The sequence below is a fragment of the Haliotis rufescens genome, unplaced genomic scaffold (genome assembly GCF_023055435.1).
Source record: "Haliotis rufescens isolate VD_foot unplaced genomic scaffold, xgHalRufe1.0.p SCAF_4, whole genome shotgun sequence".
NCBI classification, from domain to species: domain Eukaryota; kingdom Metazoa; phylum Mollusca; class Gastropoda; order Lepetellida; family Haliotidae; genus Haliotis; species Haliotis rufescens.
Genome location: NW_025964112.1, coordinates 21,999,623 through 22,244,281, shown reverse-complemented (window position 1 = coordinate 22,244,281; position 244,659 = coordinate 21,999,623). Strand labels below are relative to the sequence as shown.

At 40.4% G+C, this 244,659-nt stretch overlaps 2 protein-coding genes across 7 annotated transcripts; one reads left to right on the top strand and one right to left on the bottom strand.

Annotated features, from left to right (window-relative positions):
- Positions 1-10,091: 10,091 nt before the first annotated feature.
- On the top strand, positions 10,092-173,198 carry LOC124132162. 6 transcript variants are annotated; one of them, XM_048381790.1, is made up of 10 exons: positions 10,092-10,380; positions 50,984-51,117; positions 155,457-155,584; positions 162,930-163,054; positions 164,874-165,196; positions 166,698-166,751; positions 167,188-167,326; positions 167,801-167,916; positions 168,850-168,922; positions 170,957-173,198. In XM_048381790.1, the coding sequence occupies exons 2-10, from the start codon at positions 51,070-51,072 to the stop codon at positions 171,214-171,216; spliced, it is 1,266 nt and encodes a 421-aa protein (XP_048237747.1). In that variant the 5' UTR covers positions 10,092-10,380; positions 50,984-51,069; the 3' UTR covers positions 171,217-173,198. The 6 variants fall into 6 exon arrangements, with proteins under 6 accessions (XP_048237747.1, XP_046351869.1, XP_046351868.1 ...); XM_046495913.2 differs by lacking the exon at positions 10,092-10,380 and adding an exon at positions 40,547-40,685; XM_046495912.2 differs by lacking the exon at positions 10,092-10,380 and adding an exon at positions 42,779-42,898.
- Positions 173,199-181,398: 8,200 nt separating this feature from the next.
- LOC124132161 (Golgi reassembly-stacking protein 2-like) lies at positions 181,399-197,873 on the bottom strand. The gene is made up of 11 exons (XM_046495909.2): positions 197,717-197,873; positions 192,359-192,439; positions 191,573-191,730; positions 190,466-190,511; positions 189,704-189,790; positions 187,788-187,918; positions 186,865-187,015; positions 186,675-186,738; positions 186,332-186,448; positions 183,889-184,035; positions 181,399-183,634 (listed from the first exon to the last, which is right to left on the bottom strand). The coding sequence occupies exons 1-11, from the start codon at positions 197,777-197,779 to the stop codon at positions 183,405-183,407; spliced, it is 1,275 nt and encodes a 424-aa protein (XP_046351865.1). The 5' UTR covers positions 197,780-197,873; the 3' UTR covers positions 181,399-183,404.
- Between the last annotated feature and the right edge of the window lie 46,786 nt (positions 197,874-244,659).

The following is a 244,659-nucleotide window of genomic DNA, read 5'->3' as shown; positions in this document are numbered from 1 at the left end:
TGGCGGATAACGCCGTCAAAATATTGTTTGATACCAAGAACTCAGTAATAACAATAGTGTCGTGTAGAGGGTACTGTCACTATTTAAGTACATGTCGCTGCAGTAATATTACGAAGATTTCTTCTTTTACGTTAATTAATCTAGCTCCAACCCCTTCATTGTTAATCATGTATGTAAGTTACTCCTATTTGTCCAATGCTGCTTAGGTTACTTATTGTCCATCCAAAGCACCCAGGTCTATATGAACCGTGTCTTCCCACATATACCCCTTGATTAACATATACCCGACACCCAGGACTATATGTCTCATGTCTTCCCACATATACCCCTTGATTCATATATACCCGACACCCAGGACTATATGTCTCATGTCTTCCCACATATACCCCTTGATTCATATATACCCGACACCCAGGACTATATGTCTCATGTCTTCCCACATATACCCCTTGATTCATATATACCCGACACCCAGGACTATATGTCTCATGTCTTCCCACATATACCCCTTGATTCACATATACCCGACACCCAGGACTATATGTCTCATGTCTTCGCACATATACCCCTTGATTCACATATACCCGACACCCAGGACTATATGTCTCATGTCTTCCCACATATACCCCTTGATTCACATATACCCGACACCCAGGACTATATGTCTCATGTCTTCCCACATATACCCCTTGATTCACATATACCCGACACCCAGGACTATATGTCTCATGTCTTCCCACATATACCCCTTGATTCACATATACCCGACACCCAGGACTATATGTCTCATGTCTTCCCACATATACCCCTTGATTCACATATACCCGACACCCAGGACTATATGTCTCATGTCTTCCCACATATACCCCTTGATTCACATATACCCGACACCCAGGACTATATGTCTCATGTCTTCCCACATATACCCCTTGATTCACATATACCCGACACCCAGGACTATATGTCTCATGTCTTCCCACATATATCCCTTGATTCACATATACCCGACACCCAGGACTATATGTCTCATGTCTTCCCACATATACCCCTTGATTCACATATACCCGACACCCAGGACTATATGTCTCATGTCTTCCCACATATACCCCTTGATTCATATATACCCGACACCCAAGACTATATGTCTCATGTCTTCCCACATATACCCCTTGATTCACATATACCCGACACCCAGGACTATATGTCTCATGTCTTCCCACATATACCCCTTGATTCACATATACCCGACACCCAGGACTATATGTCTCATGTCTTCCCACATATACCCCTTGATTCACATATACCCGACACCCAGGACTATATGTCTCATGTCTTCCCACATATACCCCTTGATTCATATATACCCGACACCCAGGACTATATGTCTCATGTCTTCCCACATATACCCCTTGATTAACATATACCCGACACCCAGGACTATATGTCTCATGTCTTCCCACATATACCCCTTGATTCATATATACCCGACACCCAGGACTATATGTCTCATGTCTTCCCACATATACCCCTTGATTCATATATACCCGACACCCAGGACTATATGTCTCATGTCTTCCCACATATACCCCTTGATTCATATATACCCGACACCCAGGACTATATGTCTCATGTCTTCCCACATATACCCCTTGATTCACATATACCCGACACCCAGGACTATATGTCTCATGTCTTCGCACATATACCCCTTGATTCACATATACCCGACACCCAGGACTATATGTCTCATGTCTTCCCACATATACCCCTTGATTCACATATACCCGACACCCAGGACTATATGTCTCATGTCTTCCCACATATACCCCTTGATTCACATATACCCGACACCCAGGACTATATGTCTCATGTCTTCCCACATATACCCCTTGATTCACATATACCCGACACCCAGGACTATATGTCTCATGTCTTCCCACATATACCCCTTGATTCACATATACCCGACACCCAGGACTATATGTCTCATGTCTTCCCACATATACCCCTTGATTCACATATACCCGACACCCAGGACTATATGTCTCATGTCTTCCCACATATACCCCTTGATTCACATATACCCGACACCCAGGACTATATGTCTCATGTCTTCCCACATATATCCCTTGATTCACATATACCCGACACCCAGGACTATATGTCTCATGTCTTCCCACATATACCCCTTGATTCACATATACCCGACACCCAGGACTATATGTCTCATGTCTTCCCACATATACCCCTTGATTCATATATACCCGACACCCAAGACTATATGTCTCATGTCTTCCCACATATACCCCTTGATTCACATATACCCGACACCCAGGACTATATGTCTCATGTCTTCCCACATATACCCCTTGATTCACATATACCCGACACCCAGGACTATATGTCTCATGTCTTCCCACATATACCCCTTGATTCACATATACCCGACACCCAGGACTATATGTCTCATGTCTTCCCACATATACCCCTTGATTCATATATACCCGACACCCAGGACTATATGTCTCATGTCTTCCCACATATACCCCTTGATTCACATATACCCGACACCCAGGACTATATGTCTCATGTCTTCCCACATATACCCCTTGATTCACATATACCCGACACCCAGGACTATATGTCTCATGTCTTCCCACATATACCCCTTGATTCACATATACCCGACACCCAGGACTATATGTCTCATGTCTTCCCACATATACCCCTTGATTCACATATACCCGACACCCAGGACTATATGTCTCATGTCTTCCCACATATACCCCTTGATTCACATATACCCGACACCCAGGACTATATGTCTCATGTCTTCCCACATATACCCCTTGATTCATATATACCCGACACCCAGGACTATATGTCTCATGTCTTCCCACATATACCCCTTGATTCATATATACCCGTAACCCAGGACTATATGTCTCATGTCTTCCCACATATACCCCTTGATTCATATATACCCGACACCCAGGACTATATGTCTCATGTCTTCCCACATATACCCCTTGATTCATATATACCCGACACCCAGGACTATATGTCTCATGTCTTCCCACATATACCCCTTGATTCATATATACCCGACACCCAGGACTATATGTCTCATGTCTTCCCACATATACCCCTTGATTCACATATACCCGACACCCAGGACTATATGTCTCATGTCTTCCCACATATACCCCTTGATTCATATATACCCGACACCCAGGACTATATGTCTCATGTCTTCCCACATATACCCCTTGATTCACATATACCCGACACCCAGGACTATATGTCTCATGTCTTCCCACATATACCCCTTGATTCATATATACCCGACACCCAGGACTATATGTCTCATGTCTTCCCACATATACCCCTTGATTCATATATACCCGACACCCAGGACTATATGTCTCATGTCTTCCCACATATACCCCTTGATTCACATATACCCGACACCCAGGACTATATGTCTCATGTCTTCCCACATATACCCCTTGATTCACATATACCCGACACCCAGGACTATATGTCTCATGTCTTCCCACATATACCCCTTGATTCACATATACCCGACACCCAGGACTATATGTCTCATGTCTTCCCACATCTACCCCTTGATTCACATATACCCGACACCCAGGACTATATGTCTCATGTCTTCCCACATATACCCCTTGATCCACCCATCCACAACACCCAGGCCAACATGCGCTGTGGTGTCCCACATTTACCCCATATATCCACTTATAGTCGACACCCAGGTCTAAATGTCCAATGTAGTCCTGCATATACCCCTTGATCCCCGGAGCCCAGGTCTAAATATCCAATGTCGTACTGCATATACCCCTTGATCCACTGATCCCCGATGCCCAGGTCTAAATGTCCAATGTTGTCCAACATATACCCCTTGATCCACCCATCTCCGACCCACGGGTCTATATACCCGATGTTGTTCCATATATGCCCTTGATCCACCCATTCTCCACGACTAAGTCTAAATTTAAATGTAAACTCACATATACTCCTTGATCCACCCATCCCCGATACCCAGATCTACATGTCCCAGTTAAACCTGGTAGGCATATGCTGTAATCGACAAAACTGTCTCACAATACACACCTATTGTCTGACAATAGGAGGAATCTATCCAACATCTCTATTAATAGCAATATTCGGAAACAAATTTACCCAAATGCACGATGGTGAACCGCAGTTAGCAGATACATGACGTTGACCCCAAATGGAGGCCCCATAACTAATTGCCGACCACACCATCGTATCGTATAATTTAGGAAAGGTAGTGCACTGCATGCTTCCGACAGCTTTGTATTTACAAATAAGTACACCTAGCGCCCTATTGGTAGATGTTGAAAAGACTAAAACCATTATGTACATCAACTAACACTCCTGCAGTTTCAGCCCACGACTGAAGGCGATGATAAAGTTAAGAGCACTGCAATCCAGTTTGTACATAGAAATAGTGGTATGGGATTCATAATGCCCCTTGACCACATGGCAGGAATCTTCCCCGAGTTAAAACATACATTGAAACATTGAAAATAAAGTGTATAGCCTGGAAAACGTTTTGTGATTTAAGATATTCAATGGTGATGCCGATCTTCTCCTAGAAATCTCATCAACTTTTCTTATACATTTCATCCAACCGTTTAATTTCTTAGCCACCTGCACTGCTTTGTCAAGTATCTTCCGTTTATGGGCAAGGGTGGCCCAGTCGTCTCAGGCGTCGCGATTCGCTGTGCAGAGTTGCGTCCCGTGACACACCAGAAACCTATGATTAAGGGTTCGAATCCCGGTTCGCCCCGTAAATGTTTCTAGTTTTGTCAGCACTATACCCGTGCTCGTGGGTTTCACCAAAGTGGTAATTGTCTGAGACCTGCATGACTTCGGGCTTTCCTCCAACATTAAGCTGACACGCTGTGATATAACTGGAATAATGTTAAAAGCGGCGTTAAACCAAACTCACTCACTCACTCTTCCGTTTACTTACAAAGCAATGCTTTAAAAACACTATTTCATTTCCTGCAAGTTTACATTTAACTGTATGTTGATACACAATTAAGCAGTCGTCTTTTTGAGAATAAGCACATCTCATTCCCTACACGCAAGTCCTCATTACGCAATGGTTTTCCTCACACGAGGATTCTATTACATTTATCGAAAACATCATTACACCCGATTTACAGGTTACAGCTTATCACGTACTCTCGCAGAGTCTCCCAGAACACAGATCTAGGCCAGTGCTAGACTGTCGACAAAACTAGTTGTGAGATAATATCATTCAATGTCCAACACTTTTGTCAGATGCTACAACGTCAGCCGGTGTATTTGATGCTGTAAAACGCGTTTTATACACATTGTCTGATTGTTCAGCTGTAACAGTGAATGTAGTCCTGCGCCATGGCTGTGGAATATGTATATGTATATTTACTAAAAGCCTAGTAAACACTAGATCAGACAAACCCAAGTCTAGTTTCCTTGATTCCACAGCAGATGAGTAAAGGTTCTTTTGAAGAAAAACATTATTATTATTTTAAAGACATGTTTTCATTGGCTAAGTGTTAGTCTACAGTGAACGCTCCAGCTTACTGAGATTATAGTCTTCATTTACGAGTTCACCACCTGCGCCCTGTATCAGATGTGTGGGTCGCAGAACCCGAAAACAACTAAAGTCTCATCATCAGTCACTTGGTACAAGGCAATAGTCTACACCCGAGACTCCTCTTGAAGATATGTAACATCTTTAAATGTTGTATTTCTTCCATTGAGGATATAGAGAACGTAATTTACAAAGCGTCAATTAAACTACGACCATGGACGTTGGATACATCGTCTTCAACCTGCCTGTCTCGAAGGGTGTCCACGCCCTCGAGGAAATCACTCATTTCTGAGACTGCCATTCAGGTCTCCCCATATATCCCAGCTTACACACTACATTTTCACAACGATTTCGATTGGTAACGTTGTGATATAACGTTGTCACAACGTTATTATTACGTCGCTGTGAAATGTTATTTCACAATGTAAAAACAACGTTGCACATTTACGTTGTAAAACATTTTACATCGGACATCACGCAACGTTTTTGTAACTTACGTTTCTGAAACCTTGTTGCCACGTCAAACAGTTTGCTACACGACAGTCATAGGAATGGAACTGTTTCATGTCTACAGAGTAGTCATTGCATCAGTTGCACTAGCGCCAAAACAGTTGTCATTACCAACTGTGCACATCTGTCCACAGAGCTGTCATTGCATCAGTTGCACTACCGCCAAAACAGTTGTCATTACAAACTTTGCACACCTGTCTACAGAGTAGTCATTGCATCAGTTGCACTAGCGCCAAACCAGTTGTCATTACCAACTTTGCACACCTGTCTACAGAGCTGTCATTGCATCAGTTGCACTACCGCCAAAACAGTTGTCATTACCAACTTTGCACACCTATCTACAGAGTAGTCATTGCATCGGTTGCACTAGCGCCAAACCAGTTGTCATTACAAACTTTGCACACCTGTCTACAGAGCTGTCATTGCATCAGTTGCACTAGCGCCAACACAGTTGTCATTACAAACTTCGCACACCTGGACACAGAGCTGTCGTTGCATCAGTTGCACTAGCGCAAAAACAGTTGTCATTACAAACTTCGCACATCTGTCCACAGAGCTGTCATTGCATCAGTTGCACTAGCGCCAAAACAGTTGTCATTACCAACTTTGCACACCTGTCTACAGAGTAGTCATTGCATCAGTTGCACTAGCGCCAAAACAGTTGTCATTACCAACTTTGCACACCTGTCTACAGAGCTGTCATTGCATCAGTTGCACTACCGCCAAAACAGTTGTCATTACAAACTTTGCACACCTGGACACAGAGCTGTCATTGCATCAGTTGCACTAGCGCCAAAACAGTTGTCATTACCAACTTCGCACATATGTCCACAGAGGTGTCATTGCATCAGTTTCACTAGCGCCAAAACAGTTGTCATTACAAACTTTGCACACCTGTCTACAGAGTAGTCATTGCATCAGTTGCACTAGCGCCAAAACAGTTGTCATTACCAACTGTGCACATCTGTCCACAGAGCTGTCATTGCATCAGTTGCACTAGCGCCAAAACAGTTGTCATTACAAACTTTGCACACCTGTCTACAGAGTAGTCATTGCATCAGTTGCACTAGCGCCAAACCAGTTGTCATTACCAACTTTGCACACCTGTCTACAGAGCTGTCATTGCATCAGTTGCTCTACCGCCAAAACAGTTGTCATTACAAACTTTGCACACCTGTCTACAGAGTAGTCATTGCATCAGTTGCACTAGCGCCAAACCAGTTGTCATTACCAACTTTGCACACCTGTCTACAGAGCTGTCATTGCATCAGTTGCACTAGCGCCAACACAGTTGTCATTACAAACTTCGCACACCTGGACACAGAGCTGTCGTTGCATCAGTTGCACTAGCGCAAAAACAGTTGTCATTACAAACTTCGCACATCTGTCCACAGAGCTGTCATTGCATCAGTTGCACTAGCGCCAAAACAGTTGTCATTACCAACTTTGCACACCTGTCTACAGAGTAGTCATTGCATCAGTTGCACTAGCGCCAAAACAGTTATCATTACAAACTTTGCACACCTGGACACAGAGCTGTCATTGCATCAGTTGCACTAGCGCCAAAACAGTTGTCATTACCAACTTCGCACATATGTCCACAGAGGTGTCATTGCATCAGTTTCACTAGCGCCAAAACAGTTGTCATTACAAACTTTGCACACCTGTCTACAGAGTAGTCATTGCATCAGTTGCACTAGCGCCAAAACAGTTGTCATTACAAACTTTGCACACCTGTCTACAGAGCTGTCATTGCATCAGTTGCACTAGCGCCAAAACAGTTGTCATTACAAACTTCGCACACCTGGACACAGAGCTATCATTACATTGTTTGCACACCGGTCTCAACACTTGTCATCACAGACTGGACACCCGATTTAGCAGCTGTCATTGCAGCACAACCGTGGTACATGCATGAACAAATGTAGGGCGTTTTCTCGTTAGATTACGTAAATGTTTGCACTAGTTTTACACGTTGTCATTTCAATATATTTACAACTATGTCATTAATACTGTGTTTAATTCTTAAACGCTGACTTGTTGATTAAAGCTGAATTCGTTGATCAATGTTAAGGTGTTTGTTGTTTAACGCTACAATCATCAATGTTCCAACTATATCACGTAGATCTATAAATAATATAGTCTGGGCATTACAACCAGTAGTTGATATCAGGAGCAATGTTCACTGCCGTCGCAGAACGACCGATGACACGCAATCATCAATTCACACATTGTATCCACCCAACTCGTTCGGTAGGTTGTAACGACAAGCGTTGGACACTGGGGAACATTTCTGTGGGGTTATCTCACAAAACATCGTTTTACTACTGTTTGCAATAAAACTTCATATTCCAAAACGTTTGTGAAGGAGTTGTCCCTATGGAAAGATCAAGAGTGACCATAATATATTAAGTCGTATCATTTTCACCTTCATGACTTTTATTGAAAATTAATGTTCTTAGTCAGACGTGTCACATGGAACAATTCCTGGGATTACCATACGGATGAACCGTCATTTATATTGGAGTGAAAACCTTAAAGGATAGCTACTCATGTAGGGCACATGGCACAACATTAATAGCAAATGCTTGTGAACTTCAGCATGTATTTAATGTTGAGAGTTGGTTAAAAGTAAACCCCACATAATGGGATCATATCAATTTGTCGATAACAGATAAGAAGCAGTACATGTATATTTTTTGTTTCGTTTGTTTGTTGTTTAACGCCGCACTCCAGCTATGTGACGGCGGTACGAAATAATCCAGTCTGGACCAGACAATCCAGTGATTCACATCGTGCGCATCGATCCACGCAATTGGAATACGATGACATGCATAAAGTCAGCGAGTCTGACCACCCGACCCCGTTAGCCGTCCATTACGACAAGCATAGTCACCTTTTACGGGAATGATATCACAAGGTACGCCCACGTAAGCTGTGTTAAGAACACAAGTCTAGTGATAGTAATTGTAATAGATAAGCATATGGTTTTCAGGGGACAAACAAATCAATTCCTGTTTTTTAATTAGTTTTAGAGTTTGGTAGGTTCGAGTTAGAATTTATGATAGCAAAGATATCGGCAGTAAAGATATAACCGGCTAGCCGATCAATGAAAACAAGGTTAAACGTGTTGGGCCCTAACGGTTTAAGCCATTAACGCATGGTTGTCATAAAAATGCTCTAACAAGGTCAATGGCAAGGTAACAACAACGCATATAGTCAAATGCCTACATTGTCGCGTAAATATTGCTTTAAGAATTACACTTTAATTTCAGTAATTCCTGCAGGAAACCTATTCCCGATTTAAACTACCAGAATTTTTATCATGATATCCGTGTTGCGGGAATGCGAGTCGATTATCAACACACGTTCCATAACGACCAAAGGCGTGACGTATATCGTTCGGATAAACAGGTTTTACTTTATACAAATCGTTGGTAGTACCTTTGAAGTATCCCTTTCAAAGAAACTAATGTTACCGAATTGATCAACACATTACAGTGAAACCAAAAATTGCTTTATAATGGTGTTTTTTCTTACTGCGTTATAGAGAGAAACGACCGTTTCATAACATCAGCGGAATTCTTTGTAAATTTGTCACACGAACGTTTCAACGGAACTGCCTGGCTACAGATTGAAACCTCATGCTTGTCTAAGTTTAGAAAGCAGTCCCAAACCTTACTCCCTCATTGATGAATATTTGTCATGCCATATTTTATACATTAAATGGAAATCTATATATGTTTCCCCAGCAGCACACAAGTGTATTTCAGTTTAGTGATACCATCGTGTGAACAAGAATATAAAAGTTGATTGCCTTTCAACAGGTCATCCCGGATACGACATGTACCGCCTGTGGGTTCTATTTAACCAGATATCTGTTATGGGATAATACAATCGGTAACAGATTCGGGATTAATTTTGTATATTCATTGTTAGTTCCGAATACAAGATGGATACGCGTGTCTCAGTCTGTTCCTGGTAAGAATAGCCGCGTCTAAAGCATTTGGGTTATTCATTGATTTTGTTGAAGAGGCCCTGAAACCAAACCAAAGCCAGTTGGCAGTAGAACAAACGACGCCGTCTCCACTACGGTGCCTAAAAGACAATGGAATTATAGGTGTAGGTATTCAAGAAGGAATTCTTCTACCTGGAAAAGGGCAACCATGAGACTCTTCTCGAGAGGCGTCCGTAGAATCTGTCCATCCTCCATCGAGATCAGAAGAAACGAGAGAATTGTAAGTTACAGAACGCTCCATCATCTTCTTCTCTGTATCTTTGCTTTCTGTCTGTATTCGCCTTTTTCTACTTAAATGATCGATAAAACATTCCTGTACTATTTTGTGTCCGTTTGAGCTCTCCCTTATGATTAACACCCCTCTTGGTAAAAAAAACTACTTGGCAAAAGAAAGTATACACCCATATTTGATGATGGCTAAAAATGAAACAAACAAAAATTGTTTGTTTCGATGGTGATTGATATTGAGACGGGTATCAGGCGATTTGACATGCATCATATCAATGAGTATAGTGACAGGTGACGTTCACATGGCGTCTCAAAGATCATGGTAGACAATATTTCAGTCCACAGCAACCAGCCGAGTGAAGCAGGTATTTTCAAGTGTATAAATTCTTTTGCCCGACTATTTAGTCTTCAACCCATATCTAATGTTTGATAAATATTTGATCACAAAAAACATCAAAGGCAATGGAAATTTAGAGATTACCTTTGAAACTAAAAGACATTGTAAATTACTGATTTGTTGGCTGATACGGGTACTGGGATATGTAGTGTTAACAAAGGTGCATACATAGGGAGCTCTGGTTCGAGACTGCTCAATCACAGAACCTGCTATATTACATAGAGGTCTCGCGGAATAAATAGAAGAGTATCATCTTAAAGAGGTAAATAGTATTGCACGTCTATGAAAGCAGGGCCAACGTTTGTTATACGAACTGTACAAGTAAAGGTGCATTTTACAGTGAAGTGCATATGCCTGCATGTGTCCCTTACCCTTATCTAAAGTGTTTCGATTTTACTGTGTAACTATAATTGAGCGGTTGATAACTATTTCATATGAATATTGGGCGAAAGGCGTAGCTAAAGTGGCTCAATGATATTTTTATTGTCCCCCGCTGTGCGATAGTGCGAAGATGGAGATATAGTATTCACGACCGTCCGGAGGCCCGTCCGTACGTCCGAAAAAAGTGTTGGCGCGATATCTCAAGAACCAGTCGGTACATTTCATTCATATTTGGCAGCATGGTGTATATGGGGGATGTCCAGACTCCAGCCGATTGTGATGACCTTGACGTATTATGTTTAAGGTCAAACAACGTCATGATCCAACAATAACACTCACACCGCAGCATGGTCCAACAGTAACACTCACACCACAGCATGCTCCAACAATAATACTCACACCACATCATGATCAAACAATAAGATTCACACCACATCATGATCCAACAATAACACTCAAACAACGTCATGATCGAACAATAACACTCACACCACGCCATGATCCAACAGTAACACTCACACCACGTCATGATCCAACTGTACCACTCACACCACGTCATGATCTAACAATAACATTCACACAACGTCATGATGAAACAATATCACAAACACCACGTCATTATCCAACAATTACACTCACATAACATAATGATCAAACAATAACACTCACATCACATCATGATCCAACAATAACACTCACACCACGTCATGATCAAACTGTACCACTCATACCACATCATGATCAAACAATAAGATTCACACCACATCATGATCCAACAATAACACTCAAACAACGTCATGATCGAACAATAACACTCACACCACGCCATGATCCAACAGTAACACTCACACCACGTCATGATCCAACTGTACCACTCACACCACGTCATGATCTAACAATAACATTCACACAACGTCATGATGAAACAATATCACAAACACCACGTCATTATCCAACAATTACACTCACATAACGTCATGATCAAACAATAAAACTCACATCAAATCATGATCCAACAATAACACTCACACCACGTCATGATCAAACTGTACCACTCACACCACGTCATGATCTAACAATAACATTCACACAACGTCATGATGAAACAATATCACAAACACCACGTCATTATCCAACAATTACACTCACATAACATAATGATCAAACAATAACTTCACATCACATCATGATCCAACAATATCACAAACACCACGTCATGATCCAACAATAACACTCACACCACTGCATGATCCAACAATAACACTAACACCACGTCATGATCCAACAATATCACAAACACCACGTCATGATCCAACAATAACACTCACATAACATCATCATCAAACAATAACACTCACACAACGTCATGATCCAACAATGACATTCAAACAACGTCATGATCCAACAATGACACGCAAACAAAGTCATGATACAACAATAACACTAGCATAATATCATGATCCAAAAATAACACTCACACCACGTCATGATCCAACAATAACACTCAAACAACGTCATGATCCAACAATAACACTCACATCACATCATGATCCAACAATAACACTCAGATCACATCATGATCAAACAATATCACAAACACCACGTCATGATCCAACAATAACACTCACACCATGTCATGATCCAACAATGACATTCAAACAAAGTCATGATCCAACAATAACACTCACATCACATCACGATCCAACAATAACACTCACACCACATCATGATCAAACAATAGGATTCACACCACATCATGATCCAACAATAACACTCAAACAACGTTATGATCCAACAGTAACACTCAAACAACGTCATGATCCAACAATAACACTCAAACAACGTCATGATCCAACAATGACATTCAAACAAAGTCATGATCCAACAATAACACTCACATCACATCATGATCCAACAATAACACTCACACCACCTCATGATCCAACAATAACATTCAAAAAACGTCATGATCCAACAATAACACTCAAACAACGTCATGATCCACCAAAAACACTCATACAACGTCATGATCCAACAATAACACTCACATCACATCATGATCAAACAATAACACTCACACCACGTCCTGATCCAACAATGATATTCAAACAACGTCATGATCCAACAATGACACTCAAGCAACGTCATGATCCAACAATGCGCTCAAACAACGTCATGATCCAACAATAAACATCATGATCCAACAATAAGATTCTTACCACATCATGATCCAACAATGACACTCAAACAACGTCATGATGGAACAATAACATTCACATCACATCATTATCTAACAATGACACTCAAACAACGTCATGGTCCAACAATAACATTCACACCACGCCATGATCCAACAATCACACTCACACCACGTCATGATCCATCAATAACATTCACCCCACGTCATGGTCCATCAATAACATTCACCCCACGTCATGATCCATCAATAACATTCACCCCACGTCATGATCCAACCATTACATTCACACCACGCCATGATCCAACAATGACACTCACATCACATCATGATCCAACAATAACACTCACACCACGTCATGATCCAACAATCACACTCACACCACGTCATGATCCAACCATTACATTCACACCACGCCATGATCCAACAATGACACTCACATCACATCGTGACCCAACAATAACACTCACACCATGCCATGATCAAACAGTAACACTCACACCACGCCATGATCCAACAATGACACTCACATCACATCATGATCCAACAATAACACTCACACCACGTCATGGTCCAACAATCACACTCACACCACGTCATGATCCAACCATTACATTCACACCACGCCATGATCCAACAATGACACTCACATCACATCATGATCCAACAATAACACTCACACCACGCCATGATACAACAGTAACACTCACACCACGTCATGATCTAACAATAACATTCACACAACGTCATGATGAAACAATATCACAAACACCACGTCATTATCCAACAATTACACTCACATAACATAATGATCAAACAATAACACTCACATCACATCATGATCCAACAATAACACTCACACCACGCCATGATCCAACAGTAACACTCACACCACGTCATGATCCAACTGTACCACTCACACCACGTCATGATCTAACAATAACATTCACACAACGTCATGATGAAACAATATCACAAACACCACGTCATTATCCAACAATTACACTCACATAACATAATGATCAAACAATAACACTCACATCAATCATGATCCAACAATATCACAAACACCACGTCATGATCCAACAATAACACTCACACCACTGCATGATCCAACAATAACACTCACACCACGTCATGATCCAACAATATCACAAACACCACGTCATGATCCAACAATAACACTCACATAACATCATCATCAAACAATAACACTCACACAACGTCATGATCCAACAATGACATTCAAACAACGTCATGATCCAACAATGACACGCAAACAAAGTCATGATACAACAATAACACTAGCATAATATCATGATCCAAAAATAACACTCACACCACGTCATGATCCAACAATAACACTCAAACAGCGTCATGATCCAACAATAACACTCACATCACATCACGATCCAACAATAACACTCAGATCACATCATGATCAAACAATATCACAAACACCACGTCATGATCCAACACTAACACTCACACCACGTCATGATCCAACAATGACATTCAGACAAAGTCATGATCCAACAATAACACTCACATCACATCACGATCCAACAATAACACTCACACCACATCATGATCAAACAATAGGATTCACACCACATCATGATCCAACAATAACACTCAAACAACGTCATGATCCAACAATGACATTCAAACAAAGTCATGATCCAACAATAACACTCACATCACATCATGATCCAACAATAACACTCACACCACCTCATGATCCAACAATAACATTCAAAAAACGTCATGATCCAACAATAACACTCAAACAACGTCATGATCCACCAAAAACACTCAAACAACGTCATGATCCAACAATAACACTCACATCACATCATGATCAAACAATAACACTCACACCACGTCCTGATCAAACAATGACATTCAAACAACGTCATGATCCAACAATGACACTCAAGCAACGTCATGATCCAACAATGCGCTCAAACAACGTCATGATCCAACAATAACACTCACATCACATCACGATCCAACAATAACACTCACACCACATCATGATCAAACAATAGGATTCACACCACATCATGATCCAACAATAACACTCAAACAACGTCATGATCCAACAATGACATTCAAACAAAGTCATGATCCAACAATAACACTCACATCACATCATGATCCAACAATAACACTCACACCACCTCATGATCCAACAATAACATTCAAAAAACGTCATGATCCAACAATAACACTCAAACAACGTCATGATCCACCAAAAACACTCAAACAACGTCATGATCCAACAATAACACTCACATCACATCATGATCAAACAATAACACTCACACCACGTCCTGATCAAACAATGACATTCAAACAACGTCATGATCCAACAATGACACTCAAGCAACGTCATGATCCAACAATGCGCTCAAACAACGTCATGATCCAACAATAAACATCATGATCCAACAATAAGATTCTTACCACATCATGATCCAACAATGACACTCAAACAACGTCATGATGGAACAATAACATTCACATCACATCATTATCTAACAATGACACTCAAACAACGTCATGGTCCAACAATAACACTCACACCACGCCATGATCCAACAATCACACTCACACCACGTCATGATCCAAAAATAACATTCACGCATCGTCATGATCAAACAATTACACTCTCTACACGTCATGATCCAACAATATTACTCACACATCAGGATACAACAATAACACTCACACCACGTCATGCTCCTTCAATAAACTGTCAGCCATAACACTCTCACTCCGTCATGGTCCATCAATAACATTCACCCAACGTCATGGTCCATCAATAACATTCACCCCACGTCATGATCCATCAATAACATTCACCCCACGTCATGATCCAACCATTACATTCACACCACGCCATGATCCAACAATGACACTCACATCACATCATGATCCAACAATAACACTCACACCACGTCATGATCCAACAATCACACTCACACCACGTCATGATCCAACCATTACATTCACACCACGCCATGATCCAACAATGACACTCACATCACATCATTACCCAACAATAACACTCACACCATGCCATGATCAAACAGTAACACTCACACCACGCCATGATCCAACAATGACACTCACATCACATCATGATCCAACAATAACACTCACTCATGGGGTATTCATGTTACACTGCGCCATGGTATCTCAGTGAGCTAGCACTATAAATCGGCATCAGTCCGGACCAGTACAAGCAGCCACACACACACATACACGTGCATGCACGTAGCTATATAAGTGCAATAATCTTGGACGCGACGTTAAACCCCATTTCACCTCACCTCTATACGTCATGATCCAACAATAACACTCTCTACACGTCATGATCCAACAGTATTACTCACACATCAGGATCACACAATTATACTAACACCACGTCATGATCGAACAATAACCTGTCAGCAATAACATTCGCACCACGTCATGATCATCCAACAATAACACTCACACCACGTCAGTGTCCAACCATTACACTCACACCACGTCATGATCCAACTAGAACACTCACACAACAACATAATCGAACAATAACACTCACATGACGTCATGATCCAATAATAACATTAACACCACGACATGATCCAACAATAACACTCACACCACAAGTATACCACTGACAACACGGCCTTAGTTTTCTGTCGAATATTTGCTCACTTTCCGAAAAGACATTGTGTATAATTAGCTGTGGCCAATTTTCACTTATCAGAGGAGTACTCAAAGTACGTGATCTAGACTACCAGTTGTCGGACTTGCTTTTTGTGTCCTAGGTTCAAAGTGGGCGAATTCGCTGACATTGTGTGGTGACGATTGGGTGCTCCACTCTGGGAGTGTGGGTTCGAATCCCGGATGGGACTCAATCCCAAGAAAGTAGTGGAATTTGTACTTTACTAAGAAAATATTTGTTTCATTTGACCACTTTCCAACATTGCATTGTGTACTCGTTCACGTACTTCCCGTGTATCTGGAGCCTACTGGCTAGGATTTCACAGCCACGCCCCGGATTCAATTCATCACATGGGTACAATGTGGGAAGCCCATTATGGTATTCCCCGCCGTGATATTGCTGGAAAACTGCTAAAAACGGCGTAAAACCATACCCACTTGCTCCCATGTATCTCTGGTGTCAGACAGGGAGAGAAATCACCTCTTATATTTTCAAACTATATAAATGATTTAGAATCATATTTGATTGAAACGGGATACACAGGAATAAATATCATTTAGGAACAAAAAAGTGACATACTAATGAGGGTTCAACTTATATTGTTGTTATATGCAGATGATACGGTACTTTTTTTCCAGAGACAACAAGGAAACTTAAAAAATCATTAGATTATTTTCATAATTATTCTTCTCTCTGGAAACTAGACGTTAACGTTTCAAAAACCAACATTGCAATATGTTTATGAGTCCCAGCAATTGTAAAGACAACACTATCCTTCTACTATGGAAAAAGGTTATTGCAGATAGTCGATAACTATGTATATCAAGGAATAAATGTTCATCGAAATATAAGAATGGAACTAGTATTAAGCCAATGACTGTAAATGGAACAAACATTATGTATTGTTTATTAAAAAGATCATGTAATGCAAAATTGCCACTAGACTGCCTGCACTGCGCTTTTGTTGGCATGGTTGCTCCTATTTTAGAAAACATTCATTTTACATTCCTTAAGTTAGCAAGCGGATGAAGAAACTCATCCCCTCCCTGTACTCGGAAGAGAACTCATTTATATTAAGATCTATAAACGAATGATAAATGTTGGCATAAATTAACCTATAATAGTGGAGCGATGAAATTATCCAATGTAATTTACAACAATGCTTTGCCAAAATAGAAACTTGACCATACTCCAAACCTTCTTCTTGCTCATCAATCTGGCTATCCTAAATTTCGAACAAATACATGTACTTAGATTTCTACAAAAATGGAGGGCAGGCGTCACTTTAAGCCCTAAAGCACTGAATTATCAAAACCTTATAACCAAACGTAACTGAAAGTTCTTTATCTTCCAAAGGTATATATTTACCTATCCTAAATTTCAGATCTTTTAACCATAATCTACAAACTTGGAAACAGATCGTTAGTAAAGTAGTTCACTGAACCTGACTACACAAACAATCCGGTATATAAATTGGATATATGTTATTGGAATATGTTGGTGGCCTGTTATTCGACAAACGGTGCGTCAAAACGCAGCCATTGTGGATTTGCAATGTCTTAAACGGCACTGTTTTCACACTTGTTCAAAAATGTCATGGAGGACAACAGTAAAGCAAAGTGCACGGGCAAGTTATGGCATTCGTTACTCGTGGTAGTGGCTGTAAAAAGGCAAGCATAAGCCAATAATTTGTCATTCAATTGTCAACATTTTACAGGTTCGAAAATGCCGTGACTCAGCGCTGCCGATCGGAACATCGTCATAATACATCCAAATGGGGGAATCGCAGTCTTCTGTTGCATATTATCTGACATGCCGTGATAAAAATGAATAAAAGCGTTTCCATATTCGATTGTTCAATTCAGACCATATCAAGAACATGCGTCCATGAATCGCAATCAAATAGTGATGATGCCAGGTGTTCGCGTAAAGGTGAGAGTATCTTGTCCCACCGATGGCACGCGTCACAAACACATGCAAAGGAAAGTAAATTGTTCACCTGAAAAAAATCACGGAAACATGAGAAAACAAGTCCCAATACTGAATTGCATCGGACAATATTTTAGTCACTGATGCGTCAAATTTGGAAATGCCACAATGTCTACCATCAAACCAAAAGCTTTATTGAGGTCTTGAAATATTGTAATCTTGATCAAACAACTCTCTTTCAAATCTTAGTAGAAAGAGCATGCTCGATTGTACCCAACCTTTGCTCGACATGTAGGGAAAGTTGACTATTGGAAAGTTGACGTCATCCTTCATGTCATGCAGTCTTGTGGAGAGTGTTTTGTCGCTCTGAATCTATGCACAGATCTAAATATGAAACAGGTGAGGCGGTCTCTCTGGTCTAATTTATTTCTAGTTCAGGTGGGCAAATCAGTGGTAGGGAATTGGCTATTTGATGGTTATTGAACGATATTAGATCATCGATATACCTGAAGTTTAAGGTGAACTTCTTGATAAAATAACCTTGTTTTGACTTTTGAGCAGAAATTCCGATTCATATGCTTAGAGAACAGATCATCAAGAAGGGGAGCACAGTTGGTGCCCATGGGGATGCCTCCAATACTGGAGAAAGCGGCGTTAAAGTCACACTAACTCATAAGTCTACATAATAATGTAAGGGTAGAACAAAATGATAGTTAGAATTAAATTTAAATACTCTCAATAAACAGTTGAATGACCGAACCAGTCACTGCCAAAGAAATCATTTCCGCTTCACCTGATGATGTGTAAACCTGAGTGTCTACAAGAGGTAACCGACAGATGACGTAACGGGGCCGAAGGGCAAGGAGATATAGCCGTGCCCATAACATTCTTCAACGCACTCAGTGATTACATCATAAGCAATTCTTTAGTTGAACGACCGCAATACACTGTAACACTACTTTCCAGTGAAAGCCTTGTCGCCGTCTCAGTTGTGAGCGAAAGCATTACTGACTTTGGTCAAGGGGCAAGATGTTGACACAAAGTGATTAACATATTAATATATACAGCTTTGTTTAGTTCACGTTTCTTTTGAACTAGTTAAACAGAAGTTGAGATTTTATCAAAATTTCAAAATTAGATCTTTCAAGTTGGTCAGCGTGAGAAATAAACATAGTGAAACACGTAAACGAAAAATGGAAGAATTTCTGTGTCTTCACGTCATTCCAGCATTATATATGTATATCCTATATTTGTTTATATTCAGTATTAGTATTCATCTGCTGGTTTAAACCATGCTTCAATGGCAAAACTGCATGGGAGTGCAGTGCTGCAATCAGATTGATAGGAACACGTTGTTAAATGGAATTGGATTCGGTAAATCTGGGCTTTTCACTCCGGAGGATTACTTTTCTTGATCACATTTTTTTCTCCAAAATCTCAAATTTGAACCTAACCATTTGGCTTGGTGAAATAGAAAGGAAGACTAGACTAGGACCTGTTGGCAGTCCTATCAAGGTTGATGTGAGTTCTTAAAACCTACATTGTTGTCTGTGAATTGAATTGAGACAATGTTTCACTTTGGCACACGCCACTAATTCCAACGTCTATACCCTGTATGATAACAATGAGCTTCAGGCCGTTGAGCATTTAATTATTATATTTAGATTGAGTTGTGTTTTCTCCTCATTCGGATAATTATACAGGCGGATTCATACAGCACGGTATGACGTTATCCTTTGTAGAATGACGGTATAGCGTTAAAGCGTGACATCAAGTCTGTTTCATCACTTTAAAAGTTGGCTTTAGGAAGGAGTGCGACAGAAAATAACTGATGACATTCGTATGTAAAATTATCGTTATATTGAGTATTTTAAGAGCGCAAATATCAACATTTGCAACCTTCAGCCGACGCCATATGTTCCAAATATGTATCTCCTTCGAGCAAGCATCTGGGTTGCTTGCATTTAAGCACACTTGGCGTATTCATCTATACATAGTGGTCTAGGTCTGGTGGTCTAAAGCAACGCATTTCCTGGTGGTCTAAAGCAACGCAATTCCTGGTGGTCTAAAGCAACGCTATTCCTGGTGGTCTAAAGCAACGCATTTCCTGGTGGTCTATGGCAACGCAATTCCAGGTGGTCTAAAGCAACACAATTCCTGGTGGTCTAAAGCAACGCAATTCCAGGTGGTCTAAAGCAACGCAATTCCTGGTGGTCTAAAGCAACGCAATTCCAGGTGGTCTAAAGCAACGCAATTCCTGGTGGTCTATGGCAACGCAATTCCTGGCGGTCTAAAGCAACGCAATTCCAGGTGGTCTAAGCAACGCAATTCCTGCAGGTCTAAAGCAACGCAATTCCTGGTAGCCTAAAGCAACGCAATTCCAGGTGGTCTAAAGCAACGCAATTCGCAGTGCAGTGTCCTGATGGTCTAAAGCAACGCAATTCCTGGTGGTCTAAAGCAACGCAATTCGCAGTGCAGTGGTCAAGGTCTGGTGGCCTAAAGCAACGCAATTCCAGGTGGTCTAAAGCAACGCAATTCGCAGTGCAGAGGTCTAGGTCTGGTGGTCTAAAGCAACGCAATTCCTGTTGGTCTAAAGCAACGCAATTCCTGGTGGTCTAAAGCAACGCAATTCCTGGTGGTCTAAAGTAACGCAATTCCTGGTGGTCTAAAGCAACGCAATTCCTGTTGGTCTAAAGCAACGCAATTCCTGGTGGTCTAAAGCAACGCAATTCCTGGTGGTCTAAGGCAACGCAATTCCTGGTGGTCTAAGGCAACGCAATCCCTGATGGTCTAAAGCAACGCAATTCCTGGCAGTCTAAGGCAACGCAATTCCTGGTGGTCTAAAGCAACGCAATTCCTGGTGGTCTAAAGCAACGCAATTCCAGGTGGTCTAAGGCAACGCAATTCCTGCAGGTCTAAAGCAACGCAATTCCTGGTAGCCTAAAGCAACGCAATTCCTGTTGGTCTAAAGCAACGCAATTCGCAGTGCAGTGTCCTGGTGGTCTAAAGCAACGCAATTCCAAGTGGTCTAAAGCAACGCAATTCGCAGTGCAGTGGTCTAGGTCTGGTGGCCTAAAGCAACGCAATTCCAGGTGGTCAAAAGCAACACAATTCGCAGTGCAGAGGTCTAGGTCTGGTGGTCTAAAGCAACGCAATTCCTGTTGGTCTAAAGCAACGCAATTCCTGGTGGTCTAAAGCAACGCAATTCCTGGTGGTCTTAAGCTACGCAATTCCTGGTGGTCTAAAGCAACGCAATTCCAGGTGGTCTATGGCAACGCAATTCCTGGTGGTCTAAAGCAACGCAATTCCTGGTGGTCTAAAGCAACGCAATTCCTGGTGGTCTAAAGTAACGCAATTCCAGGTGGTCTATGGCAACGCAATTCGCAGTGCAGTGCCCTGGTGATCTAAAACAACGCAATTCCTGGTGGTCTAAATCAACGCAATTCCTGGTGGTCTAAAGCAACGCAATTCCAGGTGGTCTAAGGCAACGCAATTCTGGTAGTCTATAGCAACGGAATTGCTGGTGGTCTAAGGCAACGCAATTCTGGTGGTCTAAAGCAACGCAATTCCTGGTGGTCTTAAGCAACGCAGTTCGCAGTGCAGTGTTGTGTCACTTCGCGGTGGTAATATGTGAACAATGAAGAAAACTTTAATCTCTTTGATGGCATCATAATGTTACTACGTGTCTGGATTTATGGTCCATCACTTGATTGTCTGGTTTATGTAAATGCCGCAGTCGCGAGACAAAAGTACTGCTGCGTTGTGTCACACAACAAAAACGTACGTTCTTATTTACAAATTATGTGAATGGCGGGCGCTTCAGGCAGGGCAGGACATGATTACACCTATCGCGAACACCCGGTGTCATTACTTATTTCAGTTATCTATTCATACAATTTTACCGCTATTTTGCCTTTTAGGTTCAACGGAATCAGTTTCGCTGGGTAATCGAGACTGGTTATTCTCTGACGTTGTCGTTTTATATAGAAAGCCACTTGAGATAACTGATACATATATCAAACATAATATGTACATGTGAGATCGGATTCTAGATTCTTGGTTGATGGTTCATAGTGATGACATAAGGTCAGAGTATGACGGACCTGATTGTAATTAATTGATAACTTACTCATAATTCAGGCGAGTTCACCTACGTCTGTGACGCGACCTTACGTTTAGAGTGTTACTAAATGTTCTTTGATGTTATCTAGTTTCCACAATCATCATCGTTTTGATTATCCACAGATATGGTGGGAACATTCTTTTGTGGAGGATCACACCAGGTATAAGTAGTAAGCAGTAAGCTGGATGACGTCACAACGACCGTTGTGTTATGTATTAATGCGCCACTGCGATCATGAGAATAGACAAAATATGCCTCGTTGCGATGATAAAATAGTGCGATTTTAGGATTACTCCACTCGTGCCCGTCATATACCATATATCTCACACCTCGTTAATTCAAAATGTATTTAACTCGCCGTCGCACTTAATTCAGAACTACCTGGTCGTAAAACAATTGGTATCTGAGAGCCATTCGTGTAATACTCTCTATGTTCACTTATCTTTAGAGTGAGTGAGTGAGTTGGGTTTAACGCCGCTTTTAACAATACTCCAGTTATATCGCGGCGTATCAGCTTAATGTAGGAGGAAAGCCCGATGTGATGCAGGTCTCAGACGTTTACTACTTTCGTGAAACCTACAAGCTGGGGTATGGTTCTGACAAACCTAGAATTACAATCTGGGCGAAGCGGGATTCGAACACACAATTATCGGTTTCTTGCGTGCCCAAGTGACGCAATTCTGCACTTATCTTTAGATGTTCTGCACAGTGATTAAGACGAAGGTTAAATGCCCTTGGATTGATTAACCCCAAGCATCACTAAATAATTTAATATATTTTCTCATATTCCACATGCAACCCTAAATATTAAAATCTGTACATTCTTTTTAAATTTAAATTTACATTTGATATACTAACCAAAGCGGTATTGAGGGGGAAATAACACAAACGGATTTTTACATGCGTCTTCTGTCACGAAATTGATTTAACCTAAAAGAGAGACTGATGACGTTGCAGGGAAAGGACAATCAAACCTCGGGGTCGAATTCCCGGTTTGACTCATTTGGGAGCTCCAAGTATCCAAACTGAGCATAAAATTTTCCTGATGTCTCGAATCTCGAATAACTCGAATCTTATTTCAGGACCCCACCAGTTCGACTCGAGGTTCGTGTGTACCTCCTATATATTATCCAAGTCTGCAAAGTTGTACACACCCATAGGAACTATTATGATGGTTGGTGTTCGACTGAAATGCAAGTCTCGTGATATTTGCTTGTATATCTGGTAAATATCTAATATATTTACCAAACAACAGATTCAAATATGTGGTGTTGTATTCAAGCAGGAAAATACGTAACTAACGGTATGGATGATCAAAGTGCGTAGCTATCTTATATTTATGATCTGAACGACGAGTGGGAGTTGTTTATCGTACAATATAACACTGCAGGGAGAATAAGCCATGAGAGTCGCGGCCCCGAGTGGTTAATTCTCCCTGCAGTGTTTTATTGTACGATAAACTACGACAACGAGTCGTTTACTTCTTATTTGATGTATCAACATCATACTCAGCCTCTTTCAGGATGATGATGATGATGATGAAATATACAAGCTTTAAAAATATTTACCCGTGTTTGAATGATGATGACTCGCTCATTTCATGCACGAGTGGGTATTTCCCGCATATTCTTCACAATCCTCACTCCAATCTTTTGGATCTCGATAGTCACATGTTGTCGTTGTACAAAAGCATTGAAAACTGTTTATTGTCATGTCACATAAGGCCACAAGATTGTGCTGAACAAAGTATCTCGTGTGACTGCCCCAGGCAGCAATCACGGCATTGCATCTCCTCGGCACTGACTGGATAAGTGTACGTTTTCTGTCCTGCGGAATTCTGTGCCATTCTGCTTGTAACGCGTTGGCCAGTTGGGGGAGTGTCTGACGTTGACGTACACGTCGACCGAGTTCATCCCAGAGGTGTTCGATTGGGTTGAGATCTGGAGATCTCGACGGCCAGGGCAAGTCGTTGATGTTGGCATTTTGAAAGTAGTCTACCGTGACACGAGCCGTGTGCGGTGGACAGTGATTGGAAGAATGTGAGGTTGAAGAATTTAATTCATGGAGCGATTAACTGTCAAATTCCCCTGAACCGCAACCAAGTAATATCTCGTGGTATAGGATATGGTCCCCCACACCATGACACTGCCGCCACCGAAATGGTCACGTACACAATGTGGGGCAAAACGCTCATTTCGGCGACGATAAACACGTTGTCTTCTATCTCGCCGGTGAAGAAGAAATCATGATTCATCGCTAAACCACACTCGTCTCCAGTTTATCAATCCAAGGCTGTAAGGTATTGCAACAACGCAAGCGTCGCTGTCGATGGATCTGAAGCAAAACAGGGAAGATAACTGGTCTTCTGGGTCGGATTCCAGCCTCGCGAAGATGGTACCTGGCAGTCTGGTCCGATATCCTCCTCAAACCAGAGATGCGTCCTGCAGTCTCCGTAGCTGTGGCATTGCGATGACGTAGGTGGAACAGTCGAATGTCGCGATCATGTGCAGGGGTGGTAACTCTTGGTCGGCCGGTTCTCGGACGGTCTGCAGTGGAATGGAACTGTATGTATCGGTCGCAAAGGCTGCAAATGGTGCTGTGATGGATGTTGAAGTGGTCTGCAACAGAAGACTGCGATTCCCCTCTTTGGAAACGTCCTATGGCGATGTTCCAATCGGCAGCGCTGATCTCGGCATTTTCGAACTTGAAAAATATTGACAATTGAATGACAAATTATTGGCTTATTCTTGCCTTTTTACAGCCACTACCACGAGTTACCAATGCCATAACTTGCACGTGAATTTTGCTTTACTATTTTCCTCCATGATATTTTTGAACAAGTGTGAAAACAATGCCGCTTGAGACATTGCAAATCGACCATGGCTGCGTTTTGATGCACCGTTTGTCGAATAACAGGCCACCAACATTTTCCAATAACATATATCCAATTTATATACCGTTTTTTTGTGTAGTCGGGTTCTATGAGCTACATACTACCTGTGCGTGTCTTTCTTTGAAGAGTGTATAATATTTATGTTCTTAATGTACTGTTTTTACATTCTGGTTTTCCTTGTGAGAAAGAAGCCCTTGTAAGAATATGCTTAACATTACGGTTTTGTCATTTACTTTTAATAAGTGTATTTAGTGGCATTTTTTGTTTGAGTTCTCTAAACTTATTTAAAGAAACAGTGTCTCCCGAAAATTTCCAAATAATTCCGGGTTTTGGGGATCGAAGGTTGTAACAAAAGGGAGAACACCCTCGGTAGATATATCTTTAGGTTTTAGAGCACAGAGGTTTACTGATTGAGCCTTGTTTAATACGTCTTCTACTATTTTTCGTGGATTGTGTTTTTTGTCCCCATTGCTGTGACTTTAACCTGTTTGTAATGAGAACCAATCAAATATAAAAGTATTATTGTTTATTGTAAGAATGAACCTGATACTATCAATAATGAATTCCGAGGTAATGTCTTCTCTGATTTAGGAACGGTGTTTAATTATTATTATTATGTTTCTTCACATGTGTATGAAAGCAAGTTCACATATCTGAGCAGCATACTCGTTACAATCCCTGTACTTTTCGAAACCTGATGCTTATGACTGATGTAGGATACAAATTTGATGGCATGTGACAGCGTCCTTGCGCTGTTGACAGATCGTGATGACAAACATTGACTATCTACTAAACAACGTGTACCAAGATCGGACTGATTTGGACACCGAAATAGCCGCGAGTCGTCTCACAACAACACATACCGTATATTAATCTGAAGGATGAACAGGTACAAAGCGGTTACTGGACAAAGGAAACCCGTAGATCAGGTGGGGCGGGACCTTGTATGACAAAAGGGGTATTTTGTAAGTGCATAATACAGTTTCATATATTTTAAGGCGTCATTACAGTACACACGGATTGCTGGCATCATTATTTGTGATTAAAAAAACCATGCTTATGATATAGACGGAATCGTACAATGGACTTTGCTATCAGCAGAAATCGCTTATGATTATAGTAAGGGTTTCGTCCAAGAAGGTGTGCACGTCACTCGATAAAACACAAACGTCGGACTCTGCCTTCATTTCTGAAATCTGTTTCAGGATATATTTACCGTTAGTTTCTACGGGAGAACATGTTGAGTGTGTCACTGGCGAGACCACCAGACACGGGCTTCTTACTTTGAACTCACGTGGGGAATCGAACTCGTACGAACGGACGCTTTAACCAACTCTAGGATATCACTACTCCCACAACAGATAACACAACAGTCAACGTTTGAAACGCTGGGATAATACACCTCCCATTAAAGGAATATGCACATATCTATCACATCTTATCTTTGCAGGTGTTTGAAGAACAGGATAATGACAGACAGACAGACAATTCCATCTCATACAGGGAATATAGATATGACTCGGGCTTTCGTTCAATTCCAGATTTATAAGAGAACAGCGGCGTCGGGCGTAGCAACAACACGGTGAATAATGTTTAATTCCGCGGCCAATCGGTCAGATATATAATGGCGACCGGTAAATAACCAAAACTGGCCCTTAGTTAGCAGAATCCGGACTAAAGAGGTTCCACTATGTCACTGTCAAACGGGTCAACAAATACCAGTGTTCCCTTTTGACGTTTTACATGTTAATCGCGTGTCGTATTCTCATCTACGATGTGTAACAACGACACTTACAGTAGCACATCAGGTCTGCTTTCTACGTTGTGTGATGCAAGTATTACATTACCAGTAATAATCTAGTTTAGGTCTGTGAGCAAATGTACAGAAAGAATCTTACCGAACGTGCTTTAAATCAGTCTCAGCAATAGTGCAGTCGATGTGTTCACGTTTTTTGTTGAACGGGAAAACGCAATGGGTCAGATCAATTTTCATGTCCTAGCATGTTTGACTATAGTAAATTAATGCAACACGACTTTACAGTCATTTTAACAAGTTGTATCAGTGGTGTACAATAATATTTTAAACACATGACACATAGGCGATGTCTCGATTAAAGTTGCTTCCTTAGGCGTGGTAGAAGTCGGACATCGTGGGTTCGATCACCAGACTCACCCAGATAAGGACTGAATCTGTCGGTAACTTGTCTGTGGCTCTCACGTGAGTAGTAGCTGAACAATACATCACTGGAGCTAGTCCTGTGCTGGTGTATTCACTAACCTAGCCTCCTCGAACCAGTTCAAAGGATGCCGCGTGCTCGTACTCCTTTTACGTTTACGCTTATTAAAATTAATTCTTGGAAGTGTATGATATCTTAGTTCAACAATATACCAATCAAAACGTTATCACTGTTTAACCTTCCATCATTAACATTTTAAGATCTTTCTGTTAACTTCACGTTCAATATATCAAAGCATCTATAACGAATCTAACACATGTGATGTGACCTTGTGACCTTGTGACCTGGAACAGCAATGGTTTCTTTACTATTCAAGACATTATGTTGTGCCATTGTATTGTAGTCATTGAGTTTGGTTTAACGACCTCTGTGTACGGCTTGTCCGATGTGGAAGGAAAGCCCGGGGTGTTAGGTCTTAGATGTTTACAGTTTGGTGAAACCTACGAGCGCGAGTATGGTTCTGCCAAACCTAGAAACATAATCATTGCAGATCTGCGACGCAGGTTTCTGACACGCAAGGGGCGTAACTCTGCACAGCGAATTGCGGTCCCTGAAACGACTGTTTAGTCCTTCGCTCGTAGAATGAGTGAGTGAGTTGGGTTTAACACCGCTTTGAACAGTATTCCAGTTATATCACGGCGTGTCAACTTAATGTGGGAGGAAAGCCCGAAGTGTCTAAGATGTCTTAGACGTTTACCACTTTGGTGAAACCCACGAGCAGGGCTATATTGCTGACAAACCTAGAAACATAATCGGGTCTAACTAGGATTCGAACCCACGATCATAGGTTTCTGGTGCGTCCAAGGGACGCAACTCTGTACAGCGAACTGCGGCGCCTTAGACGACTAATGGAACTTAAAATGTTGCTTTGCGTCACTTTATTTGCTAAATTTGGAAATGCAGTATGATCACCTGATGCATGTGGGCATAAAAAACAGCTCACAATATTTATCAGTGCATATGAGTCCAGACATAATAAGTAACATGTATCTTAGTCACTTTGCCTGGACAAGGGTTTTAGCAGGGAGTTTAAATAAGTCTCATATGGACCCTGAGTTAAGTTAAAAAACATGTATCTCAATATTCACAGTGGAATATGCATGGGCACTGGAATTAACACAAGCATGGTATGCCACGTCTGTTTCATCGCTACACTACGAACATGGTTTAGCGTTGAATAAGACAAAAGCTTTTCCTTTAAAATTTTTTATTAACATCAATCGTGCCATGCGCTGATCATGTGCCTGTAGTAAATATTATAGAATGGCCGGATGTGCTCAGAAGCATGGCGTTGTAGATGAGGTAGATGAGGTGAGAGATACGGCCGAGAGATACTTCATGCTGATCGGGCGTGTAAAGTAACACAATACAACATAGTTTGACAGTAATTTGGCTGTTTTGCATTCGTCGGGACTTGACCCTCGAAAACCCGCTAGGCAGGTTGACCCAGACCTCCAATATGCCGTATGACCGTGGTGTACCGTCATTAGTATGTTGTATTTGCTTAACATCACGTCATGTAAGTGTTGTGGACCCATAGATGGATTCATGTATTTTAAGAACGGATATCCCAAACGTCTTAATCACTTGGATGCATGCCACGTTTATCGACAGAACGGAGAGAAAGAGCTACTGTTGTGATGTATTTGGGAGCACTGTAACTATACTTTTGGGTTGCACTAACTATACACTTGGGTGCACTAACTATACACTTGGGTGCACTGACTATACACTTGGGTGCACTGACTTAACACTCGGGTTGCACTAACTATACACTTGGGTGCACTGACTTTACACTTGGGTGCACTAACTATACACTTGGGGTGCACTTACTATACACTCGGCTTGCACTAACTATACACTTGGGGTGCACTAACTATACACTTGGGGTTGTACTAACTATACACTTGGGTGCACTAACTATACACTTGGGGTTGCACTGACTATACACTTGGGTGCACTAACTATACACTTGGGTGCACTAACTATACACTTGGGTGCACTAACTATACACTTGGGTGCACTGACTTTACACTTGGGTGCACTAACTATACACTTGGGTGTACTGACTATACACTTGGGCGCACTAACTATACACCTGGGTTGCACTAAATATAAACTTAGGTTGAACTAATTATACACGTGGGTTGCACTAACTATACACTTGGGGTTGTACTAACTATACACTTGGGTGCACTAACTATACACTTGGGGTTGCACTGACTATACACTTGGGTGCACTAACTATACACTTGGGGTTGCACTAACTATACACTTGGGTGCACTAACTATACACTTGGGTGCACTGACTTTACACTTGGGTGCACTAACTATACACTTGGGTGTACTGACTATACACTTGGGCGCACTAACTATACACCTGGGTTGCACTAAATATAAACTTAGGTTGAACTAATTATACACGTGGGTTGCACTAAATATACACTTGGGTTGTTCTCGTGCTATGATCACCAGCTGGCAGCCACGATACCGGCAGACAGTGGACAGATCCGGGACAGGTAGACCACGTGTCGCAACACCCAACGAAAATCGTTACATGCGTTTTCTTCACTTGATGAACCGCTTCTTCTGGTATCACCAGCATCAGTTGCCCTAGGACGTGTTATCAGCCGATCCACTGTATACAAGGTACGCCGCCATGATATTTGGGCCTACAGACCTTTCCGGGGATCATATTGAAACGTCAACATCGACAAGGACTCAGGTGGGCGCGCACTGGACAACGATGGCAGAATAGGAACAGGGAGAGAGTCATGTTTTCTGATGAAAGCTGGTCCCAGCTCTTTAAGGCAGATGATAGAATACGTGTACATCATCATCGGGAAGAACGCGCGGCTCCATGTCCAGGGGAGTTGTCATCGTGGTGATTTGGGTCAGGATTTGTGTTATAGGATAAACTCACAGTCATGTTACATCAATGAGTTATTACGTCCAGCTGCGCTACCAATCCTAAAACAGAAACACCACACACAGCACGTATGTACATCACTTCCTGCAGATCAATAACGTCAACGGTTTGCCTTTGCCAGCTCTCCCGCCTTACCTCTGAGACTTATTGAACACCTCTGAGGCCATCTGTATCGTCAGAATAGAACACGGCCTAACCCTCTTGCTAAAGATGTACGTTAATAAGGTCTTCGGGAAAGAATGGCGCCGAATACCGAATGAGGTAATCCACGCCTAACGATCTTCAGATGCGTCTTAAATTCAATGGGAGACACACGCGGTATTGAAAATGGTCATTTCGATTCCATCCTGGTAGAGTGACTTTTATCTCAACCACATCATGTTTGCAGTGACAATACCCTCCCAGATGTCCGTTCCTTTCATCTTAAGCTTAGTTGACACGCCGAGATATAACTGAAATATTGTTCAAAGCCGGGAGACACATTTCACCCACGTATGCACGTTCGTGGCTACGGGTGCAGGTTTTGCAACCGTTGTTACGACAGAGTGTAAGTTTTGTAAATAAAGTATTACAACAGAGCACCATATCGCCGCCCTCTGTGTAATAGATGAACCTGAAAATTGTAGTGACATTTTGTCTTATTCCATGTAGGTCCTATAAGTATATTTCAAGTATCATGAACGACAACTTCAAAGGATTATTGGCTATGTAACATCCTTGATCTAAAATTCCACCGATAAACATTTCTTAGAATATTCACCATAATGTCTTTCTCCAGTAGTGAAACTTACTTCGTTATCAAGAGAATGGTATTTTCCACTGTGGTCACAATGTTACAGTTAGCTATGTTATGACGACCTGTGAGTAATCGAATGTGAATCAAACTCGTTGTTGAGAGCATGCATCAACCTGATCACAGCCTGTAACAATCCGAATCGGCTCTTACGACGGTTACGTCTACTCATGCCTACAGTGACAAAAGCATACAGGAAGAAATCACAACAGAGTATGCTGTTTTAGTGCAGTGACTGGTTTACGCTTCTCGCTCACAGTTGGGCTGTTCCACTCACTGTTCACTAATGCCTAAAGTGTCAATTGTTGTTGTTGCTTTAAGTGTTTAAGAGGTTGCCTTTTGCCTTAGCAATTTCAGCTGACCTGTGCCTCTTTGGGACTCATGTGTGTGAGTAGGGTACACATATCTATTGCGAGTTTTAATATTCATAGAATTTTTAACTTTGTATAGATATGATTTCTATTTTCGTATAAATGGCAAAAGTGTTAAAACAGATTAACTGTATACGACTATAGCATCTCTAGTGTTTTCACAATGAATCAGGGTGGAGTGTGAGTGGAAGATGAGACAGAAATGTATAGATATATAAAATAATGGGTACAGATAATGTTGTTTCTCTTAGTTTGCATCTCCAGTATTTTCACGGCAATTTAGAGTCAAGTTTGAATAGAAGAGTGGTAAGAAGTTTTGTGAGAAACTCAAAGTGGAGAAAGAAATATATAGTCATAAAATGCTTGTCATGGAGTTCTCGTTGAAACCATGGGAAATTCAAATTCGAATTCCACGACTACATGACCATGCACCACCTCGCGGGATGACACTTTCATCTGAACAAGGTGTTACAGAGACGTAGAGAAGTAAGCTCAGATGGTTCATGGTGCCCGCCCTCCACCCCGCAAGAGGACATGCACTGAGATTGACCACAGGTTGTCCAGACTAAGGGGCCAGTTCATAGCGAGATTGAAGACTCCTTTCATTCCTTGATGCTGGACATTTAGTCAAGATATCACAGTCATTAGGACTTTCGCATGTGTGATCAGTTTAGTGGCCTATGACATAAGGTATGTATTAAAGTGACAATACACATACACAATGAATTGTTTGATAGTCATTACTTAGAAGTTGACGGATGACAAGGTAGACACAATTTGTGGATAACAGCTTCTTTAATTACTGTAAAGGCGACGTTTCGGTACAGATCCTTATGGTGTCCTCCCAGATCGCCTAATTTCTCCCCAAAAGGTAACAAAGTACAATTAGGTGATGTGGGTATGCTATGCCTGGATGAGTTTTATAATTAGGTAATGTGGGTAGTTGGAACAGTCCACTTTACTGAATGAAGGGATGACAAGACAGCCAGAGATAATCATACATATTTTAATCAACAACATATTATAACAAGTAGCCTCTATCAACAGCTATGTGTCTCTCAGTGTCTCTGATTGATGAATGTGATTTCTAGATGCACACCAGTTAGTTCCATTCACCAAGATTGTGAGCAACCCGGTCAACATAGTCCATGATGGTACCAGCATTCAAACTGTCTTTAGCCCTTCGTAACCGTTGGTCAATGGCGATGTACTTTCTTTTCCTTCTTGGCTCACGCTGATATCCATTGTTCTGTGCCAACTTCACCTCTGTCATAGGCTGTTCTCTCTTGATCAGTTTCACAAGGTCATACACATTTGGGTGGCATGTTGTAAGAGAGGTAAGCTTAAAGTGCCAGCCTTCTAAGTGGTTATTAGTCTGGTGTCCATCATTGGTAAATCGGTTCCAAACTTGTGCTGACCAGTGCTGCTCCTCCACCCATGTTGTGACATAGTCCATGAACTTGACGGCGGCATCATCACCTGGTGCATCAGCAATAGCGTCCAACCAGACATTGTCGACCTGATAAAGGGACACAAGAGGAAGAGCCTTAGCTCCCTCAGCTAGCTTCCGAAAGTCGGCATCATCCTTGTAACGAGAGACAAGTCCAGGGTGCTGAACTCTCCTCCACAGAGCCTGGGAAAAGTGAAAATAACATCCACGTATCTGAATGTTATCAAACACGGCTAATGCTGCATTGGCGACGGCTTTCTCAAAGTCTATCTGAAGAATCTGGGGCTGGAGGTTGAGATGCAGTCTCTCAGTTTCTGTCTTAAGTGAACGGAAGGCTGTTGTGTAGGTTTCGTGTGACTTGTTGGGTAGAAGAGAGTACACTAATGGATGCATAATTCCTTGAACCTCTGCATGGATGGAGTATGTTTGTAGAAACAAACAAGGTGATGAAAAGAAAGTTCCGTCAGCATACATGATTTCCGCATTGCACAAATGTTTTAAATTCTCTCTTGTTGCATAGATAAGAATCTTGTCATCTTCTCCATGGCCAGTAATCAGAAACTGTTCTCCTGCGTCAGTTCTTGTCCAGTCTTCTTCCAAGTGAACTGTTGATCTTGTCTTTGGAAGTCTGGGTATGTTCGTCTGTCTTTCTCTGTACATAGGTGACCTCATGTTGTCAAAAGTTGGAATTTTGCAGAGATATTCCCCAGAAACTTCATCAGCATGTCGTCTGATGTTGGCCAGTTCATCAGCATAAATACATGTGATAGGCGTAGCCTCAGTTCTTGCACGATCAAGAAGCTTGCTTCTAAAGGCATCAACATGATGGAGACAAGGAGCTGATTGGTGATTGTGGTCTGGGCCGATCTTTACTAGTCTGTCCACATCTGTCATAATATTTCCCTTGCAAGTAGCCACAGTACATCTCCAGTAGACTGCATCATTCTTCTTTCTGTTCACTCTAAACTTGTAACCTCCATGATAAGCATATCTACCTCCCCGGGGATGAGGTAGAAAGGAGACTGCCACTAGCGCATTTGCCATTTTGATTATGGACAACAGGTTGTTGTTGTTGTTGTTGTTGTTGTTGTTGTTGTTGTTGCATTAAGTGTTTAAGAGGTCGCCCTTCGCCTAAGCAAGTTCTTGGATTCTTGGATCCATCAGTGTATATATGGGACCAGCTGTCCCAGGTAGTTTGAATTTTAGTTATAGCTACTGATCGTAGTAGGGTTGGGTTTTCTTTTTTATTGACTGCTGATGTTAAAGCAGTGTCAACTTTGGGAGTTTTTAAAGTCCAGGGAGGGTGTAACCCTTTGTAGTGTCTTTCTGGAGGCTGAATGTCATCACAATTGTGACTTCGAATGAGTGCACGTACTAATATCCCAGATGGCTTTAGTGAGGGAATTTATCGAGCAAGGGCTTCATCTTGAGTGTTTTTGTCGTGCCATATCTTTTTAACCAAAGGGTTTGATGTTCGTCCCCAGAACGATAATATTGCCTGCTCTCTTCTTAGTTTCAATGGGAGTTCTCTCGTTTCTACTTGTAGTGCTTCTAGTGAGGTGCCTGTTGCTGCGCCTGTGGCCATCATTGGGGCTTTGTATTGTATTCTATCTAGGCGCCTCAAGACAGTATTTGATTCTGAATGAAAGGCCTCACAACCATAGTCATTTTTTGATCTGATAAGAGATTTGTAGAGGTCCAGCTGAGTGTCCTTCGATGTGCCCCAAGATGTGCCTGAAATTGCCCGTAATACGTTCAGGTCTTTTTGACATCAATATTCTAATTTTGAGAGCGTCCTGGGCGCTTATTACGTCGAATACGGTAATTAAGTCTGCGCTAATTTGTTTGCATTTATAATTAACTCTAACGTTAATTTCAAGATTTACAGTACATACAATTCAAAAGAAGTTTAAAAACACCCGATTCCTTCATATGACTATGGTTAGTCATTAGAGGAAGCGATAAAGCGATAAAGCGATAAAGCGATAGAGCGAGAAAGCGAGAAAGCGATAGAGCGATATAGCGAGAAAGCGATAGAGCGAGAAAGCGATAAAGCGAAAGAGCGAGAAAGCGATAGAGCGACAAAGCGAGAAAGCGATAGAGCGAGAAAGCGATATTACCCATAATGCCCTACATAAGAACGGTTTTTGCTGATTGATTAGTGATTGATTCCTGTAATTCTCACCGCTATTTTGCCTCTTATGATTAGATTTTTTAAACATCTTGTAGTAGATAAATATGTTACAAAATACACACGTATTTTTTACTCGTTTAGCTTGTATATTTTCATTTAGTGTAATAAATATGCAAGATTCACAGAATAATTGTCAGTTTTATTAGCCAGTTTGTATTGTTAGCAACGTCCAAAGAATTATTTTTTCGGTCATTAGATTTGGAATTGAAGCCGAATATGTGCTCGTCCGATTTCGGGATCACAATTATGTTCATTAAGTTGCATGTACATTATGCAAACAAAAGTTGTACATGTACACAGTTATGTTTCCTACAAAATACAGATGAATTAGATATATGTCTCTACCTTAAGTCATATATACGACTTTAGAGAGCCTCATTAACCCGTAACCCCATTCCTTGGACAACAGAAATAAAATGCGTTGTAAATATTTTTTTAAAAACAGCTCGTTTCTTGTAATGACTTTCGATCAAACTGTCTTCGGGAATTAAATTTAATGCTAAAGTGCTTGTAAAATAAAGTTTAACCTTCCCGCCAGGAGAGACTAGATATCCAATTATAGTATAGGCTCAGGAAGGAATATACATATTTATGTCGCAATTCTCTATCCATTTATACTGTATGGTTAACAATTGTGCGTTCTGATGTGAGTTATGTAGTTATCTACTACCTTTTTACACAGACAATGAGTCGGACACACACACACACACACACACACACACACACACACACACACACACACACACACACACACACATACATGCATACATACATACATAGATATAGATATGCACGTATATATATATATATTAGTGCAAAAATCTAGGACTACCCTGCTTAAATATAACCAAGCTATCGTTCAACTTCGCTTACCTACCTACATCTACTACCTACCGTCCTGCTTAACATATCTATATGTTCTTCGTAACTTTCTTTTCCTTATACCCTTTGCAGATCGCTAATCTATCCTCATAGAACCTGTATAAAACAATTATGTCGATGAATGTAATTTTCCGTCACTAATGACACCAAGATCAAAGTAACAATGGTCATTATACCAAGACATACATTCTGTAACTTACTCATTATGGCTACGTAACATATGTTATACAATCAATCTGCCATATTCTTAATAATTAATAATTCAAGTTAAACATACATCAAATGTCAAAAAGAACATTTACGGACAACCTTATGACACACTGTAACATCACATACTACCGAAAACAAGTTATAGAACACCCACAATTATAAGATTGTATTTTTGCAAACCAATCAGCCATGACTAATTAACCATAGTCTTCTTAACTTATATATATATTGTATATAGTTAGATTTTAACCTGATTTATTTAGAGCGTATTGCCATGATCTGCCACGCGCTTTCGGCGTGATGGTCACATACAACTGAATAGGGCCAAATATAAATCAATTACATTTTACGCAAAAATCGGTGGATTGTTTTAAAATCACCTACGTCTCTACAGTTAAATTATGTTTTAAGTAAATAGTGAGAAAAGTTCAACATTACCTCCCAATTGCAGCAGATATCACATGCGGCTCCTATAGTGGTCAAGAGGGGATATTGCTTAACCGCGAGAAAGCGATAAAGCGAGAAAGCGATAGAGCGATAAAGCGATAAAGCGAGAAAGCGATAGAGCGAGAAAGCGATGTCCTCTCTCGGCCACCATACTACTCCGGGAGAGCGCATGGATTAGTGATCACACAGATTAGGCAATCTGGGCTTATCAGTAATCAGACAATGTGGGTATAAATTGGTTTAGGAAATTAGACGATCTGGGTATACTTCATCCTTATACCGTTGTCAAGCAAGGCTGAATAATGAGCATGGTACAGAATATATATAGTAGGTAGAGGATTAACAATATAGAATCAATAGTAATAACAACTGCATACATGAGGGAGATTAACATGAGTAGGTTAAGTGATGACAACAGAAGAATAATACTGTAACAAAATGATGGACAGAGAACACGTGATGAAGAAGCCAAAAAGACGGGAATTCAGATAAACAGGATTAAGTGTACATTGGTGGTGTGATTATTGCTTAATGTTCATAGTAGGAGGGTAGGATGAAATAACCTTGTTCTCCATTGATTGATGGCTTGTGGCGACTAATGTGGACTGCTTCTGTTAGTTATTCTTAGTGAAAATAATGAAATGTGTTAATGTGCATTGTTTGTCCACAGCACCATGAAGAGCTTTACCACTTTATTTCAAGGTTGAAGGCAGTAGAGACAGTGGTGCATAAAGATGTTTATATAACCCTGTAGGCGTACCGCGTTTGTCAATGTAGGTATTAGTGGACTCCGCCCCTGCAATAGGCATGGGGGTACTGGTCGCATTCTTGATGGAATTCAACATTAACATATTGTTTTTCTTAATTTTAACAAAATAAGTAAATGCACTGTCGTGTGACTTAATTGTTTGCTTCATGGATCACTTGATTGTCTGGTTTGTTTACAGGCTGATGTCGCCTGGCAGAAGTACTGCTGTGCGGCGTCAGGCAATACATACTTAGTATCCTTTTTTATTCAAATTGTGTGAATGGCGGTAGGGCAGGACATGATTACATTTTTCGCAAACACCTCGTGTCATCACTGATTTTAAGAGGTCCTTTCATGTAATTGTCACAGCTATTTTGTCCTTTACGCCAAATATTATATCGTTTGGTGGCTAATCTAGACTGGTTATTCTTTTCCATTGCCAATTTATATTTAGATAGATCATCTCAGTTAGATTCACTAGTTTCGCGAGTGACTACAGAATTACCTGGCGGCCGTCGTGACTCTCATCTAGATATATCAAACTATGTACCTTATATCTTTTTGCCATGAAAACATGAAAACTTTTCTAAAAGATCGCTGTGTTGTACGAACGTGTTTGGGCGTTGAGCGGAATACTGTGCCTCTCTTCCCTTGTTATTATGTAGTTACAGGAGGGGCATTCCTACTTTGTCCAACACCTATTCAAATCGCGACCTTTGTGTTTTTAGATGAGCCCTGACCTCACACAAACATAAAGGGTATTATACCTTGGCCAGCTGCTGGACAAGTAGGAAGTCACCTACGGAGTGACGAGTGGACCCGAATGCAACAAATGGGGGGTCACTTTGCGGTTGCGATAATCTAACTTATCAGCTGACCGCACATCTACATCAATGATCACGTCGGATGGAGCCCGGCTCAAAGGTCAATTAAATTCGCAGGGTCAGTGACACGGTTGGATGCTAAACTACTAAAGCCACGGGTTTCAAACACATCCCACGGGTTTCACACTCATGCATTCACATGAATAGAATGGATGTGAACAAAATGCCCTATGCAGGTCGAATGATATTCAGCTTCTTTCTTACATGTTATAATAGCGCTACACGATTACGCATTCTCGTGAATTTTAATGGACGAATGGTTGACTTCACATTTAAGGCCTGTAAATCTTTACCTCATATTTAGGGCCAGTTGAATCACTGGGCATGATGAGCTCAACATGATGTAATCACTTACCTTTCATTGTCTGATATCAGTCGTGTCGGCGAAGCTTCAGGTTGGTTGGTTTGTTGCCTAACGCCGCACTCAGCAATATTCCAGCATCTACATGACGGTAGTCTGTAAATAATCGAGTCTGGACCAGACAATCGATCAACCCAATTGGGATCGATGACATGCATCACCGAAGTCAGCGAGCCTGACCACCCGATCCAATCAGTCGCCTCACGCGACAAGCCAAGTCACCTACGGCAATGATTTCTGTTATCAATTGTTCATCATTTCACACAGATGATGTTTGTTATTGATTCTTATTCTTATCAAATAATACCCATTGGTTACAAATAACTTTAAAAGTCCACAAAGAAACAGGCATCTTTGTCTTCGTGGGTAATAGTAGTTTTGGTAACGTCTTCATTAGGGATATATGAATATTAAAACATTTCTTCTCAGGCAATCTTTCAAAATTTCACACGCTAACCCCCAGCGTCACTTTTATCGGAATATGACGTGACGAAATGATGAAAGTTTGATACAGATTGATATAAGATGTTTGCTTTAGTTACGATATGCGATATGGGCATTGTTGTTGCGGTCCAAGGACTATATCTAGTTCATTCAAACATAAAGCAAGGTGAACGCGGTCTCTTTGACTTAGTAATTATGAGCAAACGATCTAGTTGTGAGTGTTGCTCACACTGTTGTGTGATGTAAAATATGCATGTAAAATGATATGGTTTAAACAATTATGCATTTGCAGACAGCACAAAACTCAAACTGTCCATTCAAACATTAGATCTATAATTATAAAATACGTTGAACACAGTTTAACGTAAAAGCATGTCTTAATCAGTGCATGTATACGAATAATTGTGCTGTCTCCGCTTCTGTCAATAAAGAGCCTCTGTGGGTGTTGTTCAAATATTTCTTTTATACCGGTATGTGTCTGTGTGTACATACGATCCCGTGCTTTCAACACTCTCTCTATTTAGTTGTGTAGTAGTCACATGACACAAACTGCGGTTATAGACCAAACGAGTTGCTATGCATTCGTTTTGTGTTCATACAACTAAACACATCCGACGTGCAGCTTTGATGATGAACGCATCCACTGTCTTCGCCCAAGCAACTGCTACAGTCATTTGATCACGATGTTCCCAAAATACTAAAACCGGTTGGTGTCTAATTTTATTGCCTTAATTTATTATTGTGTCGCGTCCTCCAAACTAAATGTTTGTATATAGTGTAATTTAGCCCTCTTGAAGGCATTGTGGTATCAGCTTCGCGGTAATGTTGAGAGAATAACATGTTTGAATGCTTCAGTTGTTTGGTTATGCTAGCCATATATACGATTTCCCGTTTGCATAGTTTCCTTGCAATATATTACAAATCTTCACAACTATGAAAATTACATCAACATTATTATAGTAAACAGAATTATAGTATTCCATTGTACTACAATAATCGAAAAGGTTCTGTGTTGACAACTGGATTTCACTCTTAAATACATCGTCTCCATCTAACACGACGATGTTTACGCATGTAAAACTGTCCTTACGATATTGAAATAAATGCATATTTTTTTACAGTTCATGCTTACTGAAAAGGGATTTAACATAGAAACTGGTGAAATTCAAAAGCTTTATGAACATCGCCAGTTATTTTAATAATAATAATTTTTATTAGGCGTAAAAATGTAATGTAGACGCTTGGCGCCTAGCACTTTACCGTATGTGACAACACGTGACCTCCCTTATCACTGATATATAGTCTTAGCATTCAGGTTTTTCCTAGTGCTGAAAACCCCAGCTGAGATTTCCGTGTTTCAAACTGTGTTTCCTGAAAGTGTTTTAATTAATATACTTCGTTATACTCTCGCAAGGTAAGACGTTAGAAAACCGGCTTACGGCTTGATCATATATAAATATTTAAGTTGTTCCTAAATGTTTCTGTATGCCTTTTCATATCCTATACAAGTTTTTAATTACTTTATACATTATTGATGAATACGAATAGATAGCACATGTATGTCACAACTTGTGAGACTGAGAGATGTCACGATAGCACTTTCCCTTGCAACTATACACAGTTGAGATGAATCCTGCGCGAGGTCAGTGATATTGTCACAAAATTTGTTTGAAAATATTGATAAGCGGCCTATCTGTAACCCAAAGGAAATAGCTAATATCAGAACACTGCCTCTGAAATTGATGTAATATACAACCAATTGTTGTCACTTGACGGAATGTATTCCCGATTATCAGCTTGCCTGGTCACCGACTGTAACACGAGACTGTCAGATAAGGCTCCATTGCGATATTGGAAGAACACTTTACCTGTGACATGAACACCGATTTGTGAACACAATCCGCTGTTTCCGTTGATTTATGAGTCTCCGAATGTATTATTTCAGTTCGAGTTAATGAATATTTGTAACAAAAATAACGATGAAAAAAAATTCATCTGGAGTTAGGCAAAATAATTGAACGTTTTCATGCAAAGTAAACTTGTTAACTCGAATCGACTGTCGAAATGAATCTACTCATCCTTAGAATCTAATGCAAATGCCACTCCATAGTACCGTGTTTGAGGCTTCGGTCCTGAATTACGTCGTCTTAAATAATATGTCGAGTTAAAGGAGTTCGATGTCGAGCAGGTTCATTGTTTACAATATGTTTCATGCACAGATATGCATCTTGCAAGTGGGGTATGTGAGTGAGTGAGTATTGTTTTACCCCGCTTTTAGCAATATTCCAGCAATATCACGTCGGGGACACCAAAAATGGGTTCACATTGTACCCATGTCGGGAATCGAACCCGCCGTGACGAGCAAACGCTTTTACCACTAGCTACCCGACCGCTCCAGTGGGGTATGTGTATTTCAATGAACAATAGAATGACGTCAAAATACGTTTAACCGATGAAATACCATATGTGATGTTGAAATATTTGTCAACATTAAATACGATTTAGACTTTATGCTACGATTATTGTGTCCTGTAGTGCCTTTTAACATGTATTATATAATATGTGCATCCTTTGTTTCTATGATCGTTATGTACGTCATAAAACGATTCTCCTATTGTGTTCAAACACACGATCAGAAGTGAGATACTTGATACAGGTGTTCTACAGGGATATTGCTTTTGTCCAATCTTTTTTAATAGTAAAGCAGTACGCTTGTTTTGATGTCAGCGTCCTTGGGGTATCAATTATCACAAGGTGGCTGAAGGTAATTGAAGCTTCTCATCCGTAACCTGGTCGAAAGCTGTTCGAAAACCCGACACGCTTAGTGAAAGGACACATTGCTGTTCAGGCTTTTCAGGGTACGCACACCGCGTCCTTACCGCCAAACGACCACAGAGTGCTTGTCTGCATCAGAGAGAGGTAGGACACTTAATTTCGCAATCTGATACACTAGTAGATGATTCAAAAGCGAGTTAAAATTGTTGAAACCAAATGCATTTGATTTATTGTGTGTTTCTCTGTGTGCTTCGTTATGTATCTTGGAATCAAAGTCAACATTCAGCTGAAGACATCAGCAAGCTTCTTTTAGGAATATTACTATATACATTCTTATAAAACTTAAGAAACTTGATAAAGTATACTATCCCAATACTGTTACCAATATATGAATGCAACGACTATGAAACAAGATTTACATTGTCAGTGCGTGCTTTGTTGATATCACAAATCCGATCTGGGAAATGAAGTTTCACATTATTCTAGGACTCAGTTAGACAAATTACTGATAAATGATATATGGTATTAAAATAGTTTGCACATACACTGTCGTTAATCAACGTCAAACAAAAGAAAGTCAAATGTGTCCATTATCGTGATAATTACCACCCCACCCCAAGCTCTATGGGAGGTATTGTATGCAGTTTTACATTACATTATCTTTAACCATATACGACCAGAGTTACAAAAAACATAGCTTTTATCTGACTTATTTTGTGTTTATTACAAAGGTAAATTCGAAGGCGCATGTACCATGATATACCTTGATAGTTTCACTTTAATCAGTTTAGACTTATCGGATTTTCATAAAGCGGTATTTTCAACGTGACGGGGCAAATGTTCAGTGTATAGTGGACGGAGTTTTAGAAGGATAAACATACATCGGGCATCTCTTTGAAGGCCGTGGTGGGTTGACACAAGGGGCACACACTCTTTACACAAAAGGCGCCAGAAGCAACACATGAACTGAACTCAGCAAGTTTGACAATGAAATATTAGCCTCATCCCACGGTGAGAGTTTCTATAACACACGATGTCCATATCAAATAGACTAGTTATAATACTGATATTGACTCAAAACGAAGGCCATCTCGAAACTATGTTTTTACTATTTAGTACTCTTCTCCAAAGCTGAAACATGAATAGTAATTTAAACATTCTAGTGGTATATTCTAACTGTGTATTAACTCAAAAAGAGGTTAAACTCCCAACGTTTGCTATTTAAAGTCAGTATTTCCCCTTTTGCGAAATCATAAATAGTAATATAATTATTAGCTTTGTCTAAGGGCGTAAGTTTCGGCCTTCGAATGGTAGCTCAGGGTGATGACGGAAGACAAAACTCAGGGGTGAAGTTTAAGACGACAGCAGCCATGTTTATTGTTGATGGTTTGGAATAAGTCGAAAAGGTACATGTTGATAATAACGTGACAGAACGCACACCGGGACCGAGTGGCCAATATTCCCGGGTGAAGACTCGGGTCACTTCCCTTCTGGCTGTCTCTCTGACTGACCATGTCAGTCGGGTTTTGTAGAGCGAGGTATTACGTAACGTGTGGCAAGGTCATTGTCCCACGTGTATGTCTATACGTAAGATCCGGCGACGTTAGGAGGTGTTAATTCAAATTTATAGATAGCGCTGGTGATTAAGAGTCCTGTCCCGAGGGGCTTATGATAAGAGGGGATACGCCGAATGTTTGGTGAATATATTAGACAAAGGACATAGAATTTCGGTGCACTTGGAAACATATTGAACCAGTTAGGTATTTAGATAAATGAAATGTTAAATAAAAATATTGAAATGGTATGCACTATAACAGCTTAGTAAATGGTATATATATGCCAGTGTTTATTGGCACCCTAGAGGTTTAGATGTTAACAACTTTGAGTGCTGCCTTCACGCCACTCACGCCTAAATATATAATCATAACTTTCATGCTGGCAAAACACAACAGAGAAGGCATTGACGAAATTGTTTGCAGTACAATATAGTTGTTAAACCTCCCGATGATTGGTAACTATATCCAACTCTTACATTACTTTAAAAGCAAAGCAAATCACCGAACTGCGTCAAGATACAGTGAAGAGATTTGGACAGAATTTATTCTTTAACAATTTTGTAAATTCAAAACAAGCATACCTGTGTGCAGTCGTGTTTCTATGTACGTACTGGGTTGCAAATAAACCAGTATTGTTCTTTTGCAAATTTCGCGGTACTAATGGTAGTATATTGCAAATCATGATTCAGGGTTTACTAATATGCATGCACACTGTTCATGTTTCAGCAGACGGACATGATTATTACATGTCCTTACCTAAACGCATTGACACTCTTGCCCTTCAATAAATCAGCTCTTGAAAGAGTGGACAGATTCTTTATAGCCTCTCTTTCCCTATCACCTAAAACTACCTCTATCCCTACAGTGGGCTCCAGCGTCATAATAACCTATCAATGAACGGTGTTGTGCTTTCAATATAACCTTAGGAAACTTGAAAGAAGGATTTAAATGTGTCCCCGGAAAATGATACCGTGATTCTTTATCTGCCTTATTGATTTCGTCTGCGTGCGTTTTCATTTAGAACTTGTCAGGTAACTGTTAAAACAGGTCCTCATATTTGTAAACAGCTGGGGAAATAGTAGAGAAAGCACTATTGAGGCAATAGTTGGACAACATCCTGCCTGGGTTAACGAAGACGTGCCGTGAATGCTAAGTTGGCGTCACTCAATGGGGTAAACTAAGAACGTGAAAGTGTCCCATGGTAACAGCCCAACCCCTCGCAACAAAACATAAAAAAGCCAGTAACAATTTACTCGTCGGGTCGACCAACGCACATTGACTCAACATGGCTTTTTAACCACAAGGGCCTCTGCTCCCCTTATTGATAGTAAACGTCTTTTTAATATTCAAAATTAGAAACCGCAACAGCTGTTGTACCCGTGCGGCGCTCCTGATAGAGTCTGAATCCATGAGACGAAATCCTGGGCTTGTTACGAGTATAGGGTGTTATGAATTCCTGATCATACTGGCACTTCCATGTAAAGCTTCTTCGAATCTAAACAACCTATAGTTCCAGACATATACGTTTTCCTTGAGGCGTCACAAGAATTGGTTTCAATAGGATTTAAAGCTAGTTATATTATTTCTTCTATCGTGATAGAAATTGCGTGACCCCAAAAGGGCATTTTAAAAGCTACTTCAGCCTGCACAGGTGACCTAATTAGATTAAGTCATTGATATCTCATTGATGCTTGTATCCCTTACTATCTACTCATGATATACATGTAGGAATGTAACTGTTAGGTCAACTCAACGCTTAACTGTAGAAAGTTACACTGTTTATACACTTGGTAGGTTTGGAGCTTACATTGATTTCGATTGGCGTAGAAACCTGTAGGTCTAACATACATGTTCCCAGTACCTCATACTATTGAATTTTCACCAGGATATGCCTTAAATTTCATATCGTATTTTAGTCGACTTTGTCTTAGTATTGAATTATGGCCCGCATACTTGTACATGTCTTCTGTTGAATAATGATCTACATGCATGTCTATATAAAAAAAATGATCCACATAATGTCTACTGTTAAATAATGATCCACTTACAGGCCTACTGTTCAATAACAATTCACTGACATGTCTTCTGTTGAATAATGATCCACTTACAGGCCAACTGTCGAATAATGATCCACTTACAGGCCTTCTGTTCAATGAGAATCCACTGACATGTCTTCTGTTCAATAATGACTCACTTACAGGTCTACTGTTCAATAAGAATCCACTGACATGTCTTACGTTGAATAATGATCCACTTACAGGTCTACTGTTCAATAAGGATCCAATGACATGTCTTCTGTTGAATAATGATCCACTTACAGGTCTACTGTTCAATAAGGACCCACTGACATGTCTTCTGTTGAATAATGATCCACCTAATAGTCTACTGTTCAAAAAGAATCCACTGACATGTTTTCTGTTGAATAATGATCCACTTACAGGTCTACTGTTCAATAAGGATCCACGGACATGTCTTCTGTTCAATAATGATCCACTTACAGGTCTACTGTTCAAAAAGGATCCACTGACATGTCTTCTGTTGAATAATGATCCACTTACAGGTCTACTGTTCAATAATGATCCACTGACATGTCTTCTGTTGAATAGTGATCCACTTACAGGTCTACTGTTGAATAATGATCCACTGACATCTCTTCTGTTGAAAAGTGATCCACTTACAGGTCTACTGTTGAATAATGATCCACTTACAGGCCTACTGTTCAATAAGGATCCACTGACATGTCTTCTGTTGAATAATGATCCACTTACAGGTCTACTGTTGAATATTGATCCACTTACAGGTCTACTGTTGAATAATGATCCACTTACAGGCCTACTGTTCAATAAGGACCCACTGATATGTCTTCTGTTGAATAATGATCCACCTACAGGTCTACTGTTCAATAAGGACCAACTGACATGTCTTCTGTTGAATAATTATCCACTTACAGGTCTACTGTTCAATAAGAATCCACTGACATGTCTTCTGTTGAATAATGATCCACGTACAGGTCTACTGTTGAATAATGATCCACTTACAGGTCTACTGTTGAATAATGATCCACTTACAGGTCTACTGTTCAATAATGATCCACTTACATGTCTACTGTTCAATAAGAATCCATTGACATGTCTTCTGTTGAATAATGATCCACCTACAGGTCTTCTGTTGAATAATGATCCACTTACAGGTCTACTGTTGAATAATGATCAACTTACAGGTCTACTGTTGAATAATGATCCACTTACAGGTCTACTGTTCAATAATGACCCACTGACATGTCTTCTGTTGAATAATGATCCACCTACAGGTCTTCTGTTGAATAAGGATCCACTGACATGTCTTCTGTTGAACACTTACCTGCATGCATGTCTACTTTTGAATAATGATATACACAGAACATGACCGCCATGGTCTCTGGTTACTCCATTTGACACCAATGAAGTAAGGTCACAACAAATGGGCTTTGTTTCCTTGTCAAAGTGATCATTAGTCTTGGAAATCAATAACATTATTGCTTTTGAAGACTTGTCAAAACATCATTTGCGCAATGCATCTTATCATGAACTATTCAGCAGAGAGGTATAGTTGACTCACGTCAGCCATTGCCGGTAAACGTTTATTGCAGATATAATAAAATATCTAACTCAAGTAACCTGTTCCCGATGAGAAAACGTAACGACGGGACTGGCGACAAAGGATCACATACATTGTAATTAATGCATCATGGCTTTGGCATTCAACACTATACAAATTGTAAGAGGCTCTTACATTTGTCATCATACATGTAAGAGACTCGCATAAAAGCAGAACACTAATGTTGGTTGAATGTTTTGCCTATTTTCTGAAAAAAGTGCTAACTTATATCCCTGCTTTGAAAATATTACATGTTGGTGGATTACGTCTATCTAACATAATACAATAAATGACAGGTTTAAAGCAATGCAATACAAATGCAGTTATCTGACAAATAAAAATACATCACCATGGGATATAAACTTATAGGTGACGACGCTGTTTTAACTCCAACGGATTTCTAAAACTCACGTACTTTAAGACTCATATGTGAGACTGTTGTAAGATAAGTGGGAAGTAACGTGAAACAGCATGTAAATCTGATATGATACTGACCGCAAGACACACGGGGTTCCGGACAAGTGGAAACAGCATACTCTGCATTGTAAAATTTATAATGTGAAAGCTATTAAGTTTGTTTGAAATAGCCCATATGAGCAAAATGGCAATGGCAGACGAAAAAAAGAGTTTTCTAATTTCGATTTCTTTCTGCAATAAACACCACACAGCATTAGATTTTGAATAAATGCGTAACAATACTTGACCATATTTGATTTCATTAGCTAATAATACTAGATGAATCATGGCAATTTCAAACCACTCTACCACAAGGATTATTGTTTACAGTTAAACGTACCCACAGTATCAAGGGAAATTAACATATCAGTTAATGACTCATCCTGATAAGGTTAACCATAGATACCAGGACATACAAGATACTTTTCAGTAGTTTCCTAAAATCTATAACCATATCAGATACTGTAATATATGTATCGTCCACAAAAGCGCTTAAGGCTCCATTAATTCAAGTTTGACATGCGTTCAGGGGTTATCGACCTTGATCTGTTAAAAGGCGGTCATGGGAACATAAACTTTTGTGACCTCTGCATGTTTACCATGTTTGCACTTAATACCATCATGAATGTCAATTATTTAACTATAAACTTCCATGTATGGTTGAAAGAAGTAACAAGTGGATGGGTTCTGAGGGAGCATTTGTTTGGCATGGCATTATTAATGTGTTTGAAGATGGCCACATTTGTTTAGGTATTGTTGTTGTACAAGAATGACTATCATCTCACTCTTACGTTGTTAGAAGTATGTCCACTTCATGCAGCTGTTAGATTTCCAATGTATATATTATTATTGTTTATAATATGGCACTCATACCTGTGTCAACAAATAAATAATAATTCCCCTTTTGAATATTACTCTACAAGTGACATTCCAAATACGTTTATTAATATTTCTAACAAGAATACAACCATTCTATCAAGGATTGACTGTGTTCATTGAGGTATGAATCGAAAAACCGATGTGCAAACTGTAGGAATCCGCGTAGTTATTGATAATAAGTTAACACGGTCATACACGCTGAATATATAGATAGGATATTCGATGTGTCGAGTGAAATATCATGTTTCCTTCATCGAGTGACGGGAGAAATGGGATATATTCACTTGTGGTTATGCCACGAGTGAAAATATCTCCGTTCCACCGTCACGAGATGAGAGAGACATGATATTTCACGACACACATAGAATACCCTATTTATGATATACTTTTGTGTATTTTTTGACTACGGATTATGGGATTATTTCATAACAAATGTAAAACCGTGAAACGTAACCCTTCCTAACACGTAGGGACGTTCACCACCTCTTGTAAAGTAGTTCCGTGTTTGCAAAAATATAAACAAAAGTTACAAAAAATATTTGATATCAATAACATTCTTTATCATACATTTGGATATCATTATACACAAAATCAACCACAACAAAAATGTTCTTATAATCTACGAGACTGTTGTTGTAAGCGTAAAAATAAACGCTTGTCGAGTAATGGCGCTTTACGAAACGAACAGTCTCGATTGACGAGTTTAATGAGAAATTTACTGTTTTTTTACGAAACATTTTTAAGAGAATAACAAACGACAAGAAGCGAAATAACTCCATAAATGACCATCTGTCATTATTTTGCTTTCTCAATGCGGCACATTGTTCATTTGTGTTTATTTTACGCATATGACGGCGATCTCTCCAAAGTCATGTTTACAGTTATGACTCATAAAGCAACACGTCAAACGATAAGTGAAAATATATTGTCAGTTGTGATGTATAGCCAAATGTATATGCCCAACGGTCATATGATAGGATGTAAAAAAGAGAAAACAATGCTATTTCCGTCACCATAAATTGACCAACAAAATCACTGGAACTGAACACATTGAGACAAGTGTGGAAATACTGCTCAACCGTTGCAGTGCTTTCGTGTTTTACTTTTGAGGGAGTAGTGAGCAGTTGATGTGAGATTTTTTAATTAGAAAGAGTTTATCAATATTAACAACTGTGATAAAATCTTTTAATATATTTTAACACAAAATATCATGATGGAAAATCTTGCAAATAGATGGCGCGTAAAATTTACAACTAAAAGTCAGGTAAGCAAACTCCACTGAATTCTACAACAGAAAAAGGGCGGTCGGGTAGCCCGACATGGGTACAATGTGTGAAGCCCATTTCTGGTGTCCCCCGACGTGATATTGCTGGAATATTGCTAAAAACGGCGTAAAACTATACTCACTAACTCTCTACAACAGAAAAAGTGGCAATACATTAAATCAGATGTAGCGCAGCAACTATTACTTTTTAAGTGTTGTTCGTTCGATACATTTACGAAAGCGAATGCCAGCAGCACTGGGTCAAGACAGCGTAACCCAGACGTATTCGTGGCTTACTCCACACGCCTCACTCCGCCGTAGACCCAAAGTGAAAACTGTTTACCACCCCAATACCAATTGAGGAACCGTTTCCATCAATAATGAACAGATTCATTCGTTGTTTTAAGATTTCCTTAAAATATTCATTATATTGTTCAGACCAGCCGAGAAAAGAAACCAAGATCCTTCTCCAAGACGATCGGCACCTAGCAGCTGTTCTAGGTCAGCTCTGACTTCAACTCAACATGGCGCTGTGCTGCAAGAAAAAGAAGGGCAAGGGCATGGGACTACAGGTAGGGGAGCCTATACCTAGATCACATACTTACCATTTTGTTGTAGGCCATATTCCTTGGAAGTAGAGAGAAGGTGATGAACACGATATACTGGAAGGCAACTGAGATGGGTATACATGCGCGTTATTGGTAAATTTGTAGCAGAACTTGAAGAGACAAGTTATTAGTTTGAGTATACAATTGTGTTAACAGGTTTTCTGATTGATATGTGCTATTGTACGGCTGGTTTGATAGGTAGCCTTCTGCGTTCACACATTCACTTGTTTGACAGGTGGTGTGTGGTTATAGGTTAGCTGTTGAGCAAGCATATTACAGTTGTAAGAAGCGACACAGATTAACAGTTATATGTTTGGGCCCGTAAGTAACGTCGGTCGCCACACAGTTGTATGTCAACACGGTAACTACGGTAAATGGTATTTCACACTGGCAGATATGTCCCTGCAGTATATACAGTTGTATGTGAAATTGGTATCTTTAAACGCAGCGACCGATAAAATGGCCGTGTCTACAGTTTTAATTCACAAACATATCCACATTTGTAAGTCACAGCGGTACCAACAGTTGCAAGACATGACTGTATAAACACTTGTATGTCATGCGGTACCAACAGCTGCAATTATTGACAGTATTTATATGTGTATGTCACCGCAGTACCAACCGTTGCAATTATTGACAGAATTTTGACAGTATTTATATGTGTATGTCACCACAGTACCAACCGTTGCAGTTATTGACAGTATTCATCTGTATATGTCACCGCAGTACCAACAGTTGCAATTATTGACAGTATCCACATGTGTATGTCATCGTGGTACCAACAGCTGCAATTATTGACAGTATCCACAATTGTATGTCACCACGGTACCAACAGTTGCAGTTATTGACAGTATCAACAATTGCATGTCACTGCAGTACCAACAGTTTAAGTTATTGACAGTATCCACATTTGTATGTCACCATGGTACCAACAGCTGCAATTATTGACAGTATCCACATGTGTATGTCACCGCAGTACCAACAGTTGCAGTTATTGACAGTATCCACAATTGTATGTCACCGCGGTACCAACAGCTGCAATTATTGACAGTATCCACAATTGTATGTCACCGCGGTACCAACAGTTGCAATTATTGACAGTATCCACAATTGTATGTCACCGCAGCACCAACAGTTGCAATTATTGGCAGTATCCACATTTATATGTCACCATGGTACCAAGAGTTGCAGTTATTGACAGTATCCACAATTGTATGTCACCGCGGTACCAACAGTTGCAGTTATTGACAGTATCCATTTTTGTACATCACAGTTGTACCAACAGTTGCAGTTATTGACAGTATCAATTTTGGTATATCACCGTGGTACCAACAGTTGCAGTTATTGACAGTATCCACAATTGTATGTCACCACGGTACCAACAGTTGCAATTATTGACAGTATCCACAATTGTATGCCACCGCACTACCAACAGCTGCAGTTACTGACAATATCCACAATTGCATGTCGCCGCAGTACCAACAGTTGCAATTATTGACAGTATCCACAATTGTATGTCACCACTGTACCAACAGCTGCAGTTATTGACAGTATCCATAATTGTATGTCACCGCAGTACCAACAGCTGCAGTTAATGACAGTATCCACAATTGTATGTCACCGCGGTACCCACAGTTGCAGTTATTGACAGTATCCATTTTTGTCTATCACAGTTGTACCAACAGTTGCAATGATTGACAGTTTCCATTTTTGTATGTCACCGAAGTACCAACAGTTGCAATGATTGACAGTATCCACAATTGTATGTCACCACGGTACCATCAGTTGCAATTATTGACAGTATCCACAATTGTATGTCACCGTGGTACCAACAGTTGCAATTATTGACAGTATCCACAATTGTATGTCACCACGGTACCAACAATTGCAGTTATTGACAGTATCCACAATTGTATGTCACCGCACCACCAACAGCTCCATTTATTGACAGTATCCACAATTGTATGTCACCGCAGTACCAACAGCTCCAGTTAATGACAGTATCCACAATTGTATATCACCGCGGTACCAACAGTTGCAGTTATTGAGAGTATCCACTTTTGTATATCACAGTGGTACCAACAGTTGCAATGATTGACAGTATTTATTTTTCTATATCACCGAAGTACCATCAATTGCAATTATTGACAGTATCCAGAAATGTATGTCACCACGGTACCAACAGCTGCAATTATTGACAGTATCCACAATTGTATGTTACCGCAGTACCAACAGCTGCAGTTATTGACAGTATCCACCCTTGTATGTCACCGCAGTACCAACAGCTGCAGTTATTGACAGTATCCACAATTGTATGTCACCGCGGTACTAACAGTTGCAGTTATTGACAGTATCCATTTTTGTACATCACAGTTGTACCAACAGTTGCAATGATTGACAGTATCCATTTTTGTATGTCACCGCAGTACCATCAGTTGCAATTATTGACCGAATCCACAATTGTATGTCACCACGGTACCAACAGTTGCAATTATTGACAGTATCCACAATTGTATGTCACCGCAGTACCAACAGTTGCAATTATTGACAGTATCCACAATTGTATGTCACCGCACTACCAACAGCTGCAATTATTGACAGTATCCACAATTGTATGTCACCACAGTACCAACAGCTGCAATTATTGACAGTATCCACAATTGTATGTCACCGTAGTACCAACAGTTGCAGTTACTGACAGTATCCATTTTTGTATATAACCGTGATACCAACAGTTGCAATGATTGACAGTATCCATTTTTGTATGTCACCGTGGTCCCATCAGTTGCAATTATTGACAGTATCCACAATTGTATGTCACCACGGTACCAACAGTTGCAATTATTGACAGTATCCATAATTGTATGTCACCGCAGTACCAACAGCTGCATTTATTGACAGTATCCACAATTGCATGTCACTGCAGTACCAACAGTTTAAGTTATTGACAGTATCCACATTTGTATGTCACCATGGTACCAACAGCTGCAATTATTGACAGTATCCACATGTGTATGTCACCGCAGTACCAACAGTTGCAGTTATTGACAGTATCCACAATTGTATGTCACCACGGTACCATCAGTTGCAATTATTGACAGTATCCACAATTGTATGTCACCGTGGTACCAACAGTTGCAATTATTGACAGTATCCACAATTGTATGTCACCACGGTACCAACAGTTGCAGTTATTGACAGTATCCACAATTGTATGTCACCGCACCACCAACAGCTCCATTTATTGACAGTATCCACAATTGTATGTCACCGCAGTACCAACAGCTCCAGTTAATGACAGTATCCACAATTGTATATCACCGCGGTACCAACAGTTGCAGTTATTGAGAGTATCCACTTTTGTATATCACAGTGGTACCAACAGTTGCAATGATTGACAGTATTTATTTTTCTATATCACCGAAGTACCAACAGTTGCAATTATTGACAGTATCCAGAAATGTATGTCACCACGGTACCAACAGCTGCAATTATTGACAGTATCCACAATTGTATGTTACCGCAGTACCAACAGCTGCAGTTATTGACAGTATCCACCCTTGTATGTCACCGCAGTACCAACAGCTGCAGTTATTGACAGTATCCACAATTGTATGTCACCGCGGTACTAACAGTTGCAGTTATTGACAGTATCCATTTTTGTACATCACAGTTGTACCAACAGTTGCAATGATTGACAGTATCCATTTTTGTATGTCACCGCAGTACCATCAGTTGCAATTATTGACCGAATCCACAATTGTATGTCACCACGGTACCAACAGTTGCAATTATTGACAGTATCCACAATTGTATGTCACCGCAGTACCAACAGTTGCAATTATTGACAGTATCCACAATTGTATGTCACCGCACTACCAACAGCTGCAATTATTGACAGTATCCACAATTGTATGTCACCACAGTACCAACAGCTGCAATTATTGACAGTATCCACAATTGTATGTCACCGTAGTACCAACAGTTGCAGTTACTGACAGTATCCATTTTTGTATATCACCGTGATACCAACAGTTGCAATGATTGACAGTATCCATTTTTGTATGTCACCGTGGTCCCATCAGTTGCAATTATTGACAGTATCCACAATTGTATGTCACCACGGTACCAACAGTTGCAATTATTGACAGTATCCATAATTGTATGTCACCGCAGTACCAACAGCTGCATTTATTGACAGTATCCACAATTGCATGTCACTGCAGTACCAACAGTTTAAGTTATTGACAGTATCCACATTTGTATGTCACCATGGTACCAACAGCTGCAATTATTGACAGTATCCACATGTGTATGTCACCGCAGTACCAACAGTTGCAGTTATTGACAGTATCCACAATTGTATGTCACCGCGGTACCAACAGCTGCAATTATTGACAGTATCCACAATTGTATGTCACCGCGGTACCAACAGTTGCAATTATTGACAGTATCCACAATTGTATGTCACCGCAGCACCAACAGTTGCAATTATTGGCAGTATCCACATTTATATGTCACCATGGTACCAAGAGTTGCAGTTATTGACAGTATCCACAATTGTATGTCACCGCGGTACCAACAGTTGCAGTTATTGACAGTATCCATTTTTGTACATCACAGTTGTACCAACAGTTGCAGTTATTGACAGTATCAATTTTGGTATATCACCGTGGTACCAACAGTTGCAGTTATTGACAGTATCCACAATTGTATGTCACCACGGTACCAACAGTTGCAATTATTGACAGTATCCACAATTGTATGCCACCGCACTACCAACAGCTGCAGTTACTGACAATATCCACAATTGCATGTCGCCGCAGTACCAACAGTTGCAATTATTGACAGTATCCACAATTGTATGTCACCACTGTACCAACAGCTGCAGTTATTGACAGTATCCATAACTGTATGTCACCGCAGTACCAACAGCTGCAGTTAATGACAGTATCCACAATTGTATGTCACCGCGGTACCCACAGTTGCAGTTATTGACAGTATCCATTTTTGTCTATCACAGTTGTACCAACAGTTGCAATGATTGACCGTTTCCATTTTTGTATGTCACCGAAGTACCAACAGTTGCAATGATTGACAGTATCCACAATTGTATGTCACCACGGTACCATCAGTTGCAATTATTGACAGTATCCACAATTGTATGTCACCGTGGTACCAACAGTTGCAATTATTGACAGTATCCACAATTGTATGTCACCACGGTACCAACAGTTGCAGTTATTGACAGTATCCACAATTGTATGTCACCGTGGTACCAACAGTTGCAATTATTGACAGTATCCACAATTGTATGTCACCACGGTACCAACAGTTGCAGTTATTGACAGTATCCACAATTGTATGTCACCGCAGTACCAACAGCTCCATTTATTGACAGTATCCACAATTGTATGTCACGGCAGTACCAACAGCTCCAGTTAATGACAGTATCCACAATTGTATATCACCGCGGTACCAACAGTTGCAGTTATTGAGAGTATCCACTTTTGTATATCACAGTGGTACCAACAGTTGCAATGATTGACAGTATTTATTTTTTCTATATCACCGAAGTACCATCAATTGCAATTATTGACAGTATCCAGAAATGTATGTCACCACGGTACCAACAGCTGCAATTATTGACAGTATCCACAATTGTATGTTACCGCAGTACCAACAGCTGCAGTTATTGACAGTATCCACCCTTGTATGTCACCGCAGTACCAACAGCTGCAGTTATTGACAGTATCCACAATTGTATGTCAACGCGGTACTAACAGTTGCAGTTATTGACAGTATCCATTTTTGTACATCACAGTTGTACCAACAGTTGCAATGATTGACAGTATCCATTTTTGTATGTCACCGCAGTACCATCAGTTGCAATTATTGACCGAATCCACAATTGTATGTCACCACGGTACCAACAGTTGCAATTATTGACAGTATCCACAATTGTATGTCACCGCAGTACCAACAGTTGCAGTTATTGACAGTATCCACAATTGTATGTCACCGCACTACCAACAGCTGCAATTATTGACAGTATCCACAATTGTATGTCACCGCACTACCAACAGCTGCAATTATTGACAGTATCCACAATTGTATGTCACCGTAGTACCAACAGTTGCAGTTACTGACAGTATCCATTTTTGTATATCACCGCGGTACCAACAGTCGCAATGATTGACAATTGTCCATTTTTGTACGTCACCGCGGTACCAACAGCTGCAGTTATTGACAGTATCCATTTTGGTATATCACCGTGGTACCAACAGTTGCAATCATTGACAGTATCCATTTTTGTATGTCACCGTGGTCCCATCAGTTGCAATTTTTGACAGTATCCACAATTGTATGTCACCGCAGTACCAACAGCTGCAGTTATTGACAGTATCCACAATTGTATGTCACTGTGGTACCAACAATTGCAGTTAATGACAGTATCCACAATTCTATGTCACCACGGTACCAACAGTTGCAATTATTGACAGTATCCACAATTGTATGTCACCACAGTACCAACAGCTGCAGTTATTGACAGTATCCATTTTGTATGTCACCGCGGTACCATCAGTTGCAACTATTGACAGTATCCACAATTGTATATATCACCGTGGTACCAACAGTTGCAGTTATTGATAGTGTCCATTTTTGTATGTCACCACAGTACCAACAGTTGCAATTATTGACAGTATCCACATTTGTATGTCACTGCGGTACCAACAGCTGCAGGTATTGACAGTATCCACAATTGTATGTCACTGCGGTACCAACAGTTGCAGTTATTGACAGTATCCATTTTTGTATGTCACCGCGGTACCAACAGTTGCAATTATTAACAGTATCCACATGTGTACACTACACTACAGCTGTACATACTGTACCTATGTCACGGCAACGCTACATTTGTGCATACTGTACTTTTGTCACGGCTTCGCTACAGTTGTACCTGCTGTATCTATGTCACGTCTACACTACAGTTGTACATGCTGTGTATACGTCAAGGCTTCGCCACAGTTGTACCTATTTCACGGCTACGCTACAGTTGTACCTGCCATATCTTTGTCACAGCTACACTTCAGTTGTACATGCTGTACCTATGTCACGGCTACACTACAGTTGTACCTGCTGTATCTATGTTACGGGTACGCTACAGATGTACATGCTGTATCTATGTCACGGTTACACTACAGCTGTACATGCTGTATCTATGTCACGGCTACACTACATCTGTACCTGCTGTATCTATGTCACGGCTACGCTACAGCTATATCTATGTCACGGGTACGCTACCGTTGTACATGCTGTATCTATGTCACGGTTACACTACAGCTGTACATGCTGTATATACTCAAGGCTACGCTACAGCTGTATCTATGTCACGGTTACACTACAGTTGTACATACTGTATCTATGTCACGATTACACTACAGATGTACCTGCTGTATCTATGTCACGGTTACACTACAGTTGTACATACTGTATCTATGTCACGGTTACACTACAGCTGTACCTGCTGTATCTATGTCCCGGCTACGCTACAGCTGTATCTATGTCACGGCTACACTACAGCTGTACATGCTGTATCTATGTCACGGCTACGCTACAGCTGTATCTATGTCACAGGTACACTACAGTTGTACATGCTGTATCTATGTCACGGTTGCACTACGGCTGTACATGCTGTATCTATGTGACGGCTACGCTACAGTTGCACATGCTGTATGTATGACACGGCTACACTACAGCTGTACATGCTGTATCTATGTCACGGCTACGCTACAGCTGTATCTATGTCACGGCTACACTACAGTTGTACATACTGTATCTATGTCACGGTTACACTACAGCTGTACCTGCTGTATCTATGTCACGGCTACGCTACAGCTGTATCTATGTTACGGGTAAGCTACAGATGTATCTATGTCACGGTTACACTGCAGCTGTACATGCTGTATCTATGTCACGGCTACACTTTAGCAGTACATGCTGTATCTATGTCAAGGCTACACTACAGTTGTACCTGCTGTATCTATGTCAAGGCTACGCTACAGTTGTACCTGCTGTATCTATGTCACGGCTACACTACAGTTGTACCTGCTGTATCTATGTCAAGGCTACACTACAGTTGTACCTGCTGTATCTATGTCAAGGCTACACTACAGTTGTACCTGCTGTATCTATGTCACGGCTACACTACAGTTGTGAATACTGTACCGATGTCACGGCTACACTACAGTTGTACCTGCTGTATCTATGTCACGGCTACACTACAGTTGTACCTGCTGTATCTATGTCACGGCTACACTACAGTTATACCTGCTGTATCTATGTCAAGGCTACGCTACAGTTGTACCTGCTGTATCTATGTCACGGCTACACCACAGTTGTGAATACTGTACCGATGTCACGGCTACACTACAGTTGTACCTGCTGTATCTATGTCACGGCTACACTACAGTTATACCTGCTGTATCTATGTCACGGCTACACTACAGTTGTACCTGCTGTATCTATGTCACGGCTACACTACAGTTGTACCTGCTGTATCTATGTCACGGCTACACTACAGTTGTACCTGCTGTATCTATGTCACGGCTACACTACAGTTGTACCTGCTGTATCTATGTCACGGCTACACTACAGTTGTACCTGCTGTATCTATGTCACGGCTACACTACAGTTGTACCTGCTGTATCTATGTCACGGCTACACTACAGTTGTACCTGCTGTATCTATGTCACGGCTACACTACAGTTGTGAATACTGTACCGATGTCACGGCTACACTACAGTTGTACCTGCTGTATCTATGTCACGGCTACACTACAGTTGTACCTGCTGTATCTATGTCAAGGCTACGCTACAGTTGTACCTGCTGTATCTATGTCAAGGCTACGCTACAGTTGTGAATACTGTACCGATGTCACGGCTACACTACAGTTGTACCTGCTGTATCTATGTCACGGCTACACTACAGTTGTACCTGCTGTATCTATGTCAAGGCTACGCTACAGTTGTACCTGCTGTATCTATGTCAAGGCTACGCTACAGTTGTACCTGCTGTATCTATGTCACGGCTACACTACAGTTGTACCTGCTGTATCTATGTCACGGCTACACCACAGTTGTGAATACTGTACCGATGTCACGGCTACACTACAGTTGTACCTGCTGTATCTATGTCACGGCTACACTACAGTTGTACCTGCTGTATCTATGTCAAGGCTACGCTACAGTTGTACCTGCTGTATCTATGTCAAGGCTACGCTACAGTTGTGAATACCGTACCGATGTCACGGCTACACTACAGTTGTACCTGCTGTATCTATGTCACGGCTACACTACAGTTGTACCTGCTGTATCTATGTCAAGGCTACGCTACAGTTGTACCTGCTGTATCTATGTCAAGGCTACGCTACAGTTGTGAATACTGTACCGATGTCACGGCTACACTACAGTTGTACCTGCTGTATCTATGTCAAGGCTACACTACAGTTGTGAATACTGTACCGATGTCAAGGCTACGCTACAGTTGTACCTGCTGTATCTATGTCAAGGCTACACTACAGTTGTACCTGCTGTATCTATGTCACGGCTACGCTACAGTTGTACCTGCTGTATCTATGTCACGGCTACACTACAGTTGTACCGATGTCACGGCTACACTACAGTTGTACCTGCTGTATCTATGTCACGGCTACACTACAGTTGTACCTATGTCACGGCTTCGCTAAGTTGTACATGCTCTACCCATGTCACGGCTACACTACAGTTGTACCTATGTCACGGCTTCGCTAAGTTGTACATGCTCTACCCATGTCACGGCTACACTACAGTTGTACATGCTGTAAGAGGCCAGATGTCAAATAGTTGTGTTATGGATTTATCAAGTGACACATTATAAAGGTATTTGCAGCTTGAAATGCCATGCACCTGCCTGGCCTACTTCCGACAATTCACCTCCGTTTCATGTAATCACCTCCATATTGCCGTGTGGTTAAATACAACAACCTGCCGGTCATTCATTAATGATGAATCAAAGGCAAAGCCAATGCACGCAATTGACTTGAACACCCATGTAACCAGCAAAGGAGGCTTTATATTGTTTGACAGCGGAACGATTGGTTGAGGCATCTGGGTGGAATTCATCACGGTGTCACAAAGATGGTTGACCGACAGCCGGAAACTTATGTTAATTCGCTTATGTTAATTCGCGTTCCTCTCTGTGACATTATTTTCATGGTTCAGTATAAGAAATAAGTGCGTCGTCTTTTTCAGACTTCACAAACGAAGTGATCCCTCAAAGGGACTTTCCATTCTTGTCTTCAGTGAAAACTCCAAGTGATATTGACCACCCACCAGCACAGGTATGCTGCTGGTAGACAAAGAAATATGACATAACAGATTCTTTATGGTGGCGTGTCAATTGCCTAAACAAAACAATGTCACCAACATTTAGTTTTTGTTATTGATACATTTTGGTGGTTTGGGATAAATGTAAATTTAACAAACGTTTTCTGAAAGCAGTGAGTAAGAAAACCATGTTTACCTAGACCGTCTCCGTGTTCTAGTGGATAGAGCGTCTGCCCGGAGACCGAAAGATCGTTTGTTCGATCCCCGGCCGCTTTATACGAAAATCCGTCAAAAGATGGTAATTGTTACCCTGCCTGGCGCTCGGCATTCAGGGTTCAAAACAAGGACAGGTTCGCTAGGTGTCAGTATACTGTGTCTTAGTGGTGTATTCATGTTAAACTGCGACATGATATCTCAGTGGGCTACCACTATAAAATCGGCATAAGTCCGGACTAGTATAAGCAGTAACACACACACGCACGCACAGACACACACACACACGCGCGCGCGGCATGCACGTCGCTATATAAGTGCAATAATCTTGAACCCGACGCCAAACCCAATTTCACCTGACCTTACAAGGGGCACTGGGAATGGGCTTCAAAACATTGCAACCATGTGGAAAATAGAGCCCGGGTTTCCGACATACAGCAGATAAAAGCAGGAAAAGCTTGGCTACAAAGTCGTCCACCAAACTATGAAAGAGGCCTCGCATAATATATATATCTATGAAATAAATGCCGTATTGACACTTATCACTTGGTCACAAAAGCATGATAAACATTATTGTGTACCATTCCAAAATACTATCCGCGAGTCGTTTTTATTTTCAAGTGCGAAGGTGTTAAGTTATATAACATTATTATCTTCGAATTAACTGTATGAGTGAGTAATGTGTATAGAATGAACCACGCGTAATATGCCAGTCGATGCATGTTCAAGCTTATTTTCCGTTGTCCATTATGCCACGTCGGAACTGTCAATATGCCCCTCATGACAATGGAGGAGTTTGTCGGTCTGTTTGAGTTGACGGATATCAATTGCCGAAGAAGCAACACATGCTTGATTTACCGTTTCAAAGTACATCTGTGTCATCAACTAGCATGCAGATCAATATCCCAACATTGCTGCCTGTTAGAGAGAACTCTATCTACATTCACTACAAGTATGGAGTGGCCCTGGGTAGTGCGTTCGATAGTCGGGCTAAAACCCACGTTCAAATCAACACATGTTAAAAACGTGTAAAACAGTTATTGTACGCCCCTGTGATATTGCCCCATTGGATATTGACAACGTTCCCCATTTGCCTACAATAACAAAAAAGTGGTATTAATTTGAGTTTAAGGGAAACAAAGGAAATACTTAATTTTTTATAGCAGTGTTTTTTCTTGATATCCATTTTCAGTCCTCATTGGCGAGATACTCCTCATCTATCAGGAACTATCCTGACAGGACACCCATGATGTGATAAATGCCTGCAACAAGATATCCAAAGAAATGTTATGGCATGTTATTCCTCCACGATCAACAAGGACACACTAACTGGGCAGCTTCTGTTAAGCATTAACTTTATTCATGTGGTTATGGTAATACTAGGGGCGTTCAATAAGTTTTGCAACTTGGGCATTTGTGTTTACACAAACAATGTCAACTTGTGGCAGGTGTGACACTAGTCATAACATCAGGTTGACACGGGTCATAACAAGTTCCAGACACAACAATAAGTTCGATGTGATGTGGTCACAATCATGGATTCTCTCAAACATGAACAACGCGCTGTAATAAAGTTCCTTACCAAGGAGGGATGCAAAGGAAATGAAATGATCCATGATCGCATGTGTAAAGTGATGGGTAAAGATGCTCCTGACTATTCCACAGTTTGCCGTTGGTCTCTACAGTGCTATAGAAAGAAGAATTTTGTCTGACCGACGAGTGAAAGTATCTGAACTTTCTAGGGAATTCCAAATATCAGTTGGAACTGTTGGAACCATTATTCATGAGCGACTTGGTTTGTCCAAGGTATCTGCAAGATGGGTACCTAGAAACCTCAGAGCTCAAGATCGCCATCAGAGAACTGAAAGTTGTAGACACCTCCTGGATGTCTATACTGCTGGTGAAGCCGGAGGATGAAACATGGATCCACCACTGGGACCCAGAAACTGAATTGGAATCCATGCATTGGAAGCACCAAATTCTCCGCCTCCGAGGAAGTTTCGCACTCAAGTATCGGCTGGCAAGGTTATATATTGGGATGCAAGAGGCATATTACTGATTGATTACACGCCACCAAAAAATACAATCAATGGACAGTATTATGCTAATGTAATGAAAGAATTGCGAAAATCTATTCGCCAGAAACGCCGTTGGATGTTAACACGTGGTATTCTACTTTTACATGACAACGCCCCGGTTCACAAGTCGAGAATTGCACAGGCAGCCATATGTGAATGTGGATTCGAACAGTTAAATCACCCACCCTATAGCCCAGACTTAGCCCCCAGGGACTATTTCCAAATGAAATCTGCCCTACGTGGAAGACGCTTCCAGGATGACGAGGACATAAAGGCTGCCACAAAGGCGTGGTTAGAGGGCCAATCTGCGGATTTCTATAAAAGTGGTATTAAAAGCTTGGAGGACAAATGGAATAAATGCATTGAGGTGAATGGAGATTATATTGAAAAATAAAAGTGCAAAAGATATTCTGCGACTTGGTCTTATATTGAAGTTGCAAAACTTATTGAACGCCCCTCAGATATGGACAGAACGGGATACGTATATACCAGATCGTTTCATAGATGCTTTCACTCAGACCCTGAAAGATATGTATATTCAAAATTGGCATTTTTCCTTATCAGTCTCAAAGAAATTATCAAGTTAATCCCTCTTTAAATACAGCTTCTGTGGAGAGCAATACTTGTGAGATGTTACACTAAAAACATTTCGAATTGCACTTGCAAGATTCAGATGTGGTTCACACGACTCTTTATTGAGACGGGGATCGTGAGAGAACACAGAATCTGTCAGTTTTGTGATTTAAACACTGTAGAAAATGTCCGTTATATGCTGAACTCTGTTCATTGATAAATATTATATCCGTTATCCAAGTCTACAGTAATTTGTTACATTAACGTCAAGTAAGAATGTAGTAATAACGAAAAAGCTGTGAATGTAATAATGCATGCTGTGAAGCTAAGAAGTTACCTTATATAAATGCATATACACCCATTACTATATAACATGTGCTATAGGCCCATGGCCTCTCAGTATTATGAATAAACACATATACGAAGCGACACGGTAATATATATATAGTAGTCTTTTAGATAGGTCCACGCCTTGGATAGCTGTTCATCCTATCAAACACGGGTTACTTACAGACTAGACAAAGTGTTTAAATGGTTTAATTTCAAGATCGCAGAAGAAATACGTGAATTTTGACACGGGTTAAGTAACAACAAGAGAATATATTGACAACATACACAAGGATATAATATTATCTTTATAATCAATCATTAATAAACAGCTGTAGATATGACACCGTTTTAGCCATACATAGATTCGTGTTGATAAGCCAGCAGTATCTCTACGACGTCAACAAGGATAGAATATGACGTTCCTAAATGACTCGTCAGCAATATTGTCTGCATTACATCAACGAAGCCGGAGAGCGCGTGGAATAATAATTTACACGTATGGATTTTTCGGCTCGCGTATTTGATCAATACAGATAACAGATGAGGTGAAATGGGGTTTAACGTCGCGTCCAAGATTATTGCACTTATATAGCGACGTGCATGTACGTGTGTGTGTGTTTGTGTGGCTGCTTGTACTAGTCCGGACTGATGCCGATTTAAAGTGCTAGCTCACTGAGATACCATGCCGCAGTTTAACATGAATACCCAACTCAGACACAGTATACTGACTCCGAGCCGACCAGTCCTTGTTTTAGCCCCTAAATGCCGAGCGCCAGACAGGGTAACAACAAGTACCATCTTTTAACGTCTTTTGGTACGACGAACCCCGGACCTTCCGCTCTCCGGGCGGACGCTCTACCACTAGACCACGGCGGCGGTCAATGCAGATAATAAATGTGCTGTATTAAAACTATGTACTGCTTTAAAACTATCATTCATTGTTTACTGACTTTATCCTTGTAAATATACCGATTAGGAATCTCCTTCTAGAATGTCATTCTTGTGTTCAGATTGACTTGTGTTCCACCGTACCTGGAAGGTCAAGGCTTCTCAAGGCTTCTCATGACAACCCTGCCCAACTAACCAGTGCTGCGGTCGTGAAAAAAACTGATCCTTCCAACTGTACCCCCTGTAATATACCGTCTTTGGATATCTTTTGGATATAGTTAAGTTTAGGTCATCTGTTAAGTATCGTTAATATTTTTAACGTCATGCCGAGAAGAGCTCACAGATTGTACCCATTGTGGGGATTTGAACCCCACCGAAAACGTCACAAGAAAGTCACTAAGCTACACCACCTACTTTATCACTGTCTCAAAAAACGAAAAGTTAAACATTAAACGAGAGGTATCAAAATATCAATATTTGTCATGGTTTGCCTATTATGCAAGTGGTATCAGAAAGCTGTAAACACCCCATCCATTGCTGCGATATTCGGGATCCTTCCGCAACAACATAAACCACTACACTGTATACACAAAGATTAATCAATACCGAATGGAAGGGAAACCCACGTTTTAACCGAACAGTGCCCTATGGCAACACAACTAAGGTCTGCGATTCCAAACGTTTTTACCCAGTTCCTTGGCGATTTATGTCTGTGACAGTACAAGCGTAGAGCTCCTTAGTCTGAACGTTAATCAGCAGTGAGGGGTGATGCTTAGTTGGATAATACAGACAGTTTCCAGAGGATGAAAAGTGGTAGCATGGAGGGAAGCTGGCAGGTAGGAACCTTTGCTCAGATTTGACTTTAAATCTGGAAGTTCTATCATAGGTGTTTGTTGATACGGCGATGCTGTAAAGCTGAATAACTGAATCCCCGATGGGAGGACGCTGCGCCCAGAGATAGTGTCATGGCTATTATTCTGGGAATAGGCATGTGGGTAAACATGAAGAAGTTGACAACATCACACTAATTTTTGGGGTTGAAAATAAAATTGGTGGAAAGTATGTTTGATTTCTTGGCAGTTTTATCCGTTATCATGTCAGGTAATTCATGTATGTGATATGTATCGACACTTTTGAATTTGGTCTTTAGATCGTATAATCTTTATATAAATACAGATGTTTTCAAATGTAATTTGATGAGTCTTTGTTGTTCATAAAGCTTCTCTATTCCGAAGATAGTTTTCTTGCTAGGGTTTTGTTTCAAATAAGAATAATTTTTTTTTCAATCGGGCATGGTACGCATAAGCAGTTTCAAACATTCAGTGTTTGCTTACAGGTCAAAGACAATAACATTTTCTTATGCCCAAACAAACCTCCATGTTTTGGCCTAACACATACGCGATAATATGTATATACCTTAAAAACAGAAATTGTTATTAGTCAAGAACAGACCACGACGTCATATTCTACAGAACAGGTGTCAGGTTATGTCCCAATGAACATATTATTCTGTTGTCAAAGAACAGACTACGATGTTATGTCTTAAAGAACTGGCCACCATTATGTCATAGCTAACAGACCTCCTTGATATACTATAACGAACAACCCTCAAGTGATATCATAACTAACAGACCTCCATGTTATGTTATAGCTAACAGGCCTCCTTGATATTCTATAACTAGCAACCGTCAGGTGATATCATAACTAACAGACCTCCTTGTTACACTATAACCAACAACCGTCAGGTTATTCCATAACGAACAACCACCGTGTTATGTCATAGCTAACAGACCTCCTTGATATACTATAACGAAAAACCTTCAGGTTATGTCATAACTAACAGACCTCCATGTTATGTTATAGCTAACAGACCTCCTTTTTATGTTATAACCAACAACCATGAGGTTATGTCATAATGAACAACCATCAGGTTATGTGATAACTAACAGACCTCCATGCTATGTTACAAACAACTACCATCAAGTTATGTCATAATGAACAACCATCATGTTGTATTAAAACTAACAGACCTCCATGTTATGTTATAACCAACAACTATCAGGTTATGCCATAATGAACAACCATCAGGTCATGCAATAACGAACACCACCAAGTTATGCCATAACGAACAACCATCAGGTCATGCCATAACGAACAACCATCATGTTATAACTAACAGACCTCCATGTTATACCATAACCAACAACCCACAGGTTATGTCACAACTATCAGACCGTCATGTTATGTTATAACGTACATGCCTCCAGGCCACCTCATTATATTTATAAAAAGAGTCCAACAAATTAAATTATCTTATAACGAAAAGGCCATCATGAATTGTCCAAGAGAACAGGATACCATGTTATGTCCTGACAAACATGGCAACATGTTAATAGGAAGGAAAGAACAGAACACTATGTCATATCTTTAAGCCAACATAGGGATGTTCTACAAATAACTACGAAAGTTGTGAGTTTGTTCTACACCCCTCCAGGTATACATGCACACTACATTCACAGACTTTACACTATTATATTACACTGCTAGTGTTGCAAGGGTTCACAGTGAAGGGATTAACTCCCGCAATGATTTATCGTTACGGTAACTGTCAGAGTTATTACCATCCGGTGCCAGAACAATCTGGCAGCAAGACCAATGTACAAACATTTCGACCATGCCTGTCCTCGTAACACATGGTATTTGCTCTCAAAGCAGAATTCAGATTGTCTGGAAATAATACTCGGCTAACTACATGATAAGACGGTAATACAAGATCGATAAGCCATCGATGTCGAGTAATAAGATGCCGCGAGGTATCGGCAAACATGATATTTCCGTTAATTGTCAAAATTGGTGGAATAAATGTACTTGTTTTTATCACGCACTGGGAAAAAGGGTTGGTACTTATATTGCAAAAACATTAATCCGCGTAATGAACACAATGGATAATGTTTCCTTAGCGTAGGGATTGTTGGCAGTAGAGTGTGGTGGTACTATCATCGGTTCGGTAGGATTTATAGAGCAGATTAAACGCTTGTTTCAGAGGCAGGTGCTAAGGCGGGTGTTTGTGAAAGATGTGTGGACGGGGAAAACTGGAACGTTGTTTACTTGTCTTTGCATGTGTTTGTGAGTGGTGCTACCGGTGGGTCAGGATACGCTCACCTTTTCGCGAACACCTGGCATTATCACTATTTGATAGTAATTTATAAACACATGTTCATGACATAGTCGGAATCGTACAATCGAAACTGTTTGGCAAAGATTTCATATGAAAAGGATTTTGCCGCTGTTATTTACAGTGAAGGAGTGTGTGAGTGAGTGAGTATGGTTTTACGCCGATTTTAGCAATATCCCAGCAATATCACGGCGGAGGACACTAGAAATGGACAGGTAATCAAACCCTGATCTTCGACGTGGCGAACAAAGGCTCTGATGGAATTATGACGTAATGGGTGGGAGTTAGTTGATGAATTGAGAAAGATGTCTAGGGGTACGTATAGGGATTGTGAACGATGGGTTGGTGATGGGTGATGGTAGGTGTATATAGGTATTGTGAACGATAGGTTGGTGATGAGTGGTGGTAGGTGGTAGGTGTATATAAGGATTGTGAACGATGGGTTGGTGACGGGCGGTGGTAGGTGTATATAGGGATTGTGAACGATAGGTTGGTGATGGGTGGCGGTAGGTGTACATAGGGATTGTGAACGATAGGTTGGTGGTGAGTGGTGGTAGGTGGTAGGTGTATATAGGGATTGTGAACGATAGGTTGGTGATGGGTGGCGGTAGGTGTATATAGGGAATGTGAACGATGGGTTGGTGACGGGTGGTGGTAGGTGGTAGGTGTATATAAGGATTGTGAACGATGGGTTGGTGACGGGTGGTGGTAGGTGGTAGGTGTATATAAGGATTGTGAACGATGGGTTGGTGATGGGTGGCGGTAGGTGTATATAGGGATTGTGAACGATGGGTTGGTGATGGGTGGTGGTAGGTGTATATAGGGATTGTGAACGATGGGATGGTGATGGGTGGTGATAGGTGTATATAGGGATTGTGAACGATAGGTTGGTGATTGGGGGCGGTAGGTGTATATAGGGATTGTGAACGATAGGTTGGTGATGGGTGGTGGTAGGTGTATATAGGGATTGTGAACGATGGGATGGTGACGGGCGGTGGTAGGTGTATATAGGGATTGTGAACGATGGGATGGTGATGGGTGGTGGTAGGTGTATATAAGGATTGTGAACGATGGGATGGTGACGGGTGGGGGTAGGTGTATATAGGGATTGTGAACGATGGGTTGGTGATGGGTGGTGGTAGGTGTATATAGGGATTGTGAACGATGGGATGGTGATGGGTGGTGATAGGTGTATATAGGGATTGTGAACGATGGGTTGGTGATGGGTGGTGGTAGGTGTATATAAGGATTGTGAACGATGGGATGGTGATGGGTGGTGATAGGTGTATATAGGGATTGTGAACGATAGGTTGGTGACGGGTCGTGGTAGGTGTATATAGGGATTGTGAACGATGGGTTGGTGATGGGTGGTGTTATTACAGAGTTTGTGAGAGATATGTTTGTGATAATGATGAACTGTGTTATTACAGAGTTTGTGAAAGATGTATTTATGATATTGTGGATTGTGTTATTGCTGAGCTTGTAAAATATGCCTTCATGATATGAAGGACCGTGTTATTGCAGAGCTTGTGAAAGATGGATTTATGATAGGATGGATGGTGTTATTGCAGAGCTTGTGAAATTTGTGTTTGTGATAGGATGGACAGAGTTATTGCAGAGCTTGTAAAATATGTGTTTTTCGATGTGATGGATGGTTTTATTGCAGAGCTTGTAAAATATGTGTTTTTTCGATGTGATGAATAGTGTTATGGCAGAGCTTGTGAAAGATGTGTTTGTGATGTGATTGATGGAGGCAGGTAGACGGTGACATTGGATGTTTGTGAGCTCTGAGAATGTCAGGAGTGTATACAAATAATAGATAAATCAAACCTAAATGAGGGTGGCTCAATCTGGCCTTTACTATATACACCAGCAGTCGACAATGAAAACAACGATCGTAGGTGGGGTTCAGCTCTACGAAATCAGTCTGTCATAACTGAGAGGGCGTTTGCATTTGTGGTTGTTTATTGGTGGAATGAGGACGACAGTTGGTTTCAAACGTTCGATATCATTTGCAAACCATTTTATAACCCATGCTTTTATTGTATTCTTGAATTAATTCGGATCTACTCGGCTGTTAGGATTGCTGTGACGAAATCACGTCAGGTACACCCAAATTGTGCCTATCATATTTTACACAGGGGAAGCAAACCCGATTGAAAGGCGTAAGCTGTTAACACTTTCAGCTCGTGACTACCGTTATGCATCTACATTCTGTTTGTGAGAAATGAAGCATGCATATATGGTACGTAAAAGTCTTATTGGAAATGTATTATTTATTTAATGTGCAAAGATGTAAGAATGAAAGTACAACTAATGCAATGACGTTAAGAAGATATACAATCTCAAACTTCAAGATAAACAAGACGGGGAATATATTTAAAATGATATATTCCTCAATGTGTGCTGAGCATTTTTCTCGATGAGTGAGATTGCCCAGGATGATTACAGAAGACGTTTAGTCTGAGCAATGGCCATGTGCATTACTGGAGTGTGTGTTTGTGTGAATTTTTAAACTGATTAGTTTTATTCCACATACCAGCCTAATTGCCCGGTGTGGTATCTCACAGTACACAACGGTGTTGTAATCAATGGCAAAGGGCCTCTGTAAGCCTACAAGGACGCAGAATTCCATTTGTTCTAGGTTTGACACTCCCTCACAACAGACTTCATTCCCTGCTACAGACGATGGGTGAGATGTAACCTTAATAAGGCAAACCAAGAAGAGAGCGCCTTCACGTTTCTCAGAATACAGATACGGTGTTCTGGAAATTGAATGCATGAATTGAATGTTCTCACCAGTCAGATAGTTGTATAGGGTTTGTTTGTGCAATGTTAGGGGACATTCTCGTATCTGTTGAATAGCATTCAACGCCTGTTGACGTTAAATGAATTATAAGGATGAAATTAACGTTTGTGCATATATTATATAGAACCAACATATGCGTTATGTGTGTTTGTTCGTTTGCTTGTTTGTTTGTTTAACACAGTCAGCATGATCACAGTTATATCACTTCGGCCTTTATCAAATCGAGTATTACCAGTAACGTTCCATACCTTCGGGGTACGATGACACGCAATCAACCAAGTTCCTATTATTTTACTTTTAATTCTCATTAAAGAGTGCAAACGTGTAAGCGACACAGCGCCCCGTTTGCAATAGTCAATTTGTATAGGCTAACAGGAGTTGTTGTTCTATACGACATAAAGGATCTGACAAACATGAAATCAAGTGAATTAGATTTTTTCAGTGCATCAGGTGCAGCATTGTTTCGGCGATAGCAGGTTTTAATTACACCTGTTAAATAGCTTGTCTGGTAGTCATGACCATTTACTCAAGTCCAGGGCTACAACAGAAAAGCAGCGTGTCTCTTGTCTATAGATTATGTTTTCTCTAACACCACAGAAGACGTAATGTGATGCCTTGTAATATCTACGTGATAGCCGTGCGTAGAACTAAGAGTATTATATACCATATAGCATGACTATGTGAATTACGGTGGCAATTAACATAGAAATGACTTCTACAAAGGAAAACCTATTCATGTAACTCTGTTCTTAAAACCAATATGATCAATGCACTCAGACAAACAATCGTTCACGGAAAGATTATAATAATTAACTGCCATTTATTGGCATCGCAGTGATCTGAATTCAAAACGTACATCACATTTGCCAGACAAATGCATAGAATGCTCCCATAAGACATTGAGCCATCACCTCATAAGTCTTTATTTTCTGCCCACATTCAGACAGTTCCCAAATCCTCTTTATTGCATTTACCCCGGTTTTGATTTGTGGCTCAGATAGCACTCATATAGGAGCCAATGATTACTCTTACGTGGCATTGCATAGAAAGAATCGATATCTTCTCTGATCCTCTGAGAAAACTATGCATTTCATTAGATATACCCATTCACAGCATTGCTCCAAAGGACGCATGGAAATGTTGCTATGTCATGATCATATTTGCACTTTGGAAATATTTGGATTTGAGACACATTTCTAAACCTTGCAGGAGTATGAATAATGAAAGATAGTCAGTTATAAGACACTACGTTTGCGACATCATTCTAACGAGTGTACTAAGGATATGGTTTTAGTGTCATTTCTATCGTTCAAGCTGAGAATACCATAAAAGGTTAGTTGTCTTCCACATCCTCATACATGGATAAATGAATCGAAAAACGCATACTCAATCTGTTGTGGCCTAACAACGATTAGATGTTTCTAAATGTGCAGGTCGCAAGGTGTGCGAGACTTCAGGTGGAATAGTTTATTTCCAAAATGATATCTTGCCGTTTGGAATGCACACTTAAATCACTTACTTTCGTACGGTATACACGAAGGATATGCCTTTATTTAAAATGGACAAGTTTCCATCGACACTAGTCTAACCAAAGCAGATTTGGACAAAGCCTTAAAACTTCATGAACGATGCCCAGACTGTACGCCTAGTTGAGCATTGTAAGCAGACTCCAATATACCTTCATTCTTCATATGTTATGTTAATCTTGGGAGACTTTATTTGGAACAACCCATTGCCTGTATCATTACAAACAGCTGTCTTGAAAAAGACAGTCAATTCAGACATTAAGAAAACTCGCGGATATTTATAACAATCTTTCGTGATGAAGGGCCGTTACCAACACTTTCTACATGTCTAGGGCAATAAGACAACAAGCCTTCCATCAAACTGCAAGATTCTCTACTGAGAAAAGCAAACTTCCGAAAACGCATACTTATCAATTCCACTTTAATAACTCAAGGGGGATATAGATGTAACAATTACCATATCCAACATATTTGGCATGGTAAGCTATAAAACCGTCTATGACGTCATCGAAGTGGCGCAGTGAAACGATTTGGCACCTACATGAAGGAATTTATCTTAATCAAATCACTTATCTCTCAAACTGAATGGTCTCAAATTGATCTTAGGGGCATCTTTGGATTGATTACTTGCACAGATGTGTTTTGTATTATGAAGGATATATCGATCAACACATTAAAGCAATTCAGCAAGTTTTCTTCAAAACGAAATTGTATTCTAGCCAACTCATTTGTGCGTCGTTGCCAAAAAAAGTACTTAAAGCAGCGACAGGAATTTAAACAGTGGAACCGAGTACACAATGGCACCTCATCACCAGGATTAGAATCGAAATCTAGTTTCCGGAGCACAATTTTCATCCTTGTGAAAACAGGACATGAATTAAGGCAAGAAGTACATGATCTGGAGGTAGTCTTGTCAACAAATTTAAAACTGGAATACGCTGAAGTCGCCACCAAAATCGTCCACCGCACCTCAACTGTGTTCATTGACATTTCTGTCAATCTGATTACTACTGGAGGTTAAAATCGAATCACGGCCACGATGCCCGGTACTGGTAATTTGCTTGTCGAGATAAGCGTCAGGATGCTACGAAATCTTCCAGCTCTGTGACGCGACCCCCGACGGCGGAGTCAAGCAGCTGACTAGCGAGTTGACCATAACTGAGCAATCAAAGCGACACTTGGAATGATGAGTGTAACTCGCTTTACCTTCTGTGCGTATCTCACAAAGGTCAAAGATGGGTTCTTTATGGTCATTGATGTTCAGGCTATTTATGGACACTTGTGAATATTGTGGAGAGATGGCTGTGGCAAAAATCTATTGGTTATCCTGACATTGCCTCTCATCATAGCTCACCTGATCAATGGATGTGGGTTGCAGATTGAGCTCTTTTCTGCAAATTTATTTGATAGCCTAAAAAGCTGATGCTGTTTAGTTCATCCGACTGGAATTTATCGACAGTATTGGTATTCTGATGCCCTAAAATGTAACACAACCCATTGACTTAGAAATTAATGGATGCTTTAAAGTTTCAAAAGGCGTTGAAATATGCAGCCACTTTGATTTGAGAGGAATTGAGATATAGTGTTTGAGCTACCCTGCCTTCGTCATGGCGATTAATCAGATTCAGTGGCACGTATCAGAATAGCCTCTACCATTTTCAATGTTTATTTATTACACTTGACGTCATAGAAAAAGATGGAAAGAGGACCTAAGAGACCGGGGATATAAGGGCTAGCTTTAGACGTGAAAACTTCAAAGTTGTAAAAGCTGTTATGCAGTGGCGTTTTTACCTTGTACAATGCTACATTAGGTTTGTGGAAGGTTTAGTTGACCTGTGAATAACTAGAGTTCAATATTTGTTTGTTTCTTGTGCCTATATACAAAGCGGTGTTTTGGCAGATTTAACGTTCACGTTTACAGTCAGGATTTAAAGCGTTAATTATTTCCCATGTGCATAAGGGCATAGCAGCAGAAGGTAAGAATAAAAACAAGTTGTATTGTAGATAAGGCAGAACTTGTACGCGTAATTTGGTGAAGCGGCATACGTCGTGTCAGTTATAAAGGTCCTGTTAAACAACAGGTGTATGTGTACAGTGTTAGGGTACACGGGTCATGTTTACGTCGTTTTTAGCAATAGTCTAGCATCACGGCGGGGAACACCAGAAATGGGCTTAACACAATTTACCCATGTGAGGAACGAACGCCTTCACGAATGAACGCTTTACCCATTTTTCTACCCCGACGCCCCTCTATGAGATAAATAACACAGTTAGCTGAACGAAGTTATGCGCGATGTGCTGCATTTCCAGACAGAAAGATCCGAAACAAAAATGGCGATCAATGACAGTTAGCTACATGTATAACAGAGATATGAGATATGAAGTTATGTGGTAGATGGGAAGAAAGCTATGAGGTGAACGATATAGAGCTTTATATGAACTGTTTTATACAAGCCTTGATATAAATAGACACTATAAGGAATGATATAAAGTTACGTGAACAAGCCATGGGATAAATAATATTGAGATATAAGACATCTACACATATTCCAAGAGATGACCGTATTAAACTATTTGAGAAATGAAAGAGATCTGTTAGAGGTTCGTCAAAAACCTTTGGAAAAACCACGCATGTGCGAAACATTCAAGCAGCAAAAACAACGGGGAATTCCTGTATGAACCTTTATCCTTCGATGTGTCATGTAATGGCCACGTATCTGACATGGAACCATTATCTACTGATGCAATCGTATGCATGTGAGAACAGACGTCCTAATTCGCCCATTTGATGTTTAGCTTTGGAAGCAAATATAAGCTCAGCTTGAATGATAGATGATAGCCACATGTTTCATGTCGTTCAGCACGCTAGGAGACCTCGCCATCAGCGCTACGAGGATAAATCTGTGCATGTTGACATTGATGGTGATACTATCAGATAGCCTTTCATTTTATGTTAAAACGTGAATGCGTGTATATAATGCATTATATATCAATACATTCATTATACAAACTGTTATGTAACTTAATATATCTGACAAAATGCATTGATATGAAGATGTCTGCTGATGTTTGATTTCGAGAAGTCGATTCTGACGGTTTTCTTTCGTTATCAGAATTACTTTTGATGAGACGAACTCAATATGCCGAATTGTTTATTGTTTCAAAATAATTATTTTAATTTGGTTTAAAGTAAATTATGACACTCATTCTGAACATGTACAATTGTATTCACAGTTCTTCACAGAAATAATGACATTATTATTGGATGGTACATCTTTTGTCGGTAATGTATGCTGAGTTCAATGTCAGGGTATGCAGTAAGACTTTACAATTGTTGTAGGTTTCAAACCTTTTAAATACAACCAAGTCCAAATACAAGAACACACATTATTATCAAAGGTACAAATATATGTCAAAAATAAACTAATGACACGATAGAAACATCTTAGTTATTAGTGTATGGCATATGGAGATATCTAGATAATTTGAGTTGGGAATAAGTATCCGCGTTAGCATTAAAAAGGTGTAAAAGTATCTGTAGCTTGAAAACGAACATGAGTGTTAACATATCATCTTTCTATCGACTAATTTGTGAGTTTTTGCCAGAGATACTAACGGCATTGCTGACTGCGGCACAGCTTGGCGCGGTTATACAGCTTAAGGAGGCATCTCAGAAGAGGTTTTTATCCACACTTCCCGCACACTACATCGATTGCGTTTGGGGAGTGTGTTTGTCATAAATTAAAACAAATGTAATCATCTGTGAATTCTGCCGGGCAAAAGAAAGTATTCACTTGAACATTGGATTTTACAACAAACAAAAATTACAAACGTTATGAAAACGTTACTCGGCTGAAAACAGTCGGCTATACCCGTATCAAATACACCATCATGGAATAACCATTTCTTGTTTGTTTCAGTTGTAGCCACCATCAAACATGGGGGTATACTTTGTTTGGTCTGGCTGTTTCTGTTTGAAGCCATGTTTGTATCTTGTCGAATGTGATATGCAGAAGGGAGAGGGGTAGATTGCCTGGAGATTGCATTTTCGGTTTAAAGACCTGTTCAGTATACATAGTATATATTTGACTAAAAAACGTGTGTACTTAGAACTTATCGTTCTTATTTATCGTTCTTACTGATTGGGTGGTAAGACTCTGTGGCTTGATGTGTTGCATGTCATCGTACCCCGACAGTGTGGGTCATTGTCGATAGTATCAATCACCGTCTTGTCTGGTTCATACTGTATTATTTACAGGCTGCCGTCGTAAAGTTTAGATAGCGCTGAGTATGGCGTTAAACACCAGCAAACAAACATTTGTCGACAGTAAGAATATCTAACTGTACCAGAGCAAAGAAATGGCATGTTCGATATCTTGACCAGTGTGTATGTTTATATATTGATGTGTCTTCTTTAATATGCATTGTGAAAATCACTGATCAATACATATTGTACCTAGTGTTCGTCACCAGCACTGGTTCATACACCTTTGTACATATACAGTCATCAGGAATACGTTCTTAGTCCTTTGCGGTTTACGTGTTGTTTCCTTGTTTGTTGTGTCTTCCATTAGAAGGCGCAAACATTATTTTTTAATACATTGATCAAATATTTCCATGAAGAGCAATGAAGATATATATTTAACCCTTTTATATCCTAAACATCTGCAGGGGCAGACGCTGATAAACATCAAAGCTGTATGCTGCATAACGGAGGTGTGTACAGAACGTTATTTATATACTCGCTTTAAACATATTGCTCTAACCTGTATCGTTACAGATTGCATTTTTAATGTTGCATCAACTGATGCAATATTCCTGAAAATATTTCCAAGAACCACGTAACAGATATGCCATTTGTCTCATGTTTCAGCCCCGATAATTTTAAAAAAGCTTATTTCTTCCAACAGGCTCAATGAGCAGCGAGGGGCGTTATGAATGTGTGCGTGCTGTTGTATGCTATACGACTACCTTTCCCAAATCTACATTATCAGAAATCAGTATTTCAGAACCTCATGCTACAACCAATGTCAGTTTGGAAGAGAGTTTCTTCCAACACACTTAAGCCGTCCCAAGGAAATTGTAAATGTGCATGTTTTACGGCTGAGTATATTCAACGACCTACATTGCTAGATATAAAACAACCCCTTTCTCATGTTAAAGTCTTCACCTCTAGCTACCTATGATGGGATAAATATGGCATCTGATATTTCAAGGGCAATTGTATACATTGTAATCATGTCCTAGGGGTATGTGTTTGAAGGTGTCAATATTGTTACTGGTTGGTGGGTTTATTCCCCGTGAGTGTTGGTGTGTGACTATGTTTAGGTACCGAGAACATTCTGTCACGTTCTATGCGGCAATAAACAAACGAAAGACTGCAAAGTGAAACGAATCTAATGTGGATGCCAGCTCATGTGTGTTAAAAGAGCTATTTTTGTTCTGAGGTAGGTATTTTTGGATAACATTAAAGGCTTTAATTACCGTAGGAATGAAAGATGTGCACTAACCATGCTATATGATCACAGAGTGACATTCTACAACGATATGCAGGTATAACACTATCTACACCAACGTGTTTGCATAATATATCATTACCTATATCTATGTGCTGCTCTTGGATCAGATGTATGTAGATCTGCACATTTAGTATCACCTCGAAGTTTTAAGTTCCCTTGCTCCATATTTTCCAGCGAGCTGACACAATGGTTACCCCGAAGTAAACAACAAGATGTTGCGCAACTTGTGAATTTAATTTTGTCACTGAATTTTCCACATGAAGAGCTTTTTACTCATATCATCATAGCATTGTTTTATTAATATCACGCAGCGCGATTCCATTTACTGTAGTTTAAAGAATGAGTTGCGCAACTCCCTCCTCCTTCCTGGTAATTTCGTACATATTGTCTGTAATAAAATTTCTACTCTTGCATTCCCAGGCGGTTCCATCGTTAGATTGACATGAACTATAGATTGACGCGACAGTTATGGGGAACAAAAGATCCCATCAGAAATCATCCTCAATCTACCCGTGATGCTCCGGGTAGGATAGGTCTTCAGCAACCCATGTTTGTCATAAGAGGCGACTAACGAGATCGTGTGGTCAGGCTCGCTGACTTGGTTGATGCATGTCATCGTATCCCAATTGCGTTGATCGATGCTGATGATATCAATCACTGGATTGCCTGGTCCAGATTCGATTATTTACAGACCGCCGTCATATAGCTGGAATATTACTGAGTGCGGCGTTGAAGAACAAAGGAAGAAAGAAAGGAAGAAAGAAAGAAAGAAAGAACGTTCTTAATCTATTGTTTCATCGCCTTTTGTCGCGTTTTGTTCTTGCCCATCAGTTTGGTGTCACACATGCCGGTCCTATAGGTTTCATGAACACCACAACCTACCAAACTAACATAGATATGCGCCATGTTGTTTTACACTTGATTCAACGCCAGCAGACGATAGAGCAACAAACACGGCTGCTTTAAGTGCGTTAGCCTTGCTCCATGGCTGTACTGAAAGAAAAGCCCGTGGATGTGTAGTAATTCTATCCTCCTAATATGCAAGTATAGATATGTGGTCTCCAGTCTCTTATAGGGACAGCTTGTTCTTTTTATTTACATAATCTATAACGTCTTCTTCTGACATTTTTGTTATTTCAGTAAGCGACAGTTTATGGTCACTGTAACGTGATTTTAGTGCTGAGTACATAGTCATCAAAGGTGTACTATCAGCTAATTTGACAGCTCTGTGGAATAAATTGATGAACATAACATTCGTGTGGAATTTCATTCTTGCTAGGATGCATACCAGAGTATAGTGGTGGTCATATGATAGATATACTTAATATACTTTGTATCGGCTTTCAAATTATGTTATACATTTGCTTACATGTATGCCATGAGCGAGAGAATTCCTGTGCTAATTTAGTGAGATGTTTATGGGGATGGTGACATCCTCACAGAAACTGTGTTAGAGAATGGACCCAGGCTATTTACAATGACAGAGTCAATATAATCTACGCTCGATAATCGAGGATGGATTTTTTGACGTTACAAGGGAACGTGTTAACATTTTGACTCCTGCATCGTATCTGAGATGATTAGTGACCATAAGGATATGTCACCGGGTCGTAAAACCAGTCTAGTCACTGTCACTGGACAAAATATCATCCATTCCAAAAAATCCAAAACTTGGAAATACCACCATTCCAATTGGAAATATGACCATTCCAATATTTGGAAAGGTCATATTTCCAAGCTTGGATTTGTTTGGATTTGTTTGGATTTGTTTGGAAATGTTTGGAAATATTTGGATACAACATGTCATAATCATATCTGTTAAACGTTGTACAACTTTTGACCTTATGTGAGATTAGTAATGACATGAAAGTAAATAATTAAGAGTATTTTGGCACTATGTTCCACGAAAAAGACCAAATCATGAGCAAATTTAACTAAAAGAAATTCTGTCATTTAAAGTGGCTACTCTTTATATCTAATTTCTTATCTTCCTTGCCTATAATCATATGACATTGACTTTGAACTTTGAACAATTAAACAAATATTTTGTTTTCCCATACCGACTTACGGTTGTCGTAGAACAAAGACCGTTTCGAGAATATAGAGGGCCTCATTATTATAATTTGAACTAATATACATATGTACATAATAGTACTAGGTATAAATGAATTTTGATAAGTGTTCGTACAAGAATATGAAATGCGAATTATCTCGGAATTATGCGCAACACATAGGGCTGAAAATTGTATAATTGTTCTGGAACTATCTGACTGTAATTCAAAACAGGGAACAATATTTCGTCAAATGAATTATTGAGCCAGGAATGCAACGATTTAAATGCTGAAAAAATGAATAAACATATCTGGAACAGAGTTGACTGTTCATGTGGACAATTATATGCTACGTCTATTTCCAATGAAGTTTATCACCCCATGTTATAGCATTTGTTTCATATAAAAGATAGAAACCAAATAAATGGGACAATTAGTTGTTATGAATTAGCTTTACTTCTGTGACATATCACACAACTAAATGTGAATATGTTTATCAAATAATCAATTACAGTAAGTAACCTAGTGTCCTTATTTATACACAATTTAATTACGTATTGGGGTACACTATATAATACACATATACACGGATTGATTTTTGTTGTTGACAATTTAATCATAACCCAAATCATACAAATCAAAGTGTGAAAGTAGTGACTAACTTTATGATCAAGGGTATAAATACTCAATTGTTTCTATTAATCCTAATAGTATAACAATAAACCCTGTGTATATACTGAGCATATTAAGATACATCCGGATCTACGACCGCAGCCATATAATCAATCAAGGAAAGTATATTAGATTGAATTACAAATGTGCTATCACTTAAACAAAATGTTCCGTTATCCACGTAAGCCTAAACCTGGGAGAAATAAAGTTGTGTTCTGTTCTGAAGACGCCGTCATGATTAGTTGGCGCCAGTCTAGACTGTCCAATCAACGTGAATATACAAACCGTGATGTTACTTGACCAGTTGATGACACCTGTCAAACTCAAAGTGCCCCTGGTCCTCCACCCACCATGTGTAATACTTTAGCGTACTTGATTGTTTAATTTGCAGTTATATCACTGTTAGGCTGAGTGATGAGAGAATACATTTTGTTGTTTTTGTAAATGATCGTTTCCATTTTCAACGTGGTAACCTTATAAGTGACTAACTGTTTTATCATGATGAAATGAAACATATTAAAATAATCAGAGGGACTGACGATCGCATTTTTCGCATAAATGTCATGCTCGCATTAATTTCATGATTTACTGAAGATAGATTTGAACATTTCTGAGCAACGATCATGTTTGGGTAAAGGAAGTAATCTTGTCTCCGCTTGCAATTGGATTCAGTTCCGAGATCGCAGCTTGACTGTTCGGTACGGCCGAAAGGCGGCATCCATGTTGTTCACGCTCCGCTGATCACGGGGCCTCATTTGTCTGTATTCTGCTTATGAGCCGGGATGCGCATGAAACACGGGTGTCAAAACGAATATATTTACCAATTATACGTACGGTCAATTAGCAAGTCCAAGAGACAATACCCTGGTTCTACCACCTTTAGGTGTAATTACGTCGCATGCCCCTGGTTCACGGTTCGTCTGATCTCCCGTCATAAAACCACGATGTTTATTTACCTGGAGCCTCCGACAGCGCCGACTTCCTGTGTACGTGTACACTACTGCCTAGAAGTCCATTCCCCTTACACGTACCCCAACCGCCACTCGTGTGCAACGCGTGACACACTCATTAGAGGGGGAACAAACTTTTGACCAAAGGAGGACCCGTCTTAAGCTGAACCTGGAGGTGGTAACAAGGAGAGAACATTTTGTTATCCTGACGAAAAATGATAATACACATGTATTTGCTAATGTCTCCTTTCTTTATGTGATTTTGTGGGAATAACATGAATACTGTTGTGTTTAAATAGATCTGTCTTGTTTTATACGACCATTGCTTCTAAATCCGATGGTGTGAAGATAATACATGGTCCTGGAACATGTTATTGCAATTAAAATGCTTTTATTGTGATTTGACATTAACCGTCTGTAGTACGACTTTCAGTGATAATATGTATGAGGTTTGGCGGCGCATTGTTTTTTTTTGGACCCTAATTACTTTATGATGACTTGGACTCTTTATCTCAGCTCCATAGCCGTGAGGCTGGAAAAGAGCAGCATGTAATTAATGAGGGTGGGTTATATCATTGAGGATACACTTGAGGAGAGAATACTAATTACCGTACTACAGGAAGAGACCTGTAGACGTAAGCGCGGGGTTGTGTTTTAGCTGGCCGTTCGATAATGGCCGCCAGGAGAAGTGAGCTTTGACTGCGTCATCTAAAATAAATAGTAAGATACAGCAGTGTTATTTTCACGGGTCTGTTGAATAAACTCGCAGCGCTACGGTCAATGTATCTTCTACTTGATCCTTGATACATCATTTTGGCATTCACAATATATAGTATTTCAACGTACAAAGGAGCACTGATCTAAAGCAATTCCGCGGGAGTAGTTGTTACCTGTGCATCACTGTATTTTCCCAGTGAGTACCCGGATGATATAGCAGAAATCTAGACTTGTTCGCGACCTGTGCTCGCCATTCGTAAGCGCATTTTTATTGATAGTAGAAGGACGTATGGTCACATTGATCAACAAAAATGAAATACAGTTTTGGAAATGTAGGTACATTTGTGGGGAGCATCGGTAATGGTGATGCAGTTTTTGTAAGTCACTTGCTTGGTAATTGTGCGATCTTTGTGTACACTATTTTGACTTGCAACACTAAGTAAATATTTTATCTGAACATTGCTTATTTTACCGTGTGTATATGTTTACATTCAAAATGTAAACATATTTCACGAAGTAAATTTATTAAACGCCTAAATATTCAGTTTATTTTACAAATTAACTGAAAAATATGTCCATCTTTGTTAATATGATAACGAATTCCAAATATTTGTTTATGTTTAATATCATCACCAAGTACAGTTCTGTATTGTTGGGCTTCTTTTCTTAGCATAATTAATATATTGTGATGTGTTTAAGGTCTCTTGGTCGTCTTTATCATTTTTAGTCAGTCGGTTAAATAAATGAATGGATTATTCAGTCAATTTGTAAAATGACTGAAATATTTAGATATTTAAAAAATTGCCTGAGTGAATCATATTTTACACATTGACTGTAACATATACACGCTTACAAAAGAAAATACTTGCGAAAACAACGTCTATCGCGCATCGAAAAACTTCCCAACCAAACGGAAAGGAACAAGAATGATTCTGTTCAAAGCTGCAGCGAATGAATGAAAACAAAATGCAAATATAATTATTACAACCTACCAAAGTTATAATGTATCCGGGAATATCAACATAAAGGAACAATATCCATTGCGTCTGCAGCTGTACAAAAATACTTATCCGATGTCAAATGTCTATGTGAGAATCAAATACTTTAATAATAATTATTTGGAAACAATATTTGGAATATATATGAAATATATTAAAATATTTAAATATATCGTTTTTAAACGTTATTTAAATGTATCGAATATTATAACCCGTGTTTGTTTCTTAACTGATCACTTAGTTTGTTTCAATTGTTTCACATAGGTGCCAAGTTTGCTGAGAAAGCCCACGTGACAACTATTTTTATAATGTCCTCGGTTCTTAAAAACATACATTGTGTTAAATAACAATGAACAACCAGTCAGTGTAATATCGGTTACTCTTTGAACAAAGTATGTTGTTTTTACATCTGTACTTCACGCCATGATATGAGTGTATTGCCTAGGTCTAGTAAACCTACCTTCACATGTAAACACTTACTTTTGACATATCCACTGTGCAAGATAACAGTAATTAATCAATCAACGTATTTCCTGTTGATCCTTTGATGTCTGGGAATGATCAGTTGATTTACAAAAAAGTAAAGCAACTGACCATACATCTCTTGCTGGGCTGCCACGTGCATATCACATAACTCACATTCCACCTCACTTCAAACCTGGATTTAGATTGAATAATTACCCCAGGTACAAGAAAGACCAAATTTGAACCTTTATAATCTGAGTGGTGCTACAACTAAGTATACATGTTATAAAGTCATTAACTGAGCAGCAAGTGAATTACGACAAATACACAAGTGTAGGGTTATACCAGTAAATGTGGATGACAACAAGGGAGTAGTAATTGTATCATCCACGCAATCCGAAATCCGCAAATGCTTTCACTCAGGGATACTTTTTTATTAATTAACTGTAACCATCAGGGGTATTTCCAAATAACGACATCCGATGAGCTTTCGCCGTTATTTGTCTGCTTGTTTAGGCTGATGAAATTAATTACCATGCGCCCTTTGTTGAAATCTTCATAGATCACGGGTAACCAATCAGTTTTAAAAAATGCGTAAGCTTATTTAGCTGTCCTTGCTGACTGGTAGCCCAGTCTCTTGTCACGCTCGGTTGCGTTAACGAGCAAATTGACTCACGGCAGCTAGAAAGCCCAAGCGGAAATCCAAAGGTCGTATTACCTGAAGAATCAACCTTTATTTGCGAAATATCTACTGCTCTCAAAATTAAAGTCCGAACTTTCTAACCAAGGATTACCAGTTGAAACAGGTCGATGGCTGAACATTCCCAGGGAAGACAGCCAGTGTCCACTCTGCGAATCTATCGCTGTGGGAGATGAATTGCATTATTTATTCCAATGTGAAGCTTTTCACCAACGGCGATATGAACTCTTAAATAAGCAATATCTTAAGTTTCCAAACATTTAAGAAAATTATGACCACTAACAGTGTAAGAAATCTAAAAGGCCTATCTAAATTCCTTAACAATGTGTACAATACAATTGGTAAATTGTATTAATATCCACGTATCCTATTTTTATTATTTTTGTTAAATTGTACATAATAAAAATTGTAGATAATTGTATGTCATGTTATTCTAAGAATAAATGAGTTTGAGTTTGAGTCCGACATCCGAGAAGAAGCCAGAGATTAATGCCCCTTTTTGAATAGTTTACAATCATGTGTTTTAGGGTTAGCTGTGTTGGCTTAAACGTATTTTTATTTCAAAAGAAATCTGGATCGGTAAACAAGCATAACTTGCTTATGTAATACCTCTCCAGGTAACAACTTAACAACAGCTGGATATATATAAGAGAGTGATGAACATAAACATACAAAATGCACAAATGAAAAACACGAAGCCAATACACTGAAGCAAGTGGTGTCTGTGAAATAAGGTAATGCAGTTTTCCTTTACTACATGCATAAAATTAAGCTACTCAAACCTTTTTCTTTTGACAATGATGTCGTGAACTGATTTAAGAAGAGTCATGTTCGTAGAACTGCTTAACTACTGCCACGTAGTATCATTTTTAGACCATACCCATGTGTGTAGAAATACACAGTGTTTCTGATATTATCGTATTTTTTGACAGTTATAGAAAAAGTAAATTGCATCTTCAAGGTGATATCCACAAGTGCAGTCTGGTATGTCTGATACATGTCGTCTAAACTTATCAGCGTTTAAGTCACTGCATCCGAGCCTAAGTCGACAGTGGACAATTTGGCATGATCTATGAACATATTTGAAGTCAAAATTATTAGTAATTGCATCAGAACGATTAATTAATGATTTGATTTCTTTTAATGAGCGAGCATTAGTTACTTCATCGGATAGAGGGTTCCGCAGGTTGATCATATCCAGAAGAAATTATTATTAAGCATAGGTCTGTGTTCTACATTTGATTGTTTGTATGTTGAATCTATTTCTAAGGTTATATATGCTGTTATCAGAGAATTGAATATACACTTTTCAAATATTTTGGCTGAGCAACTTGTGAGTGCTACAGGACTATAATTTGAGCATTCATGTTCATTGCTGACACTGACACCGCATCAGCCCGGCAGTGGACTTGACACAGTTATTTGCGCACCGATTATATAACTCCTACAGACAGGGTGGGGTGGTTGTTTAAAGCGAAACGGACGACCCCGTCTGTTATCTAATAAATGCTGTGCGGCGCCTTTGATCTTGCCTCAAAACATACACCTTATAGTAGTAAACGACGATCAGGATGGCCTGGAAATAAACACAATTTTGTCTGCCCAGTGTATCCACAATTAACTAGAATGCTTCATATCCAAAAATTATATATATAGAAAATAGATATTTGCCCACAGCAAATATTCATTTGCTTAATTGCATCAGTATAGTTTATCAGAACATGTACAATGCTTTCTTACGCTTGGTTAGGCAGACTGAAATTGAACATTAGGATAAGTCAGCAGGGATAAAAGAGGTCATACCAAAGAACTTTAATTACTAGTGGAAAAGTCAGACATTCCGATCAACCACTACAGGGCCCGGCCGGTGTCACGAAATATATTCGCCCCCAGAATAAAATCTCCCCCCCCGGCGAATTTATACCGGTACAGTTCCGCCACTCTCGAAATAAACTCTCCCCCACCCTACGAAATAAAATCTCCCCCCAGAATATTTCCTCCCCCGGTCGTTTTATAAATACTTGCCATGCAGTTGCCAATAGTTTTAATGTTCATTTGTTTATGTGTTTTTGTTGTTGTTTTTTTTATCTCCTTTATTTTTTCTGAATTATACATTTAGTTACTTGTGTGGGGTGTGGGGTGTGTGGTGGGGGGTGTCCCACCTTTCCTTTCGTTTTTCATAATATTATATTTTTAAGTTGTATATAACGTATGAATCCCTTCTCAGATTACTTTATCTCAGTTCTATATGACATACTATTTTACTTTTCTGTGTCGTTCTTGTTTTCTCTTCAGTGTTAGGTTAAACTGTATCATTTTTACTATTTTGATATTTTGCAATATGTTGTGGTCATCAGTTATGCAAATCAGTTTCGGTGTGTCTTTTTAACAAGATGTTCTTCATTAATATTCACCGCCAGCACCATTGTAACAATTACATGTACACTTTGCTTTGACGATGCCGGTTGATGTTGTTCAATACAGGTGTTTTCGAATCTATTCTACATGCTAATCATTTCGGGAAGATGATACACATTATCTATATTTTGGGTTACTTTGCTTATAAAGATTATACATGTAAACGAAAGGAGTCTTAGTAGATTTTAAAGTAGATTTAATCAGTGCTGAATTAGATAGTTATGATGTTGTATGTTTAACAGAAACCTGGTTGCACCATGATATTCTAGCCCCTGGTATTACACTGATACCATTTTCAAATGGTAGCCTGTATTAAGGAATATATTTTAGATCTTTAATCAGAGTATAACGGCGTGGATATGTTGACAGTTTTTACGTAGTTAGTGTTAAAACCGAATGTTTGCGAGGATTAATAAGATCTCTGAAATCAGTTGCATCAGTAGTTCCGGTGTCACGAAATATATTCGCCCCCAGAATACCCCCCCCCCCCCACCCCCCCACCGCCCACCCCCACCCCTCCCGGCGAATTTATACCGGTACAGTTCAGCCCCTCTCGAAATAAACTCTCCCCCACCCTACGAAATAAATTCTCGTAGGGATTTTTATAAATACTTGTGTTTGGCTTGTGTTGGGTCCGAAAGTTTATATCTAACATTTTTGAATTGAAGACAGTGATAAAGTCTTATATCAACATGTGGACAATACTACACCATACATGAACTGTTTCGATTTGCGCGTTTCACCAACCGTTCAAGATAACTAATACTCTCTGTCAAATGCGTTCAACGTGTAAATGTATTTCATACCTGATATATTGACATGGTCCCAGCTGGCAAACAAGACTTCTAAGAGCTTACTGTTGCGGCATAACTTCATCTATTCATCGGAGGCAACAGATGCTCAGTGATCCATTAATATATTTGTACCGCTATTTTCAACGTTCACGCCAAAAGGAATTTTCTCGTTGGAAAATCGAACTTGGTTATTCTCTAGCATTGATGTTTCACATTTCTATGGTTGTTTTCGACATGAGTATTGGTTCATGACAACATCTGGTGTCACATGACACAAAACAATATGTGTATGCCTGAAGTAGATAATATTTTATTCAGGAAACAATAGCTAGAATTGGTTACCCGAACAGACTAAATGGTTATATTTCCCTTTAATATAACAGTGTTTCAACACACAAAAATGTTAAACAAAATACGGTCATCAATTGTTTCTTTCCAATTACCAAGAAGAGTATATAGTCTGGTCTCCTAGTAAAATGAACGAAGAATTTAGTAAAAATGTTGAATATCACTTTGTTTAAAAATTATGGTATGCGTATGAGTAAAAATAACAGAGAATATTTTCATTACAATTTAGTTTAGTCTCATCATCGTTTTTGTGCTAAAAATTCCCTCTATGGTATCATTGATTGAATCAAGGTAGTGGTGAGCTAGAGTCAATTTAACTTAATCTCATGACGATCGTTGAATCGCATCAGCGTTTACACATTAAAAATTCCCCCTGTAGTAGCAGTATAGGTATATAAATCTGGCTCCAGTGGGGTTGCGGCAGAATCACCATTACCTATACTACTTTCTGTGACGTTCCTTGTAAGAGCTGAACATTTAATATTGGAAAAAGGCTCAGGGTAGATGAAATGGAAATTTGCAATAACATATTGTGTGATGCATAAATTGGGAGCTTATTGCAATTGCAAATATCGTCTTTCTTTTTTGACAATAAATAACAACAAATTCAATCAAACGAGTCACAGCACGACTGTATGTGCTCATATTTCAACGCCATCATCACTGTTCGTGTGATGATTAACCGATCATTATTGACTTATCAACACTGACTATTGGGCAATCTTTTTGTTCCAAAGGGAAATAACTCTCCTTTTGAAATGACATAAGCGACGGTCCAAACTGTCACTTCCGGTCTGGTTCCCGGATCAATGCGCGCTGCGACAACTACACTCTCCAACCCAGAGTTCCATGTGGCCGGTGTCAATAATACCGGTACAGTTCCGCCCCTCTCGAAATAAATTCTCCCCCTCCCTACGAAATAAAATCTCCCCCCAGAATATTTCCTCCCCCGGTCGTTTTATAAATACTTGCCATGCAGTTCAATAGTTACACCATAGAAGAACTAAATCACGTACTAAACAATAGAAAAAAAGGAACAGCCCCTGGCCTAGACCTCACCTCTTACCAAATAATCAAACACTTACCTACCAAACTACTCCAAACTTTACTTAAACTATACAACCTAGTTTACCTAAACGGACAGGTCCCATCCTCATGGAAGGAAGCTCTAGTAATCCCAATACCTAAACCAAATAAGCCAGCAGATCAGACAAACTCCTATAGGCCCATATCCCTAACCTCAAATCTCTGCAAAATAATGGAACTTATGACTAAAAATAGGCTACAGCACTACCTAGACCAAAACAACATCATAAACCCCGACCAAAGCGGCTTCACTCCTGGCCGATCAACTCTCGATAACCTTGCCTGACTAGAACAGGATATAAAAACAGGACAGCTAAACAAGCAATACACCATAGGCATATTCCTCGACTTCTCTAAAGCTTTCGATATGGTATGGCACCACGGGCTAATACAAAAACTAAAAAAAATAGGACTAAAAGGCCAAATAATAAACTTCATCCAAGATTTCCTAAACAATCGCAAAATTACCGTGGGTATAGACCATACGCTATCGGACCAGTGTCCCCTAGAAAATGGCACTCCCCAGGGCAGCATTCTCAGCCCAACCCTCTTCAATATAATGATAAATGATCTATTCGAGGGCTTATCCCCTAAACTAAACACTTCAAAATTCGCGGATGATGGAGCCCTATGGATCCGCACTAAAAGCATTAAAATGGCAGAAAACCTAATCCAAAAATCTCTAAATAAAATACAACAATGGGCAGACAAATGGGGCTTCTCCATTAACTCAGATAAAACAACAGGAATAGTATTCAAACATAAAAACATGAAACCTGCCTACCCAATCCTCCAGCTAAACAACCAAACAATCAAATTCCAAAAACAAACCAAATTCTTAGGACTTATTTTCGATCAACACCTCACCTGGGAGGCTCACGTCCAAAACCTAAAAACTAGATGCAGCAAAGACCTTAACACATTAAGATGTCTCACCGGCTCTAACTGGGGAGCCTCCAAAGATACCCTCTCACTATATACAACACTAATAGACTACGGCTGCGCCATATACAATACCCTAAACAACTCTCTATCTAAAAAACTTGACTCAATACAATACCAAGCCCTTAAACTAATTACACGCACCCAACATGGCACCTCCTACACCTCACTTCAGGCCCTTACAGGAGAAATGCCACTAAATCTACGCAGGGAACATCTAAGCCTTAATTTCTGGGCCGCGTCCCAAACAAACCCTCTCATCCAAAACCTAATTAACCAAAACATTAGCCCAAGAAACCAAGCTCTAGCTCGCAAACACCCCTTACTCACCCCAATATCCCAAAGAATAACTAACTACCTCAATGAACACCAAACTCAAAATCTTAAACAAAACTGCAAAAAATCAAATATCTTCACCCCTAAACTCAAAATACCCCAAATAGACACAACGCTAACTAACCAAATAAATAAACAAACCGACCCAAACATAGCTAAAACCACCACACTTTCTTACATACACGAAAATTGGCCAAATTGGTGTCACATATACACTGACGGATCTTCAGACCCGATCTCCAACCACACAGGTTTCGGAGTCCATACCACACAACCAGTTATATCCACACAATCTTACCGACTCCCTAACAACCAATCTATATTCACGGCCGAACTTATGGGCATGGCCTCAGCCTTGCATAACCAACAATAAAAAAACAAACAAAAAATCCTAATTCTCACTGACTCGCTTCGTGGGCTACAAGCCCTCCAAAACAAAAATACAAAAAAAACGACCTAAATTAATAAACCAAATACTTAAAAGCTCCAACGACCTAACAAAAGCAGGCAAACAAATAACCTTCTTGTGGATCCCCGCCCACGTAGGAATTTACGGCAACGAAAGCGCCGATAAAGCAGCTAAATTATCTCTCAAAATACCAGAAATAAGCCTAAACCTACCCATCTCAAAATCAGAAATTAAAAGTGTAAACAAACAAAAAATAACCAAAAAATGGCATAATCAATAACAAAACTCAAATAGCCAAATCCAAAAAGTGCTCAGAAAACCACTAGCCAAACCTAAAATCCTGCACCCCTCTAAAAAAATTGACAGATTAATTACAAAACTCCAAACAGGACACACGAACCTAAATAACCACCTAAAACAACTTAAAAGACACACCACAGGCAACTGCCCCCACTGCAAACAACCCGAAACCACAGAACACGCACTCATCCACTGCACCCATTACCAAACACACAGAACCACACTACAAACCAACCTCAATCTAAATAAGGTTCCTACTCTAGATGAAATACTAAACCCTCAAAATAAACTAGAAAACTTCAAGGCCCTAGGCGTATTCCTAATCAAAACAGGCCTAATTAAGCGCATCTAAAAACTAATTAATCTACCAATCCAAAATCCAATAAACATACAAACACCCACCTCAACCGGCTCCCTTAGTTCCCTCCTCCACCCACCTTGGCATTTATTCCAAATTTTAAAATTTCAAAAATCGATATAAGCAACCCCTAAAAGCCCCCTCTTGGGTTGTACACACCACTTTCACCCTTCTCGGATTACACTAAATGGCCTGGCCAGGCCCGTGTGCGAAATACGCTGCAGTCGGAAAGCGCACGTTAAATCTTCTATGTCAGTCAGTCAGTCAGTTCAATAGTTGCCAAACACTTCTGATAGAGACGATGTTGGGAATGTGGAGTGAAAAGGGCTTCACTTTGAGCACTGTGTTTTCTTTACTACCGCAATATGAGACAATAAAGTGGTATATAGGTGGATATAATATTAGTCGTTAGATATAAAGAATGTTTAGTAACTTAAGAAGTTCTAGGACAGTTATTAACACATGTCGTGTCAGCCCTATTACATTCGCGATTGTCCACTTACAGAAAACATCCTGTGTTGGTTTAACATGAATTAGTAAATGTTAATTAGGGATGCCCATAACGTTAATTAATGAAAGACGAGTAGTCAAAACACTGTCATTTCCTGCCCAGGACATCACACCCCTACACGCTAAGGTCGGTGAGAAACATTCTCATAAAAAAACACACACACAGTCAAGACTGTAGATTCCCGTCGTCTTGCTACAAATCCCTGTGATGTATTAAAGGTTGAAGAATTTTGAACTGAACTGTCCGAAAGTTTATATCTAAAATGTTGGAATTGGATACAGTGATAAAGTCTTATATCAATATGTAGACTCATAAATATTGGTTTTATGTTTTAACGGAGATATGATATTTTCTTATGAAATATCGCGTATTAGAGTAATTTGCATGCTTTACCATTCATTGTACCATTCTAAACCATGTGAATGTTGTATGTCAGTCAATCGGGTGAGAAAACAGCCCAATCCTCGCTCTATAAAGGACTATGTCAATCATTTTGCAAGTTGAAATGACCCCTGATACTTTATGAATATTTTATAACAGTTTATTCATAAACTTAATGCTTCGTGCTATAGGCCTGTGGCCTCTTCAGTGCTGAATAAAGATTGAAAATACATCAGTCAATCAAAGATGAAGGTAACTTTATACATCAGAGTTCTTTAGAATTAGTTCATGTTTTGTTCTTAGACTAACATTTCAACCATCGATTGTGTTCGCATGTAGACTCAAACTGGTATATTAAAAAAATGTATACAGACAACAACAACTGTATTAGAAACAACAAGTTCTGTAGAGACTCATGTCTCCCATCCTTTGTTTGGTATGATTATGTCTTATAATTATTTTAGGATGGAAGGTACAGTTACCAAATAAAATATTCTGAAATATCAATTCATTATGACCATATTTCATAATCTATTTTTTAAAGTAACCCTCCTTACATTAAAGATAACTATTTAAAGAATATAGTACTTAAAGACATTGCAACAAACCGAATAATCAGGGGGGAGACTTTATACTGAGGGGGGCGCGAAATATATCCGCCCGGGGGAGATTTTATTTCAGAACAGATTCGCCGGGGGAGAATCTGTACCGGTATAAAATCTCCGGGGGGAGAATTTGTACGGGGGAGAGTTTATACCGGGACACCGGATCTCAAGGTTGACCAGATCAACACCCCAAAGGAACATCTCTACGCCAAACAAGGAGTCCCTTTCGTCATGGTGCACAAGAAGGGGGGACAGGACATCGAGTACGACATCACAAACTACACAGACTTGTACCACTTCTTCCAGAGTAGTGTCGTACCGACCTCAAACCACTTCGTCGCCAATACCGCCGCCCTCCTTGCCAAGAGTCTCTACCAGAATCCCAACCCCCAGGATGAGAAGCTGACCAAGAGACTACTAGAAGGATACCGCCACACATGCTCGCCAGCCGACGCCGTGGGGGGGGGGGGGGTGGGTGCACTTCTTTATTTAATCATTACACTTTTTTACCCTAATTGTATAAGTGCTTCCACGTGTGCGAGATAGGCTTAAGTCGGAAAGCGCACGTTAAATCTCCGAGGTACCTATCTACCAGAGCTTTATTTGCTGTTCTGGTCATACATAAATATATGTCAGTTACGTACATGGGGAGGCTAGATTATTTACAGCTAACAGCAATATAGTTGAAATATTATGTTCAATATAAAAATCGTTGATAGATCTATAACACACTTTTTGTACTATTAAACGAACTGTGGACTTTTAAGACATTTTCGCTTATTGTAATAACATCTAGCTAACAAATCATGTCTATCGCTGAAATCCACAAGCATAGTTGCTGTCAAACCTAAAAAACATATTCAGGGAGGTCAGTTTTGACTTGCCAAGCACCTTAAGGTGAGTTTATTTTTAAACTGTCAAAAGCGATTGTCCCTTCAATACTAGTATATGGCTGGAAGCTGTTTCTCGGACTGTTATGAGTTATGATGTATTTTATGATATTACTGGGGAATGTTCAAATTAGTTACTGTCATTTAATCCAATGTTCTAACTGTCAACTGTCTCAAAAGGACCATAGGTTTGGTTATATATCTCCTCCCTGTCTCTATGTCTTAAGTTGTTAATCGGTAACTGCGGTCCAAATGTATCAACTTATTCATCTATTGTTGCAAACTTGACTGATTTAAACATATCTAATTGATCATGAACTACTCAGTCAGTCAAGCACCTGTATCAGAAATGTAAAACCAGCCAGTTTAATGTAGTCCCAATATCACTGAAAAATGCCGATGAAACGTGACATATAAATTTACTCACAGACAATATATTTTTCGTGAGAGTGAAGCACAATTTTATTAAAGTTTTATTAACAATTTCATAAACTATAATAATATTAATATTAAAATTCATCATCACTTGCCAAGTTTATGAACATGTCCCCATTTGGGAGATGTCACATATAAACAAGGATTCGAACTAAGTTTGATCGTCTTTGACACTGAGGTTTATCCCCACTTTGCCAGAAAACTGCAGAAGATTAACAGTGAGTGAGCATCGTTTCTATGTTTATACAAGAAGGATGTTATGCCAAAAACGTTCACAGTAGTTAGTGAGTAAACTCACGACCTGTCATGACCTGGTTGAGTGACTTCCTCCAATCAACGTGAAAGGATTACCCACAGAGAAAGAAAGGATTAAAGTCACCCACAAATCTTATCCTAACGTAGTACTCCAACTTCTAAATGCCTCTCAAAGAAGGATTAAAATCCTAAATATATCCTATCTACGTGGTGTAGGTACTCACAACCTCTAATAATAAACTGTTACGTTTGGTATCCCAGCAATACTCACTATGGTCATTGGGCAAATGTAAAAATCACAAACCCTAACAAGATTCTGTCTACATGGTCACACCCGGTGATTGTGAAGATCTCAAATTCTATCAACAGTCAGACAGCATGGCTGTTCATATTCATTTACAACATCCTCTTATAATTAGTATAAAAGTGTCCCACACAAAACCTTCTTTTATTTATTCTTTCAAAATACAAAACAGAAAGTGGGGTGTGGGGAAATGTGACATATCCCTACGTGAAATAATGAGACATTAGTGTGGTGACGGCTATATCATAATTGTACTGTCTAAAGCATAAATTTGGCGAACGAAAAACGTTATATTTGCAATCAAATGGAATGACTCGTGTGGGCAAATGAATATGTTCGCAATCCACAAACAATCATTTTATTAATGGCGAACATTTACCAACCCGCGACAATCGTGTCAACACGGGGGTTCCCCTAGCAATAAACTCGCATCTAAATTCACTACTGTTCTACTGTCGGCTAGCCACAATGGCTAGACGGGACCCTAGTGGAATGGTTCATGCCATAAAAGTCTAACAACCGAACACTAATTAAGACGGGCCGACCTTGTATTTACGGTCTGGTGAACACAGCTCAATGGCCGCTCATTAACTCAAATTTCACATCTCACTGTTTTGTTTTATCTCATTATTCATTTGATAATTTTGTCAACTTCAACTGGAACCCGGTCCCGTGTTACACGCGTGTGCAACCCGTTGAGCACCCGTGTCACATGCGTGTTACACGCGTTCTCAACGCGTGTTAGGGGAATGAACTTTTAGGCAGTAGTGTACGTCCATGGCAATAAATGGTTTGAAAGTTTGACGGAATCAATCAATAATTATTGACACGGTAATGTAATTAAAATTTGTCACTATTCACAACTCCTATTTTTATGTTTCTATTGTTGAGCTGTATTTTCGACCAGTTTTATATGCATAAAAAATCTTCTCTTGTATTTATAAACCAAACCTAAAAACATTATATAAGAACAATTGTGTTTTTAAACCGTAAGTTTTCTATTAAAACAACCATGCAAGTAAGATTTCAGCCGTAATATTACTTTAGTCACTCCACAGATTACACATCTTATATGCTGCAAACGCAGCGAATGTAATGCTACTACGTCACAGCTGCCTCGGTAATTAAGGGCTGGAATGTTTTTGTGAAGGCAGTTAGAGCAGACGAATTTCCCCCCTCGCTGTATAATGTGCGTGCGTGAGTGCGTATGTATATATGTGTGTATGCATGAGTGCATTATGTGATTGTGTTAGTGAATATGTGTATATGTAGATATTAAGAATGTGCATGATTACTTTTTATGTCTAATTGTATTTTAATATTTGTAATACCTTAAGGTGTCATTTCGGCCCACTGAGGCCTGGTGTTTGTATTTTAAGTATGTGCTAAATGTTGTATTGCTTTGTAACACATGACACTGTAATAAACTATATTATTATTATAACCATATATGTGTATTTTTACTGTTTTTGGCTTGATTTGATTTGATTGTCCTTTGGTGAAAACAAATGTTCAATTGTGAAAGCAAACCCTTTTCCCTTGAACGTTAAAAGACGGCTGACTTTGTTTTTGTCTGAAATATCAACGTTTGGAGTCGTTTATAAATTCGGAAATCCATATTATGGTTAATACTTATAATATAATATAGACAATGGTAAAATTCATTATCACAGTTTAAGTGCTATTCACAAATGTATGTAAATCTACTTCGTGATAAATGAAGCATGGCAATAAATGTATGCATCTGATTCTTCATTTGTTCTGTATTCTTTGACGAGAATGAGTTTCGTTAATGATGATCACTCTCACAGATTTTTTGATAAGAGGATAGGACTTTAACTGGAGAATAGTTATGAAAAATATATATATATATATATATATATATATATATATATAAGTATAGGCGGTCTGTGCACATGTGGTGAAACTGATACCTCATTGATTTGCTAATCGGGACTTGGAAATCATAGTCTGTCATTAAATTGATTTTAAAATATATGGTTTTGAATGTAGTACGTCCTGACATCATAATATTATGTTATAAACAACTTATCTTATCTTATCTTAAGTAAAACAATTATTGATAACTTCCTGAATTCCAATTGTTCAATGAACAGAATTATTCACAGCTCTGGCGTGAGACAACAATAAATTAGATGTTACCAAAGATTGTCCATTTTATGATCTTAGGCACATGTCGGCGCACTTACATGTGAGCCGTCTAGACGACTGTCTGTTTTGTAATTAAATGGCAGCTGTCATCCAGCGGAATACTTAATCTTGAGACCTATTAGTTGTCTCATAATTAACCAAAACATTAGCCCAAGAAACCAAACTCTAGCTCGCAAACACCCCTTACTCACCCCAATATCCCAAAGAATAACTAACTATCTCAATGAACACCAAACTCAAAATCTTAAACAAAACTGCAAAAAATCAAATATCTTCACCCCTAAACTCAAAATACACAAAATAGACCCAACGCTAACTAACCAAATAAATAAACAAACCGACCCAAACATAGGTAAAACCACCACACTTGCATACATACACGAAAATTGGCCAAATGGGTGTCACATGTAAACTGACGGATCTTCAGACCCGATCTCCAACCACACAGGCTTCGGAGTCCATACCACACAACCAGTTATATCCACACAATCTTCCCGACTCCCTAAACAACCAATCTATATTCACGGCCGAACTTATGGGCATGGCCTCAGCCCTGCAAAACCAACAATCTAAAAACAACAATAAAATCCTAATTCTCACCGACTCCCTTAGTGGACTACAAGCCCTCCAAAACAAAAATACAAAAAAACGACCTAAATTAATAAACCAAATACTTAAAAGCTCCAACGACCTAACAAAAGCAGGCAAACAAATAACCTTCTTGTGGATCCCCGCCCACGTAGGAATTTACGGCAACGAAAGCGCCGATAAAGCAGCTAAATTATCTCTTATCAGAAATAAGCCTAAACCTACCCATCTCAAAATCAGAAATTAAAAGTGTAAACAAACAAAAAATAACCAAAAAATGGCATAATCAATATCAAAACTCAAATAGCCAAATCAAAAAAGTGCTCAGAAAACCACTAGCCAAACCTAAAATCCTACACCCCTCTAAAAAAATGGACAGATTTATTACAAAACTCAAAACAGGACACACGAACCTAAATAACCACCTAAAAAAACTTAAAAGACACACCACAGGCAACTGCCCACACTACAAACCACCCTTAATCTAAATAAGGTTCCTACTCTAGATGAACTACTAAACCCTCAAAATAAACTAGAAAACTTCAAGGCCCTAGGCGTATTCCTAATCAAAACAGACCTAATTAAGCGCATCTAAAAACTAGTTAATCTACCAATCCAAAATCCAATAGACATACAAACACCCACCTCAACCGGCTCCCTTAGTTCCCTCCTCCACCCACCTTGGCATTTATTCCAAATTTAAAAATCTCAAAAATTCAATACAAGCAACCCCTAAAACCCACTCTTGGGTTGTACACACCACTTTCACCCTTTCCGGAATACACTAAATGGTCCGGCCAGGCCCGTGTGCGAAATACGCTGCAGTCGGAAAGCGCACGTTAAATCTTCTATATCAGTCAGTAGTTGTCTCAGCACTAGACAATCAGCAATCTAAAAAACAACAAAAAATCCTCATCCTAACCGACTACCTCAGTGGACTACAAGCCCTCAAAAACACTAAAAAACCACCCCAAACTAATAAATCAAATACTCAATAGCTCAAACAACTTAACTAGGGCAGGGAAACAAATAGAGTTCCTTTGGACCCCCGCCCACGTAGGAATCTTTGGAAATGAAAAGGCAGATAAAGCAGCAAAATTATCCCTTTAACTCCCAGAAATAAGCTTAAACTTACCCAGCTCAAAATCAGAAATCAAAGGTCTCACTAAACAAAAAATCAACAAAAAATGGCAAAATATATACCAAAACTTAAATAGCCAAATCAGGAAAGTACTAAAAAAAACCCCTAAATAAACCAAAAATACTACACCCATCCAAAACAATCGACAGAATTATAACTAAACTACAAACAGGCGGCACCAAACTAAATAATCACCGTAAAATAGCTAATCTACACAAAACAGGAAACTGCCCACATTGCAAACAACAAGAAACACCAGAACACGTACTCATTCACTGCACACACTACCAAACACACCGAACAACACTACAGACCACCCTAAATCTTAAAACCGAACTTACACTAGAATCAATCCTAAATCCATAAAATAAATTAGAAAAATTCAAAGTCTTAGGTTTATACCTAATTAAAACAGGACTAATAAGTCGCATTTAAACCCCAAATAAAATAATAAAACCAAAACTACCTTATCTAACAACCACCCAACACACAGCTCCCTTAGTTCGTCCCCCACCCACTCTTGGCATTCTTTCCAAATCTCAAAATTTCAAAATTACTGTATAAGCAACCCCTAAAGCCCCTAATTCATAGTCTTTTTATTGTTCAAATTACTGATAAAACATATTTTAACTTGTTCCTTCTAACCATATTTCCAAACATTTCCAAACAATTCCAAACCATTCCAAGTCATTCCAAACATTTATTATATGTTTGGAAATGTTGCCATTCCAATTTTGGATTTTTTGGAAAGATCGATCTTTCCAAGCTTTGGAAAGTTTGGAATGAGCGATCTTTCCAAAGCATTCCAACGTTCATTCCAAATTGGAATGGACGCTATTTGGTCTTGTGTGTCTAGACTTCACCCCCAGGTATCGCTCATACATTTACGGGTCGTCATGCTACCGGTTTCGTCAGGTCAAACGTGAGATTTCGTTGTTCAGTGGTATTTGGGCAGTTTTCTCTCTGGTACTGACTTACTCTGGTGGTATCCACCTAAAATGGAATGGTTAGGCTTTTATAATTCGTACTCCGTTTCCCTTGTAATCCGTGGATAACCAACGTTCCTGCGATTGTCTACTTTAGGTCAGGTACCTGTGTACAATAGGGAATCAAGTTACTCTTTCGGTCAAGTACCCGTTTTAATGATTGTCGGTCAAGATACGCCTTAGATCAAGTAACGTGTATCTTTGGGAAGTTTTTAATTTCATTGGCCAGTCAAAGTGACTGAGTCTTTAGTCCAAAAGACTAGTTTGCTAACAGGCGTTTTTTCGTCTATTTTGTTGCCCAAGAGACATATTTTGGAGATTGTCCCTGTGTGTTTAAATCCCGCTATTTAACTCAGCCGATGTTATTCACTCATTAGAGTGTTGAGTTAATTAACCCCTAGGTGTCAACTGATCGTAGTCGACTTAATTGGCTGTCTATGCATCTTGTCAATGTCTTGACAAAGTGTTGATTGAGCTACTCTCTTTTTATTACTGTTATACAGTTACTTAGTCGAACAACATGTATATTTGTTCTGGTTCTGGTCATCAGTGTTCGTTGCCAGTGTAAATTGGGGTTTTGAGAATGTTTATTGTCATCTGTGCTTACAACTAGCTGATAATAAACATGCGAACCTATTACCAGGTTTTCAGTTATTACTTTATTCTTGTTTAATGCACCCTGGTCTAAGGAACACAGCTCCGTGACAGGATGCAACTTCTACACATCCTTATTTTAATGACACGCATGACACGAAAACCCCAGATGTACATTCACTTTGTAACTGTAATTAAAACCTTTAATCGTGACAAGCTTGGGGCTATTCATATTTACACTACTAATATTGAAACTAGGTGGAAGGTAATATGAGATAATTAATGTGTGTGTGCATCATGTGCCTCATGACATCAAAGGTTTCACAACGACATGTTCATAACCACACAAAATAACATCTTAAGGTAGCCTGACCACAATGTAACAAGTTTGAAATTTTGGTTTCGGTAGATTAAAAACTGAAAAAGGTTTCTTTGAACTCAGTAACTTTTCAATCCAGTAAGGGGCGGTCGGGTAGCCTAGTGGTTAAAACGCCGAAGACCCGGTTTCGATTCCCGACATGGGTACAATGTGTGAAGCCCATTTCTGCTGGCCCCATGATATTGCTGGAATATTGCTAAAAGCGGCGTAAAACCATACTCACTCAGTCACTTTAATCCAGTACTTCATGAAATTGGTTTGGCTTTATGTGTCAACAGTTTGGGAAAGGGATTCAAGTGAGATAACGGTGAATAATTTCTGTTCGTAATTGTTCAAATGATCGTATCAATTCCCTACACGGGTTGTGTGTTGAATCACATATAGGCTTTCTTTTGAATCAAGAATCTCTACAAATAGCCAAGTCAAGATCTATGTTCACAACAAGCCATTTTCGTCATTTTCCGTCTCAATCATTGTTAACGTTACCTAGACCTAGGCTGTAAGTGGCATAGGTAAACAACTTCACGCATATTGTATTGTTAATGTTTACTAGTGATGCCATTCACAGTCCTATAGGAAACAACACTCATCAATACTTTGAAAACCAACCGTTTCATGCAACCATTAAAGTGAGATAATTAGTGAAGTGAGTACCTAGTCAAATTTAATAATTTGAGCACCGGAAAAGTAACATTTGATAATCTTACATCAGTCTTATAAAGGCGACTAGGCAGCGCTGTTTGGGGAATAGGAATGTCCAGAATGAATAATCTACACTGTAATGTGGGAATGTACGATGTAACATGTTTGTATTTCTGAGTACGTGGGTTTCAAAGCACAGCAAGAACATGATTACGATATATACAAAGTCCAGGAGTGAACAGTAGAGAAGGGATGCTTGCTGCTATGACAACAATAATCCTGGCTGTGTCCGTCACTTTCGTAAATACATCATCTGAGCACAATAGGTATTCCAAACTTGATAATCGCGTTCATGGCTATTTGAATATATTATAGAAAACCAAAACCAAAATTTTAACCAAACCATTGTCTCTTATTTAGTAAGTCAACATTTAATTAATACTACGTGCCCGAAGTTTAGCGATAATGGAAAATGTTTACTTCTTTTGTGGTGTGCGACGTAGAAATTGTGATCGGCCCTTGACACTCTCAGTGGGACTGCTTTATACGTTTATATTCTGTGCATGTCAAACCGATCCTATTTGCCTATAAATCAGGATTTCCGGCTTCTCAATTTCCGACGGTACAATTCACTGTCAGAAACAATTGTCGCAGTCTTAACTGAAGCACAATGCTGTGTGTCCGTTGTCTATTAGTTAACTGTAGAATGCGCTGAATCTGGCAATGTTAGCACCGAGGCTGCGACATGTTATTAGATGGGATTTAGGTGTAATGATAACAAGGAATGTTACAACATGTCAGGAATAACCCTATTGATTTATGTCTGTCCAATTAGTGTAAATTCCTACGTGCACTATAGATACGTATGTACGACATGTTGAATGACGCGCCAACCCGGTACAGACAATCCTTAATAGGTCCATAGGAAGTTAAGTATCGACTTACACTCTTCAAAAAAGAAACACACATGTAGTATGTAGTTCATTGAACCTGACTACACATAAACTTCAGTATATATATTGGATATATGTTATTGGTGGCCTGATATTCGACAAACGGTGCGTCAAAACGCAGCCATTGTCGATTTGAAATGTCTTAAATGGCATAGTTTTCAGTCTTGTTCAAAATGTCATGGAGGAAAACAGTAAAGTAAAATGCACGTGCAAGTTATGGCATTCGTAACTCGTGGTAGTGGCTATAAAGGCAAGCATAAGCCAATAATTTGTCATTCAATTGTCAACATTTTTCAAGTTCGAAAATGCCGAGACTCAGAGCTGCCGATCGGAACATCGCCATGGGACGTATCCAAGGAGGGGAATCGCAGTCTTCTGTTGCACGTCACTCAATGTCCACTACAGAACCATTTGCCGCCTTTGTGACCGATACACACAGTTCAATTCCACTGCAGACCGTCCGAGAACCGGCCGACCAAGAGTTACCACCCCTGCACATGATCGCGACATTCGACCGTTCCACCTACGTCATCGCAATGTCATGGCTACGGGGACTGCAGGGCGCATCACTGGTTTGAGGAGGATATCGGACCAGACCGTTAGGAACAATCTTCGCGAGGCTGGAATCCGACCCCGAAGACCAGTTATCGTCCCCGTTTTGCAACAGATCCATCGACAGCGACGCTTGATTTGGTGCCATACCTTACAGCCTTGGAATTTGAGAAACTGGAGACGAGTGTGGTTTAGCGATGAATCAGGATTTCTTCTTCACCGGCGAGATGGAAGACATCGTCGTTGAAATGAGCGTTTTGCCCTACATTGTGTACGTGAATTCGACAATTCGGTGGCGGTAGTGTCATGGTGTGTGTGTGGGCAATATCCTACACCACGAGATTTGTCTTGGTTGTGGTTCGGGGAAATCTGACAGCAAATCGCTACATGAATCAAATTCTTCCAGTCATTGACCACCAGGGTGAGCTGTTTCAACGGGACAACGTTCCACCGCACACAGCTCGTGTCACGGTAAACTACCTCATAATGCCAACATCAACGTCTTGCACTGGCCGTCGATATCTCCAGATCTCAACCCAATCGAACATCTTTGGGATGAACTCGATCGACGTGTACGTCAACGTCAGAACACGCCGCAGACACTCCCACAAATGGCCAACGTGTTACAAGCAGAATGGCGCAGAATTCCGCAGGACAGAATTCGTACACTTATCCAGTCAGTGCCAAGGAGATGTAGAGCTGTGATTGCTGCCTGGGGCGGTCACACGAAACATAATCAGGGTGAATCTGGGTGTGGAACATATGCTCATACGTTGCTGGCAGAAGTCTTCAGAGCGAATGGTGTCGCCTAAAACCACAAAGGTCACCCGTACCCCCTGGTGAGAAAGGAATTCATGCTAAATTTCACCATGACCGAAAGTAGTTGTAAGATAATCGTTGTTTTAAAGAAATATCGTGATAATGAAATAATCATATTTGGTCTTAGTACTGTTTTATCCTCGGACGGTAGCTCAGGGTGATGACGGAAAGCAAAACTCAGGGGTGAAGTGTTAGACGACAGCAGCCGTGTTCACTTCTGCAGGTTGAAATAGGTCGATCAGGTACAAGTTAGGTAATCATGTGACAGAACGCACTCCTGGTTCCCTTGCGGGGACTCGCTCTGTCACTTCCACACAGGCAGGAAGTCGGACGGAAATTCTACACCGTAGACGTAGTCGTTGGTGAGGCGGCGGTGATCTGTCGATGATCTGGGACCCTCTCCCTGATTGATCATGTCAGTCAGGTTCTGTAGATGGTTACCACCAAGAGTGTCCAACATTGATAAGGCAACAACATGCAGTAGACCGTAGAACAATAGGGGGATTAGTTATAGTCAGTTTCTGGTAACAGTGCTCACCGTGGTCGCTCGCACTGATTAACGAGTTGAAATCATGGGAAAACTGTTCATGTGAAAATTGCTGAACTTATATCAGTTAAACTTAATTTTTTAAAAAGAACACCCTGTAATTTATTATATACGGAGAACTTGGAAGAAAATCCCTTTATATTTAAATATATGCACTTAATGTGTCATTTTGGACACCCGTGTCCGGGAAAGCAGCTATATATTGTACAAACTGTTATTAGATGATAAGCGTGCTAAAGGTAATACGAATAAATGGTGATCGTCCAACAACAGAGAAATACAAGCTAACAGAATCTTTTAAATGTAATTTAAAAAGGATTCATACTGCATCTGCTAATGCCAAGGAAGATATTTCTCCTTGCTGGTGTCTGTCGCGGAGTCTGGACAGCTGACCATCGAGGTACACAATGCTGGTGTTGTTTTTCTGTACAATCCACTCTTCATACTAACAAAGGGAGGACATTGTGCAGCTTCTGCTGGGGCAAGGTTGTTGAATTTTTCATTGTAGATTTGAGGCATAGGATCCGATTCATCTCGGGCTCTTTTTCTCATGTTGTCGATTACTCTTATGACAGTGTCATTCTCAGGTGGATGATTGTAGACAGCAGACATATGCCTGACCCCTTTCTGTTAATTCTATATTTAAAATTGCCAATCAAAACTTGACGACCACCTCTCTGTGACTGAACATACTCAACCCTCTGAATACCTGCAATTATGAAGAATGATGCACTGATAACCGTTATTACTTTTATACCAAGAATACTAAGAACAATGTTTTGTTATTAAATTAACTTCGTTATCATTACCGTATATAATGGTATGCGATCAAAGAAAGAAAACCAATAATAGTTAATCCTATTGACTAAATACACAATAGGCAAAGAAGTCAGTTATATACAATCCCGGAGACGTGAGGTGTTAACTGACCTAAAAGATTGTGCTGGGGATTAAGGGTCCAACCCGGATAGGGCTTGTAATGAGAGGGATACGCCGAACAAAGGGGATAGAATTTCGGTGTATTTTGGAAACATAGGTATTTCAGATAAAATAAGTTTAAAGAAAAATATTTGAACGGTTTTCACTATAGCAATACTTTGCTGAACTGTTGCTTTCTTTTTTTCGTGACTATTTGCTTTTTAAAGATTTTTGGATGGCATTCGGAAGTTTTGTAGAGACAATTGTATGGATGGACAACTTCGTTATTAGTAGCATTACTGAGTGTAACTTCTGAGACCGTCTCCAAGGGAGTAGTGGTGATGTTTAGATGTTTTGGTGACTGAGGCTCAGCATATTGATGTTGAACAGGTAATGGCGTGAATCATATCGCGATGGGAAAATTGAAATAGACCTACCACACCCGCGCACACACGCTTAAGCGTTTATATCACATAGCAACATACATCTATAATACATATGAATGAAATATATCTGCCATTCATGTGTGGCCTGGGGACTTTCATATCCTAGAGTGAACACGTCACAGACCATCACCCTTACTGTCAGCAGCACCTGCTGGTGACGACGATTCCTAAATCATCTTGCAAGGATCAATTTCAACTCCGGTTTTGCCCAATCTGATGTAAATGCCCGATATTCTCGAATTTTCCTCTTTTTTTTCCTGTTGCCCGGAATTCGCGAAGGAACAAATAGCACTTGGACAATTGGCAAGCGGGACCCGAATGTTGATGAATACCACAGAAAGATTTCGAAACTTTCGATGTCGTTTTACCATAGGTCAAAGTTGCATGTTTTAATTTTTTACACCCAATACACATTTCCCAAATATAAGCTTAAACATGCAATACACGCTTATATTAAAGCGTGTACCTGTACGTCACGATGCGATGTTTTTTGTTTCGAGTTACCAGATTAAACATATCTTAATCCTTGTTGAGACTTGCAAGCAAGATTGATTACACTTTCAAATCCATGTCATACTGCTTTTAGCATTTGAATCTTTGACAGAGCTATGTCGTTTTCAATTAGGAACATGACAGTTGATAAGTTTGAACCCGAGTTTTGCTTGAAGTCCGCCAGGCCCGCTGTCATTGACAGTCCACAAAGGGCTAATATAATCCCATCCTGTTGTGAGGTTTCCGTCAGACCTTCAAATGTATGGATGATGAAAAACTTCAAACCACTTCTAAATCGATCGCCAATTTATCCAGAAGTGTCATCAGGAGGCGCGGCAAATTGGATACCACTACCGGTTTATTGTTTTAAAAAACATTGACCTGAATGTACTCTGTCTTGTCATGCTTAGGCAACGAATGGCCGAGCGTTGTTTGACACTACACTCTATAAACGATACTGAAAAAAGATATATCATCTCACAACGACCGTGTTGACATTTCAGTAAATTCTTACTTAGCATTGAATGACGTTCAATAGAGACGTGCATAGTTTATTGTAATATAGTTCCAATATAACAGTCAATGCGGGGAGGAATGAGAACACTGGGAAGGACTAGGAGGCAGTGATTTGTGGGAAGGATGAAATGGATGGAAAGGGCTGGCGGTGAAGGAAGGCCGCGATTGCAGCTGCAATTGTTGGAAAGGATGGTAGACAAGGAAGGCCGGGCGGACGAGAAGGATGGGAGGTCAGCGATGGCTGTGAAGAAGGTGACACAGCGGGGAAGAGTGATTGTGTGGAGTTGGGATATTGCTGGACATTAGCCGTACTACTTCTTGGCAGTAGTGTGCGATCATGTTCGATGGCGCTGGGTCTGGAATACACTAAGCATCGGTCCAATTGGAGTGAATGAGCATTGTTTTACGCCGTCTTTAGCACTATTCCAGCAATATCAGAGAATAAGTTCCGACTGGCCAGTTTGTTGTTAGGACAATGCTATATGTATGCATGCCTGTTGCTTAACGCCGCACCTTAACATAGTCAAGCTATAAGACCGCGACTTGTAAATAATCGAGTCTGGACCAGACAATCCGGTGATTGATATTATGAGCAACAATCCCATTGTCGAGGTACTATGGCACGCAATCAGCTAAGTCAGTGAGTAACCGGATCTACATGTATGCGGCTGCCCCCTACGTCCAGCTCAGGTTGCTATGGGGATCTGTACCAATCCGCGATGTTCACGGGGAGTCATACCAAAGAAACGAATCAACAACATCGACTGGCTGTGTCTGTTGTTTACTAAATACCTCTTAGTTTATGAAACATTTGAAAAGGGGAAATAACTACCCCTCTCACACTCATCGCATCCTTAAACATCACTCAGTTACTGTACACAGAGACCAGATAGCAGTAAATGGTGACCGCCGTACATCAATATACGCCACAGTCGGGATACACCATCACAGGTCATCATGTTTACAGTTACTGTACGCAGAGACCAGATAGCGGTAAATGGTGACCGCCGTACATCAATATACGCCACAGTCGGGATACACCATCACATGTCATCATGTTTACAGTTACTGTACGCAGAGACCAGATAGCGGTAAATGGTGATCGCCGTACATCAATATACGCCACAGTCGGGATACACCATCACAGGTCATCATGTTTACAGTTACTGTACGCAGAGACCAGATAGCGGTAAATGGTGACCGCCGTACATCAATATACGCCACAGTCGGGATACACCATCACAGGTCATCATGTTTACAGTTACTGTACGCAGAGACCAGATAGCGGTAAAAGGTGACCGCCGTACACCAATGTACGCCACAGTCGGGATACACCATCACAGGTCATCATGTTTACAGTTACTGTACACAGAGACCAGATAGCGGTAAATGGTGACCGCCGTACACCAATGTACGCCACAGTCGGGATACACCATCACAGGTCATCATGTTTACAGTTACTGTACGCAGAGACCAGATAGCGGTAAATGGTGACCGCCGTACACCAATATACGCCACAGTCGGGATACACCATCACAGGTCATCATGTTTACAGTTACTGTACACAGAGACCAGATAGCGGTAAATGGTGACCGCCGTACATCAATGTACGCCACAGTCGGGATACACCATCACAGGTCATCATGTTTACAGTTACTGGTTAGGTAGGCTAGCTCATCAGCGTCATCAGGGGGTTATCGTAATATAAGTGAAATCCAATATAATCCGCATGGGTCGAAAACCACGCAACCAGCCTTTGTTCAGATGAAAATTACATATTGTTCTCCGTAGAAACTGTACATGCGCAATGTGTTTTAAAGTATCCGTTCACGAGCACAGCAGGAGTCCTTGGAGTATTGACGTCTTGCTTCGTTGGGCTGGATACATGCCTTGGTTCATTTCTTGTTGACTCGAGGTTCTTACAGGTAACAGCTGCATCTGATACCTGCACTGATGCTGCTATACATCTTAGTGGCTGATGCAAATCCAAATCGTCAGAAATGTTTTCAGGAAGGTTTATTTATTACGATTAAGTGATTCGGTGAGGTAGGATGTGGTGTTGTGTAGGGAGGTTCTGGGATTCCTAGGGGTTAAATGTCATCCCCGGGTCGGCATGTTGTTTTGCTAAATATACTGTAGTATACTTAAGAATTGACCTTCAATTTGTGTGAGTTCATTGGAGTATGAACCTTCATAGAGTGAGGGCCAAACTGTATGAACGTCGGAGCTTGCGACGACGTTCATACAATGTTTGGCCCTCACTCTATGAAGGTTCATACTCCAATGAACTCACACAAAGTGAAAGTCAATTCTTATAATTTTTTATCACAATTTCTTACCTCAAAGGATGTAGGTCAAGATCTAAACACAATTTTATTTAGTACTTGTGACTTCATGTTTACACCGACAGCCATACAACAACCAGCTATATCGCGGAGTAAAAAAGTTCCTCAAAAAGAGAGGTGACATGGGCGTATAGATGCACAACTCTTCAGAAACATCTTACGCAGCACATGTGTTCAAATCATATCCTCATTAGACGAGAAAGGTCTGTAAAGAACTACCTAAGTAAGTCAGTCACAATGTCAGCGCGTCGTAATAAATTTACATCAAGTACAAGACGTCAAAATGGCCGACACGATAAACGTGACGGGAGAGATTTCCGAAGTTGTTAATGAACCTTTGGCGGTTACATGTGTTAGTCATCAATGATCAACTGGCCGATCATTGAAAGGTGAATAAAGATGCGTCAAACAGACACTAAGGTAAATTCATAGATTGCTGGAGACGGTCAATGTCAGCCTACGCACGGATCGAGTCGATACTACGATAGTTTCGATGTGCATTTCTTCGTTTGTTCATTAGTATGGGCCTTAGCGAGGATATTCGTGAACAATCATGCAGTCACGCTCTCTGACATTTCTCAATGTATACTGAAACGCTGAGAACAAAAATAAAGGTTCTAAATGATCAGAAAGAACGATTATGCATGTTTTTGTGGTAGGGAATTCCCAGGGGTTTCCCCAGGAATGTGGTAGTAGTCCGTCAGTGTTTACGTCATTTCAAGAACACGGCCTCGTGAAAAATGAATGAACGTCAAATTGTGTCGTTCATACACTTATGAACGTCAATTTCGCGGTCATGTGACCTTTCTCGTCTAATGAGGATATGATTTGAACACATGTGCTGCGTAAGATGTTTCTGAAGAGTTGTGCAACTATACGCCCATGTCACCTCTCTTTTTGAGGAACCTCTCGTCCAATGAATAAGCCGTATATCGTGTAAACTTCATATTAAAAAATTATTACATGTTGAGTACTCAGCTCTGACCGGAGTGATCCTGCTGGGAAATCCTGCTGGAAATCCTGCTGGAGAATTCTGCTGGGAAATCCTGCTGGGAAATCCTGCTGGGGAATCCTGCTGGAAAATCCTGCTGGGGAATCCTGTTTCCCCCATGATACTCATAACCCCATAATAATAATAAGTTGATTTCCCGGTAGTCTGCAACTTTGATTTAATTAGTACCACGTCACATGATGTGTTATAATTTTCATCTTGTTTGTTAAGCTGTGATTCATTGCTATATAGCTTGAAAATGTTTATAGATTCATCTTATCATAAACAACCCATGATGATAATGATGATAATATTAATCATTAGGCACTGTGATACATCAAATGCGGAACATAATACGACAGTTCTATCTACACTTAAGTTCCAACCTAATCGTGTCCCTTCACTCCTTCAACTGACGCTAATTGTATACTGCATCAATGCTGGGATGAATTGTACCCCCGTGTACTGTAACCATAAGGTCAGTCTCCGCATGTGTAGTTAACAGAACATTTCCAGATTAGTAATCAATACCACGGCATCCTTCTGAAGCACAACACTACACCTTTGGTACAGAATCACTGCTTATCGAAACACACACACACACACACACACACACACACACACACACACACACACACACACACACACACACACACACACACACACACACACACACTGGACAATGCAGAACTGACATTGTCCGCGAACAGACCTATTTTAAATAAACATTCTTTTCGGGTTCAGTAACTATGTTTTCAAAGTTAATTATTATTTTTTTCCTCGTTATGGAACCATCAAATCAAATATTACACAAAGACATCGTCTTTATTTATCATTATTCATACAAAAACTTATCTGAACCGTTTCTCTTGAAAAACGATGTATATCTTTGGGATAAAGAATGACTTGATGAGAACGTTCACAGCATGCTGCTTCATAAAGTATGGCTTTTGAGAGTGTTGTTTACATCACGAAGCTGGAATATACATTATGATTGCTAAAATATCTTGCAACCAATTTTCGTTTTGATATCCGTTTCAAATACCCTGCACGCAACATCAAATGTCTGATGTATATGTGTCCCGTGTTGAGTGTTACTCTGGGGATGCACCTGAAGTTACCTACACGTAACGTGTGCATACAAGAGGCTGACAAGTAGTTGTTTCTTTCATATGAACACAAAACACGCATAACATCTGAAATAGGATAATGTATAATTCCTATTTATTTTTCTGTTATAGCTATTCATTAACAAAAAATACCCATATATATGGTAATAATTAAATAAGTGGAGTAAGATTGAACACAGTTTTAATTGGCTAGCGCTTTCAACTCGTACCACGTACGAGTCTCGTCAGGCCATAACTGAATCTGAATAACGGACATGAAGTAGTAGCAAATAGTTACGTGACGTCATAACATTTAGGAGATCTATGACGTCACAATACCAAGGTGACAATTGACAAATAACTTACGCCTGTACATTTAACTTAGGCGTGTATTTATGAATGAAATGTTGCTCTTTTTGAAACAATGTAGGTACCAGGTTTTAGTTATCTTATTATAATTTATTAATTTTGGGAGGTAAGATGGTCGCAGACGGGTGTTACATCGTCCTCTAAAAACATTTAGATCCATATATACTTACTACGACGTGGACCTTGGATATTGCACGGCTTGGAGACTTGTATTCTCCTTGGGATGTGCAGGCTAGGCATATATATGTTGGCACGAGTATTTGGACATTTTGGTGGACAATAACCTGTATAATGTCTTAAGAACTTGTCATCCATTAAAGTGCATGTTTTTCTGCACTTGTAACTGTTTAACATACAGTGTATGTTAGTGACTTCATTCAACATGTACATACATGAAGCTCGAACGAAATCGAGGCATGTTGAGTAAAAAACACGATTCGAAAACCATATATCAATGTTCACAACAAATGTCCCCTCGAACACGACCGGGGCCGCGAATTTCGCGCCTCTGAGGCGATCTATGAACGCTTGCCTGTGTACTTCGAATCAAATCAACGCCTCTCGCGAAATTTGGCTGTGTGTGTTCTCGTTTGGTTAGAACAGCATGTACACATCAGTTACACGTCAATGTCCAACTGCAATCTTTGTCTTTTATGAAAGAGATTCACCTATAGATAGCCGGGTGTAATGGCATTGTAAATTAAAGCAAACGGAGAATAAAAATCTCGTTTACGAATGCAAGTGATCTGAGCCGGAATGTACCTCCTATACAAGTGTACATCTCAAAACGTCCGTATTGTCTGGAGAGAGCATAAATCATCTGTTGATAACAGGGATCAATTTTAAGCTGTTTTGTTTAAAGCTCTGCGTTGATGTTACGAATAGGTTTGCATTTCACTTCATTAAATCAATTCCCCTGACGGCAAGCGTAACATTTGTCAGTTGTAATTGCCTGTGTATGTCAGGGGGGATTTTATAACGTGACAGTGTTTATTAGATTTATTGATTTATTTCTAAAAATATTTGATTATATAGTGTAAATGGGTTTTGTGCGTTAGTTTGGAAATGTGATTGCAAAAGCGGACATTACGCGGGAAGAATTATTCGATTTAATTGTCAAACACACCTCAAGAGACTCGTGCATGACCCTCTTCACTCTGAATGATGTTTATATCACAAATGTGACAACTTTAAGCAAGCATGTATATATATGAAACACCAGTCAACTGTGAAAGACCCACAAGAGAGAGTTTATTTTTTGTGTTTTTGTTTCTATACCTTAGTCTTTAGGCCTGACCCCCTTACCTGACTGAATGTACATATAGTCAAGTTTATGTGAGTCATTGGAAAGTTATGTTGTTAAACGACGTATTAAAAAGAATTGTTGTGGATGAAGGACACAAACAAAATGGTTGAAATAAGAAACACTCCTGTGTATATGGAGCATAAGGTTGTGCGTTCGATAGTTGTGCATTTGATGCTGTGTTTCGTTCCATTGCTCGGATGTATAACGCGCCCTTGCGATGTGGGAAGGTAATATTTACTTAAGTGAGTGGTCGCTTTCATCTGTAAATCTGGCTTTAAACACTGTGACGAATTTGATTGTTTTTAGACTAGAAATAATCCAGTGTTAATGCTAAAAGCACATGGTTCGTGTTTTTTAGGGCATTCCTGTGTGATAACGTCACCGTTCGTGTTCTCAATTTGCTATGCAGACAGAGTGGAGTTGTGTCGACATTGACACTAAATATGGACATGAAATGTGATTTTCTTCTATTAAAATGTGCAACATGTACGAACGCTATTGTGAACGACAAACACGTTGGATCTAATTCTTTCATTAACTCATGCAGATATGCTGATCGATTTGGGCGCATACCATCAATATGTCATGCTATATAAAAATAGAACAACGGGAGTGAGTAAGTGAGTGAGTTGGGTTTAACGCCGCTTTGAACGCTAGTCTAGTTATATCGCGGCGTGTCAGCTTAATGTGGGAGGAAAGCCCGAAGTGATGCAGGTCTCAGACGTTTACCACTAAGGTGAAACCCACAAGCGTGAGTATGGTGCTGACAAACCTAGAAACATAATCAGGGCGAACCTGGATTCTAACTCACAATCACAGGTTTCTGGCATAAGAATGATTTCAAGAATGAACAACTAGAGTATGATAAGTTATGTACAGTCTAAGCAGAGTGCACCCGCTGAACCGGACATGTGCCTTTCGGGTGAGTTCTGATTGAAACATCTGTATATGACGGACATACCTTTATTTACATGGTTCTGTAATCCGGACATGTGCCTTCCGGGTGAGTTCTGATTGAAACATCTGTATATGACGGACATACCTTTATTCACAAGGTTCTGTAATCCGGACATGTGCCTTCCGGGGGAGTTCTGATGGAAACATCTGTATATGACGGACATACCTTTATTCACAAGGTTCTGTAATCCGGACATTTGCCTTCCGGGGGAGTTCTGATGGAAACATCTGTATATGACGGACATACCTCTATACACGTCATTCTGTAATCGGGACATTTGCTAGTCCCGACGATTTACAGGGAAGGCCCTGTTCGGAATAACGGCGTTTCTCGGTTCATCGTATACGTATATAAGTTTGTTAATGCAATTAATACTATGAGATACTTTATTAGCGCATATTAAGACACAAATATAAAAAGAAAATTGAAGAGATTCGAGGTGGTTAACATTCTGATATGTGAACAGTATAAAACCGTTGATAATAATGCAGCTCATTCACCTACATCTAGTGTTTCCGAAGTGAGCATTGTTCACATGCAGATAAATATCTGCTTGTCCTTTACAGTTTTTATATGCTGCATCAGTGTCTGACATCACACAGGCGTAAATACAAGCGACAAAACCCTTTCCATATTCATGAGAAATCTTTGCCAAAAGCAGAGTCGATTAACGAATCCAGCTATATCATGACCATGTGTTTATGAATCAATATCAATATATTGATGATACAAGGTGTTCCGAAAAGGTGGCCATATCACCTGTGGCACCCGTGAAACACATGCAAAGGCAAGTCAATTTACTCCTGAAAAAAACACAGAAACGTATGGTACAAGTCAAAATAGAGAATTTCATCGGACACCATTCTTGTCACTGATGCGTCAAATTTGGAAACATCCACCACATGTCTATCAAACAACCTTTTGAAAGCTTTACTGAGGCTTTGAATGTTTTAACCTTGATCTAACAGCATCAGAGCAGAGTCGCATGGCGCTCTTTGAAATCTTGATAGAAAGAGGATGCTCGATTGTTCCGATGGGGTTGACATTTAGAACTCTGCAAACAATGTCTTTATTTCTTATATGCGATGTCAACATTATATACAGCCTCTTTAAGGATGATGATAAAATGTACAAGCTTTAAAAATATTTACCCGTGTTTTAATAATGATGACTCCCTCAACAGAATCCGACCTCGGCAGTGTCGGACGAGTCCATTTTATGCACAGGGGGTATTCCCGCAAATTCTCACAAAAATCCTCACGTCGATAACCTGTATCTTTTCTCCTAATATTAAATGTCATATCTCGCCCGCTTTTGGATGCGATCGTTCGTCCATCGCGTTGCCTAGCTACATCTATGGGAAACAACTCACTGTAGACACCCCCCATTTAAAAAATAACGTCGTCCAATATATAACCTCGTCAAGTTGCGAGCGCACGTTCGAATCTCAAGAAATGACGTCATGATTGAACAATGTTTTATCGTGAAATAAACTACACTTCGTTCTTCATTGTTCTTTATGATTTATCGCTTAGCTATCTTATATAACTCATTTCACTCGTCGGTTGTCATCTGATTTTGTATGTAGACAAATAAGCGGGTAAAATACAGTATACACCCATGTTTGATGGTGGCTAACAATGAAACAAACAAGAAAGGGTTATTCGATGGTAATGTATTTTATACTCGTATCATAGTTGTTTTTATTTGGACGTTAAGGTTCAGTGTTTCTGCTAGTGTTTTCGGACAAGCAACGTTTTGATAACGTTTGTATTTTTGTTGTTGTCAAATCCAGTTGTGAAGTGTATTCTTTCTTTTGTCCGGTAGTTTAGTTTTGTTAGAAAATGTCAGTTTTCGTGTATAACCCCAAAACATCAGAAATAAAATAAAATGATTAAAATAAAACATGCTTGACAACCATAAGAGATGATAGTTCTTAGACTTAGAAGACGCAGTTAATCTGTCGGTAATCTGTGGTGGAATTACTACTTCTACTACCACTACTACTACTACTACTACTACTACTACTACTACTACTACTACTACTACCACTACTACTACTACTACTACTACTACTACTACTACTACTACTACTACTACCACCACTACTACTACTACTACCACCACTACTACTACTACTACTACTACTACTACTGCTACTACTACTACTTCTACTACCATTACCATTAGGGCGGTCGGGTAGCCTAGTGGTTAAAGCGTTCGCCCGTCACGCCGAAGACCCGGGTTCGCTTCCCGACATGGGTACAATGGTGTCCCCCGCTGTGATATTGCTGGAATATTGCTAAAAGCGGCGTAAAACCATACTCTCTCACTCACTCAATCACTAACTAATACCACTAATAATACGCAACGACATTGGGGAACTTGTTAATTTGCTGTGAAGAGTTGTGAGCCTAAACGTATGGGTGTGATGGTCATAATGGCGCTTAGATCGCTTTGTGGAACCGATTCCACGTCCCACGTTAAGCTGACAGGCCATTACGTCATATTACTGAAATGGCGTTCAAAGCGCCGGTAAACACTCCCCACAAACGCAGTCCTTTCTACAGACCAAGAGGTCTCATGAAATAGTGGTGTAATACAAGAGCTGGTAGGTAAGCTGCAATGTGACACTGTACCCATTCTTCACAGTGATGGCTGACCTTCTGTTGTGTGAAACCACCATTATTTAGCTCTAGATTGCAAATCTAGTTAAGGTGTTACCGCTTGTCACGAATCCAACGGCAAACAGACTTCTAAATATGATCAGTCCTGTCTTATGTCAAAGTGGCTTGCAGGGTAGCCTGGTAAGCGATATTAGAAATCAAATATAGAACGCCCCTTTCTGAACACAATGATTTTTTAGGTTTACCCTTGACGTCAAACTGTTCGCAGGCGTATGTCCTCACTGTTCTAAAACAATGAAATTCACTCTGAAGAGAAGCGTCACTTAGCAACACAATTGTCCACTGATTGTAGGTTCGAATCCCATATCCACCTCGATTATGATCCTTGGTTTGTCCGCATTCAAAGTAACCAAAACAATTTTATAACACTTGTTAACATATTTTCATTTTGTGTGTCTCATCCTTGTGTTGGATTGTTTCCGACTGTGGTCTCTGAGTTTGTTGTGTATGTATGTCTGGTAACTGTGTTTTAATTTTCCTTCCTGAAAGAGCTTAAATGGACTTATATTAATTGTATAATGCTGTGTAGCTATGTACTGTCTCACGAACTTCCATAGTTCTTGTTCAAGTTGAGTCGCACTGCTGTGGCAGCCTTAATTTACTTCTTCAAACTGCGCATAAACCGTTCAAATTATCCAATTTCCCGGCCATGATGGAGTAGTTCGTTGATGGTTAAATCAAAGATAACTTGCAGAGTGCATGAAATCTTTACTGTTGAAAGGTGTTTCATTGTCAACTTTCGCAGTATGAGGAATGCATTAACGATCACATAAGGCAACCAACTACAATCTCGACCTCCGGATACCTACTGTAATCATCAATCACAACTAGCAAATATTCACCAGATGGGAAAGAAGCAGTCAAACCTGCAGACACATTCCTCCGTGGTGCAGAGGGTAGTCATTGTCAGTGGTTCTCTTGATTGTGGATTAAGAGTAATTGCTTGACAGGGAATGCTACACTTGATTTTGTCTCCTACAAGCTGATCAATTTCAGGAAACCAGACTTTTCGCGCAGTAGACTCTTTGTCTTTACAGTTTGTGAATACCTGGTCTCGATGTTAGATAATGTACGGCTGGCACAACCGAGAACCTTCCCTTTCCGTGTGAGTATGGCGCCTACACCTACAGGACTTGCGTCAACAAATAATTCAAGTTTCTTTCTTGGATCAGTAGTCCATGCATTTCGTGGAGTGTATCTTTAAGACGTGCGAATGCTTGGATTCCATGTTTCTTCCATTTACACTTTGTATCTTGACGTGTTAACTTTTGTGTGGGTTCAGTGACTGTGGTATAGTCAGGGAGGAATCTAGCCACATAATGTGCCATACCAATCAAGGATTTGACTTCACTATTGATAACTGACTTCATCTTTTCAGGATCTGGAGACATGCCAGTCTTTCCGAATACATGACATTTTAATTCGTTCAGAGTAACGCCATTTTCTTTAAGTGTCGTGAGAACTTTCCGCAGAGTGTCATCATGCTGTAATTCTGTTTTACCATAAACAATAATATCATCAGAGATATTCCGACATCCAGGGATATATTGTATGATTCCAGCTATCACATTCTGAAATATTGCTGAGGCTGTATTGATTCCAAATAACAAGAGTACTGCAAGTAGTCTTATATCTGCCATCTGGGTGCAGATCTACTGGTGATAACCAGCATTGGGGTCTGTCTTGTTAAATGCAGGGGAACCATTTAAGTCAGAAATCAGATCATCTATGGTCGGTGTTATAATTGTCTCTCTTTGGATTGCTATGTTTGCCTCTCACATGTCAACACACACTCTTACGCCTTCCTCGGAGTTGGGCCATCAACTGTTTCTATATCAAGCTCTACCAAACGCTGCAGTTTATTCTCAACATCCTTTCGCACACGAAAAGGAATTCTGCGATGTGATTATATCGCTGGATGAATATTTTCATCAACATGTAATTTGACTTGTACATTCTTGACCTTGCCAGTGCCATTGAATAATTTGGGGAATGCATCTGCAATGTCTTTAATGTAATATGTCGTCCAAACTTTCTGCTGATTTAAAGGTAAGAAGATTTTCTGATTTCCCACGAATGACATGACATTTAACATTCAATTTCTGCATCACCATTTATCACTGGTAGTTTAACAACACCATTTTCTGCCAATGGTGGGTCCAACCAATACGAGTACAATCTGCGTTTGGTATCAGTTTGTGTTCCTTAAACACATCCATCTCGCTTGAGCACACCCCAAGTATTTTGATCCATAATGTCACATGATGCTTCAGAGTCAATAATGACAGGAGTTTCTTTTCCAGCAATGTCAACATATTTCACAGGCATGTTTGAGCAATTTTATCTGTAGCTGAATTGATTAAATGTCCTTCAAAAACGGTACCCAAATTATCTGTGTCTGCAGCATCAGAATACGAAGATTCGTAAAATCACTATCAACCCACTGTATTCGGTAACGCCTTTGAAGCTTGAACGTGAACGACACATACGTGATAATGATTTAGAGTTCCACATTTACTTCATTCTTAGCTCTTGCAGGACATTTTCCATCATGTGGGTATTGAATCAGGTGTTGCTTCTATGACCGTCGTTGATCTTGTGACTGTCGTTGTGGGTGATGTTAGTCTTATGATTGTCATTGTGGCTGATGTTAGTCTTGTGACTGTCGTTGTGGGTGATGTTAGTCTTATGATTGTCATTGTGGGTGATGTTAGTCTTGTGATTGTCATTGTGGGTGATGTTAGTCTTGTGATTGTCATTGTGGGTGATGTTAGTCTTGTGATTGTCATTGTTGGTGATGTTAGTCTTGTGATTGTCGTTGTGATGATGTTAGTCCTGTTATTGTCTTTGTGGCTGATGTTAGTCTTGTGATTGTCGTTGTGGGTGATGATAGTCTTGTGATTGTCTTGAATTTCTGTTGAATGTGTCTCTTGACTGACTGCGATGATTGAATCTCTGTTGTCACGTTGTCCCTGATATATGTTTTTAATTCTTCCATGGGAGACAAAACTCTACAGATTTTGACTCTGACCTTTCCCAATCAGAAGCCTGAAATTCACTTAATTCAAGATATTTTCCTGCTCTATGTAAGTCTTCCAAAACCAGGTTTTCTCTGACAGTCCTTCTCCTTAATCTCTGCGATGTGCAACTGAGAACAACTTGTGCAGCAATTCTTTATCAACATTATCAAAGTCACATGGTTTCGCAATCTGCCGAAGACGTATGCAATATGCATCAATGTTCTCTCCATCACGCTGTTTTACATTTCGAAAATGATAAAGTCCGAATGCGTTATTGAAAACCGGCGTAAAACATTGGCAGTTTCATAATCGTCATCATAACCTGTTCCTTCTATACTCACTCACTCTTTTGGTACACTGCTTTGGCCTTACAACTTGGCAACAACACGTCTCGTGAATGACATCATATTCTTACCGCAATAATGATGACCTATATATATATATATATATATATATATATATATATATATATATATATATATATATGAAATATATCTTATTTACAGTTTTAACTACACGGAAGTATATTTACTATTCGGTTTAAGTTTATTAACTACACGATTTAAGGAGGAAACCAGTGTTGCGGTGATGGTTTCAAAGTCATTTGAGTCAACTTAAAGAATTAATCCCACCTCTTTGCCGACCTGCCGTATCGTGGACACGTGTGGAGATCAGAGCAACAAATATGTGCTACAAAGACAAGCTGTATCGCCGTTTCACGGACTCCACGTTTAAATGTCACGTGATTCAGGTCTAAACACACGTGGTTTATACCTGGGATAAAAGCGGGGGCAATGTTCGGGGCAAGAGCTTCAAGGTTGCGCTCGCGGGAAGCCACTGTCAACTACTGAAGTGTGAAAGTTACTCCTCATGTCAAGTTAACCTCCCCGTCCATGCTGAAACAACAACTGAGGCCAAGCGCAGATGTGCGTCATAACAACCCTTCAATGTGAAATTGTGTATTGTTGTGGCATAAACTACAACATCAATTTGGAGTTCAAGGATGTATTTTGAGATCTATTCAATCTCTCTACCAGGATGTGCAATGTTCTGTCAAGGTGAATACTGACAAAACTGACTGGTTTGATGTTACTGTTGGGGTCAAGCAAGGCTATTTTCTGTGTATATAAATGATCTAGCAGATGCTTTAAGTGAACTTCAGTGTGGAATAAACATTGACTCTTTCAACATTTCATTCCTTATGTATGCGGATGATATTGTCCTCATCGCACCTAATGAAGAAAACTTACAAAAGCTACTCGATTGTTTACTTCAGTGGTCTACCAAATGGAAGCTAGCAGTGAATAGAGACAAAACAAACATCATGCACTGTAGAACAGCATCAACGCCTAGATGTGATATTCAGTTCAAATGTGGAAATGTGGAAATGTCGATTATTGTACAGAATATAAATATCTAGGAATTTGGATCAACGAACATTGTGACTACAGGAAAACAGTTAAAGAAATATGCAAAGCGGCAAACAGAGCACTTGGAGTTATTTTCAGTAAGTTCAACCATTTGGGAGGTTTAAGCCATGCAGTTTCCATAAAATCATCACCACCTGTGAAACATCTCTGTGTGCCATAGTCCATAAATGGTCATTTAAAAGAAAATCTTCCTGGGATTATAGGGTGTGTGAATTTGTGAAAAAAATAGATATTCATGGAAATATGGACGTTTTAGATTTTTGTGTCAAGGCTAAACGTACCTCATTTCTCAAAACATGCCTTGAAGTGTTAGATACAAGAGACATACAAAAGTGGTTCTCGGATATATTTAATGACAAAGGTAATTGCAATGGAAATAAATTACGAACATATAGGAAATATAACGAAACTATCCAAACTTCTCACTATGTGAAAATGTCTCTACCCAGACAACAAAGAAGTATATTAGCCTCATTACATTGTGGAAACTTTCCTCTGGCTATAGAAAGTGGCAGGTATACCAAGCCTGTGACTCCCTTGGTAAATAGACTTTGTCAACTATGTCAGGAACAGTTAATCGAAGATGAAGTACACGTTGTTGTGGTGTGCAAATTCTACAATGATTTAAGGAAATGTTTATTTGATACATGCAATAATCAGTTCAGTAGTTTCTGTGAACTGTCCACGTTAGATAAATATAAGTGGTTTATGAACACTGAATGTGTCCAGCTAGAATTGGCGAGATGTATTCAGAAAATGTATCACAAAAGGCTGCAAGGTGTACAATAACTATTCAATATGAATTTTATATGAAAAGTGTAATTGAGTGTGTGAGGTTATGGGTCATGGGTGTGTGTGGGGAGGGGATATGAATGTTGGTACGGTCAGAAGAAAGGATATGGAGTGTGTGTAGATGCAGGAATTTGGGTATGGGTGTAATTGTGAATGAGGTTGAGTGTGTGTGTGTGTGTGTGTGTGTGTGTGTGTGTGTGTGTGTGTGTGTGTGTGTGCGCGTGCGTGCGTGCGTGCGTGCGTGCGTGTATGTCTCGAGTGAGGGGGTGGGGGATATCTGAATGTGTTTGGGTGTCTGTTTAGTATGTGCGGGAGAATATTAGAATGATTGATTGTGTGTGTGCGTGCGTGCGTGCGTGCGTGCGTGCGTGCGTGCGTATGTATGTATGTGTGTATGCATGCATGCATTATGTGATTGTGTTAGTGAATATGTGTATATGTAGATGTTAAGAATGTGCATGATTACTTTTTATATCTAATTGTATTTTAATATTTGTAATATCTTAAGGCGTCATTTCGGCACTCTGAGGCCTGGTGTTTGTATTTTAAGTATGTGCTTAACGTTGTATAGCTTTGTAACACATGACACAGTAATAAACTATATTATTATTATTATTATTGTTTTGTCGACGGAGAATTGCTGTACTCACTTGGAACACGGTCCATATTTAGAAGTTGAAATAGCCCCCCAACCCCCCCCCCCCCCCCCCCCCCCGGCTCACCCTTTTCCTTCACAACCACGTCTGTCTGTCTGTCTGTCTGTCTGTCTGTCCATATCTTTATGGCATCCTTCGAGATCCCAAGGCGAAATCCCGACAGTGACACTAACATTGTACTGTCAATGTACCAGCCTGTCTTTCCCACAGTAACACCCATACTGTACTGTCAGTGTACCAGCCTGTCTTCCCCACGGTGATACTCATACTCCACTCTCTGTGTGGCTGTCTGTACCAGCCTGTCTTCCCCACAGTAACACCAATACTGTACTGTCAGTGTACCTGTCTGTCTTCCCCACAGTGAAACTTATACTGTACTGTCTGTGTACTAGCCTGTCTTCCCCACAATGACACTCACACTGTACTGTCAGTGTACCTGTCTGTCTTCCCCACAGTGACACTCACACTTTACTGTCAGTGTACCAGCCTGTCTTCCCCACAGTGACACTCACACTGTACTGTCAGTGTACCAGCCTGTCTTCGCCACAGTGACACCCATACTCCATTCTCTGTGTGACTGTCTGTACCAGCCTGTCTTCCCCACAGTAACACCCATACTGTACTGTCAGTGTACCAGCCTGTCTTCCCCACAGTAACACCCATACTGTACGGTCAGTGTACCAGTCTGTCTTCCCCACAGTGACACTCACACTGTACTGTCAGTGTACCTGTCTGTCTTCCCCACAGTGACACTCACACTGTACTGTCAGTGTACCTGTCTGTCTTCCCCACAGTGACACTCACACTGTACTGTCAGTGTACTAGCCTGTCTTCCCCACAGTGACACTCACACTGTACTGTCAGTGTACCAGCCTGTCTTCCCCACAGTGACACTCATACTCCACTCTCTGTGTGACTGTCTGTACCAGCCTTTCTTCCCCACAGTGACACCCATACTGTACTGTCAGTGTACCTGTCTGTCTTCCCCACAGTGACACTCACACTGTACTGTCAGTGTACTAGCCTGTCTTCCCCACAGTGACACTCACACTGTACTGTCAGTGTACCTGTCTGTCTTCCCCACAGTGACACTCACACTGTACTGTCAGTGTACCAGCCTATCTTCCCCACAGTGACACTCATACTGTACTGTCAGTGTACCTGTCTGTCTTCCCCACAGTGACACTCACACTGTACTTTCAGTGTACCTGTCTGTCTTCCCCACAGTGACACCCATACTGTACTGTCAGTGTACCTGTCTGTCTTCCCCACAGTGACACTCACACTGTACTGTCAGTGTACTAGCCTGTCTTCCCCACAGTGACACTCACACTGTACTGTCAGTGTACCAGCCAGTCTTCGCCACAGTGACACTCATACTCCACTCTCTGTGTGACTGTCTGTACCAGCCTATCTTCCCCACAGTAACACCCATACTGTACTGTCAGTGTACCTGTCTGTCTTCCCCACAGTGATACTCATACTCCACTCTCTGTGTGGCTGTCTGTACCAGCCTGTCTTCCCCACAGTAACACCCATACAATACTGTCAGTGTACCAGCCTGTCTTCCCCGCAGTGATACTCATCCCCCGCTCTCTGTGTGGCTGTCTGTACCAGCCTGTCTTCCCCACAGTAACGCCCATAGTGTACTGTCAGTGTACCAGTCTGGCTTCCCCACAGTGACACTCATACTCCACTCTCTGTGTGACTGTCTGTAACAGCCTGTCTTCCCCACAATGGCACCCATACTGTACTGTCAGTGTACCAGTCTGTCTTCCCCACAGTGACACTCATACTCCACTCTCTCTGTGACTGTCTGTTACCAGCCTTTCTTCCCCACAGTAACACCCATACTGTACTGTCAGTGTACCTGTCTGTCTTCTCCACAGTGACACTCATACTCCACTCTCTGTGTGGCTGTCTGTACCAGCATGTCTTCCCCACAATGGCACCCATACTGTACTGTCAGTGTACCAGCCTGTCTTCCCCACAATGGCACCCATACTGTACTGTCAGTGTACCAGCCTTTCTTCCCCACAGTAACACCCATACTGTACTGTCAGTGTACCTGTCTGTCTTCCCCACAGTGACACTCATACTCCACTCTCTGTGTGGCTGTCTGTACCAGCCTGTCTTCCCCACAATGGCACCCATACTGTACTGTCAGTGTACCAGCCTGTCTTCCCCACAGTAACACCCATACTGTACTGTCAGTGTACCTGTCTGTCTTCCCCACAGTGACACTCATACTCCACTCTCTGTGTGGCTGTCTGTACCAGCCTGTCTTCCCCACAATGGCACCCATACTGTACTGTCAGTGTACCAGCCTGTCTTCCCCACAGTAACACCCATACTGTACTGTCAGTGTACCTGTCTGTCTTCCCCACAGTGACACTCATACTCCACTCTCTGTGTGGCTGTCTGTACCAGCCTGTCTTCCCCACAATGGCACCCATACTGTACTGTCAGTGTACCAGCCTGTCTTCCCCACAGTGACACTCATTCTCCACTCTCTGTGTGACTGTCTGTACCAGACTCTCTTCCCCACAGTGACACTCGTATTGTACTGTCAGTGTACCAGCCTGTCTTCCCCACATAACACTCATACTGTACTGTCTCTGTACCAGCCTGTCTTCCCCACAGTGACACTCACTCTGTGTCTGTCTATCTGACAATGACACAAAAGCCTTATGCTATATGTGTCTGCCTGTCTGACAATGACACAAAGACTTTATGCTATATGTGTCTCCCTGTCTGTGAGGCCTCACTCGTAACAACAACCAGCGCGATAAGAGGATTGACTGAATATTCATTGCGTGCTATTATATTGCTGGGATACTATTACGGCGGCGGTACAGAAGTAGGCAAGAGCTTTTAGGAGTTTTCGTTCGTCCAGCCACTCCACATTTCCATACTGTCTGAGGATGATTCAGGAACCATGAATATTCATTATGAGCGGAATCGGCCCTCCCCCATTTACACTCCGGGCCACAGATCCCTGTCGTCAACAGCCTCCATGTTATCACAAACTGCTTTGGATAGAACAGTACCAATAACGTTTTCAAATCACAACGTCTGACCTAAATATGTTGTTTGAAAGAGCACACACACCTCTGACGTAAACGACCTGGATATGATGTTTGCACCTGGAGTTTCTTTTGCATTGACACCCTCCTATATGGCATGACTGGAATTTGATATAAGCTGCGTAGAAACATACTCACTCACACACTGACTGATTGACTCTCTGACTAAAAGACTCACTGGTTTATTCGATAGTTTACTCACACACTCATTTGATAGTACTGCAGTACACAGCTTTGTGTCTTATTGGTTTTTCGGTACACTGCCGATTACGAGAGCAGTTTCACAACACTAAAACATAATAGTGCGAGTAAATAGTATCATGGCGTATTTACGGTAAATGTCGTTCGATTTGGGACAAGTTCGGAATGTGTGTACGTGTTTTTCTAGTACTTACATTGAACAGCGGGTAAAAAAGTATAGCGAAGCGGCTCGCGATTTGGACAAAGCGGACGAAGCATTAAAAAGGGCAGGTCCTGTTTGTGTATGCCTACCGCATTTGTGACGTTAGCAACCACGTCGATTGTTTAATCAAGCATACACTCCACAGCTTATCGTATTAGGGACTTCACTTGTTTTATGTGCTCAAGGATAATATGCATATAAACAGGATTACTCTGTCTGAACGTCGTCTTAGAGCAGGATGCAACAACATGCACTGGAGCAGGATTAGTCTGTTCAAGCATCACTTCTGTGTTAAATGCAACACCACCAAAATAGCTTGAACTAACCAGCTTCTCTTACAACCAAACTTAAGTGTAGGTTTGACAACAGGTTTGGGGGCGTCTTGTGGGTTCCAGTGTGAATCGGGGTGTGTTTATGTGTTCTGTGGGGTAGGGGGATAGTTGACTGGTGTCTGCCCGGAGTTGACAAGGGGTCAGGGGTGGATGTTAGGGTGGGTGGGGTTGGGGGTCTTCAGAGGTTGAGAGGTATGCGATATCCAGGCACCATATCAGTGTACAAACTTCTAAATGACTGTTTACAGTTTACTTGCAGTCTTTTCGGGAGTGAGGACGTGAGAACGCTTCTGTGGTGTTTAATGTATTAATGTTTCGCGTGGTGCATGAAGTATCATCAGTAATGGTACTGTACAATGACATATGTCTGAATAAATTGGAACATGAACTTGTGATGCCATACTGCAAGGGACGAAGAACATGTAAAATATAGAACCGCCATTAATGCATAGTACAAACTCCACAGTCCACAAATCATAATACAGTTAGGATTTCGCGGACATCTCATCTATAATATGATCTTTATATAATTTTGGCACAATATGTTAACAGAAACACAATGTTGAACAACCAAGCTTCTGCAAAAGTAAATTTGTGTTTGTAGCGATGTCGGCTGACATCACGGATAAAATGCTTAAATGAAAAAAGTAGGGGTTCGTTTCAGTGTGTATGTACCTGGGTGACCTCAGTTAATATCGATTTAGGATACTGCACACCACCAGAGGAAATATTATGAAGTTAGAGTTTCTGCGGAACATCACGCGGTGTTATTGAAGCATATCAAGGGATTACGTTTAGTGGAAGTCCAAGAGCTCTCTACTGAAAATGTATTGTGAATATAAGCACACAATGTGGATAGTCTGAAACATGATACGAATCCCAACATTCTCATATCTTCAACAGCGATTTCATTCTTGACTGACCTTACACACTGTTCTCCAATAAGTTTTGTATTATAATTTGTTTTACATCGTTGTAGATATTATATCACTTCTATTTTTGTATTGTTTGACAAAGTTAGATATAATCCATTGCTTTTTTTCTAATATGAATGCATTCAAGTACCGTTAAACCACAATAATAAATGTGAATCGATTTCAGACACAGAAATAGCTTACAAATTAAGAAAAGGACTGGTGGACACATCTGTGATTAATATATCTGTTCTGATTAAAATACCATCCCTATTAGCAAAACATATTTCATATATGAACTGTAATATATATCATATACGATAAATGTGTTTACTTTCAAATGCGAAGCAGGATACAAACTGAACATTATTCAAATCTATACACATGCACCACATGTATGATTATAGGTATAGGATTTAAGGAAAGATCAAATGTTATGTATGTAAAGTAATTATATCAGTAGCTTATGTATAAAAATGTTAAGGCCTCAATTCATCATATCAATATGTGTTTCACAGGTAAGGACATTTTCAAACAAGATGACACATACATACATATATAACTACCTACACAAACTCATCATTGTACACATACACAGAGTTGTATACAATACAATGTCCTCCAATTAAGGAGCCTTCTTCCACATATCTGAGTTCACAGAAACCATGTCATGTTACCAATACGAGAAACTGTGTTGTAGAAAGTGACCATGGAATCACGCAAGTGGCATATTTTATCAGTGTATCTAATCTAACACATTTGTGGGACCTGCGACGATATATCCATTAGAGAAACATCCCAGTTTCATGAGTTGTTTTTTTTCACTGGGTGAATTTCATCCTGTCACTGATTAGGATTAGGCACTATTTCTTCTGTTGTTTGTAAACATTTTTCATTTTTGAAGGCTTTACGTGTGACTATAGTGAGAAGAAAACATTCATTACATCCGACTTATAGATCGCCACTCGTGCATTGAATCACGGAGTCCGTTAATTTGGACCCCCTTTAGACCACCGTAGACAAAGGTTTGGTATTTGGAGAACCTCAACGCACCATTACGTGTTGTACGTGTGAGACCGACAATCTAATAGAGACCCATATCTCTACATGTATTACTCTGAAATAACGTAATTGTAATGAGAAGGGCCCAAGCAATCAAATGTACACCCCAAACACAGGTTACAGACAAAGAAATGACCCAATTTGAGTACTATTTGCACATAATTATGGTCGAATTGAAGATAAACATGAAACAGTCAATACCAATCGTGTTTGGGGAAGTCCGCTCGATGCTGTTCATCCCAAGCCAATAAGCTTCTGAAAGAGGAAAGGGGTGTCTTACGTACAGTTTACAGGGTCCAGAGTATTTAATATATGTTCGGTCAATAAGTTGTCTGAAAGAGAAGATTTTACTTGTGGATTATATGACGCCATGACTTCAAGGGGGATATTTCGGAACAGGAGATTTACCTCGAAAGTTTCCGGTTCTTCTTCAATTGGGGTAACTATTCTTGTGTGATGGTATTTTGATATATTATGATGTGAGTGCGATCTTTCAAAAGAGGGAAGTAACTTTTGTTGTGTGATTGTTGTTCTTGAGAGTTGATATTCTATGACATAATATGCATATATGTGCTTAAGCAATGCATAATGCGTAGACCCATAAGTAACCGAAATACTTGTGAACCTGGGGTTCACCACATCACGTGTTCTTCTGCATTGTTATCACTTCATGGCTTTGATATAATTTAATTAACATTCATATTTGGCATCAGCAACTCACCTGTATAGATGTATGTATATCATACATATATAAATTAGAAAATGTGAATAAATAGAGGGTTTCAATATACGTAATGATTAAACATAGTTCAAATTTCAACGCAAATTTTAATTCCACCCCCAAAAAAATTTGTTCCAAAGGCCTTGACACAAACGTAATTTTTCAACGTTGGCATAGTTTCTACCATGAACTTAACATTCATGTCCATAATAAAATCATGTCAGAACAAGAAATAAAATAAATACATTGGGTTACGTTTATTGTCAGGCCATGTTGACCTTGTGACCTTGTCCACCATGATGAGACCCTTCACATCCCAGAACAAGGAGGCCATAACCTTTCCAGCTGTGAGACAGCCTTTGCCTTCTTTGGTGGTTGTGATGTCAAAAGTTTTCGCTGTTTGGATTGTTGTTTTGAGTGTTGGTTGGCTGGAAGGGGTGAACCAGGTTTCATTTAAAGTAACAAATTGTTGCAAGAAACTTCTTGGATCAGCTCCAAGCAGAGCCAGAATATCATGTGATGTAATGTGCCTCGCACGTTTGTTATGAAATGTCAGAGAGTTTGGAATCCAACTAGATGATACTTTCTTCATTGCCAAAGTTTATGTGAAAATGGAATGTACTCTCTCCTAGCAAATGCCTACGAAACTAACAATATGACGCTGGTCAGTCGGTCGGTCGCCAGTCGGTCATCACCATATTATAGATTTTCGGGATCATTTCCGGTGTTGCAGACGTGACAGGGCTTCCAGGAAGGGGGTCGTCTTCAAGGCTCTATCTGCTACCTACCTCTTTACCGTGGCATAGGGAGGGGCATCCTTCCCTAGTGTTCTACTTATTTCTTCAAGTTGGTCTACTTTCCAAACGAAAGCCCAGCCAATTTTACTAACTGGATATATGTATACCTCCTTGCATCATGTATTGTCCACATTTCACTTTTACGCAATCTCTTCTATGTGACGCTCAGAACGTATCAGTCATCTCTCTTACTTTTTTCTCCGGTAATTGCATCCTACAATGTATCCTTTACTTTATGAGGCGTAATATTAGTGATGTTCATACCGAGCGGCATATAATTACGTTTGCCTTGTTAATGCTGTATGCGAGGACGTACCCTGGACGGGATACCCTGCCTTTCATTAAAAAGGTTCATCTATATGAGACTCATCAAGTGTGTAAGCATGCATAAGGCAAGAACCATTGAAAAAGGGGTGATTATCAAAACTGAAAAAGTAATATTATGGATAAATTCAATTACACATAAAAATATTTAGACTGTTTTATTTGTACAGGTGTCTTTGATATCATAAAACATCTATTCTAAGATGCTTCGCTAGAAGATCAAAGTCGCCGACTGTACTTTATCCTGCGATGCCAGTTTGATATGGGAAAATGATGCATGTTTTAGACGTTTACCAATTTGGCAATGGTGCACGAGCACGGGTATGGTGCCGACAAACCTACACACATAGTCAGGTCGAACCGGGATTCGAACTCACTAACATTGGATTCTGACACGCCTGACGGACGCAATATTGCCGACTAGGCAGATGTTTACTGACGTTTCTTCAAATTAATTTCCACCTTTCTACATCGTCACAAGGGTTGTTCATATCTTTCCGAAACGATCCATAAACCAATCTTCATGTTGCTGACACAGTGGATAACTCAAGTGAACCGGGGGCGGGACCAAGTTTATTAAACGTGTGACAAGGGGAGGGGGGATAAGAATTATGTGTTCAGAGAAATCTCTTCTGCATGGTTATCACTTCATGGCTTTGATATAATTTAATTAACATTCATATTTGGCATCAGCAACTCACCTGTACAGATGTATGTATATCATACATATTTAAATTAGAAAATGTGAATAAATAGAGGGTTTCAATATACGTAATGATTATACATAGCTCAAATTTCAACGCAATTTTTAATTCCACCCAAAAAGATTTTTAAACGTTGGCATAGTTTCTGCCATGAACTTATCATTCCTGCCCATGATAAAATCATGTCAGAACAAGAAATAAAATAAATACATCGGGGGTAGAAAGTGCTGTAAATACTTTTTTGCCATAAGTGACGAAAGACATTTTACAATCAGCCTCACTTATGCACAGTAAATGTCGATCGCACAAAGAGATTTAAAGTATAATAAACAAGTCATTTACGAAAGCAACCAAGAACAATGCAGCAAGTTCTAATTCCAAACCTTTAATAGAGAATAGTTGAAACAAATAGATTGTAATGGAAGTAATTGATTTCTTATCAGATTTGTTGAGAAACATTGTACAAACGCATTTGTATTCTTTGAATTTAATACACTTAGATGATGTTGTACTTTCGTCAGAATTTACAGACAACAGTGGTACGTGCCATCATGCAGTTGACCATTAATGCTGTTTGGAATGCTAACCATGGATCTCATTTATAACCAGATACCCCCTTCAAATAAAAACCTCTTTGTACAAACATGTATTTATATAGAGATATATTAGGTACTCTTGAGAAAGAGTTTACTCTTCAACCATTTCAAACTATGGAATCTGCTGTGACGGAAACATTGAATGTATTACGTTGGTCAACAACGGATAATAGGATAGAAACATAACAAAGTACCTCAGAATAGGACAATAGTCACAGTTCACACTGTCAACATTGGCTGTACATGTGTAATCATATTAACAAGGCTTGCGAATCGAGTGGACTCGCCATAATAGACTTTGAATAAACTTGCTTCATAAATATTGAAGTCATTAATTTCAGTTGCAGTGTTTGGAAGGAGTTTGGAAGAGAGTCTGGTTTGTTTCAGAGTCGAAGTAAAATCGAAGAAAGTTGGTTAAAACACCTTGCCGCGTCTGCAAAGATTTCTAAATTGCTTGACGTGTTCGTTGTAGTTGAGTTGAAGCGATTAATGTTTGACAGGGCTGGGGTGGACTCTGGGATGCTGCTGCCAAATGTATCACAAACAATGTGCATATCCAGAAACCGTTAAACCAAAGCGACGAGACACACATATTGAATTCGTACACCCTAGACAAATAGGAGATATCGGCCATGTTTTGCGCTGGCGAATAAGATAGCAAAAATCTTAACCTAACTTTTGACAGAAAGCCAAAATGTAAAACATTGATCCAAAAGTGGCATCGAAGGTGAACATTAAGACACAGGGGCTCTCAGGCATATATTAAGTATAGGTAACAATTCAAGGTGCACAGTAAAGGAACCATATAGATCAGGTACAGTATAGCACAGTGAGAAAGTAACCAATATGATGTAACCGTTTCGTAATTTGTGTGGAGGAGTATGAGCACATTTCCTAATGGACCACTAGACGTGACAAGGCATAGGAAGTGATCACGTCAACTCTTCTTTCTGTTTGTGCACGTTTATCTTATGACGGATATCTGATCACGTTATGCTATTGTGTGGGCGTCGAGATAAGGGAATTTATACACTATCAATTACACTACTTAGTAATTGGTCTCTATTGAGAATAGATGTGTTTAGAATTTTCGATCACACAGCTTCTGCTGATTATGTCAGTAAAATGTAAGTGCATAACGTAGTGAAACTATGCATCTGTACGCTGATTACATCCCACGGGTCTCCTTTTCTTATTAATCTGGAAGATATATGATCAGTTTGATAGGCACTGACAGCGCATTACATAAAATACATTACAATTCACTGTATGTGTATGCGTACATTAGGAATTGAGAGGATCATACTGAAAGTTGTCCATGGGTTCTGCAAAGAGCGCCGACTGTAATTGTGGCGCGGCAATTCTAATCATCTACGCAGACACCTGACTAATGTCTTCAGTATTTACGATGGGAAACAGAGACGTAATTCGACATTGATATAGCCTTGGACATACTAATTAGATTTAAAGTGTTGGGACTCTCTGAAAATTAAATTGTGTCTAAAAATACATTTTCAACCGTCTAATCCTTGCGTTATTGTCAAGACGCTTCTCACTGTGTGTGTCTTCCTTCAAGACTGGTTTAGTTGTGATTTTAGGTTTCTATGTATATTTGGCCTATATTTTATTAAGGACTTTGTGTTTTACGAGACAGAGATAAGGGTGTGAAAAGTATTATTTCAGTGTATTTAGCAGCACAGGTTACAACACTTGTTCAATTCAATGCAGTTTTGTCATAGATACTATTTTTAGAAACTGTTACACTCCACCATGATATAAAGATTAATGTTGTTGTCAGATGACTAATGTCAAATAAACCTTAACGGGGTTCCCGAGTGTACACGATATATATAAGTCGTGAGATTCAGTGGGGTACAGTAGCACTTATGTAAAGAAATTCACAAAATAATTACACGACACGGATTGTTCTCCAACATGTTTCAGCTTTATCTTCAGGGAACAGTCATTACAGTTACAGATTATTGTAGTGTAATTATTTTGTAAATATAGGATTTATGTCCAGCTACTAGTATACATTTGTACATTCATGCCACAAATTTATATTGACTTCTTCGTTGTGTGAGGGACCAGACGCCAAGGCCCCGCAATTCACTGCGCAGAGTTGCGTCCCTTGGTCTTGCCAGAAACACATTATCATGGTTTCAAATCCACATTCCCACTGATTATGTTTCTGAGTTTGTCACCACCATACCCGTGCTCGTGGTAACCGGCTAAGATCTGCATTACTTCGGCTCTCCTCCTACATCAAGCTGAAATGTTGTGATGTAATTGAAATACATATCAAAGCGGTGATAAAGAAACGCACTTACTCATGCACTCACTGGGTGACGTCATTGTCTTTCCTTGTCCAAAGTTTCTCTGTAGGGAGAAATCCTCTTTTCGGATTAATTGTGCAAAATAACTGGTGTTAAATTGATTTATCAGTGCCGCCAGCAGGAATGGGCGAATAAGCGAGTTGGGCACGGGGTTCCCGACACCTTTAGTGATATTTCAGCCATTGGGACCCCAGAAATGGGCTTCACACAGTGTACCTATGTACATTAAACCCAGGTCTTTGGCGTGACGAGCCAATGCTTTAACCGTTAGCCTATACCATAGCCTAACTTAATATGACTCATATATACGAGTAGCGTTATCTATCTATGTGATTTCTAGATGCCGACCGTAGTTCGATCTCCGGCCATGTCATACCAAAATACCATACGAATGGGGTACGTGTTCTTCCATGTCTGGCGCCCGGCATTAAGGATTGGTCAACTCAATATATATACTGTGTCTGAGTGGGTTATCCAGGTTATAATGTGGTATGGTATGTCAGTGGGGTAGCATTATCAAACCGGGCATTAGTCCTGACTAGTACAAGCACACACACACATACACACATACACACGCACCTACGCACCTACGCACCCAAGCACACACACGCACGCACGCACGCACGCACAGAGTCAGACACACACAAACACACATGTTCTTCGGTGTTGATTGCTGATTCTGCTTGGACGCGCTGTGGCAAGAAAGCGTTTGTATTATTTTGTACTTTTGCTAGAACCCTTATGTGTTATTTTATTTCCTTTGGCCATTACTTGACAAACTTACACTGGTAGCTAGACGTTACCACTGGAATGTCACCTAGGCGAGTAACAAATTGATGTAATAAATTATCCTCTGAAGAATTAGTTCTTGTATAATTATAACAAACAACTTGATGAAGAAAACACGTCAAAAGCATCTTGTGACTGTCAAGCGAAAATAACATACACGTTTATAGAGTAGATTCCATAAAATCTAACACTGAAGGGGTATAGCGAACATTTGTCCTATTTATCATATTGAAATCTCCATCGATGCGTTGTGGAAGGCGTGAAACGGAGAGAACAAGGGTCACTGTTGCTTTGTCCTCTTTTGTAAAGGATTGTTGCTAAAGAAATCTAATCAATATAGAGGAATATTTGAAAACAAGTATGTGATCTAAAAATAGCCTTAAATGACCGAGGCTTGTCCTATTGAAGAAGAATTCAGGTAGTGTTGTGTGATGGTCGACTGCAGTCAGTGACCCGGCATATTCCGTGTAAATTTACTGTTGCCCCCATCAATATAACAACGTCCAGTCATTCAGCAACGTCACTTGTTTTCCTCGTTTTTGTCTTCTCCAACGCGAACCATCTTATGGCGTGTAACCTTGGCTCAAAGGTGAAAATGTTTCCCTTATATGAATCGGCATATTAAACATATGTCAGTTTGTCGACTTGATGCAAGACCTTGTCTGCTATGGGTTATAAATACCGGTTGGACTGTTTTACAATGTCTGCTGGCTTGTGTATCATAATTAGTAATATTGATTTTTATATTCTCCTCTCGTATCTCACGGAAAGCAACCTTGATTGACTTGAGGAATCAGGCAATTCACGAGAACCCTTTAAACAATATCCTTCTCAACGCCCCCGGACATTGCCATATGTAATAGTCATACAATCTCTTCGGGTCCTTCAAGCTATCGTTTTCTTGATTCTCCTTGGCAAAAGTTATTTAACAGAATACCCGTTATAGCAAACTTTGATGTCAAGCTGATGTAGTAAAACAGAAATAAAAACAAGGAAAACTGGTTTGGGCTGGTTTTGGAATGACACGGTTACAGTTGACACAAAATATACCTTTACATTTTTTACAAAAAAACATTGTTTCAATTTGCTTGATGTTTTCAATTACAAATATATGTTTCTTGTGTTAAAAGTCATGGTCATCTTTAATAATTTCATCTAATATAACAATATAACGTTTAATGAATTCAGTGCTTTATCGATGAAGATGATTCCCCATGTTACCAAAATATGTTTCCATGAAGAAAATACAGGCCACGTATTGGATTTTTAGGAAAGGAGCATTATGCACATAATGCATTATGTACACTCGGGAACCCTGTTAAACTTTATTTGACAAGAGTCAGCTGACAACAACATTACTCTTTATTTCATGGTGGAGTTTAACAGGTTCATGTAAGTTTTCTACCATTGGTTTCTCCATAGACAGGCCATGTTCTTCTATGAGGCTTGAATGACGTTCAACGTAAACCCCGAGACACTGTCTATTTGAAATACACACAAACATTGATTCCAATGATCAATATGATCGGCAAACGAGCCCCGCAGTTTCGTGAACACGAAGCAACGTCCAGAGGTCAATATAGAAAATTTCATGGCCCGACAGTGGTCATTGCTAGTCATTGGCGGTCAATATTGTTTATCGAACATGACAATGCCTAGCTGCTCTTGATCGATATCATATTGTTTTTGCATATGTAAAAATATGCCCTCAATGCTAATGGATTTACTCGAATTGGATAAATGTTGCAGTGAGAAGCCAACAGCATTGGCATGACGGTTAGATTCTCGGATTTCACGACATTGTGATTGTTCAATGATCAACTAACTCCGTGACACCTCTTCCACAGGACTTCTTTCTGAACTTGGACCTTATGCCCACAAGTGTCCATTATATTATCATGCTATACCCTGTTACGTTTCTACTGTGTGCGAAACAGAGTCAACAACTGGATCCTTACGTCGAGTTTTGATGTTTTATCAAACGTTTTACAGTTGGAATCCTTTGTTTGTGTTGCCAGTAATCTCACTGACGATGTGTGTTCACATATTATGAATGTTTACTGCATACTTTACTACAGCGCACCTTTGGAAGTTATTAGTTATTACACTGGAAAGGTGATTCTACACGTGTATTAAAGTCTATTTGTATTTCAAAGACACCGGACAAGGAAATTATCAGTTTTAGGTAACCTACAAAAGAACAAAGAGTGCCACCATATACAGTGTTGTGTTGTACTGTTCTGACCTTGGAACTGGAGTTATGGACGTTGTGTCGGGACTATCGATTCTTTGGATGGGTTTCAAAATACTTTGTCAAAAAGTGTGTCACAGGTTGAGTTGACGTCAATTAGTTTTGGCAGTTCTCGAAAAATAGTTTCGACTTTTGCTTAAATCGCGCATCTGTTATTCACAAATCGAATCACGGAAATGGAGACCTGCTGCAAAACCATTAAACATTAAACCTTCGTGTTATTAGTTGCTCGGTCAATGGTGCTTTAATGCAACGTGTTCATGGTTGCTGTTTGTATATAAACAGGTTTGGATTTACGTGGGCCGATTACAGCACAGGATGGACATGCTGTCGTTGTTGGTATTTGAGAGATATAGGAATATGTGAAACTGATATGTAAAGTTATTCTGAAGGTATATGTGAGCCTTGTATTGCACTCTTTGGGATCAGTATCCTCGTTGGTCATGGAAACGACGATTGTATCTTCTCTGTCTCTGCTGATGTTATCAAAGGAAATCCTAAGAGGATGAGGGTGCTGTGTTTGGTCGTATATTTCCCATGTCGATTTCAATGACGAAAAACGACGTCGCGTAAGAGCATCAAATGTGACTCAAATGGGAACATCTGAACACGAATATGATACTCCAAGCAGTCCTATCGAAGAACAAGAACTTCTTGCCACAAACACCCTTGATTGTGTACAGGATAAGTGTAAAATAATTCTTGGAAAGAAAACGGTCACCGAATTGCCTCAGCAACCACAGCACAACAGCTGCTACTTACATAGCTGTTGTTCATAAATACTTGAAGCTCTGTACGCACGGAAGACAAATAGGCTTCCTTATAAAGGATCATGCCTTCATCAATGGCTTTCATAGTTTATAATATAGAAATCGATGGAAACAAGCGATAAACCATTAAACCAAGGCGATCAGAGACAAGGAGCCCGAGATGGGATCTCAACCGATGCATCACTGAACAAGGGTCGGGACTTCGGTATGGGCGGTCTCATGGACAATTAACATTCTACTTAGATAGACTATTTAACCTTTAATTCATCAAAAGTACCAAGATAAAGGCAACAATATTTCTAGTTTGAAATTAATAATTGGCCTAATATGTAAACTTGCTGTCATTTACGGTTGGAATAATTCATTCAAGCACCTCATCGAGTTAGTCAATCGTCCCGAATGACATGAAAAACAACTATATCCTGTGCATCAATGTTCATGGAAAGCATTTAACGACAAAAGGAGCAGAGTGGATAAAGAAAATATTCATGCCTAGTTTACATGATGAGTTAACAAGAAGCATCTAATGAAGGAAGGTTCATAGGACGTACATAGAGGTTCTGAAATGTGGAAACGTGTGAGGTTTACCAGGAATCCGAGGCGACTTCGGTCATCGGATCCGTCATATTGCTGGTATCAGGTGAGTTCACGGTTGAGTTGCTGGCATAGATTGAGAGAGGGTGTTATAGGTATCTTTTGTCAGTGTTGTGAGAAGATTTGGATCGTGTTTTGCACATGGGTTGATTATTACAGCTTCAAAAGATAAAGGGAAACATTTAGAGATTATCTAAGTTAACTCCATGCTGTGCTTGGTACAGTCCAGAAACCCAAATACCTTTGCTTCGAAAGTATTGCTGACGATGCTTGATAGTTTCATGATTTCGTCTTCAACACGTTAAATGAAGAAACAATTAGATATTTCTCCCGATAATTTCAATATATTGCTTGTTAGCATCCCAATATCCTGCATCAGTCGATTCCTCTAATGTAAGGGTTGCAAGGAAAGTATGTATCTGTGTAATATATACACAGTAATAAGGGTGAGATGCACATGTACTTTAAACCAAGAATAGCAAGGGGAAGAAAACGCGATAAAGACACCATTACTAGACTCTGCTACTGTGGATAACAGAAGTATTGACACTGCACTTCAAAGAAAACAATCAATCTTTAACAAACAGTGGGATGTTTTCTGGTGGAATGTCAGGCCATAACAGTAACAGGTACAAAAGTTCACTTAATACAAAAGTCTAATGTACGTTTTCACTTTTGAGTAAACATGTTAATGGAGTTTAAAGAATAGTCATCAATTTAAAGATTTGATGCAGAGAGAGGATACATCTACATAATACATATTCAGAGAATGTTACGGTTATCACCGGACTCCCATCACCGACTGCGATATTCAGTAATGTGTTGTCGTGGTTCGGGCGTATACGTAGTTGTGGCATTCTGGCAACGTAAAATGTAGTTAAAACTGTGTTATATGTTGACCGTCAGGGATGACATATGCTGGGCTTCTGTGTTGCGGACTTTTATAATCTTAGTTAGACACCATGTTCGTTAAAATTGATAAAAAATTTCCGCCACGCGTTGGTGGACTACCATATATCGTTGGACGTTATCCTGTGACGGAAATGAAAGGCAGCACCTTCAGGGGTGTACGCGTGCTATTACTTGTGTCCTGCACAACAGAACTACACATATTACGCCCTTAAAACTTGTATCTGGTTCACGCCTCTCCTGATCATCAAAGTGTGGCTGATTGTGATAGGTCTCATTTACATCTCTGCCGAAAACAGCTTCTTTTGTTGTCTTCATGTAACATGAAAACATTTCGCGCTTATTACAAATAGTTAATATATCAAAAATATCATCTTGTGTGTTACTCATTCCCTATGCTGTCAATGTACTCAATAAACATGTCCATTTAAAATACATTGAAGTACGTTGGGGTCGTGTTATTGTGAACCATGAACTTTGCTAACGTCAGTTCATTCAGGAGAACATGCCAAGGTTGTATGTGTTCAAATACATAAACATTGTAAGCAAACATTTTTGCAATCATATCCCGTTTAAACATAAAACGTATCAGACCATGTATATATGCATTAAAACATAGTGTTTTTACAAATTTAATGAAATAAAAAATATGAATTACAAACTCCTGTCCTGACCGTGTTTCAAGTGTCATTTTAAGTATCAAGTAAATGTCCGGTACTGACTACAACAGCTTTTAAAAACGTCAATAAGATATCCGGTATGCATTTCATATTGTTACCTTATGTTTAATTGTGCAGAAGGAACGAAAATTTACAAAAAAGGAATATTATATAAAATGTAAACATAAACACATATAACCAGTTGTCTGCCTTGTAAAATATCATATTATTTGTTCCAGTTGCATGACTCGTCATATGTAATTTACTACATCGTTATGTTGATAAATATAATTCGTTACAGCATGATAATGTACATGTAGGTGATGGCATCTATAGAGTTATTCAATACATCAAAGAAATGAGTTCCGATTGCAAAAGCTATCACTGTTTCCATTTGAAAGTAGATCCTTGATTATATCTTTACATTTACATGACGTTCCTGTTTGTTGCTAACATTGTGCTCCATCCTTCGCACACATTTCAAACTCTAAAAGTAACTACGTTTCGCCATTTTGTTTCAAAGACCTGCAGAACGGGAAAGGTGAATGTCTCGTTAAAGCGCTACGCATGGGCGACGTCAAATCATCCATTAAAGACACAATAAAATTCAGTTTTATTTCTGATGTAGGCTTGTATTCATATAGTTGGTCCATGTGGTAGGTCATTCTAACAGCAGCTGTATGTGAGTTATATGTCCTTATAAAGAGGATATCGAAAAGTTGCATTGTACAGTGTCATCGCAAATAACTCTGTCTAAAGGTACACACTTCAGTACGCCACAAGTTGTCATAACGCCCGGGAGGTCGTACGCTCAAATCATTAGCACATGGTGGGGATCAACACAGAAGATCTACCAGAATACCCGACAGGCAACTGTACCGCGCTACACGAAACAATTAGAAATTGTTTTACTCAAACTTGTAAAAACAATGTGGCGACAATTAAAATCATCAGTACGGCGAAAAAGAGGTCCTTCCCCTAACGATGCTCAGTGCACATATCGGGTAAGTAATGTAATATTAGGCAATATATGACATCTGTATTATTCGGCATTGAATTACCTTTGCAGTGTCCTACAATGAACAACAACGGGTGTGATGCGTTTGTTGGCGGACAGTATCTCTTTACAGGACCCATGTGCTTGGTCATGTTTATTTGTACTTCATGAAATGACATTACTCATGTAAGGATGGGAGATAAAGCTGTAACCTTTTTGGTGGGTCATGTTGTCACGATACAGAAGTTTTAGCCACGGATGTATACATTTTATAGTTTATAGTTCATATAAACGAAAATCAACATTTTCAGTGAATGGCAAAGGGACGACGTTGTTTATTGCATACTATCTTGAGATTTCCTGTTATGTCTATAATAGGTACAGCAGTATTGAAAGAAAGTGGAAAGGGATGGGTAAGGTAATAGAAGCCCATGTGTATATACATGTGCATGTGTATTTAGAGAGCCATACCACACCCACGACCCACGTACATTCTCAAATACTTGGCATGTACAAATTGTAAAATGATGGACATCCTTCATCTGTCATAGTTACACAATATTTGTGAACAGCTGGGGTTATACCTGCGATGCTTTAACAAATACAAAAGGGTCTTAAGCAGGAAATAAAATGCCTTAGTAATTTTATAACACTGGGGCAAGTTGGTCGATTAATATGTCGATACATTCACACATTACCGAATTCCCGATTGATCAAATACAAACTAAACGGGGCAGGGGATTATGTTGATTGAGTTTATGATTGTATTTATGACCGAACCTGTCAATACAAATGAACCGTTTAATTTGAAACGACTCTGAACTGTGCAACAAAACAAAGCCGGATATGGGGAATGTACACCTAATGATATGGAAAGGGCGTGAATAAGGAATCTTTATTATGGAAGGTTTACTATATCTCAAATATTTCATATCGATACCGCAAATCTATATCAGAAAGTGGGTGCGTTATACTGTGACGTCAAATCGGCAGTAGCTACTGCCGATATATATATATACACACACACACAAAGAAATAATATGTTCCAGTATGTTTACAATTGTAAAATGTCGCTACGACTTATAGAATGGGGTGATGGTGTACATGTTCCATAATAGTTCTTTTGATATGACAATAATTGCTGGAAACGATTACAATTTAATTTCGTTTCGTTAAAATTGAAAACCTTCAAAGACGCAGCTTACATTTCCACTGTTACACAGCAGGGTATGGCTTATAACGACTGTGTTCTGTAGGTATTGGTATCATCTATTGTTATAGGAATCGATAAAAAAATGACCGCCTGGAAGACACACACTCTTCCTTCCGTCTTTAGACGAGTTTTATTCTGCAAACAAAACTAAACAAAACTAAACAATACTAAACAAAACACAGCAGTCGATGTATTAACAATAAAGCCATTAACCACTTGACATACTTACGCATTATCATTTTACATTGGCGCTCACTTCCAAAGGAATATCAGTATTGATTAGCATAGTTCATAGCTTCGTTCCTGCCATAAATCATTACTATATTAATTTTTGCTTTTCGTTGTGAAGTCAGTGGGTATTTTGTGTTTAAAGGCATAAGGTCGTTATGGTAAGGTTGAAAATCCATATACAGTTATACATTGCATATTGATTGCGTTGGTCTCATTCTATAACTGGAATATAAAACGCCAACGCCAGAGAATAATCAGTCTCGATTTTCTGCCGAAACAGATTCCACTGGCCCTAAAGGGCAAAATAAATTTGAAAATTATATGAATGGATCACTGAAAATCAGTGGTGACACCAGGGTGTTCTTGAAAAGGGTAAGCACGTCCTGCTATACCTATAAGACCACCCTGTCAATCTGTGGGGTGTTTGCTTATCATCGTAGGGTATTTCAAAATGAATGTTGCGATCTTATAAATATATTTACATCGGTATCAATAATCTTACTGACTTTTCCTCATGAATCATTCGGTTATGTAGTATGCTCTCTCTCACTTGAACTGAAATGTACCAGACACCAATAAAATTAATTTTCATACAAGACTAATGCCTCATGTCCATTCAACGGTACAAAAGTACACCAAAAATACATAGAGCAAGCTCCATCAGTTAATCATTAGTCTCAGAATCATGTTAATCTAGCGCGTTTAAAACGAGTATGTCAGGCTAAACAATAGACTAACATCTAGTCTCTGAAATGAACATATTTTACAGAAAAAACAGTTGTTAAATATAATAAAAAGGAGCCCGGAGACGAACTTCATTTGCCGATACTGCAGTAATCTAGACTTGCAAAACATTATAGACTTACAGAGGCTGTATTGGGTACATTTGTTTCAGGGTCTGTATGACCGACTAGCTAAACAACTACTTGGCTTTTTACTGCGCATATAGAACGGTTGGCTGCCTGTGTATGGGCAACAGATAGCAAAAAAAAAAGATATCTGTTTCCGTCACATGCTGTGACATGGCGAGATCGTCTGTGAAGCATTTAGTTTTTTGTTCTCTTATTTGTTTCATTTCAGATGTGCCAAACATTCTACCTTTTAAGAAAATCTACATATAACTCGATGGTAACAGTATCAGTGATAACCAAATGACAATTTTTGTTCTGGTAGAATGTGAATATTTTAATATATTTTGAGTTATAAATCTACAGCCAAAACAGACCTACACTGATTGTGTCATGGCGCAAATTAACATCACAACAAATAATATCAAAGCAGAACAAGAGGATTGTAACAATCTTACAATATAACGCCAAACAACAGTATTTCATTCCTCAAATCAGTGATGATACCAGGTGTTCTCGTAAAGGGTAGCGTCATTACTGGCTTTGTTTTCGGAACATTAAAAGCACAAGGATTTTCCTGGTTTCCCAAGAAACTGGTTTATTTGTTGGACTACATATTTACGTTCTCAAACATTATACTTTAGACAGATTTAATGTGTGCATACTAGTACTTCGGGATGACATGACGATGAAACAATTATTTAATAGCTCTTAACAACCTAACTGAACATAGGTTGGCTGCAATGTTGTGCTAAATACGTGTATATACCTCAATAGAAATTCCATCTGTGGCATAGGTCATTCTTAGGACTCACACAAATTTTCGGTACAACATGAGACAATAATGATCCAATGCCAGGACGTCTGTAATTTCTAGAATATGTTTGACCGCTAGACAAGTAAAAAACTGAATTATGGAGAAATGCTTCACTGGCTCCCTTTGAGGAAAAGATCAGCCTAAATAGGGAGTAATGACTTCATTAAGTATTCATTTCTTGCTGATACTCTCCTTATGGGTATTCTGCTCAATGATTTCGGCTTCAGTGCCAAGTTGATGGCATATGGATTTACAGAAAGCATATTTTCGAATATGAACAGAAGGAGTTTCGAATATGAAAAAGTTTACTTTGCGCTAAGGCCATTCGATGAGTCAAATATTTGCCAAGGAATAATCTAGGCGCTTGATACATCATCATCACCATTACCAGCATCATCATCCATGATCCATGAGTTTTATAAACTTTAATACTGTTTGCCACACCATAAGGACTCAATTCATCAATCACGTGCATGCCAAGTGTTCGCGAAAAGCGAAAATGCGAGCATATCCTGCCCTGGTAGTACCTGTCACAAACACATGCGAAGGCATGTCAAGTATTCACCTAACAAACATGGGAACTCGTGGTACAAGTCACATTAGGGAATAGGATCTGACATTATTGTGATGTGTCAAATGTGGAAAATTCAGCCAGTTGCAATACGTCTATGACAGGCTTATGTATATGTTGTATGTTCAAAGTATTGATATACTTTATCATTTAGTAAGATTTGTCAAAACGTACATACATGGATATATTGGTTATATATTCGGGAACAATCGTTTAAAAGAAGAAAGATGTCCAGTACGAGCTTCAACCACCTGTTGTCCATGTTCACAGTCTCAGCGCTTACAGCGTCATGTTGTGCTTTAGAAGTTTAATACCGTTTAAGTCCGGGGGAATTTGTCTTATACCCCATCATCGTTGTGTGTACAACTCATTGTCTATACCAATCATTCTGTACATGCTGTAACTGTCAATAGGGACAGGGATTCTCATGATGATTTATAGAAGGTAGTTAAAACATATCAATAATGTTTATTGGGATATGTTTTATCATAAAAGTTATCATAAAAGTGTTTTTTAGATTTATTATAAATACATGCTTACATCTATACTCACCTTTAAATACTTATTTACACCTATACCTTTCTGCATATGTCTGTTTACATCTATACATACCTGAAGGTACATGTGGACATCTATACATGCCTAAAATTGCCTGTTCACTTCTATACTAACTGAAGATGTATGTTCACATCTATACTAACTGAAGATGTCTGTTCACATCTACACCAACTGAAGATGTCTGTTAACGTCTATACTAACTGAAGATGTCTGTTCACATATATACTAACTGAATATGCATGTTCACATCTAGACACATCTGAAGATGTCTGTTTATATCTAACACATATGAAGATGTATGTTTACATCTAGACACATCTGAAGATGCTTGTTTACATCTACACACACGTGAAGATGTCTGTTTACACCTAGACACACCTGAAGATGTCTGTTTACACCTAGACACATTTGAAGATGTATATTTACATCTAGACACATCTGAAGATGTCTGTTTATATCTAAGACGTATGAAGATGTATGTTTACATCTAGACACATCTGAAGATGTCTGTTTATATCTAACACGTATGAAGATGTATGTTTACATCTAGACACATCTGAAGATGCCTGTTTACATCTACACACACCTGAAGATGTCTGTTTATATCTAACACATATGAAGATGTATGTTTTACATTTAGACACATCTGAAGATGCCTGTTTACATCTACACACACGTGAAGATGTCTGTTTACACCTAGACACACCTGAAGATGTCTGTTTAAACCTAGACACATCTGAAGTTGTATATTTACATCTAGACACATCTGAAGATGTCTGTTTATATCTAACACATATGAAGATGTATGTTTACATCTAGACACATCTGAAGATGCCTGTTTACATCTACACACACCTGAAGATGTCTGTTTATATCTAACACATATGAAGATGTATGTTTTACATTTAGACACATCTGAAGATGCCTGTTTACATCTACACACACCTGAAGATGTCTGTTTACACCTAGACACACCTGAAGATGTCTGTTTACACCTAGAAACACCTGAAGATGTCTGTTTACACCCAGACACACCTGAAGATGTCTGTTTACACCTAGACACACCTGAAGATGTCTGTTTACACCTAGACACACCTGAAGATGTCTGTTTACACCTTGAAACACCTGAAGATGTCTGTTTACACCCAGACACACGTGAAGATGTCTGTTTACACCTAGACACACCTGAAGATGTCTGTTTACACCTAGCCACACCTGAAGATGTCTGTTTACATCTACACACATGCAGGTATCTGTTCAAAGATATACACATCTGAAGATGTCTGTTTACATCTACACACGCATGAATATGAATGTTTACATCTACACAGACCTGAAGATGTCTGTTTACATCTCCACGCATATGAAGATGTATGTTTACATCTAGACACTTCTGAAGATGTCTGTTTACATCTAGACACACCTGAAGATGTATGTTTACACCTAGAAACATCTGAAGATGTATGTTTACATCTACACACATGAAGGTATCTGTTCAAAGATATAAACATCTGAAGATGTCTGTTTACATCTAGACACACCTGAAGATGCCTGTTTCATCTGCACACACCTGAAGGTGGATGTTTACATCTCCACACATATGAAGATGTCTGTTCAAATCTATACACACACAAAGTACCTGTTTAATCTCCACACACTTGTAGGTGTATGTTCAATTCTATGCACACCTGAAGATGCCTGTTTGTTTTCATCTCTTTATACCTGAAGATGCATGTTTGCATCTACACATATCTGAAACCGAAGATGCATGTTTTCATCTATGTAAATCTGAATCCTTGGCTGAAAACACCGACAAGCCTCATGCAAACAACACGATTGAAATCTATGCGATTTCAACGACCGCTTTTTTAGGTTATTGTCCTGGCTTCGCGTGCCTTGATACACCCTCATCCTTGACCCGCTAACGAAGCACAAACTAATGTCGTTGTCTTGACAGTAATGTGCGCTTTGCACCAGTCCGTTATGTCGCATGCCATATATGTCAGGGAAGGAAACCTTTGTTCGTATACGTGTCTTTATATATTTACACGATTATTTACACGGGTGTATTAACACAGTACTTTGGGTTATTTGAAACTGCCCCATCTGTTGTTCAGGTATATACATATTGATTCAAAGCAACAACAAACTATCCACAAGAATGTGTGACAATGGGGTGACTTCAATTTCTTGATTGTCAACTTGTACCTGATGTCCAGTAACATTCTAGCAGCTCCAACCGATTTTGTCTCCATGTCACAACTTCCGAGGTACAGCCGAGCAAGGTCTTTCTACGCATATTTCCCAAATAAGGCTCTTGCTCAGTAGTTGTTTGATTTGGGTTAAGACATTCAAGGCATTAGTGAAGTTCTTAAAACGTTTATGATGTGGATGTTTCCATATTTGACATCAGTGATCGACTACAATTATATCTGATGCAGTCGCTGTTGTGACTTGTACCATATGTTCCCATGTTTGTTCACTTGACTTGCCTCTGCTTGTCTATGTGATGGGTGCAACCGGTGTGACAGGGTACGCTTACCCGTTCGCGAACACCTGGTATCACCACTATTGGATAGTGATTCACCAACGCATGGTTATGATCGTATAATGGCCTCTGCTGTTAGTTTTTTTTGCTTTTATGTACCTGTTTTGGATTGTTACATAATGCAACACATCATTTTTTCATTTTATTCAAAAATGGGTAAAATAGATACATGTATCGATGATAATAATAATAGTTTGTATCATAATGACATTAACATATTCTGCATTGTAGATTGAGGCTACTAAAGATTAAGACATCTGGTCTTTTTATCGAGTCATCTATGACCTCTAAAAGTCGAGCACATATGTCAGCTGATTATGAAAACGACAACTTTGAAACATCAAATTAATCAAATTCTCTTATGTACCATATGTACCTTCTCAGTGGTGTATCTTTATCGTTACTCAACGGATAGCTGCGATCTGATTTGTATTCGCTCCGTTTGGGATTCCGTCCCCAGTATACAATGTATGTCATAAGAACCCCTCAAGAGGATCGGGTTGTCAGGCTCCATGACTTGAGTCCTTTCGGCCTGAATCAGTGGATCTTTGCTGAAAAAAACATGCTTTCAGTTACTCGAAACAATAGTTTCAGACTGCCGTAAAATACCTGGAATGTTTCTGCTTGTGGCGTTACTCAACATTCACTTAGTCTCTCAGGCTAATGCATAGTCAAAAAGCTGATATACTCACGTGCCACCTTATTCTCACTTGTGGACGCCGATCGCCGATTCCCCATGGTACCGATGAGCCGATGAGTATAGGGATAACTTAGTTACTTAGAGATTGTGTTGCTTTCCTGTTTGTGTCCCATCTTACCTGACGGTTTTGACTGTTGAAATCAACTCATGGTTATTCTTATCCAGACACTATCATTTACGGGTCTCCATGGTGTAATAACTGCTTGCGGCATAAAATAACACCCACTCATTCCTTTTAAGTGGCATCTTAGAAGTTGTAGTCTGAATGAAGGCATAGTTGATTAATTATTTTCAGCTTAGACGTCGCATTGAAAACATAATGAAGATGAAATCCATATGTCAATTCTGTCTTCATCGCACATTCATTTAATCACCTCCGATTGGAGATTCTCTGATTTAGATTTAGAAAACGAGATACTGGTTCTTTTTTTAAATATTGATTAGTGGCCAGGGAATATCTTAACACATCGTTAACTCGAAGTCCTGAGATCCATGGAAAATATATCGCGGTGTCCGAATCTCATAAAATAGGCAATTGTGCCGATAGGGATCCAACCAAAAAGATAAAATTACATCGTCTAAAAAACTAAATATCGAGTTATGGAAGTTCGAGATAATGAGGGCAACAGCTCAAGGCCTTCGACTATGGTAAGTCTGTTATAGTATGGCAGTTACGACAATTGATTACCTTGTTAGTCTCTGGATGTTACACAACGTTATGTTCGTTATTCACAATGAACGTGAAATATGATGCTGATATGCATTGATTAGATACAGATTTGGCATCAATGTAGTCCGCATTTCGCTATAACGAGGCTCGGGTATTTGCGATTTGTGTTATTGATGATATATTGTATAATATATTCTAAACCTAATGTTCGATAAACAACGGAAAAGTCTGTTTTCTGTCATTCTGGTGCACATAAAAAACAGCCCTGACATCTATATGTATTTATAAAAACCCTGCTAATTGCATACTGACTGTCGTACGTTCGGAATTAAATAATGTGATAAACTCAATGACATTTCTATTCAGTTAAAAACTGGAAATATGTGTATCATTCATGATGCCCATCATATTTGCTAAACAGACTTCGGCGATAGACGTACCAAAACACCGAACGTGTCCGGAATTGAATTCTATTACAACATAAATATTTGATAGCGATCTAGTTCACTTGGCTTTGTTGCTAGTCAACAACGTTATCACCTCTATTAGAAGCGGGCTCCTGCACCTTCCAATGCTGAAAGTTACACAGTAATGCAGAAACCGCTTCATTCCCTTCTCTGCCATTACGTGAAAACGATATCTTTACTGAAGATCTTTCAACACAGTTAATTGGTAAATGTTGAAAATATGGACGTTAAAGGGAAAATTTAATTTAGGAGGGTGGATATTCTTTGGGGATTCGGGATGCTTGAATCGGTGACATGGTGATTCGTATAAGACTCGCGAGACTCATTTGTAATCTCTGCGAGAGATAATCAATATGAGGCAATGTTTTAGGGTTCCATTGGTTCCATAAGTACACAGACAATGTCTGCTACTGTTCCTTGTTTACGATTTTGGTAAAGCCACTCCTATATCAGGAATACAGGAATGGTGATGTGCGTGTCAGGAAACGGTTTTGTTTTTTGGGGTGACGCCATTGTTGCATCTTGTTTCAGTGTTGGTCGTCCATTTAGCTGTCAAATTATATGAATTCTTTTTAATAAACTGTTTTTAAACCAGTTCATTTCATATCTTCACCTTAACAGTTTTAAGGGAATCAATATGTTACTCTGGCGGGATGATCCTTTCCCTTGATAGATATGCTTTCCCCGTGGTTGTGATATTAACAACGTTTATCCAGCCGGGGTTCACACGCCACATACACACACATCTCGTTATCTATCAACGTAACAGTATCAACATAAACAATCCGGGAGGAGCGGGCCAAGGAACGGCTGGTTTCTGAAATTCCATGAAGAAACCTGCGTGGGATTCACCCTCCCATTCCAAATAAGTAAATTCTAAGAATGTACTTGTTTTATCCTGCCCATGCCAATTAGTTTTGATTTATCGTTGTCACTTCGATTCCTACCCAACCGATGACGTCATGGAGATACCGACAGTTCTATTTCACGATTGGCTAAATTTGTTCATTCGGCACGGAGATCATGGTAATTCTCAAGACACCTGTACTCATTGTTTCTCGAGGTTGGCAAAGGCTTTTTATTCAAGGACCGCATGCAAATCTGGCGGCTTTGGACAGTGATTATTGACATTCGCTGAGTGATTGTTTCCAGTGGACAATGTGTAATTAACATGTCTTCTGTATAAAGTGATTGGATTTACCAAAGGTTGTATGTTAGTCAGAAATGGTTTACATGATGACTGAAAGAGATCTATTGCCCTCTGATCCAAGCCATACCTGGTTTAAGGTGAGATTCGAGTTGTTTCGTTACGTCATTTTATATTCAAACAACAAATCATTTGTATATTATAATGCGCATTTGTTTCTTTCTCAGGGGACACGTATGTCAGCCAAATTGACCCCTGCGTAGTATCTCTTTTTTATACTGCAAGAAAACAAATCGAGTTCATTGACTTCCAAAGGGTGAAATCAATGAGCAGAACCACGTGTATAATAGAAATACCTAAAATGATAGGTGTATTTTTCAGTATAAGAAAATCAACAATACTGTTAAAGTCAGATCAATTCGCAGAACCATTTGTATATTTTGATTTGTTCCTTCTTAAGGGAGACAGTTTTCCATATGTTTCACGTTGTTATATTATGAACTTGACCCTGAAACAATGAAAGTTATAATTACTATACAAATATCTCTTGGGAAATGCATATATTGATTATCACATAATTTACATTACATTAAACACATATACAAGCATTATTTAGCTGCAAAACTATTTGGAATCTGACGTTCAAAGTGTGATGGTTTTAGTAATTCTCCAATGGTGTATAGCCGAAAGAAACAGAAAGAAACGCTTCTCAGTCTGGTGTGTTTTAACGGCCTGGCCTAGACATCGTAATTGATGCCTTGTGTGAAATTGATATATCGAATCCATATAAACTGGGTAATGGGTATTCCTAGATTGATTTAGATCATATAAACTTGAGTTAGCAGACAAGATAAGAGCTGACTGATTCAAAACTGCCGTGAGTGCAATTTGACACCAGTTAACATATGTTTATACAGTATAAGAAAAGCAATCTAATCCATTAACTTTAAAAAAGTCAAATCCAGCTGTATCTTGTATCTCATGAATACTGGTACACGGACGTGTATTGCGTTACTTGCTCTAAGACGATATCTTAGGTCCATGAGTAATTGTGAAGAATAGCCTGAATCAGATAAAGAAAACAGAATCATACAAGATGCTAGTAGAGAATTTTACAACTTACAGCACTTGTTTTACAAATGTTACATATTCCAAAGAAATACAACTTCAAGCCACATTACAGCGAATCAATTAACCAAATATTGACATGGAGGTGACATGACAGGAGTTCGCATGATTCGCATGAAGAAGGTATATCTTCATATAAGGAGAGATAATATTATAAAAATAGAGTTTTAAATCGATAATAAGTGAAGTTATAGAAGATCAGGGGAGCATGATACAATTGTTTGATATATGATGAGCTTGTATATTGTATATAAAACACCATGTCTGCCTGAAAGTATGGATGTGTCGCTGTGTATTTATTCTGGCAGTCATTGCTTTTTTCAAAGTTTCACCTCATACTTGTAAAACTGGAATTTAATCTGATGAAATAGATTAGCAGTATCGCTTCCAGACACGCTAGTTAAACTGTCTCACTAAATCAGCTGAAGGAAATTAAGGCTCCATCTAAAGGCATTAAACGCCCCCGAAAGCCGAAAAAACAAGGATATCATGGTGGCTTTTTATTGGGTTATCGTCTGTAAAGACGTCACAGTTCCGTTTGCAGGGGGATGTTATTTGTAAACCCACTTAGCACCAGTTTGTAATTCTTCAATTTTCCTGAAAGTGTTGCTGATTGGCAACGATATTCTTGTCCTCATAACTCATGTTTTTTCTGGTTGGTTTAATGTGTCTCAAGCCTTTTGATACGTGCTTTGCATCATGTTTGTGTAGAAAGTAGAAATATATTTGGCTTCTGGGGACGATATGTTTGATTAAGCGTATTCATGATGATACTAATCGATATGTTTTCCTCCTGAATTTGTGAGTGGGGTGTGTACCTTTTCATTACTTGAATTGGACTGTTCTTCAAGGTTAATTGCTGACAATTAGTTGATTTGTATATATTGATTTGGGTATCAAATTAATCAATTAATCGATCAGCTTCTTTCAACTGAATCACCAAGCACACGCACGCGTACACATGCAAATATTTGCCAGATGGCCTATATTTATGTTTCAGAGTATTTCGTTTAATTCCGTTGTTAATGTTTCATATTCGTTCCCCAAACATCTATTTATCAACAGTTATCAACCGTAAATATATATAAAGTGCAACTAATTCACTTCAATTCTTTCTCCATCTGAATGTTTTCATGGGAACATTGTTTCAACACAAGGCAAATCGTACTGATTTCTCTACTGTATGTTATTTGCCATGTGGTATGTCATGTGTTTCAAAATGACAACCGTCGATGTCTGGTGAATCAGTCAAAACAAATTGAAGTATCCAACCCGGCGAATAGTAACTTCCAAGTCATTTGTCGTATAAATTACGGTGGAAGTGTAGGGACAGTAGTTATTGGAAGAACAGCAGATGACATTGTGATGTTTGGAAACATTACTTCCGCTCTGTGAGTCCGGTAGTCGGCTCCAAGACCTTATTGATTTGCGCGTGGTAAGCAGTACATTCGGCATCGATGGCCTGTCACTTCCTCTTAATGTAATTTGCATCAGACAGCTAGACCAAAGATATTATTTCTCTTCCCTGATTCGGCGGAGAATGATACAAGGAACCAAGTTCTCCAAAAATAAATTCAATAAACAAAATACATGTGAGTAAGGAAATGAATACTGTTTAACGCAGGAGTCAGAAAAGACTGTAGAAAGACGATTGTGGGCCCGAGGAAGCAGTGACTAGTGAAAGCGTGAGCAGTGATCAACGCCATCGGGGCACGATGACACACAGCCGGTCTAAACCATCCAAACATTGGTAGTCAGTTCTTACTGCAAGCATAGCCTAATGGGGGACCAATTCCTCCTCGGACTCCGCCAAGGAACAAACATAAAGTGTCCAGATGTTACCAAGTGTATGTATGTTCATAGAAAATAATAGATCTATATCATAAGGAAATCAAAGATGAAATGAGGGGTGAGATGAGAAAATATTCCACAGATGCGATTATTCTTAGCGGTTACGAAGTACTACTTGACCACTATCATTGCGTCAAATTGTCCTCAGTGACGAAGTGAGATGCTGTAATGGTGCCATCAGGATGAATGTCATTTCAAACTAGTTTATGACGCCTTTCTCAAATGTCACCATATACGTTTATCACAGGCACATGTGACAGCTTGACCTTAAAATAGGTCATTGGTGTGTCGTTATACATATCATATGTATGTGCATATCTCCGTATCGATATCAGTGTAAGTGTTTAGTGTCTGTTATATTCAAAATGAAATGAGGGACATTGTACATAACCTAACTACAACATCCACTTATACCGTGGAAGTAAAATATATTGACAGTGTTTATATTATCTCAAGCACACAATGACACTGAACAGACTACGTTTCATGAGAAATGTAGTCAAAGAGAAAATCGTTTATTATATAATATAATATATAATCGTTCATAATCGTCCAACGACTCAACTGGTAATAAAGATTAATTGACAGGTATATGCTGTGAAAGACCCTTTGGATGATATCCAAGACAGCGAACTATTGTCTCAAAGGGACGGGCTCCGTGATAATATGCTTTCATAATCTGGCTGGTAGATTTATGGTCCAGTAATACAGACACTCGGCCCACAGTTAACCTGACGCTTGCCACGATCAGGTTGCCGATTCAAGCTGAACAGGTAAAGGTGAATTTCTTCACCAAAGATGTTTGAAGGGTGTCTTTATTAAGACAAGAATGGACGTTAGCGACGATATGAATACACAGACCCGCTCCGACAATGGCTACATATGGTGACATTTTAAGTCTCGTCTCAGGCGGCGTGCACCCTCGTGACGTATACCGAAATGACGTAGCTGACCTGCAATGACGTGCATATTCTGGCAGTACATGACGGCAAATCACTCGAGATGTTTATTCTCGTGGGCAGATATATAAGGTGACTTTATGTGACTGGAGATAATCTTTTAACTCAACACACACACACACACACACACACACACACACATACACACACACGTGATTGATGTTTACTCTATTCAACAGACAAATCAGACGTCACATGACACCGATCTATATTTTCATGCAGTGCGAACATGAAATATCACGTGTCGTACGATATGTTTATGTAGTGTACGCATGCCAACACGGGGTGTTGTGTCTCGAGGTGCTTTGGAATAAATATTAGAAACTATAACTATCTTAGATTTGATTGAATTGTTCAAGAGAAAAAGTATCATAACCTAAACGAAATATGCGTTCTCACCTTTCTAGAGATGCGTCTCTGATTGTTGAAATACTTGATATTCGGTTGAGATGAACAGTCACATGGCCAACATCAGGCTTTGCTACATTTATTCGATGTGTATATCATGTTTATACATTTACGTCATGTTGTTTGTTTCAGTTCCTCGCGGCACAAACTCTGAAGATTGCGTCTATGAATGGTTTGGGTGAACTTGACAAGCTCGAATCAGAATTAGAAGATGAAATCAATTATGAGAGTCAAGCTCCACCAAGGGAAACACTTCAGAAGTAAGTGATTATAATAATATTTTATCTAATCAGTAATGTAACAGAACGAAAAGATATTTGATGTGTTATTGGATGCATGCCCAATTAGTATTGAAGAAAATATATGAAAGACGACAGATGTTTTGATGAAATAACCAATTTCCTTCAACACTAAACTACAGATATGTTAAGATCCATAAAAATGAATTAACACAGTTGAATATTGACAGTATCTCATTATCTAGTACTGGCTTCCCGAAGAAATATCCCTTCTTCGCGATGTATGGATCGTTACGGTTCTTTCATTGACTTAATCGACAGTGATAGGCTAAAAGTACGTTGTCAATCCTACGTATGATGTGATGTGCTTTGTCAGCTTCAGGATAGTCTCAAATATCAAATTGGTCATTGAATTTATACTTCTTTTAAATCTGGAAATAAAACAATATACAATGGTGTGTAAAACTTCATGTTAAATACTACCTATACACTAACAGTCAAATAGGAGACCACACTACAGAGACCTACTTAATGTCAAACAGAATACCAAACTACACAGACAATGCTGTCAACAGAAGGCCCCATTACACTACACACATATGCTTGATATCAAACAGGAGACCACGCTACACAGATGCTTGATATCAAACAGGAGACCACACTACACAGATACTTGATGTCAAACAGGAGATCACACTACACAGATACTTGATGTCAAACAGGAGATCACACTACACAGATACTTGATGTCAAACAGGAGATCACACTACACAGATACTTGATGTCAAACAGGAGATCACACTACACAGATACTTGATGTCAAACAGGAGACCTCACTACACAGACACTTGATGACAAACAAGAAACCCCACGACACAGATACTTGATGTCAAACAAGATACCACCCTACACAGAGACTTGATGTCAAACAGGAGATAATACTACACAGATACTTGATATCAAACAAGGTATCACACTACACAGACACTTGATATCAAACAAGATACCACACTACACAGATACTTGATGTCAAACGGGAGATCACACTACACAGATACTTGATGTCAAACAGGAGATCACACTACACAGATATTTAATGTCAAACAGGAGATCACACTACACAGATATTGATGTCAAACGGAAGATCACACTACACAGATACTTGATGTCTAACATGAGATCACACTACACAGATATTTGATGTCAAACGGAAGATCACACTACACAGATACTTGATGTCAAACAAGATTCCACACGACACAGATACTTGATGTCAAACAGGAGATCACACTACACAAATACTTGATGTCAAACAGGAGACTACACTACACAGATATTTGATGTCAAACAGGAGACCACACTACACAGATACTTGACGTCAAACAGGAGACCACACTCAACAGACACTTGTTGTCGAACAGGAGACTACACTACACAGATACTTGATGTCAAACAGGAGATTACACTTCACAAATACTTGATGTCAAACAGAAGACCACACTACACAGATACTTGATGTCAATCAGGAGATCACACTACACAGATACTTGATGTCAAACAGGAGACCTCACTACACAGATACTTGATGTCAAACAGGAGATCACACTACACAGATACTTGATGTCAAACAGGAGATCACACTACACAGATACTTGATGTCAAACAGGAGACCTCACTACACAGATACTTGGTGTCAAACAGGAGACCACACTACACAGATCCTTCATGTCAAACAGAATACCAAAGTACACAGATACGTGATGTCAAACAGGAGACCACACTACACAGATACTTGATGTCAAACAGGAGACCACACTACACACATACTTGAAGTCAAACAGGAGGCCACACTACATAGATACTTGACGTCAAACAGGAGACCACACTACTCAGATGCTTGATATCAAACAGGAGATCACACTACACAGATGCTTGATGTCAAACAGGAGACTACACTATTTATGCTCTTCATGTTAAACAGGAAACCACACTCCATAGGCATTTTGCATTGCCTTTTGAATATAATACCACACTGACGTAGTATTATTTCTTTTTGAAACATCGTAAATTACGTAGTAAAACATTCTATATTGCTTTTATTTTGTTTCTGACCTCGACCCATAGTTACAGAAAGAATATATGCAATTCTGTTACACATACATTAAGGCAGTGGTGTTTTGCAATCCCTCGCATGACGAGATATGACAACAAACGACACAATTATCAGACTATTCGCATGTTACACCTATGATTTGATGAAAAACTTGGCAACCTGATCTATCCATATGCGATAACAAAAGGACAAATACAAAAGAGAAATGTATTGGCGTCATCGCCGACCTTGATGATTTATTGTGCATAGCATGATGGTGCATTTGATTTCGGGCAATTTAGCTCTTTGAAATTATGTAAAATGTTCCTGTCCGTCGTGTCAGCTTACAACATGTGACCGAAGTGAAGTGACGCAGACGTGATTGTTTCAAGTACAGGATACTCCCTGTGTATTGTTTTCATATTGTTTTTGACCAAGAAGTTCAATAATGGTCAAATAGCCAATTCCCTTCCACAGATTCACTCACCTGAAGTAGAAATAAACCCATGCATGTGTTTTATATTAAATATACTGAACCGCAAAAGAAACGTCAGCATGGATAGACATATGAGAAACCTTATTTGTCCAAACAATGTATACATACTTTGGGACATATTAAAAAGATGAAACTTGGCAAAACTGATCATCAAGGTTGAAATGAAAGTGTCAAATGTTCGTAAACACAAAACTAGCATCACATGTCAGCATATCGTGTGTCCGCCATGTGCATTGATGACTGTGTATTGTTGAGTTGACGTTTCTTTTGCGGTTCAGTATATGTGCATAAAGATTCAAAGTGGCAAAAAGTCTCCACAAGTCTGTATTACAAGACGGATGACTTCAGCTCCCAATTGTCAACTTTTGATTTATGTCAAGAGATATTCCAGCAGCCTCAGCCTTTGGTGTCTACATAATACAACTATTAAGGCAATGTCGAGATGCGCGTTCTACGAATATGGCAAAGAGACTCATGACTCTTGCCCAGAGGTTGTTTCATCAGGCTTAGAACAGCTTTCGGTGGGTTGTCTAGTAGACATGTCGGATGCGGCGGTTCCTGGGTTTGGCTTGTGCAAAGTGTTCCCTTGGTTTGTTTCGGGTGAACGGTTGACTGAGTTCGTGACAGGTGCCACCCGTGGGGGCACGCACACCTTCATGTCACTAGGTGATTCATAAACACATGCTGATGATTTACTCTGCTTCAAGGTTCGTGTGTTTATTTGTTTGTTGTTTGTTGTTTAACGCCTGACTCAGCAATATTGCAGCTACATGGCGGCGGTCTGTAAATACTGGACCAGACAATCCAGTGATGGATATCATGGGTATCGATCCATGCAATTGGCATACGATGACATGCATCAACCAAGTCAACCATCCTGACCATCCGATCTCGTTAGTCGCCTCTTGCAAGACATACAGACAGACAGACAGACAGACAGACAGACAGATATGTTTATTTACGTCTCACTCATTGATACATCAGATTTACCAAATACACAATATATATTTTTGAAAATGTAGTAAGATACCCATGACCATCACTCAGCAATTTATGAGAGACGGTCAAAATTTTCTTTTGACTATGTTTAAACACATAACATCATAAGATGTAATACATGGCGCATTGTAAAATTATTTGTATAAAATATATAGTCGTTTATCTAACAAGCATAGCCGCCTCTTACGGTAAGGATCCGGTTGCCGTAGGTCTATGCCAACCCGGATCTTCACAGGTCCTGTGCTTCTAGGAGACATCTTATGATTATGGATATGATGTAAATTGCTTATGTTTTCACCAACGGACACGTACAGCGGTCAGTTTGCACAATTTCAATTTACTTCTACATATCTTGAAACAATATACCTTTCACAGGTTCAATGTCCGCCATTTTGGAGAAAATTGTATCCCACTCGCACTCCAACTCAACTCACTAACAAGTCTCCTCGATCAATACTAGTAATAGCATTAATCTTGTCGGAGATCTGTCAGAGGCAGACATTAAAAAAATCCTCTGAAAAAATGTCTCTCCTGCAGATCAAAGAAATTTCCCCTTCTGAATCATATTAGCCAGAATACATAATGCTCAATCACCCAATGTTAGTGCCGGGGTATGAGTAGCCGCGTAGTACAATTATATTTACACCCATACTCTTTTTATTCTCGAGCTTCTTCTAAAACGACACACACCCTCGTTGTACTCTGTAATAAACTCCCACGGGGTTCCCTTATGGCGGTTATAAAACAAAGATGAGAATCAATACAACAACTTGGCAATGGATCAAGATCCCTGCATTCAAAAACATTTACTGCGTCACCTTCGATAATGGAACCCAGGATGAAAAACACTCTCGTGTCTACCTCACACAACAATCTTAAGTTAAGGCTAAATTGTTTAGGGGCCTTATATGCAGGGGCCTTATATGGAGGTGCTTTGCAAAGTCTGCCTTTGATGTTAACAACATTGCCCGTTTTATGTATACAAGCCTACCTTTAAGATTGTCTTATGCTTGAAACTTGAATACCAGTAAGATATTGATGTAGGGCTGGGAAGTGTATGCAGGGTCATGTTTGGTAAAAAGTTAATAGACTCGTGAAATATTTATACTTAAATAGAGTCTGGTGATAGCTCACCATGAGATAACAGATCTTCGAGAGATACTCACTGGAAGTTTGCTGATGCGTAATATATTAGTGTAGCTGAATCTTAAGTCGAAAGAACTATTGACCGTGGCCATAACCTATGAAGGGCCTTCATCAAGTACTGCCCTGTTGTTTTAAGACATTTGCAGGGTATATGAGAAGACTGAGTTGGTTAAATATTAGTTATGATGATCATAATATAATGCATCTGACAAAGGATGATATTATCGGTCAAAGGAGCATAGCTCATGCTGCTATACATACATAACGAATATGAGGTACGAATGTCACGTGGTGTTATGAACCACTCACAGCCTGCTATTTCACAAAATGGCAAAATCAATTTCAGCAATACAATTTTAGACCTGACACTTATTATGCTTTGGTATATATCGGAATCTACAGATACGAATGACAGGATTTGCATAATAGTTAAATGTGGGAAACACAATAGTTGACCAGTGCCAATACAAAGGAGAACCCATACGGGATGAACTATGGAAATAGAACGCACGAGATTCTCAAACGATAAGAACACTACATTGGTACTGGTGATCCTCTCCTGGTAAAAACAAACACTACATTGGTACTGGTGATCCTCTCCTGGTAAAAACAAACACTACATTGGTACTGGTGATCCTCTCCTGGTAAAAACAAACACTACATTGGTACTGGTGATCCTCTCCTGGTAAAAACAAACACTACATTGGTACTGGTGATCCTCTCCTGGTAAAAACAAACACTACATTGGTACAGGTGATCCTCTCCTGGTGAAAACAAACACTACATTGGTACTGGTGGTCCTCTCCTGGTAAAAACAAACACGACATTGGTACAGGTGATCCTCTCCTGGTAAAAACAAACACTACATTGGTACTGGTGATCCTCTCATGGTAAAAACAAACACTACAATGGTACTGGTGATCCTCTCCTGGTAAAAACAAATACTACATGGGTACTGGTGATCCTCTCCTGGTAAAAACAAACACTACATTGGTACTGGTGATCCTCTCCTGGTAAAAACAACTTAACGTCGATGAATCATTAACAGGTATGATATATTGTTTGGAAACAAATTTGAAATCTAAGGACTATGTTGTATTCATTATTTATCATCGTTTATAGTAGCTTAACTTTTTTCTCATGTCAGTTCTCAGTCCAAATTGCGTAATATATATTTCATGGAATATATTACCATGTGATTAAAAACAGGCATGTTATATTTTATGTGTGTGCTGTTTCATTTCTGGGTCATCAGTCAACAATTTCATATCTTACAGTTGCAAAATATTCTAAATAAAGCAATACACATATTCAGTCATCCAAATCGATTATGACAAATCATGATGGGCCGCTTGTTGAACATATTTGCCGACCGACTATCAATTATTATAATCGCGTATCAATATAAATGATAAGAAAATAAAAGACCGTTTTCTTGCATTTGTAAAGAAAATGCTGTCTCATTAATACCACGAGGGGAACATAAAGTCTAAGAAAAGCAGGTCATAGCAGAAGCAGTTATAAAGCTGTTAGCGTTGTTCGTTCTCTTCAAAGTCTCCAAACGTAGGTCTGAGAATTAGCACTATGATATAATTGATTTCTTATTGTAAACACGTTCTACGGTCAGAGTGAAAGCTAGTCGAGACACAAGGGACATCGTTCACAGATTGATCCGTCCAAAGTGGTCTGAACCTATGTAAGGCGAAACGTAACATCGATTCTTAGAGGAAGAAGGAAAGCCCTCCATTATGTTTAATTAGAAATTTTACTCAAGAGACACTCAAATTCTTTGGAAAGTTTCAGCCAAAACAATCAATAATTTATGAGATTTGGAAGAGATATGTTTTCACTTGATAAATGATCCAGACCCATGCCAGTATCTGTCAATTATCTGTAAGAGACATTGATCGCAACGTCAAAATACTCGTCCAGTTTCATGGTGTAGATGCCAGGGCTGTGTCCCCTGTAATGTGGCATTTGTATGTACTGTTACAGTAACGGTTCTTGTTGTTTTGCTAATATGGATTGGGTATAATAGCTAAATGTTGCATAGAACTAGAGATACAGTTTCAAAGTACAGTCGAATAATATTATAATTCAGACATTGAGGCAACACAGAAATTACCCGGTGTTTAGTGTTATAGTTTTTCATTATAACAAAGAAACATGCGTGTTTTTTATTTTCGAAGGATGATTAAGGAATGATAGCTTTTCATAGATTCCAGAACCTTCTTTTCCGAAACAAATGTACCTACATTGTATGGTTTATGTTCAGCGTCTTAGATACTTTATTAAGTGTAGTAGTAGTAGTAGTAGCAGTAGTAGTAGCAGTAGTAGCAGTAGTAGTAGTAGCAGTAGTAGTAGTAGTAGTAGTAGTAGTAGTAGTAGTAGCAGCAGCAGTAGTAGTAGCAGTTGTATTTTCATTATTGGTTGTAGGTGTAGTAGTAGTTGTATTATTATTATTATTATCATTAGGAGTAGTAGTAGTAGTAGTTGAAGCTGTAGTGGTAGAAGTAGTAGTAGTAGTAGTTGTTGTGGTAGTGGTATTTGAAGCAAAGAGGTTAAAAGGAGAATTTAAGCCAAATTGGTTCGAATGTTAACGTTATTGTTTATCTACCCTTGTTTTATAACAGAGTACGCCGAAGGCTGGAGCATTTTCTTCACTGCAAACCCGTGCTGCTTGTCGTCGTCATACTCAACGTCATCGACTGTCTGCTTGTACTCGGAGAGCTCACCTTTGACTTCAACCACGTGGGCAGTAAGTGAATGTATATCTACTTCTAAACGTTGGGTTGGTTGGTTGGTTTGTTGTTTAACGCCGCACTCAATAATAGTCCAGCTATATGACGGCGGTCTGTATATAATCGTGTCTGGACAAGACAATCTAGTGATTGACATCATGAGTATCGATCCGCGTAATTGGGATCGACACGTTGGTTTGGACACTACAAGGTAAACTGAACACCACAAAGTTCTAGTGTCACGAGTGTCCACGTCTTTTAAGGTTGTGCAGAATTGCGTCCCTGGGGCGTGTCAGAAACGTGTTCCTCGGTGTGTCATCACTTTCCCCGTGCTAGTGGGTTTCACTAACCCGTGAACCGGCTAAGGGCTGAATCGCTTTGGGCTATCTTCCCACATCAAGCTGACACGCCATGATGTAACTGAAATACTGATTAAGCGGCGTTACTCCAAACTCACTCACTCACTTTGTGACGTCCTGCATGCTGCAACTAGTTACGACTGTTAGCTTCCAGTGGTCGCTGGTCCTGGTTCGAATCCCAGATTCTCCCCAGTTAAGGATGTCGTCGCAATCCTTGTGTTCATGGGGATGCATCCACAGCGCTCGGTTGGGACCCCACACTATTACACTGACATGCTGTGAAGGAACTGACATACCATTCACCCACTCACTTTTGTACTCACTGCCTTACTTCACTGGATATGTGCAATGTAATGTCACAATTGTATCATTAACACTACGACTATGTATCCAAACAATAAATGCTGAGAACACATTTGAAAAGTATTTAAAGTTTTAATTTTAAGTTAATGAGCGTACTTATTATTGAATTCATCATCATCGGAGAGAGTCAATATCGATACTCTCACATGTATCATTTACAAATCTGACTTATACCTCCCAATAGCACACACGTAAACAGGCTCTTTGTTGAACGATATTATTTTATTCAGATTCATCAGATAGGTATAGATTGATGGTAGTTATAGGAATTCAAAAAGACCCAAGAAAACTCAAACAAAACGTTATCGAGTGATTGATTCTACTCAAATACTTTCAAAAATCGTGTGGTTTGTGTTATTTTGTAAATGCTTCTGTTTGAGGTTAGTTATAAGTTATCTCTGAAACGAGCTTTAGAAAATCCTCTTCAGACCACTCCACCTAATCACTTACCAGTTTAAATAGTTGTTTTTACCTTTGATGAACCTTGAAAACATGGAACAAAAGTTGTAAAACTCACTTGAAAGGTTCAGTCACAAAGCAACTGCAACGAGACCGGGGTCATCGATCAAGTGTAATTTGTTACACACGAGATTACATACTTCCCTTGTTTAATATAACGATAGGGAAAATGGAACAAATAAGAAGAACACTTTAACTTTGTAACAGCTTGCAGCAACATTGCAATACAGAGACATCAATGGAACAATGCTACCCATTTACATGTTAACCATTGTCTTTGATATTTCACTTTTCAATTAGACTTAGACTGGATCGCGTTGAGCTTTTGATAACTGGGAGGGACGTATCGGTGCTTCGTGATGCAGAGTGCAATACGTAGGTCTAGATTAACGCTTTGTCTCTGAAAATACATACTTTTGACAGAAACAAACAACTTCATTTAAATTGACAAGGAGCACCGGTGAGGTGGGAGATTCAGAACCTGTAGCAAGTCTAGTGAGTGAGTGATTGTTGCTTAACGCCGCTTCAGCAATTTTGCAGCTTTTCGTATGTCGCACTCTTGTTGTTTAACGCCAACCATTCTAACCGCGACTTCTAATGATACTATAAATATGTATTTGTGGTGTCCATTATGTCACAATGTATTCTATTCCAGATTTGATAAAAAATCATCAACACTTGTCCGTGGGTTTCCTCACAGAACTTCAGAATAAATATCCAGATTATTTGCACGGTATCACTGATCATGCTGTGGAAAACATGTATGATAGAATAGTGGCGGCAAGTATAGACTGGATTGGGAATCAAACATTCTGCGACCACGACGGCAACGACACCAGGACTCATCTTCACCATCACCGACGGAAACGTGCATCAGGGAGTGATGACGGTCACGGTGGAGGACACAGTATTGAGGAGGAGATGGGACATGGTTTCCACTTAACTTCTGTTGCCATTTTATCACTTCTTGTGTTCATAGTAAGCATTCTATTCCATAACCATTACACACTCAAACCCCATTAATCCGGACAATAGTCTTCCCATAAAATCGCCCAGACACACATTTACGGATTAACGATGTATATGGATTATGAAGAGTTATGCCATTTATAACGATCCAATCAGTATTTGTCCGACATGCGAAGTTTTCGGTTTAAATATATCCGTATTAACGAGGTTTTACTGTGTAGGTTTATCATTTTGCGATAAACCTTGTGTTTCTATGTTATTTCAGTCTTAGTAATTTGAATGTTCATATTATTTATTAATGTACTGTCAGCTTATTTCAACATTTTGTTGAGCAACTATAAGCTATGTGTATATGTAGAATTTAGGAATCAAATTTCTCTTGGATTCACGCTAATTCACGCCGCTATATGAGGATAAGGGAAACATAAGTGATGCCCGTCTGTGGAATATTAATGAGTAAATTATATGGCGCCAGTTTCCACCCTTGCTGGTCTGTTTACAACGTTACAACATTTGTTACCCCGGACAATGAATCAGTTTGCTCTCGAATGTCATACTAAACTCCGTATTCAAAGTCTTGAGTAAGCTGATCTGGGTACGTCCCTGGGCTGTATTCAGGTGCCACGCTTTGGGAGGACGTTGCTTCGTGACGTGGTCAGTGGAGCGTGTTGACACGAATGTAATGCTGTAAGTGCATCTTCTGTTAACAATTTCAGATTGCATTTGTATTAGAAGCCATGAGCTCACATGCGGTTGGTGTTTCCTTGCGTCATAATTTGAACAAAGGATGGAATACCGGATGAAATGAACCAGTCAAAGGACACTGCATGTGTTTATTCTACATGTAATCGAACTGATGGTACCACATACGCATATGGCCAGCTTTCGTGCTCCTTTTCTGACCGAGCTACGTGGCTAAATCTCCCGTTCCATCTCTCCAAATTCCGCTGCCTGCATTGTAGCTCGGGGACCAATAAAGTGATGACATTGAAAGCTTTCACTGTTATCTGCTTGCAGTCAATTACCATTGTAGATAATTCCAACAATATGACGATAGATTTCGAAGTCTTCCGCCGTTGCAACAGCTATAATATGATCATAAACCCTTACTGCGGTCATATAGCGTGGCGGGTCAAGTGATAGTCACGTGAACGAAAACAAAATGTGAAAGTGTCTATTATGTCGGTAATTGCTCACCAAGTTTACCCGATGACAGAGAAGCTGATGAAACAATTTACTTAAGATTTATTTTATTTTGCTATAATTTATCTGTGTCTATTTGCTTCATCGGATAAAGTCATCTGTTCTACAGGCTTCCTTCCTTATGTCATCTAATTTCAAGGAACATAGATGACGTGTCTTCTTTTAAAGACGTATCCAAACTATCGTCAATTGGTGCGTCATTTCACAGTATTGTCTCTTCTTTTATTGCTTCCCATTAATTATCCTATACTCCTTCAGAATAATAACAATAACCTAATCACATACCTGTTACTCGTATTGTTTTCAGACTGCCTTGAAGATAGGTGCAACTGTCCCTCGGTTTTTCAGGAGCAAAATGCAGGTAATTAGCAAATAGCGCTGTATCGTAGTGAAAACATATTTTATACAACGATATTATTGGAATGTAAATGTCTTCAAACCAAATAAGAATAATTGTAAACATATATATGTATAAAATTATTGAAATAGTTCCCGTAGGGTAATATTTAATGATTCTCTAAACAGTGTGTACGTAATGTTAAATCTGCATGGAACTACATTGCTATAAACATGTGAGTTAAGTTGTCTAGCTAATATCTTTTCAAATTGTTTGGTATTTCAGTTGCTGATTAACTTAGTGAGAATATTTAACATGCTATTACTTGGTTATCATGATGAAAGACGTTCACTGTATTGCTCACAATAGGTTGCGGGGTAAGCAGAAGCTTCAATATGAACTTAATGTATTTGAAATTCTTCATGTAAGGTGTTTCAACAACAGAATTTTCCACATCCAGGTGTTCGATGCTCTGGTAATCCTCATCTCCTTCGTTATCGATCTCGTCTTCATCGAAGGCGTCATGAGCATGGAAATCAGTAACTACGTCATCGTTTTAACCTTCCTGTTGCCATGGAGAATCATTCGAATTCTCAACAGTAAGTCAAATATTTGCTATTTGATCAAATCTGAATGACGCATTTAAAAGCGACAAAACCCTTTCTATAATCATAAGAGATATCTGCTTAAGGCAGTGTCAATGTGAATGAGTGAATGTTGTTTTACACCGCTTTTAGCAATCTTCCAGCAATATAATGGCGGGGACACTAGAAATGGGCATCACATATTGTACCCATGTGGGGAATTGAACCCGGCGTGACGAGCGAACGCTATAACCACTAGGCTACCCAACCGCCTCAGTGTCCATTGTACGATTCCGACTACGGCATAAACATCTGTATGCATCACTACTAAATACTGAATACACCAGGTGTTTTCGCAAAAAGGTGAAAATGTATAATATTCGAAATGCAAACCTGTGGTTTTGGATAAAGCGCCGTGAATAAAGTAAAAAAGTGAATAACTAAAACATATCCGGAAACAGTTGATGGACAACGTATTGTCTCCTGTAGGTTTGATCGTAGCTGTGCTGGACAAACACAGGTTCCAGATGAAGCTTCTCTACAAACAGAAGAAGAAGATCGACAAGCAGTACCAGGAGGCACACGAGAAGAACAAACAGCTCCTGGTGAGACACAGTTACCAAGATGCATTCTTTCATATCTCCAGTTACCTTATGCAGTTTGCCTATAAATAGTAATAGATATGAACCGCATGGGCCTTGGAAGGTAGTGATAAGAGTTAGAAGGCTCACGTCGGTTTGTACAGTATTCAGCCATATTAAAGCGTGTCATCTTGATGTTGGAGGAAGTACTGTGGGCCTTGGAAGGTAGTGATAAGAGTTAGAAGGGTCACGTCGGTTTGTACAGTATTCAGCCATATTAAAGCGTGTCAGCTTGATGTTGGAGGAAGTACTGTGGGCCTTGGAAGGTAGTGATAAGAGTTAGAAGGCTCACGTCGGTTTGTACAGTATTCGGCCATATTAAAGCGTGTCAGCTTGTGTTGGAGGAAGTACTGTGGGCCTTGGAAGGTAGTGATAAGAGTCAGAAGGCTCACGTCGGTTTGTACAGTATTCGGTCATATTAAAGCGTGTCAGCTTGATGTTGGAGGAAGTACTGTGGGCCTTGGAAGGTAGTGATAAGAGTTAGAAGGCTCACGTCGGTTTGTACAGTATTCGGCCATATTAAAGCGTGTCAGCTTGTGTTGGAGGAAGTACTGTGGGCCTTGGAAGGTAGTGATAAGAGTCAGAAGGCTCACGTCGGTTTGTACAGTATTCGGTCATATTAAAGCGTGTCAGCTTGATGTTGGAGGAAGTACTGTGGGCCTTGGTCGCTAAGAAAGGCATGGTGCTAACCAAGGATTCTAAACAGAGAGAATGAATAATAATGTACAAATGTTAAAGAATTACTTTGACATGACACTCTTCTGTTATTCGAAGACTTGCAAATATCAACAACGAATCTATGATTTTGAAATGAACGTAACGTATAAATATGTTTTTGGTTACACCAGAACATTTTCAGAGATTGGTATACATATATAATGATATTACTTGTTTCAGAAACAACTTGAGTCCATCAAAGGTTTATGTTCTGAAAAAGGCATCACCTCCCACGAGCTTGGAAGAGCACTTGGTATGTTGGTGATAAGATATACTTTAAGATAAAGCAATGTTCTTCGATGTTAATAAGTAACATAGTATTATGTGTAAATATAAGACAATTACGCCATAAATTGCAAAGAACAATGAAGAACAAAGCGTGGTTTATTTCAAGATAAAACATTGTTCTATCATTACATCATTTCTTGAGATTCGAACAGGCGCTCGCTCCTTGATGACGTCGTAATTTGGACGACGTTAGATTTGAGAGGGGAGTGTCTAATGAAATGTTCCCCACAGATGTTAGCTAAGCAACGCAGATAAACGCATTGGTCGCATCCAACAGTAGGAAAATATGACAATCGGTATTCGGAGAAAGGATACAGTTTATCGACATGAAAAGTGTGAGAATATACGGGAAATACAAAATTTAACCTCCTGATCATTAAATGGAATCGTACGACATTACCGAGGTCGGATTGTATTCAGGAAGTCATCATTATTTGAATACAGGTAAATATTTGTAAAGCTTGTACATTTTATTAACATCTACATAATCATGATATCTCATATAAGAAGTAAACGACTCGTGGTCGTTATTTATCTTACAATAAAATACTGCAGGACGAATAAACCACTCGGGGCTTCGCCCCTCCCACGCGTCGTTCTTTTCTGAAATAAATGAATAGGTTTTAGAAAAAAATATTGCTGTGAAAAGAGCGCACTTTTGTTAAAAGTGTTTAGAAATTCCTCGCAACTACTAACTGCTCCCAGACAGTACAATTATGTGACATCCAATCAATCTGTGAGGCACAGTGAATGGGGTGTAATTAAATAATGGAGTAAGTGACTGGTATACTGGTAATCAGTCTCTGAAAGTAACCGGTTATTACCAACTGTAACTGGATTATCAACTGACATCGTGGTGAAAAAGCTTGTCGTGTGAAAAACGGGTTCACGCAACTTCATGTGGGAGGAAAGTCTGTTGATCTTTAATGTTTACCACTTTTGTGAAACCCTAGAGCACAGGTATGGCTCTGACAACTGAATCCAGAAATACAGTCAGCTCGGGATTCGAACCCACGATCAATTTTCTGACATGTCTAAGGGACAAAACTTTGCACAGCGAATTGCGACGCATTTTATGCCTGGCCCAGACGTGCTTCTCCATTGTACACGAAGAGGCACAGAAAATGACCGTGCACATAGAACAGCGTGAATGAAGCTGTTTACATTGTTTCAAAATACAAGATATTGGGAAAAACAAAGACATAGACTATTCAAATACTGTTGGTACACAATGTAAACCTGGGTCTATTGAACACGAGTTTCATGTTAATCTGCGATGCCTTTACCACCAATGTTATGAGAATGAAATATTTGCCACACCTAGAATATAAAAACTTAAATCGCCAAGTAAAGTACAATTTACTTAACTCACATGATGTAAATATATTAAGTCAGTAGCTATCGCTCTCAAAAATATATCCTATATGATTTCTAAACTTTGTTAAGTTAGCAAATGTCCTGTCGGTCACGTGACTACAACTATATTTTGTTCATTCAATTGTACTCCGAACCACAAGGTCGTGCTACTGAATAATAACATCTGCCTATGTTGTAACATAAGAAACTTGATCTAGAATGGAAACATCAAGAACAATAAACAGTAAATTAATTCCAAAATGTTTATAGATCTATAAAATGTTTTGATTCTCACAAATCCTGTTGCACAAGAGCTTGAACATGGTTATTTACACAATATATATCCAGTGATATACAAATATATGTTTGTAGAACAGTACATGTATACGTAGTACGTGTTATTATGCGTGTTACCTGTTCTAAGTTGTTAGCCCATGTTAAACTGCGGCATGGTATCTTCGGCATTAATCTGAACTAGCGCGCGCACGCACGCACGCACGCACGCACGCACGCACGCACACACACACACACACACACACACACACACACACACACACACCATGCAGACACTGGCACATAGACTATGCAACACCCATATGGCATCAGCTTCATTTTTCTTACTCATGTCGTTTTATCTTTACAGACCACTCCCAATCAGGAAAGATGAGCAAGCTGAGGGCTCTCGGCAAACTAGCGTTCCATACGGCAGATACCCTGTCCCCCCACTCCCCTACCGTCAATGGCCACGGCCCTATCTTCTCGCCATCCTCAACATCCTCGCAAACCAACAACATACAAGCGCCGAGCTTCAGCGAAGCACGGCGCCATAGCAGCAGTACGCCGAACCTTCCTGTCATTGACGAGACGCACGTAAACATCGAGAACGCTTCATCTAAACTATAATGAGTCCAGATGAAGATGGCATGTCAAGGAAATTTCCAGCCGCCTTTCCGTGTTGCAAACGATTGCATTTCTGACTGGATACTTGGTACCTGAGTGAGTGATTGTTGCTTTCACTGTTTAGAAGGTGCCCAAATGCTGCATTTGACATGAACAGTGTCTAAACGTGAGGTAACGTTTCTACATTGAACGTCTTCATAACGTTATCTGTGTATCGCCTAATGCATATACGAGAAATATGCAAAGGAAAGTTCAGTTGAATAAAAGAGGTCAGTTCATGACTAAAGCTTCAAGAAGATGTGACATAATTGACAGGAGCACATTGGGCATCATCTGGACCACTCCAGGGAGTATAACTACATTGGCGCCGACTTTGTTGTATGGGTGCTGTGGCACATGTGTATATCATCGTTGTTTCTTTCCATGTGTTCGAGTGATGCCGTGAGGAGGAGCGGATACCCAGACGACAAACTATTTTGACATTAAAGAGAATGTGTGATTAATGAACTCATTTCTGTAAAAATGCAATGCAGGAAACAGTATACCATTACGTTCTGGTCATATTTTCTCAAAATTTTGTATTTATTTTGTAGTATTTGTATTAGAGTAAGCAGCTGATTATTAACTTAGCAAAAGAATTGCAGAACAACAATGGATAGATCAGCATTTCAAGTGATCAATAACATATTGATTTTGAAATATGTGAACATGTTCATGATGCATTGATGAGATATATGGGGAACTAGTAAATATGTACATTGCTATTCCAGACTTCCTTCCCTGTGGGCATTCCCAGTTCTGGCTAGTTCTGGTTAGTTCTGGTTTGGGAGATACTATTTACTGTATTCATTACCTAGTTGGTCAACCCGGTACGACCGAGACTTACACTGTAGTATTTCTTCCTCGGAACGTTTCTATACGGTCGTAGTTTTTTTAATAATCTATTTTATTATTGTACACATTGTTTTGAATGGTACATCTTGCACCTTTGGGTATTTCACGTAAATAGAAAATATATTGAAGTGTAGCCAAAAGTTGTATCCTTCATATAGACATGCACAGGCGATAGGAGTCATTCATCCTGTTCATGTTAATGGTGATTCACGCTGTACATGTTAATGGTGATTCACGCTGTACATGTTAATGGTGATTCACCCTGTTCATGTTAATGGTGATTCACGCTGTACATGTTAATGGTGATTCACGCTGTACATGTTAATCAAGGTTACGTGCAGATGATTACTCGTCATGTATAACCATGCCATTGTGTACCAAAACTAACACTAAATACAAACCAATAAAAAATACCATGTGCACATTATTTAAAGCGAAACAGACGAAGTATAAATGTTTATCAACAATATAAAGTATTAATGTTCATGTTAGAAGTATGTCCCTTAATAATATTGGGATACGAATATAATATTAATAATGCGCTTTTTGCAGCATGCACCGTTTACTTAACGATTTTTCGTTTAATTGAAATGGATTAATTCTTTACCTAATCATTCACTTTTCACAACATCTGAAACTTCGGGACATTAAGGAGCTATGCAAAGTATCGGTTGGTGATGCTGTCAAATGCGGATATAACTATCTCCTGGGTATGATCAATATGGGTTCAAATTCGGCTAGTTGTTCCTATAAACAGAACATATATTATCACTCAAACTGGTTTATGACTGGGTTCGTTATAACATCTGTTCCCCATACTAAATTTCGTTATATCCGAAGTTGACTGTTTTATCGACTAAGTAAAAACATGCAATACGACAATGCAAATGAAACGCAGCGGTAAAATTCTGTTATCGGCCTTTTGTACTCAATTTCCTTTGTCGTCTACATTTGTAAATAGTGGTGTGAATTTGGTGGTTATTTGAGAGGGGCATGTATGTCAGTGGTTGGTATTGCGTTAAATAATACTGTTATAGTGCATTTGAGAGTATACGGATATTGTAAAACTAATATAAAGTGGAATTGTTACACTGTGTAGTTCTATTCCATATTTTGATCGTACTTGACTGGATGATTTATTTACGGTTACACCTATAGATCATTTCATCAAGTTTCATTAAGACGCAGCAATGACGTCAAAGATGACGTCATCATCACTTAGCTGCCGTTAGTGGTGCTGATTTAACTTTAATTGTTACTTAAGTTTGTGGATATAAGTTAAAGTATATATATATATATATATATATATATATATATATATATATATATATATATATATATATATATATATATATATATATATATAAGAGATGTGATAACCGTACCAAAGCGATCGGACATAACTATGCAGTTTTCTTGTCAGTGTCATGTCTATTACAATGCATATGCATGCCACCTGTCTCTTAAAGTAGCAAAGATAGATTTCGATAGCAGTTGAGTGAGAAGTGAAGGGATAGTGTGTTTTTTGTTGCCTTTTTTCGTTCAGTGGTGGCAGGTCAATTCGTTTTACGTAGATAATAGTCGTGCATAGCTGGAGAATTGTTTCGTTTCTGTGTTGATAATGTGTTTACAGTTATTGAATCTAGTGAAATTGTTTTAAGTTCCGTTGTTTAAGAAATATTTCGTCGACGAAGAACACGGAACGAAATATGTTTCAAGTATCTTGCTACTGATATCTGAAGCATCTAACAAGAAATAGCAGAGACGTGAGGCAACTTGCATTTCAAATGTTTTTCGCATAATTATTCATGGTATCTTTTCACAGGGCATACATTTTGTACTCGAAACGATACAACCTTTTTCAATTACTTTAATTTTCTACGTGTTCATTATCTCATTGTCTTTATCATATGACTTGGATGTTGCTATTCATTTTACACAAATCTAAGAATAACTACTCTATTATCTATTGATTAGAGAACATTCAGTTTCAACAAATGTCCATATTCATTTTCAAAATCTTGTTTTAGTTTCGCGAGGAAAGCAAAACACTGTCTCAAGATATACAACAAATATTGACAACCATTTTACTTCATCTTGTATGGTTACACAGTGAAACCTCGTTTGCCGTGTGGTTCCGACAGTACAATATCAACAGTATGGTTTGTAACTCCACATTAGTTCCTCGGCTTTTGGGACTTGGACTCAAGGAGGTTTCACTGTATTTCTTAAAGCACTTTCCCAGTTGTTTCAAAAACATTATGACTGTCCTTGCCTTTGTGTACTATAGGTTGCCATGCTCCAAGAATGTCCTACATACCACTGTAAGTCGATTGTGCATGTTGTTTATAGTTCTTACAGCAATACATTATAATGAGATTTGAACCTCTAGTTTCCACGTTTTGTTCTTCAGCTAGTTTGTGTCACTTCTTTTTGGCATATGCCTGTTACTTTTTACATCACTGTACAGTTTAACAATAACGCTTGTATCTCCAATGATTTCTTGAGATTAAACAGAAGTTATATTTTTGTAGACAGACACAGTTTACTGTTATTCATTTGACAAACATGTGGGAATACCATCTATGCAGTCAAATATTAATGCTTGCCAATGGTTTGTCAACGGTATCATTATTTTGTATCGTGTGCGTTAACGTAGTCGGGGATGTCGTAGAACGTCAACAAGGACTCGCTGATGTTGCAAGAATCACCCTGTGTTGCGACAGAAAGACAGAATTGAATGCAGGATAGAGTTTAAATTATCGTTTCAACTGTTCGTCTTCTGACAATGGTAATTGGTGAATTGGTTGTTGCAAATTTTCAAGATCAGCCGAAAAATCATTTACTTTTGATGTTACACTGAAAATATTATTCACTTGACATTTGTTTTTCAACTTCATTACGCGCGACTACATCAACTGTGGTCCCCTCTAGCACTAATGACGTACCTACGAATGAGGTGTTCTATGAATACATGTGCAAGTCCAAGAACCAGTCTAGTAACGATGACAGTCCTCGCCCTGTCAGGTACTGATGCTACTGTATTGCCGAGTGTTAACACAACTTCTGTCGACATAGACTTGTTTAAATACACACACATTTGTTGAAGTTATTGTTTTAGTCACCACTGAAACCCCCGACATTGAGGGGCGAGGGGGTAGCCTAGTGGTTACAGCGTGCGCTCGTCGCGCCCAAAGCCCGGAATCCATTTCCAATATGGGTAAATGTATGAAACCCCTTTCTGGTGTTCCCCCGACGTAATACTGAACAAAACGGCGTAAAACCCAAAATTCACTCACTCGACATTGACTGAACCATATTTTGTAAAATGGCAATGGTATTTGTTCAGTTTTCATCTCACGCTATTGTAGTCATGGTAGCGCGAATGTTGGCTTTGCCATTGACCGATTCAGCCGCTATCGACCACTGGACACATGTTTGTTCAGTTATGCGTACAGGACGCCAGCTCCAAGACAACTTATCATGTCCTTGGGAAATCGTTGATATTGATATTGATATTTTCGATATTCTATTGTATTTTGTCCCGTGTTTCAAACACATTATACCCGAACCCATTCATAGTAGTTCAAATGAGCCTCAGGGAAATACAATTGTTTTAGTAGATGAGTACCACGCCATCACCTGTCGATCTATAAGAACTTAATAACGTTACAATATGTTCAAAAGGAAAATAGTGAATAACATATTCTTTCGTCTGAACAACTGATTTCAAGTAGAAAACAACATTGATACTGCCATTAAGTTGCAAGATCAGAATTTAGTTTATGTTGTTGTCCTTGTTACGTGATATTATGGGAACTGTACCTGGCGTACATGAAGGGACGCCGACTAACATTAGACTGAAAAACTGTAACCATCATAAACGCATTTGTTTTCAACCTAAAACGCAAACACTATTAGTCATAAATGCATATACTGTTAGTCACAAACGATATACTACCGACCATAAACGCATATATTGCCAACCATAAACGCATTCACTACTCATCACAAGCGTATAAACTGCCATCCATGAGGGCGTATCCTACAAACAATAAGCGCATACACTGCCAACCATAAACGCATGGGCAACCAACCATCAATGCATATACTGCAGTCATAAATGCATATACTGCTAGCAGGAAAGTATATGCCGCCAACCATAAACGTATACTAGTATAAACTGTTAATCGGAAATTCCCATTCTATCAACCATCAGCGCACATACTACCAACCGTAAGCACACAGACTACAACCATAAATGCATATTATACGCAAGTCATAAAGGCATATATATACTGTCAGTCATAAACGCATATACTACCAACCATAAGCGCATATACTGTAAACCACAAACGCATAAACTGTCAACCATAGACGCATATACTGCAAGCCAGAAGCGCATATACTATCAACCACAAGCGCATATACATGTATTGTAACCATGGATGCATATACTGCCAACCATAAACGCATAAACTGTCAGTCAGAAACGCATACACTGTCAGTCATAAATGCTTGTATTGCCAGCCATGAACGCATATACTGTCAGTCATGAACGCATATATTGCCAGCCAAGAACGCATATACTGCCAGACGTAAAGTATATACTGCCAACCATTAACACATACATTTCTACACCACAGAACCAATCTGTGCAATATGGAATCATCTGCAGCTCGTCCCAGAATCGTAACAATCTCGTTGTCGGCTCGCTTCGGTTACCGTATGAGTAAGCTGTGGTTTCAAGGGGACGGCCATCTGGGTTTCCAAAACTCGTAACTGTTTACGTTTTCAATCTGCATTCCTTCTTCAAAGTTCACGTTCGATGAAATGAAGTTTACGAAATAGTAATTGGAGGTAACCTGATTAAGAAAGATATATATATAGCTTTTAACCATATTTTTTATTACATGTAGCCAAAATCTGTAATGTGCTAAATGTCCACTTTCCTATACCGGTCTGTCTATTGCCCCTGTCTGTAGTGTGCTCGTCCACTTTTCTATACCGGTCTGTCTGTAGCCCCTGTCTAAAGTGTGCTAGTCCACTTTTCTATACCGGTCTGTCTATTGCCTCTGTCTGTAGTGTGCTAGTCCACTTTTCTATACCGGTGTGTCTGTAGCCCCTGTCTATAGTGTGCTAGTCCACTTTTCTATACCGGTGTGTCTGTAGCCCCTGTCTATAGTGTGCCAGTCCACTTTCCTATACCGGTCTGTCTATTGCCTCTGTCTGTAGTGTGCTAGTCCACTTTTCTATACCGGTGTGTCTGTAGCCCCTGTCTATAGTGTGCTAGTCCACTTTTCTATACCGGTGTGTCTGTAGCCCCTGTCTATAGTGTGCTGGTCCACTTTCCTATACCGGTCTGTCTATTGCCCCTGTCTATAGTGTGCTAGTCCACTTTTCTATACCGGTCTGTCTGTAGCCCCTGTCTATAGTGCAAGTCCACTTTCCTATACCGGTCTGTCTATTGCCCCTGTCTGTAGTGTGCTAGTCCACTTTTCTATACCGGTGTGTCTGTAGCCCCTGTCTATAGTGTGCTGGTCCACTTTCCTATACCGGTCTGTCTATTGCCCCTGTCTATAGTGTGCTAGTCCACTTTTCTATACCGGTCTGTCTGTAGCCCCTGTCTATAGTGCAAGTCCACTTTCCTATACCGGTCTGTCTATTGCCCCTGTCTGTAGTGTGCTAGTCCACTTTTCTATACTGGTCTGTCTATTGCCCCTGTCTATAGTGTGCTAGTCCACTTTCCTATACTGGTCTGTCTGTAGCCCCTGTCTATAGTGTGCTCGTCCCCTTTTCTATACCGGTGTGTCTGTAGCCCCTGTCTATAGTGTGCTGGTCCACTTTTCTATACCGGTCTGTCTATTGCCCCTGTCTGTAGTGTGCTAGTCCACTTTTCTATACCGGTCTGTCTGTAGCCCCTGTCTATAGTGCAAGTCCACTTTCCTATACCGGTCTGTCTATTGCCCCTGTCTGTAGTGTGCAAGTCCACTTTCCTATACCGATCTGTCTATTGCCCCTGTCTGTAGTGTGCAAGTCCACTTTCTTATACCGATCTGTCTGTAGCCCGTCTGTAGTGCCAGTCCATTTTCCTATACCGGTCTGTCTGTTGCCCTTGTCTGTAGTGAGCTAGTCCAATTTCCTATACCGGTCTGTCTATTGCCTCTGTCTATAGTGTGCTAGTCCACTTTCCTATACCGGTCTGTCTGTAGCCCCTGTCTATAGTGCCAGTCCACTTTCCTATACCGGTCTGTCAGTAGCCCCTGTCTATAGTGCCAGTCCACTTTCCTATACCGGTCTGTCTGTAGCCCCTGTCTATAGTGCCAGTCCACTTTCCTATACCGGTCTGTCTGTAGCCCTTGTCTATAGTGCTAGTCCACTTTTCTATACCGGTCTGTCTATTGCCCCTGTCTATAGTGCCAGTCCACTTTTCTATACCGGTCTGTCTGTAGCCCCTGTCTATAGTGCCAGTCCACTTTCCTATACCGGTCTGTCAGTAGCCCCTGTCTGTAGTGTGCTAGTCCACTTTCCTATACCGGTCTGTCTGTAGCCCCTGTCTATAGTGCCAGTCCACTTTCCTATACCGGTCTGTCTGTAGCCCTTGTCTATAGTGCTAGTCCACTTTTCTATACCGGTCTGTCTATTGCCCCTGTCTATAGTGCAAGTCCACTTTCCTATACCGGTCTGTCTGTAGCCCTTGTCTATAGTGCTAGTCCACTTTTCTATACCGGTCTGTCTATTGCCCCTGTCTATAGTGCTAGTCCACTTTTCTATACCGGTCTGTCTGTAGCCCCTGTCTATAGTGCAAGTCCACTTTCCTATACCGGTCTGTCAGACGCACCATAAATACCAATTGTGCCCTTACATTTCCATCCAGCAATTTGTATTTGCATTTGACCTTTTGTTGCTTGTTAGTTCTTGGGGTATTTTAGTCGGTAACATCGACCTAGGCAAGGAAAACCCCCCAGATAATTAGCTTCCGTGAAGTATCACCCCAAATGTGTTCTCTATTCATCAGTGTTGCCCTTATCGTGCTCTTTGAACAGTAACATGTTAGTCATAAGCTATTACAGCTACACTGAAAACAATTAGTGTTTGGGAGAAGTGTAACCCACAAACTATAAACATTAAGTTTCAGTTACAGGCTCATGTCAACTGTATGTGTGTTTGTTGTTTAACGACGCACTCAGCAATATTCCGGCTATGTGACTGCGGCCTGTAAATAATCTACAGGCCGTTGGTAGAATAACCGTCGTGGTTCGATGACCCTGACCGCCCGATCCATTAACAGGGATGTGAGCAGGTTTTGCCGAAAAAAGAGGAAAAGTCTTGGAGGGTCTGGGGGTATGCCCCCCCAGAAATTTTTAAAACATTTGATTGCATTTTAAGCAATTTCATGCAGTTTGGACAACATTCACACCAAGAAATGTAATAAGTCAATGGCAAAAGTCAATAAGTAAAATAAACAAGATGGCAGATGCAGTAAAATTTCGAAGTTAAATTAGTACTTTAAAAAAATCGGGCATAGCTTTCGCGCACCTGGCTACCCGCCAGGTCTGGGAGCAACACTGCCATAAACTTCAACCCCCATCCCCCAGACACAAGGACAACTGTCACAAGTGTGCAATGTCTGACCCTTTCCCCATGTTGAAGCATATTGAAAAAAACTTACCTTGTACTTACCTTTTGATGGAAAAAAACAAAACTCCATTGCAAACATAAGACATTAATACAATATATATCCCCATGACATGGGGTTTTGGACGCTGAAGAAACATTCATAAATTTCTTGCTTATCACATGAACAACTGTAAAACATCTCATTCACTTACAGGCTAAAAGACAACTTTATCTTAAAAACAAGCCATCAGCTGACTCTGAGTATTTACAATTTCTGTGTGACGCCATGCCCCACGTTATAGTGCAAGTATTCGTGACGGAAAACGTATGATGTCCGAAAACCTATGCTGTGAAAGCTCCGATCGAAAACAGGACAATCCGCGCCAATTGTCCGGTTTTCGATCATATTTTTCGGAGTGGTATTTTTTTAAATTTTAATAAATTTTTTCCGCGGAAGATGGTTTTTTTCCGAGGACTACTATTTTTAAAAACGCGATTTTCCGCGTTTCCGCGGAGATTTCACATCCATGATTAAGCCACCTATCACGACCAGCATATGCGTCTGGGGGGCAATTCCTGGGGGGCTGTCCAAGAAAAAAATCATTGTCCCAAAATATTATCTAAGAAACGAGAAGAAATTGCCACCATAAATACATTTTTGCAAAAACTAGGATTATATTTTATTTAAAAAACAGAGTTTTGCAGATGTAGACAGATGTATCTAGCCTCCATACAACATCTCAGGCTTTGAGGTATAATGTCCTGGTTGCTAACTGACAGTTAAAAGACATTTCGAGTTGACAAATACTTCTCCTGTGACATAAGTGTTTTTCATCTTGGTCAGTGCCAAAGCAGTTGTGTTGTTGGTGTGGTACCAGTGTGGACATTTTTTATGCTGAACATGTTAACACTGGCCTCTTTTGCTTGCTGATGAACATCAAGGTGCTAACTGAGGATACATCAACACATTGCACTGTTTTTCACATCCCGACAGTGTGTGGAATGAAGCGCCAGGCTGAATATCTAGGCTTGTTTGTTTGTTGTTTAACATTGCACTCAGCAATATTCCAGCTACATGACTGTGGTCTGTAAATAATCAAGCCTGGACCAGACAATCCAGTGATTGACATCATGAACATCGATCCTCGCAATTGGATCAACCAAGTCAGTGAGCCTTACGACAAGCACAGTCTCTTTTTGTGGCAAGCATGGGTTGCTGAAGACCTATTCTCCCCTGGATCTTCACGGGTCGAACACCGAGGTGCTTACAGAGGTACATCAAGACACTGCATTGTTTTTCACATCTGGACACCATGTGAGGTGTAGCTCAGGCCAGTTTTAGCACTGAACGTTTGAGCCTCACATTACTCTTCCTATCTGTCTGACCATAGTTGGAATGTGGGGATTTGGTCAAATTGTATCTTTGTTCCATCATTAATAACTAAATGTCTGTCCAATTTCCGTTACTGTCATTAGTAAATGTTAAACCCTACTGGATCCTTACCACTTTATCATGCTTATTGCTTGAACATTTGATCTGCAAACTTGAAGTATCAAGTGTCTGTCCATAAGCGAAAAATGGCCCAAACCTATTAATGTGTTCATGTAATCGCCAGATAGACACTGGGCCACGGATTAAGTATTACTCAAACACAAGAAAAACCCTTCACCTACCAATTCTTAATTTATTTTCAAAGACAAAACCATGCCATATCTGTCCCACATTTGTTCACACACATGGTCTGTAAAGATATTGCCACATCATAACATCAACCTGTACTACCACGTATTTAAACTGTCATAAACATGAAAATTTGTAGCACAATCAACATTCCTTCTGGAACATTCTCACAGAATGATGGAGAATAGCAAAGAACAAGTGAATTAATCACTGTTCTAAACATTCATTCTTACATATATCCCAGTTTGCCTTACCACATGCAGAAGTTGATAATCATTTTCACTGCTTTGAAAGATAAAATTTCACAATGACTGTCATTCATAGTAAATATAAGTTATGTTATACGTCCAATACCATTACAGCCCAATCAATAATATCTTAATCTGTATATCTTTGCTTCCAAAATTAGCAACATGGAAGAATGATTCAAATGAGACATGCAGCAGAATCTTAAAGAATAAATCTACCCCAGCATATATCGATATATCTCGAGATAAGTCATTAACTCCTTTAATTCTATAAACCAACAATACAGCCTGGCAACTATATTAGTGACATCTATATAGGATTATCAATACACACTTCCATACAATAACCAGTTATTTGTAAAGGCCAATGCTTCTCATACAAGGGAGGCAACTCTTTATTACTTCTTAAAGAAATCCATTAGAAAGAATCAACAGAAAACTGTTACCATGTGAAGTATTCAGTTGTAAAGCTGTGATGACGATGAGATGTTAAGTCTTGATAATATGTGTAACAGGACAAATATGGTTTCTAGTTGGGTGATGACTTGCAGTAACCAACGTTTGTATATTCTACCACTTTCTTGGAGATTCGACTGACAAGCACTCTGCTCGTATGCTACATGTGCATACCGACAACCATGTGGTATTTGTAAATACAAATATAACATTGCAGTAACAAAATAGAATTTGTACATTATCTCATTTAAATTAAATCCTCTAGAAAATCATAAATCACACTTTCAATCTTCATTTTACTCTGCTGCCATAAATTAAAATTCAACAACTAGGTAAAAACTGTTGAAATATCTAATGATGTTTTAAAAATCATTAGATAGTTCAACATTATTTTACATGTTGCAACAGAAAAATGTTCAATGGTCAGGATTTCATCACAGTGAAATGTCAAACTGCCAGCTTACATATATTGAGCACTAGGTTTTCAGAAATGCAAATAAGCAGACCAAAAGCACTTCTCCATAAAATTACTTCATGTTCCAATATTACTGACATTAGGATATGCAATGAACATGCTGAATATTACCAGCCAATATTTGTAAGTAACCATGGCAACTTATCTCACATAAAGCAATATGAACAATTCTTGTTCAGAAAAACGTGTTATAGATAAGGTATCTTTTCTACCTTTTTACACAGATTCCCAAATTCTGTTTACAGAAGTATTTACAAGTACAATGGGAAAAGTCCAAAATAAGTCTTGAACTTTTCATAACCATAAGGTAAAGATGTAGGGGACACAACTCTTCTTTCTAGTACCCCAGCAAGATACATTTTCAGTAGATCCTTATAAAGTATAAAGTAAAACAAACTTGGAAAACATTGGGCCACCCTTCTCTCCATTTCACTACGAGGACATGAGATATATGTACAGAATACAGCTAGTAACCATGGTAATATTAACATCAATTACAGAGGCATAGGTTTATGTAGGGTATGGCTTAGTGCAGCTTGATCTTGCAGTTACAGCAACAGATCCGTGCTTGGCTGTTCTGCTCCTCTGACCATTCAACAGAACATCCCCTCCATTCTTGCCAAATTTGTATGTTTCAGCACTCCATCAACACTTTGTCGTCCATGCCAGTCGAGATGAAAGTCACTTCAGGTTGTGGAATACACCAGCCCATGGCCTACTGAAATGACTTTGTACATATATGTACACCAAATCTCGATCACGTAAAACAATAGTTTGTCGCAAGAAACCCTTTCCCGAATTAGAATTGTTCTCTCCATTATGATGAGGCCACAGCTCCCTCTGGTGGTGTGACAGGTGAGTCTGCGACCTTGGCAACTGGAGCCTGTATTTGTCCGTCATCTGCGGCAGGCTGCTCGGTGCTGCCGTTCACCACCGGTGGTGGCAGGGTCATCACAGAGCTGACTGGGGTCAGGCCGAGGTTGGGAAGAGGTCCAAGGTTGGGCATAGGAACAGGAGCTGGCAGCGACACTGGAACATGGGGCAGGCCTGTTGGAGAGGGAGAATGGAAACAATTGTTCAACATGTTCATATATGTCCATAACTGATGGCGAGACATTTGATTGTTTTCATCATAGTTTTATCATCACAGGAGCAACAATCAGCTTCCCAAGATATACCAATGAGGCAGTGTTTGAAATATTTTTAAAACCCAACAAGCCAGTCAGAGAGGTGACTCATAAGTGTTGCCTGCCATCTTCATGACGTACAGAATAGTTCAAAGTATAAACACTACCACCTACCTGTCATAGGCATTCCCGGAGAAGTCATTGATGACAAGGGCGGCAATGAGACAGGGGGCATGCCTGGTAAAGATATTGTCGATGTTAAAGGTGGCATTGATGACAATGTTGGTAAACCTGCAGGGTTGGGCATCCCAGTGGGTAAACCTGCAAGAAAATATTAGTAATTATGTGATGTCGCCAGAGATGGGACTGCACATGATATAAAGCTCCCAATTTGGAGTTCATTTTTGGTATATATCCAGGAGTAATTCAGTACATAAATGAGTTCATATTGATATGATCAACACTGCTTTGATCAGTATTTTACTTTTACTATATGTCAGTTCAATGTGGACACGCAATTGCAGGTCCAAGACATTTAGTGAAATCACTATTTTCATGATAATCAGGTAAAAGAGGCTATTTGAACCCGTGACCAGTACACCCTGCCCAGGCTAATGTGCCACCTCTCATACACAACATGAGTTCATTATGTAATGATGGAGAGGACTTGGTAGAGGAAACAAGTAGGCCTTCTCCAATTATCAACCTGATATCTAACCCTACCACTCATGCCCCCCTCCCTCTCCCCCTCCCCCACTATAAGATGCTCAAGTCTTACACTATTCATGGGCAAGTACATAGGCTCAATGTATAGAAACATTTACAGCTGTTTTGATGTCTGCACAGAACATATGTTTCATCCTGTTGCCAACAGAATTACCCCTAGTAAGACATGGTCGGGGTGACTATTAGGGCTACTTTCTCTATAGCCCACACGACTGCAATAGTATTGTGATAGTAGCAAACCAACTTTAAGGCTTGATAATGATAATGATCAATCAATGCTCTATAAAAATCCGCCTGGATCGGATAACATTCATTCGTTATTGAATTGCTACCACATGCCAAGATTGACAAGAATTCAGCGACACCAAGCCCTTGGATGATTGCAAGCTGGACATCTGCCCGGCAAGTAGCCAATGCATTTCAAGGACGATATACAGGCTCCAGCAACGGTACCAGACCACCAACATTACAGATGACCGACCACATAGTGGAAGACCAAGGGCCACTACCCGACGTCAGAATCGTCAGATTGTGCGACAACATCTTCAAGATCGCTTTGTTACTGCTGCAGAAACTGCTCAACAGACCATGGGGACACACCAGCAGCACATTAGTGCGGACACTGTGCGTTGACAATTGACGAGCAGACAACTCCACTGTCACAGGCCACACCGAGGACCCATTCTGACACCACGTCATTGCTAGGACCGTCTCCAGTGGGCAACACAGCACCAGCATTTGCGCCACCAGCAGTGGAGAAGAGTCCTCTTCTCAGACGAGAGCCGTTACTGTATCTCAACAGCAGATGGCAGAGAGAGAGTCTGGCGACGCCGTGGGGAACGTTATTCAGATGCTTGTGTGGTTGAGAGAGACTCGTGGGTGTGGTCCAAGCATCATGGTGTGGGGTGGAATTGGTCTTGCACAGAGGGTCATCCCTGTGGTGTTCCAGAACATCGGTCCTGGGAGAGGCAATGGTGTCACAGCAGCTCAGTACATTGATCAAGTCTTCAGACCACACGCCATATCTCATTTGGTATGTCGCCACAACCACGAGTTTCAGCATGATAACGCCTGTGCCCACACTGCCAGACCAACAAGAGACTTCCTCCAGCAGAATGGCATCAGAACCATGCAGTGGCCTGCTATCAGTCCTGATTTATATCCTATTGAGCACCTGTGGGACGAGATTCAAAGACAGCTAAATGACGTCCGACCAAGGCAGCTGAAGTGCGTCAGGCGTTCCTCAGAGTGTGGGCTCACGTGCCTATGGCCTTCATCAACCGCTTGATCCATTCCATGTATCAATGTTGCACGGCATTCATCAATGCACATGGCGGGCACACGATATACTGACTTGTGGTGCCATTTTCTCAGAGACTAGTGTTGTTAATTTCAACCTTGATGATCAGTTTTGCCAAGATCTATCTTTTTAGCATGTCCCAATTATGTTTACAGACTTTGGACAAATAAGGTTTCTCATATATCTATCCATGCTGACATTTCTTTTGCGTTTCAGTATAAATATAGCATTATCGTAAGGCAAACAATTGCAATAGTTCCGAGAGGTTGATATACTGTTACATTCATAATCATGGTGGAACGTATGTTTACTGGATCAGTGGTCGATAGCATGAGGCTACACACGATCAGCAGGGTGAGTTGGGATTAATGCTGCTTTAACAAAATTCCACTTACACAGCGAGATCTGTGGGAAAGTAACACAAGTCAGACTCAGACAAACTGCACTTTGGAAAAGCCACAAGCTGACCAAGCAAAGTCATAACCATGGCAAATCTGGACTTCATGGATAAGGGACACAGCACCTGAGACTCCCCGGCTTCTCATACCCCTGAGCGTACAGAGAGACATGGTGTTATTGTGACGGACTCACCTGTAGCAGATGTAAAGTTTGGTAGAGGGAGAGGGGGCTGTGAGGGGAAAGCTCCCCCGGGCGGTGAGGCCCCTGCAGGGAGGCCCCCAGGAGGCATGACTGGGATGGTTGGGGAACCTGCAACATCAAACAAAGGTTATCTATGCTTTGAAGGCATATACTAAGCTGGGCCCTACAACTGTCAAAGCACATGCTCATACTCAACTTCAGTAGACTATATTGTCTTCAGGTCTTTTAGTTCATTGTGTACAAATTTTCACACATTGTATGCTGAGATACAAGTATGTCATTTCAAGTTCATGTCACAATCATTATCATAATAAAAAGTGTGTCCATTTCCTACCTGTGTTTAATGAGATATTGGCCATGCCTGCTGGCAGTCCACCTGGTGACGTGCTCAGAGAGACCTGCAACAACACAAGTGTAGCTGTAGGATCCAATGGTCATGACAACTGAAATCATACGTAGAGTTACAACCTCCTGTGGTCAGCCAGGTCAAATGTATGGACAATGTTATGACGGCGGGAACTCACCTCCGAGAACCCATCGGGAGACTTAGCTGGTGCTGCTCCTGAAGCACCCTGGCCGGGAAGAACTCCCTCTGCTCCTGGCTGGTTGGGCCCTGAGGGAAACTGGCGCTTCGGGATTCTGTGTAGGTAGCCATACCCAATGTTGCAGCCAAGGCTGGATTGATAAGACACAAATATGCTTCAATTTCAAGATCTGTGTAAAAACTAACAGGACATATCAGGGCTCCAGGTATTTTTTTCAGCATCGGGAGTGTGTACTCCTAATTATTTTAATATAGGATCTACCGTTCTCTTTATGTACAATTACATAGAAATTAATGTAAACAATACTGAATGAAATTTTGAAAAAAAAGAAGGTTACAAACAGTCCAGATATACAATTAACACTTTTTGTAAGCAGTTGGTGTAATTACATGAATAATTTCCATACTTCAGTACAGATTTGTTGACATGGTATTTCCGGTGTTACGTGGAGGAACCATCCAAACTCATTTTATGGCATGTATTATGCACACCACCTTTATACAGATGTTGTTGTTTTTAAAAAGTGTGCACTATACTCCAGAAAATAGGCTGCTTAAATCAGAATGTAATTTTGGGGAAATATGTCAACAAAGAAATGTTAGACCGATCATGTATGCTGTGATGCATAAGTTTTCTAAATTATCCCCCACTGCATTATTATATAGTGCATATTTTCATCTGTACATACGCTGATACAGCCTTTATCTTGAAGCCCTGACATATCTTTGATATTGACTTTAGTCTGTTATTTATCCCCACACTCGCCAATGTTTCAAGCAAATGATGGATGTCAGTACATAATCGAGTCTTGACCTGACAAACCAGTAGTTGATATTATGAACAAAGTCAAAGACAGACAAGTCCTCACAGTTTTTGCAACAAGATAAGTTGACTTGACTTACCTCCCCTCCCCTCCCCAGGCTCCATTAGGTGTGATTGTGACTTCTCTACACGAGTCCGTGTCTATGTTATACACATACAACTTCAGGGGTTTGGCTTCATGGGATTCTATTAATGTGAATAAGTCTTCCGACTGAAAAAACAACAAACAGGTTCCATGTATTATCATAGTGAAGATTCAAAACAAGCTACTGGTTATTTGGAAGACATGGAAAAATCATACAAAACTCAAGCACCAAACACAACCAGAGGTGGCTGAAAACCTTAGGAGTCAAACTGTGATGGACTGTTGATGGAGTTGGTTGCTAATTAATTTTCAACATATTCCCCTGAGGTCAACATATTTCTGCCAACAATGCACGAGTGCGTGGGTCCTACTGGTGTAAAATATTTCCTCTTGGTTGTGTCCAAAAATTCTCATGAGAGATAATGAACCTGGAGCGTTTCTGATGAGGGCACATAAGTCTTGGAACCCAGCGTACTGAAACCTTTATCAGGCTCAGTTCATTCCTATATGTTCTCAACCCTCTCATGCAGTGTTTGAAATACAAAAAAATGCCAGACTGCCATCAAGACTCACAAACTTTAGAAGCTGCAGGCCCTGACAAAACTCTTCAGGTCCGCAATATTTGAGTAAAATTTTAATGGAACCTAAACTGCACTAAATTTAAAAAAAGGATAGAAATGGAATACCTGAACATTTGTACTACTCGAAACGTAACATGAGTTTTGAGTGTGAAATGGTGGACATTTTGACAGCCAATGACAAAAGGCCCCTTCGAATAAGATCTAAATGCGCCCTGATCGGGCGACACAGAGAGGAGCTTGTCGCATAGATTAGTTATATGATATATTGACATGAAGTGACTGCGCTAGCTATAGAAGTAAAAAGTGCAAGTTTGCGAAATACGTTGAGGAACCGTTTGTACATATTTGCCATTAAAAACATTGCAGCATACTGTGACCAATAAATTGACACTTATGTGCAGGCTAAAAGAATCCCTACAAATTTGAAACTACAGGCCCCACATGATATCTACCTGCCATGGGACTACAGGCAGGCGCTTATTTCGAACACTGCTTCCATGAGAGATGCCTACTGAATTGGCTATGAGACGAGTGGTGAGTCAAGAATCATCCATAATTATATGATGTATTTTATCAACATTTCCTTAGTGGTGGCAGTTGAAAGTCTTCCTGATCTTGAATCATCAAGGTTCACTCCGCTACCCACCCCTTAACAGTGACAAAGGTAGGAGCATCATCCCCTACAGTCCATACAATGTCTCCAGGGATGGCCGTGTGATATATGATCATGATGATGACAGTGTGAAAGCCATTTCTGTCCATTTTCATTAATAGAGAATACCTAATCTGCCTGCAGAAATATGCTGCCTGGTTGTGTATTTGGTTCAAATGCAGCCTGTAAACATGGTGAGTATTGTTTAGGGTGTACTCTACGATCTTCGTAATTAGGCTCAGGACTTTTCAGCCACCCCTTGTATCCAGGTATAGGTGTTAGATTTTCATTTCAAAATAGCTGTGTGAAAATGGCTAGGCTCTCTTAATAATTACATAAGTCATACCTTTGCCACTATGTCAAGGCTGTCATGTCATGTTACAATGTGAACATTCTAGCAACTCAAGTAAACTCTTCCTGTTGGACTGAGTGAGGAATGCTGTTTCACTCTGCAGCATGTCATGCAATGTCCAGCTAGGGACAGGCAAACCAGTGGCACGACCATAACTCCAGTGGCATGACCAACACTTCACACCAACTGGCTGCCATAACACACAATCAAACATATCAGATTTTAAAAAAGTATCACTCCATCATGTTCATAATCTTTGTCAAATGGATATATTCAAAATGTAACTTATTTGTATTACAAAACAATAACCGTGATAACTGTCTCACCTCATGTAAGACCGAGTCTGCCCCGATGACGTAATCAGTGTTTGATTTAAGCCCAGCCAGATCAGCAGGTGAGTTGGGTTGCACTTCCTGTAGACAGTGAATAAGTTCCACAAGAACACTAAACAACATTTGTCAGTGACTGTAATATCATATGTGACAATGACATTTTGCTTATGACACCATGAAAACCTTGTCTCTTCTCTAACTTCACTTAATTTACTGCCATTGGCAGCCAATACTGAACCATACGTGTACCAGAATATCAATATTTAACTATTTTTTTATATTAATCTGTTGATAAATTTGAGGTTGAAATAACTTATTTATTTCTGTAGGATCACATTTTGGCACTTAAAAGAATTTAAAGTCAACATAAAATAAATAATTTTGAATAATAAGATATATATAAAATCTCAAACCAATACCATCATGACCATATGCATCTGTACTACAGAGAGGTAATGGCCATTAAGCATAAAAAGCAGATGTTTTTTCTTGTTAAAATTGGTTGGTGCTTCAACACTGAACATTTGACCAGACTGTTGACCTGTGACTGACTATGCACATATCACAAGCTTCAACTGAAGAAACACTACTAACAATGCTGGGGTAACGTTTTTCACCAAACAAATGTTGGACCACAAACCCATCTGTAATTGTTTTTTTCCAATCTAAATGCTAAATATGACAAATAGACAATGACTGAATTTGACAGTCTGTATGCCTATACCACATATACAAGGGAGACAACTCACAACTTACCAAGATATGCCATACATTCTCGTTAGCTCCTTCAAATGAACAAAACCTGAAAAAAAAACTTTGCATCAGCATAATATACGGTACCAGTGTCAACAACAATAGCTGATTATGATGAACATAGAAGACTTATTCCTGACCCTGCTGATTCAATAAACACAAAAATTAAGCAAGAATGTGAAGGGCATATGCTTGATCAAAAAGTTAAAAATGAGACACTTAGGGGTCTGTAGATTACACTACTACAACACAAACACTCCAGTATTCCAGGAACCCTGATGACTAACACTTAACACACCAGGTGTTGCCATGTGCTTCATTTCAACATAAGCAAAATAATTACAGAGATCATCAATACTGGTGATAGAAGTAACCACACGGTAACTGATATAATTGCAACCAGAGTGATCAATAGTGTTGCTGTATTATATGTATTGAACATTTTGACAAAGCAATCATAACCCTCATAATATATCTAGAGACACACAATATATGTGTGAACGTTGTTTTGTGCCTCTGTCTGCAACATTCCGGCTACACCATGCCAGCATGTACACAATCAAGACGGTTTCAGGCAAATCAGTGGTTGGCTGCATGACTGACGATCTCACTATCTGAGCATGATCACACACAATTTGCCTAGTCAGTGGCCTCTGACAATATACATAGGTACCAACTCTGCCCAACACCTGCTAGTTAAAAGTTCTACGTCCTTGTCAAATTAAAATATCCTTTGAACATAGCTCATCATGTCATAATAATCTACATGTTGCATACCCTCTGGGGGGAGAACGGATCAGACCAGGTCCCCAGTTTATCCTACTTGTCATAACAAAACAACTAAACATGCTAAACATGTCATATGCCAGACCCTGAATTTGCGCTTTCTGTCATTGGCTTGCATGGCTCAGACTTGATCACTTCACCACCGTGATACAGCTGGAATATTGCCGACCATGACGTTAAACAACATTCACTCATTCCGTTGCATATATATGTCAGCATGCTACTGAAAATATTCCTACCAAATGTCACATGTGTTTAGTATGGAAAGTAAACACCCCACCTTAAATCACTGTTACAAGATATGGTTGTGCTGTACTGCCTCACCTGATGCTGACCCCAAGGAGTCCCTGGCCTCCCCAGTTGTGGCTGGGGACGATGGTCACCTCCCTCACCCCCTGGGTCTTGCTGCTGTACACAGTCATCTTCACTGGCTTCTCTACGTTGGTCTTTAGTAATTCCTTTAGAGTATCATTATCTTGGTTCTGGAAGGGATGATGACATCTTGATCATGTCGATGAAATGATGATAATATAACACTTCAGAATATCATTCTTATACCTGTGATGCCGAGCAATATGATAGAATGACATTTTCCACATACACACATGAAAATAGTGTTCGCTAAAAGGTTGGATCCAGGATTATAAATAAATGGGGGGGGGGGGGGGGGGCTGGGAAGGGAATGGCACTTGGGCTATTAATAAATATTGGGGTGTGTGGGTGGGTGGTGAAGAGTCCATCCAAATAATTCCAAACATGTATATGCATAAACTATTATTTAAATTACATTAACAACCAAATCAACATATTGTGACAAAATGTCATCAGATGTAAACAAAAAAGAGGGGCAGGACGGGGCCACCCCTAGAACCCACCCAAGCACCACTACCCAGATCTGCCACTAGTGCTACGGCAATGGTTCGAGGGGATAGCATGAATCAAGTTATGATTCTTATGTAAATTGTAAATATGATTAAATAGGATATTCAAGTCGTTCTACATTAAATAGAGCATATTTATTTGTTCAAATGCAAATGGAGTAAGCCATGCATTAGTCAAATACACCGGCCTGTTTAACATGTGTTTGTCCCCAAACATAATGATACTTACCAATCTAGAATTGCCTATTGCCACAATGAAATCGAAGAAGGCTTCAAGTCCGGCTTTGTGACCAGGTGATCCCTCTTGTACCTGAAAAATAGCAACAACTAGAAGTGGACATGACAATCAATCATAAAACAGTAGACGCTAAACAATGTAAATATAACAGGCTGTTTGACCTGTCGGAGGCCCCATTTCAGATGTTTCAGGGGCGTTTTCACCATTCATGCTAGTAAATGTTTCAGGTTAAGATGCATCCAGCATGTCCAGATATCATGCTTATCATTTAATGAGCTGTCCTTTTTAAACATTGTCAAATCTTCATAGAAAAAACAGACTTAACATGCTTAAGAAACAAATGTTATTTCCTAACATACTTAATGTACATGATGTTCAGCAATGTTGAATGTTTGTGGTAATATCCAGGAATGTGAGCAGGTTTTCCCCCCAAAACAAGAAGAAAACTCTAAGGGTGTCTGGGGGAATGCCCCCCAGCCCCAAATTTTTTTAAACATTTTATTGCATTTTAAGCAATTTCGTGCAGTTAGGACAACAGTTTCACCAAGGATTAATATATCAATGATGTCAATGATAGAAAACGTATGATGTCAAAAAACCTATGATCCGACAATATTATTATTGTGTCATGAATAGAAAACTATTTTTTTCTGAGGACTACTGTTTTAAAAAAAGTGATTTTCCACGTTTCCGCAGAGATTTCACATTCCTGAGTATTAGTGAGTTAGGTTAACAGAACACAACAGAATTTCAGTAACCATCAATCAGTGTGTTCTGTGAATCATATGCATGGTGTGAGCTAATGTGTACTGCTTTCCATACACATGATACAGCATCTGCAATTTTGCATCTGTTCACTAGGATGTGCATCACTGTATAATGTGATGCAATGTGTGTGAAATTAACCTACAAACTACACTTGTCTAGAGTGATAAACGGCATTCAACTAGAATAATCATTACAATAATCATGATAACTCCTGCAATACAAAATTAATCAACAGGTCCAGTACAATCTGGCTGGTTTGAAATAACCATGCTCTGTACACGTGTCAGGGGTGTTTGTAATTCACTTCTCTGCCATGTTTGTGGGTGTAGCTAGGACTGTAACCGGCATATTCTCACACAGCCATGTTTATTAGCAAGATGAGAAAAATTATCACAAAGCAGCATGATGCGAGACGGCAGCATGTACAGGACAAGAAAAAAAGAGAAGAAAGACTTGTCCTACCGGGCGAGTACATATATTTAAATCGTATCAATTGACATGATTTATCACTAATCGTTTTAAATAAAATATGCAGGAAAATTTGAACCTAAAATACATTTTCATTTCCCGTACGTTTGTAGAAGTAATAATAACAAAATACATATCTCTATACCCTAAATAGACATCATATTATTAACTGTTTGTTGAAGAAAGAAACAAAAAACGTGAAAATAGGTTTCGAAACTATATTTAAGAGGAGGCAATTATGAATTATGTTTTTTTATTTTTGTTGAAAGCAACTTGTTACTGAGCATGCTGAGTATTCTCAAAAACCAAAGCGGAAGTGAATGATCTTGTGAGGGTAATGGTTGTTTTTAATTGGGAATGGTGGGGACAGAAACAGAAACATGATTTGATTACCAAATGGGTCAAAAAACGAATTTTTTAAAAAGAAACAGTATGACTGTAAATTATGAAAATACAACGTTCATAGCTGAGTGACTTTGCATGAGTTGAGATGTAGATTGCTGTGACTGTGAATTATTTTGTACCATTTGTCGTACATATCCTCAACTCAAAGGTTAATTACAGAAAGTTGCAATAATAGCTGAGAAAATAAAACTGTATAAAATTTAATAGGGCAAGTGAAAATATTTCAGGACAAGTGCAAAATAATATATACTTGCCCAGCAAGAAAAGTTGGGTTTAAGAATTTTTTCGAGCCCTGATGGTTAGTGCAAAATCTGTGCCAAAAACTTTGGAGCATACTACTATTACTAGACCAAACGTTTCTCATTTTAGGTACATTTCATTGTTGATAATGATATATGGATTATTACCACTGATTACATGACGAGCTAACTCATCTTACCGAGACAAAACAAAAGTTTACAAGGCCACCTAGACTATGGCTTTAGATAAGTGAGTAAGTAGCATGGTATGTCTGCTTTATTTGAGAGGAGAGCAAGTGATGCAAGTCTAAGACGTGTACCACTTTGGGGAAACCCACACTCACACACACACCCCCCCCCCCCCCACCCCCCCAGCAACTTAAGATCGGCTGAGAGCTTAAAGTAACAGACAGCACATATCAGACCATTCATTTGGGTTTAATCACACCAACACAGATAATCACAAAAAAGTAACAGAAGGTAGTGTTTGTATCATGATTCTCAACACAAATTTCTATTATTAAAATCAAATATTCACTCTATGCCAAGCCAGGATCTTACTCTAGCCTACAAGCATGATTGTACCACTAAAATCCCTAACACAGTAGTCACTGTGAGCAAAGAATGCAAAGAATAGATTATTACCTTAGCTAGTTACTTTTATCCTTAAATGCTCTACCCTAGATACCTTTGACATATCTAAACTCAGCATTTGTCAGCGAGTTACTAACCATGCTAACCATGTATTTATATTACACCATCAAAATACAACTTGACTATTCATATACCACATGGTGCAGCATTTACCTCATTGTCTCATCCATGTTGATACATATAACCATGATAATAATGTTCACCATCAGCTACATGTACAGAGCATAACAATGTGTACTGCAGACTAGGGTTAAAGATGTGTGTCACAATTCACAATGGTCAAGGACGCATGAAAAAGGGATTGTGACTCATTCTTTTAGTGTCACATTTCAGAACAGATGCTAGTACCTTCATCAAGTTTAAAACAGGTACTAGCGTCTGTACCAAAACATCATATTGGAAAGGTAAAGAAATTCCTCATTCAATTCTGTCTTCAAAAAGTGTGTTGTTATTCAGTATTGTGTTGAGATTGCATCACTGGCACATTAAATGATGCAAACATGTAACATCAACAATCACTCATGGGATTAGGGACCCGTGAAGATCCGGGGTAGAATAGGTCTTCGGCAACCCATGCTTGTTGTAAAAGACAACTAACGGGATTGGGTAGTTAGGCTCGCTGAGTAGGTTGATGCATCACATTCCAATTGCGTGGATCGATGTTCATGATGTGGTCAAATGATGATGATGTTATCATGTCTTTCCTCTTAGGTGGACTGCCTGATTGCATGAAAGACCTTGAGCTTGAGATATGGGGCGAAACTATGTTACTAGTCTCTCATTACGTTAACAAGTGGCAACACTTGTTCATACCCCCTTCACCATGACATGTAACTACTTTGTTTAGTTTTAATCTAATTCAAGTATCTACAATGTATCTTATATAATGTATCTCCAGTACTGGAGGAAATAAAGACAATCTATCTATCTGATGTCAATCACTGGATTATCTGGTGATTATTTACAGACCTCCGTCATATAGCTGAGTGCCGCGTTGAACAACAAACAACAAACATGGGATTAGGGATATGTCCAAAAATGCATATGTCCAAAAATGATAACCATGATAATGATGATAATTTAACAGGAGAGTGTTGTCCAACTGAGTAATTTACAAATCCTGTGCCAGACCTTGCCCGTACTTTCACAGCTCTTTAACCCTTTCTTTTTTAATGATAATAGTGTCTTAATTCATTACAATTTATCTCATAATTGTTCACGTTAGTATCTAAGTAGTCTGCCATACAGATCCTGAAACAAATAAATCCAATACAGCCCATGTAAGTCTATAACATTTGGCAAGTCAAGATTACGGCAGTACAGAAAATGAAGAGAGTTTCCATTGTGGTTCTTGGGCTGCTATTTTATTGTATCTTATTAAGATATTTTAACGGGTTTTTTCTGTAAAATATGTTCATTTCAGAGTCTCAATGTAAGTCTACTATCTAAGGAGTTTGATTCATTCTACAGTGGGGTTAAAGCTAAAACAGCACCTCAGCTAAACAAATCACCGAGCAAACATGACAAAAACAGCACCGATTGGCGAAAATGGCACCTCACCTAAAGCAAAAACAGCACATTATTTTTTTTTACATGGTACTGAAATACATGAAATATAACTCACATGGTCACTTGCAAACACAAATTAATTGTGAAATGTTAAAACAAGTTTATATTAGAAACTAGCTTCTACTCCAATTTACTCACTGACTCTGATTGGGAGGCACAACTAAACTTATTGTGAAAACATTACATGCTTTGAAGTTTTAATTACCTTTAACTCAATGTCAACATGGTCAAGCTGAAACTGAGTTTGGCGGAAATGTCAAGAAATTGGACAACAGGCATACTATATCATTCCATATATTGAATATATATCATAGTAAGTATGAAATATAGAGTATTTCTATGGATATAACATATTTATTTCCCCTTCCTGCCAGCAGCTGACACATCACAAGAATGTTTCTGCAGGTAACATAACCGAAAAGGTATATATATATATATATACTGCAACATAATATAATAATAATGCATACATATACTACTACATTAATTGTTCTTATTGTTATTAAAAATAGAGGTGCCAATATTGCCTGACAATTAGTAGCCGTTTTTTTTTAAATGAGGTTCTGTTTTTGCCCAAGAAATCAGTGATGTTTTAGCCTGCACCCCTACAGTGTTAGGCGAAAAATGTAAGCGCTCCTTTTAGGGATAATATGTGGCAGTAATATAATTATGAAATTGTGAGCAAGCTAGAGTGACCTTCCATGACTTCTCCATTTTCTTGTACAAAACACAATAATCACTGACGTACATGTTAAAACGGGTTCAGGCAACAACGTGTCCAACATTGCACTATTGATCTGTTTATGAAATACGATCTAAATAAGATTTTACACCCACACAAACGAAGCCGCTGAGACTATTTTGTCTATGACATGAAACCTAGGTTAAGCAAATATCGGGAATACAACGACAATCACTAACATGAGTATGCTGGGCCTTGATTATTCATACTGCTTGCCGGACCTGTTACAACGTGTGCTCATCACACCATACGTTAATAATATGTCTTCTGTTCACTGTATCTAAAGTAGCCCATGAATTGGGAGTAAATAAATGGCCAATAAATGAATGTCTGCTGTTGAAACCTGAAGCATCACACTATTCGACCGTGCAATACAGATGAGGCTCTGCAAACAGATGTTGAAGTTTATCATTTATCAGTCACAGAACTTGTTGACGATCAAAATAAACACAACAATTCTGTAAACATTCACAGACAGTGGTTACATTCTCTGTAGAGACATACCCGTAAGACGTGATATCCTTCGGTGCCACCACCGGGGATCTCGGAACTAAGAGAGCCACCCATGTTTGTAGGGGTACAGAAAGTTACCGACAGTCGCTAGTATTTTAGTTGTCGGACAACCAACATGGCCGGAGACGTGGCAGAGTGATGCATTGTGGGTTAATGAACTTCCGGGTGAAGATTTCTTACCTCCCCTGCCGACAATCACTGAACAGAAATGTATAGAAATATTTAACTAGAAAAGGAGCCCCCCCCCCCCCCCCCCCCAAGAAAGTGGCGATATTTGAGAAATTTGCTAATTCGTAGGCTACTCGGACCATTAAGATGAACATAAATCACTGCACGTTTGTACAGATTTCATCTATTTTGAAAAATGAGACCGCTACGCAACAAATCGCAAGGAACAATGAAGAACGAAGCATAGTTTATTTCACGATAAAACGTTGTTCATTTCCAAAAATGTAAAACGAACGCACGCAATGGTTAGAGCCAAAGTGGCACATTTATGCTCTAGAATGTAGTTACCATAGCCCCCTTTCCACTGACAATTATTATTATCATCACATTTTGCTTTTGATGTTTTGATCGGATCGGATGCAGGCGAAAACGGCACTTCTATTTTTAATAACGATAAGAACGATTTATGTAGTGGTATATATGCTTTATTCACATGCTTTATTATGTTATGTTGTCGTATATATGTTTTCCTTGGGCGGGGACACGGTCTGTTATCCATTCTCGCGATGTCGGCTGCCGGCAGAACGGGGAGATATATAGGAAATATCTATAAAATTACTATTTGTTTCCTACTTACTGAAATAAATAGTTTTGCTGTGGTTCCGTTTTAGCTATAACCCATCCCATCATAGTTAATTAAACTAATTATCATGCAACACCTATATGTAACTTTATCATTTTCAGCTGAAATACTAGGCCAAAAATAAATTGTTGTCTTTGCAAAGACTTGGAGCTCAGTCCGGGTTACGAGGGAGACACTGCAGCACGAAAGACAAGTAAGAGGAAACCACCTGCGTGTTCGTTTTAAAAAGAAAATGGGAGACAACTCTTGTAGGTTTGTAGGTATGTCGGCATGGTGCAAAGATGCATCGGGCTCAATCAAGCCAACCACTCGATCTGAGTCATTTCTTTTCTTTTGAAATACTAAAAGGTTGATATAGTCAGTAAGGATATGTGCAAGTATACTTCAAGAATATGAACTTCATCATGGAAATGTGATAGAAGAAGAGGAATACGATTTAATACAGTAATATCCCAAATTCTCATTTACACATTCAATCTACACAACGAAATGTCACCAGTAACATTTAACAGGCCAGATTGCTATAAGTATCGGATAGCTACAGTTGGCTCACTCCCTCGCTACCAACTCTCTACAACTGTAAGTGAGTGGGTATTGCGTAACGCCGCTTCATCAGTCTTGCAGCTATTCGCGGCGATTCTCTACCACTGTACAAGCGGTTCAAGAGAGACCCAATAATTTCATGAAAATATATGTTCTGGAACTGGAGGACAATTCCCAGATTCCAGGATATACCACCACTGGCGGTTCCACAGTGATGGGGATGCACGGGCTCCCCACAAGTCCTTTTCAAACACAAACCATATGTCACCTTATCGTGTTTTGCTTCACTCCGTGCCAAAGGTAAAGGAGAGTGCCAACCTCATCCTTACCCGAATTCCGAATACCCCCATCTAATTTTACACACTGATTCTCATTGCTCACACCTGAATCCCGAATAATACACAGCATAACATCTCAAAAACATCGAGCAAAGGATGCGATTTGAAGTTAAATTAATGAAAAAAAATGGAAAAAAATAAAATACTTTAAAGGAACTATTTACGTGCACCATTATATATATATATTAATTTTTAAATGTTGAATCTGCGAAACATGCGATTTGATTTGCCTCCAGCGCACCACACTACCGAGTCCTGAATACTCAATAGACCCCGAATCCCGCATACCAAAAGGGGATTAGCAGCCTCGTACAGTGTGCACACGCCCAATCCACTCAGTGTCACCCAGTGTACGCACACCCATCCCTACCCCCTCCTGCTAACGCCACCCTTTTGCAATTCCTGGATACACCGCTGTACAATCAGACGGCTGCCTACTGGTCCAAATTGCCGTATTGGTCAACTAAAATAAGACAACATCTTTGAAGTTGAGTACTTGGAGTATACGAACATCGTACGTGTGTGGAGATAGCCCCCGAGTCCCAGTGAAACACATCCAGGTTACCAGGCTCCCCTGTAACACCTCCACACCCAGCATGGGAGGTTATTTGATTATAGGTTAAGAGACCACGCCGAAAGAAACCCCTTAACTGCAACATAAATCAATATTACAAGTCTCCATTGACTAGTTGATTATATCTGCGCAACCAAGTGGTTGACACGAGACCAGGTTGACCTCATTGACCCCTAGGATGTGTGGCAGCAATTTTTCATCTTCAAGTGGCGATTTGTTTCTTAAAACAAAAAACTGGGAGCTTGGTGCATGCACGTGTGTGTGTGTGCGTGTGCGTGTGCGTGTGCGTGTGTGTGTGCGTGTGTGACTCAGACACAGTATACAGACTCCGAGCCGACCAGTCCTTGTTTCATTCCCCCTAATGCCGAGCGCCAGGCAGGATAACAACAAGTACCATCTTTTAACGTCTTTTGGCATGACGCGGCCGGGGATCGAACCCCCGACATTACGCTCTCTGGGTGGACGCCCTACCACTAGACCACGGAGGCGGTCTGATGACACAGGGTGTCTGCGAGGTAAACCATAGATTGAACAACAAAGTATGTCTCCGACACAACAATGAGTGCGTTGGCCACGCTTATAACAGTATCTTAATCTCCGCAGCGTTGTCAGGTCCATTTCAATGTGTGAAGAAATCCTAAATGAAATAAGTGGTAGACGTTGAAAACTTTTGGTAATATCCATGGGCACTGGATGTCAAACGTAAACCACAGCACAGTCATACCTTATACTGTCCAAACTAATATGGTTCTACAATAATCCGTCATATTTTAATTTCTTAAATAATGTTTTCAAAGGTCATACCATTTCAAATCGTATTTGATTTTAATCAGAAGTTTAACTATGCCTTTGAATAATACATATCTTACCTTTGCAACACACTTATCTATACAAAGTAATCTATATAGTGTGTTAATATATGTGCAATAATATACACATTAAGAAATACTGTATTTGTGTCTTTGATATTTTGTGCCAGTATTTGGACAACGCAGAATTAAAAGGTTGTATCTGCAGCTCAGTAAATTTCTAAACTTCCAATATACTCAAGAAAAACTGATTTAAACACATATTATTTTAGATTAAGATTTGAACTTTTCTATATCAGCAAAAGATGAGTCATGAGGAAAGAATTTCATTTCAAGACTAAGTATCTCATTCTATTTTCTTTTCCGAGGAATTATTAATCTTTATATATTTTATTGACCTTTTTCTTCTGGCGCTCTTCTTTAAGTTCCCTAAAAGCAAGGTTGTAAGTGCCACATACACAAACGTACTGCGTTTTGATACTATCCATTAAGCTACGCCAAGTTTGTAGATGGCACCTACGGCCTTTCCGCTGATGATCATAACATATCCCATGCGCACAGATACGCCCCGCTTTGCATTCCCGTTTGCAAACCATATAGAGGGATCTGTATACATAATTGTAATTGCATCTCTTCTCTGTCAAGTTGCAAATATTGTAAAGCTTATTTGACGAAAGGAACTAAAGCTTGCAAAGGTTTCGCAAACAACGTTTTCCATGAGCAAAGAAATAACATAAACGCTGTATCCGTGGGAATATACTAAGCCATTTATAAACTATGATACTCAATTAAGGAAACAGCTTAAACCATTTCAGAGGCAGCTTTAAAAGATTTGAAGTTATACACACTCTTGCTATCAACTTAGATCACTTTGTAATGGTTATGTTGCATTTCGAACAGCAGCCATCAACTCCAATGAAGTATACAATTCTACATATTTTGTGTACCTCTCTGTTGTTGAGTCACCTCCCATGTGGGATGGTTGTGTGTAATCATCTCATCGGAAGATTTGCAACCGAAAGCAAACACGTGTCAAAAAGGGAATGTTTCTTTGTTGGACAGTGCAACTGTCTGAATAGTAGAAAAGTTCGTAAACCGTCCCAAATATTTAATTATGTATTCGTACAGACAGGAAGCAGTCTCGCAACTTCCTCTTCTGGCTTTTGCTTCATCCAACATGAAGCAGTCATAGACAGACAAGTTATAAGTAGCAAGTTTTCTAATGTAATAAAAGTCAGAAACTAGATTTGGGCGGAATGAGGGCTTTTCTGCAAATATAAATTTGCAACTTAAATACCACTGTTGTTTTTACACTTGTCTTGTCAGCTTTCCCCATGGTGCATGCGTGCATTTTAGGACGTGTGTGATCTTCCATTTTCGGTTCGCTTATCAATTTGTCCTCTTTGGGACATGTTTGGTATGGAAAACAAAATGCACAATTATACTTTTTTGGTACATTTTGGTCAAATTCAGTTTTGAATATTGAGTTGTATCTGTGTTGCTCTACGGGAAGGTAACCTTTTCGTAATGGTGTAATATACGGTCTTTTACCTATGCTTAATGTTGATAGGGAAACTAGCTTTTCACACTTGTAGCATACATTGTATTAGCTTCAGATGGGAGATAGTTCTTATACAACTTGCGATGTCTTGAAGCTGATTCTTTTTTTCGTACGTCTGTTTTTCTTAGTTGAATCTACACGACGTTTAAAAAGATCGCGTTGTCTTTCATATGATAACTTCCAATAGGGTGAGAAAACATGAACTCTGTCATCATTTTTGAATGTCCTGCAGAAAGTATTTGCATTTGCACTGACATTGTTTGCATTCTCACTTTTCCTCGTGTAAATATGTACTCCTCTCCATTGTTTCTTTTCTTGAGCTCATTTGGTTTCACTTTTCAGGGTTGCGAGTTCAACTTCTTGATATCCGTGGCTGCTGCTGATCATTATCTCCATACACATCGTCTGTTTGTGGTACTTCACCATCTACACCATTTATGGCAAAGTTTTCTACTCAGTTCTCTGAAGCTACTTGTAGAAAGATTTAAACTGTATCATTTGTTTGGGACGTCTTGTGGTGTTTACGCTTGAGCAATTGCTTCAGATTAATGCTACTGTCATCTGTAGAATCAGATAAAGATGTATCGTCCGGGTAAGCTAAATGTTCTGGTAGTCTGTACAGAACTGCTAGGTGATTCTGATGTTCTAGAGTACTTTAAATTTAGATATACGGGTTGTCCCCACTTGTGTTGTTTTATCAAAAGAGGACAACAAAGGACGTTTGCTGGATTGAGTTGACTGATCAGACGCACTCAACTCAAGAAAATCTGAGTTGAAACGTATGACGTCAGGTGTTGAAGCTCCGCTACATAACTCCATGGAAGTTCCCTCCTTGTTGGATGTAAATTAAGTATTGGATAATAGATAATTCAAGGACATGTTATCATCTGAGTCAAACTAGATATCAACATTTGTTTTATTTAAGCTTTCTTTCATCAGACGTACGAAAAAAAGAGTCAGCTTCAAGACGTCGCAAGTTGTATAAGAACTATCTCCCACCTGAAACTAATATGCTACAAGTGTGATAAGCTATTTTCCCTATCAACATTAAGCATAGGTAAAAAGACCGTATATTACACCATTACGAAAAGGTTACCTTCCCGTAGAGCAACATAGATACAACTCAATTTTCAAAACTGAATTTGACCAAAATGTGCCAAAAAAGTATAATTGTGCATTTTGTTTTCCATACCAAACATGTCCCAAAGAGGACAAATTGATAAGCGAACCGAAAATGGAAGATCACACATGTCCTAAAATGCACGCATGCACCATGGGGAAAGCTGACAAGACATGTGTGCACAATCAGTGATGGGAGTTCTATCTCTATCATCAGATGCTCGATGATTAACATCATTTGAGGAACATTCTATGGCATACTACACCTGAATCTGATTTATTTCAACCGTACAAGGATTGTTTTTCTTCAAGTCACTCTGTGAGGTAAATGTCTGACAATAGCTTGCGAATGTGGCGTTATTGGGAATTTGTATATTGTCCAACAGCAGAGAATGATGATACACTTGACACTTATGCTTATTTGTAGAAGCCTGGATAAAATATTCACTGGATATCGTATGCATAGAGAATATACAGGTAAGAATATTCTCTGCTCCGTTGTCATCCATCTGCTGGCCCTTACAGGTAAGAATCGTCTCTGCTGCACCGTCTTCCATCTGCTGGCCCTTACAGGTAAGAATCGTCTCTGCTGCACCGTCTTCCATCTGCTGGCCCTTACAGGTAAGAATCGTCTCTGCTGCACCGTCTTCCATCTGCTGGCCCTTACAGGTAAGAATCGTCTCTGCTGCACCGTCTTCCATCTGCTGGCCCTCACAAGTTAGAATTTTCTCTGCTCTACAGCCATCTATGTGCTGCTCATCATAGGTAAGAATTTTCTCTGCTCTCCCGACAATCATCTGATGATCGTTACAGGTAATAATCTCTGCCCAAATGTCACCCATCTGCGGATTCTTACAGGTAAGAATCTTCTCTGCTTCGACGTTATTAATCTGTTGGTCCTTGAAGGGAAGAATCTCATCTGCTCTGCTGTCATCCATCTGATGATCGTTACAGGAAAGAATCTTCTCTGCTTCGACGTTATTTATCTGTTGGTCCTTAAATGGAAGAATCTCATCTGCTCTGCTGTCACCCATCTGCTGATTCTTACAGGAAAGAATCTTCTCTGCTTCGGTGTTATTTATCTGTTGGTCCTTGAAGGGAAGAATCTCACCTGCTCCGCTGTCATTCATCTGATGATCGTTACAGGTAAGAATATCTGCCCCACTGTCACCCATCTGCTGATTCTTACAGGAAATAATCTTCTCTGCTTCGGTGTTATTTATCTGTTGGTCCTTACAGGTAAGAATCTCATCTGCTCCGCTGTCATTCATCTGCTGGTTTTTACAGGTAAGAATATCTTTATTTCCCGACTGTGATAATAGATTGTATACCTACCGAGTTTCTGTCACAGTTCACACAGCGCGTGTTTTCTGGGTTCGGTGGTCACGTGATGATGTAGTTTCCGTGGTATTATCTTGTAAATCCACCAACAAACAAAACATGGATGCATTGGTCTATGAAATGTAATATTAGATGAATAATATTCATACTTTACCCTCAGAAAACTTCACATTAGTCATAATTTCAGCATGGACCATTACGATACATCCTTGTTGTCGGAGGTTGCACGTACACTTCCTCATTCTTCAACTAAAGTATAAAGCTGCCACTTTAAGGTCGATATTGAGCTCTGGGTGTCACGCCTTTTAATACTAAGTTCAACAGTTTATGATTACATACGGCCTTTATAAATTTCAGCATACTTCAAACATAAGTAGAGAAAGCCCCACATTTATTTTACCAAAATGCACAACACCAATTTAAATAATTAAAATATGAAAGGTTTTTGTGTGCAAGTGTCAGACACAACTATTTAAGTCTGCGATGCCGATTTCATGAATATCTATAGGTGTCTTGTTATCGTATGTCAGTGTAAAAGACATTCGGGAATGAAGAGCCACCATTTCTCCTGCAAATATGTTTATACGTTTGTTTTGAAATTTCTCAACCAGTAAGATTTTGTCATTTTTTGTTTGTTTATATATACATGCGTATATGTGGTTAATTTGCACATTAGTTATGTTATATGCTGTGTGACCTCACAACATATAACATATGGCATGTAGGACACATTCCCGCAAGGGTAATACGGTTTAACTTCTATCTCATCTCACCTCATTATCTCATGCCATCGTCTTATCTGCACTCTCGTCTCATCAACACCCTTAGTACATCTCATTGTAAGATATCTCCTTGCTTTATCTTCACATCAATTTTCACATCTCTCCCTGTTTATTTCCTCTTCCCATTCCTCCATGTCATCAACACTTCCCATCTCGTGTCTCATCATGTACCGGCTAGAGCCATAGCCCAAAGTGATGACTCAAACATGGCTTAAAACATTACTGACGAAATACTGACACTCAGTAATCCGTGTCCCCGTGGCTTATGGACTCGTTTGTCACACGCTAACCTCCCACACTCAACGCAACTTCTAAGGTACACACAAACATCGTTTTATGTTCTTTCCCCCCAAAATACGCAAGGTTTTTACACCGCGTCATAAACGCATCTCACAGCATGCATTTCACATTACCATGTCCCCGGTTTTGAGGATACAGAAAGAACGTAACAGGTGTAGGTTTTTGAGGCCACACATGCGAGGTTTTGTAGCAACACACTAAACAGAACGTAACACGTGCAAGGTGTTGAGGCCACATACAAGAACTAACATGTGTACAGTTTTGAGGCCAAACATGCAAGGTTTCGAAGCCACAGAATACGAACTTATACGTGCAATGGTTTGAGGCCACACACAGAAAGAACGTGACATGTGTAAGGTTTTGCGGCTACATAGTGAAAGGAGAGTGATACACGTGCAAGGTTTAGAGGCCACATACAGAAGGAACGTAACATGTGTAAGGTTTTGCGGCTACATAGTGAAAGGAGAGTGTTACACGTGCAAGGTTTTTGGGCCACACAGAAAGAACTTACACATGCATTTGTTTTAGGCCACGCATAGGAAGAACTAACACATGCAAAGTTTTGAAGCCACACACAGAAAGAACTAACACATGCAATGTTTTGAGGCCACACACAGAAAGAACTAACACATGCAAGGTTTTGAAGCCACACACAGAAAGAACTAACCCATGCAATGTTTTGAGGCCACACATAGAAAAAAACCAACACATGCAAGGTTTAGAGGCCACACACAGAAAGAACTAACACATGCAAGGTTTTGAGGCCACACACAGAAAGAACTAACACATGCAAGGTTTTGAGACCACTCACAGAAAGAACTAACACATGCAAGGTTTTGAGGCCATACACAGACATAACAAACACATGCAAGGTTTTGAGGCCACATGCAGAAAGAACTAACACACGCAAGGTGTTGAGGCCACACACAGAAAGAACTAACGCATGCAAGGTTTAGAGGCCACATACAGAAAGAACTAACACATGCAAGGTTTTGAGGCCACACACAGACATAACAAACACATGCAAGGTTTTGAGGCCACACACAGACATAACAAACACATGCAAGGTTTTGAGGCCACACACAGACATAACAAACACATGCAAGGTTTTGAGGCCACACACAGACATAACAAACACATGCAAGGTTTTGAGGCCACACACAGACATAACAAACACATGCAAGGTTTTGAGGCCACACACAGACATAACAAACACATGCAAGGTTTTGAGGCCACACACAGACATAACAAACACATGCAAGGTTTTGAGGCCACATACTAATGGGAACGTTAGACAGCTTCAGCTTATATACAGCATATCTCTTCCAAGACCACCCTTTCTCACATCAAATAGCAAAATATCATCAAACCACATCTCGTTATCTGGTTATGTCTGGACCACACTTAATCTAATGTATTCACACAAGAAAACACTTCTCCTTTTATATTTACATCTTATCTCACCACATCAATACATCATATCACATCATATCCCGCCCCACAACATCTAATCAAATAGTCTCACATCACACCAATCTCATGTTATTTAATCAAATAGCATAACATCACATCACATCACATCAAATCACATCACATCACATCACATCACATCCTTTCCCGTCAAAACAGATCACATCAATCTAATTTTACTTAATCAAACAGCATCAGATAACATCACATCGCATCACATCACCTCACTCACATCACATCACATCACATCACATCTTATCACGCCATTTCCCGTCAAAACACATCACATCAATCTCATTTTATCTAATGAAATAGCATCACATCACATCACATCACATCAAAACATACCATATCATATCCCGTCAACACAACACTCCAATCTCATACAATTGCATCACATCACATCAAAACAGTCTCATGTCATCAAATACCTCTAACACATCCTATCTTTATCACGTCACATCTCTTCCTTCCTACTAGTATTCTCTTTATACCATTAACACCTTACAATTCATCATGCCACAACAGTGTAACCACGCCTGTTATGCGGCCACGCACCGGCACTTAACACTCAGATATTACAAAGCAAGGATCCATTCACGAACGTGGTTGGGGTCTTTTATCTTTTTTTGGTCCTGAAGTGGATTCGCTTCCAGCAACGACGAAGCTTTCATCTCTCGATATTTCCCTGCTTAAAGATCTGTCACGATCACACCCTGACAATGTGTACAATATAAATTGTATGTATGATTGATAACTATAAACATGATATGTGATATCTCAATAACCGTTCTTGCTGACAACGATCTCTTCTCATCTGTCTCCAACAACAGAGCTTTGTGAGACATGAGAAGTCTTGCATGCTGGTGAGCTTTAATGTACCAAACATAATGCTCTTAAACTTCGTGATCATTGTTGCAAATAAACCACAGCTTCACGAAAACGCTCTTATGATTCATAACTATTTCACGGAGAAGTTGAATTTCACAATGTAGGGCGTTCACGTTTGCCTAGTACGTTTTAACCCCGGTAGTGTTGATTACTCAAACTCAAAGCCTTGAACCCAAAACATAAATTAATGTACAGTGGGGCCTCATTTATCTGAATTGTTAGGTTCCATGCGACTGGATCAGCGGGGTTTGGTGTTTATATGCATAGCCCTGTGGTAACCCCTTCATGTTATAGTCTACATATTTAGGTCACTGTCAACATGGGATGCGATCAAACGGTCGGTGGCTCCTTTTGTTTCGCAGTGGTGTGGATCAAAGCTCACACTACTGAACAATGCTTTAGATGCTATATAATTATATGCTTTACACATCACACTAAACGACTCCAACTTGGACACACTGTCATGATTTCAGAACAAGCGCGTGAGAGTAAAGTCAAATTAGCTTGTTACAGAGCTGTCATGCTGAGTCATCATTGCACCGGACTCTTGAGTTTTTTTAGTCTGTTTTGGGCGGAGAGTTCTTATGAACATGTAAAGGCTTTTGTCCCTTTTATCTAATATATATATAAGCAGTCTGTGAAGTTATTATTGCTGGCTTAAATATTTATATGTTTGCATTTATGAAATCCTCTTGATACATAATTGTTGATACTATTACATTAATATTGGCTCATGAATGTTTATAGCATTTTTTATCTCTCGGGAATACGAGTCATGTTGGAAAATTATGAATGTTTTTTTTAATTTCTAGTAATTGCCATATTGGCAGCAAAACATTAGCTTTTATATGTAATAGATGCTGATGCTCGCCATATTCACCTCAACACCAGACAGGGGATGGTCATTATTGTTGTTAAAGTCGCGATGCCAGCAGTTATTCTGCTTTCTTAAGAGATAAATAGGTAAAACGATTTTGAAACAGGTTGTACCATTATAAACAATACAGCTGAATGATGAAATTCATTTTTAAAGTAAAGTAGTAGGCCAATATCGTTTTAATACACAGTACCACTCCGTTACTCAGGAACCTGTTAACCCGGAAACCCGCCAAACAGGCCATTATTGTTGTACGTCTGGACAGAGGGCATTGTTCCGTTTAGCTGGGGTTCACTATGAAAGCTTGTTTATTCAAATCGAAATCAGCAATCCTTCCCTCAGTGGTAGTGGGATTTAGTTTACGAACAACAGATGGTCACCAATCCAAAATCTGACAACGCCTAATTCACATTGTAGCCACTCAATCCTCAATCTGGACACGAAATGCGTAAGTGAGTGAGTGACGAGAGTTTGAAGCCTCGTTCAGCAGCATACAAGCAATTTCGCTTTGGGGAGGAGCAATGATTTCAACCAATTTATGTTATTATTTATTCTATCATGTGTACCGAATGGCACGCTTTGTGGTGCACGTAATATGTTACTGGTTGATTTGAGTTTCGATTTTGAAAGGTCCAGTTGTCCTTTTTTCGACTTGGTCTGTTGGTATCTATAAATGCCGGACCATGACTCAACTGAATAACAATGAACTGAATGTTGTTTTCGTTATCAAATATGTTCATCCTTTCGTCGATTTATACACACATTATTAGAAGCTTCAACTTGAAAAACGAGAAGAAAACAATATGATCATTAAGAATTTAACTCATGAACGACATAACTCACTGGTATTACTTGTTTGGCCTTTGGAAACATTCTTTGCGAATTCGAGGGTGACACTTCCTTACTATTGCCTTGAAATATATTTTAAAGAATGTGACTCACATGTGGGATATACTTAATCTACTGACAAGCTTAAATAGCGCTTGACATTAATTTTATGTTTATCATCAAGCATCTCAATGTAGAAGCTGCACTTTATTGTCTGTTAAATAAGCGCAAAAATAGCTTATACAGATTCACATGGACATGTTTCGAACCGCTTCTCATTTTGGAAAAAGAAAACTGTTTTGTTTCGAACATAAATGCATGCAAAGATGTCCATCACGTTTGTTGAAGTACACCTGACATAGTAAGATGACCACCACGCTTGTTGAAGTATACCTGACATAGTGAGATGCCCACCACGCTTCTTGAAGTATACCTGACATAGTGTAGATGCCCACCACGCTTGTTAAAGTATACCTGACATAGTGTAGATGTCAACCCCGCTTGTTGAAGTATACTTGACATAGTGAGATGCCCACCACGCTTGTTGAAGTATACCTGACATAGTGAGATGTCAACCACGCTTGTTGAAGTACACCTGACACAGTGAGATGTCAACCACGCTTGTTGAAGTATACCTTACATAGTGTAGATGTCCACCACGCTTGTTGAAGAACACCTAACATAGTGAGATGTCCACCACGCTTGTTGAAGTACACCAGACATAGTAAGATGTCTACAACGCTTGTTGAAGTATACCTGGCATAGTGAGATGCCCACCACGCTTGTTGAAGTACACCTGACATAGTGAGATGTCCACCACGCTTCTTGAAGTACACCTGACATAGTTTAGATGTCCACCCCGCTTGCTGAAGTATACCTGACATAGTGAGATGTCCACCACGCTTGTTGAAGTACACCTGACATAGTGAGATGTCCATCACGTTTGTTGAAGTACACCTGCCATAATAAGATGTCCACCACGCTTGTTGAAGTATACATGACATAGTGTACATGTCCACCCCGCTTGTTGAAGTATACCTGGCATAGTGAGATGTCCACCCCGCTTGTTGAAGTATACTTGACATAGTGAGATGCACACCACGCTTGTTGAAGTACACCTGACATAGTGAGATGTCTACCACGCTTGTTGAAGTATACCTGACATAGTGAGATGCCAACCACGCTTGTTGAAGTACACCTGACATAGTGCAGATGTCCATCCCGCTTCTTGAAGTATACCTGGCATAGTGAGATGTCCACCACGCTTGTTGAAGTATACTTGACATAGTGAGATGCACACCACGCTTGTTGAAGTATACCTGACATAGTGAGATGTCCACCCCGCTTGTTGAAGTATACCTGACATAGTGAGATGCCCACCACGCTTGTTGAAGTACACCTGACATAGTTAGATGTCCACCACGCTTGTTGAAGTATACCTGACATAGTGAGACGTCCACTACGCTTGTTGAAGTATACCTGACATAGTGTAGATGTCCACCCCGCTTGTTGAAGTATACCTGACATAGTGAGATGCCCACCACGCTTGTTGAAGTACACCTGACATAGTGAGATGTCAACCACGCTTGTTGAAGTATACCTTACATAGTGTAGATGTCCACCACGCTTGTTGAAGAACACCTAACATAGTGAGATGTCCACCACGCTTGTTGAAGTACACCAGACATAGTAAGATGTCTACAACGCTTGTTGAAGTATACCTGGCATAGTGAGATGCCCACCACGCTTGTTGAAGTACACCTGACATAGTGAGATGTCCACCACGCTTCTTGAAGTACACCTGACATAGTTTAGATGTCCACCCCGCTTGCTGAAGTATACCTGACATAGTGAGATGTCCACCACGCTTGTTGAAGTACACCTGACATAGTGAGATGTCCATCACGTTTGTTGAAGTACACCTGCCATAATAAGATGTCCACCACGCTTGTTGAAGTATACCCTACATAGTGTACATGTCCACCCCGCTTGTTGAAGTATACCTGGCATAGTGAGATGTCCACCACGCTTGTTGAAGTATACTTGACATAGTGAGATGCACACCACGCTTGTTGAAGTACACCTGACATAGTGAGATGTCTACCACGCTTGTTGAAGTATACCTGACATAGTGAGATGCCCACCACGCTTGTTGAAGTACACCTGACATAGTGCAGATGTCCATCCCGCTTGTTGAAGTATACCTGGCATAGTGAGATGTCCACCACGCTTGTTGAAGTATACTTGACATAGTGAGATGCACACCACGCTTGTTGAAGTATACCTGACATAGTGAGATGTCCACCCCGCTTGTTGAAGTATACCTGACATAGTGAGATGCCCACCACGCTTGTTGAAGTACACCTGACATAGTTAGATGTCCACCACGCTTGTTGAAGTATACCTGACATAGTGAGACGTCCACTACGCTTGTTGAAGTATACCTGACATAGTGTAGATGTCCACCCCGCTTGTTGAAGTATACCTGACATAGTGAGATGCCCACCACGCTTGTTGAAGTACACCTGACATAGTTAGATGTCCACCACGCTTGTTGAAGTATACCTGACATAGTGATACGTCCACTACGCTTGTTGAAGTATACCTGACATAGTGTAGATGTCCACCCCGCTTGTTGAAGTATACATGACATAGTGTAGATGTCCACCCCGCTTGTTAAAGTATACCTGACATAGTGAGATGTCCACCACGCTTGTTGAAGTATACCTGACATAGTGAGATGCCCACAACGCTTGTTGAAGTATACGTGACATAGTGTAGATGTCCACCCCGCTTGTTGAAGTATACCTGGCATAGTGAGATGCCCACCACGCTTGTTAAAGTACACATGACATAGTGAGATGTCCACCACGCTTGTTGAAGTACACCTGACATAGTGAGATGTCCAACCCGCTTGTTGAAGTATACCTGACATAGTAAGATGTCCACCACGCTTGTTGAAGTATACCTGACATAGTGCAGATGTCCACCCCGCTTCTTGAAGTATACCTGGCATAGTGAGGTTTCACCACGCTTGTTGAAGTATACTTGACATAGTGAGATGCACACCACGCTTGTTGAAGTATACCTGACATAGTTAGATGTCCACCCCGCTTGTTGAAGTATACCTGACATAGTGAGACGTCCACTACGCTTGTTGACGTATACCTGACATAGTGTAGATGTCCACCCCGCTTGTTGAAGTATACCTGACATAGTGTAGATGTCCATCCCGCTTGTTGAAGTATACCTGACATAGTGAGATGTCAACCCCGCTTGTTGAAGTATACCTGACATAGTGAGATGCCCACCACGCTTGTTGAAGTATACCTGACATAGTGTAGATGTCCACCCCGCTTGTTGAAGTATACTTGGCATAGTGAGATGCCCACCACGCTTGTTGAAGTACACATGACATAGTGAGATGTCCACCACGCTTGTTGAAGTATACCTGACATAGTGTAGATGTCCACCCCGCTTGTTGAAGTGTACCTGGCATAGTGAGATGCCCACCCCGCTTGTTGAAGTATACCTGACATAGTGAGATACCCACCACGCTTCTTGAAGTATACCTGACATAGTGAGATGTCAACCACGCTTGTTAAAGTACACCTGACACAGTGAGGTGTCCACCACGCTTGTTGAAGTATACCTGGCATAGTGTAGATGTCCACCAAGCTTGTTGAAGTACACCTAACATAGTGAGATGTCCACCGCGCTTGTTGAAGTACACCAGACATAGTAAGATGTCTACAACGCTTGTTGAAGTATACCTGGCATAGTGAGATGTCCACCACGCTTGTTGAAGTATACCTAGTAAAGTGAGATGTTCACCACGCTTGTTGAAGTACACCTGACATAGTGTAGATGTCCACTCCGCTTGTTGAAGTATACCTGACATAGTGAGATGTCCACCACGCTTGTTGAAGTATACCTGACATTGTGTAGATGTCCATCCCGCTTGTTGAAGTATACCTGGCATAGTGAGATGTCAACCACGCTTGTTGAAGTATACCTGACTTAGTGAGATGCCCACCCCGCTTGTTGAAGTATACCTAGTATAGTGAGATATTCACAACGTTTGTTGAAGTACACCTGACATAGTGTAGATGTCCACCCCGCTTGTTGAAATATACCTGACATAGTGAGATGCCCACCAAGCTTGTTGAAGTACACCTGACATAGTGTAGATATCCACCCCGCTTGTTGAAGTATACCTGACATAGTGTAGATGTCCACCCCGCTTGTTAAAGTACACCTGACACAGTGAGATGTCCACCACGCTTATGAAGAATACCTGGGGTAGTGTAGATGTCCACCACGCTTGTTGAAGTACACCTTGCATAGTGAGATGTCCACCACGCTTGTTGAAGTACACCAAACATAGTAAGATGTCTACAACGCTTGTTGAAGTATACCTGGCATAGTGAGATGCCCACCACGCTTGTTGAAGTACACCTAACATAGTGAGATGTCCACCACGCTTGTTGAAGTACACCAGACATAGTAAAATGTCTACAACGCTTGTTGAAGTATACCTGGCATAGTGAGATGTCCACCACGCTTGTTGAAGTACACCTAACATAGTGACATGTCCACCGCGCTTGTTGAAGTACACCAGACATAGTAAGATGTCTACAACGCTTGTTGAAGTATACCTGGCATAGTGAGATGTCCACCATGCTTGTTGAAGTATACCTAGAAAAGTGAGATGTTCACCACGCTTGTTGAAGTACACCTGACATAGTGTAGATGTCCACTCCGTTTGTTGAAGTATACCTGACATAGTTAGATGTCCACCACGCTTGTTGAAGTATACCTGACATTGTGTAGATGTCCATCCCGCTTGTTGAAGTATACCTGGCATAGTGAGATGTCAACCACGCTTGTTGAAGTATACCTGACTTAGTGAGATGCCCACCCCGCTGGATGAAGTACACCTGGCATAGTGAGATGTTCCCCACGCTTGTTGAAGTACACCTGACATAGTGAGATGTCCACCACGCTTGTTGAAGTATACCTAGTATAGTGAGATATTCACAACGTTTGTTGAAGTACACCTGACATAGTGTAGATGTCCACCCCACTTGTTGAAATATACCTGACATAGTGAGATGCCCACCACGCTTGTTGAAGTACACCTGACATAGTGTAGATATCCACCCCGCTTGTTGAAGTATACCTGACATAGTGTAGATGTCCACCCCGCTTGTTAAAGTACACCTGACACAGTGAGATGTCCACCACGCTTATGAAGAATACCTGGGGTAGTGTAGATATCCACCACGCTTGTTGAAGTACACCTTGCATAGTGAGATGTCCACCACGCTTGTTGAAGTACACCAGACATAGTAAGATGTCTACAACGCTTGTTGAAGTATACCTGGCATAGTGAGATGCCCACCACGCTTGTTGAAGTACACCTAACATAGTGAGATGTCCACCACGCTTGTTGAAGTACACCAGACATAGTAAAATGTCTACAACGCTTGTTGAAGTATACCTGGCATAGTGAGAGGTCCACCACGCTTGTTGAAGTACACATGACATAGTGAGATGTCCACCACGCTTGTTGAAGTACACCTGACATAGTGAGATGTCCATCACGTTTGTTGAAGTACACCTTCCATAGTAAGATGTCCACCACGCTTGTTGAAGTACACCTGAGATAGTGTAGATATCCACCCCGCTTGTTGAAGTATACCTGACATAGTGAGATGCCCACCACGCTTGTTGAAGTATACCTGACATAGTCTAGATGTCGACCCCGCTTCTTGAAGTATACCTGGCATAGTGAGATGTCCACCCCGCTTGTTGAAGTACACCTGACTTAGGGAGATATCCACCACGCTTGTTGAAGTATACCTGACATAGTGAGATGTCCACCACGCTTGTTGAAGTACACCTGACATAGTGTAGATATCCACCCCGCTTGTTGACGTATACCTGACATAGTGAGATGCCCACGTTGCTTGTTGATATATACCTGACATAGTTAGATGCCCACCACGCTTGCTGAAGTACACCTGACATAGTGTAGATATCCACCACGCTTGTTCAAGTATACCTGACATAGTGTAGATGTCCACCCCGCTTGTTGAAGTATACGTGGCATTGTGAGATGTCCACCACGGTTGTTGAAGTATACCTGACATAGTGAGATGTTCCCCACGCTCGTTGAAGTACACCTGACATAGTGAGATGTCCACTACGCTTGTTGAAGTATACCTGACATAGTGTAGATGACCACCCCACTTGTTGAAGTATACCTGACATAGTGAGATGTCCACCACGCTTGTTGAAGTATACCTGACATAGTGTAGATGTCCACCCCACTTGTTGAAGTATACCTGACATAGTGAGATGTCCACCACGCTTGTTGAAGTATACCAGGCAAAGTGAGATGTCAACCACGCTTGTTAAAGTATACCTGACATAGTGAAATGCCCACCACGCTTGTTGAAGTATACCTGGCATATTGAGATGTCCACCACGCTTGTTGAAGTATACCTGACATAGTGAGATGTCAACCACGCTTGTTGAAGTATACCTGACATAGTGTAGATATCCAGCACGCTTGTTGAAGTAAACCTGACATAGTTAGATGCCCACCACGCTTTTTGAAGTATACCTGACATAGTATGATGTCAACCACGCTTGTTGAAGTCCACTTGACACAGTGAGATGTCCACCACGCTTGTTGAAGTATACCTGACATAGTGAGATGTCCACCACGGTTGTTGAAGAACACCTGACATAGTGTATATGTCCACCCCGCTTGTTGAAGTTTACCTGACATAGTGAGATGTCCACCACGCTTGTTGAAGTACACCTGGCATAGGGAGATGTCCACCACGCTTGTTGAAGTATACCTGACATAGTGAGATGCCCACCACGCGTGTTGAAGTTTACCTGACATAGTGTAGATGTTCATCCCGCTTGCTGAAGTTTACCTGACATAGTGAGATGTCCACCACGCTTGTTGAAGTACACCTGGCATAGTGAGATGTCCACCACGCTTGTTGAAGAATACCTGACATAGTGAGATGCCCACCACGCTTGTTGAAGTTTACCTGACATAGTGTAGATGTTCACCCCGCTTGTTGAAGTATACCTGGCATAGTTATATGTCTACAACGCTTGTTGAAGTATACCTGGCATAGTGAGATGCCCACCACGCTTGTTCAAGTACACCTAACATAGTGAGATGTCCACCACGCTTGTTGAAGTACACCTGACATAGTAAAATGTCTACAACGCTTGTTGAAGTATACCTGGCATAGTGAGAGGTCCACCACGCTTGTTGAAGTACACATGACATAGTGAGATGTCCACCACGCTTCTTGAAGTACACCTGACATAGTGAGATGTCCATCACGTTTGTTGAAGTACACCTTCCATAGTAAGATGTCCACCACGCTTGTTGAAGTACACCTGACATAGTGTAGATATCCACCCCGCTTGTTGAAGTATACCTGACATAGTCTAGATGTCGACCCCGCTTCTGAAGTATACCTGGCATAGTCAGATGTCCACCCCGCTTGTTGAAGTATACCTGACTTAGGGAGATATCCACCACGCTTGTTGAAGTATACCTGACATAGTGAGATGTCCACCACGCTTGTTGAAGTACACCTGACATAGTGTAGATATCCACACCGCTTGTTGACGTATACCTGACATAGTGAGATGCCCACCACGCTTGTTGATATATACCTGACATAGTTAGATGCCCACCACGCTTGTTGAAGTACACCTGACATAGTGTAGATATCCACCCCGCTTGTTCAAGTATACCTGACATAGTGTAGATGTCCACCCCGCTTGTTGAAGTATACGTGGCATTGTGAGATGTCCACCACGGTTGTTGAAGTATACCTGACATAGTGAGATGTTCCCCACGCTCGTTGAAGTACACCTGACATAGTGACATGTCCACTACGCTTGTTGAAGTATACCTGACATAGTGAGATGTCAACCACGCTTGTTGAAGTATACCTGACATAGTAGATATCCAGCACGCTTGTTGAAGTAAACCTGACATAGTTAGATGCCCACCACGCTTTTTGAACTAACCTGACATAGTGAGATGTCAACCACGCTTGTTGAAGTCCACTTGACACAGTGAGATGTCCACCACGCTTGTTGAAGTATACCTGACATAGTGAGATGTCCACCACGGTTGTTGAAGAACACCTGACATAGTGTATATGTCCACCCCGCTTGTTGAAGTTTACCTGACATAGTGAGATGTCCACCACGCTTGTTGAAGTACACCTGGCATAGGGAGATGTCCACCACGCTTGTTGAAGTATACCTGACATAGTGAGATGCCCACCACGCGTGTTGAAGTTTACCTGACATAGTGTAGATGTTCACCCCGCTTGTTGAAGTTTACCTGACATTGTGAGATGTCCACCACGCTTGTTGAAGTACACCTGGCATAGTGAGATGTCCACCACGCTTGTTGAAGAATACCTGACATAGTGAGATGCCCACCACGCTTGTTGAAGTTTACCTGACATAGTGTAGATGTTCACCCCGCTTGTTGAAGTATACCTGGCATAGTTATATGTCAACTACGCTTGTTGAAGTATACCTAACATACTGAGATGTCCACCACGCTTGTTGAAGAATACCTGACATAGTGAGATCCCCACCACGCTTGTTGAAGTTTACCTGACATAGTGTAGATGTTCACCCCGCTTGTTGAAGTATACCTGGCATAGTTATATGTCTACAACGCTTGTTGAAGTATACCTGGCATAGTGAGATGCCCACCACGCTTGTTCAAGTACACCTAACATAGTGAGATGTCCACCACGCTTGTTGAAGTACACCAGACATAGTAAAATGTCTACAACGCTTGTTGAAGTATACCTGGCATAGTGAGAGGTCCACCACGCTTGTTGAAGTACACATGACATAGTGAGATGTCCACCACGCTTCTTGAAGTACACCTGACATAGTGAGATGTCCATCACGTTTGTTGAAGTACACATGACATACATGTAGTGAGATGTCCACCACGCTTTTTGAAGTATACCTGTCAGAGTGTAGATGTCAACCACGCTTGTTGAAGTATACCTGGCATAGTGAGATGTCAACAACGCTTGTTGAAGTACACCTGACATAGTGAGATGTCCACCACGCTTGTTGAAGTATACCTGGCATAGTGACATGTCAACAACGCTTGTTGAAGTATACCTGACATAATGAGATGTCCACCCCGCTTGTTGAAGTATATCTGACATAGTGTAGATGTCCACCCCACTTGTTGAAGTTTACCTGACATAGTGTAGATGTCCACCACGCCTGTTGAAGTATACCTGACATAGTTAGATGCCCACCACACCTGTTGAAGTATACCTGACATAGTTAGATGCCCACCACGCTTGTTGAAGTATACCTGGCATATTGAGATGTCCACCACGCTTGTTGAAGTATACCTGGCATAGTTATATGTCTACAACGCTTGTTGAAGTATACCTGGCATAGTGAGATGCCCACCACGCTTGTTCAAGTACACCTAACATAGTGAGATGTCCACCACGCTTGTTGAAGTACACCAGACATAGTAAAATGTCTACAACGCTTGTTGAACTATACCTGGCATAGTGAGATGCCCACCACGCTTGTTGAAGTACACATGACATAGTGAGATGTCCACCACGCTTCTTGAAGTACACCTAACATAGTGAGATGTCCATCACGTTTGTTGAAGTACACCTTCCATAGTAAGATGTCCACCACGCTTGTTGAAGTACACCTGACATAGTGTAGATATCCACCCCGCTTGTTGAAGTATACCTGACTTAGGGAGATGTCCACCACGCTTGTTGAAGTATACCTGACATAGTGAGATGTCCACCCCGCTTGTTGAAGTACACCTGACATAGTGTAGATATCCACCCCGCTTGTTGACGTATACCTGACATAGTGAGATGCCCACCACGCTTGTTGAAGTACACCTGACATAGTGAGATGTCCACCACGCTTGTTGAAGTATACCTGACATAGTTAGATGCCCACCACGCTTGTTCAAATATACCTGACATAGTTAGATGCCCACCACGCTTGTTGAAGTACACATGACATAGTGTAGATATCCACCCCGCTTGTTGAAGTATACCTGACATAGTGTAGATGTCCACCCCGCTTGTTGAAGTATACCTGGCATTGTGAGATGCCCACCCCGCTTGATGAAGTATACTTGGCAAAGTGAGATGTTCCCCACGCTTGTTGAAGTACACCTGACATAGTGAGATGTCCACTACGCTTGTTAAAGTATACCTAGTATAGTGAGATGTTCACCACGCTTGTTGAAGTATACCTGACATAGTTAGATGCCCACCACGCTTGTTGAAGTATACCTGACATAGTGAGATGTCAACAACGCTTGTTGAAGTCCACTTGACACAGTGAGATGTCCACCTCGCTTGTTGAAGTATACCTGGCATAGTGAGATGCCCACCACGCTTGTTGAAGTATACCTGACATAGTGAGATGTCCACCACGGTTGTTGAAGAACACCTGACATAGTGTAGATGTCCACCCCGCTTGTTGAAGTTTACCTGACATAGTGAGATGTCCACCACGCTTGTTGAAGTACACCTGGCATAGGGAGATTTCCACCACGCTTGTTGAAGAATACCTGACATAGTGAGATGCCAACCACGCTTGTTGAAGTTTACCTGACATAGTGTAGATGTTCACCCCGCTTGTTGAAGTATACCTGACATAGTGAAATGTCAACCACGCTTGTTGAAGTATACCTAACATAGTGAGATGCCCACCACGCTTGTGGAAGTATACCTGATATAGTGAGATGCCCACCACGCTTGTTGAAGTACACCTGACATAGTGAGATGTCTACCCCGCTTGTTGAAGTATACCTGGCATAGTGAGATGCCCACCACGCTTGTTGAAGTACACATGACATACATGTAGTGAGATGTCCACCACGCTTTTTGAAGTATACCTGTCAGAGTGTAGATGTCAACCACGCTTGTTGAAGTATACCTGGCATAGTGAGATGTCAACAACGCTTGTTGAAGTACACCTGACATAGTGAGATGTCCACCACGCTTGTTGAAGTATACCTGGCATAGTGACATGTCAACAACGCTTGTTGAAGTATACCTGACATAATGAGATGTCCACCCCGCTTGTTGAAGTATATCTGACATAGTGTAGATGTCCACCCCACTTGTTGAAGTTTACCTGACATAGTGTAGATGTCCACCACGCCTGTTGAAGTATACCTGACATAGTTAGATGCCCACCACACCTGTTGAAGTATACCTGACATAGTTAGATGCCCACCACGCTTGTTGAAGTATACCTGGCATATTGAGATGTCCACCACGCTTGTTGAAGTATACCTGGCATAGTTATATGTCTACAACGCTTGTTGAAGTATACCTGGCATAGTGAGATGCCCACCACGCTTGTTCAAGTACACCTAACATAGTGAGATGTCCACCACGCTTGTTGAAGTACACCAGACATAGTAAAATGTCTACAACGCTTGTTGAAGTATACCTGGCATAGTGAGAGGTCCACCACGCTTGTTGAAGTACACATGACATAGTGAGATGTCCACCACGCTTCTTGAAGTACACCTGACATAGTGAGATGTCCATCACGTTTGTTGAAGTACACCTTCCATAGTAAGATGTCCACCACGCTTGTTGAAGTACACCTGACATAGTGTAGATATCCACCCCGCTTGTTGAAGTATACCTGACATAGTGAGATGCCCACCCCGCTTGTTGAAGTATACCTGACATAGTCTAGATGTCGACCCCGCTTCTTGAAGTATACCTGGCATAGTGAGATGTCCACCCCGCTTGTTGAAGTACACCTGACTTAGGGAGATATCCTCGAACGCTTGTTGAAGTATACCTGACATAGTGAGATGTCCACCACGTTTGTTGAAGTATACCTGACATAGTGAGATGTCAACCACGCTTGTTGAAGTATACCTGACATAGTGTAGATATCCAGCACGCTTGTTCAAGTATACCTGACATAGTTAGATGCCCACCACGCTTGTTGAAGTATACCTGACATAGTGAGATGTCAACCACGCTTGTTGAAGTCCACTTGACACAGTGAGATGTCCACCACGCTTGTTGAAGTATACCTGACATAGTGAGATGTCCACCACGGTTGTTGAAGAACACCTGACATAGTGTATATGTCCACCCCGCTTGTTGAAGTTTACCTGACATAGTGAGATGTCCACCACGCTTGTTGAAGTACACCTGGCATAGGGAGATGTCCACCACGCTTGTTGAAGTATACCTGACATAGTGAGATGCCCACCACGCGTGTTGAAGTTTACCTGACATAGTGTAGATGTTCACCACGCTTGTTGAAGTTTACCTGACATAGTGAGATGTCCACCACGCTTGTTGAAGTACACCTGGCATAGTGAGATGTCCACCACGCTTGTTGAAGAATACCTGACATAGTGAGATGCCCACCACGCTTGTTGAAGTTTACCTGACATAGTGTAGATGTTCACCCCGCTTGTTGAAGTATACCTGGCATAGTTATATGTCAACCACGCTTGTTGAAGTATACCTAACATACTGAGATGCCCACCACGCTTGTTGAAGTATACCTGATATAGTGAGATGCCCACCACGCTTGTTGAGGTACATCTGACATAGTGAGATGTCTACCCCGCTTGTTGAAGTATACCTGGCATAGTGAGATGCCCACCACGCTTGTTGAAGTACACATGACATAGTGAGATTTCCACCACGCTTTTTGAAGTATACCTGTCAGAGTGTGTATGTCAACCACGCTTGTTGAAGTATACCTGGCATAGTGAGATGTCAACAACGCTTGTTGAAGTATACCTGACATAGTGAGATGTCCACCACGCTTGTTGAAGTATACCTGGCATAGTGACATGTCAACAACGCTTGTTGAAGTATACCTGACATAGTGAGATGTCCACCCCGCTTGTTGAAGTATACCTGACATAGTGTAGATGTCCACCCCGCTTGTTGAAGTTTACCTGACATAGTGTAGATGTCCACCACGCCTGTTGAAGTATACCTGACATAGTTAGATGCCCACCACGCCTGTTGAAGTATACCTGACATAGTTAGATGCCCACCACGCTTGTTGAAGTATACCTGGGATATTGAGATGTCCACCACGCTTGTTGAAGTATACCTGACATAGTTTAGATGTCCAGCACGCTTGTTGAAGTATACCTGGCATAGTTATATGTCAACCACGCTTGTTGAAGTATACCTAACATACTGAGATGCCCACCACGCTTGTTGAAGTATACCTGATATAGTGAGATGCCCACCACGCTTGTTGAGGTACACCTGACATAGTGAGATGTCTACCCCGCTTGTTGAAGTATACCTGGCATAGTGAGATGCCCACCACGCTTGTTGAAGTACACATGACATAGTGAGATTTCCACCACGCTTTTTGAAGTATACCTGTCAGAGTGTGTATGTCAACCACGCTTGTTGAAGTATACCTGGCATAGTGAGATGTCAACAACGCTTGTTGAAGTATACCTGACATAGTGAGATGTCCACCACGCTTGTTGAAGTATACCTGGCATAGTGAGATGTCAACAACGCTTGTTGAAGTATACCTGACATAGTGAGATGTCCACCCCGCTTGTTGAAGTATACCTGACATAGTGTAGATGTCCACCCCGCTTGTTGAAGTTTACCTGACATAGTGTAGATGTCCACCACGCCTGTTGAAGTATACCTGACATAGTTAGATGCCCACCACGCCTGTTGAAGTATACCTGACATAGTTAGATGCCCACCACGCTTGTTGAAGTATACCTGGGATATTGAGATGTCCACCACGCTTGTTGAAGTATACCTGACATAGTTTAGATGTCCAGCACGCTTGTTGAAGTATACCTGACATAGTTAGATGCCCACCACGCTTGTTGAAGTACACATGACATAGTGAGATGTCCACCACGCTTCTTGAAGTACACCTAAGATAGTGAGATGTCCATCACGTTTGTTGAAGTACACCTTCCATAGTAAGATGTCCACCACGCTTGTTGAAGTACACCTGACATAGTGTAGATATCCACCCCGCTTGTTGAAGTATACCTGACATAGTGAGATGCCCACCCCGCTTGTTGAAGTATACCTGACATAGTCTAGATGTCCACCCCGCTTGTTGAAGTATACCTGGCATAGTGAGATGTCCACCCCGCTTGTTGAAGTACACCTGACTTAGGGAGATGTCCACCACGCTTGTTGAAGTATACCTGACATAGTGAGATGTCCACCACGCTTGTTGAAGTACACCTGACATAGTGTAGATATCCACACCGCTTGTTGACGTATACCTGACATAGTGAGATGCCCACCACGCTTGTTGAAGTACACCTGACATAGTGAGATGTCCACCACGCTTGTTGAAGTATACCTGACATAGTTAGATGCCCACCACGCTTGTTGAAATATACCTGACATAGTTAGATGCCCACCACGCTTGTTGAAGTACACCTGACATAGTGTAGATATCCACCACGCTTGTTCAAGTATACCTGACATAGTGTAGATGTCCACCCCGCTTGTTGAAGTATACCTGGCATTGTGAGATGCCCACCCCGCTTGATGAAGTATACCTGGCAAAGTGAGATGTTCCCCACGCTTGTTGAAGTACACCTGACATAGTGAGATGTCAACCACGCTTGTTGAAGTCCACTTGACACAGTGAGATGTCCACCACGCTTGTTGAAGTATACCTGGCATAGTGAGATGCCCACCACGCTTGTTGAAGTATACCTGACATAGTGAGATGTCCACCACGGTTGTTGAAGAACACCTGACATAGTAAGATGTCTACAACGCTTGTTGAAGTATACCTGGCATAGTGAGATGCCCACCACGCTTGTTGAAGTACACCTGACATAGTGAGATGCCCACCACGCTTGTTGAAGTATACTTGACATAGTGAGATGCACACCACGCTTGTTGAAGTACACCTAACATAGTGAGATGTCCACCACGCTTGTTGAAGTACACCAGACATAGTCAAATGTCTACAACGCTTGTTGAAGTATACCTGGCATAGTGAGATGCCCACCACGCTTGTTGAAGTACAGATGACATAGTGAGATGTCCACCACGCTTGTTCAAGTATACCTCGCATAGTGAGATGCCCACCACGCTTGTTGAAGTATACCTGGCATAGTGAGATGCCCACCACGCTTGTTGAAGTATACCTGGCATAGTGAGATGCCCACCACGCTTGTTGAAGTACACCTAACATAGTGAGATGTCCACCACGCTTGTTGAAGTACACCAGACATAATAAAATGTCTACAACGCTTGTTGAAGTATACCTGGCATAGTGAGATGTCCACCCCGCTTGTTGAAGTACACCTGACTTAGGGAGATGTCCACCACGCTTGTTGAAGTATACCTGACATAGTGAGATGTCCACCACGCTTGTTGAAGTACACCTGACATAGTGTAGATATCCACCCCGCTTGTTGACGTATACCTGACATAGTGAGATGCCCACCACGCTTGTTGAAGTACACCTGACATAGTGAGATGTCCACCACGTTTGTTGAAGTATACCTGACATAGTTAGATGCCCACCACGCTTGTTGAAATATACCTGACATAGTTAGATGCCTTCCACGGTTGTTGAAGTACACCTGACATAGTGTAGATATCCACCCCGCTTGTTCAAGTATACCTGACATAGTGTAGATGTCCACCCCGCTTGTTGAAGTATACCTGGCATTGTGAGATGACCACCCCGCTTGATGAAGTATACCTGGCAAAGTGAGATGTTCCCCACGCTTGTTGAAGTACACCTGACATAGTGAGATGTCCACCACGCTTGTTAAAGTATACCTAGTATAGTGAGATGTTCACCACGCTTGTTGAAGTATACCTGACATAGTTAGATGCCCACCACGCTTGTTGAAGTATACCTGACATAGTGAGATGTCAACCACGCTTGTTGAAGTCCACTTGACACAGTGAGATGTCCACAACGCTTGTTGAAGTATACCTGGCATAGTGAGATGCCCACAACGCTTGTGGAAGTATACCTGACATAGTGAGATGTCCACCACGGTTATTGAAGAACACCTGACATAGTGTAGATGTCCACCACGCTTGTTGAAGTTTACCTGACATAGTGAGATGCCCACCACGCTTGTTGAAGTACACCTGACATAGTGAGATGCCCACCACGCTTGTTGAAGTATACTTGACATAGTGAGATGCACACCACGCTTGTTGAAGTATACCTGGCATAGTGAGATGCCCACCACGCTTGTTGAAGTATACCTGGCATAGTGAGATGCCCACCACGAGTGTTGAAGTACACCTAACATAGTGAGATGTCCACCACGCTTGTTGAAGTACACCAGACATAGTAAAATGTCTACAACGCTTGTTGAACTATACCTGGCATAGTGAGATGCCCACCACGCTTGTTGAAGTACACATGACATAGTGAGATGTCCACCACGCTTCTTGAAGTACACCTAACATAGTGAGATGTCCATCACGTTTGTTGAAGTACACCTTCCATAGTAAGATGTCCACCACGCTTGTTGAAGTACACCTGACATAGTGTAGATATCCACCCCGCTTGTTGAAGTATACCTGACTTAGGGAGATGTCCACCACGCTTGTTGAAGTATACCTGACATAGTGAGATGTCCACCCCGCTTGTTGAAGTACACCTGACATAGTGTAGATATCCACCCCGCTTGTTGACGTATACCTGACATAGTGAGATGCCCACCACGCTTGTTGAAGTACACCTGACATAGTGAGATGTCCACCACGCTTGTTGAAGTATACCTGACATAGTTAGATGCCCACCACGCTTGTTGAAATATACCTGACATAGTTAGATGCCCACCACGCTTGTTGAAGTACACATGACATAGTGTAGATATCCACCCCGCTTGTTCAAGTATACCTGACATAGTGTAGATGTCCACCCCGCTTGTTGAAGTATACCTGGCATTGTGAGATGCCCACCCCGCTTGATGAAGTATACTTGGCAAAGTGAGATGTTCCCCACGCTTGTTGAAGTACACCTGACATAGTGAGATGTCCACTACGCTTGTTAAAGTATACCTAGTATAGTGAGATGTTCACCACGCTTGTTGAAGTATACCTGACATAGTTAGATGCCCACCACGCTTGTTGAAGTATACCTGACATAGTGAGATGTCAACAACGCTTGTTGAAGTCCACTTGACACAGTGAGATGTCCACCTCGCTTGTTGAAGTATACCTGGCATAGTGAGATGCCCACCACGCTTGTTGAAGTATACCTGACATAGTGAGATGTCCACCACGGTTGTTGAAGAACACCTGACATAGTGTAGATGTCCACCCCGCTTGTTGAAGTTTACCTGACATAGTGAGATGTCCACCACGCTTGTTGAAGTACACCTGGCATAGGGAGATTTCCACCACGCTTGTTGAAGAATACCTGACATAGTGAGATGCCAACCACGCTTGTTGAAGTTTACCTGACATAGTGTAGATGTTCACCCCGCTTGTTGAAGTATACCTGACATAGTGAAATGTCAACCACGCTTTTTGAAGTATACCTAACATAGTGAGATGCCCACCACGCTTGTGGAAGTATACCTGATATAGTGAGATGCCCACCACGCTTGTTGAAGTACACCTGACATAGTGAGATGTCTACCCCGCTTGTTGAAGTATACCTGGCATAGTGAGATGCCCACCACGCTTGTTGAAGTACACATGACATACATGTAGTGAGATGTCCACCACGCTTTTTGAAGTATACCTGTCAGAGTGTAGATGTCAACCACGCTTGTTGAAGTATACCTGGCATAGTGAGATGTCAACAACGCTTGTTGAAGTACACCTGACATAGTGAGATGTCCACCACGCTTGTTGAAGTATACCTGGCATAGTGACATGTCAACAACGCTTGTTGAAGTATACCTGACATAATGAGATGTCCACCCCGCTTGTTGAAGTATATCTGACATAGTGTAGATGTCCACCCCACTTGTTGAAGTTTACCTGACATAGTGTAGATGTCCACCACGCCTGTTGAAGTATACCTGACATAGTTAGATGCCCACCACACCTGTTGAAGTATACCTGACATAGTTAGATGCCCACCACGCTTGTTGAAGTATACCTGGCATATTGAGATGTCCACCACGCTTGTTGAAGTATACCTGACATAGTGAGATGTCAACCACGCTTGTTGAAGTATACCTGACATAGTGTAGATGTCCAGCATGCTTGTTGAAGTATACCTGACATAGTTAGATGCCCACCACGCTTGTTGAAGTATACCTGACATAGTGAGATGTCATCCACGCTTGTTCACGTCCACTTGACACAGTGAGATGTCCACCACGCTTGTTGAAGTATACCTGGCATAGTGAGATGCCCACCACGCTTGTTGAAGTATACCTGACATAGTGAGATGTCCACCACGGTTGTTGAAGAACACCTCACATAGTGTAGATGTCCATCCCGCTTGTTGAAGTTTACCTGACATAGTGAGATGTCCACCACGCTTGTTGAAGTACACCTGGCATAGGGAGATGTCCACCACGCTTGTTGAAGTATACCTGACATAGTGAGATGCCAACCACGCTTGTTGAAGTTTACCTGACATAGTGTAGATGTCCACCCCGCTTGTTGAAGTATACCTGGCATAGTGAGATGTCAACCACGCTTGTTGAAGTATTCCTAACATAGTGAGATGCCCACCACGCTTGTTGAAGTATACCTGATATAGTGACATGCCCACCACGCTTGTTGCAGTACACCTGACATAGTGAGATGTCTACCCCGCTTGTTGAAGTATACCTGGCATAGTGAGATGCCCACCACGCTTGTTGAAGTACACATGACATAGTGAGATGTCCACCACGCTTTTTGAAGTATACCTGTCAGAGTGTAGATGCCAACCACGCTTGTTGAAGTATACCTGGCATAGTGAGATGTCAACAACGCTTGTTGAAGTATACCTGACATAGTGAGATGTCCACCACGCTTGTTGAAGTATACCTGGCATAGTGAGATGTCAACAACGCTTGTTGAAGTATACCTGACATAGTGAGATGTCCATCCCGCTTGTTGAAGTATACCTGACATAGTGTAGATGTCCAGCACGCTTGTTGAAGTATACCTGACATAGTTAGATGCCCACCACGCTTGTTGAAGTATACCTGACATAGTGAGATGCCCACCACGCTTGTTGAAGTCCACTTGACACAGTGAGATGTCCACCACGCTTGTTGAAGTATACCTGGCATAGTGAGATGCCCACCACGCTTGTTGAAGTATACCTGACATAGTGAGATGTCCACCACGCTTGTTGAAGAACACCTGACATAGTGTAGATGTCCACCACGCTTGTTGAAGTTTACCTGACATAGTGAGATGTCCACCACGCTTGTTGAAGTACACCTGGCATAGTGAGATGTCCACCACGCTTGTTGAAGTACACCAGACATAGTAAGATGTCTATAACGCTTGTTGAAGTATACCTGGCATAGTGAGATGCCCACCACGCTTGTTGAAGTACACCTAACATAGTGAGATGTCCACCACGCTTGTTGAAGTACACCAGACATAGTAAAATGTCTACAACGTTTGTTGAAGTATACCTGGCATAGTGAGATGCCCACCACGCTTGTTGAAGTACACATGACATAGTGAGATGTCCACCACGCTTCTTGAAGTACACCTGACATAGTGAGATGTCCATCACGTTTGTTGAAGTACACCTTCCATAGTAAGATGTCCACCACGCTTGTTGAAGTACACCTGACATAGTGTAGATATCCACCCCGCTTGTTGAAGTATACCTGATATAGTGAGATGCCCACCCCGCTTGTTGAAGTATACCTGACATAGTCTAGATGTCCACCCCGCTTGTTGAAGTATACCTGGCATAGTGAGATGTCCACCCCGCTTGTTGAAGTACACCTGACTTAGGGAGATGTCCACCACGCTTGTTGAAGTATACATGACATAGTGAGATGCACACCACGCTTGTTGAAGTACACCTGACATAGTGTAGATATCCTCCCCGCTTTTTGACGTATACCTGACATAGTGAGATGCCCACCACGCTTGTTGAAGTCCACTTGACATAGTGAGATGTCCACCACGCTTGTTGAAGTATACCTGACATAGTTAGATGCCCACCACGCTTGTTGAAATATACCGGACATAGTTAGATGCCCACCACGCTTGTTGAAGTACACCTGACATAGTGTAGATATCCACCCCGCTTGTTCAAGTATACCTGACATATTGAGATGTCCACCCCGCTTGTTGAAGTATACCTGACATAGTGAGATGTCCACCACGCTTGTTGAAGTACACCTGACATAGTGTAGATATCCACCCCGCTTGTTGACGTATACCTGACATAGTGAGATGCCCACCACGCTTGTTGAAGTACACCTGACATAGTGAGATGTCCACCACGCTTGTTGAAGTATACCTGACATAGTTAGATGCCCACCACGCTTGTTGAAATATACCTGACATAGTTAGATGCCCACCACGCTTGTTGAAGTACACATGACATAGTGTAGATATCCACCCCGCTTGTTCAAGTATACCTGACATAGTGTAGATGTCCACCCCGCTTTTTGAAGTATACCTGGCATTGTGAGATGCCCACCCCGCTTGATGAAGTATACTTGGCAAAGTGAGATGTTCCCCACGCTTGTTGAAGTACACCTGACATAGTGAGATGTCCACTACGCTTGTTAAAGTATACCTAGTATAGTGAGATGTTCACCACGCTTGTTGAAGTATACCTGACATAGTTAGATGCCCACCACGCTTGTTGAAGTATACCTGACATAGTGAGATGTCAACCACGCTTGTTGAAGTCCACTTGACACAGTGAGATGTCCACCACGCTTGTTGAAGTATACCTGGCATAGTGAGATGCCCACCACGCTTGTTGAAGTATACCTGACATAGTGAGATGTCCACCACGGTTGTTGAAGAACACCTGACATAGTGTAGATGTCCACCCCGCTTGTTGAAGTTTACCTGACATAGTGAGATGTCCACCACGCTTGTTGAAGTACACCTGGCATAGGGAGATTTCCACCACGCTTGTTGAAGAATACCTGACATAGTGAGATGCCAACCACGCTTGTTGAAGTTTACCTGACATAGTGTAGATGTTCACCCCGCTTGTTGAAGTATACCTGACATAGTGAAATGTCAACCACGCTTTTTGAAGTATACCTAACATAGTGAGATGCCCACCACGCTTGTTGAAGTATACCTGATATAGTGAGATGCCCACCACGCTTGTTGAAGTACACCTGACATAGTGAGATGTCTACCCCGCTTGTTGAAGTATACCTGGGATAGTGAGATGCCCACCACGCTTGTTGAAGTACACATGACATACATGTAGTGAGATGTCCACCACGCTTTTTGAAGTATACCTGTCAGAGTGTAGATGTCAACCACGCTTGTTGAAGGATACCTGGCATAATGAGATGTCAACAACGCTTGTTGAAGTACACCTGACATAGTGAGATGTCCACCACGCTTGTTGAAGTATACCTGGCATAGTGACATGTCAACAACGCTTGTTGAAGTATACCTGACATAGTGAGATGTCCACCCCGCTTGTTGAAGTATATCTGACATAGTGTAGATGTCCACCCCACTTGTTGAAGTTTACCTGACATAGTGTAGAAGTCCACCACGCCTGTTGAAGTATACCTGACATAGTTAGATGCCCACCACGCCTGTTGAAGTATACCTGACATAGTTAGATGCCCACCACGCTTGTTGAAGTATACCTGGCATATTGAGATGTCCACCACGCTTGTTGAAGTATACCTGACATAGTTAGATGCCCACCACGCCTGTTGAAGTATACCTGACATAGTTAGATGCCCACCACGCTTGTTGAAGTATACCTGGCATATTGAGATGTCCACCACGCTTGTTGAAGTATACCTGACATAGTGAGATGTCAACCACGCTTGTTGAAGTATACCTGACATAGTGTAGATGTCCAGCATGCTTGTTGAAGTATACCTGACATAGTTAGATGCCCACCACGCTTGTTGAAGTATACCTGACATAGTGAGATGTCAACCACGCTTGTTGACGTCCACTTGACACAGTGAGATGTCCACCACGCTTGTTGAAGTATACCTGGCATAGTGAGATGCCCACCACGCTTGTTGAAGTATACCTGACATAGTGAGATGTCCACCACGGTTGTTGAAGAACACCTCACATAGTGTAGATGTCCATCCCGCTTGTTGAAGTTTACCTGACATAGTGAGATGTCCACCACGCTTGTTGAAGTACACCTGGCATAGGGAGATGTCCACCACGCTTGTTGAAGTATACTTGACATAGTGAGATGCCAACCACGCTTGTTGAAGTTTACCTGACATAGTGTAGATGTCCACCCCGCTTGTTGAAGTATACCTGGCATAGTGAGATGTCAACCACGCTTGTTGAAGTATTCCTAACATAGTGAGATGCCCACCACGCTTGTTGAAGTATACCTGATATAGTGACATGCCCACCACGCTTGTTGCAGTACACCTGACATAGTGAGATGTCTACCCCGCTTGTTGAAGTATACCTGGCATAGTGAGATGCCCACCACGCTTGTTGAAGTACACAAGACATAGTGAGATGTCCACCACGCTTTTTGAAGTATACCTGTCAGAGTGTAGATGCCAACCACGCTTGTTGAAGTATACCTGGCATAGTGAGATGTCAACAACGCTTGTTGAAGTATACCTGACATAGTGAGATGTCCACCACGCTTGTTGAAGTATACCTGGCATAGTGAGATGTCAACAACGCTTGTTGAAGTATACCTGACATAGTGAGATGTCCATCCCGCTTGTTGAAGTATACCTGACATAGTGTAGATGTCCAGCACGCTTGTTGAAGTATACCTGACAAAGTTAGATGCCCACCACGCTTGTTGAAGTATACCTGACATAGTGAGATGCCCACCACGCTTGTTGAAGTCCACTTGACACAGTGAGATGTCCACCACGCTTGTTGAAGTATACCTGGCATAGTGAGATGCCCACCACGCTTGTTGAAGTATACCTGACATAGTGAGATGTCCACCACGCTTGTTGAAGTATACCTGACATAGTGAGATGTCCACCACGCTTGTTGAAGAACATCTGACATAGTGTAGATGTCCACCCCGCTTGTTGAAGTTTACCTGACATAGTGAGATGTCCACCACGCTTGTTGAAGTACACCAGACATAGTAAGATGTCTATAACGCTTGTTGAAGTATACCTGGCATAGTGAGATGCCCACCACGCTTGTTGAAGTACACCTAACATAGTGAGATGTCCACCACGCTTGTTGAAGTACACCTAACATAGTAAAATGTCTACAACGTTTGTTGAAGTATACCAGACATAGTAAAATGTCTACAACGTTTGTTGAAGTATACCTGGCATAGTGAGATGCCCACCACGCTTGTTGAAGTACACATGACATAGTGAGATGTCCACCACGCTTCTTGAAGTACACCTGACATAGTGAGATGTCCATCACGTTTGTTGAAGTACACCTTCCATAGTAAGATGTCCACCACGCTTGTTGAAGTACACCTGACATAGTATAGATATCCACCCCGCTTGTTGAAGTATACCTGATATAGTGAGATGCCCACACCGCTTGTTGAAGTATACCTGACATAGTCTAGATGTCCACCCCGCTTGTTGAAGTATACCTGGCATAGTGAGATGTCCACCCCGCTTGTTGAAGTACACCTGACTTAGGGAGATGTCCACCACGCTTGTTGAAGTATTCCTAACATAGTGAGATGCCCACCACGCTTGTTGAAGTATACCTGATATAGTGACATGCCCACCACGCTTGTTGCAGTACACCTGACATAGTGAGATGTCTACCCCGCTTGTTGAAGTATACTTGACATAGTGAGATGCCAACCACGCTTGTTGAAGTTTACCTGACATAGTGTAGATGTCCACCCCGCTTGTTGAAGTATACCTGGCATAGTGAGATGTCAACCACGCTTGTTGAAGTATTCCTAACATAGTGAGATGCCCACCACGCTTGTTGAAGTATACCTGATATAGTGACATGCCCACCACGCTTGTTGCAGTACACCTGACATAGTGAGATGTCTACCCCGCTTGTTGAAGTATACCTGGCATAGTGAGATGCCCACCACGCTTGTTGAAGTACACAAGACATAGTGAGATGTCCACCACGCTTTTTGAAGTATACCTGTCAGAGTGTAGATGCCAACCACGCTTGTTGAAGTATACCTGGCATAGTGAGATGTCAACAACGCTTGTTGAAGTATACCTGACATAGTGAGATGTCCACCACGCTTGTTGAAGTATACCTGGCATAGTGAGATGTCAACAACGCTTGTTGAAGTATACCTGACATAGTGAGATGTCCATCCCGCTTGTTGAAGTATACCTGACATAGTGTAGATGTCCAGCACGCTTGTTGAAGTATACCTGACAAAGTTAGATGCCCACCACGCTTGTTGAAGTATACCTGACATAGTGAGATGCCCACCACGCTTGTTGAAGTCCACTTGACACAGTGAGATGTCCACCACGCTTGTTGAAGTATACCTGGCATAGTGAGATGCCCACCACGCTTGTTGAAGTATACCTGACATAGTGAGATGTCCACCACGCTTGTTGAAGTATACCTGACATAGTGAGATGTCCACCACGCTTGTTGAAGAACACCTGACATAGTGTAGATGTCCACCCCGCTTGTTGAAGTTTACCTGACATAGTGAGATGTCCACCACGCTTGTTGAAGTACACCAGACATAGTAAGATGTCTATAACGCTTGTTGAAGTATACCTGGCATAGTGAGATGCCCACCACGCTTGTTGAAGTACACCTAACATAGTGAGATGTCCACCACGCTTGTTGAAGTACACCTAACATAGTAAAATGTCTACAACGTTTGTTGAAGTATACCAGACATAGTAAAATGTCTACAACGTTTGTTGAAGTATACCTGGCATAGTGAGATGCCCACCACGCTTGTTGAAGTACACATGACATAGTGAGATGTCCACCACGCTTCTTGAAGTACACCTGACATAGTGAGATGTCCATCACGTTTGTTGAAGTACACCTTCCATAGTAAGATGTCCACCACGCTTGTTGAAGTACACCTGACATAGTATAGATATCCACCCCGCTTGTTGAAGTATACCTGATATAGTGAGATGCCCACACCGCTTGTTGAAGTATACCTGACATAGTCTAGATGTCCTCCCCGCTTGTTGAAGTATACCTGGCATAGTGAGATGTCCACCCCGCTTGTTGAAGTACACCTGACTTAGGGAGATGTCCACCACGCTTGTTGAAGTATACATGACATAGTGAGATGTCCACCACGCTTGTTGAAGTACACCTGACATAGTGTAGATATCCTCCCCGCTTTTTGAAGTCCACTTGACACAGTGAGATGTCCACCACGCTTGTTGAAGTATACCTGGCATAGTGAGATGCCCACCACGCTTGTTGAAGTATACCTGACATAGTGAGATGTCCACCACGCTTGTTGAAGAACACCTGACATAGTGTAGATGTCCACCACGCTTGTTGAAGTTTACCTGACATAGTGAGATGTCCACCACGCTTGTTGAAGTACACCTGGCATAGTGAGATGTCCACCACGCTTGTTGAAGTACACCAGACATAGTAAGATGTCTATAACGCTTGTTGAAGTATACCTGACATAGTTAGATGCCCACCACGCTTGTTGAAGTATACCTGACATAGTGAGATGTCAACCACGCTTGTTGAAGTCCACTTGACACAGTGAGATGTCCACCACGCTTGTTGAAGTTTACCTGACATAGTTAGATGCCCACCACGCTTGTTGAAGTATACCTGACATAGTGAGATGTCAACCACGCTTGTTGAAGTCCACTTGACACAGTGAGATGTCCACCACGCTTGTTGAAGTTTACCTGACATAGTGAGATGTCCACCACGCTTGTTGAAGTACACCTGGCATAGGGAGATGTCCATCACGCTTGTTGAAGAATACCTGACATAGTGAGATGCCAACCACGCTTGTTGAAGTTTACCTGACATAGTGAGATGTCCACCACGCTTGTTGAAGTACACCTGACATAGTGTAGATATCCACCCCGCTTTATGACGTATACCTGACATAGTGAGATGCCCACCCCGCTTTATGACGTATACCAGACATAGTGAGATGCCCACCACGCTTGTTGAAGTACACCTGACTTAGGGAGATGTCCACCACGCTTGTTGAAGTATACCTGACATAGTGAGATATCCACCCCGCTTGTTGAAGTACACCTGACATAGTGTAGATATCCACCCCGCTTTTTTACGTATACCTGACATAGTTAGATGCCCACCACGCTTGTTGAAGTACACCTGACATAGTGAGATATCCACCACGCTTGTTGAAGTACACATGACATAGTGAGATGTCCACCACGCTTGTTGAAGTATACCTGACATAGTGAGATGTCCAGCACGCTTGTTGAAGTATACCTGACATAGTTAGATGCCCACCACGCTTGTTGAAATATACCTGACATAGTTAGATGTTCACCACGCTTGTTGAAGTACACCTGGCATAGGGAGATGTCCACCACGCTTGTTAAAGAATACAAGACATAGTGAGATGCCAACCACGCTTGTTGAAGTTTACCTGACATAGTGTAGATGTTCACCCCGCTTGTTGAAGTATACCTGACATAGTGAGATGTCCACCACGGTTGTTGAAGAACACCTGACATAGTGTAGATGTCCACCACGCTTGTTGAAGTTTACCTGACATAGTGAGATGTCCACCACGCTTGTTGAAGTATACCTGGCATAGTGAGATGCCCACCACGCTTGTTGAAGCATACCTGGCATAGTGAGATGCCCACCACGCTTGTTGAAGTACACCTAACATAGTGAGATGTCCACCACGCTTGTTGAAGTACACCAGACATAGTAAAATGTCTACAACGCTTGTTGAAGTATACCTGGCTTAGTGAGATGCCCACCACGCTTGTTGAAGTACACATGACATAGTGAGATGTCCACCACGCTTCTTGAAGTACACCTGACATAGTGAGATGTCCATCACGTTTGTTGAAGTACACCTTCCATAGTAAGATGTCCACCACGCTTTTTGAAGTACACCTGACATAGTGTAGATATCCACCCCGCTTGTTGAAGTATACTTGGGCATAGTGAGATTCCCACCCCGCTTGTTGAAGTATACCTGACATAGTCTAGATGTCCACCACGCTTGTTGAAGTATACCTGGCATAGTGAGATGTCCACCCCGCTTGTTGAAGTACACCTGACTTAGGGAGATGTCCACCACGCTTGTTGAAGTATACCTGAGATAGTGAGATGTCCACCACGCTTGTTGAAGTACACCTGACATAGTGTAGATATCCACCCTGCTTTTTGACGTATACCTGACATAGTGAGATGCCCACCACGCTTGTTGAAGTATACCTGGCATAGTGAGATGCCCACCACGCTTGTTGAAGTACACATGACATAGTGAGATGTCCACCACGCTTTTTGAAGTATACCTGTCAGAGTGTAGATGTCAACCACGCTTGTTGAATTATACCTGGCATAGTGAGATGTCAACAACGCTTGTTGAAGTATACCTGACATAGTGAGATGTCCACCACGCTTGTTGAAGTATACCTGGCATTGTGAGATTTCAACAACGCTTGTTGAAGTATACCTGACATAGTGAGATGTCCACCCCGCTTGTTGAAGTATACCTGACATAGTGTAGATGTCCACCACGCTTGTTGAAGTATACCTGACATAGTTAGATGCCCACCACGCTTGTTGAAGTATACCTGACATAGTGAGATGTCAACCACGCTTGTTGAAGTCCACTTGACACAGTGAGATGTCCACCATGCTTGTTGAAGTATACCTGGCATAGTGAGATGCCCACCACGCTTGTTGAAGTACACCTGACATAGTGAGATGTCTACCCCGCTTGTTGAAGTATACCTGGCATAGTGAGATGCCCACCACGCTTGTTGAAGTACACCTGACATAGTGAGATGTCCACCACGCTTTTTGAAGTATACCTGTCAGAGTGTAGATGACAACCACGCTTGTTGAATTATACCTGGCATAGTGAGATGTCCACCACGCTTGTTGAAGAATACCTGAATAAGTGAGATGCCAACCACGCTTGTTGAAGTTTACCTGACATAGTGTAGATGTTCACCCCGCTTGTTGAAGTATACCTGGCATAGTGAGATGTCAACCACGCTTGTTGAAGTATACCTGACATAGTAAAATGCCCACCACGCTTGTTGAAGTATACCTGATATAGTGAGATGCCCACCACGCTTGTTGAAGTACACCTGACATAGTGAGATGTCTACCCCGCTTGTTGAAGTATACCTGGCATAGTGAGATGTCCACCACGCTTGTTGAAGTACACCTGACATAGTGAGATGTCCACCACGCTTTTTGAAGTATACCTGTCAGAGTGTAGATGTCAACCACGCTTGTTGAATTATACCTGGCATAGTGAGATGTCAACAATGCTTGTTGAAGTATACCTGACATAGTGAGATGTCCACCACGCTTGTTGAAGTATACCTGGCATAGTGAGATTTCAACAACGCTTGTTGAAGTATACCTGACATAGTGAGATGTCCACCCCGCTTGTTGAAGTATACCTGACATAGTGTAGATGTCCAGCACGCTTGTTGAAGTATACCTGACATAGTTAGATGCCCACCACGCTTGTTGAAGTATACCTGACATAGTGAGATGTCCACCACGCTTGTTGAAGTCCACTTGACACAGTGAGATGTCCACCACGCTTGTTGAAGTATACCTGGCATAGTGAGATGCCCACCACGCTTGTTGAAGTATACCTGACATAGTGAGATGTCCACCACGGTTGTTGAAGAACACCTGACATAGTGTAGATGTCCACCACGCTTCTTGAAGTTTACCTGACATAGTGAGATGTCCACCACGCTTGTTGAAGTACACCTGGCATAGGGAGATGCCAACCACGCTTGTTGAAGTTTACCTGACATAGTGTAGATGTTCACCCCGCTTGTTGAAGTATACCTGGCATAGTGAGATGTCAACCACGCTTGTTGAAGTAAACCTAACATAGTGAGATGCCCACCACGCTTGTTGAAGTATACCTGATATAGTGAGATGCCCACCACGCTTGTTGAAGTACACCTGACATAGTGAGATGTCCACCCCGCTTGTTGAAGTATACCTGGCATAGTGAGATGCCCACCACGCTTGTTGAAGTACACATGACATAGTGAGATGTCCACCACGCTTTTTGAAGTATACCTGTCAGAGTGTAGATGTCAACCACGCTTGTTGAATTATACCTGGCATAGTGAGATGTCAACAACGCTTGTTGAAGTATACCTGACATAGTGAGATGTCCACCACGCTTGTTGAAGTATACCTGACATAGTGAGATGTCAACAACGCTTGTTGAAGTATACCTGACATAGTGAGATGTCCATCCCGCTTGTTGAAGTATACCTGACATAGTGTAGATGTCCACCCCGCTTGTTGAAGTTTACCTGACATAGTGTAGATGTCCACCACGGCTGTTGAAGTATACCTGACATAGTTAGATGCCCACCACGCCTGTTGAAGTATATCTGACATAGTTAGATGCCCACCACGTTTGTTAAAGTATACCTGACATAGCGGAATGTCCACCACGCTTGTTGAGGTATACCTGTTATAGTGAGATGTCAACAACGCTTGTTGAAGTATACCTGGCATAGTGAGATGTCCACCACGCTTGTTGAAGTATACCTGACAAAGTTAGATGCCCACCACGCTTGTTGAAGTATACCTGACATAGTGAGATGCCCACCACGCTTGTTGAAGTCCACTTGACACAGTGAGATGTCCACCACGCTTGTTGAAGTATACCTGGCATAGTGAGATGCCCACCACGCTTGTTGAAGTATACCTGACATAGTGAGATGTCCACCACGCTTGTTGAAGTATACCTGACATAGTGAGATGTCCACCACGCTTGTTGAAGAACACCTGACATAGTGTAGATGTCCACCCCGCTTGTTGAAGTTTACCTGACATAGTGAGATGTCCACCACGCTTGTTGAAGTACACCAGACATAGTAAGATGTCTATAACGCTTGTTGAAGTATACCTGGCATAGTGAGATGCCCACCACGCTTGTTGAAGTACACCTAACATAGTGAGATGTCCACCACGCTTGTTGAAGTACACCTAACACAGTAAAATGTCTACAACGTTTGTTGAAGTATACCAGACATAGTAAAATGTCTACAACGTTTGTTGAAGTATACCTGGCATAGTGAGATGCCCACCACGCTTGTTGAAGTACACATGACATAGTGAGATGTCCACCACGCTTCTTGAAGTACACCTGACATAGTGAGATGTCCATCACGTTTGTTGAAGTACACCTTCCATAGTAAGATGTCCACCACGCTTGTTGAAGTACACCTGACATAGTGTAGATATCCACCCCGCTTGTTGAAGTATACCTGATATAGTGAGATGCCCACCCCGCTTGTTGAAGTATACCTGACATAGTCTAGATGTCGACCCCGCTTGTTGAAGTATACCTGGCATAGTGAGATGTCCACCCCGCTTGTTGAAGTACACCTGACTTAGGGAGATGTCCACCACGCTTGTTGAAGTATACATGACATAGTGAGATGTCCACCACGCTTGTTGAAGTACACCTGACATAGTGTAGATATCCTCCCCGCTTTTTGACGTATACCTGACATAGTGAGATGCCCACCACGCTTGTTGAAGTCCACTTGACATAGTGAGATGTCCACCACGCTTGTTGAAGTATACCTGACATAGTTAGATGCCCACCACGCTTGTTGAAATATACCGGACATAGTTAGATGCCCACCACGCTTGTTGAAGTACACTTGACATAGTGTAGATATCCACCCCGCTTGTTCAAGTATACCTGACATATTGAGATGTCCACCCCGCTTGTTGAAGTATACCTGACATAGTGATATGTCAACCACGCTTGTTGAAGTATACCTGACATAGTGTAGATGTCCAGCACGCTTGTTGAAGTATACCTGACATAGTTAGATGCCCACCACGCTTGTTGAAGTATACCTGACATAGTGAGATGTCAACCACGCTTGTTGAAGTCCACTTGACACAGTGAGATGTCCACCACGCTTGTTGAAGTTTACCTGACATAGTGAGATGTCCACCACGCTTGTTGAAGTACACCTGGCATAGGGAGATGTCAACAACGCTTGTTGAAGAATACCTGACATAGTGAGATGCCAACCACGCTTGTTGAAGTTTACCTGACATAGTGAGATGTCCACCACGCTTGTTGAAGTACACCTGACATAGTGTAGATATCCACCCCGCTTTATGACGTATACCTGACATAGTGAGATGCCCACCCCGCTTTATGACGTATACCAGACATAGTGAGATGCCCACCACGCTTGTTGAAGTACACCTGACTTAGGGAGATGTCCACCACGCTTGTTGAAGTATACCTGACATAGTGAGATATCCACCCCGCTTGTTGAAGTACACCTGACATAGTGTAGATATCCACCCCGCTTTTTTACGTATACCTGACATAGTTAGATGCCCACCACGCTTGTTGAAGTACACCTGACATAGTGAGATATCCACCACGCTTGTTGAAGTACACATGACATAGTGAGATGTCCACCACGCTTCTTGAAGTATACCTGACATAGTGAGATGTCCAGCACGCTGGTTGAAGTATACCTGACATAGTTAGATGCCCACCACGCTTGTTGAAATATACCTGACATAGTTAGATGTTCACCACGCTTGTTGAAGTACACCTGGCATAGGGAGATGTCCACCACGCTTGTTGAAGAATACAAGACATAGTGTGATGCCAACCACGCTTGTTGAAGTTTACCTGACATAGTGTAGATGTTCACCCCGCTTGTTGAAGTATACCTGACATAGTGAGATGTCCACCACGGTTGTTGAAGAACACCTGACATAGTGTAGATGTCCACCACGCTTGTTGAAGTTTACCTGACATAGTGAGATGTCCACCACGCTTGTTGAAGTATACCTGGCATAGTGAGATGCCCACCACGCTTGTTGAAGCATACCTGGCATAGTGAGATGCCCACCACGCTTGTTGAAGTACACCTAACATAGTGAGATGTCCACCACGCTTGTTGAAGTACACCAGACATAGTAAAATGTCTACAACGCTTGTTGAAGTATACCTGGCTTAGTGAGATGCCCACCACGCTTGTTGAAGTATACCTGACATAGTGAGATGTCCACCACGGTTGTTGAAGAACACCTGACATAGTGTAGATGTCCACCCCGCTTCTTGAAGTTTACCTGACATAGTGAGATGTCCACCACGCTTGTTGAAGTACACCTGGCATAGGGAGATGTCCACCACGCTTTTTGAAGTATACCTGACATAGTGAGATGCCAACCACGCTTGTTCAAGTTTACCTGACATAGTGTAGATGTTCACCCCGCTTGTTGAAGTATATCTGGCATAGTGAGATGTCAACCACGCTTGTTGAAGTATACCTAACATAGTGAGATGCCCACCACACTTGTTGAAGTATACATGATATAGTGAGATGCCCACCACGCTTGTTGAAGTACACCTGACATAGTGAGATGTCTACCCCGCTTGTTGAAGTATACCTGGCATAGTGAGATGCCCACCACGCTTGTTGAAGTACACCTGACATAGTGAGATGTCCACCACGCTTTTTGAAGTATACCTGTCAGAGTGTAGATGACAACCACGCTTGTTGAATTATACCTGGCATAGTGAGATGTCCACCACGCTTGTTGAAGAATACCTGAATAAGTGAGATGCCAACCACGCTTGTTGAAGTTTACCTGACATAGTGTAGATGTTCACCCCGCTTGTTGAAGTATACCTGGCATAGTGAGATGTCAACCACGCTTGTTGAAGTATACCTGACATAGTAAAATGCCCACCACGCTTGTTGAAGTATACCTGATATAGTGAGATGCCCACCACGCTTGTTGAAGTACACCTGACATAGTGAGATGTCTACCCCGCTTGTTGAAGTATACCTGGCATAGTGAGATGCCCACCACGCTTGTTGAAGTACACCTGACATAGTGAGATGTCCACCACGCTTTTTGAAGTATACCTGTCAGAGTGTAGATGTCAACCACGCTTGTTGAATTATACCTGGCATAGTGAGATGTCAACAATGCTTGTTGAAGTATACCTGACATAGTGAGATGTCCACCACGCTTGTTGAAGTATACCTGGCATAGTGAGATTTCAACAACGCTTGTTGAAGTATACCTGACATAGTGAGATGTCCACCCCGCTTGTTGAAGTATACCTGACATAGTGTAGATGTCCAGCACGCTTGTTGAAGTATACCTGACATAGTTAGATGCCCACCACGCTTGTTGAAGTATACCTGACATAGTGAGATGTCAACCACGCTTGTTGAAGTCCACTTGACACAGTGAGATGTCCACCACGCTTGTTGAAGTATACCTGGCATAGTGAGATGCCCACCACGCTTGTTGAAGTATACCTGACATAGTGAGATGTCCACCACGGTTGTTGAAGAACACCTGACATAGTGTAGATGTCCACCACGCTTCTTGAAGTTTACCTGACATAGTGAGATGTCCACCACGCTTGTTGAAGTACACCTGGCATAGGGAGATGCCAACCACGCTTGTTGAAGTTTACCTGACATAGTGTAGATGTTCACCCCGCTTGTTGAAGTATACCTGGCATAGTGAGATGTCAACCACGCTTGTTGAAGTAAACCTAACATAGTGAGATGCCCACCACGCTTGTTGAAGTATACCTGATATAGTGAGATGCCCACCACGCTTGTTGAAGTACACCTGACATAGTGAGATGTCCACCCCGCTTGTTGAAGTATACCTGGCATAGTGAGATGCCCACCACGCTTGTTGAAGTACACATGACATAGTGAGATGTCCACCACGCTTTTTGAAGTATACCTGTCAGAGTGTAGATGTCAACCACGCTTGTTGAATTATACCTGGCATAGTGAGATGTCAACAACGCTTGTTGAAGTATACCTGACATAGTGAGATGTCCACCACGCTTGTTGAAGTATACCTGACATAGTGAGATGTCAACAACGCTTGTTGAAGTATACCTGACATAGTGAGATGTCCACCCCGCTTGTTGAAGTATACCTGACATAGTGTAGATGTCCACCCCGCTTGTTGAAGTTTACCTGACATAGTGTAGATGTCCACCACGGCTGTTGAAGTATACCTGACATAGTTAGATGCCCACCACGCCTGTTGAAGTATATCTGACATAGTTAGATGCCCACCACGTTTGTTAAAGTATACCTGACATAGCGGAATGTCCACCACGCTTGTTGAAGTATACCTGTTATAGTGAGATGTCAACAACGCTTGTTGAAGTATACCTGGCATAGTGAGATGTCCACCACGCTTGTTGAAGTATACCTGACATAGTGAGATGTCCACCACGCTCGTTGAAGTATACCTGTCATAGTGAGATGTCAACCACGCTTGTTGAAGTACACCTGACATAGTGAGATGTCCACCACGCT

Bases quoted from the DNA above. Each gene is read 5' to 3' on its own strand.
- LOC124132161 (XM_046495909.2), bottom strand. From the start codon at position 197,779: ATGGGTGGCTCTCTTAGTTCCGAGATCCCCGGTGGTGGCACCGAAGGA. The intron at 187,919-189,703 runs GTGAGACAGTTA...TTGTTTTTTCAG, and splicing joins CAGACTCGGTCTTACATGAG to TCGGAAGACTTATTCACATT. The intron at 187,016-187,787 runs GTAAGTCAAGTC...TTATCAATCCAG, and splicing joins GCCTGGGGAGGGGAGGGGAG to CCTTGGCTGCAACATTGGGT.
- LOC124132162 (XM_046495910.2), top strand. From the start codon at position 141,141: ATGTGGCGACAATTAAAATCATCAGTACGGCGAAAAAGAGGTCCTTCC. The intron at 155,585-162,929 runs GTAAGTGATTAT...GTTTTATAACAG, and splicing joins CCAAGGGAAACACTTCAGAA to AGTACGCCGAAGGCTGGAGC. The intron at 165,197-166,697 runs GTAAGCATTCTA...TATTGTTTTCAG, and splicing joins TATCACTTCTTGTGTTCATA to ACTGCCTTGAAGATAGGTGC.